The following is a 288,358-nucleotide window of genomic DNA, read 5'->3' as shown; positions in this document are numbered from 1 at the left end:
CATTTCTTCATTTATACTTTATCTAGTGGCAGATGGATAATGGCTCTTTTAAACGTTGCCCATGGGGATTAGCATTTAGCTGTGGAAAGCAGCGCTCGGCATAGTACCTGATACCTACCCAGTATTTTTTTTTTTTTTCTTACCCAGCATTTTAAATGTCGTAGCCATTCGGAGTAGGTCAGTCTGGTATGAATGTGAGTGTGGTAAGAGGGAGGGAGGCATGAAAGACGGACACTGAGATTTGTCAGATGGAGAACTGTGGGGATGGGAACACATCTAACCGAGGTAAGAAACGTTAATTTCCATGGCATAACAACATATCTCAAGGGAAATAACATAAAATGAACTATCAGGGAATAGAAATTTTTAAGCTACAGGGGACTTCCAGAAACCACCCGCCCATGTCTCTGCCTTCCTGCAAGAAAACCTTTCAGAACAAATAGTTGACTCTTTTCTTCTTTAAGGTCACTGGGGAAAGAAAATAAGTAGCCTTCCTGAACATTCCATTTCAGGGGTTGATCCCTTTATAGTCCTGAAGATCCTCATCAGATCCAACTGGAATCTCTCCTGCCTTACGGTAAGCCCTTTTCATCTCATTCTGTCATTAGCTGACAGGACACGGTTCGTGTTTTCTGTGACTAAAACTCTTGCTGGATAGTAGATACCTTAGCCTTCTCTTCCAAAACAAACCAATCTCCATTATTTCCATAGGGTCATCTTCCAACTCATCATTCATCACTCTCATTCACTACTGATCTTCCCTTTTGCTACAACTATTATTTTACAAAAGATGAGAATGATGAGAATTATTTTATTACCTTGAAAAATCGGCTTCCTTATCATTCAACAAGTTGAATTCTTCCTCCTCCCCATCCAAACAGAGCACAACAGTTATTTAACCCTGAGGTTGCTCTCACTGAGAAGCTTGACTTTTGAATCATTAGCTGTTACATTACCTTTTTGCAGAAAGATGGCGAACGTTTGGGAATGTCTTTTAAAAATGTTTTCCCTCCGATTTCTGCACGTGCTAACAGTAAGACCTTGAGGCACTGGAACAGTGCTGAAGACATTACAGGTGCAAAAAGATTAAGAGCTAAAATAAAACTTTGGTTTTAAACCTGAGATCTTTGCAAGAACCCTCCATTTTTACTGTCCCTTACAAAGTAAACACTGAGCTGAATACAAAACAAAAGAACTTAAGCTAAAAATATCGAACTGCTTCTTGACAGCTACTGTATTTGGAAATGAGAGAGGGCTACAGGGCCGTCCTGGGTGCAGACAGAGATACTTGGCAGGGTCACCACAACAGGAGGTCAGGACCCTGGGGCAAGGTTGAAGAGCCTTCAGTTAAAGAGGGACTCTGAGGAGATACATAAACTCTCTTTCAGGTATAGTTAGAAAACAAAAGGAATATACAGCGCTCAATAACCACACTCCCAAAGGCCTCTGAAAGAAAATGGAATGAAGAAACCTAGATGTTTCTCCAAACAAGCTTAATTAAAGTTTTTCTCAAGGGCTGGTCTGATTTTTGGTGACACCGAGGGGTGGGGGAAGAGTAGAAGAAAGAAGAGTGAAGTTTTTATAAAATCTAAAATCTGTTTCTTTTCTCAATCTCTCACCTGGGTCTAAACACACACAAAAAAGTTTTGGAAATATATACCTTCCTCCCCCCTTTGCCTCTAGCACACATGGTTCTCTGTACATCTTCCCCCCCCCAAAAAAAACCCTTTCTTCGACTGATGGCTTTTGCCTAATGCTTAATCTATGATTTTTTTCTTGTAACTAAATAGCATTGCATCCAATATAGCTGTCACCGTTAGTAAATCACCCTTTCCTGCATCACCTTAATGCAGCTAAGAGATGTCAGAATTATCTCAGAGGTGGCAGTTTCCCCTTATCTTAGAATGATAGAACTGTCCCCAGTGAAGAAAACACCTCATAACTGTTTTTAAGGATTCCTCTGCAATATTCAAATCATTCTGCATTTAAAAACATAAGAACTTGGCACTTCTAAAGAAAGAGAAACGGCTAGGAATCATTACTGGAGTCTGGCTTTAAAACTGCAGCATTTAGGGGCACCTGCGTGGCTCAGTCGGTTGGGCATCGGACTCTTGGTTTCGGCTCAGGTCAGGGCCTCAGGGTCATGGAATCGAGCCCTGCATCAGGCTCAGCGCTCAGCTTGAGTCTGCTTGCGATTCTCTCTCCTCCCTTTCCCTCTGCTCCACTTCCCCTCAAATGAATAAATAAATCTTTAAAAAAATAAAAAATAAAAATAAAACTGCAGAGTGTAGTAATTAGGTGATCCATGGCTGTGTCATGCCAAGAACTTTACAGAGCTCTGAGCTTCTGAGGAGCAAGGCAGTCTGTGGAGCCAAGTGTGATACATCCAAGATGCTATCCTGATTGGAAGCCAAATTTGTTATAGGTGAACCGGTACCTTTGGGAAAGTTTGTAATTCCCTAAGAAAGTCAAAAAGCTCGAAGCAGAAGCTATCTGGGGACCATGTCTTTCTAAACTGGACCCAACACTTGTCCCACAGTAGAACTTAACTTCTCTCAAGCGTCTTTTGGCCTTGAAAACCACCCAGAGCCCTTTCTGGGCAAATACTGAGGACATCAGATTTCAGGGTTTTCTCTCTTTGATTCCTTCTCTTCCCTTTTTTGTTAAACTCTTTGGGCAATCCAGTGACTAGCCTGCTTATCTTCTCTGCAATCAAATTCAAAAAGAACCAGACCTCAATCATCCCTCACTTGCCATCACTAATCAGATTTTACTTTAGGAGGAAATGAATACCCTGGGTGACATCTTCTAGACATTTCTCTTTTTTAAGGTTTCCGATACATAAATATACATTGAAAACTTTTGGTCTGAGGGATCCAAGTCCTTTTCCTGAAATCTTACTGTATTTTCTAATAGCGGATTCTGCCTTGGATGGAAGCAGAAGGGACACTTCTCCAAATGGTACCATGCTTTCCTGAAAAGCTGAAGCTGACCCATAGACCCACTGAAGCCCATGAGGCCCTCTTCCCAGGCATTCCTTAAAGGCAAGAGCAATTGTCTAACCACTCATTTTGTATTCCCAGCTGTGAGAAGTAAGCCCCTGAACCTTACAAAAAGAATTTCCCTCATAAAATTAATTTTATTGAAAGATGACAAATATCACTCACCTTAGGCTCATACTAGGCTGACCATTCTGTGTATTTATTTAGCTCAGATTTCCCTCTATTCGCAAAGCCTAAGATACATTTGTCTTGTAACTAGAATAAAGATGAGACATACATAATCGCTGAATATCCCTGGGGCCTCACGTTATAGCAGAAACTCATCAGATCTACCAGATGGAGTGTGTCTTCTCTAGGGTAGTAATTATCAACTACTTTACTCCTAAAGTTTTTCTTATCATCTCCTCCCATAGACCTCATGATTTGAAAGATTTTGTCTACAAACCAGCACTTAGTAAGTCATAATTCATTTTCCCTTTTCATCTATGTAACTAATGCCACTGCCAATAATCAGAACTCTGGATAGATTGAGATGAATATATTACAACAATGAATTTATATAATCCCAGCCCAAAGCAAAGAAACAACATTTTAATTACTCTGTGAGTGTTATCATGAATAAATGTATAATTTCTCATAGATTTTTAGAAACATCAAAAATAGCTCATAGATCCTCATTACGGTCCTCTGGACCACCTAGAACGAGAACAGAGCTCCAAGGTTCTCCTTGCTGTCATCCGCTTTATCCTGCAGCTTTCTCTCTGCTCTACTGCTAGAACCTGAAATGCCAATGGAACATACGAGCCTATCATGGCTGGTTCACTTTGTTCCCTATTTTATGTCCTGATTCTGAAGTCCCAATGAAGTATTCACTTGGACTCCTAATGTGGTGCTAAAGTGGTGACATCCCTTACTGCCCCCCCCCCGCCCCCTGCCGCCCCTGCCGCCCCCTCCCGGCTCCATCGACCCTGATGCCCGCATACTTCCAAACCAGCCTTACAGATCACGAGATCTGTGAACTAACCTTACAGGGAGGTCGCTTTGCCAAGAATGCCCAAGTGCTTCATTTGCATTGGAAGGCATCTTTGAATAACAAAACTTTGTTAATTCAGTGGGGAAAATACAGTTGCTCCCAAGAATAAAATCGTTGGCGTAAGGACTTTTTTTTCTTTCGTGTTATTTTCTTATTTATGTATTTCTTTCTTTATTTAGGGGCAGAGGAAGGAGCATTATATAAGCAAACCATCCCTTAATTAATTGCTCACTGTGCATTTCAAATGATTTGACTTGGGATTGTGTACTCACATTCTGATAAAGCCATCAGACAAAAAGAGAGTAAGTAAATACAGTCCCAGAGCCCTCCTATAAACTCCAAAAAACAAAAAAGACTCTTGTCCTATCTCTAGACTAACATTGACAGTACACATTTAGCCTGTACGTGGTCATTTCTTTAAAATACTGTTGTTTACCTTAAAATACAGTGGGGACTAGAATGTTTGGCCATGTTGGAGTGATATTAACATACCCACTGCCTGGCACCCACTCCTTGAATTGACTCCCTCTTTCACGGGCATTTTAGAAAGAAGCCCAGTTACTTCTTTACGTGAAAAGGATTTGAAGTGACAAGCCCATAATTATCTGCATTCTATCCATTAACATTTTCTCTAGCAGCAGCTTGTGCCAGACTTTTGTCTCCTCTCTTCCCGGACTCTCATTCACCTGGGCTCAGGGAAAGTGGACTCTCCACTTTCTCCATTCCAGAACCTCCCTAGTGCTTGCCAGATTGCTGAAATAGTCCTTTACCTTTACAAGCTAAAGAGGCCAGGGCTGTGATTATGCATCATCCATGTCCCTTACCAGGACTGTACATATGTCATAGAAATAGGAAATGAAAGACAAAGCAAATGAATTATTAACACTTACATGATTCAGAGGAAGAGAAAAGCTCTGTTGAGTCTTTCGGAAAAAAACATCCTACATCAGCACATCCAAGACAAGTTTCTTTTCCAATGTTCAATATCCGTTACCTTAGGTCTCTAAAGCCTATAAATCTAAGGGAGATGTCACTTGTGGTTAAACTCTAACCAATACTTTAAAGTAATTGTATGGAGATTTGATGACACTGAATCTCCCCCTAAGACTTTTACACAGATTCATAACAGCAGGACATGACAGGTAGATTTGTCTCCTCTCCTGACAGAATGATATGGTGTTAAAAGGCCATTTTTCTTGGGCTAGGACTGAACTCAGCACTTGGCGGGTTGTCCTGCTCTCTGTGCTAGTCAGCAGAGTGTAGGGACCAGACTCCACCATCAGCTCCTGCTGTTTGTTGGTCAAATGTTGTCACACTGCTATTTCACCTATAACACTGTCTATTCCCTAGAATTGCAGGAAAATGGAAGCAAGTCAGATGCTCCTGGCTCTACCAGAACTTTGACTCCATGTTAAAACTTCCTGCCATGTCATGATAGAGCCTCTCCTAGAGGTCTTGTCAGTCTCTGTCAGGTTCCTGAGCCTCTAACAACCTTTCAAGGAACATTTTCTTATAGGCATTCTTTTTTATTATTATTATTTTATTATGTTAATCACCATATATTACATCATTAGTTTTTGATGTAGTGTTCCATGATTCATTGTTTGCGTATAACACCCAGTGCTCCATTCAATACGTGCCCTCTTTAAAACCCATCACCAGGCATTCTTGTCTTTTGTGTCATTGGATTTGATCTGCTCACCCAGTCCCAGGCCCAGCCCCTGTGCCCTCAGGGTTGCTGGAGTGACATCTTGTCTTTCCTGATCTAGGCTCTGTGATTCACCACCCCCCTGGGATTGAGGACTAACTTGCAGAATCCCACCCTCCCTTCTGGTACTTAATGCCACATCTCCTGTGCTCTAAGGGCTTGCCTAAAATAACAAAATTCCTCACCCCCAAAGGTAACTTAAATAATTACAAATTTTTGCCGGTCACTATAATTATGTATTTAACTCTTCTGTTTCAAATTATAAATTTCCTTTGGGCAGACACTGTATCTCGTCAGCCACACTTACCTGGAAGCATGAATTCACGAAATGTTTGAATTTAACCAAAACACTTTAATTTTTAAATGTAAATGTAAAACAAAACAAACAAAACACTGCTTATGTTCATCTGGGCGGAGCTGCTTCTGTGTGAAGGAAGTTGGGTGATTCAGTGCTCAACTCCCAGTGTGTGTGCGCAGGCGCAAGCCAGGCTGGGGAAGGCGGGATGGAGCTAGTCTCCTGCGGTCTTGCAGGGTCTCCCCACGCATCCCATGTCTCCTCTCCTAGCCCCTTTGAGAATCGCTGCACAAGAGATGTTACTAAAGGCGGCAAAGCTGTGTCAATGTGCATCAAAGACAGAGGACACAGAAAGGGTATATATAATATATATAATTATATATTTACATATATAAATCAGAAAGAACAAAATGAGTAAAACTGTTTTTAAACCTTGGGATCTAGTAGGTGAGCTTGCGTCCCTGATTCTCCTTTACCATCAAACACAAGACACCTTCACATTTTTGTAGCCCTAGATTTGGCACAAGATTCCTTCCCCCATACTGTTTTCGTCTGTATCTAAAAGCCAGGCTTCCACATCAGCTCCCTACCTAACAACCCAGTTCTGACATCCCTGTCCTAGGACCTAAACCACCAGTAACTGAGCGCCCTGGTACCCTGCTTGGTTTTTCTTAGCCATTCTTCCCTTTAAAAAAATGACCATGTTCTCTATACCTCTCATCTACCACCTCCACAGATGGGAGTAAATGAATAACCTCCTGACACTGACCGATTGCTGGATCCCCCCCCTCCTATGCCCTGCATTCTTGGATTGGTCCTCTTAGATGCAACAGTTGCCTCAACCAGCCTGAGTTCCTCATTGACCTCACTCATTTTGACCACAGTCCTGGGAAGACTTGGCTTCTCTCTCAGAGCCACCTGTCATGGCTAATTCTCTACCAGCCTGATTTCCTCACCAACCCCTTCTGTTATGGTTCCCAGATGGTTCTGGCCAATATTTGCTCTCCTTAGGACACCAGTACAAGAGCCACATGGACAGAGCCCTGTCAGCGAGAACCAAAATATTTCATGCATCTTTTCATCATATATCCTCTCTACTCTTTTTTTTTCCACATGGCAGTGATGAGGTGGCCTGAGAATAATCTAGAGTAGGTGATCTTCATTCATCTCATGTTTGTCAAATAGACAGGAGTTAGGTCTCATGTCAAGTCAGCAGGTCTCTGAGAGAAACGAGGCACTGCCAGTTACGAGGAGAATTCAGATCCTTCACTGATCTCTTTGAGCAACTCAAGCAAAGGGAAAGTGTTAGGAGATAAACTCATCAGAGCTAAAGGAAGATGATTTACACGTGGAACCAAAAGTTCTATTCGATAATTGCTTAGCATGACAAGAAAGGGAGACAGAGAGAGTCAAAGTGTCCTAAAATGAATATATGGGTAGAGAAATACTTGGCACTGTGTAGATGAGGAGATGCTGTTCTTTAAAAGTTTATTTAAAAAATGGGTAAATGTTACTTTATAATGAGTTTCAGTGATAAAATGTTGACTAAACTTATATCCACTTGCCTTTCAGACATTATCAGGAAGGCTTTTCCTCAGATTAAGGGGAAATCAAAAGTGACAAGCCATTATCTGTTACCTAACATTCGTTCCAGGGCCATTTTGGAAGAGAGAAGGGAAGAGCATCAGGAGGACAGATTAAATATAATTAGTTATTAAGCTGCTGCCAATAAATACAAGATTGTGTGGTAAACAAACCTTAAGTCTCAAACTAACATTATTTTTTTTTCTAGAACGTCATTTGGTATCAGAGACAGGCAGAAAAAAATAATTTTTTTATCCTTGCAAACCCGTGTCAAGAAACTTATCTTAACTATTTACTCACCTGAGATAGCCCATGTTTGAAATAAGGAGCCAGTTCTTCCTTGATTTTGCCAGAAACTTGGTATCCCTAAGGGGAAATGGTCCAAAACCCTCCTGATACCCTTTTGTGCTTATCTCTCCACCCCACAGCCCACACTGAGGAGGAGTCACGTAGACCACTGCACCCATTCTTTATCCTGGTCCCAGAGCCACCATGTTAGAAGCACACTTCACCCATACCCATTGTCTCTCTTTTTTAAAAAAAAAATATTTTATTTATTTATTTGAGAGAGAGACAGAGATAGTGACAGAGATAGCGAGAGAGAGCAGGAGTGGGAAGGAGAGGGAGAAGCAGGGAACCTGACGCGGGGCTCGATCCTAGGACCCCGGGATCATGACCTGAGCTGAAGGCAGACACGTAACCCACTGAGCCACCCAGGCGCCCCCCCAGTATCTCTTTTGACAAAATCACAATTGTATATGACCGGGCACAATTCACTCCCAATCAACATGGGAAGAAAGAGCGGATTATTTTTAAAAAGGCAAGTCATTTATTTACTCCAGCGGCCGAGGCACTAATTGTTTCCAAATAGATGGACAAGTGGCATTTCCATTACTGATAAGGTAAGGAAATGAAGGACTAGCTCTGTGCAGGTGAACAAGCCCACCTCAGTGCTTTGTCTTCACTTATATCAACCGCCTTTATAATGGTATCTCTCAGTAGGACTACTCCATGGGAGCAATAAGGTACGACAAATTTTCATTATATGGGACTGTACATTTCAGAGTGTTTAAGCATCTGTGGACCTACCAACTAAATTCTAGTGTTTTTCTTAGGCATAGTGACAACCTAAAAGCCCCAAAGGGCATTCTGACTCCAGTTGAGAACCACTGGTGAATAATTGGTCTTATTCAGGGTATCACGAACCCAGCAATTTGGGATCCTTGCATGATTTGTAAATAAATGTGAACTTTTTGGTTCAAAATACAATTAGAAGCTAGACCAAGTGAAAATGCAAAGCAAATTTGAAATGGACATGGATACTCTCTCTCAAGTGAATTGTTACATTTCAACAAATCTGAATTTGCTGACTTCTTTTCCTCTCCTTAGGACTAAACTGGAATCAGTCACCCAGAGATTGATTTTATCGTCCAAGGTTGTCTCAGAATTTTTTATTTTTTAGAATTTTTCCAGTTTTATTGGAGTATAATTGACAAAAGAAATGGTATACATTTAAGGTATACAAATTGATGTTTTGATACACAAATGGATTTTGAAATGATCGCCACAATCAAGCTAGTTAATATATCCATCACCTCACATAATTGCCATTTTTTACATGTGTTAGGCGAACACTTAAGATCTACCCTCTTAGGGGCGCCTGGGTGGCTCATTCGGTTAGGTGGCTGCCTTCGGCTCGGGTCGTGATCCTGGGGTCCTGGGATCGAGCCCCGCATTGGGCTCCCTGCTCCACGGAGAGCCTGCTTCTCCCTCTCCCTCTGTCTGCTGCTCTGCCTACTTGTGCTCTCTCTCTATCTCTGTTAAATAAATAAATAAAAATCTTTAAAAAAAAAAAAAGATCTACCCTCTTAGCAAATTTCAAGTATACAACACAGTATTATTGACTATACTCACAGATCTCCAAAACTTATAAGTGAAACTTTATACCTTTGACCAATGTCTCTCTATTTCCCCCACCTCCCAACACCCGGCAACCACCACTCTCTTCTCCACTTCTGTGAGTTTGGCTGTTCTAGATTTCACATGTGGGTAAGATCATACAGTAGCTGTCTTTCTCTGTCTGACTTGTTTCACTTAGCATAATGTCTTCCAGGTTCATGTATGTTGCTGCAAATATCGGGATTTCCTTTTTTAAAGCTGATTAATACTACATTATACATATGTACCACATTTTCTTTATTCATTCATCTGTTGATGGACAGAGGTTGTTTCCATTTCTTGGCTATTGTGAATAATGCTGCCATGAATATGGAAACACAGGTACCTCTTTAAGATACTGATTTCATTTCCTCTGGATATATGCCCAGAATAGACCCTTATCCTAGGTGGCAGGTAACAGTAGTTTGATGGCTAAAGCAGGGAGACCAGAAATGTCAGCTGGTAGTTGACTCACTATGAGAGAATTGAGCACCAACTAAAGGCAGAAACAAGGCAATGGGCTACAGAATCGCAAGAGGAAAAGCAGTGTAGATCTATAGCTTGCTACCAAGAACATTCTGCCCCTGGACCTTTGCACTGCTGGAATTTACTCAGCATTCAGGTTTCTGCTCAGTGGGAGTTAGGTGGATAGGTTTTCCCAGCTTGAGAGACAGTGCATGCGTGGGCTCTAGAACCAGATTCCCTGGGTCTGAATTCTAGTTTTCTCATCTACTACCTAAGCATTCTTGGGCAAATCATTCAACCTTTGTGAGTCTCACTTCTCTCATCTATGAAATGAGAGTGTTAATAGTAATCAATAGTTTTAATAGCTGTGAGAATGACATGGGTTAATGTGCATAAAGCACATAGAACAGTGACTGAATGGCACTCCATAAACATTAACCATTGTAATAGAATGGTGATGAGATTTTGGCAAGACAACAAGATGGAGAGGATATGAAATTCCAAGTAAGATATCAGACCAAGATCTCAATATTTTAAGACATCTTGAGAAAAGTTTCACAACTCTTGAACATTTTACCCACCTTGAAAATATAAAATAGTCAAAGAAGATGTTGAAAGCTAGAAGGTTTGTGAGGATATTCTCTTTGGAGAAAGTCATGCTGTGAACTCCATCCTTCCCTATTTGGGGACAGAGAAGAGAGGTGCCCCTCCACTGTCAGCATCAGGTCTACTGGGAGATCTTTGTATGCAATCCCTTAGACTGGTGCATTGTGGACAAAGTCTGATTTCTACCTGGGAAATTTAAAAGGCAAGAGATGTGTTGGACTAACTCCTTGGGTAAAAGAACCAGAACAGAGATGCTGAGTTAGCTTTACCGGACTTTCTCAGAGTCTATTGGGCAAAAGACGCATGTGGACTAGAAGTGGGTCATGCATATGTGGAGTGGAGAGCTTCAGCCAAAGGTAAATGTGCATTATGCAGAGTTGGAGTCAGAGAAGCCCAGGAAGGAATCTCTGAAGAGCCATGAAAGCACCCAGGTGATGTCAGTGTTCATCATTTACCAGCCACCAAGAAAGGAAAAGCCAAACAGCGAAGTAAACTCCCCTAACCAACTGAGCCACCCAGGCGCCCGAAGTAAACTCCCCTATACCTTTATCTCCTCTCATGACTCAACACCCACCTCTTGATCCAGGCTGAGAGCAAACTATATGCATGGTATAAGACTATGCATTGTGAAGATAAGTAAAGATAAAGAACAAAGGCCAGCCACCACCATCACCATGCCACTCCCCCAGAGTTCCGACCTATAGAAAGGAGAAAACGAATACTTGAGGATGGTTCTGAATGAATTTTTAAAGTCAGCTTAATATCTAAAAGAAGACATTCTCATTACATTATTGAGACTGTGTTTGTGACACCATCTAAAAAAGAACAGAAAAGTCATTCAACCTGTCCAAGAATTTATCCAGAGTCAGAGAAAGATTACTTTCACAAAATAAAATTTCTAAAGGATAGCAGGTGACAAAAACTAATTTGCATTTTGATTGCTTCACGAATCATGCTTATTCAAAATGTCTCTTACACTATTTTGATTATTCCCTGACCACCCAATCTAAATTAGTCACTGTGATATGATAGCCACTGCCTTTCATACAATTTTTTGCTTCATAACACTGATTCAAGATGAAAATATCTTCTGTATTTATTTGTTTGCTTCTTTAGTGCTTTCCATGGCACTCTAGAATGTAGGCTTGATAGTGGCAAACTTTATCTACTTCTCTGCTGTATCAAAACACCTAGAATGGGGCCAGATATATCATGTATACTCAATAGTTATTTCTTAAATGAATGAATCCTGAACGTGTGGTTAACCTCAAAGCTCTTTCAGTTCACCTTGTTACTTAAATTACATTTTCATACCTAATGATCGTGGCTTATTGCTCAAAATCTGAAGACCCAAGGACCTTTTCTCCAATGAAGACAACAGGCAGAAGTTATTCTCTATAAACCGGAGAATGGAGGAGGTAGGGATTTGAAGAAAAAAAGAGCCTTATAATAAAAACAAGGCAGAGCCTCTGAATCGAGAATAAGATAAACCAAATGCTGTCGTGAATGGATGCAGATGTCTGGGTCTCTACCTCCCACCTTGTATGTGAACCCCCAGCCTCAATCTCCATCCAGCAAAGTCTGAAGGCCTACCTCTCATGTATTATTTCTGAAGGGGGGGGGGATGTATTTAGCAAAGCCTTAAATACTTCAGAAAAGAGTAAGATGTCTGATTCATGAAAAAAGGAAAAAAGTTAGAATCTGTAGACAAAAGACTATACAAAAAAAGTGTAGTTCAAAAGGGAAATCAACCAATATATGTCATTCTTCTGATCCTCTGATGCACTTAAGAAAATGGGAGTTAATTTGCCCTTGATGCTGAGAGGACATTTTCCCTGAAAAGACTCAGGCTTGGTCCTCAGGTTCAATCACAGTTCTTGCAGTGAGTAATGTTTCTGTAACTATAATATTGGACATATGTATTGGTTTTCAATTTTTAAAGTCACTAGACAAAGCAAAGAAGCCTTAATTATAGTTACAGAAAAGAATAAAATGTAAACAGCATTCTGAGAGAAGTTGGAAGGTGATGAAGGACAAGGCAGAAGTGACGTAGGAGTGCTAATTTCATCTTAAATAGCTGGGAGGGAAACAGTATTGTCAAAAGTGAAGGATCAAGAAATAGTTTACCTTTATTATTTGAGATTATAAATTATATACATATAATATATAAATACAAAATATATATATAAAATAACTGTTACATATGTGGAACACTTTGGATAAGAAGAGAAAAAAGGAAAAGATGGTGCAAATATTATACATAATCTAAATTCCTCTTCTATATTGGGAAGTCAGTAGATAATACTTAAATTTGATAAATCAACATATGCCAGTATAAACATATAATTTAGTGTTACAGAAGTAAACTCAATCCAAAACAAAATGAGATCTGAAAATGAGTGTTCAGGAGTGTGAAAAAGACTAACTTTGGGGTTTGTGTGTGTGTGTGTGTGTGTGTGTTTAAGACTTTAACTTTGATTTCCATCTCCCTATACTGCTTGAATTTATGATATCATGAGCATATGTTACTTTAACAATTATATTTTTTAAAGATTTTATTTATTTATTTGAGAGAGAGAGAATGAGAGAGGGAGAAAGCACATGACGGGGGGGAGGGTCAGAAGGAGAAGCAGACTCCCTGCCGAGCAGGGAGCCCGATGCGGGACTTGATCCAGGGACTCCAGGATCATGACCTGAGCCGAAGGCAGTCGCTTAACCAACTGAGCCACCCAGGCGCCCAACAATTATTTTTTTTAAATTCAAGTTCCAATCACTAAGTAAAAGCTCTATTGCATGAAATAATTTTTAAAAAAGATGTAAACCATAAAATTGGAAGATTATCCAGATGAAGAAAGAATAAGAAAATGAAATCAATACTACTTGTACAAGAAACAAAAAATAAAATAACCCATTAAAATGTATATTGAATTAATGTATTCAAACATAAAGGGAAGTAAAATTAAAGGAAATGATGTCACTGCATATCAATCTTCTTTTAAATAATAAATTTTAAAATGGTAATAAATGCTCAGTATAAGACAGCCAGACGGGACTTTAATTTCATAAATGATGAAAATGTAAAACAGCACAAGTATTCTTAATAATAATATGGACACTTATACTAAAAAATGACAAAAACAAACTGTTTTCTTCTCATATGTGAATCTTGTGGGAATTAGACTCCAAGAAAGTAAGACAGGATAACAAAAAACTAATACTGAGCATTAAGTTGGTTGCAAAATGTTAGCAAGGGCACACATGGTTTAATAAACTATGTTTATTTAGTGACCATACAAATACACTACACTCAGCAATAATACTTATAAAAAATATGTTTAGATATGAAATTTCAGATTTAACATAAGAAATGAAAGCAGAGGAAAGTATTAAAGAAAAAAATTCAGTACCCATAAACATGAAATAAAAGCAATTTTTCTCTGCTTCCTAATACAAATAGAATCAGAAAAGTAATATAAATAGCAATTAAATCACCAGAGTCATAATAAAACCAGCATCACCAGAAGAAATCTTTTGGGGCTTCTGACATTCAACGGTGCCACTGATTAAAGCTGTTTAAACAATTGAATAGACTATGTGTATTAACTTTTCTAATTTCCTAATAAAAACTAATTTACAAAACATTTTTCAAAGCATATTTTAAGTCACTGGCTCTGAAATACAAATATTAGCATTGAAGCATCCTTTGAAACTATGATCAACCTAAGATGCTTAAATATGTCAATTCTATGAGACATTCTTCACTGCCTCTATCCTAGACACTAGGAAGGTGGAGGAGAAAATCCAAGACAAATAAAGCATCCTGAGATGGTTCTGGTAATTGGGTTTGAGTAATCCCAGAGGCAAATTAGGTTAAAAAACTCATAGCGATCTAATTTTTTTAGATGCAATGAAAATGACCACAGTTTTTAAAAATCATCTATAAGAAATTGAAAACTAAGGGGGGGAATACAAATAAAAATCCCCAAGTGTAAGTATGCCTGAGTGTATAAAAACACAAATGAAAAGTCCAACCCAGAAAAGTGACGACAGAAAACAATTTCTGTTATCAAGTGAATCTCACTTGTTCCTCCAGAATCAGTCTAGATTTAAGGATCTGTAGGATAACAACTCAGCCAAGGTGGCCTGGAGAAAGCTCTTGCTCTGTCCCTGGACAGTAGTTCTCTCCCCGTTGCCCATAACTGAGCTCCTGCCTTTGAAATAAATTGAACTTTTGTCTTAGTAGTGGGTTTTCTCCTTCGAGTTCTTTATCTTTCTGCCCATGGTCTAAATCACTTTTCATGTTATGGTACCCAAACAAAATTCATTCTTTCCTTCACTTATTCATTCTTTCACTTACTCATTCATTCTTTCAATCATTCATTTATTCATTCATTCATTCAACGTTCTTTGAGTGCCTGGCACTCTGCTAGTGAAGGGTATACGTTGGTGAAGTGGCAGGGGGTCTTTTTTCTTATGGAGATAACAGGCAGAAGTTAATAATTTGATATAGAAAAGGAAATAGGAGTGTCCTTCATAATAGGCCCGCAGATATCAAATTTTGATGGCACCATCTCCAGTTTTTTGACAGAGAGGTGATGGATGTGTAAGGAAAATAGGACCCAAATTATTCCTATGGCTGATTCCAAAGTCAACAACACAAATCAGTTGTTCTCAGGTTGCCGAGGATAAGAGTAACAGTCATGCTGCTCACAATTTTAATCAGACAAAATGCACCCACCAAAGTTTCAGAGGGATAAACAAAGGAAGTTTTAAGAGAAATATTGACATTGGTTTCCGGTCAATGAAGAAAAATTGCTTTAATATAATAACTGACATCTAGTCATAGGAATTATCTCCTTGGTTTTACAGGTTAATTAAATCTGAAATAAGATGCTTTTTTTCCCCAAACAACATAAACATAGCTGAGATGTAAATTATAAATTCAAAGAATACTGAAGATAAACAAATGGACTCAGACCCAAAGAGCCAAACAAATGCTAAAGATTTCAACTCAAGATAACAGCAAGGCTAAAACATGACCCTGGACCCCCTACCCCTCAGGCCTCATGTTGTGGTTAGTTGTTGTTACTGCTGTTGTTTTTCCCACTTTAACACACTTCCTCTGGGAAGGGCTAATCTGATCTAAAGAAAGGAGAATGGATTTTTAGTTTTTTTCTTCCTTATGCTTGTCAAAGATAAATTTCTCAGACACAAATATCATCATTTACTGTTATGCACAAAGGGGGAAAAAGACAAAGGGACAAAAGACAAGACTCTTGTGTCTTATAAAGAGAAAGCCAATAATATATTTTCCAAAGTTATAATTAATAATTTGGATACTTGTATCAATGATAATCAATTAGTACGAGGGGCCTTTAGAAACTGAGGCCTACGTCCTGTGCTCAATATACTAAAACGTTATGTCCAGATGTCTCAAAAGAGTTTGTTTGGTTTTTTTTAACAGAAAGCCTTCAAGTACAGGTTCATAATTACCAAATGCACAACAGAATTCCAGTCCTGTAAATGTTTTCAATATGCGACTTTCCCCAAAATGTTTCTTACAATTGACCCTTTGAATTTGAATTTGCAGAGTTCCTTTCTTTACTGGAACTGCTCATTATGAAGGACTACACTTCCAAGACCTTCGGGCAAGATTCTTTATTAGAATCAAATACGAAATTGTAAGGCCAAAGAAATCTAAGACTTCGTTTTAAAAAATAGACACTATTTACATTTTTTTAAAGATTTTATTTATTTATTTGACAGGGAGAGACAGAGAGAGAGGGAACACAGGCAGGGGGAGTGGGAGAGGGAGAAGCAGACTCCCCGCCGAGCAGGGAGCCCGATGCGGGGCTCGATCCCAGGACCCTGGGATCATGACCTGAGCCGAAGGCAGACGCTTAACGACTGAGCCACCCAGGCACCCCACTATTTACATTTTTATACATGAAATAGAAGATCTATAATTTTCTACCCTGGCAATCATCTGGGATTTATGGCTCTGTAATTTTCAGGAATGTTTGAAAACTCTGCTCAGAAGACAGAAGAAACGCAAAGAAGCACTGGGGTAAACTTTAACATGCATGACTGAAGAGCTTCCGCTGTTCATTCATTGATTCAATACCTAGTTACTGAACACATAGTAAGTGCCAGGCAGAGTTCTAGGAGCCTGGGATACATCGGTGAACGAAGATCCCCACCCTCATGGGATCTCATTGGAGTAAGTGGGAAGGCATACAATAAAAATAATAAATCTAATAAATGAATTATAATATATCATAAGCAAGAAGATGATACATGTTATTAAGAAAGGAAGGGCCAAGCAGGGTAAATGGCATCAGGAGGGCAGGGGTCAGAGCAGTCTGTAGTATTAAAGAGAGTGCTCAGGATCGGCTGATGGAGAAAGGCAGATATGGGCAGACTAAAGGAGTTGTGCCATTGAACTAAAAGCACGTCCAGGGAAAGAACATTCTAGGCTCTAAGTAAAATCACCAAGGAAATAAGCAAACAGAAAAGAAGAGGGAGGACCAAGGTCTGAGCTTTGGGGCTCTCCAACCTCCAAGGCTGGGGAAAGAGGAGAAAGCCACAAAGGGAACTAAGAAGGAGCAGCCACGGAGGTCGAGTCAAACAAAGACACATCACACCAACGAGGTGTATCAAGGAGGAAAGAGGGACCGAAGGGAGGAAGCCCTTGGATCGACCATTAGAATTAACAACATGTAGGTCACTCGTGAGAGCAGTTGTGGTAGAATTTGTGGAAATGAAAGCCTGATCAGAGTGGTTTCACAATGACTGGGAAGAGAGAAATTGAAAACAATGACTTTTATACAACGGAGAGTACAGGAAAGGCAGTAAGTAGCTCAGGAGGGAGTGGTGTCAGAGAAGATTTTGTTTTGTTTAAGATGAGAGAAAATAGCGGTATATTTAAATAAGATAGGGGCAAATAATGCACAGGAGGTAAGAATAAAAAATTGCTAGAGCAATATCTTTGAGTAGGCAAAAGGGGATGAGATCTTGCAAACAAGTGAAGCAACGAGCTTTAGACAGAAGCAGAGATGCTTACCCAGGGATAGGCAAGAAAGCACAGTATATGGATGCAGAAGTGAGTAGGGAGGTAAATGGAATTTGGTCTTCTGGAAATTCTCTTGTGATGGCTTCAAATCATTTTCAGCGAAATTAAGGTTTACCACCTGAGAATGAGAACGGGAAAGCAAAGCAGAGAAAGTGGGCAAGAGTATTTCTAGATGAGCAGGGGAGAAGAGAACTGGGGATGGATAGTGCAGTGGCCTAAGCACATCAAGAATCTACCCGAGATTTATGGTCATAATTTAAAGTGAGACAAGGCAGCACAGTTGTGTGTTTTTCTCCAGAGATATTCAGGTGCATGAGAACTGGTGTGGAAAGGCAGAGAGGTTGTATCATCCAGGGTTGTGGCTTTGCCAACCAAGCAAGAAGAAGCCAGAGAGAGGCAAGGGAATTGACGGTGAATGCACAAGGGTCATTCTGATGATGGACCATGAAATTGAAGCCTAAGAAGAATTAGAAGCAATCCAAAACCATGCACTCGGTCTGCCCTTCTGCTTTTGTCTTCCCATAGGTTTTGAAGGACAAGACCATTATTTCCTACATGTCTATAACTCTTGACAGCAACTAGACTTGTATCCATGAGGGCTACTCAATTAATATGTATTGACTGTCTAGTCCCTTCTGAGTGTGAACGTGTAGCAGGCTCTCCAATATTCAGTGATCCTTCCAGAGTCAAGCCCCACTGGATCTGACAGATGGTCTATAAGTTCTATATTTGAAACACCGTATGTCAGGCACCAAAGTTCTATACATACTTAGCTTTAAATTTTCAGGTTTGGGTGATAATGTAGTTGATAGCACCTGTGCTTCAAAAATCTGTCATCCAGAAGCTTCTATTTTCTCTTCCCCACATATTTATCACCTCAGCCAGATGCTCCCAATTTCCTGCTTCCTCAGAACACGGTCTGGCCATCCTGAGATTGAATCCTGTTTCACCAGGTCTTATGTAAACACGCTGGTCCAGGAGCACAGAACTGCCATCTGTCTATTCGCCTTCCTCATTTCTCATAGATCTCTTGATTCATAACTGCTGGTTCAGAAACACTGGGAGGGTGAATTGATTTTCTACAGACTCACAGAATGCTTCATCTCTGCCCCACAGCTGTCCCCAATCCTTTCTATTACTGTCACACATGATTTGGGTCATCTACCTAGGCACAACTGCTGGAATTGATAACATATCATTCCTTTTGTATTTTAAGTCATAAGTTCAGACACTACTAATCCTGTTTAAAAGACGAGAAAACTAAAACACCGTGACATTTTCATCCCAGGTCACTCAATGTTGAAGTAACGACACAAAAAAACTATAAAGTTTTCCAGATACCCATTTTAATTAATTCAGGAAAATAATATTTGTGGTATGTATCGCTATAAGACATGGATCTTCAACTTGCTTCTTTGAGAGCGAGTCATATTGCCATTGACTCAAATTAAGAATTTACCCCATTACAGATGCACCATCACCTTAATCAATTTTTTTTTCGGGCATAGAATGAAAGTGTTCCAGCAAGCATGTTCACCTTATTTCCCTTTGACCTCCAGTTTAAAAGCTGAAATTCTTTCTATTGTGAAGGAAAATTTGGGCATGGATATAATGAAATCACATCGTATAATGCAGCCAATAATTTCATTTAAAGGCAAATGTTCTATTTTGTGCAAGACTATTCATGACTAATAATACAGTAACATGAACAGGTATGCATCAAATACACTGTGCTAGGCTCTGAGGATAGGAAAGTAAAGGAAACAGAATTCTTGCCTTCAAGGATTTACCGTGTGTATGTGTGGGGGGGGTTGCGAATGGAACAAATACATAACTTTATTTTATTATTATTATTTTTAGAGATTTTATTTATTTATTTGACAGAGAGAGACACAGCGAGAGAGGGAACACAAGCAGGGGGAGTGGGAGAGGGAGCCAAGCAGGCTTCCCACTGAGCAGGGAGCCCGATGTGGGGCTCGATCCCAGGACCCTGGGATCATAACCTGAGCCGAAGGCAGACGCTTAACAACTGAGCCACCCAGGCGTCCCCAAATACATAATGTTAATGGGGTTTTACTATGAAAGCATTTCTAGGCCAAACCTATGCAAAGAACCCCTGGACTTTATTGGACATTGTCAACAAATTTTTTGTTTCTAAATTAAAAAAAAAAAATGCTATCAGGGCACCTGGGTGGCTCCGGCAGTTAAGCATCTGACTCTTGATTTTGGCCCTGGTCATGATCTCAGGGTCATGAAATCAAGCCCCGAGTTGGGCTCTGAGCTCAGCAGGGAGTCTGCTTGAGATTCTCTCTCCCTTGCCCTCTCCCCGTCCCCCTGCTCACATACACACATGCACTGTCTCTCATTCTCTCTCTCAAATAAATAAATAAATAAATAAATAAATAAATAAATCTTTTTAAAAAATGCTACCAAATAAAAGGTTGAAAGTAAGACTTTAGCCCAGAACCAGGAGTCCTGGTAATGAACCCACTGATCTGTTGTTCTGCCTGTGGAGCTACAGATCCTTATAATTAACATAAGACTTGTCTCAAAACACCTTAATTCTTCCAGTTTGACATCCAAGATTACTCCTTCCTAATATTGGCCGAATTTCTACATTTTCTAACTACTTCTTTCCAAGGATCTTCACTTGTGAGTGTCTGTTACTGCAACCTAGGCAAAAGTCACATCCATATCTAAATGAAACAATCAGTTTTCGCACATTAGGAATAGTCATTCCCATACAGGAAAGTGGAAATAAACCCAGGCTATATATAGAATTTAAGTAGGGTTTATTGCATATAGAACATGCGTGGCTACCTACTTATATATTTATAGGTTTCATTGAGGCTCCCCCTTTTCTGTCATCAATCAATTTTGATATTTCTTAAGTTGGAAAGAAAGCCACTTTCTCCATTGTCAGAGATAAAGCTCCAAGTGCAAATACAGGAGCCCTTTCTCTTTCAGCCTTGTTTAGAGACTTCCCCAAACAAATGAATTTAATTTTTTGAAACATCTATTGAATGCCCACTGTGCATAAGACATAGGGGTTAAGTATGACCACCAAAGAAACCAATTTGGTGGACCGAATGAATATTCAACACCTCATAAAATGCTCACCAATCCCACAGAGAACTAATGTGAGGGCAACAAAAGTTGCTTCCCCAAAGCCATCTGTGATTTGCAAGAACAATCTCACTGCTCCAGAACCCAATTCCTGCCATGGAAATGGATGGGAAAAAAGCACCTGAAAATTAGAATTTGGTACCTTCTTGTGATAGTATAGATTTTTTTCAGATTGATGTTTTATGCTCAGAAAAGTTTAGTTTTCATTTAGAAAGCTAGATTAACTTTTTAGAAATTTTCATTGAAGTTTTCAACTCCTTGGGTGGGAAGAAATTCAGATGCCATGAGTGGGCACAGGAAAAGAGAAATGGGAAAACATTCTAAAACATACCAAGTTATAAATATTTGCTGCTTGCTAGTTCCCCTTCTTTTAACCATGAAAACCCCGGCATTTTGCTTCTAGTAGCTGAATTCCTAGTCGGCTGATGATGAAACCCCATAGGAAAGTCAGAAAACTTGAGACCTCCCACCTAACACATCCCAGGGGAGGCCATTTAGTCACCCCAGAACGTGATAGGAGAAGAAATGTGTTCTTTACTGCACTTGACAAATGGAACTTGTAAGTTGCCCTGTCTTCATCTGAAGCCAGCATCTAGTAATTAACCTTCCATCTGGCAGTGTCTTAGCCACACTTCTAGTCCAGACACATTTCACATTCCTAATAGCTATGACTTCAGTCGTCCTCCCGCTAATGATACTTTTTGTTTCTGTTCCCATTTGCTAAAATGCTTTCTTCTAATTTAGTGACCTGAGCAGGGATATTAGGAAAAGTGGAAAACAATCATTCAGAAACTCATTAAAATATCTCAGTGCAAAATGAGAGTAGCATGCATGAGGAGAATGAAAACACTGGGAAGGCATAATAAAGACCTCAGAGTCATTACCAGGGCTGTCAGTCTGGTTTTAGTCAATCACAGGCTTTGGAAAAAGAGAAAAAAAAGTCCACATGGAGTTTAAAACCAGTAGGAGCTCCTCACACGAAAGGTGAAAATAACCTTGCACCATCCTGGCTATGTGCTCTGTCTACCACGAAATCATCTTCATAAAGCAATCCAGCCCCACCTTTATAAACTCAAATGCTATTATGTGAAAATTAAAATCGACTTCTGTTTTTTGCTGGAAAGCATTCTGATGGAGACATACAAGGACAGCATCCCCAGAAGTGGGTCCACCTGGAGTTTTAATGTAAGCAAGCTATTGATATTTATTGAGGCAGTTTGCTTTCCCTAGTGAAAATAATGAGAGTATGAATTAAAAGAGGGGATTTTTATATCACAAAAACCACTTACTTGTTGTTTGATCTTAATCAGTTTTTCTATGGGTACTTCAATGTTCCCATCCATAAAAAGGGCACTTAACCACTTAGACAGCTCGTAGCATATTAGGAGGTAACAAATTCTTTTTTAACCAAAAAGGGTCAAGATTTTTTTAAACTTTATTGACATATAATCAATAAAACTGTAAGATATTTAAGCGTGCGTTGTGCTGATTTGATATCCGTATACATTGTGGGACAATTCTTACCATCTAGTTAATTAACATATCCATCACCTCCCAGATTTATCTTTTTTTTTTTTTTTTGGTGAGAACATTTAAATTCTATTCTCTGAGCAACTTTCAATTATACAATACAGTGTTATTCACTATAGTCATCACGTTTTACATTAGATCTCAGTCTTTATTCATTTACAGCTACAAGTTTGTATCCTTTTACCAATCTCTCCCTATTTCCCTCACCATCTAACCACTTTTCTACTCTTTCTATGAGTCTGATCTTTTTCTTTTCTTTTCTTAAGATTCCACATATAAGTGACACCATGAAGTCCTTGTCTTTCTCTGTCTGACTTATCTCACTTAGCATAATGCCCTCTTGATCCATCCATGTTGTCACAAATGGCAGGGTCCCCTCTCTCATGGCTGAAGAGTCCACTGTATACACATCATTCTTCTTGATCCATTCATGCATTAGTGGACACTTAGGTTGCTTCCATCTTAGCTATTATAAATAAAGCTGCAGTGAACATGGGGGTGCAGATATCTCTTCAATATCCTGTAGTCATTTCCTCTGGATATATACCCAGAAGGAGAACTGCTTGATCATATGGCAAATTCTTTAAAATAAAGGCAGTTACCCTTAGGATCTTAGGGCAATTGTCATGCCTTCAAAGAAGACTTCTCTGACTACTACACCCCATCCCACAACAACCCCACATAACTCCACACATAATACATTCTTAGGACATCACATACCTCTTTCATAGCATAGTTTGTAGTTATATCTGCATGTGTTGATCACATCCTTCTAGTTTATACCCCACGAGGGCAGAAACTATGCACTTTGTTCACTGTTGTACCCCATGCATATTCCCAACACAATACCTGGCATATGGTAGGTGGTCAATAAATAGTGAATTGAGTAAAAGTTTTAAATCTTAGATCTGGAGAGAAGGATATTTAGAGTTCTGATAAGTGATCAAAGAACTAATTCTTTTTTCTCTTATTCTCTAGGTTTATACCATAGAGACAAGGGCCCAAACCTATCAAAACACTGCTCAGAGTCCCGTAGATCAACCCAACCCTGTCATTATGGACTTCTTCCTCAGCAGGGTTACATCCAGGGCTCCTGAGCTGGCACGGCCTGTCCTACATCCTGCAGGACTCACTGTTTATTATTTTCCTTACCAAAACCAATGCTTGTGAATTTTAATTCTAACAAGGCCTTCTTTTACTTATCCTAAAATGAAAATAAACAGCTCTAGTTCACCCGTACAATTCTGTCTTCCAACTTTTTAGACGTACATTATCTTACCCGTTCCAGTCCGTCTTTTGTTTCCATAATAAATTGACACATAGACATAATTTTTAACCGTGTGGATTTAATAATGTTCCTAAAAGAACACAGTTCTATTATCCAGTCAAACATACTGAAGCAGACAACTCATTTTCTCAGCTAATTCAAAAATGAGATGGTAAGTTTTTAAAATCCTGTTTACTTGGTATAAAGAAAAATTTTCAGATGGCCAGCTGATCACTTTTCTGGGTAACATAGCCAGCTTGATGTATTTTCATAATGTTGAAATAGGATGATCACTTCGGCATTATCTGGAAAAAAAGTTTTTTTCCTTTATACCCAAACAACTTGTCTAATGGCACAGTTGTCTAAATATTTCATTTTCTCCGTCATTTTGGCTCTAGACAAATCTCTTTCAGTCCTCGTCTTTAAACAGAGGACCACACGTGGTTGGTCACGGGTCATTCATTTGTTTAATCTTTCATCCAGCCAACCTTTATTGATCATCTGCAAAATACCAGGAACAGTGCTAATATTCTGTGGGCTCAGTGAACCCCTTCATGGAAGCCAAGAGTCTCCCTCTGACCAGAGCATCTCTACTCTTGTCTGTTTCATATGGCATCTGAGTGTTTCCAAATTAGCCAGCCTTTTAAGCATGCCTTTTTCTTACACAAACAAATTAGGCCAAACCTCAATCTTGTGAACAGGAAAACAGTCATTTTCCAAATATTTCTGGGGATTCTCTGGGAGTGCTTACATGTCATAGTAGATTCTAGTCTCCTCAGAATGCAAATGACCACTCCCCTTTCTCCCTGATCACCCCTGGATGTAGGTAGTTCTCCCGCTTCTCTAGGAGTTGTCCTCTCCAAAAGCAGCCATCCCTATGCGGGTAGGGGTGGAGGTGGAGGGGGCACAGTGGGTGGCCTGCATTTCCCAAGGCAGCCTACAAACAAGACAGGTATTGGATTATTAAGTTAATCAGCTTTACTGAAATCTGAGGATATCCTAAGGGAATGATATCGTAGAAAGGGAAAACAAAACTCCAAAGCAATACTATTGCTCCAGGTGTTGGGGTGAGGGTGGGGGTGGGGAGGCTTCAGCCTCAGAAACCCATTCATTGGCAGGTCTTCAGCTTTTTCCAAACCACATCAGCCACCACAAGAAGCTGAGAAATCAGTTTATTACATTTCGAGTTGCCTCAAACCGGGAAAACTACCCCTTTTGCTTCCTTCTGATTCTTTCTGTCCTCGCTCTTTCCCTTCAGGCCATGCTTAGGCCCTGCCTTCACATAACCTATTAATTGTTTCCCCAAGCAAAAGAATATTCCTGCTTCTAGGAGGAATTCGGACACAATTCTGAAAATGTAGAAACACACACACACAGAGAAACGAAATGATTCAACAGGGGTCACTGACGTTTTCAGAACAAGGAAGGAGACCAAACTGTGGAAGATCAACTTAGCCTGAGGGGCCTTGCCCTGAAAAAAGAGGTTACTTTTGAGACAACATAACATTTTCATTTCTGGATGCTTTTAGGTTCTCTCCTGCTAATAATATTCTTCATCGTTTCTAAAAGACTAGGAGTGCAAACACTTAGAGGGTCTTTTCCAATACACCAACACGAAGCAAGGTCAACTCTATTTTAGTTGCACTGCTTTGGCCTAAATTAAGAACTTATTTCTTCAACAGAATTCTATGGGACAGGGGCGCCTGGGTGGCTCAGTCGGTTAAGCGGCTGCCTTCGGCTCAGGTCATGATCCCAGGGTCCTGAGATCGAGCCCCATGTCCGGCTCCTTGCTCAGCAGAGAGCCTGCTTCTCCCTCTCCCTCTGCCTGCCACTCTGCCTACTTGTGCTCTCTATCTCTCTGTCAAATAAATAAATAAAATCTTTAAAAAAAAAAAAAGAATTCTATGGGACAGAGAATCTATGGTTCCTGTTCCTTCCCTAGAGATCTTCCTCCAGATGGCCACTGAGTCCTAATTAATAGGAAGAAAAACAATGTGGTTTTATTCATATGCCATATTATTTTCCTTAAACTCCCCTCCTTATCACTCTACCTATACAATGTCAGAGCTCCTGAGCAGAAAGCCAAAGCTAAAATCACCTGGATATATGGGTTATGTACATTAAATGTAAGTGCCGGATGACTGACCCCTTTTCACCTTTTGCCTGGATATTCTGAGACCTTGTAAACGTCAAACCAAATCTGAATTCATCCAATGAGATTGAAACATAACCGCTCCTACCGGGCCTGCTGAACTGCCTTGGTTTTCTCAGTGGGCATGAAAATAGGCCAAGGGACTAGTATAAAAGTATCCAGTAATTTTGGATGTGCTCTTTGTACCATATAGTCATTATGATCTGTCAGTTCTCCCTCTATCACTGCTGACTAACCTTAGATTTCTGATATTTATTCTCTTTGAAAGTACAGTTAATATTTTTGTGAATATGAAAAGTATGCATGCTAATTGAAAACCAAAATGGAAAATAACAACATAAAAAGAAAATAAAATCAGTCATGAGGGGCGTCTGGGTGGTTCAGTCGGTTAGGCATCAGATTCTTGATTTCAGCTCAGGTCATGTTCTCAGGGTTGTGAGATCAAACCCTGCGTTGGGCTCTGTGCTGGGTGTGGAACCTGCTTAAGATTCTCTCTCTCTCTCTCTCTCCCTCTCCCCTTCCCCATCTCTCTCTCTTTCTCTTTCTCTTTCTCTGTCTCTCTCACTCTCTCTTTTCCTTTTTAAGATGTTAAAAAGAAAAAAATCAGCCATGATCCCATAACCCCAGAGATAATCAGTGTTATAATTAAGTACATTTCCTTCCCATCTGCAGATGTGTATGTGTGTATATGAACATGCATTCTAGAAAGTAACACTCATGATTATGTAGATGTTGTTATTTAAATTTCCTCGACTATCAGTCTTTCATGATATTTTAAAGTCTTGGTCGTTCCCCAACTCAAAACCATCCTGATGAGCAAAGAACTAACGAAGCTCTACTGAGTTTCATCAGAGTCCTCAGAGCTTAAGCCCAGCCTGAGCAGAGGCAGTCCTTTCCTTCCCAGGACATGGCTAGATGCTGAGGAAGGGGCCATCAGCAGCTGGAGAAAAACTCATCCTAAGATGTCAGACAGAGAGCTGGTCTAATTGCAGCGCCTCAGGCTGTGGAGGGGAGTTGCCACTCTGACTTCAGTATGGAGTCTCTGGCTAGATTTGCCTTCTAGTTCATGACTCATAGAATTGTGCTCCGCATCCCAGGAAGCAGGTAGGACTACAGGACAAAGCAAATGAAACACGGTTCACTAATAGCTCTATAAGACATTGGGTAACTGGTAGTTCTGCTTTGGGACCTATGGGGAAAACCTTATAGTAAAGGAGGGAAGATCGACTTCTGCACAAAACCCAGCATAGCTTTGGTTCACTGAGGCTCCAGAAAATGCTCTTGAGCTTTGGCCCATGGAGATCTCTCGTGAACCTTTAGTGGAGTCACCTCAAGTCCATGACAGCTCAAATAAAGGCATTGCACACAGTAGCTATTCACTAAAGACAGTGAAAACTTTGTCAATGGTTTCTACCCACGGGCCAGATTAGGAGAGGAAGCAAATCACAGGCAGCACAGAGTAGCTTATTTTTTTTTTAAGATTTTATTTATTTATTTGAGAGAGAGAGAGAATGAGAGATAGGAAGCATGAGAGGGAAGAGGGTCAGAGGGAGAAGCAGACTCCCTGCTGAGCAGGGAGCCCGATGTGGGACTCCATCCCGGGACTCCAGGATCATGACCTGAGCTGAAGGCAGTCGCTTAACCAACTAATTAGCAAATGTGAGATAAATCCAGGGATGGGTATTAGGGAGTAATGGGTAGAGAAGGCATTTTAGATAGAAGTCCATTAACAAATAGAAATAAGAAACATGGACTCTATCTGCAAAAGGGCAAATCCCTTTGCCCCAGGAAGCCCTTTTCTAGAATTTGCTCAGTTCATACCAACTACATAAAATTTTATTCCTGACAATTCAACAAATATCCTTTTCTGTCTTCAGCAGATAAATAAATAAATAAATAAATAAATAAATAAATAAATAAATGGTTACAGCATTCTCTCTACCTACTTGCTACGCATATACTTAACCACTAGGAATGGTCTTTAACCCCTATTAAATAAATCCAATTATTTTTGCCTTTTCTAAACCCAATCTCAAAGCCATTTCTTCTGGACTGAATTTAAATATCGTTGGCTTGAGAGTCAAGCCACGGAGAGGCACTAGATGAGAGTCAGCGAGGTTTCCTTCTGTCCTTCCCACTAGGGAGTTAATCGTTTTCCCCTGTGAAGCCAGAAAGTGAACAGAATGCAGAGCAGAATGCATCTAAAATAAACCCATTTGCCAATTCCTCTTTTTAAAAGACAACTACTATTTGCTTCAACCCTGAGCAAATAAGGAGACAGAAAGACTAATGCTGCTTCAGTCATTTGAGTCATCTGTGAATTAAATGGTTGTGAAATAGTAAGTAAGACCAGTAAGTAAGTGACAAGCAGCATGAATTGAACATTTGTACAGTGATGGTACCCACAGGCTATTGCTGTCTCCTTACAATTTTGGTTCAACTTCTCTACCAAATAAATAATGCAAATTCACTCTTCATCACCAAGCAAATGTTTGATGCTGAGTCAATCAATCTGCCAAGAGATGAGGATGATGATGATGATGATGATGAAGATGACAACACACTTACAAAGGATACTCTGTGTCAGGAACACTTCTAAATGCTTTATTTGAGGAACTAATTTCATCTTTCCAACTACCCTGTGAAATAAGTGTTATTATTACCTCCACTTTATAGATAAGTAAAATACGGCATGGACAGATGAAAAACCTTGTCAGGGTAATATAGTAAGTGGATTTCAAACCCACTGGGGGAGCTGGATTTCAAACCCAGAAATCTGATGTTAAGGTTAGCCACATGCCAACATCTAGATCAAAAGGAAGCTTAATCTATTACCTTGAGATATTGATTGTTCAGACTAATGAAGTTACTTCAATTAACTGAATTGTTTTCTTTTCATCTAAGCAACTTAATGATAATGAATAAAGTCATTACGTCAAAGACAAACAATGAGAGTTAAATAGATTTTGCAAATTGGATTATTTTTCATTTCTTGATAACTGAAGTTTGGTTAAATGACCATGTAAGACTAGAAGATTTGACTCTTTGCATTATGTATCACACAGCTCAGTACTTATTGGGATGAGATTTATATTGTAAACAATTCCATTTTCCAAAATGAGGGAAAAAAGATATAGGCTTGGATTAGCCACATATCAAGGCTTTGGAACAAAAGCCATATTTTTTTTCCCTTCTTTCTTATTTTCCGATAGTACTTGAGGGCCTTCAGGGAAGGGTTTGTGTTTTTAAGCAGACATGCTGCTCACAAGCACCACACTATCCACACAGCTGCTCTTCTTTGCCTTCTACCTCTCCCATTCTCAACTCCTTCGACTTATTTCCTATGGCCAGGTCTCTGTAACACAATTGCCTTTTGTATGAGAAAAATTGTAATTGAAATAGTCAGTCTTTTTCTTTGTCTTAATAAATTTTACTAAGTAACAGCTGTCATCAATGATATTATTAAAAGTGGACTCAGTTTATCCAACAAGCCACAGGATACATAGAGGTCCCTCTACTCAAAAGACTCGGCAATAGTAATAGGCATGTTGGTTGTGCCCTTGGCGGCAGAGGGCATGTCTTGCTAGTCCCTGTACCTACACATCTGGAATTCTCAAAAATGTTGAGTGGATGTAATTGACCTGAAATGTGGACACCAAAGCTCATAAACAGATAAGGTTTTTTTGTGCTGCCAAACTTGAATCTGGTCACTAGATATGTCCTGTGATGACAGCTAGTTCCGGAGAAGCTTGATATGTGTAACCAGAGAAAGCAAGGGAGAGAGAAAGAAAATTGGGGTAGAGTGGGATGGTGATGGAATCCCAGACAAGTGACAAACATGAAAAGAGCTGAGCCAGGGTAGAGGAAAATAAGAACAAAGGGAGATTCGGGGACACTGGAGGAAGTGCCGCCAGAAATAAGCTTGTGCTAGATGTGACTCTTTTGCATTCCATTTTAGTTCATTCGTCTGTTATGACAAATATCCCATAGACTGGCTGGCTAAATCAACAAATATTTATTTCTCCAGAGGCTGAGGAATCCAAGATAAAGATGCTGGCAGATCTGGAGTCTGCTGCAGCCCACTGCCTGGCCTGTAAATGGCCATCTTCTTGCTATGTCCTCAGATGAATGAAGGGGTGAGGAAGCTCTCCAGGACCTCTTTTATAAGGCCATGAATCTCATTTATGAGAACTCCACCCTCATGACCTCATCACCTCCTAAGGTCTCCATATCCTGATACTGGCACTTTGGGATTAGGATTTCAACATACGATTTGGGGGGGAACATGAACATTCAGTCCATAACACATTCTTATGCAGCTTTAAGTCCTGGGATAAAGCAAAAGATAGTATTACTGACTCCTTTCTCACTACCTTAGCACTTTCCTTTATACCCCGCTTCAAGTGTGATATTTCTGTTAGATTATTATCAATTGGACCTTAAAGGTATGGGCTTAAAATTTTCAGCTCCATCCATTTCCATTAAGATATACCCATAGAGCAGGTTTCTCAAGAAAGCATCTATTCATTACTTATGTAAGCAACACAATAAGTGGCCATCTTAAAAGAGAATGATAGAGCGGTTTGTATCAAGAAGCAGGTGCATGTTTGTTAATGTGGATTTGACCCATAAACGTAAAGTCCAACATCAGCAAAATCTGTCTCAGTACTGGAACCACTTTACTCTTTGATGTACTCCAAATTGCACCTCACCAGTGTTTGATGGAAGTTCATTACCTTCATATACTGCAAAATCTAGCTGTAGAGAAACAAAATCTTCGAGCATGCTTCTATGGAATGATTCCCAGAACTTGAAGTTCTTTATTGCTTCTGATCTTTCCTCCCCTATCTGACACTTAGCATAAAAACATATAAGGGACCCAAAGGAAGATGAGTTGAGTTATTGTAAAATATGGATTTTGTTTTCCTTTCCATTCTTAAGGTATTTCCATGCTTAGATATTTCTCTTTCTTTCTCTTTATTCTGACATTTTTTTATTGTGGACCATGCCATGCATAAAGAAGTATATGTAATGCTTATATACACATATAGTTTAAAGAATAAGACATACACCTGTGTAAGTCAGCTCTCTTCCTCTCTTAATGGAATGCTTAAGAACATTTACTGGCCCTCACCGTGTCTCTCTCTGTCAAATAAATAAATAAAATCTTTAAAAAAAAACATTTACTGGATTATTTGGGAAATAAAAATGAAAGCATTAAGTCCAAAGGGGAAAAATATATATGTATATATCTAAAGCCTCCTAAGAAATAAAGTTAAAGGGGCGCCTGGGTGGCTCAGCCGTTAAGCGTCTGCCTTCGGCTCAGGTCATGGTCCCAGGGTCCTGGGATCGAGCCCCGCATCGGGCTCCCTGCTCTGCAGGAAGCCTGCTTCTCCCTCTCCCACTCCCCCTGCTTGTGTTCCCTCTCTCGCTATGTCTCTCTCTGTCAAAAAATAAATAAAAATCTTTAAAAAAAAAATAAAAGTTAATTTACTTTGAATTCTATTACCTGACTTGAGGGGCGCCTAGGTGGCTCAGTCTGTTAAGCATCTGCCTTTGGCTCAGATTGTGATCCCAGGGTCCTGATATCGAGTCCCGCATCGGGCTCCCTGCTCAGCGGGGTAGCCTGCTTCTCCCTCTCACATTCCCCCTGCTTGTGCTCTCTCTCACTCTCTCTCTCAAATAAATAAATAAAATCTTTTAAAAAAAGAAAGAAAGTTAAGGAAATTTCTGAAGATTGGGGAAAGTTTCCTTTTTAAGTTGAAAAAAGTTGAAACAGACTCCAGTGGCCTGCTTTTACTTTGCATGCTTCTTTTCCTCCCTTCCTTTTCTCCCCCCTTCTAGCTCCGCTTCTCCTGAACCTCCCGTGACACTAGACAGCCACGCACAAGGCAGACAGCTCTCTAAAGAATGGTTCCAACAGCTGCTCACAGAAGACTGGACCAAGTTCCCAAAAGAGCCATGAAGACATGAAACGGTCTCCCGCTGTTCCAACCATGTTACAGCAGTTCCAGTGAGAGAAAACCTCGACCTGAAACCAGACCACATCACATACCTGGTTCTTCTCCCCGCTCGATGAAAACTCTAAGACAAAGGGTTTCTGCTGAGGAAGTTACCTGGGAGGTGCTCCCTGAGGGTGCAGCAGCTAAATGCAGGCTTTACCCTCTGAGTTCCCTGACAAGTGTTTCCCTACAAAGTTAACATTCAGACATCCATGTTTCACCACATCACCTTTCCTTCCACCCCAAAGGACACTCAGCTTTCCTCCAAGGGCGGGACTGCCCTCACAGACAGGCTGGACACCCAACATGGAGACTTTTCTTACCAGTCATTAAGCGTTGCCAGTAGAACGTTGGCAGTGGAACGTTTGGAACTGGTTAACAACCCTCTAGGCCCCCAAAACCGTGGCTCCCTGCGTCTGGCTTCATTGGAATCTTCCCAACTTCATCTTGGGAAACTTCCTAGTCCGGAGTCCCTCCACTCACTCTTCCAAAAGACTTTTTCTTTCCTGTGTCTCCTGGTCATCCAGAAAGAAAGGCAGCCATCTGAGGGGAACCCTGCCGGGGGCAGGATGGATTCCTCACCTCCTGGCCAGTGGAGCCCATCGGGTCCTATGTGAACACTGGGTGGCCAATGATGGTGCCTAAGCCTCCTCCCACCCCTCACCCCCACCCCCACCCCCATGCAGAAGAGCAGAGTCAGAATGGGGTTTTTCCAGCATTCACAAGGTTAGACTTGAAGGAGCTCTGGAGATTAACCAAATTCCTGCATTCTCCTGAGAAACACTGGGAAGCCCAGGGAGCTGAACTGGCCTGCCCAAGGTCACAGAATTAGTTCCTGTCAAGGCTGAAATTAGAATCTGATCTCTGTTCCAGACATACTGAGTACTGATTAGTAATGATAATTATAAAAACAACAAGAATGGTAATAATAATGTTTACTGAGTACTCACTATGTGTGTGCCAGGCACTATTCTAAAAACTTTACATACATCAATTCCTTTAATCCTTACCTAAACCTTATGAGACCTAGATCATTATTATTTCTATTTTACAAATGAGAAAACTGAAACTCAGAGTAATTAAGGAACAACTAGTGAGTGGTGGAGGCTGGATTTGATTCTGAGAAGTCTTATTTCAGAACCAGAACTTATAAAACCACTGACATTTCCACTGTTCTGTGGTAAAATGAAAGAAATAAGAACTGGGCAGTGCATTTTTCTTAAAGCAAGATATATTCCATTTAAAATACCAAGCTTTATTATATCCTGTATTTATTTTAGAATATTGAGAATTCCCTTTCTTATGAAAAAATAGAGTATATGGTAGTTGTTGGTGTTCTATGAGTTTTATTTTTTAATAAAAATATGTTCCGGGGGTTGTTTATTTTATGAAATTGCAGAGTCTAGAAAGCACTTCTTGCATTATCTGCCTCCTGTAGGAATTCTGGGAGAACCCTTCGCTGCTTTCATGCTTCCTCTGCCAGCTTCTGGTTCCTGGAATGCTGGGGGCGGGGGGGCGGGGGGGTGGGGTTGAGGGGTTCACCACCCTGCCAAGGTGAAGAATGACTAAAATTTATCATGTACCTTTATCAGTCAGGACTCGTCTGATTGCAAGTAAATAACAAGTAAAAGTGAGTATATATTGTTAATTGAGCTGAAACATTTGGGGATCAGTGACTCAAATTATGTCTCAAATTTTCTCTCTTGGCTTTGCTCTTTACCATATATTCGCTTAATTCCAAGACTCCATGGGGGCAACACAGCTGCCAACAGCTTCAGCGTTTTCTGTGTTCAAGTTCAGAGGGGAACGAAGTATCTCTCTCTAGTAGCTCCATGTAGGGTTGTACTTAAAGTGGACTGAGTTATAGCAATCCCTGAAGGAGTCATTACGGCTAGGGGCAGATTTATGCTACTTGGCCAGTTCTGAGCTATACATTATACTCCTGAAGCTGATGGTAGAATCAGCTCCATCCACTCTGATGGCAGGAGGAAGATGGATCTCAAAAGGGGAAATTAGACACTCTTGCCAAAGAAACGGGTGTTTGGTCGTCAAGGCAGCAAACGTTCACTATTCATCTAACGTGTGTCACTCACTAGGCTGGGTGCTATTCACTCATCACTTCATTTGATTTTCATAATAATCCCACCAGGCGAATAATAATTCACCAGTGAAGACACTGAGGTTCAGAGACACCAGGAAACACAAAAGGTCAAACAGCTAGTAACAGAAGATCCAGGAATCAAATTCTATTCCAAACAATTTCAAAACCCAAGTCCTTGATTTTTTTATTTTATAATTTGCTTATTCTGTCCATCCCTTTACCGTTAAAACTGAAGATAAAATAAGCCACCCTGTGTATTACAATGATGGCTTAGTCCCTGGGCATGCTTCCCTCTCCCACTTCAAGAATTAAGAATTCTTTAAATATTTGTTTCTGCTCTCCTCACCACAGTTGAAAGAGCTAAGATTAGAGACACTCATCATGTCTCATCCCTGAGTTGAAGAGAAACTATAATCTGGAACAATTCTAGAAGGACGTTAATCAAATGAGGGAACAATGTTTCTTCTACATTTGATTTAGAATTTTCCAAAGTGTTAAGCAGCTGGTACCACACCTCCTAGAATATGTCCTTTAGCCTTAAAAAAGAAATGTGTCTAATTAAGTGGCCATGAAGTGCATTGGAAGAGAAGAATTTCATCCCTAATATATTCAAGAACAGTTTCTTGATTCAGTCTACAGCAAACACAGTAATCACAATCACCCCACAACAGCCCCAGGAAACTGTTCCCTGAAATAGTAAATCTGTCCAATCAAAATTAAATGTTCAGAGAGTTGTAAACAGTATTCAATGCTTCGTTCAAAATCTAAACCAAGGCCATCATTTGCAGCACCAGATACTACTAGGCATGCAGATTTAGGTTGTAAATAAGATTGATAAATAAGGTTTAATAAAATATAAAACCATGACTGAATTTAATATGGAAAGGATCTGAGATCATTAATCTCCAGGTTTACTCAATGTTAAAAATTAATTTTCATTATTTTCCAAAGAAAGTTCACATTTGGGAAAAAAATAATAGTCATGAAATAAAAATATGGAGAGTCCCTCGGATATGTTCCCCAAAGCACCTCAGTCAGCCATCAGACCGCACATCATCACCCTGTGGCTCCAGAGAGCAGACTGGGGTCTACTCCTCCTCGCTCCTTCTCTCTACCCCCACTCCTCTACACGTAGACAGCAACAATGCTCACCAGACAATTTAGTTCTAGTTCCACACATCATGTGGCTCCAGGGTGAGGAACTTTCACATCTCCTCAACTTATATTTCTTTGTGGTTTGAAGAGGGGCTTCCCAGTTTGAGCCTAAACTATGTTCACCACTAAGCGCACATATGTGTGGGCATGTCTGGCAAACTAAATGGGGGACTTGCTAAAAAATAATTGAGAAAAGAAAGGCTAAGCACTCCTGGGGGGAGGACACATGGCCGGCCATAGCCTTGTTCTCATTTAAAAAAAAAAAAGAGTCTTGGTTCTTCAGAGGGTCCTGGGCATGGGCAGTAGTAGCCATGACTGCCCAAAGACAGCAGGAGTGATGGCAGTTCCCAGCAGCAGGGACAGGGTGCCTGGTGGCAGAGTGGCATGTGGTGTTCAGTGGGCTTTTGAGGTACCTCAAAATATCTTCTAAGCAACGGAGCTCGGGAAAGTCAACAGGAGTGGAATAGCATAGGACTATATGGCAACTGCCCAGAACCTTGGCCGGATGCATGCTTTTCAGTGTATGGAGACTCTGAAATAGCTGTATAGGAAAGGGAAAGAGCAGGGGGCCATGATCTCATATTGGGTACTAGCAAAACAAGGGTTACATAAAAAGAGGGTATCAGATGACCTCCCTTAATAGCTTCCAGCTCTGACTTTGAACAATTATAGGAGTCTCACTAGTGAATGGTGGGGAAGAGAAACCATGCCCCACACCCCAAATTTCTGCCCTCAATCCTCGCCAAAAGCAGGTTAAGACTCCCAAAGACAGGAATAAAGGCAACCACTGCTGAATAGGACACCCTTCCCTCAGTCTTGGGAGATTCAGTGTGCGACTGCCGCTCATCCTAACTCATACGCCAGTTCCTCCCCTCTCGTAAAGTGACGTCTTCTCCCGATTGGCTCCTCGCCTGCCCCTCAGCTCCCACCCCTGTCTTGGGCATCCCACAGCTTTAGGGTTCCAAACAAAGGCTATGCTTCCTTCAGTACCTCCAAACCTCACTCCAGCTACTTTCATTGAAAGGTAGACATAAGGAGCTCCTGATCTTCCTTTGTCCCTGCAAATCCCAAACTCAGGTCCAACGTTACTAAGAACATTCCAACATTTCACATGTAGACAGTTTAAGGAGGAGTTTCAATTTAACGGGATTGTTAACAAGAAATTATTATTTTTCAAATCCTTCTTTCCATCATGCTTTGTCAAATAACCCTGACCTACTTCCCAGCAATGACCTCTTAGTACATTCCATAGCTTACCAGTCAATTTGATTATTAATAGTACTCCTGTTAAAAATTCTAATACCTTAGCTGATTGCAAATTGCTCATCTCCACTTCTTCAAGATCACTAGATCCATAGTCCTAGAGTGAAGAGTGTGACCACATGTTTGACTCTGACATAACTTCCCTCCTTTCTTCAAGGTCTGACTCCTCTAGCTCCTTGGGAGCCAGGAGTTAGAAATAAGTGAAGACAATAATCATCTCCATGATGGCAGGTATTCTGGCCTCCCAGTCTCTACATAGACACTGTGTCGCTTTTCTTGGGGCAATGCTCAACCTTACCTTGCCCCTCCCTAAGACCCCAAAAACAGAGACATCCTTACTTCTCATCCATTCCATCTGCAGCGCACGCCTCTAGTCCTTTCTCTGGGTTCAGGGCCCCCTTCCTTGGCCCAGCGGCCACCTGGGCAGCCCCAGGGACCTGCTTCTCCCTTTATCTCTATGTGCTCACCTCTCCTCACAGGGCCACAGGGACTAGAATGGGTATGACCCCATCCTCTTCTTCAGCGCCTTTACACCATGGCCCCTTCTTACTCTGCTGAGGATGACTATTCCAACAAGCCCTCCCTGCTCAGAGATCTCCAGACTAGTAGCAGCCAGGTCTCTATGTCCCACACACTAAAGGAGGCATGTGTCAGACTCCCATAAAACTCTCTTGTCCTGTTCTGTACCACTCCAAGGTCAGCACAGAATGAATCTGCAGGGTCTGGAGCTCAGTACCATTTCATCTCTCCTCACGGATGCTCCAGCCCCATTGACTGATTCTCCTTGAAGACCCTTCACTTGGCTTCTTGGAGAAGAGAGAAACTCCCATCGGGAAGAGAGGGAGAAACCTCTTAGCTGGGCCCTAATGACACCCTCTATTTCCTATCCTCTTGCAGACAGGCAGGGGACGCTGGGGATTATGCTAATGAGACAGGTTCAACCACCTCTTAGTAAACAAAACTGAAGGGTCCTGACGGTATTGACTCTTTGGTAACTATCTTTAGGATGTGAGGCACTTCGGTGTTCTTGTCCTCCCTTGGTTTTATGCCTTTGCAGTCATCCCAGCACTAAAGAACAAAATTACTCTCAATATCCTATTACAAAGTTCAGTGGGTTGGTAAGAACTAAACTGTGTGCAAAAACTCTGGCATGGGGCCAGTCTTCTCTGCACCATCAGAGGGCCACACCTCGAAGGCCCTCCTACTCAGGGATAAACTCCTCCATAGCCAATTGGCCCAATTACAGTGAGACCTCCGACCATTAGGGAAGGAGACTCACCATCATTGGTTTATAAGCCAATACAGCAATGCTTTTTGATACGATAACTTAACATCTAGAGACCATGAGAGTAGCATTTCCACAAACAGCAAGATGACTTACAGCCCCAGCCCTTATTCCTACAACCTTACTTCACCAATCACAAAATTGAGAACCAGAAATTCTCCAATTACACAGAACAGAGCCAATCACTTGAGACCTGAAATGACAAAGCTACTCCACATGTCAAAGAAGAACAACACATTTTCATCCTAGATGAACGTTCTAAACTACCTTCTCCATCGCATTTCTTGCTAATTTTACGTAAAAGTCATTGGAAATGATCTGACTTGATCTACAAGCCAGAAAGAAATTTCATGTTAAATGTAAGTCTGATAACCTTCTGGCCATGAGTAAAACTGGCCATCTGTGAAGTTGCAGTTCATCACTCAGGGTGCGGCATTCTTCCCTGGAATGTTATTTTAAAGATGTCATTTTATAGTCTGGCATAATCTGACACTTTGAAAAGTGTGTGAGTGCTAAAATAAATATTTCAAACACCAAACAGCCTTCTTGTTTATCTAAAAATATACATAAAAGAGCAAAAACCTTTTGTTTGCCTGTAGCAAATAATTTTCATAGCTGTTCTCACATACTCGCAGACGTTCTGTCGATAATGTGCAATTAAAATATGATTCATCTGCCCTTGGTGGTAATATGAGAGTCCCTATTTGTGCCTTAGTGACCTCCTATGGAGACAGAGAAAGGCAGCATATGGAGATAGAGAAATGCAGCATCTGGATTAGAGTATAAACCTGCTCCCTTGGAGGATGCTTTTGTAGTGGCCACCAAATACTTCGTCACATCAGCCTGTTGTGTGTGGTTTTTCCTAGTGTTGTTTGTCCTCTGCTACACCCCTGGCAAGGTGCAGTGCACAGGAGCCTTCCCTGGAAGTCACAGGTTCTCAATCTAGGTAGCACGTGAGAAGCACTCGGTTCACTGGGGAACTTTTCAAATCCCGATCCCCAGACCAATTTATGTCTGGGAGTGGAAAGCAAGCATGGATAGTCTCTAAAGACCCCGGGCTATTTCAGTGCACATGGTAGACTGGTAACCACTGCCGCCCCATAACTATGCTGACTGTGTGCACAGAAAGGTGGTACAAAGGCAAGAGATGTTGACCTCTAAAGGTGCACAGTTCAAAGTTGTAATCAAATACAATGTGCAATCATATACATCATATTTGCATGCAAAGCACATCAAAATTTGCACGTCATAGGCCTATAAATGGTAGCCATGAGTTTCCCTAAAGGTGGGTTTCGAGAAAGCAAATGGGCAGAAGTAAGGTTGGGAAGGTAGCTCGGGGTCGTGTGATGAAGGACCATGAATGTCGCAGTAGGACTATGGACCTTACCCTTTGGTCACTAGGGAGTCACTGAAGGCTGAGGTGCAGTGATGTAATGTGATTAAGGGGATATTTTAGGAAGACCGGGCTGCCAACAATAATAGGATGGATCAGAGAGGAAGAAAATAGAGTCAGGGAGATCAATTTAGAGGCAACCACGGTAGTCCAGGTCTGAGGAGCCAGGAGCCCCAAGAACAGAAAATAACTATCACCATCAGAGACCACCAAGTTATTGAAGGAATAAGGGGAGGAGGCTGGAAGGGGAGATCTCAAGCCAGGTCAGAGAGGGACCAGGAAGTTGGGAAGAGAAAGAGTTTGAAACTAAGAGAAAGCAATTTTGACATGCTCCATTTGTGGTTACTGCGAAAAATCTAGGGAAATGTTCTACGGGGCCTCCTGAAAGCTGAGCCCGGAGCTCAGTAGAAAAGACAAGATGGACCAGAATCAGATCTTTCCTATTCTCCAAGTTGGGAGAGGATTCACAAACAGGTCGTTAGTCACCAGACTCAGGTCTTTGAAGGCAAGAGTTCTATCTTAATCTTCTTTTTTTTTTACTGCCGGGACCTGGCAAAGTTCCTGGTACATAATAGATGTTCAATAAATGTTTGTCTCTCTGCCTGATTTGTCTGAAGTGTCTGAAGCGGAAACGGTAGGACACTCTGAAAACAATTTTTGCCAAATTCAGTTTGAAATAAAACGTGCCCCATCGGACATCAGGGGAGTGAAGACCAACAGAAGTGGGTGAACCAGAGGAGGAGCGCCCTGCCTCGGATTTGTGGTGGGGGCCACACAGGACCACAGGGGACCCAGGTGCTGTGAGCGGAGGGAGCTGACAGCTGCCCAGGTGTCCTGGCGGGGAAACCTAGGCAAGGAAGAGCAAGGGGTGGGGGGGGGTCCAATAAGCCCACACTTCCCAGAGCTTGACCCCTAAAGGAGCTGGTGACAGACTAGCTATGACGGAATGAATTAGAATAAACTCTGGATAAAAGAGTCATAATTGTAAATAGAACTCCAAATGTGGCCAACTTAGAAAAAACATTGATACACAGAGAAAAAGCTAAGTAGTTGCCATCTCTAGGACAAATGGCTCCCAATCTGTCAACACCATTCATTGTCCAGAAATGGAATAAACATTGCATGATACCACAGTACCACTATTATTCAAATATGTAGGGACATTGTTATCATTGATAAAGCATGCAAATGTTATGCTAAAAAGTTGTCCTCATGCTAAAATATTCAGGAACTAATGATTTATGGATTTTTACAACATCCGCTTCATTATTTTTTCTAAAATTTTAAAATGTAATTATGAATAATTTCAAAAGTACTATAAAGTCCTTTTTTAAAATGCCACTGGGATTAAATATATATTTTATTAAATTTAAATTTATTAATTTATTAAATTATATTATTAATTGTATAATATTGTTATATTATTAAAGTTTAAATGTGAATTAAATATAAATATTTAGTCATATTTGTTTAAAAATCACTTGATACCTTCTCTAAAAGGTAAGTTTTTTTTTTAAAGATTATTTATTTTAGAAAAAGAGAGAGAGAGTGAGCATGCAGGAGGGAGGGCCAAGGAGAGAGAGAGAATCTCAAGCAGACTCCCTGCTAAGCACAGAGCCAGATGTGGGGCTTGATCTCACAGCCCCGAGATCCTGACCCGAGCCGAAATCAGGAGTCATACACTCAACCAACTGAGCCACACAGGTGCCCCTAAAGGGTAAGATTTTTTTTTTTACCTCCTCTTTATTCCTCTCTTCCTGGAGATTATCTCTTTCCTGGAGATTGACATATGACATTTTTATGTTTGTATTTAATATTTTTATATATATGTGTATTCAAAACCCCTACATGTTGTTTTCTGTGGGGTTTCTAATGCTTACATCAATGGCATTAAAATGTACGGCTCCAACTTGCTTGTCAGACTCAATATTATGTTTTAGAGATTTATTCATTCATTTTAACTGCCGTATAGTACTCCATAGCTTGAATAACTAGAGTTTACTAGCCCATTCTTTTCTTCAGGGTTAGACTGTTTTCTTCTAACTTTTCTTTCTTTTACAAACAATGTCACAATGAAGCCCCTTGCACATGTCTCTTTGCATGCAAATGGGAAAATTTCTCTAGGCTAAATTGCTAGATGTGACATTATGTGCTAAAATTTTACAGAATGTTAAAATTAGAAGCTTTGCCCAAGATCCTAAGATGATAGGTATTTGCTATCAAAGGGAGATGCCAGACCAAGATAAACCCTATCATGGCACTATCTAAAAAGTGGTTTCACTACCCTTTTGCCCCCCAACCACAATGAAGATAAAAATGGGTCAGGTTTTGGCAGATGGAAAGAATTTGTGATAAGGATTTCCTGTAGGTCCTATCCTGCCCTGTGAACATCCACCACGGAAGGAAGAGTTATGGTTCTACTTGCTTCTCAACTCAATTCACTGAGTGGAATTGAAGGGCTTAATTTGTGACTCCTGCGATACACACGGCAGTGAGGACCGGCCCCATCTCCTATCCAAGTCTTAGAAAGGGCTAAAATGAGCTTGTTGCTAGTGGGTAAGCCAAAAGGCAGGAGGCTGCATCAGCCTGTTCTAACCACGGTGCCTGCTGAATGTTGGCTGTCATTATACCCTTATTCCTTGAGGAGGTCAGAAAGCCACCTGGCGTTGGGTCCATTATATAACATGTCTTCTATCTTGGAAGGGGCAGCAATTTATCACTGGAATTGATACATACTTTTCATAGGTGTTTGCCCTTCTTGACCACAATACCTTGGTGAGCACCAGTATTTGAGGGTTACAGACATCTTCTCTATCAATATGGTACCCCCAGAGAACCTCACCTTAGAATAAGGAACTCATTGTATAGTAATGGCAGTGTGTTAGTGGGCTTGTGGCCACAGGATTCTTTGGTCTTGCAATGGACCCAACAACCAGAAGCAGCCAATCTGATGGAATGGGACAGCTTGTCAAAGCTTGGCTAATCTATCAACTGGGGTTCAGCACATGTGAAGTTAGGGAGCTCATCTCAAAAATGTAGCATGTGCATTAAATCAACAAGTTATATAGTCTGGTTTTCAATGGCTAGAACTGAGCCAACAGCCAATATATTTCAGTCCCTGGTCACAAGAAAACCAGTCCATTCCAGTCAGCAAGGAGTAAAATTAAAAGCAGCCCCTTTCATAATCATACCTAATGACCTACTTGTGGAACATGGCCCCCAAATTTGGACTCTGAAGGGTGAGAGATACCGACTCTTTGCGGGGAGGGGACATCAGTAAGAACTCCACAAAATTGAAGGTTGTAGTTACCACTTGGTCAGGGAGCTCCTTAATGGGCAGCAGGTGAAGGAGTAACTCTCAGCTTGGTGGTAATTGATACTGATATCCATGGAGACCTTGGATTACCACTCCACCATGGGAGCAGGAATAAGCATGACTGAAGCCTGGGGATTCACTGGGGTGTCTCTAGTGAGCACAAAAAAGTCTAGTATTGACTGTCAATGAGCAAGGACAGCAAATATGTCTCAGTGTGGGCTCCCTGACAAGGATCTGAGCACAAGCAGTTTATTTGAGAGTAAGCTCAGAGAAGCAAGAAAGACAGGAAGAAGGAAAGCCAGTATGTTTGATCAATTTGCCATGGTGGGTAACTGGAGCGCACTCTGCTGCTGGCCAACACAGAGTCAGCATGGAACATAGAAGCCAAAAGGTGAAGAGCTGGAGTGTCACTCAGCATCTCCAGGTGGTCAGTGGTTGAGGGCTGCTTCCCCAGTAGTCACTTACCAACACTTCTGGTCTTCTCTCTGGGCTCTTCAGAGAGTTTGCAGATGTTCCCAGCAACCAGCCTTCAGTCTGTAAAGCTGAGTTCTGAGGATACGAAAGCAGGGCACAAAACCATCCGCATAAGCCACAACCCAGCAAGGGCAGAACAGTGAAAGGTTTAGGTGAAGGTCTAGGCTGCTACACCAGGCAAGTAACACAAACGAGCTTAATTGCTGACCGCGCAGGAGGCGAATCCGGGACAGGTGGCAACAAGGGGAGACTGAGGGCATCAAGTATAAAGTGGGGCATCAAGAGCCACTATAGCAGCAGGACCAGCAGACATGAATCACTGACCTCTTGCCTTACGTTTTTCAAGACATCACAACTTGTCTTGTCACCCTTTGAAGAGGACTTGTTCCTCCCTGAGAAGAAATTAGAATAACATATTCTCATAAAAATAAAAATGGAGACTCTATATGATAGTAATAGAGCCTAAAATAAGGGAAGAGCATGTTTAGAACTGAGTGGCCACAAGGAGGAGACTGCGTTGGACGGTAAGCAGACACGACTTCTCAGATTCCCTCGCCTGCCCCCTGGACCACGCTACCCCCTCTGGGGGTTGACAGGAACTTGTCCTGTGTAAGCTTCGACCTCCCCTTCGTCTCTCTCATGTGGCCCAGACTGTGAGCCACACCTATGTAGTCTGGCTTCTCCTGACACTTCCAGATGCAAAAGAAACACCCCAACATGGAACATGGATCTGGCATCCCGAACACCTACACGGGGTCCAGAGGCCTCCCTTCTGAAAGTGTGGTGGAGTTGAGTAGGAGCTGGGAGGAGCCAGGTGGTAAAGGCTGCCCGATCCCGAGCTCCAGCTGAGGTTTCTGCAGCCTGTAGCCCGAAGCAAAGGCCGGTGTAGTGAGCCCTCCCTGCATTGCTTCACATCTCCCCTTGCCTCTGTTGTCTCTCCCTCCTTCTGGCTGCCCTGGCTTTGCACTTCCCCAGTGAAGCCTTGGCACTTTAAGTCCTGGTGTCCAGATCTGTATTTTAGAAAACCTGGCTAACTGCATAACACTTCAGCAGGATCACTTCTAAACTCAACGGCCATCTGGACAGTTTCCAGATCACGTCGATGCTGTGAACTACATCCCCAAACCCGTGCAGTGTCAGCTCATGATTAGAATTCCCGAAGATTTTTTTTTTTTTTTTTTAATTACTGTCCCACTCTACACTTTGCCAAGACAGAGACGGGTAAGTCTCATTCTGTGGGGAAGTTTTCTTTTACGCCGAGCAGATTCTAGTTGCTCGGCGGATCTCTCTCCTTTCTGGCGCTGGGCTCTCTCTCTTTCCTTTCTGGGAGTGAGCAAAAAAAGCTGAGGCTGAAAGGCACAAAGTGAGCTCTGGGAGAACCAGGGTTCCAGAGCTCACTCACTCCTGGGGAATCATGTCTTCTCAATATTTCTGGTCTTTAATAAATGTTTCTCTTTTTTCACCACATGTTTTTGAGAAGTGGTCTCCTTTTGTTTTATGTTCAGCATTTAAAGTATCTTGACCTAGAAGGTTTTCTTGGGACATCTAGTCCACAGTGTTGCCAGAAAAAAGTTTTGGAGAACACTTTTGAAAATTTTTGAAAAAGCTTACTCTTATACAAAAGTTGTGAGCACTGTGTGATTTTTCCGGAACCATTTAAGATAAGGTGCCAGCATGGTGCGTATCCCCAAATGTTTTAGTCTGTGTTTCCTGGGTGAGGGTGAGGGGGTGGGGCATGGGGATAATCTTCCTAGGAAACCTCATATAACCACCAAAATCAGGAAATTAACAGTGATATCCTAATTCCCAGACTCTTCTCAAGTTCTGCCATTCGTCCTGATAACGTCCTTCATAGTAAAAGGATCTACTTCAGGGGTGCCTGGGGGGCTCAGTCGGTTAAGCGTCCGCCTTCGGCTCAGGGCATGATCCCAGGCTCCTGGGCTGGAGCCTCAAATCAGGCTCCCTGCTCAGTGGGGAGCCTGCTTCTCCCCCTCCCTCTGCCAGCTGCTCTCCCAGCTTGTGCTCTCTCTCTGTGTCAAATAAATAAATAAAATCTTAAAAAAAAAAAAAAGGATCCACTTCAGAGTCGTTTGCTTCACTGAGTTGTTGTGTATTTTTATACCCTCTTTCATCGGTAACAGTTCCCCTTTCTTGCCTTGACAACTTTGATGATTAAAGGCTAGTTATTTTGTAAAATTCTCCCCAATTTGGGTCTGATGATGATGTATCCTTGGCAGGAACATCATAGAAGTGAGGCTGTGTTTATTATTACTGCATTTTCCCAGATGACACACAATTTTAATGTCTCAGTACTGCTGGTGTCTGCTTTTGTTCACTTGATGAGAGTGTGCCTACCAGGCCACTCCACTGTAAAGTAACTCCTTTTTTGTTGTATAATAGATAAGTATTTTGTGGGGATTTTGAAATTATGTAAATTTCCCATTCACATCAAAATTGCAGTGTATCCATTTGGTAACCTCTGTTCATATACACGCATTGTGTGATGGACTGTTACTCTCGCTATCTGATGTGACAGTCATGTTCGATGTCATGCTCAAATTGTCCCCTCTTCGGCTCCCATGCCCTCCGAGTGTAGTGGGCTAGGAAATATATGTATGCATGAAATATACACATGCATCTGAATCTACATTTATTCTTATATCTATATTGAGAATTTGAGTTCACACAGATACCTCCAATTCCAAATCCTCAGAGTTTGGTCCCTTTCTACTTTTTAATTCTCGCCCCCCTCTCTGATAGTGGAATACCTAGTTCCCAATTTTCCTTCATATATGTATTCATTTATCCATTAAACAACACCCCTTTATGTAACTAATTTCCAATCTCCACTGCCATATGGACACCCTCCTCACACCAACACCATGCCAGACTGCCACCCCCAGGCCACATGAACTCCCTCCTTGCCTGGCCTGGCCTTGACCCTGTCAGGCAGCCCTATATGAATGCCTTCCTCACACAGCTGCCTGGACACCCTCCTCACCCTGCCTGAGCTTCCGCACCCTGCACCAAGCCACGCATGGTGTGGATGCTTGCCTTCTTGTGCTTGGGCTCTGTCACCCCACTCTAGGTCAGCATGACTAACACCTGTCCACCCAAGGATGATGTCTAGCTTGCCCTACTGGCTTTAAAACTGGATTATTCAGGAAGAAAGGGGGAAGGAAAGGGGCGCCAGAGATTTTTAATGTGTACACTCAATTAAGTATAAAGTTAGCCCAAATGCCTATCTTCATCCTAATTAACTCAAGGACTTTAGAGAGTTTAACTCCTGCACCTCTGTGTCTCCCACCCCATGGTCTTACATGTGGGGTTATTGTCATGGGTTTTTTTCCTTCCTTTTTTGTATCTCCAAAATTCATAGTTATCTTAATTATGATTTTGTGGAGTCAATGCTTATTTATATTGATCAATACTTTCCCTCACTTATTTGTCCCCCATTGCTTCTGATAGCCCACTTCATCTGGATTCAGTCATCTTTTTTGCTCTCTCTACCCTTCATGGGCTTTCCTTCAATAGTTCTATCACACTGTGTCAGCAATGTGGTCTGCAAGATGAGAACTTTTTCAGTCTTTGTCATACATTAATGTTTACTCTTACTCTTGGATGACAGTTTATTTGCAGGGAGCAATGTAGGGCAACCAGCTGTCCCAGCTTGCTTTGGACTGGGGGTCTCCCAGCACAGGGACTTCCAGCACTAAAACCAGGACTGTCCTTGACAAACTGAGATGGTTGGTCCTCTACTTCTATATTTTATTATCTTTCCACAGCCATATTAAAAATATGATTCCATTGTCTGTTGGTCAGTACTTCTGAGAAAACCTGTATGCGATAAATTTGTTTCTCTGAAGGTAACACTTGCTTCTCTCTGGCTTCTATGATTTTCTCGTGCCTTTGAAACTATCAGAGTGTTGCTATACAGATTTGTTTCTTATTTATCCTGTTCAGGATTATAAAAAATGAATATTAGTATCTTATTATAAATTATGAAGATTGGTATCTTTCACCAATTCTAAAAAATGTCCAGCCATAATCTCCTCAAATATTTTCTCTCCCTCTTTCTATTTATTCTTTTCTTTTGGAAATCTTGCTGGATGTACTCTTTATCTTCTCATTAAATACAGTGTGTTTCTTAACCTCTCTTTCAGACTTTCTGACCCTGCATTCCCAGTTCCCAGTGCTGGATCCCAGATAACTTCCTCAGCTCTGCCTTCCAGGTAAATAGTCACCATCTCCGTGGTATTTAATCTGATGGTTTACCCATTCACTGAGTTTAACTTCATCGGCTAGATTTTCACTCCTGGAAGTTCTATTTGGTTCCTTTTCACACATTTTTCTTATTTTTTTCAGTGTAATGTGACTTACTTATATAGATCTTTAAAGTCTCTTGAATCCTTACAAACACTTATTTTGTATTCTCATTCACATTATGCCATTGAGTTCAGGGACTTTACCCTCCCTGTGTATTGTGTTTGCTTTCTTTCTCTCTCTCGATTATTTTCTCTCATAATTGATGACATTGAACATGAGATAAAAGAGTGATTTGGTCTTTCTATGAGAAACCCATGGGCCTGTTTATGGAAGTATATTTTCGAAGTAGTTCTGCCAGGTACCCCAGGGATATTAATACACAGTGATGAACTTTCTTTTTTTCAATTTAGAGAGTTGGGGGACACCTACCTAGTTCTAAAAATCCAAACTTATAAGATACAAGCCTCAGTTATAGGTTCTTCTGAGGAAAATTTTTTTAATCTAGAGCTCAGGTCAAGAGCAAGAGTTTCCTCTTTATCTCCCTACAGTGGTGGACTGTTTTGTTTTGTTTCTTTTAAAGATTTTATTTATCTATTTATTTGACACAGAGAGACACACAGAGAGAGGGAACACAAGCAGGGGGAGTGGGAGAGGGAGAAGCAGGCTTCCCGCTGAGCAGGGAGCCCGATGCGGGACTCGATCCCAGGACCCCGGGATCATGACCTGAGCCGAAGGCAGGCGCTTAACGACTGAGCCACCCAGGCGCCCCGGTGGTGGACTGTTTCCTGACACCTCTTCACTGAGGATAGTTCTTTGAGGGTTTTTGCTTTATGCAAGGGTCTCGTTTACAACACGTCATTTCACTCGGGCTTAAGGTTACCAAAACAGAAACTCTCACCCCAAACGATACCCATATCAAGGGCGGATACATCAGTGTTCCTAACATTCTGGTTTTAGTTCTTTCTTCATTTCTGGTACCTCATGTCTTTCTTGTGATCAGAACTATGTATTCAAAATATTTTAGCTAGTATTTCTTAGTCTTTGTAGCAGGAGGTTTCAGACATTGCCTCAGTCCACCTCTTGCCAAAGTTGTAATTTCATACTGTAGCAGGTCCCTCTCGTGGGCCACTTAGAAGCGTCTCAACTGCACCTGCCTCTTCCGGTCTCTGCAGTTCTCACAAGCTCTGCTTGGATTCTGACCAACTTCTTCACACACGACTTGGCAGATTTTCTAAGACCCCTCCCATTTTCCTCTAAACAAGGAAAAGAGACCAGGCAGTTGCTCTACAAGAATGACCAGAGCAGTAGTAGCAATCTCTAGAGTGTTTTGTACATTTCCGTGTTCTTTCATGTGCACATCTTATTCAGTGCCCATAACAGCGTGGGCTCTCATTCTCTGGCGCTTGCCCCCGCCCTCCAGCCCAACTGAGAGCTCTCAACACCGACACTGATTCACACGTCCTCACCACACAGCTCGACACCACCCACTTTCCTATTCGGACCCCAGACTTTCCCATTGTCCCCGGCGTTAGTCTGCATCCTAGTTCTGGCTTGACTTGACCTTCTTCCAAGTAATGACACTGTACTCATTCTCCCTTGCAAGGAAAGGTATTTCCTACTTTGAAGAAAACGTGACAAAAGCCAGGGCCATTTGCAAAATTGCAGAATCAATGGGAATTTTTAAAAAATTTATTCTTGACTGAAACAAATTTAGAATTCTAAATTAGAACCCCCAAAACAACATCAAGCGAATTAGGAAAAAATTTTACTCAGTCTTATAGTCTGTCCCAGTGCTGGCCTTCAGTAGTACCTACAGTGACAAGAAACTGCAGCAGTCAGCTACCTGCACACGCACGCACACACACACACACACACACACACTGACCAAGAACTTACTGTCTGACCCTTTTCGTTCATTTTATTGAGAAACTGCAAATCATGGTTCCCAGCACAGCAATAAGTGGAGGGTCTGGCTGTAGCATATTTTGTCCTGGTTGTGTGGACCTCTTCAGAAATGCTCCACAGACAAAAACAGAGTTAGAATTTCTGGGAGCAGGGCGCCTGGGTGGCTCAGTTGTTAAGCGTCTGCCTTCGGCTCAGCTCATGATCCCAGGGTCCTGGGATCAAGCCCCACATCGGGCTCCCTGCTCAGCGGGAAGCCTGCTTCTCCCTCTCCCACTCCCCCTGCTTGTGTTCCCTCTCTTGCTGTGTCTCTGTCAAATAAATAAATAAAATCTTTAAAAAAAATCTTAAAAAAGAAAAAGAATTTCTGGGAGCAGTGCATACAAAAGGTATAAGCTCTCATATATAAACAATTGCATGCCTACAAAAGATTTAAATACTGTTTCTTATGTTCTATTAAAAAAAAAAAAAACTGGGAGAACAGAAGATACCAGTCAATTCCTACCAAAACATTAGAATTGGCACTGAGGATTCTGACCATGCAAACCGCTCCAAGTCTAAACCACACAGAAAGAGTCATTTTACTCAAAAGGTTACTGGGGACACTGCATGGACCCTGACTTTTGCAAAACTGAGGACAAATCCTACCAATGTTAGAGATAAGTTAACAGAAAAATAAGCAAATAAAACAGATGGGCTAATAAAATATTTTATTACAAGGGAAAGGAAATTCTACAAGAATACACATTGAAAATTATTTTCTATAGAAACAATATATATATAGTGGTAAAGTATATGTAACAAAATATATCATTTTAATCATTTTTAAGTGTGCAGTTCAGTGGCATTAAGTACTTTCACATTGTTATATAGCACAGAATATAGTTTTTAAATTCCTTTAAAGTATCCCCTGCCCCCCAAAAATACAGAGAGCTTCTGTGAGGGGAAAAAAGTACAGGGAATCAATAAAAGAGAACAGATTGGAATAAAGGCAGAAATAAAAGACTATTAAAAAGTTTTTGTTTTGTTTTGTTTTAGAGAGTGTGCATGGGTGTGTGTGCATGTGTGCAAGTGGGGGGGGAGTGGGGGCAGGAGGAGGGACATAGAGAGAGGGAGGGGGGTGGTGCTGGATCTCACCCTTGAGATCATGATCTGAGCCAAAACCAAGAGTCAGAGCTTAACTGACTGAGCCACCCAAGAGACCCTAAAAAGTTTTAATGAAACTGCATTAAACTTCCATGGAGGCAGTAAAAGGCAAAACTGATAAAGAAGAAAATCTAGTCAGTGATGTGGAGGACAATCTTGAGAAAGCCCTCCAGAACAAAAAACAAAGAGGTAAGAAAAACTAACAATGAGAAAGGTGGTAACAAAATAAAAAAAGAAGTTTACAGGTCTAAGCCAATCAAGGCAGCCCAACCTCCCCCATCATAGTGATTCGTTCAGAATGAGCATGTGAACTGTGATTATCCAATCAGAGTGAAACACAAAACTTATTTAACAAATGTGAGAATAGATGCCCTCTCTCCTAGGTGTGAATAAGGAAGGATGTTGCCCCCGAAACTACTGGCCACCATCTCACTTAAATGTGGGAAGGTATGCAGAGAATGAAGCTTATAAAGAATTAGGGTAGAGGCAAGAGAATTGACAGCCTGATAATGACATGAATCTGGGGTATATGTTGCTTATACACTTTCATAGCTTCGGAGTGTTCTGTTTTTAATCTACCAAACCCCGTTTATTGTTTAGGAAAATTTGAGTTTATTTACATTCAAAAATCTTTTAACTAATACTCTCAGTAAAATCCCTCCTTTAGGAAAATTCCCTCAAATCAGAATGCCCAATCTGAAAATTATAAAACTAAGAGCATTTCTAAGACAATTTTAAAAGACCTGTACTTAGGTCTCACCTAGTGAAAGTTTGAAATGTCAATGGAAAGAAAAAATACTAGAAGCTTTCAGGCAGAAAAATACAATTAAATACCAGGCTGACCTTAGACTTCTTGGAAATACTAAATACTGGTAGACAGTTAAACAAGGCTTAAGAGAATTTTGAGGGAATTCTTGTTTTGACTCAAGAATTAAAAATATAGAAAAAACCTCATTCAGGTGTGAAAACAATAAAAAGACCTCCCGAGTTATACAAAGATTATGGAAATATAACAGGTAGCCTTCCTTAAAAACAACAAAAAACCAATCTTGCACAAAAACATTATATATAAAAACACTATGTATGTGAACAAGTGATCAAAATTACAAATGCAAGAAAAAAACTATAATATAAATCAACTAGTATAAGCACAAACATTGATAAGCTGTGCTTAAAATGCTTGAAAAATTCAATTCAAAGCCCAAGGTGCCAGTAAGTCTTAAAAGATAATTTCCATGATTAAACCAATAATTGAAGAAGATAGCAGGAGGGGAAGAATGAAGGGGGGAAATCGGCGGGGGAGACGAACCATGAGAGACGATGGACTCTGAAAAACAAACTGAGGGTTCTAGAGGGGATGGGTTAGCCTGGTGATGGGTATTAAAGAGGGCACGTTCTGCGTGGAGCACTGGGTGTTATGCACAAACAATGAATCATGGAACCCTACATCAAAAACTAATGATGTAATGTATGGTGATTAACATAACATAATAAAAAAACAATAATTGCTATTTAATAAAAATATAGCTCCATTATAACAGTTTAATTTAACAAGACTTCAAAGTGAAGAAAGGAAAAGCATGGGGACTTCAAGGCATAGGCATACTGGTCAATTGGTATTCCTTAGGAATTCGATAGGAAGGAGTCAACAGTTCACAATGAGAAATACGAATTAACTCGATATTTGGTCATCTTAAAGGCAACCACTAGGACAAACAAAGGGGAAATATTTAATTTCAAAAACACCATGAAAGACAAAACATGTACTTCACATGTGTTGTCCAAGACAGAAGGCATGAAATAAGAAAGATAGGAAAATAGCACAATAGAAGCAGCAAGGAAAACCAAATGCAGGTGGATGCTGAAAGCGTAAAGATAATCTGTTTTTTTTTTTATTAAAAGGGATATTTTTTGCAAATTAGAAATATTTTAAAATACAAATCATGTTTCTAAGTGTTAGTAAAACAAAAGCAACAACGAAAGATTAAAAAGAAAAGAAGCTGCAATGGTAAACGTTTGATGTTGGATAGGACTTTTCCTATCATGTCAGAATTTTGTTCAGAGCCCCACAGCTGAGTGTTGGAGGCTGCAGATTGCCAGATTCTAAGGAGGGGACTAAGTGACTCTCATGCACCAACCAGGGCTTAAAGAGGCCCCCGACGCCATGTCACAACCTGCTGATGTAAGGAAAAATGAACAATTCAAAAGAACTTTTGTTGAATGGGAAGAGATGTTAGAAGAGGTCTTAGTGGGCAAGTGTGCTGAGATTTTCTCTCCCCTTGCACGGGGTGGGATGCGGGTGGGGGGAGACAGAACATACCCTCCCCAGCTCCATGAAAGCAATTTAGAGAGTTTAGGGTGCCTTTCAGAAGAAGACATCTGCATCTCTGTCTCCTGTACTGACCTGCAGAGACTTGCAAACCCATCCTGGTGTTTGGCCTCAGAGCAGAGGGGCACGTGGTAAGAAAGTTCCTTGAAGCTTAATGTGTATCCCTGGGAGTCTGGGGACTTACATAAACATAGAGACAAGTGTCCCCTGCTCCTCTGGAGAGGTCTGAAAGCTGGAGCCTGGCCAGGGTAGCATGGAATGGGAAAGAGAAAGAGAGGCAACAGTGGGGTGGGAGGAGATAGGAGAGTTTCACGTGGCCTAGGAGGATGCAGGGAAGGTGGACAGGCTTGAGCATTCTTGAAGATGCACCGCCAAAGAGGGTGGCCTGCTGGGGTGAGGAAACTCAGCAGCAACAAGTGTACCACTGGGGGGTAAGAGCTGTGGGCAGCTCCCCCAACATTAGAAAAATGCTTCAGCACCTTGTATTTTGGGACCTCATCTTTAGTGGTTGTATGATATTAATATTTCAGTGCACGTATTTATAAATATATGAATATGTTTACCATTAAAAATGATATATACAAAGACCTTTTAATTTCATTGGCAACTACTTACTATATATTGTTAAGCAAAACAATCAGGATATAAAATCATATCAATAATGTAAACTCAATACATTTTTCAAAATGAAAATACAAGGATCAAAGATAAATATGTCCAAATGTTATGAAAAATAGCTGTCTCTTGGTGCTGTAGTTGAAGGTAATTTTTCTGCTTCTTTCTGCTTTTGGGTATTAAAAATGTAAGAACATGTAGTATTATTTAAAAAGAGAAATATGCAACAAGCATTCATAATCTGGGGTTGGTTGATGGATGGGCTTCAACTTTTCCATGACTCTTCTAAGGCTGCACATTACTTTTTCTGTAACTGAGTTTGTCTGGAGAGAAAATGATAGTTTTCAAAGGGTTTCTTCATCCCAGAATTACGAAAACCCATGGATTGAAAATTTTTAGAAAGTGGTTTAGAAGAGTCATAATAATGTATCAATCATGTTCCAGACTTGCCCCATACATTTATATTTAAAAAGTTCAGTATTTTAAATATCACCATTCAAAAAAACTAAACCAGCAAAATTTTACCTGTTTGACATTCAAATGCAAAAACTCCTAAGATATCCAGGAATATCTTTCTCATTTAAATTATAACTGCTACTGAAACTGTTATTCCATATATATTTATTGAGCAACTATAGAAGCAAGTTACCAGGAAGCATGAAAACCTTTTTCAGATAAGAACTCCAGGTCCAAGGTACTGGGAAATGAGGAAGAGGTACTACACCTTTGTGGGATGATTTGTTTATTTAAGTATGTATAGATGTATGGGTGTGTGCATGTAAGCATTATTTTTATTCATGTTTTACTTTGTTCAAAAATATTTAGGGGCACCTGGGTGGATCAGTGGGTTAAGTGGCCGACTCTTGATTTTGGCTCAGGTCATGATCTCAGGGTCCTGGGATCTGCCCACATCTGACTCTGTGCTCAGTGGGAAATCCGCTGGAGGATTCTGTCTCTCCCTCTGCCTCTGCCCCACCCCTCATGCTCACGCGCTCTTTCCCTTTGTAAAATAAATAAATAAATCTTTTTTAAAAATTTAAGGAAGCATAGCAAAATAAATATAACAACATAAAATAAAATTTAAAGTAAGGGAATCAGTTGGGACAAAGGCTAAAATGAGGTAGAAGAAGTAAGACAAAGGCGAGAGTAAAGTCAGTACTCTTAGTTCATGCCAAAGTTTTAAGTTTCCTTATAGCCTAAACAAAGAGGTAAACATGATCTATTACATGATTCTTGTTGCCCAGAAAATAAAAAGAAACCAGTTACTGAGAAGCCCAACTACTGCTAGTTCTGCCACCAAAGGGAAAGTTCCCGCATGGGTCCTCATAAAGAGGACACTGTGTAATACAATAAATACTGATCTTCATGGGATTAAATAATGAACAACATCCTGATGGAAAATGTGCAGCAAAATATCTGGGTCATCCTAGGCATCACTGGAGAAGTCCTCAATGGCCACCTACTTAAAATCACAACTCCCCATCTCCCTTCCCAGCTCTGTTTCTTCCCATAGCACTTGCCATCAACTTATATTTTATCTCTTTTTGAATCTGTCTTCCCCCCACTAAAATATAAATTTAATGAAGGCAGAGACTTTGTCTATCTCATTCGTGTTCCCAGAATTTAAAAGAAGAGCTAGCATATAGAAATTGCTCAGTGTATATTTATTGAAAGAATGAAGGAATTTCATGAATTATCATCATATAATAAGTAATAATTATTATTATTGTCACCATATTATTAGTGGGATTCACAGAACTCTTTTATATAATATTCTTTAAGGTACACAAGGTAAAATTAACCCAAGGTAATATTTAAAAAGGCAATTCTATGAAAGTCACAACAATGTGGTATAAGAATATAGCTTTCAGTGGTCAAGATATGAATTTTATGACATCTAAAGGAATCAATACACTGTGCATTTTTGGACAGTCCTTTATAAATATAGATTTAATCATTACAATGAAACTGCAAATTGGGGCTGTATTTCCTGAAAGCAGTTAGAGATAAGGTATTCTATGTTCCTGTGGAGCACACAGCTATGTGGCTTGGTTCAGCAATGTTGGGTTAGAAACCAGAACAAGGAGTCTATAAAATGACACAAGCCTGAACTGAAAAAAAGTTTGGTACCCACAGAGACGGGCCAAAGGATAACCCCCAGCCAGAGCCAAGATTTTTCTCAGAAAAAGATTAGATGTCCACGTGAACATAAAGACAACTTGATGATGATGGCCTCAAATGTTTATGCTATAGTTTAATAGCTGTTACATTTTTAGCCGAGGAAAATATGTTTTTAATTTTCTTTTATTGTTATGTTAATCACCATACATTACATCATTAGTTTTTGATGTAGTGTTCCATGATTCATTGTTTGTGCATAACACCCAGTGCTCCACGTAGAACGTGCCCTCTTTAATACCCATCACCAGGCTAACCCATCCCCCCACCCCCCTCCCCTCTAGAACCCTCAGTTTGTTTTTCAGAGTCCATCGTCTCTCATGGTTCGTCTCCCCCTCTGACTTACTCCCCTTCATTCTTCCCCTCCTGCTATCTTCTTCTTTTTCTTTTTTCTTAATATATGTTGCATTATTTGTTTCAGAGGTACAGATCTGTGATTCAACAGTCTTGCACAATTCACAGCGCTCACCATAGCACATACCCTCCCCAGTGTCTATCACCCAGCCACCCCCATCCCTCCCACCCCCCACCACTCCAGCAACCCTCAGTTTGTTTCCTGAGATTAAGAATTCCTCATATCAGTGAGGTCATATGATACATGTCTTTCTCTGATTGACTTATTTCACTCAGCATAACACCCTCCAGTTCCATCCACGTCGTTGCAAATGGCAAGATCTCATTCCTTTTTATTAGCCGAGGAAAAATTTAAAGTAGGAAGTAGGATACCCAATGGCTTATCTGAACCATCTGCCATCTTAGTAAGATTCCCATAAAGTAACATGCACTTTCAGCATCTCGTAATTGCAGGATATACACTTAAGCAGATAAGTTTATCTTCTGGATAGAGATATTTTCCATAAGGGACTTAAATATCAGACACATTTACAAATATGAGAACTTTAGTTTGATTACAAGTACTCTGTAGCTATTCTTTCTAATGTATCTAACAGAGTCAGCTGTCAATTCAAGTTGGTCCCAGTTGCTGATAATAAAACCATATAGTTGGCATCTAGGAGAAGATCTTTTTCTTCCTCTTGGAGATTCACCTAGGTCATCTTAAAATGGTATCATTTTTCTTTTTAAGTGAAAGAAAAGAACCACAAAACCTCCCTGTTTGATTCCCATCAAATACTATTATTGGATTCACAAAAGCCCACACACTCCTACCTGACTCCCACATTGACAACCAATGGTGATGCAAAATGGGAAGTGATGTGTGCCTAGGGCAGATGCTCCGCACAGATTCTCCAGGAGAACTGGAGGACTTGTGTCCCTACCTGCTGGGGCTGCTGCCCACATTTGGTCCTCACCTGTCAGCCTCTTTGGGAACTGAGACAACTTGAACCTGGCCCAAATGCACAATGACCTCTGCTGAGACAACTTGAACCTGGCCCAAATGCACAATAACCTCCACGCATGCGCCTTTGGAGGGCTCTCCAGAGCTGCCCGTCTCTGCACATCCAAATCTAGCCTGCCCACTGGGGCCCTGCTCAAATACCATCTTCTTCCAGAGACCTTTCCAGATTCCCCCAGCCACTGTTCCTTCCTTCTCTGAATGGCCCTGCTCCTTTCCCTGACAGGGTTACCAGATACAATACAGGACATCCAGTTAAATTTGAATTTCAGACCAACAAACAATTTTTAGTATGGATATGTTCCAAATATTGCCTGAGACACCCATGTGCTAAAAAAACACTATGTGTTATCAATCTGAAATTTAAACGTAACTGGGCATGTTATGTTTTTATTTGCCAAATCTAACAACCATATTCCCAGGCAGCCAGAACCCAATAAGCCCAACTTCCTCACCCCAACACGGGACAACTCTTAAGGACAACCTTAGTTTCAGAGCGTCCTTTGGGGCCAAACTAGGTTTTTCATTGAGAATGCATCTCAGCCCAGCTTTTCTCTCTGCCCAATCCTGCTTCCTTCCCTGTAGTAGTCATTAATCCCAAAGAACACTCCCAAATAAACCTCCAGCACACTAATCTCCCTCCTAGAGTCTGCGTCCCTGGAAACCCAGCCCGGGACAGTGCTCTGAGAATGGATAAAGAACAGTTCGCTATAACACAAGGGGAACAATCAAGAGGAGTGGGAGGTAGTCTGGAGAGAAAGACTCAGGTGCACTTACAAAGAATATACACACACACTGTAGTGAAATGTGTCAGATGGACTAGGTCATCAAATATACTCTGGGCAATAATTTAGAAGTAAATATCTAGGAAAGCCCAGTTGTTTGTCACTCCCTGCGGAAGGAATGTGGAAGAGGAGGTGTCATGGTTGGGGGTTATTATTGCCTTACACCAGTGCTTCCTAAGCCTTCCCACCTCTTGAGGAGCAGAGAGTGCACCTCCGTTGTCTGTGGCTGCATGAAATTCCTTTGAGGTCTTTGCTTTGAATACCGGTATAGATCGTGCCTTCTATTTCATAATTACTTAGGCATTTAAAACAAAATGCTTTTCCCAAAATCATTCCATTCACTCACTTCCAGGAAGATGTTCCACAATGTTCCTGTAGCTTTCTATACTTCATGGAAATGGCCATTCACCCCTAAAGGAGTTCTTATACCAGCTTGAGTAGCACAGCCCTTAAAGGATTTATTTCTCTCTTTCTTCACAGGGTTGATTCTGGGGCGAGTTATGCCAGCCTCTCTTGAGTCCAGAATCTTGTTCTTCCTCTTGCTTTCTCCCAGCCAAAGTTTTCTGATCCTGTGAAGAGGAAAACTGTCCATTGCTACTCTACCCTAATTCCAGGTGTAATAGGCATACAATGCCTGAGGCTAATGTAAAAATCTCTTGTCTAGGTTGCCCTAGCAACACCTGGTAACTAAAGTCAGAATTTTCTTTTTTTTTTTTTTAAGATTTTATTTATTCATTTGAGACACAGAGATACAGAGAGAGAGCATGAGCAGGGGGAGAGGCAGAGGCAGGAGAAGCAGGCTCCCCGCTGAGCCAGGAGCCCGATGTGGGGCTCGATTCCAGGACCCTGGGATCATGACCTGAGCCGAAGGCAGATGCTTAACCATCTGAGCCACCCAGGCGCCCCTAAAGTCAGAATTTTCATTAAAGATAACAGGTCAGCACAAACCATGAATCATGGAACACTGCATCAAAAACTAATGATGTAATGTATGGTGATTAACATAACAATAAAAAATTTAAAGAAAAATAAATAAATAAAAATAAGAGCCCTATTATAAAAAAAAAAAAAAAAGGATAACAGGTCAGAAGCTGAAAACGGCTCACCAAACATATCACTGAATGTTATTATCACTACCTACCTTGGGTCATTTTCCCCTCAAGTTATTGTCTGCCACTTGCCCACACAGAAGCTCATCTCCCACTTTTGCAAAGCCTGACGTTTCAGTATCTAGAAAGAACACAATTGTAAGGAAACCTGGAGTTTCACTTTGCAATCCTAATTCTGAATTATCTATGAAAACCCTAATTTTAAAAGTCCAGGTTCCACTACCACTCCTCGAAGGTCCCATATGTTACCACTTGTCCATCTAAAGAAAGGCCCATTGACCCTTGCTGCTCATTTTCTCTTATTAAATCGAATCTCCATTGTACTGGTTTTTCTTGCAGCTGTAACAAATTGCCACATATACTTAGAGACTTAAAACAACATACGTATTATTTTATAGTTGTGGAGGTCACACGTCAGACATGGGTCTCACTGGACAAAAAATCAAGATGTCAGCAGGACTACGTTCCCTTCTGTAGACTCTAACTGGTGATCCATTTCCTTGCCTTTTCTGGCTGTAGAGACTGCCCACATTACTTGGGTCATGGCTCCCTTCCTCCATCTTCAAAGACAGTAACAGCATCTCTCTGACCCTTCTTCCATCATTCCATCCTATCTTTCTCATCAGAGCCTAGAAAGATTCTCCTCTTTTAAGGACCTATGCGATTGGACCTATGGGGGGCACCCCTGCTCCACAGAATACAAGATAATCTCCCCATCTCACGGTGATTAGCTTAATCATATTTGCAAATTCTCATTTGCCAAGTAAAGTAACATATTCACAGGTTCTGGGGCCCGGAGGAGTGGGCGATGGGGGTGGCATCATTCTATATACCACATCCCCGCATAACAAACGATTCTTCCTTATCCTGGGGTAAGTCATTAAAACGGACTCAAAAATATTTGGAGAGTTTTTAAAAATAAATATAAGTGTATCAGGAAAAAATAAAATTACAGTGAGCCACACCAAACCTCTCCTCCCCGCATGACTTTCTTCTCTGTGAGAGATGTCGGTCAGATGGCCAGGATAAAAATCTCACCTTACAGAAACCCATCCCCCAAATTCCGTACTGGTTAGTGCAATTTCTAACAATGCCACAACTAATCCTGAATCCCACCAGCTCTTCTATGAAGATGAAATCTATGTAGAATTAACAAATCATATTATTACTGGGAGAATTCTCCTGAAGTTGAAAAATCAAGGAGTGTCCATCAACTGTGAGATAAATCCTGTGTTGGTCTGAATGGGAGGTAATTATCACATCTATGGGAAAATTTTTCAAAAGTGTTAAGATAATTCTCATTTCAAACTCTCAGCTATGGAAGTGACTTATTTCCAAATCAAATTTCTATCATAACCCCATCAATGCAATATTTATATTCCTTAATTGAAATAGTAGAGGCACATCTTGCTTCTGCAGCAGGTAGAAGTGAAGAATGCTTACCTCTGGTTATTTGCGAAGTGTTAAGGTAATCTTCCACTTGGGATTTCATGAGAGTCCTAGAAAAATAAATAGCATAATATTTATTGGGTGGGGGGGAATAATCATCTATCTACTTTTGTCGGTATAAAAGATAATCCTGTTCCAAGCTCATTCCCAAACTCCTTGCCTTTTTCAAATTTCTCAAGAAATCTGCATACAAATTTTTATTCAAGAGGCAGCGTTTGCAACTAAAGGCAACCAAGATTTATTGGTTCTCCTTCCTCAGTGAAGATCTATCATGGCCATTTGATTTTCTAAATGACTCAAGAAAACAGACTTTTGTGGGCATTTGGGGAATTTTTAATACAAAGTTATGAGCATTCACTTCTGAAAGACCTCAACACCACCACCTCCAAAACTGTCCTTGGCCCCCCACCATGACTCAAGAATGAACAGCAAGCAGTACAAATGAGTCTCAGAGGGGAGCTGATAAAAGAAAAGTGGCCAAGAAAAAAAAAAGCCACAGAGAAAAATGAAGAATATGAATATGTCCCTGTAAAAACACCAGTGCCTAGAGCAGTGCCTGGCATGTAGTCAGCACTCCATAGATACTTACTGAATGCTGAGGCTCTTTGTTTTCTATTGAACAATTTTTCGCTGAGCAACCTGTCACATGGAGACAGAGTGCAGGGATGATAATATCAGTGGAAAAGGCGTTGGTGAGGTGGGTGCCTGGAAACAGTTCTGGTCACTGCTCAGCCACGACTAGATGTCTGATTTGGGGAAAGTGCCTTACACATCTGGATCTCTGATTCCTCTGCTGAAAACTGAAGTGATTAAACTATGATCTGTAAGATTCCTTCAAATGCAAAATCCAGGATTCCTTGGACACAAGAGGGATTCAGTTGTTATGATGCTGTGTCTCGGCCTTCGCGAGGAGTCAGGGTTCACCCTTCTTCTCTCACACTCTCTGTGGCTGTGACCTCTGGCCCTGTCCTGCTGCTAGTTCCAGCCCTACCCTAGTTCCTCTGACCCTAAGGTCAACCAGTGGTAGAGCCACCACCATCAATAAGAATAGTGACCGGCCTGTGCAGGGACACCTAGGAAACTACTCTCCTCTTATCTCATATTCTCAAAGGTTTTTTGATGTATATATTGGATCCATGACTTTTCTTTTGTATGGAAATGATCCTGCCAGTAGATATATTACCTGACTTTTTGGCATGGCAATAATGAAGTTAAGAATACCAGACAAATGTGGCTTCTCTGTTCTGTGAACCAACACTAAACTCTAATCGTAGCTACCTATCTCATTCATGGTGGGTTATTAATCATCACATTTCCAAGAGAAATAATTCAGGCATAACCCAAAGTCCGTCCTGGAAAAAATGTTTCTAAGACCATTCCAATTCTCCATTGCTGACAGTGAGGTCTATCGGCTGCACAGAAAAGGAAGTACATTTCTCTCATCTCTTGTCTTTCACTCAACGCTGGCATCAAAACAGCAGATTCCTCATAAATAGACTGGGGAAAAATATTCAAGAAAAGAAAATTTTATGTAAGCCAATTCCTGAATAATTTTCAGCTCTTGATAATAGAAAAACTCCCAGATGCTTTATCCCAAGGCTCCCTAAGGCTCCTAAAACACAAATACATACAAATCATGTTCAGGAATCCTTACTTAAAGTTGATTAACCCAGTCTTTCAATTCTGCCCTGTTCCTGAGATATGATCAAGCGAACTCATTAGTAAAATACTTTTGTAAATGATGCTTTTAACACAAATCCAATGAGCAGACGTGTGGCAGCAGTCAGGCCCACCATTGTGCCTCATTCTTACTCATCAGCCAGTAACCATTACAAACACTCAGTGAATTATATGGTTTCCTTAGGGAGAAAATGCAGGGGAAAAAACAAGCTCTTATTCTGCAAATAAGACTTTTAAAAAAAAGTTCTAGAAGAAAAGACTTGGGCTTATTCATTTTGAAATCTGATGAAATGTTCAATTAGTGGCAAAGCACTACTTCTAAGTCTAATTTATGAACACAAAATCTAACAATGTAAATTAAAGGAGACCTAAGTCAATAAGGTTGACTCTCCACTACATTAATAATCAGTGAGTTTTTCCAGAACTAAAAATGACTGAAGCCAAGCTGTTTTCAAGAAAATATCACAGTAGAGGGTGCCTGGGTGGCTCAGTTGGTTAAGCGACTGCCTTCAGCTCAGGTCATGATCCTAGAGTCCCAAATAAAATCTTAAAAAAAAAAAAAATCACAGTAGATCTTAAATAATAATTATTTTGCCATCCTAAAGTCTCTTGGGTTCTACCATCTGCCTGAGCAGAAAACTCATCTACCTCTTTTCTACACAGAACTTTGCACAGGGTCATGAAGCCAAAGCCTTTCCATAAATTAAGGTAACAAGTCCTGCTTGATTCATTGATTCTCCAAGAAGAGAGGAATTTACATCAGGGAGCCACACATGCTGGGACTTTTTTTCCTGGAGTAAAACAAAAGTAAGATTTTAAAATCCGCCGGTTTTGATTTTACAAAATAGTATCTTTCAGACCCTAATTATATTTTCAGGGGAATAATTAATTGAGAGAAGAAAATCAATTCCATCTCATTAGATAATGAAGGGCATTTTATTTTTTTAATTTTTTATTGTTATGTTAATCGCCATACATTTACATCATTAGTTTTTGATGTAGGGTTCCATGATTCATTGTTTGTGTATAACACCCAGTGCTCCATGCAGAACGTGCCCTCTTTAATACCCATCACAAGACTAACCCATCCTCCTACCCCCCTCCCCTCTAGAACCCTCAGTTTGTTTTTCAGAGTCCATCGTCTCTCATGGTTCGTCTTCCCCTCCAATTTCCCCCCTTCATTCTTCCCCTCCTGCTATCTTCTTCTTTTTTTTTTAACATATATTGTATTACTTGTTTCAGAGGTACAGATCTGTGATTCAACAGTCTTGCACAATTCACAGCGCTCACCATAGCACATACCCTCCCCAATGTCTATCACCCAGCCACCCCATCCCTCCCACCCCCCACCACTCCAGCAACCCTCAGTTTGTTTCCTGAGATTAGGAATTCCTCATATCAGTGAGGTCATATGATACATGTCTTTGAAGGGCATTTTATATCAAGCAACGATACATTGAACCTTGCCTAGTAAGTCAAAACAATGATGATAACTCCAAACCAATTTACAGAACAAACCAGTGTGAGAGGGAAGTCCCTGAAGTAGTGTAATACTGAACTGATATTTAGAATCCTCTTAAACAGAGCATATATCAGCACGGACAACAGGTATTTTCCTGTATCCAGTCTCAGCTTACATTTGAGTTTATTACAACAGAACAGAAAGCGAAGATCTTCGTACCCTGAACAGAGTATTGGGCCAAATATAAAGTGACCTCCAATTTATAGCAGTCAGAAGTGCAAATGAAATTCATCAGGTTGCTTTATTTCTTCCCAAAACCAATCAGAAATAAGGAACAACAGAAATGGGATTTGATGGGGGTGATTCTAAGTGTTGAAAGAGAGGTCAGGTCAAAATGGGGAAGGAGTTGGAAAGGGAGGAATAGGGTGGCCAGAAGGCATCACAGGAACAATGGATGCCTTATATCGTGAAGTAGACATAAAGTAAGTTTTCCCAAAATCCTGCCTGGGTTGGCTCCACATGGAATGCTCCCAAATTTCCCTTTGCTCCACCCCACCTGCCTCCCTTTCCTGAAGCTGAATTTCGGAGTTATGTTCTAGCAGCACTTGTATGAGGAAGAGAGGAGACTCCCCCTTATCAAACTCCATCTTCAAGGTTATAGAGTTAGTTGTACTTGGTTTTATTTCCGTTTTATTAACCGCATTACAATTGATCCTAAATTTCTTCCATGTAGCAGGGAGTGAGGGAAACGGCTATAAATATCTACTTCTTGCTCCTTTTCAATTCTGGTACTTGGTCATCATACACTTTCCTAAGTGACTGGGCCTTGAACTTAGCAAAACTAGCCACAAAAATCAGGATCTCTTTCTTTTAATCCCATCATTTCCAGAATCTACTGGAAATGACAAGCGGAAACAGATTTTTCTCTCATCGGGAAAACACATTAATAGATTTCAGATTTTCCAACCACTGGAAATAGGTACACGTACCAGTAATTTATACCAAAAAAGATTCTGAATAGGTATGCCCTTGGAGAAACCCTTGTCAAGGAATGACCCTCAACTCTGACCCTCTAACTTTTTCTCCCAAACACACAGGATCCCATGTAGATTCTCAATGCTCTTAATGCCTTGGGACTAGTTTCTGCTTTAAGAGTCTGCTTGATCCAGTTTACATCATGATCTGTCCAGATTGACCAGAGCGGTGTGTATATAGGGGCCCTCTTGCCTTTCTTAGAGAAGGAGGAGCTATTATAAGCTGGGATCAATCAGACATCAGGTGTCTGCCTCAGTCTTACGGATTTCTCAGAGCAACCTAGCTATTCCGGTCCTGATGCTTACCTGATGGCCTTTAAGGTATGCCTGCTGCAGTCCTGGTACCCCTCCAACACTCTGGTGTTGTGAAATGAAAAGCCAGAAGACCCATAAGTGGTCATAACTTTTCTATCAATAAGAGATTATCAGTGGGTTGATGAAAAGGAATCTCACTAAAAATAATTCTTTACATATACAGAGCACTTGACATCTGCAAATCATTTTCATAGATTATATGACAGAATCCTCAAAATGACATCACAAGATGGGATAGATAATTTAATTTCCTTTTTAAAGCAAACAGACTCAGAAAAGCCAAATGACTTGTTTATGTTACAGGGTTAATATGTAATAGAGACAGCACTTGAACTCAGGACTCCAGATTTCAAGGTTGAGTGTGCTTTCCAACATACCCTGGTGTCTGTCATATCTGAAATGAAGGAAACCAAATCTAGAAGCCCAGCACACACCACTTGGGATACTTACAGACCAGATACAAGATAGCACTGCAGACCAGTAAGAACTCAATAAAGCCAGAATCCCACCATTGGCCCATCCTTTAGACTTGGGTACTGGAAGATTACCGTTGGTTTTATCAATCTCTTTGTCATTCTAAATGATATGTCAGGGGTGTCCAGGGAGGTCCAAAACAGCAAATCTCCACCATGGCAGCTTATAGAAATTTTTGTTGAATATTATTAAAATGCAGATTCCCAGACCTGGCCCTAGACCTACTGAATCAGAATCTCCAGATACATAACCCCGGTATATGCACTTTTTAAAAAGCTCGAAAGGAGCTATTGATGCAAATCTAGGATTGTGAGACAGTTTTTTTGAGTACAGTAAACTCTAATTGTCAATTACACTCATAAAAAACCATCAACTGAAGGGAACTCAAAGTTTATTGGATATGGTAGTAATAATCTTAGTTATATGTTTTAATAAACATTTTTCAGTTTTCATAACCAATATTCATACTATGATTTTTCTTCTCTCTGAAAAGCCATGGTAAGAGAGAGGGCCATCCTCCTTCACTATCTGTTAGGCTTATCAGTGAGGCAGCCTCCTTAAAAACAAATTAAACAGGGGAGCCTGGGCGGCTCACTCCGTTCAGCAGCTGACCCTTGGTTTTGGCTCAGATCCTGATCTCAGGGTCACGAGATCAAGCTCTGTGTCGGGCTCTGTGCTCAGTGTGGAGTCTGCTCAAGATTCTCCTCCTTCCTCTTTTGACCTTCCCCTCTGGGCATGCGTGCATGGGCACACGCGTGTAAGAGGTCTCATCTCTCTCTCAAATAAATAAATCAATCTTTAAAAAAAAACTTTCTTCTAAAAAAAAAAAAAAAACAATTTCCCTGGCTTAGACTCAATCCAAAATAGTAAAATTTCTGCAACCGTAAGGAGGCAGAGTTGCCCTGAAAGCCAACCTGAAACACTGAACTTGGTTTAGACAACTCGGGGCAGGGGACAGTAGAGCCAAGGAGTCTCAGTCCAAAGCCAGCTCTGAGGAATGTGCCTCTACCAACAAATACTTTGAGCCATCTGCATATCTAACAAACCAAAGCCAGAACAACAAAAGAGGCCCTGCAACTAGCAGTGACCCTCCATAATCCCTATAGGTAATTAGTTAGAAAATGATTGTTAGATGTGCTTTAATCAGACTTTTCATCTACTCATAATATCATGTAAGAATAGACACTGTATCGTGTAACTGACCGTGCTATCCTCTGCATTGGCTGCTAAAAAGTTTAAATATAAATTTAGAGTATACTCCTAGCAAAATTTATAAATTCCTTAAAACATTTATCAGTTTATTTTTTATTAATCTCACGTCTGATGTCATCTCATTATCCCAATTTTTCTCAGTGCAATTGCTCCTCTCTCTTCTGTTCACTTGTATTTTATCTTGTTACATGCCATATGTTTTTATAAGTTGCCCCACATACTTTTTAGGAACAAGGAAAGAGAAAGGAGAAAAAGAAGAAGAAAAAGAGGAAAAGAGAAGAAGGGAAGAAGGTAGGAAAAAGTATTCTAGAGCAGCCAGATCTTAAATTCTCCATCTTCTCTAAAGATTTTGTATTATCTACTTACTACAAATGATATTCTTACAAATATGGATATTATATGACTTCAAGTTATTCAGAAAGTGCTGTGGTTTTCTAAAAATGTGTTTATCTGTTCTAGTAAGACTAAATATTCTTACATTTTTCCACTGAGAACTGTAAAATAAGTGAAGCAAGGGGGTAAAATTCATTGATTTCTTTGGCACGTTCTTCAGTTAGGGATGCAAGATGGTAACCACTTGCCACACTCCATTGTAATTGCGTGTTAGCCTGCCTCCCCTCAAAGCCATGCCACTCCCGCCCATCACAGTATCCTGGCACATGGTAGTCATTCAACAAATTTTTTTTGAATGACTGACTATGATCTAAGCCAAGTTTTAGAGATTTGAGGACATAAACATGCAAAAAATAGGCCCTCAGCTCTCTGGAGTCTAGTATATAGACTGTGATAAACATATACCAATGAAACATATATATAAGTGGAGTACCTGGGTGGCTCAGTGGGTTAAGCATCCAACTCTTGATCTTGGCTCGGGTCTTGATCTCAGGATCTCAGGATTGTGAGTTCAAGCCCCATGTTGGGCCTTCATGCTAGGCATGGAGCCTACTTAAAAAACAAACAAACACACAAAAAACACATATATAAGTATATACAAATGATTGTCATAGAAAGTAAGCTGCGATAAATATCATTTAAATGGTTGAGAAAATTAGTGTTATAGGAATCCCAAGATAGGAGAGCTTTCTTTCAGGGGAGCCCTCAGGGAAAGACTCATGGAAAAGTGATTGTCACCCCCTGGAGGCAGTATGGGACATTCCTTACATGTGGAGAAAATGCCATAGGAGCAAAGGAAATGTGGGGAAATGCAAATGGGTTCAGGAGACAAGCTGACGAAAGGATGATGGGAAATAGTGATTGGTGTGAAATAAACTGTCAGTTACTTCCCTTTCCATCAACCGCTTCTTCCTTAATGACAGAAATCTGACTTCAGCTGGTTTCCTTGGTGCCTCACTAAGAGACTACATTCCCATCCTTTTTAGAAGGTAGGTGTATCCGTAGAATTATGTTTTGCTAATGGAATAGTATCTGAAGAGTCACGTGGGACTTGAAGTAAGGCTCTGTAAACATAAGGGGGCACACCCTCCTCCTCTTCCATCATGTACCAATACTCGTTTGTGTAGACTGAAGCCTTGGCAGCCATCTTTGTCTATGAGGCTGGTCAGTCCTAGAAGAAGCCTTGATCCCCGAGGACTTCACTGGACCACATACCAGACCAGTACTACCTACTACTGGTCTTGTTTTATAGGAGAAAGAAATAATGTCTGTGTTGTTCAAGACTCTTTCACATCAGGTTTTACTGTTATGTGAAGCAAAGCCTAACCAAAACTGATACATTAGAAAAATATGTAAGCACAACACACACACACACACACACACACACACACACACACACACACGAAACAAAAAATGTTACCCTATTCCTGTAGGTTGTTCAGCCAACTTTTCCACTCATCACTTTCTTGACTTTCCTAAACCCAGATGATACACACTGCTACATTTAAGTAATGTTTGCCACAAACAGAGCCCCTGAGAAATCATCTCCAACAGCAACATTGAAAGCAATTTTCCAGCATCTGATTTTGGTGTAAATCATTAAGATTTTCGCTTCAGCATGCTGCAATTACAGCAAGGCAGGGCTGCAATGTAGAATTAATCAAGGCGTAATAACCAGGTCAGCTTCAAAGGACTTAGTTCTGGCAGGAGACGAAGACAAGGACAAGGGAGGGGTCAACACTAAAACTTTACCGACCAGCCAAGGAGCTGCTGACAATCCCTAGGCAGGTATCATAAACTCCTAACTAATGTGGGAACCCTCGATTGAAAGGACCCATTTGTGCAGCAAGATGAAATCTTTATAATTACTTGCAAAGCAAAATCTGTAGTCTTCTGAATAACTTCAGGAAAGAAGGTTCTGTGGTAGGAGTTCCGCGAATATTTTAAAAAGAACAAAAGATGCACAATAGTTGACAAAATGGAGTTTGAGAAAGCATGGTGATAAAGAACAGGAGCCTGTGGTGACAGCAATTAACTAACAGGAGATCAGCACATCCCATCTGATTAATTATCACCTCCCCACTTCCGGGTCGGGGGCACTCAATGGCTCCAGGAGTTGTGTCAACATTGGCCAGTTGCTTTGAAAGTCCCTTTTGAACAGAGGGGACAAGAGAAGAGAGGAAGGTAGCAATGCCTCCTACTGACTGCACTTCCCATGAAGCCCTCGGCCGACTTGGTCCTTGCCAAAAACTGAGGTCCAATCTTAGCTTCACATTGGCTTCTTACATGCCACCCCAGCCATCAGAAACATCCAAACAAAACCCATACTTTTGCTACTGTTGCAAAGCATTTCCATATACATCTTTTGATGCTAATAACAATCCCAGTGAGGAAACTGAATCACAAAGAGTGACATTGAATTCACAACCATCACTGAGCGGTTTGGTTTTTTTTGCAAGAGTCTGTTCAAGGTTATGGAGGTGCTGATGGAGAGGACAGAGGAGGAGAGGAAGACAAGAAGAGAGGAGTCTGCACAGATAATGGCAGAAGCCAAAGAGTACAAGGTACACTCAAAGAGAGTTGTTTGAGTATCAGTTGAGTATCGGGTGCATGGAGGAGGAGGTCAGGATGGAAAGGTAGGCGAGGTCCCTGTTGTGGAGGAATGCCCCCAATGCCAGGCAGTGTGGGGTCAGGGACTGTATGAGTGCTGGCTAATGACACACGTTCAGAACTGGCTTTAAGAAAACTAATCAGATTGGGATGTGTAGGTTGAACACAAGTAGAAAAGCTTGAGACCAGGCAGAAACTTTGGGGGAAAAGTTGATGGGGTAACCAGTGCAATTTCCTCTCTCTCATGCATATGTACACACAAGTTTTCTTTACAATGAAAACTATTCCTAAACTGAGGTTTCCTTTACTCTGGGGTGATAATCATGCCCAGGCTCCTCTCCTGCATGCAAAGCCTGATTGAAAAGCCTGCATGCACATCACTTAAGGGACCCTGCTCCTTCTCCAGCAGCTGTCCAGCGTCACCACAAAACAAATATGTGGGATTGTTGACAGAAAGCAATAACCCTTCCTACAGCTGTTGAATAAATTGCCTATTAGCAGTCCCGCGCCATAATTCATGTCAGATCATGTAGATTCAGCCCTTATGAATAACTGGAAAAATCTTATCATTAAATGAAGTTCTATACGAAATCCCTAAGCATTTTCTTGTTATTTCCTAAAGCTGTTCCTTCTTCCGGCTCATCCCGGAACTTTCTGAGAGCTGGCAGAATCAAAGATAAGAGAAAAGTTCATACTCTCTGTATACTGTTCCTCTGGGGACAGGCCTCTTGGGTCCTTGGGATTTATATTTTAGAACCACAATTTAAATGCAGATTTTTAATTCCCATGTTGAGCAGCCAAGGAGACTTCTGACTTGATTAAAATACTGATGCATGAATTTTATACTTAACATTTTACTTCTATAGCACGAACCCAGCTAAGCAGGGTGGTACTGAAATGATGTTTTTGATGAACTTTCAGGGCCTGCATAAGGTCTCCAAGAAAGTTTATTTTCACAGATCAGTTCTCTAAGTCTTAGAGGAACAGAGAGTTCTGCTACTTTTTAAATAGGATTTTAACAACAGCTCTTATCAGTGGAAGCCCATAAACTGAGGGGACATATTGCTACTTGGTCCTGTCAGTGGGGGACAAAGGCAGGACAGCTAGGAGACAGGAGAGGAAATGTGGAATTCGCAGTCCAGCTGACCAGTGTTTTGCAATTTGGGATGGCGAAGCTGTCTCAAACACTTTGAGCCTTAATTTCGCCATTTACGAAAGTGGGGGTGCTCAGCATGCCGACACGAGAGTGCCGTTGGACAGCAGCTGAAGGACAGAAGTCACATGATAGACAGCAGTCCCTTACTCCTTCACACAGGTCTTCTGGGTTTGCTATTTACTTTGTGAACTTGTCCAAATCACTTCACCCAATCTGGCCCTCGATTTCCTCTCTTATAAAACTGGGGTAGGGTAGATGAGGTGATGCCCTAGGTTTCTCCTAGTCTTAATACAGTGACCCTCTGATCCTGCTCTAAGTGTCACAACCACTAACCACTATAACCACAAACATGGCAGTGGTGGTGATGCAGTGGCAGGTGGTTCAGTATGCAAGAAAACATGTAGATAGCTAATGGTATGGAAAAAGTAACCCAGCTTGAGAGAAGAGTGAAAGCAAGAAGACTTGAGCTATTCCAGTTTTCCATTGCCTAGCCACACAGAGGCCAGCCCTTCAAGGAAAGAAAATAAGATGGCAGTGGGGGCAGGAGGACATCACAGTGGAGAGGGTAACAAATGGAAAAAGCCAAGAAGGAAATTAAAACAGAAAATGTATTCCACATAACTTAGATATTATGTAAGATGCAACTTATAAAGCAGAAGATATACAAAAATTCTATAGTAGCGACAGCAGACCTTCTGAGCAGCAACCCCAAAGGCCAGCATCTCTTCTTCTCTTTCATACGTCCAGCCCTTAGAGTCATGAATGCCACCTCAGGAACCGAGCACAAATCATGTTCTCTCCCACAAATGCAGTTCTAAGTCTACTTGACCTTACTCACAATGACCAGGCAACCTAGTAAATAAAGAGAATGCATGTTGTTTGTGTTTGCCAGCTGCCAGATGGAGATAGTTGGTGAAGGATTTCAAAATTCATAAGGACCATCCATCCCCAACTCCTTAAGAAGCAGGAGGTCTTCCTTCACTATGCATAACAATGTTCTTGGGAACTCAGCAAGAGTCAAGCCTCAACCACAGACAGCACACAAGCCAAAGACATGTGACGTTCTCCAGGAAAATTCACCAAAGACATTGTTGGCATTCTACCACTCTGATACAGATAATTTAAAAAAATTAGTTAGTTAGTTATACTGAACTCAAGCACAGCAACCATACTGAGGCCAATTAACCAAAGGAAGCAAGAGTTACCCTTATCTTCAACTCAACCAGGAAAAACTTAAAAGCATGTCGATAATGAGCTTTGAGGTCTTACGCCAGAAATGTATGGGACTTGGTTACTATAAAAAAAAAATCCTAAAAATTACATTTCTAGCAATGTGATAGAGATATTTCATAACAATCTCTCTCTGCCTCCTGCTAATATTGTCACCCCTCTCTTTACTAAGTGGATTTATCAAGAGTTGTGCTCTGTTAGGTTGTAATTTTATGGCTGACTTGTATACAGGCTACCCCTTCTGGGTTTGCCTTTTGCTGTTTGTGAGTTTGAATTCTGTGCAGTAAAACTCAGGTCTGCAACCCTGCCTCTGCCATCAAGTTTATTCTTCCTGGGCCCTCTCCCTCAGTGAGAGGTTTTCCTGGCTCTCTTGGAGCAGAAGGATCTTTGGGAGCCCTCACCCCACCTCCTGGACAGGCTTGGCATGGTTCTCACAGAGAGTCTGGTTCTCACACAGAGATGAGGTCCTCACAGAGAGTCTGTGAGGTCAAAACTAGATCCCTAACAACACTGAGCACTGCTGCTGTCTTAGGGCAAAGACAAACTCATGGCACCAAACTCTACTCGTAATCACTGTATTCTGCACTTCCGCATATGTACTAGCAGGTTAGAAAAAAAATTGTCTTATTTTAAAATGTCCCTGAGGAGTGTAAATAATTGATTTGACGACATCTCAATCCTGAGTGCGTGTCTTTTCTATGTTCTGTGTGATAAATGGGAGGGAAGCCTACACAAAGCACTTCTGTTACACACAGTAGCACCATCTTGTCTCAAGGAAAAGCACTTGTTTAAAGGTTTGAGTTGGGGACTGAACTAGCTGCTTTTCCGTGAAACATCATTTTGACTTGGAACAACAATGGGGAGACAAACTGCAGTGACTCAGACTCGGCAGACATTTTCTTAAAAATGAACAAAGGGAGTCTGTCGCTTCAAGGAAAGCAATGGACAGCATTCGTTGCCCATAATCACATTTGAGCTTTCAAGCAAAAAGTAGATTTGAGGGGCGCCTGGGTGGCTCAGTTGGTTAAGTGACTGCCTTCAGCTCAGGTCATGATCCTGGAGTCCCGGGATCGAGTCCCGCATCGGGCTCCCTGCTCAGCGGGGAGTCTGCTTCTCCCTCTGACCCTCTTCCCTCTCGTGCTCTCTATCTCTCATTCTCTCTGTCTCAAATAAATAAATAAAATCTTTATAAAAAAAAGTAGATTTCAGAACATTTGAATCCACTGCTTGAGCTTGGCACTTGCCCATCCTGAAAGATTTTTCTGTTAAAATCAGTGATGATATTGATAAGTATGATTTTTTTTCATTATTTTTTCATTATTACATAATGAAATGCGTAGATATGTAAAAGATCTGTATAACTCAGTGAATCAATATTTTCCAAATCATCAAAGCATGATGTTATGTTCAAAAAATCCAAAGTGCAAGAGAGACCAATAGATTTTCATGTAAGTAGGAAAAGTTCATTAATATGGCCTCAGACTCCATATTGCAAATAACCTTTAAGAACGTACAACCTGCCAAGTTTTGGTAGTATCAAAGTACGATATCCTTAAAAGTACAATTCCCTTAAAATTCGCTTAACACACTTCTCTCTTTTTCAACTACATATTCGTGTGAGGCCAGATTTTTTTCATGCAGATTAGTCAAAACATATAATCTCAACAAACTGAATGCAAAGTCTGTGCCTTATCAAGACCAGCCTCAACAGCCAGCCAGACTCCCAGCTCCTTCAGTCTTCCCCCCCCAACTCATGTTTGGTATAAAGACTCTCTGTATCCCTTACACGGCATTTTCCACCAGCCATGTACTCCTCCAGCACCACTTGGCATTAAGTACTATCATCACTGCCATTAACCTGAGTCACAGGTGATTCTCACTAACACAGCTGGTAAGGGGCAGTACAGAGACTCAAATCAAAGTAGGTCAGCTCCAGAATCCAGCCGCCTTCCTACCATACTTCACTGCTTCTGTGCTGGGACACTCTCTGGTTGAGGGATGTCCTATATCTTCAACCCAGAGCTGGTTCTTTGGCTTTGGGTTAAACTGTCTTCTCCAAACCAGCTGAAAAGAATTCCTGCCTCTCTATTAATTCTTTGGAACTAAGACTTTTCCTCCTAATCCTGCCATGAAATTAAAAAACAAGCTGCTACAGGCTGAATTATGTCCCCCCCAAATTCATAGGCTGAAGCCCTGATCCTCAGTATATTTGGAGACAAGACCTTTAAGAGATGATTGGGTTCAGATGAGGTCAGGAAGGTGGGCCCTCATGATGGGATTAGTGCCCTGTATAAGAGACACTGGGAGCTTCCTCCCCCTCTCCCTCCCTCTCCTCCTCCGTCCCTCCCCCTCCCTCCCTCTCCCTCCCTCTCCCTCCCTCTCCTCCCTCTCTCTCCCTCTCTCTCCCTCTCTCCCCCTCTCTCCCCCTCTCTCCCCTCCCTCCTTCTCCCTCCCTCTCTCCCCTCCCTCTCTCCCCTCCCTCTCTCCCCTCCCTCCCTCTCCCTCCCCCTCTCCCCTCCCCCCCCAGCTAGTGTCCACCATGGTAATACCCTCTGCAAACACAGAGACAGCGCTCACCAGGTACCAACCTGGCTGGCACCTTGATCTTGGATTTCTAGTTTCCAGAACAGTGAGAAATAAGTTCTTGTTATGTGAGTCACCTAGTCTGTGGTATTTTGTTATGTTGTCAGCCTAACCTAACATCTGAGCACCACTCAGATTTTTTATTAATTCTGCACCTCGCTTGACCTGCACTTAAGGTGTCTTCTGGTTCAGTTTCCAGAAATCAACTAACAGCGATGTCCTGAGAATGAACACGAGCTGACAGAGGACCGTGTCCTTCCCCCATAAGTCTTCAGCCTCCCTGAGACCCACGGCACTGTCTCCAGTCCCAGAAAGCCCAAAGAGACGTGCCCTCGGAGTTCTTGCCCACATATTACATTCCTGCTGTTTTTAATCTTTCTGTTTTTTGAACCTCCATATTCTTCTAAACTTCTTGGGAAACATGTAATGATATTTAATTTGAATTCCATAGCTACAGTGGATTTTGCTGACTAGAAATGGAGGCTTCTGGATACAGTACCTTAATCCTCTTTAAAAACAGCTCCTGGGGCTCTCTGCAGCTGTAAGTTGTAAAAACAAAAGCGGGATTTAAAAAATACACATGCATCGTGGTAATTATTTAAAGTGCAACACATCAGGTTTAAACAGTGATATGAACGCATCCTTGGGATAAGTGAGGCATTAGCAGTATAAATCTTGATTATTGCTTACAGTTCTCCAGTTCTGTAATGTAGTAACAATTTAAATCACTCTGATGGAAAAATATTAACCCGTACCTGCCTCTTCTTGGGCCGGGAGACACAGCTATTAGGCACGAGCTGTCTTCTGCTTTTGTGACAACAGGCGTCATGTTCTCTATCCCCCTGGCTCCTTTGCTACATGCATTCACAGAACCTTGTTTTTTTCTCTCAGACCCTTATCTAACTTTATAAACACACATGCAATTCTTCACCAGACTGTAAGCTCTGTGAGGGCAGGTCTGATGTTTGTTTTTATAACCATCCTACTTCTAACCTAGGCAGACAGCTAATCCCAGTCTGCTTGGGACCTTTCCAGTTTCAGCTCCCAAAGCCCTGCGTCCTGGGAAGCCCTCAGGACAGTCGGTCCCCATACCCTAGCACCTAGCTCGAAAGCAGTTTTTAAATGAAGGAACAACCTGAAGGACTCGCACACGTCCTCCCCTAAAAGAAAGAACATGAAGGATAGAACAGTGCAGATGTTCAGGGCATGACCGTGGAGCTGGATGGCTGGGTTCAAGTCCAAGCTCTGCCGCTTACCAGCTATGTGACCTTGGGTAGCTGAACTTCTCTGGGTCTCTGTCTCCTCTTCTGTAAAATGGGAAATTAATGGTACCAACCACAAAGGGCTATTTGAAAATCTGGTTAGTTGACATACATAAAGCACTGAGAACAGTGTCCAGGGCACGCTATCAGAAATCATGAAAACATGGCGCCTGGGGGGCTCAGTCTGTTAAGCGTCTGCCTTTGGCTCAGGTCATGATCTCAGGCTCCTGGGATCAAGACCTACATCGGGCTCCCTGCTCAGCCGGGAACCTGCTTCTCCCTCTCCCTCTGCCTATCAATCCCTCTGCCTACCACTCCCTCTGCTTGTGCTCTCTCTCTCTCTCTCAGAAATAAAATAATAAAATCTTAAAAAAAAATTTAGGAAAACAGCTGACCTAGTACTTAGTCCATAATAGATGTGCTAGCTTATTTAAAATAGTAGGGGCAGGAACAACCCTAGGCCAAATTGTGAATGAAATGAAATTATTCTTTAGTTTCTTTCACTTTTTTTTCCTAGCCTTATCAAAAACCAGATCAGGTGCCTCCCTCCTGGGTGTTCAGTAGAAGTCCCAAATAACTGCACCTCACTGGAGAGCTCTCTGCCCTTCCTCTCTAATGGGGCACCACATTCTCTGGACTTGTTCCTTCTTTGCTCGTCAACATGCCCTCTGCATTCACCACTGTCTTTGCCCTGTTACAGAACTGAATTGTTAGTTGCTGAAGAATTCATTCGTGCTGACACGCCTCCTTCCCACTGTACCTCACCTTCCACCCACAGGGATTTAATTTTCAAAGGGAACTCCTAGAAACTTCATCATTTAATCTAGGGAAACTAAGCTCTAACGATTGGGATTTGAGGCTATGTGGGAAGGGAGGGGAGAACTGGGAACAGTCATTTCAATGGCATCTCTCAAATCCCTGTGAAGACCCTATGCCTGCTGACATAGAGGACTGGTTTGCCTGGAGGCTCTCTCCACAAATTCTTGCACATATTCATTACTGGTTACCTAATAGGTCCTAATGCTGATTATACTGCAAAGCTGCAAACAGATGAAGACTTACTTCTTACACTTGAGTAGAGGTACAAGGAAAAGAAGTCCAAAGGTAGAATTTGGAGAAAATAGACACTATCATCCTCTACCCATTAATGAGGGTGAATTTCTGGAGGCAGACAAGGCCATAAGAGAAATGACCAAAGGTAAATTCACCAGGATGGGTGAAGAAGACCTCCACTTGGACATTTACCTGGGAAAGGAGTCTTCAAAATGCCCAGCCAAACACAAAACTGAAGTGATCAGAGATGAACTTAGAACTTCCCTTTCATTGCTAACTCCCTTGCTTTTCATAGCCTGGACTCAGGCATTGAAGGCCAGCTAAACCCACCCTGAGGACCCTCTGAAATCTGTCTTCCTAGATAGTCTCCCAAACTTCCAGCCCCCTCTCTCAACAAAACTTACCTGCTCATGTCTCCTTCCTTCAGAACCTCATTCTAAAGCAAATCTAATAAATTGTGTAAAGAGCTGGTGGATATTGGTAAACATGCGGCCCCTCCCATTTATATCCCTTTAGTGCTTTAACTTGAAGGTTAATCTCCAGCACAGTAAAGGATTTCAAGAATAATGACAGGTATATAGAGGAAATAATGAAGAGTGTGCATGTTGTACTCTAAAGGCATACCTCAGAGTCTTCCATTGATAATTAGACAAGGTAGAACTTAAGGTCAATAGTGAATCACTCTTTGTATGACACAATTTTTACAAAACTTTTATTTTGCATTTGAGGACTACTTAAAGATAAACCATCTTTAGTTTGGTATTTTAATTTTAAAACAAGAAATGTCTTTAACAAATCAAGTTGGGACTTGGAGACACCCCTCCACCCCTGCCACCCTTCCAATGCTTCTTAAGAAAACTTCTACAAACAGTAACAGCCCTGAGGGACAAGACTCCTACCTCTTTCCTTAGTGAGCCTGGACAGGTCGTGCCCAAGAACTGGGCCACACACTGCTGCCAACAAAGCTTAATAAGGAATTGTGTAGAAGTTCTGAAGTTCAAGGTTAACAACAAGAAATTCAACAACATTCAGAAGCGCCTGGGTGGCTCAATCGGTTGGGCGTCCAACTCTTGGTTTTGGCTCAGGTCATGATCTCAGGGTCATGGGATCGAGCCCTGCATCAGGCTCCATGCTCAGCTGGGAGTCTGCTTGAGCTTCTCTCCCTCTACCTCTCTTCTCGCTTGTGTGTGCATGCATGCTCTCGCTCTCTTGTGCTCTCTCTCAAATAAGTAAATAAAATCTTTTAAAAAATGAACTTCAACAATATTCTCAGTTAACACATACTACTCAGTAACCTACAAACTTCAGTCAGAAAATGCCCTGTGGTATACAGCCCAGTTACCTGGGTTCTAATGTAAGTTCCTTCTCCTTTATTTAGTTTTCCAGAGGCATGGAGAAGCAAGGCAGATTGTCCAGACCAGTAGAGTGAATCTTCTCAGATATGATGTCATCTGGGGAGCTTTCAGTTATTCTCCTGGCAAAATATCTTCCTTTCCTAGCTGTCACAGAAGCCGAATTTTTTATTCATTCCTTTCTACCAAGGCTGAATTTCTCTAAAATTCCCAAAAAATATTGTAGAAGTGGAAACACATTAACCCAACATCTATTGTTAAAACGTTTCATTCCATCCTCCCTAGCAATAAGAGGAAGAACATAGTATTTGGACACGGAAGACCTATTAAATAAATTAGTGAATAAACTACTAAGTAGTTAAAGTGAGGTAATAGGGATTTCCCAATAAAAGTAGATTGATATACAAGTGTTACGGGCTGAACCGTATCCTCCCACAATTCCTATGTTGAAGTCCCATTCCCAGCACCTCAGAATGTAACTGCATTTGAAAATAGGATCTTTAAAGAGGTCATTAAATGGGGTCATATAGGCAGTCCTAATCCTTGAGACTGTATTTGGAGACAGGATCTTTTGAAGAGGTGACGAAGGTAAAATGAGGCTGATAGGGTTGGGCCCTCACAAGAAGAGTGAGAGACCCCAGAGGTGCGTGTAAACGGGGGAAGAAGCCATGTGAGGACACCATGAGAAGGTTGCTGTCTGCAAGGCAAGGAGAGGGGCCTCAGGAAAAATCCACTGTGCTGACACCTTGAACTACCCTCCAGAATGGTGAGAAGATAAATTTCTGTTGTTTAAGCCACCCCATCTGGTATTTTCTTATGGAAGCCCTCACAAACTAATCCAACAAGGGTCCTATTTCTCTATGAAATAATATTGTGTTTGATTTATTCCTAAATACAGACACCGTGTATGTTGGGCTCAAGGGAGTATTTCGGTGCGCAGAAGCATTAGAGCTCAGTAAGTAGGTAGCTGCTGAAATGATATGATAGAGGGATGAGTAAGTAAGCAAACTAATTATATCAAGCATATCTAAAGTTTTGCCTGACTAAAAGATAAACCGTAGAGGAGAGCAGGAGACACGTTTTTCTCTTAATGGTTTTAAGTTATTCCTCACCATTGATGTTACATGGTTGACTGGCTGTGGGCCAACTTGCTCAGACCACAGAGATTCCAACTCTCACCACCAATTAACTTGCTGGACTTAAACCACTAGATATTTTAGGTGGCAATTATATCTTTACTGTCTGTGTCTCTCTCTGTATGTGGTGGTCTCTGTGTGTGTCTCTCTGTCGCATAGCAAATTAATTGTATAAAAATGAAATAGCAGCTAATAGTCAAAATAGCTGAAACAAAGAACACATGATCCGGGGAGGCATCAGCAAACCCTTTCAGTGACCAATTCATATCCCTTCGGGCCTAGCACATATCCAGAATCACCAGTACCAGCATCTGGATCTCATTGCTTGGGTGATTTTTATGACTGTCAAAACCAGAACCCCACATCCATGCAGCGCTGGATAATTCATGCCCCACACACATACACCATATCACTGCCCTCTGGCTCCCTTGGCCAATGACTAGAGGAGGTGGTGTGTAAATACACCAGCTCTCTCCCCCTTGCTGGAGGAGCTCTGGGATGTGTGCTACATAGCAGGGAGAAGGGCCTATTGCCCACACTACTGGCTTACTAGATGTGTGCCCTTCATTTTCTGTCTTCTGTCTCTCCCAAATAAATGACTTGTACTTGAATCCTTAATTCAAGGTCTACTTCTGGGCAAAGCCACATTAGGGCAAAATAGACCTGGGTTAGAATCCTGGTTCTACCACTTACAAAGTTAGGCAAGCTAATGGACTCCCTCAGTCTTCATTTACCTATTTGTAAATGGAAATGGTGAATACCTACTTTGTGGCTTGAAATGAAATAACACACATGAAGCTCTGAGTACTATGTTTGGCGCATAGCATATACCTAACAAGTTGATTTCTCCCTCTTGGGTTTGGCTCTCCCTGCAGGAGATTTCAAACCAGCAAAGAGTTCTATCATTTGGTTTGCTACATAACAACCCCTCCCTCCTCCTCCATTTAGTGGCCTAAATCTCTGTTACTCAGCTCACAATCCTGAGGGTCAGCAAATTGGGCTGGGCTCAGCTGGATGGTTCTTCTGCAGGCTTGTGCTGTGTTCACTCATGCAAAGATGGACCACAGGTAGTGAGTTGGGTGATTATGCTCCTGGGGGTCAGCTAACCACCAGGGTGAGCAGGGTGACTGAGCCACATGTCTCCTATCACCTGGAAGGCTGGCCCAGGCTTCAAGTGGCAGCTCAAGTCCCCAAGAGCAGCAAGATGACAAGGCCTAATGCATTGGTGTTTTTGCAAGTCTCTGTCATTTTTGCTAAGGCTCTGCTTCTGGATGGGAAGAGCTACCAAGTGATAGAGCAATGGTGTAGATATAGGTAGTGGAGGAATCTGTGGCCATTTGTGCAACTTACCACAAAGAATATGCCTTATGTACATCTGAGGGGCTTCTATAAGATGTCTGGGAACCACCAGTTTGTGGTGGGATCTCCCATGCTAGGTAGCTTGCTAGTGATTGAAAAACAGGCTGGCTCTCTCAGGTCAAAAAAAAAAAAAAGAAAAATCCCTCAGCTGTACTGACTAGGTAAATTTAAGAAGCAAAATATGTAGTTTTTATCTTTGACCGAAGTTAGAAGTTTTTGTTGGAAGACAATAAGAAAAAAGGTTTTTTTTTTTTTAATCTAGAACTGTATTTGTTTTACTAAATTGTTCAGATGTGTTGTCATTTTTTTAACCACCACTGATGTAATTATATTAATCATTGGAATGGTTGTCTGAATACAGATATTCATACAAACACATTCTTCAAGATGCTGTCTAGAGATGTAACTATAATCAATCCAGGGAACCAGTTAAAACTAAGCTGCCTCTTCCTTCCACCAAAAACCAATTAACTGTAAGCCTGAAGACTACACAAAAATATTGTAATAATTGTAAAAGCAAACAATTTTTCTCAGTAGATTATGGGTCAATTACTCATCTTAATTTCAATAATAACTACCTTTATAAAAAAATTCTTTATAAAGCCTTGCTTCATAAAAAAAAACTTTAATAAAGGAAGAAAAAATTATAAATAACATCAGGGGGCAATAGTGCCTTGGATTCAGTAAAGTGCAAGCAGCATTTCTGGCTACTGAACAAAAATTAGTCTGCTCAGTAAAGTCCAGGGGCACAGCCATGAGATTGAAGTAATTCTCATGCTGTTGTAATTGCATTTATTTCTTATTAACTGCTACATACATACTTCTGATATTTCGTTAAACTCTATGCATAGTTAGGATAAAAGAATTAAGACCTGACTGCCTTCTAGAAGGTTACTGAGAAGACCTAGGCTGGTGGCAACAATCCCCACCCCACCCCACCCCACCCATACTTGTACCCACCACCAGCTTGAGCAAGACTCACAAACTTCCTCTAAGAAAGGCAGTCAGGCCCTCGGGACTCAGGGCAATGGCTAAGACACATTATTCTAAGTATAACTCTCTGGTGCTCAGAAATAGAACAATTCAGAGTCATGCCAGCCACAGTGCAATTCTCTCTGGGCTCCACAGGAGAGACACCTCTCCAAGGCAGGGCTAAGATTTGAGTCACCCTTTCAACATGGAATCCATGAGGACAGCTTTTTTTTGCAGGCAGAGCAAAGGCAAAATCCCAGGCATGAAGCAACAGTGGGTTCAGCTAGCCCATCTCCAGATAGATGATCTGTACAGTGAGACAGGACAACACTAAGGGGAGGGTGGCCATATCATCTGTCATCCAAAACAGGATATTTTTATTTATCTTTTTAAGATTTTATTTGAGAAAGAGAGCACAGAGGCAGAGGGAAAAGCAGACTCCCCACTGAGCAGGGAGCCCAATGTGGAGCTCGATCCAGGAACCTGAGATCATGACCTGAGCCAAAGGCAAACGCTTAACCGACTGAGCCACCCAGGCGCCCTGGAACCAGGATACTTTTAATTATGCCAGGACACAGGCATGACCCTGGGCTTCCCCAGAGTGGGCAGTCTCTATATGGGAGAACTGATAATTTATCTGAGGACAAGAGGATGTTTTCTTCTGGCCTTGTGAGAGATGCTGATCAGACTAAGCAACAACGGAGTGGAAAGTCAATGTTAACCTCTCCGAGGGCCTCTTTCAGCCCCTGGCTTCCCAGCAGGGCTGTCACAAGCTCCACACAACAGTCTTGACCCTCCACTTCAAGGAAGCAAGGGCAGCTCCCAGGGAAAACACACGGCCCGGGTTCATCTCTAGCCCTGGTTCTTCTACCCAACTCATGGTGTGAACCGCCGGTGAGGGGGAAGAGAAGGCTTTGTCTGCACATCTAACACAGAAGCTTAGTGGGGCCAAATCCATGGCAGAAGAGCTCAAATATTAAAATGGCCTCTGGGAATTCTCAAGAATTCTGACCACCCTGTACAGACCTGGACCTGGAGGCAGGGACGGGGGTGTCTTTCCAATATCTTCCTGCTCACAGCTCTTTCCATGCCCCTTTGGAATGATCACACAGCACTTCTCTGTACCCTCCTGGGGGCAGCCGTTGATGCCACCACCCCCCCCGCACAGGAGGAGTCCCATTAAGTACTCCCATAGCTGGCCCTCAGCCCTGGCACAATAACCCTGGGGGGGGGGGCGGTTCAGACAGCAGATTATATGGCAGTTTTCTGCCCCTCTCCCTTTGGAGACAAGAGAAGGATTAGAATTTTAGTCTTCCTTTGATTATTATAGACTTCCTTTTCATCTAGGCGCTTCCCGGGGGGGAAAACATGACCGTCTCCTGCCCTAAGTGAATGTTTACACCACAGATGACAGTTGGAAGATCTTACAGTGGCTCAATAAGTATTAAAGTATTAGAGTTTTATCTCATTTGAAAGAGAACGGACTCACGCCGTCTGCATGTCAAGCTTCTTTTCTTTTTCAAAGTTAGCAAACATTACTATGTAAAAACAGGTTTGCTCCATGAGGCATGTTGCCATGAAATCTTTACAGCTAACATGGTCATGGCCAAACTCCAAGTATTCTGTTCCTGCCCATCACAGGAACACCTGTCTTTTGAGACCATCTTCTTGGACCATCTCCCCTCCGGCTGTCCCATATGCAGTCACCCTCAGTTCTAAACGATCAGCCCCTTCCTTTAATTTCCACTACCCCCCTCCCCAGCTGCTAACCTCCTGACCTCACACCAACTCTAGAGTGACAGCCTTCTACCTGGATCCCCAGACTTGGGTCTCCCCCACCCCCACCAGCCCTGCCCACTAGCCTCCCCTGCACTCTCACCCTCATTGGTGGTAATTTGTTAGAACGGCACCTCCTCATTGCTTACAAAGAGGCAGACACTACGTGAAGGATTTAGCATTCACTAGCTTCCCCACTGCCCCCCAACAATATGGGGTGGTTACTACTAGTACCCCTGCGTAAAGATGAGGAAGTCACCCAACATCATGCACCAAGCTAGTGAGTGGTAGAGCCAGATATCAAACTTAGGATTCTGATGCTAAATCCTAGGCAAGAAATCCTTTCAAACTTTTCTCAAACGTGGGTGAAGAAAGGCTTGCAAGCTAATAATGATAGAGAAAAACGGCATTGCTACCCCTTGGCTGGCAGACCCGTGGGAAAGATAGAAGTCTTTGCTCTTTTCAGTGGACTTTGGGATGTATAAGGAGCAGGCCCACCCCACCTCTGCAGCCGGCAGCACTGACAATCCGGACAATCCAACAGCTTCTGGAAACACGCTCACACAGTTCTTCCCTTTGGTTCTTGTCCATTCTTAAACCTTGTTTTATATCTTGCAGGCTGTGGGAAGAAGGGAAGGAGAGTATGGGAGTGAGGTTGCTCTGTGCACAAGTTTGACTCTTTCCTTCACTGAACAGCCTCCCCCAAATAAGACCGAGGATCCCAGGCTTGAGGAGATGCGATGTTTCCTCCATACATCGCTCCAGAGTTGGGTTTTAGTCCAAATACTGCCTTCCCTGATCTCCCTCACCCAGTTGTGTCTTGCTTTCAACCCTCTCACAACACTGAAAATCTCTCCAAAACATTGTCACTGTTAGACTTTTCCATTGTCTTTATGGACCTATTTAATTAAAGTTTCTCCCCAGGCCCCATGAAGGTAAGGGCTATGTCTATGTTGGTTCACATTTCTACTCTCAAGGAAGCCTCCTTGAGTCCTGTCTTTCCTGAACCCCCACATAGAATCTAATCAGCAAACCCAATCAATTCTACCTCATTTATAACCTGAATCCTCCTCCTGCTCGCTCTCTTCATGGCTGTCATCGGTGGCCAACTCTTGGTCACCTCTCTTTGGAATTATTGTCACAGCATCTTGCTTCTACGCCCACTGTGCAGAAAGCTTCTCTGCATAGCAGCCACAGATCAAATCACAATAAAACCCAAACTCCTTAACCTGACTTGCAAAGTCCCGCAAAATCCTGACCCCTGCCTTCTTTTCCAACCTTATGCTATGCAATCTCATTTTAAGGCCAAATGGGAGGTCGAGTTCATTCCAGCTTTATGGCTTTTGTCCTCATGTTCTCTGCCGGGAATGTGCTGCCGCCGACTTCCTTCATATGGCTGACTCCTCAGCATTCAAATATTGGCAAATGACACCATCTCTGATGCCCCAATCAATCTTGTTGCTCCCTGTCATATTCCCTCTATAAGTTTCCTACCTGGAACTTAGTACTTATACTACTGTATGATTTTTTTTCTTATTTGTTTCTTTGTTGGTTGACTTCTCCCTTCATGTAAATTAAGCTTCATGAGAACAGTGACATTGTCTTTCTTTACTCTATCCCAGTGATGAGCACAAGGTGCTCACTAAATGTTTGTTAGTGACTTCCTGGCACTTTGCCTGGTGCAGTATACCTTTTCGGCAAATACTTGTTGACTAAATGCACAGTAATCTTGTTTTAAATTATTAAAACTTTATGCATTTTCTACTTAGTCTGACAAAATTAACACTTTTTTATTTTTTTAGGTTTTATTTTATTTTTTAATTAACATATAATGTATTATTTGTTTCAGGGGTACAGGTCTGTGAAAAACTAACACTGTTTTAAAATCTGATTTCAAAGCATTAAATTGACTATTCAAACAAAAACCTAGCGAAACTTAAAGATACAAATCTGAGGTCCAGAAGTACTCAACGCAACTTGGCTTTGAGCAATAAAACAAAAGCTTGTCGTTTCTGTTCCCAACTTTATGCACATTCTGAGGTCTGCCTAGCAGACAGAAGCACAAGTGAACTTGTAAAATCCCTTACATGTATACAGTTACCTAAAAATATCACTCACGTTTCTCATGCCATTCCTGCTGGAATAAAAATAGGAGTACAGTAAAAGTCATAAAATGATAAACATTTTGGGAGGCTCTTTTCCCACTTTCTCTGAGAGGACCCTCTGACCAAACTTCCCGCCCTCCCTTCACACTTGGCACGGGAGTCACTCCCTGCGGCTGTGCTACCGGAACCAGCCTTCCTTTTAGTCACATAGAAATATGTTTTCCTTCCTTTCCCACTTTTATTCATGCTGGTGAAATCTCCAGTAGCTGCTGCTGATAGGAGCTCACCAAAGCCACCGCTACTGAAGCCCAGAGGGGTGGCCACCTCTCCAGGACCCCACTCCTTTCTGTGCTCATGTGTTGAGGGTGCCATTAAAGTGTTCTGAAGGACATCAAAGTTCATTTCCCATCACTGCTGAAATTATCACTGCTGAAATTGCTGCCCCTGACCTGCTGAAACCTTCCTTGTGGTCCCAGTATTTCCCAGATATTTGAGAGACACTATGGGTTTAAATTTTGGCTTGTTAATTTATTGGAAACTAACCTCACCCCATCCCTTCGCTGGATAGACAGAAGTTGTATTGTGCTCTGAATCACTCTACCTTCCCTTATGGCCACTACTCTTGAACCAAGCTTGAGTATTTCAGCTTTCTCTTTCTTTAAAAGAAGCTATTTCCTCCAAATCAAAACCTCAATGAGATATCACCTCACACCAGTCAGAATGACTAAAATTAACAAGTCAGGAAATGACAGATGTTGGCAGGGATGCGGAGAAAGGGGAACCCTCCTACACTGTTGGTGGGAATGCAAGCTGGTGCAGCCACTCTGGAAAACAGTATGGAGATTCTTCAAAAAGTTGAAAGTAGAGCTACCATAGGATCCAGCAATTGCACTATTGGGTATTTACCCCAAAGATACAAATGTAGGGATCTGAAGGGGTACGTGCACCCTGATGTTTAAAGCAGCAATGTCCACAATAGCCAAACTGTGGAAAGAGCCAAGATGTCCATCGATAGATGAATGGATAAAGAAGATGTGGTATATATATATATAATGGAATATTATGCAGCCATCAAAAGGAATGAGATCTTGCCACTTGCAATGACGTGGATGGAACTGGAGGGTATTATGCTGAGTGAAATAAGTCAATCGGAGAAAGACATGTATCATATGACCTCACTGATATGAGGAATTCCTAATCTCAGGAAACAAACTGAGGGTTTCTGGAGTGGTGGGGGGTGGGAGGGATGGGGTGGCTGGGTGATAGACATTGGGGAGGGTATGTGCTATGGTGAGGACTGTGAAGTGTGCAAGACTGTTGAATCATAGATCTGTATCTCTGAAGCAAATAATATATTTTATGTTAAAAAAAAAAAGAAGATAGCAGGAGGGGAAGAATGAAGGGGGGGGAATCAGAGGGGGAGACGAACCATGAGAGACGATGGACTCTGAAAAACAAACTGAGGGTTCTAGAGGGGAGGGGGTGGGAGGATGGGTTAGCCTGGTGATGGGTATTAAAGAGGGCACGTTCTGCATGGAGCACTGGGTGTTATGCACAAACAATGCATCATGGAACACTACATCAAAAACTAATGATGTAATGTATGGTGATTAACATAACATAAAAAAATTTTTTTGACTAAAAGAAAAAAAGCTATTTCCCAAATAAATCATTGGTAGATATGCCCTACCAGGCCTTGGAATGTTCCCGAGTTGAACACAGTTTAGGCTTATGTTCACAACACAATTCCACAATCACGTATATTTTTTTTGCTTCTCATGGCAACCACATGGTGGGAGCAAGATGACAACTATATTATATAAAAGGAAATACAAAAAAAGATGACGTGAATTGCCTGGGATCACACCATTAAATCACTGCTGGAGCTGGATTTCGATTCAGGCCTCTGGACAACAGCTCAAGAGCTCTTTCTCATACATCAAGCTCTAAATACCGTCTCTGAATCTCTACCTGCTTCCCCAACTCTTCCCCAGCCTCAACTAAACTTGGAGCATCTGGAATCTCTTAAAGTTCTGCTGATTTTCAAGTGAAAGTTTTAGTTTGTACTTTGTGTTTAGCAACACCTGTTGTCAATTCTGCCCCTCAAAATATTCACTGATACTGTAAGGCCAAATTCTTACTGTTTCTAAAATGGGATCCACCAGCCCAAATCCCACAATATCCACCAGGATCATTAGCTATGCTTCTTTGGAATAAAGGCACAGATCTGAGCAAGTTGAGCCCCCCATTCCTTTGCCTTTATTTCATAACTAAATAAATAATTTCCCTAAAAAGGTTTTATCTTCCTTTCAGGAATTAATTACTCCCATATTATTCAAAAGAATGATACACTTTTTGGGGGGTGAGCTTCACATGGGTAATAATCTCTGATCCTCAGTTTTCTCTTTTAGGAAAAAGGGAAAGTAACACAAACCCATAGAGTCATTATAAGCATCAAAAAGATAATCAGTAAAGGGCACCTGGGTGGCTCAGTTGGTTAAGCGACTGCCTTCGGCTCAGGTCATGATCCTGGAGTCCAAGGATCGAGTCCCACATCGGGCTCCTTGCTCAGTGGGGAGTCTGCTTCTCCCTCTGACCCTCTTCCCTCTCATGATCTCTATCTCTCATTCTCTCGCTCTCAAATAAATAAATAAAATCTTAAAAAAATTTTTAAAAAAAGATAATCAGTAAAATACCAGCGTGGGAGACAGCACAGAATACACACTCAATAAATGTTTCCCTTCTTCCTGGCCTACCACAAACACAAAATTAACAATTAAAATTTTCTATGCATTCTCTGTTCTTTTCAAGTTTTACCTAACCCATTGCAAAGCATCTATGCAAAATTCTTCCTAAATTATTTTTTAGTCCTTTGTCTTTTTAGAAGATGTTGATTCCTTATGTTATGCAGAGTAAGTTGATTTGGGCCAGATTAAATGTGTTCATCCTGGCCTTTGTCACCTTCAGTTTTTTGATCCTACTGACAAATTCCACTCAGAGCTGAAGCAGTGCTTTATAATTATAACCACATCTACTTTCTCTTACGAGAATTCAAGCTCTATTAATTCAGATATGAGATGGAGGAAGAAAAAATAGTTGGGGTGGCTTCACCTCCCAAAATCTAAACGGGGATCTTTGTATTATTCCTAATTGTGGAAAATAATAAGAATATTTATAATCTCCTTGGCAGTTAGCAAATCAACAGAAAGGTATCTGTTATTCCTAGAAATTAAAGGAAAAAAATTCCATATCATGTACATTATACTGTGATGTTTTAAAGAGATTTTATGTGGAATCTGCAGCTGAAAACGCTACACTAAATAGATCGAGCCCCATTTTGTACATTAGTAAAATAATTTACAGTAAATTTCCTTTAATTTTTAAAATAAGATTGAGAATGGCTGTAAATCTGGAGATCAAAGTGGGTAACAGCCTTCATTAAGTCACCTAAAAGGTGGTTTTTGGTTTCTTTAGCTTTATTTTTGCTTTGTTCAATAGTAGAAATCACTAATGGGATCATGTTGTTTAAAGTATAGTATTGAGGGACACCTAGGTGGCTCAGTTGGTTAAGCATCTGCCTTCGGTTCAGGTCGTGATCTTGGCGTCCTGGGATCGAGCCCCGCGTTGTGTCAGGCTCCCTGTTCAGCGGGAGTCTGCTTCTTCCTCTGCCTCTCCCACCCCCCATGCACTCTCTCTCTCAAATAAATAAAGAAAATCTTTTTAAAAAAATTTTAAATTTAAAAAATATAGTATCTGAACAACACAAGGATCACTATATCACAGGACATACATTTTTTTTCAGCCCCCAGAAATCCTTGGGCACCATCCCCAGTATTTTACAGATGACTACATGGTAACTCAGAGAGGAAAATAAATTATCCAAGGGAAGAAATATAATCTACCATGCCAAGGGTTTGAGGGGAAAAGCAACAAGCCCAACAAGCATCACAACACACAGGAAGTCATCAGCAGAAGGCACAGGTGTGCACTAGTCCCCTTTCAGCATCCTGCTAAGAAATGAGCCCAGACCCAGCACAATAGGATGTACCTGCGGGGCTCTAGCACAGGGTCTCCACTTCCTAGTTTCTCTCTATGTATTGGGTGAGCATGAGAGTGGCCTTTTCAACAGGTGCATGCAAATGCCTGGAAACAAAGCAATCAGAGTTTCTTTGCCAGCCACACAGAGCATGTGCTGGGAGAGCATCTCAAGTCTGGACATATGAGAAACTGCAGCCCCTGCTGCTGGGATAAGGAAGCCATCACCGCATGAAAAGCTGAGATCACAGACTTTCTGCATTTACCTCTGTTTATTTCTGTGCATCGCCATACGCTCTGTGCTCCCACTTCTAGACACACATGGGGTTGCTGGTCACTGGTCTGACTACTGGGGAAAAGGGACCTCCCCTCTACTTACAGGATTCAAGGAGAAGTAAATTTTCCAACTGGTTATATTTGTCTTCAGGTTTTAAATAACTTGAGTATAAGGACCATGTCTTAAATGTCTTCTCTAACTCTACATTACACCATAAAATGAGCTTTTTACACATACTTATTGGTTAAAGGATTTGATAAAGATCTCTCTCATCCTACTTCCTGAAAATTCTCCATGTACTTTAGGAAGCCTGGTGGAAAGGGGAAAGAGATGCAGAAAATGAACTAGTAAAACGTTGTGTTTGAGCAAAGTCAATCACCCAGTCATTGTTCTTTGTTCTCATGTCTTATCCTTCACATTAATGATTTGTGGGGGAGGAAAAGAGGGGACCTGTGCTGCCTTCTAGTTCCACACTGAACTCCTTCTTCTGGGGGCAGATGATTTCTTGAGTTTACACACTGTCTGCCAAGCTCTTTGCCCTCTTTGTCCATGTGTAGACAGAACCCTATGTGCCCAGGCAGTGACTAGAGATGGGAGCAGAACATGGGTGAATGTCCTGGCAAGAGTATTTCCCTGAAAACAGGCATACCTGCATATCAAATCATTTTGGTTTAGGTTTCCTATTCTAATGCTTTTGGTTGGCTCTATCTTTTTTATTTTTTTTAATTTTTATTTTTTGAGGGAGAGAGAGCACATTTGAGAGCAGGGGAGGAGCAGAGGGAGAGAGAGAATCCCAAGCAAGCTCCACACTCAGCAGCCCAGAGCCCAATGCAGGGCTCAATCTCATGACCCCAAGATCATGACCTGAGCCAAAATCAAGAGTCAGACACTTACTCAAACAAGCCACCCAGGCATCCCTGGTTGTCTCTATCTTAAGATTGGTTTGTAATTTATACAGAGTCACCAGACTTTAAAAGTGTAAAAGATGATTATTGAGGTTGTCTAGCCCATTCCCTTTCAAATAGATGGTAAACAGTTTTCCAGTTTATTGGGCACATTCAACAGTTTGGGTTTCTTTTTTGGACAAGGTCATACATTCCATTTCTAGAAAATTCTGGTTAATTCTTCCTTGAAATTTCTACACAAGCACTCCATATTTGCCCTATTGGTACAGAGAATAAGAGTAATTGCCTTTGAGTATTTGGTATTGAGAATTGACGTACTGAAGATACTATCATTATCCTGGACTCATCTGTTCTCCGGATAAAAGATTCCATTCCCTTCAATGATACTTCCTTTAACAGGATTTTTAGAATTTTTCTCCATATATCTTTCCTTTCCCTACATAAAGGTAGTGTCCTAAATTTTATCTTGACTTTGCAGAAAGTGTCTATGTGGAAAGACCTTCAGGATTATTTGCCAATGACCCCCGTTGTTGTCTGGGTTGGCCAATTCCCATTAACAAAGTAGGTAGTGTTTGACATGCAGAGCTCACTGGATAGTTTCTGGACCATCTTTAAGTTGCTTTTGTGATATTTTGGTGTTGAACAAACTTGAGTATGATTCTTTTGTGTATTTTTTTATTGTTTTGTTTTTGTCATTCCCAACTCTTTATGATCAAAAATCTCACCCTTCAGAAATTTTCAAAGAATAAGACAACTCTCATATACCCTCTAACTAAAGTCAATAATTATCAATATTTTGCCCTATTTTTATCTCTTTCTCTCCATACACACACACACACACACACACACACACACACACACACACACACACACCCTTGCAATCAGTTTTCCATCTAGAGCTTCACTTATACATATGAATAGAAAACTCAGGATCATAAGTGCTTGAAAAGAAAGTTTCAATATGAAAAAGTGAATTCAAAGCCAACAGCCCCCCCACCAAATAGAAAAAAAAAAGATCTCTGAAGAAATGGAGACATTTAGGTGACACCCAAAACAAAACAAAAATAATTGAAATTAATATCATCAAAGAGCACAGCTATGCATCTGTAAACTAAGAAAAGGATGATATTTTTAAAAAACCAAACAAGCAGAGGACCTTAAAATTAAAAATATAACTGGGATAAATACTTTATAAAAGAAATGGAAAGCAAGGTCAAAGAAATCTCCCCAAAAGAATAGAACAAAAGCTAAAGCATTGGAAAAGTAGAGAAAATATTTTAAAATTAGAGGACCAATAAAACGGGTCCAATATGTGATTATTAGAGTTCTAGAAAAAGAACAAAGAAATAGATAATGGGAAGTTATAAGAAAATAGTATAAAAATAAGCTTTGCAAAATCAAGGGCAAAAGTCTTAAGATTGAAAAGGCCCACAGACACCCATTGCAGTAATTTTTTTAACTGCATATCACATAATCATGGAGTCAGGCAACTCCAGGTATAAACAGTAAGGCATAATTGCTTTCATCAAAATAGCACCTGACTTCCCAAAAGCAATACTGGATCCCAGGAGAAAGTGGAGCCATGTTTGTAAAATTCTACAGGAAATTTATTTTTGATTGATAATTCTCCCACCAAACAAACTGGGTATGCTTCTATAAATAGGGAATAGTAACATATATGGATATGCATGGACTAAAAAACTGTTACTTCCTAGGAAGCCTTGTCAAAGGAAGCTACTGGGCTATAGTAGCTTTAAAAAAAACTAAGAGAGAAAAGTCAAGAAAGGAAGACTTGGAATTGAAAATATAGGTTCTCCTACACATGCCCAGGAAGTTTCTGTACAAGAGCTCTGTACTAGTCTAGAGACGCAGGATGGTAGCTTTTGGGAGAAGATGTAACAAAGAATGGAAGGAATGATTGTGATTGCTTGCAAAATTTCTGTCTGGGTGGAAGACAGATGTTTAATAATAATTAATAGAACTATAATAATATAATCATTAATGATAATATGTAATATAACCGTAGAGTGAGTGGGTGTGAGGAAGGAGAAAGGGAGAGGCAGGAAGGAATCCTCTATCACCTTGACCGGAAATCCATCCCTACTGAGTAAAATCAACCCAGTCAAGAAATAGCAATAAAAGCATATTTAGATATGTGGAGATAAATATGAAAGGAAACAGCTAAAATTGTTGGAAGTGGCAGCCTCTGGGAAGAACCTAGAATAGTGCCCAGCATATTGCGTATCAATCAGAACTATTTCCATTGCAAGTGACAGAAACTCACATTTAACTAGCTTTAGCAGAAAGAGGAATGTATTAGTTCACATAACTTAAAAAAAAAAATCCATGGATCGAGATAGCTGAATTCAGGTTTCCAAAATAATGTTTATATAATGTCTGCAAGAAATTATCTCTTGTTTTTCATCTCTCAGCCCTGCTGTCTCCTGAGTTGGCTTAATTCTCCAGCAAGCTTTCCCCATGTGCGGGCAAAGATGGTCCCCTGCATCTCTAGGCTTACAGCCCTTAGCACCCAGACTCTAAGAATGAAACAAAGGCCTCAGTCCTGGTAGTGGTAGCAGAAATGCCATAAAGGGCTCTTATGGGTCTGGGTTTGGTCTTGTGCTCATTTTTGAAGCCATCTCTTTGGCCAGGGTAATCTGATGCTCTGATTGGCTGGGCCTGTGTCACATGCTCACGCTTGGAGCTGGAAAAGGAAGTCAGTCCCACCAGAAGCATATGGAATAAGGGTCAGGAGAGCAGTTCTTGAAAAGGAAGTTGTGGTATGTGATGGTTAATTGTATGTGTCAACTTGGCTAAGCCATGGTACCCAGATATTTGATCAAACACTAATCTTGATGTTGCTCTGAGGGTGTGTTTCAGATTAAGATTTAAATCAGTAGGTACACTTTGAGAAAGCAGATCACCCTCTGTAAAATGAGTGGGCCTTCCCCAAACAGTTGAAGGCCTTAAGAGGAAATAAAAACCTGATGTCCCTCCCACTTCAACTCCTCTCCCTCAAGAAAGAAGGAATTTTGCCTTCAGACTGTCTTCAGACTTGAACTGAAATGTCAACTCTTCCCTAGGTCTCCAGCCTTCTGGCTCATCTTGCAGATTTTGGCCTTGCCAGCCTCCAACAATTGCATGAGCCAATTCCTTAAAATCTCTCTAAAGATAGAGATAGCAAGATGATAGAGATAGAGATAACCTATTGGTTCTGTTTCTTTTAAGAACTCTAAGACAGGGGCGCCTGGGTGGCTCAGTTGGTTAAGCGACTGCCTTCGGCTCAGGTCATGATCCTGGAGTCCCAGGATCGAGTCCCGCATCGGGCTCCCTGCTCAGCAGGGAGTCTGCTTCTCCCTCTGACCTTCTTCCCTCTCATGCTCTCTCTCTACCATTCTCTCTCTCTCTCAATAAATAAAAAAAAAAAAAAAAAAAAAGAACTCTAAGACAGGGCACTTGAACCTAAAGAAATAAGAGAAGATGCTGGGTAGACAAAAAAAAAAAAAAAAACACCTCTAATCATTGATAGGTTAGTTATTATTACAGGGGTCAGACTGGCCAATCTTTAAAGTAAGGCTACATTAAGTGGAAGAACAGGATACATGAGTGTCCATAAATTCTGTTACAAATGCCCATACAAAGGTAAAGACACAATTCATCTAAAGTGATTAAATAGGTGTCTCTAAAAGCCAGTTCCCTATTTTATTTCAAACATGGAAGATAACATCAGTTTGGAGCCTTCAGCAGACCAGGAAATGGGCTTAAAGTGGGTTTAAAAGTATCACATGGATGACCAGAGACCTGTAAATCACAAAGAACAAGAACCAGCACCAAAAAGGGTGATGTCACTTGTAAGATTCCCAACCAGGCTGAGGGCTCAGTGGTAACTATTGAGTACACTGAACTTCCGGAGATACTTACACAGAGACTTCCACTAGTCTCATCTTTCCACTGTCTCAAATCTGATTATTGTTTAAGTTTCTTTTGCTTGAAAACAGGATCCTTTTACTCAATTACAGCCAGCATCCTTGCAAATGAGGAAATTGGTGTCAACATTTTGGGTACCATGGGAACAGATTCCGCCCCCCCCCAGGTCTTTGGACAGGACCCCAAACTGTTCTAAGTGAAACAATCTTAAAAACTGATCCAGGGCCATTCCTGTCTAAGACACAAGGGTTGACAATGAAGCTTACTTTAACAACTTCTTCCAAAGGGCACCTAGGAAGGTAATGAACATTTCTCACCTGCCATAAACAATAATAATAGTAATTGTTAATACTACATGTGGTCTTCCTTTTACTAAAGCACACAATTTTTTTATTTTTTATTGTTATGTTAATCACCATACATTACATCATTAGTTTTGGATGTAGTGTTCCATGATCCATTGTTTGTAAAGCACACAATTTTTTAAATAAAAATTACTATTTGGGGCGCCTGGGTGGCTCACTCGGTTAAGCATCTGCCTTCGGCTCAGGTCATGATCTCAGGGTCCTGCGATCGAGCCCCACATTGGGCTCCCTGCTCAGCACGGAGCCTGCTTCTCCCTCTCCCACGCCCCGGCTTGTGTTCCTGCTCTCGCTGTCTCTCTCTCTCTCTCTCTGTCAAATAAAAAAAATAACTTTTAAAAAAATTACTATTTCAGGAATTTTAAGTTACTGGCCTTCTGGTCACACCACCTTGCAGTCCAGTCCATACTGAAAACAGCTGATAGGCTAGCACTATACCAGCACCCCCCTAACCAAAGTTAGCTTCTCATAAACCTTCCCTGAGAGCAGCATATAGTGAACAGTTTGGATTTCAAACAACTCCTAAGGGAAATATGCTCCTTATAAAGAAGGTATAAATAGGGATCTGAGATGATGACAAAGCAAGTCATAAAAATTGGTACAACAGATCTGTCTAACTGGAGAGTAACTTTCCTCTACTAAATAAAAATGCAAAAGATTCACCCAAAATTCAATTTCACTGTTTACAAAAAGCCATAGCCAGGAGATGATCAAATTAAATAGATAAAATTAAAACTTGAAAAGTGAGCAAGAAAGACAGAATAGCATAATATGAAGTAAGACTAAATAGACATATTAAAAAGACAAAGAAAAATGTTTGAGAGTATTAAAAACAAAATAAATATTAGTAAAGGAGTATTCTAGAAGAATTAAACAGTACGAGAAAAGTTAAAAATCAAGAGAATACCAGAAAAAAAAGGAAATAAAATTACAGATGGTTCTAGAAATTCAGAAGTCCTGTGATCAATACCCCCAGAAGTAATAGGATCCCTTGAAACAAGATGACTGATGGAGGTTTTCCCCCAAACTGGAGATCACCGCAGCAGTTTAATGAGACTTGATATCTGGGCAAATATCCCTAAACAGATGCAGGTAGTCCATAGAATGTCTCAAAGTCAGGTCTGCAGACCACATTTCCAACTGCTAATCAAAACCAAAAAAGTCACATCATGGACAACACGACCACGGAAGCCTACCAGCTTCATGGCAGCCTGCTCGGGGAAGAAAAACAAGACTCCGACACCAACCACTCTAAAACCCCCAAGTTCTTAGAGGGCTGGATACCCACCATGGAGCACAGAGCCTGGGAGTAGCTCTCTGCTGAACTGGGCAGAGCTGAACCACACCACGAACTTCTACCCTTACGGAAGATGTGTGCTAGCAACATGATTAAGTTGTCCCTTTTATCTCCAAACGCCTCTCCAGCTCGATATTCCTCCTCAGTGTCCATCATGGAACACGTCTTGTCTCAAGCTAGAGGAACCCAGTCCCTTCTGGTTTTCAGCACCTAGATGAGAAATTGGAGGTGGACCAAGACCACATACCAAAATGAGCATAAGCAGGGTATGTGCTGCTTAAGAGTGCCATACTTAAGCAGTGCTTTTCAAAGGAAGTTGTATGGACTACGTGTCTCAGAGTCTCTGGGGGTGCTAGTTCAAAGTGAGATTCCTATACTATATTACAGACCTAATACACTGGACTCTAACGTGCAGCCCAGGACTCTGCACTTTGAACAAGCACCACCTCCCCTTCTCAAGTGGTTGGTATGCTCGCCCGCAATAGAGATTTACTGCCTTTGAGGAAGAGCGGAAGCAGGAAAAATTGGGCCAATGGGCCAAAAATGTCTCCTCTGGGCAGGAGCAAGGGTGTAAAGCACAGAGACTGTGGGCACAAAGGCACAGGACCAGAAAGGCAATAATGTGAGGGTCTCGATACATTTTCTAGCCCCGGGTAGCCAGCCCCTCTTCAGGAGAGCTGCAGTCCCCTTTTCCCTGCAGGTATGCCTCGGCAGCCATTAAAGGCATGGTGTGCTGACGGATTACAGCTCCTTACTAATTAAATTGTAAATCTCATTTCAACTGTTGGAAAAAACCAAGGGCACAAAAATGCCGGCATCTCTCAAAGCTAGAGTACGGTAGCTGTCTTAATCTTGAAAGAACACAGCACCCAACAAAATCTACAGCAGAGGAGAAGCAAAGGGTCCTTGAGAGGGGGGGCTGTCAGCTTGATAGAGTGCAGTTATATGTTACCAGAGCCAAATGTACTGAACAGACCCTCAAACTGTCAGTGACAATCCAAGATCCTTCCTTCCAAACGTGTAGCCCGCTCCAGAGCTCGCGCTGTCACACATCTCCAGTCTTGTGCTCAATTCTAGACTTCTTCTGAAAACCTGAATCTCTCACACTATTTGACCCCATAACCTTGGTGTTTCTCAAACCCACTTATTTTAATAGAGTGCCATAATCTAGAGTCACAGATCTAGAAGGTTCCTGGGCTCAACTCATAGTGCTTCCACGTGAAGGGCAACTGCAGCTACAGACACTGTGTGTACATCATGTCATGCTAGGGACTCGAATATAAAACATCACAAGACCAACCACCTCACACACACACACACACACACAATCTCACCCAAGTGCCAGTTTCTTCCCATGAGGAAGAGGGATGACAGATACTGGACTCAGAGCTGGTGGTGCAATATTCTGCTACCTGGCTTCAGCCTTCCATGGAATGGAAATGGTGCTCTTATGACACCTCCCCACACACTCACTTATCTTATTCCACAGTGGGTGAAATTCTTTGCATGGCTATTGGAATACTTCAGCCCCATTTTCCCGTTCCTCTGCCTGCCTGCAAAGAACTCTGGTCTGATAACCCATCTCCTCAGGGTTGCAGGGAAACCCAGGGTTTTCTAGTCCTGCCTGTCACTGGGCAGGTAAGCCTCGCAGATTCTGGCATAAGGAACCGAGAAGTTCAGTATTACCATGTGCCTAAGTCACATTCTCCAAACTATCCTTTATTAAAAAAAAGGTGGGAGGGGGCATATTGGGAATCCCATTTGCTTTATTCTTTCTCTATGTCTTAATTGGTTCCAAACTCCATAGGAAGCAAAGTGGAATAGTATATTGGCTGTCCTCACATCTCCAACATTTGGCTTCTACTTTCAGTTTAGGAAAGAGTTAGCATAAATCCCTGTGGTCAGAGATCCATGGGCCCAACCCATGGATCCAGACTGAGGGGGACAACGGCTTCCCAGCATGGCTACGCTACATATTTTTCAGAGTGGTTATTGGGAAAACAAAAGCAAATCAAGAAATATACCAGTTGCCCGAGATTTACATAGGCGTGTGTGTGAGGACTACTATTGGGTTTTAGATACCATTGCTCTCTGTGAGCCTCCATTTCTGGTTGGGTGGACTAAATATAGATGCCCTGTTTGCTATGTACACCATGTTTGATATTTTCTCCATACCTTTGCACATGCTGTGCCCTCTGGAATGGCCTCTCTCCTGGTACCCCCTCCCCCGCCACTGTTCACTTGGAAAACTCCTGTTTATGCCTAAAGACTTAGTTCAGATTTCATTTCATCCTGGTCTTTTTCAGAGTTACATACTTGTTTTACTTTAACATCTTTTTTATGCCTCTAGTAATTGCTACTGTTACTTTTTCCATGCCCCCTTCCTTCTGCTCAACCCCTACCCTGTTAGACTGACAACTCTGGATAGCATAAACTGTCTTATTCATGATCTTTATAATCCCCAACTCCTAACCCAGTGCCTAGCAATTGGGAACATGTAATAAATATATGAAGAGAGAGACGGATGGGGAAAAAAAAAAGACAGGAGCTAGAATGACACAGACACTGAGTCAGATAGAAGAGAGGAGAAATATAGGAATAAAGACCCACAAAGAGAGATGAGAAAGGGGAGGAGAAGCCATGAAGGGGGTAAAAAGGAAGAAAAGAAAGATGAAGTCATAAACAAAACGATATAGCCCGCCCCCCATAAAAATACTTGCTAAGTTCCTATTGAATGCTGGAGATGGCTCTCAATGGGGAAGACTGCACAGCACAACCAGAAACCATAGCAAACAGAGGTGGCACTAAGTAGCCAAGTGGTTGCTCTGGAAAACGATCTAGACCCCAGGCAGCCCTGTAGAACTGTGTGCTCATTGCTAGTCAAAGTGTAGGGGACAGAGTTTACCTTCTGAAAGTATTCATGAACCCTACCACGCGTGGAAGCTTTCTGTTTCAACTGTGTTAGGAATAAATAGATTTTCTGCCTGCTAATCGCAATTCCCAACCCTTCTTAGCTTGTCTCATTATTTAAATAATGAAGAAAAGAGTTCAAATGGATTTGTTTTTAATTTTGACCTCCAAACCACATGGCCTGATTGCGGGACTTTTAGGAGATAATTTAATCCTTAACGTTTGCATCAGAAGGCATTTAGTTCTGCAGGCATGCCATAAATCTGCAAGATGAACTGTGATTCACTCCTGTAGGTGTTAGTGTGGGATTATGTAAGCATTGCCAATAATGAAAATAAATTACTAGAAATTATGGCAAAGAACAAATAAAAGCAGCTATATCTATAAAGGTGTTACATCTCCAAAGAGTAATAAAAGATGGTCTGTGTATGGAGAAGTAATTTATAACAGCTAGTAAGCAAATCAACATTCTTTTAGATGATGATCAGCCAAAGCATCATGTACCAAAGAGGAAAATCTACAAAACAAAACATAGCCATAGAAATAGAAATAACTAATTAAAGATTCTTTTTTATATTGTTTTATCCAATGAGTTGGATTATTTTTTCACAAAGTAAGAAGGCCCATGATACGTAGAAAGCATTTCCTATGTCTGCTTCAATATGCCCACATTAAGCAGTCAAGTCCCAGTGGTCAAGGACCAGAGTGAATCCTTGATTAGCATTTAGGACAACAGCACATGTAAATAGGCTTTTCTGTTTCTTTCATGGTGGCCATGGTGGTTTTGAGGGGTGCTGGTTCTGGGTTTTGTGTTTTCTTTCTAACTCCATGCGACCATCACGGAGAGCACCTCCCCTTTTGGCAAATACTGTGTTAAGCCCTGAAAAAATGTATTAATAGGCAAATAAGGCTCAGGCATTATATTCAAGAATCTCACTGGCCAGTGTATAGGGCAGTGCTACAAGTCTGGAGATACAGATGTTCCGTCTTCTTTAGCCTAGGTCCCCACAGAGCCCCCAGGGAACTTAACAGACATGGAGACCAGAGGCCCAGTCTGCCACCCTCCACCTCTTTTCCTGTGAAACCATCTCTCCCTGGATTCATACCAGTTCTTCAACAATTATTTTATTTGCCTCTGTGTCAATACCATATGTTTACTTGCAATGTCCTCTAAGCAGATCATAGGTTCCTTGAGTACAAAGGTAAGTAGGACTTGTTTTGGTGTCATTCAGAGCAAGGAGCCTGGTGCTTAGATTAGTAAACTGTTCTGTCTTATGTTCCTAAAGGCACCATGAGTCCTTTGAAGACATGAATGACATCCGATATGTTCTGGTGATCACCTAATACTCCAGCATAGTGCAAATTCCATTGTACACTCTTAAGAGATGGTTGTTGAATGAACTAAGAGGAATGTGAACTACTGAGAGCAGAAGAACTCCTGTCTGCTAGCCTAATTCCATTCTCTTCTGACTCTGGCATTTAGCTCTGCTATTTTGTTTATTCCTCTGTAAATAAGAATGGTTTTATCTATCTCAAAGTGTATTATAAAAATGAAATATTTTGAAATACTATGCACAGTTCCTGGCACTCAAGAGAGCACGCCAGTAACGGTAGCTGTTATAAAATGTAACTCTTAAGCCTAGAGGTTTGATCTTAGGGTGAAAAAAAATCCCTGAACTCTCACTTTGAGGTGGCAGAGGAATTGAACCTTTGTGCTCTAGGCTTAAACGTGTCTTCTCCATCCAAAATTCTTGATATGTCAAGTTTATGGGCTGAAACTAAAGAAATTTCCCAGGGTCTTCATGAAAGCATTGCAAAGTAGTGGTTTTTAACTTAGAGTTCATGAATGGGCTTTGGCCAGTCCATTAACTCATAAATGCATTCCAAAACATATACGTATGCATGTAGATGCATTTCTCTATCCAATGATTACATAGCTTTGATGAGATGTTCAAAGGAATTGATAGCTCAGAATAAAATTCAGAACTCCTACTATTGAATAATCTTAGGATAAGTTCTTCTTTTCCCTAAAAATCATTGGAGAGAATTTTCCTCCATGAATTGAAGTATCCAGGAAGATCTTTTACTTAGGGTGTATATCATATTTTATAAAGCCAAAGAATTAATGATTTTTAAAACCCAGGGAACTGAAAAAGAAGAGGAATATCTTATACCCAGAGGTACAAAATATCAATATGCCCTATGAAACAAACAAGTGCCAATAATTAAAACCTGACACATGCTCACTTGAACACCTGAGCTTGAAATATATTAGAAAGAAATGTCAGAGCAATTAATAAGCCTCTACCTCCTGTCCATATTCACTGAGAGAAAAATAAACAGAAGCTTAGCAATTACAAAAATCAGAGAGCAGAGTTTTGTTAGTTCTGCAAGAAATTCCAAGAAAACACATTTCTTTCTTAATGAAATATGCCACCAGCAGCCAAAAGATAATATGATAAAAATTTTGTGGCAATTCAAGAATATTGTTTCATGGGCCAGCTCTGTAACTCTGATTTCAACCATCTCAGGTTTCAGAGCCTCCAAAATACCACTCTGCGGATATTCTTCTATCTGTTAGGTTTCTTATTTATAAACCACCCAACTATTTCCTTAACTAAAATTTTACCACTGCTTTCCATGCCATTCCAGTGGTCAGAGAATATGTTACCTACAGAAAGGAAAAGATTGCTGATCTACTGCCTTTATATAAACTAATTTCTCCAAAGGTCTTATTCATTCATAAAGCACATTGAGCCAGACACTGTAGTAGATTCTAGAAGTAGAAAAGCTAATAAGGTAGACATTGACCCTGATATCAGGGAGTTGCACTCTAGAAGAGAAAAAGATAGAGGGAAAAGTCAAATAAATAAAATAGTTTAAATAGTTGTATGTTATATTTAATGCTATTATGGAAACAATCAAGAGGCTTAAGTTTAGAATAACAAAGAGGACCTTATATTAGACAGTCAGGGAAGACCCTTCTATAGAAATGCCACCTAAGCAGAGACAAGAAGATAAAAAAGCTGCGTTCATGCATAGAGTGAGAAAAAGAGAATCTAAGGTTAAGGAAACAGCATGTGCAAAGACTAAGAATCAGGAAAGACCGTGTATTTTTGAGAAAGGAAAAAATGTGGTGAATTCCATCCATTGAGGGAGAGAGAAAGTCAAGACATATGGTTGGAGAAGAAGGGACAAGATCACGCAAATCCTGGAGGCCATGGTTAGGAGTTCAGACTTTGTTCTAGCTACAGTGGCAAGTCATTGAAGGGTTTTAAGCAAGGGGGTGAACTGATGCAATTTCTATTTTAAGAATAGCATCTTTAATAATGTATGAACGGTGAATTAGTGATTCTAATTCTAATTCTAAAAGAAGTCTAAAAGATGTTAATGTGGAATAAGTGGCCATGACGTTGGAGTGAAGAAAAGAGATTGAGACATATTTAAGAAATAGAATTAACAGAGTTGTCTGGTAGACCAGACACAGGGTCTGAAGAGAAAGGAAGGAATCAGAATTACTCTTAGGATTATTGTTGGAGAGGATGGCGAGACCATTTTCTAAGATGAAGAAGATTTGCAGGAGGTGCCAAGAATCCATTTTCAACTTGTAAATTTTGCCATATATCCGTTACATTCAGGTGGAAATGTCAAGTAGGCAGCTAGATCTACAAGTCTGCAGTTCAGATGACCAACCAGGGCCAGAGACAAAAATTTGGTCTTCAACATTGCAGTAGTATTTGAATCCGTAAAAATGGACAAGATCCATCTAGGGAGAAAATTTGGCAAGGCAAAAGGGCCCTTAAGAGCCCCCCCACCAAAAAAAAAAAAAAAACCCCAACCATTTAGAGGAAGGGAAGCCAGCAAGGAAGTCTAGGAAGGGGTGATTAGTAGAGCAGAAGGAGAGCTGGAGAAGTGAGAAGCACTAAGAGAAGAAAATGCTTTTCCTTCCAGCTCTAAATGTCACAGAAGCCTTGGAGAGAAGTCCATTGGCCTCAGGCACATCTGTCATTGCCCCGAGTGTTGATTTGACTTAAAACATACCTTAAACTAGTGCTTTCCAAACTTTAACATGAAGACCTGGGGAATGATAATATGTTTCATTCCATAATGGGTAAAATGGAGGGTCTCTGGAGCCCTGCTGAGGCTGCTCATGGCCCCAGGTGGCCAGCCATGGGATCCCAAACCACAGCAGTGTAATGCTGTTGGCTTGGTCTGATTAGACAAATGGACCAGTGAGAACTCTTTTGGTTAAAGATATAGAAAACAACCTGAGCTAACTTAAGCAAAAATGTGGAGAATTTAACAACACAGGGGTAACTCAAGTGACCCAGGACTGGAATCAGCCAGGCCTGAGGGAGGATTGGAATGGAGAAATGGAAAGTCATCAAGCTACATAGGTTCCTCTCTTGGCATCTCTCATTGCTGCTTCTCTCAGTAGCCTGCTTTGTTAATTTTTTGGGCAGAATAGCCCTCTCTGCTACTCCATGTTTATAGTATGCTGTCATCCCTCCCAGGTTCACTGATTTCTTCTCTATGTCCCAATTTCAGATTCCTCAGGGCGGGACTCTGTACCAGCATAAACCAGGGGTGCATGCCTGTTCTGACCAGCTGAAGCTGGAGGAAGTGTTCTAGTGTGTAAAATGGCCGAGGGGAGGCACTATGAGCTGGCCACACACTCCAGAAAAATATTGCTAGGTCCAACATGAAACTCACTTATCTTGATTATAATATTATATTGCCTTGATTCTAAGACGTCATCCATTATAAAAAGCATCCATTTACTGGTTTTTCCAGAAAAAGCAAAGACCATATAATCTATCTATCTATCTATCTATCTATCTATCTATCTATCTATCTATCTTTAAAGCCTACAGAAGTTTGTGTTTTTTCATCCCATCACATACCACTTTCTTTTCCACTAACAATATGGCCATCAAAATTTGACTCTAAGTTTCTTTTACAAAGTGTGAAAATAATTGAGTCACTTTTAGATCAAAAAGTTATTCTAATTTTCATTACCCAAGCCTACTTGTCTTGACAGATATTGCAATTTTTGGATTGGTAGTATAATTGAAAAGTGTATCAAAGAATCTGGAATTTTGTCTAATAAGTATAATTTGATTATACTTATAGGATTTTTAATTGAATTACATATCACTAGAACTTAACATGCTTTTCTTGAAAGTCAGCTAAAGGCTTTTATCTGATATTCTGAGCTTGAACGATGGACCTTCACAAAATTAGTTAGACGCACCTTTCTCCTGGCTTTGAAAATTCTATGCTGTATTCCGAAAAACCTGGTCTTCTCTGATCTCTTTAATTGCATTGCCTGATGTGTGATAGTCTTCTGCATACACAGTAATTTTTTGTTTCAATGCTGTACAATGATACAGACTTACTTGAAAATAGTTTTGTTGATTTTTACAATTACACTCCTAAATTGAATTTAAATGCTATGCAGGCTTGGTACTACCAATGGACCAACTCAGCTGAGGTCCATCTCTCATTGTGCCTGGCAAAGTTGGTACAGAACATGGGAAAGCAATGGTAAACAGGTTCTCTGGCCACCACCTGGAGAGTCTCTTCAGAAAGATTTTAAGACACATCCAATTTCAGAAATGTCAAAATATGGAAAATGTACATCTTGCAATCAAGCAAATATGTGTATAAATATATATATTTAGTTTTCTTTCACTGAGACTTAATATGTGATAGACCTTTTTAAGCTAAGTGATTCACATGGTTTAACTCATTTAATCCTCATGACAATCTAGCTAGCTATAGCTCTAATGTCCATTTTATAAATGAAAAAACTAAGGTTGTAAGGTTAGGTAATTTCCCAAAGACCACCCAGCCAGTAAATAACCTAGCTAGGATGGAAGGCCAGCCTGATTCCAAATCCCATGTGTTTAGTCAGTGTATCAAAATGCTTCCTAATGAACTGTGTGGTAGCAAGAGTCGTTAAACATAAGATTAATTAATAAGATAAATTATAAGATTAACTAATAATATGAATTTATCCACCTTGCTATTATTCAATTAACTGAGCTATTCTATTTTTCCAAGAAATGTGGACAAGGCTACTTGTAGTAGCTATTACACATGTCAATATCGTTTTTGGTATAACTTGGATGAATCACTGTTCATATATCCTTGATTTTCTTATCTTTAAATTCATGGAACTATTTCAAGTAATAGTAATCATAATGAGTGGAAAACAACTTGCAGTTAGGGTTCTATGAGGTGCTCAGCTCTTTCCCCCACCGTCCCTCATCCAGGTGTCCAAAGCAGAGAACCGCCAAGCAGCTGCCTGAGCCTTACCATCACCTGTGCAGGATAGAAGACAGGGCAAATGAACATAAAAAGTGCCCTGCTCCAGTAGGCCCCTGATCCTCTCACATTAGAATTCTGCCTCTGGGAATCATACCAATGGGTGGTGTGTGGGACAGCAAGGTGTCACCCCAAAAGTATTAAAAGACATATAGATGGCCAACAGACACATGAAAAGATGCTCAACATCACTAGTCATCAAGAAAATATAAATCAAAACTACCATGAGATATCCTCACACCTCTTAGAATGGCTAAAATCAAGAAGACAAGAAACAACAGGTGTTGGTGAGGATGTGGAGAAAAGGAACCCTCTTGCACTGTTGGTGGGAATACAAACTGGTGCAGCCTCTGTGGAAGACGGTATGGAGGTTCCTCAAAAAACTTAAAATAGAAATACCATATGATCCAATTATTCCACTATTGGGTATTTACCCAGGGAAAACAAAAACACTAACTTGAAAAGATATCTGCACCCTATGCTTACTGCAGCACTATTTACGATAGCCAAGACATAGAAGCAACCTAAGTGTCCATCGATAGACAAATGGATAAGGTATGTGTATATATATATATATATACATACACCTTATATATGTGTGTATGTATTATAATATATATTTACAATATAACATACAATATAACACACATCTTATATATAAATGGAATATTACACAGCCATAAAAAAGGATGAGCTCATGCCATTTGAGACAACATGGCTGCACCTAGAGGGTATTATGCTAAGTGAAATACATCAGATTAAGAAAGACAAATACTGTATAATTCCACTTGTACATGGAATCTTAAAAAATGAATAAACAAAAAGCAGAATCAGAACTACAAACAGAGAACAAACTGATGGTTGCCAGAGGGAGGAGGGTTATGGCTGGGCAAAATGGGTGAGGGGAGTGGGAGATACAGGCCTCTAGTTATGGAATGAGTAAGTCATGGGAATAAAAGGCACAGCAAAAGGTATAGTCAGTGATACTGTAATAGGGATGTAATGGGACAGATGGTAGCTACACTTGTGAGCCCAGCATAATGTATAAACTTGTCAAATCGCTAAGTTGTATACCTGAAACCAATGTAACATTATGTGTCAATTATACTTAAATAAATATTTGCATATTTATATATATATAAATTAAATAAAATGGACATGGGGGGAAAAAAGTATTAAGGGACAACCCCAGGCACTACAGCTTTTCTTAGGAACATCAGTACCATCTGAGAGCCTATTTCCTGTATTTGTTAGGAAACAGTGATGCTTCCTCATCCTAACCTGCCAGGATTTGGTGAAGAGGGTCTTCTTCCAGCCACAGCCAGTAGCAAACTTCTTGCCTACTGAGTACAAGTAAATAAATAAAACTCATGAAGGGGGCGCGTGACTGGCTTGGTCAGTTAAGCATCAGACTCTTGATTTTGGCTCAGGTCACAATCTCAGGGTCATGAGATCGAGCCCTGCATCAGACTCTGAGCTCAGTGCAGAGTCTGCTTGCGATTCCCTCTCTCCCTCTCCCTCTGCCCCTTCCCCCACTTGTGCTCTCTCTCGCTCTAAAAACAAATGAAATCCTTAAAAAAAATAAAGTTCACGATGAATATTATAATAAATAATATCTTATGACATATATTGAAGATCATATTATAATTACAGCATGAGGAACATTGCAATCCGAGCATGGTAACTCATTCATGGCACCGGGGCCTCATAGGACTTCCTCCCTTGATGCCAAGAAATGTTCCCCAAAGAGCTTAATCAACTTTCCACGAGCTATGGTTTGGGTTTATTTAATAGATTATTCAACGAACTGTAGACACAACCCATTTCTATTGTTAAAGAGCTAAACAAAAGACACAAAAATCTTTACGTGCAGGTTTTAAATGTGTTTTCCTTGTTTCTCATTTCCCCCTATTACTTTCGGGCTCACAGATTGCTCTAATTCACCATCTTTGTGATTTCCTCCCATTGACCCTATTGCCATTTCTCTGCTATTGGTCATGCTCATCTATGTGGCTTTTAGGTTAAAATCCAACACCTTCTGGCTGACGTATCCTTTTCTTTCATCCATTCACTTTCATTCACTTAAACTGCAAATATTGAATCCCTACTACATCTCAAGTCCCGTATGTTTATCCATGTGACCAACTCACTGAGAACACTGAAATCAGTTCAAACAGACATAAGATGTATTTTTTTTGTTGTCATATAGTAGTAGTTTATTTTTTACCAAAATATACTTTGATTATAAAATTTAAAATAACTAAAAAACAAAATAAACTTGAGAATTCTTGTTCTAAATATGTTGTTCTTGTTTCTCTTATAGTAATTACTTACAGTAATAAAAGTAACTTAAGTAAAAAGACAGATTTTTATTCTAAACCTAATTTTACCATTTGCTGATTTTATATAATGTGGTACTCTGTCTCAGATCTTTCACAATCATCCTTATTTCTTTTTTTTATTATTATGTTAATCACCATACATTACATCATTACTTTTCGATGTAGTGTTCCATGATTCATTGTTTGCATACAACACCCAGTGCCCCATGCAGAACGCGCCCTCTCCAATACCCATCACCAGGTTAACCCATCCTCCCACCCCTGTCCCCCACAGAACCCTCAGTTTGTTTTTCAGAGTCCATAGTCTCTCGTGGTTCATCTCCCCCCTCCAATTCCCCCCCTTCATTCTTCCCCTCCTGCTATCTTCTTCTTTTTTATTTTTTGACATATAACGTATTATTTGTTTCAGAGGTACAGATCCGTGATTCATCAGTCTTGCACACTTCACAGCACTCGCCATAGCACATACCCTCCCCAATGTTTATCACCCAGCCACCCCATCCCTCCCACCCCCCACCACTCCAGCAACCCTGTTTGTTTCCTGAGATTAGGAATTCCTCATATCAGTGAGGTCATATGATACATGTCTTTCTCTGACTTATTTCGCTCAGTATAACACTCTCCAGTTCCATCCACATCGTTGCAAATGGCCAGATCTCATTCCTTCTGATGGCTGCATAATATTCCATTGTATATATATATATATACCACATCTTCTTTATCCATTCATCTGTCGATGGACATCTTGGCTCTTTCCCCAGTTTGGCTATTGTGGACATTGCTGCTATAAACATCAGGGTGCACGTACCCCTTCGGATCCCTACATTTGTATCTTTGGAGTAAATACCCAGTAGTGCAATTGCTGGATCCTATGGTAGCTCTATTTTCAACTTTTTGAAGAACCTGTTTTCCAGAGTGGCTGTACCAGCTTGCATTCCCACCAACAGTGTAGGAGGGTTCCCCTTTCTCCGCATCCCTGCCAACATCTGTCATTTCCTGACTTGTTAATTTTAGCCATTCTGACTGGTGTGAGGTGATATCTCATTGAGGTTTTGATTTGGATTTCCCTAACGCTGAGCGATGTTGAACACTTTTTCATGTGTCTGTTGGCCATTTGGATGTCTTCTTTGGAAAAATGTCTGTTCATGTCTTCTGCCCATTTCTTGATTGGATCATTTGTTCTTTGGGTGTTGAGTTTAAGAAGTTCTTTATAGATTCTGGATACTAGCCCTTTATCTGATATGTCTTTTGCAAATATCTTCTCCCATTCCAGACATAAGATGTATTTAATAATAAACAGAAAATTTAGTTTTACTTTTCCCCAGAATCCCAACTGGCTTCTGAGTTCCCTTTCGGGCACGTTTAGATTAGCAGCCAGATCTGCCCCTTCTGTCATCATCAGTGCTGTTCAAGGGAAACCTCAGCAGTGGGAGGATGGTGGATTTGGGCATTTAGGAAATCTGGTACAAATTCTACATCATTTGCCAGGTATGAGAGCAGAAACAAGTTTGGTAAGTTCCCCAAGTCTCGGTTTCTTCATTTACTAAATGGGACATTCACATCTATCTCCCAGATAGGTTCAAAAGCTCAAACACATGATTATAAGTAAAGCCATGCAAAAGAGGTAGTCAATAAGTGTTATTTCTCCAATGCCACACACCTTTCTTACTTGTGTCTTTGTCTTCTTTGCAATCTGTTATGTATTCAGTCTTTATCTAGTGACTAGCTATTATGTGCCAGGCACCGTGCTATTTTTCTTCTTCTATAATGAACTCGAAAACTTCTAAATGGGAAGGACTTAGTCAATCTGGATGGAATGGAGACTTGCCTTAGGCTTTATTTGCAGAGCAAACTAGCTTTTTTACTAAGAATTTATGTATGGGGGAGTGAGGGGGAGCGCTGATGGAAGTTATGCCCCCGCCCACCTGCCCCGGCCAGCTCCCCTGGCAGAGAATACCACTTCCATTGAGACCTCAATGGTCTTGGCTACCACAAGACTTCTCCATGCACTGCTGTGTTCTAGGTGCCCTCACATATGAACCAGGTGCAAAGAAGACTCCACTGCTTCCCACATCCTTGTTCAGGGTCTCCAGCTCTTTCCAAACTGGCTTCCAGGAAGGCAACTAATTTCTCTACCGATTAACCTTTTCTGCCTGACTCTGGATGACGAGACCTCTTAAACCAGCTTCCTTCTAGCTTTGTCCCTGGATTATTTTCCTTCCGCTTACATTTCCATTGCTAATTAGCCACCCATTTCTTCATTTATTATTGGTGACCAACCTCTTTCTTATTTCTTTTGTGTTGAATTTTCCAATTTGGGAGGAAAAGATTTTTATAGGTATATAATGTCTGTTTAGTATTTTTTTAGGCTACATTACACATATATTATATAATTTAACTATTACAACAACCCTGAGATGTAGGTGCTTTTTTTAAGATTAGTGAGAGAGAGGGAGAACACAAGTTGGGTTGGGGGGAGAGGCAGAGGGAGAGGGAGAAGGAGGTTCCCTGCTGAGCAGAGAGCCCCATACAGGGCTTGATCCCAGGACCCTGGAATCACTACCCAAGCTGAAGGCAGACACTTAACTGACTGAGCCACCCAGGAGCTCCTGAGATGTAGGTGTTATGAATCCTCCTATTTTGAAGATTAAAAAATCAAATCTTAGAAAAACTGATATGTAAGAAGGGCCTTCAACTCCATATGCTCTTCCCATTACCCCAATTTGAAGAATTACTACAAATATTTTGCAAACGAATTCACAAATAGAATAGACTATAAAAACAGCGTCTGCAATTGTTGACTGATGCACACATGAAATTGCCTTTGTTTTTCATTAGTTAGATATTCGGTCCTAAGCACCTGGGCATCTTCTATAGGGAGCAGGTGAGTCTAAATTTTGAGAAGCAATATCTCAACTAATTCATTCATTTCAAGGGGCTATTTAGTAGTATATTTTCCTAAGCATCAGTAGGCCAGAGAGTTACTGTTATAATAGAGTACAATTATTACCATATACATCAATTCTTTGTGTCTGCATGGTATTTATCTACTGACAAAGCCTTTTTCCCCCAGTGTCAGCACTCTATCGTTAATATAGCTTTAGAAGAGAATTGTGTTCTCCTGTGACTCATATATCACTAACAAAATTACCAGCAAAGATCCAATTCTCAATTATAAGCACAAAAATAGGCCTCCATTTTAGCATGTATCAAGCCCATCTAGTTCAACATCTATTCTCTGACATAGATGTATTCCATCAGGATGGGCCAAGTCATTAGAAAATCTTGCAAGTTCCCCCAACATCATGTTATCAGGTTGCATTTTTCTTTTGGATCTTGAACATTTGCCTTCACATCATAAAATCAGTCGTGACCAGTTTTAAAGCAGACTTTTAAAGGTATGTGTAACTTTGACATTGACACCTCACTATCAAGGTAGGAAAACCTTAGCAGACTTGGCCCAGAAAAAAAAAAAAAAATCCCCTAATTTCATCAGTCAGGTTTTCTGGGACAACCAGCCTACTACTTTACTCTCTCCCACACTACTAAATATCCAATAACATAGCTTATCCTAAACATCACAATGTAAAGGCCTGTCTTAGTCTGCTTGGGCTGCTGTAACAAAATACCATAGACTGGCTGGCTGAAACAACATATATAGGGAAGTCCAATGTCAAGTGCCAGCATGGCCAGGTCCTGCTGAGAGCTCTCTTGTTGGCTTACAGATGGCCACCTTCTTGCCGTGTCCTGACATGGTAGAGAGAGAGGGTACAAGATCTCTGGTCTCTTCTTATATGGCATTAATTTTGTTGTGAGGACCCCACCCTCATGAACTTACCTAAGCATTATTATCTCCCAAAGGCCCACCTCCAAATGCCACGACTTTGGGGATTAGGGCTAAAATATATGAATTTGGGAGGAGGACATAAACATGCAGTCCATAACAGTGCCCTCATCACCTATGACATAATCTTCCTAAAAAGCTTTAAGTTGCTGGTAATACCACTAGCTTGTGTACAACTCCTAACCACACCTGAGTAGAGGAAGAGAATAAGGGCAATCCAGGCAATCCAGAGTGAGTTCTTAGGCCCAGGCATAGTTTCATGAAGGTTCTGTGAGCCATGTTTCCTACAAAATGGCAGGAAGACTTCCTTACCAGTTGCCTTGAAAGCTAAATGAGATAGAAACTGGGAACATGCCCAAGGATAGAAAGAATGCACAAGAAACTACCCCTTAAAAAAAAAAAAATTGGACAATTAACACAATATAGCTTGCCTGGATTACAAGCCAGTTGGCACTGCATCAAACCCAGTTTGGTGGCTACCCTCCCCCAACAGGAAAGTCTGCACCCAAACCCAATTCCACAGGGGTCCTCAATATCCCCAGGTAACTGAGTTTCCCAGATAGACAACTCTTTTAACAATGGATTCCAAATCCAGATATCCCAAGAGTTTGAGTAGTCTATTTGTCTCACATTTAACATGACCACTTTGTTGTGTTTATACTATAAAAAGGTAAAGCAATACAGGGCAAAGTACCTTCACTCAAACATACATTTACAGCATGTCCAGCAAAGCTTGCTAGCTCCAACCCATCTCCCTCCAGAGGCAACCATATATCTTTCTTCTTGCTGACCCTGACCTTGTAAGTTTCCCCCAATAAAGTCTATTTACTATTCATTCTGGCTGGCATTGTGAAATTATTTTTGAGTCCTACTGCAAGACAGATAGTGATCATGAAAGGACCCATCTTGAATAACAAGTGGTAGCCTCAGAGACTTAGCCTGCACAAGTACCATATTCATATAATGAAAGGTGATTTCATTTTTAACAAGCCAGCATTAAATAAATGTTGTAGATTGGATTCTACTGGTTTTATAGGTTATATATAATTAGCTTGTAAATTTGATTTGGATTGTAGTTATATAAGAGCTATTAGCATAAAGTGTTTATATCTGGTTCTATATTCACATTTAATCAGTATTTTAACAAAATAATTTAAATCAGTACTTGTGGTTGGAAGATACTGTTATGTTTGTGAATTCTGGGCTTTGCTCAAGCCCAGGTGAGTAACCCCAAGACTTCAGCAAGCACATTTTTGTTCTCCCATGAGAATTACCTAAGAGGGTACATCTGGCTAAAAATAGCTTTCTATTTTACCACAGTGGCTATTACCTGAGTAGCACTCTAAACACTTGGATATGAGGAAGGCTGAATGAGAAAGATGTTACTCACCCCTCAGTATTAGAAAATATACTTTGGGCTAACTTTCCCTCCCCAGTCACAAGTTGTACTGAATCAAACATGCTCATTTGCTACTCCTAGAGCTTGATGGGAGAACCCCTTGATATAGAACTTTTCTTAGCCCTAAACTACTCAGGCGATCTCTGACCTTATCAAAATTAAAGACTCACCTGGAGTTTGGGAAGGGAGCAGACATGCTAAGATACTATATCGTTACTGGAGGACTGAAAATATTCCCTTGAGTCTCCATATGGAATCAAGCAGCCCCAGTCTTACTCTGTGACACTAACATTGAGTTTGTCTAGGAAACTTAGAACAGTGGGAGTTATATCAGACACCAGAACCAAACCAAGTAGTACAAAGCTGAAGGATAAAATCTCTGGATACACTGGAGTTTGTTTATCAAATCTATAATTCTAAATCCCATTTGCTATTGGGGTTCTAGATATAACTTTAATGAATTGGCTTATAGCAATATTCTGAATATGTCAAATATCACTATTGATTCTCTCTTGGCATACTTGGCATACACCTCCCTATATATTCATTCTTCCAGGGAATTAACTTATGAAGTCAAAGTTCCAGGAGAGGATATTTAACCCCAGTATTGCTTGTAACTTGAAACGAATGCAGCAATTGGTTTTGTACAGAGATGAAGCACCCAGCTGTAATATCAACATATAACATTATCAAAACGTATCATATGTCAAACGCTTTTTTAATATGATTATAAATGTTTTATTAAAATATCCAGATAGTATCAAATATGTTAATGTTTATATGTATTTTAAATCAAGCATCTGTTTTGTATTCTTTTAGGAAAGAGTTTGTATAATTGATTTCCTGTTTTGTATTGAATTAGACTAACCGGTGAGTAGAAAGCTCATAGGAACTGTTCAGACACCCGAGGTAAGTGCTAAAAAAAATAGAACTATACTATTTAGTATTTATTTTAAAAAATAATTCCCATAAGGTATTTGAAGAACTATAGCAGGTTAGCTGTTCTGGAAATGATGTTTCCTTAAAGAGAGAAAAAAAATAAGATGGTACCAAAGAAATGGAATTTAAAAGGAACTTTGAATTAAAATTAAGATACAATGTAATGTCACAGTTCATGGGAAGCCTGAAGTCATGACTGGAAATAAGGTGCCAGCCTTCTGATGACCACACTGTTCTCCCCGCAGCGACCCATCACAAGCTTCCCTCCCTGCTCACACTCTCCATCTGGAGGGGCTCATGGGAGAAGACTCTGCCTTCACACCTTCTGTAAGAGTGTGGACATGTCAAGGAACATCCAGTGTGTTTCCGAGGATTTTATTTCTATGTGCCCAACGAGCTGCATGAAGGAAATTAAGATATAATGTGTTACAGTTAGGGAAGGGAAAAAGACAAAGGCTCTTGTACCAGACATAAAAAACCAACTCACCCAGAGGTAAATTTAAAATACTGCCCAGAGGGGATAAACACACACACACACATATGCACTATGTATACACACACACACACACACACCACACCTATATATGGATATGAATGTATATGGACATATACCATAATCAATATATCTATAAACATGTACATAGATCAATATACCATACATCCATGTATATGCACATGGAGAGAGAGAGAGTGCATGCTTTCTCAGGAAGATTCTGCTCATTTCTAGTTTGATCTTTCTGTGCATAATCACTTAAATATTTATTACATATTTTAAAGATGACCTATATAGATATGGATAGAGATATAAATGTGTTAACAGTAGCAACAGAAATATTTTTAAAATATTAAGGAATAAATTTAATTAGAAATGAGCAGAAGCTTCCTGAAGAAAGTGTTTTATCTCTACTGAGGTCCACAAAAGAGGACCAATAAATCACATACCCTTTTCTTGGATAAAACCCTTAAACTTGTAAAGAAGCCAATTCCATTTGGTTTAGTCTATAAATTTAGTAAGATCCAAATAAAAGTACTAGAAAGGTTTTAACCTTGTGAAATTACAATTTTTTTCCTTTTGTACAATTTTTTTGGCTAATTCTTTCAGAACAAAATTAAACAACAGTGACGGGTTTTCATCATTGTCTCATTTTTTACTTTTACTTGAAATACTTTTCACCATGAGGAGTTAGGCCGGAACCGGCTGATACAACACACACATACCGTATTGTCTTAGTTAGATGAAATCAGCTCAACACTTCTATATTCTCATTGTGCTGAACTTCAGAAAAGGAGTCAACGCAGCTTATCTCTCTTCCCACTTTTTTCTTGTGGCTTCTAATTTTGCCATCCACTCCTGCCTTTCCTTCGCTACTGTCCTTTGCTGTCTACTATGCTTTAATCCAATGTCTACATATTGGAGATGACTCAGAATTTGTCCATCTAAACCCTTGCCCATGTAATCTCATTGGGTCTATCTATATAATCCTAAATTAAAAGAGCCAACCTGCACCTTTCATTTAAAAATAAATAGAAACACACACGCACACAAATGTAAGTAAAGATGGGGAAATCTGATTAAGATCGACGGATTATATCAATGTCAATAGCCTAGTCGTGATATAATACTGTTGGCTTTTGAAATGTTACCTTTGGGGGAAACTGGGTAAAGTATGCAAGTAATCTCTCTATATTATTTATTACAACTGTATGTGACTATAATTATTTCAATAAAAATTTCAGAGAGAGATCAAAGATTATGTGACTCATTACACCAAAACATTTTCAGATGGCTATTGTATTTAAATATATATTTTTTAAAGGGGGGAGAGAGAGAGAGAAGGATCTGATTAACTTTTAATTTCCATGTCAGTAATTTTCTCTTGATTCTGGTGTTTATATACAGTTTTTTTCAATGTAAAGAAATTACATTTTAAAGGAGTCCTTTATTTCACCCAAACTGTTATCACGTACTGATTTTTAGCTAGTATTATATGTTACCATTTCTTGCCCTTTGCAGCAAATCTAAACTCCCTCCCAACACGTATATTCAACACTTCCCCAGCCCATCAAGTGCAGAAAAAAATTTATTGAAATAATCTCAAACAAGCAGACCAAAGAAAAATGAAATGTTGAATAAGAGTGTGATTCTGGATGTACAAACTAATATTTCTGCTAAACTCTGTGCATGTGCAGCTAGGCTTGGAGGAATCCTTCTGATGACTGGCACCCAACTGAAGAGAGTCGAGAATTAACCATGGAACCATGGGAGTCTGTCTGGGGTTCCCTTACTTCCCTTGTGTTATTCCTTTACTTACTCCCTGCCCTTCATGTTTCCTTCCCTTCTGCTCTTTTTTTTTTTTTTTAAGATTTTATTTTTAAGTAATCTCTACACTCAACATGGGGCTAGAACTTACAACCCTGAGATCAAGAGTCACGGGCTCTACTGACTGAGCCAGCCAGGCACTCCTCCTTCTGTTCTTGAGGTTAGAAAGCATCAGGATTTTTTAATGCTCCTCGGGTGAATCCCAATGGTTGGCGAAGGCCTCTTCCTGTGGGTTCTTGATGAAAGAGGAAGTTTTCCTAAGGAGTGAAGGAACCCCGGAGCTCTCCTGGTGGTCAGCCCCTACTTCCAGATACTTTTCCACGCTGTGACTATTTCCTCCATTCTCTGGTGAAAAGCACCCCGCTGCCACTCTCCAAATGCCTCTCTCCTCACTCAGACCTGAGTCTCCAAGCTGCCAGGGCCCGTACCCTGTCTCACTGTGTTCCCACCCACCTCATGGTAGAAGGTGCTGCCTGAGTCTCTTCTGCCCCATCCTCCTCCCAAAGTCTGGAGTCAGTGCTTTTAGCATTCGAGCATCCAGAGATCCCAGAGCCGAGCAGCAGAAGAAACACTCGGATGTGGATTATAGACCCCTGGGCGAAAGTGGGCTCGTGGAATGGAACACAGGAGGAAGGCAGGCACGCAAGGAACTATAAGAATGGAGAGGTGAGTTGCAGACTGAGAGTGTGTGCAAGCATGTATGTGTGTTAAGCTACATGTGTAAAAAGTATTTGTGGTTTGCACTGTGAATAACTAATGAAAAGGAAAACTGTAACATTTTCTCCTGATCCCGTAGAAAGTAATACCTAGTAATTTTCACGAGTTGGTTATCATTTACATAATTATTATGCAGCATGCAGATTTAAGCATATAAATATACATAAATACATATATTTATATAATTTTGTGCTACATGAATATATGTGCGTATACATCAGACAAATTTATGGATTTCACTTCACAATGATGCTTACTGCTGCTTGTATCACTCATATGACAAGTTATAGGTTTGTAAGATGATACCAGAAGTTTCGGTATATGAAGTTGTGGTGAAGTCCACTGTTTGATCTATAACATATCCAATTACTGAAAACGGAGTCCTGTTCTACCCAGGTGCCACCCTTTTTCTGTGACCTGGTCTAAAAACAGGAGTGATTAACTGAAATATTTTCAGTACATGGCACATAGCTAGAGAGCGACTATAATATCCATCCTTCCAGCAGGGGGCTCTCTCACCATTAGAAGTATAGATGAGAAAAGACTACAAAATTATCTACTCAGTTGTTCATTCAATTCATTTACTCCCCAAACTATCATTGAGTTCCTGCTCACTGCCAAATTCTGTTACTTTCCAGGGATTTAGTAGGGAGGACTTCATTCTCCTGGAACTTAGAATCTAGTGTCTAATCTTTAGCTACCTCTACTAGAAACAATCATTGCCTCCTGAGTAAAAGCTGTTATTACCAGGACAGCCACTTGGAGAGGAGGGGATTCTGCTTGCTGAGAAAATAAGCACTTCGGAAAGGAGTTTGAGTACACATTAGATTTGATTTGCTCTCCTCTGTGCTCTGAGAAAGGTATTCCCTCCTGCACCCAGAAAAGAAATTGCCTCTGTTTCTCCCATAGCCTCTCCTGGGATCCAGCCACTGCTCTATTCTGAGGAGGAAAAAATGACTAATCTAGTGGGACAAGCTTTCTATGCCAACAATTTCAAATTTGTGGTCTTAGAATCTAGTATTCTAAGAATAATGAGGGAATTAGGATGCAGACCTCATAAACATCACCTAGTGCAGTGGTAGTCAACTGCTGAAAGTATCATAAAGAGTTTCAGCAAGATTGAGGGCAATCGATTAGTTTCCACCATGGTTAATTAGCTGAAACTAGTTTTATGAAATGGTCCTTTTGTCCAAGGACCAATTAAAAAAAATTAAGATTTTTCAGATTTCATTGTTGTTTTCCTGCCAAATAAAAATGACATCATTGCATCTTATGGGAGAATCATTCTTAGAACTTGGATTACCTACTTGAATGAATTCTGTCAATGTAAAAGAGAAGATTGGTGTTGTGTTATGGACCACTAGAACATTAACCACTGAACATAGTCAAGAGGGAAAACATGGCGGCAGCTTCTGATCTTTCTTCTTCACATTTGGGGCTGGATGCAGCACAAGGGCCAAAGCAGGTACCTTCCTGATGTGGTGTCCAACCCTCTCATTTTGCAGATTAGGGATCTAGAGCCCAGAGAGGAGGCAGGACTTATCCATGCCACACGGTGAGCTCTCAGGGCGTCTTTTTTGAGAAATTGTTTTTAAAGATTGTGAAATCATAGCATCTTAGAGTTAAGATGAATCTTAGGAAATCAATCAATCCAACCTTCTGCCCCAAGGGAAAACCACTTTGATAGGACCCCTAAAACAACACCTTCCAAAAAGTGACAGATCGCTAACAGTGTTCTAGCTCTCAAAGGGTCCACTCATTCCCGAGTTTTCTCATTGTATAAAAGTCGTCCATGGAACCCAAAGATAATTTCTTGTCTTGTTTCTAGTTTTGTGGTCTGCATCTATATAAAGAATTGTACTGCAATTGCTTAAGGACAGTGATCATAACCCCAGTTCTCTTGTCCAAACTACACATTTTCTATACCAACTTTTCAGGCATTTTCCAGATGCTCTAGTTTCTCCTGACATCCTCAAATCCCAACTAGATCCTAGCATGTGATGCCAAATGTGACGCTTTGCAGCTGAATCTGACAATGAGAATGGAGCAAAGTATGTCCATTTCCCAGAAAACATATTTTACCTATGGAGAGAATAAAGAGGACTCACTCTGAGCAACTAAAAGTTGCCTTTTGTGCCATTTCAACCTATGGAAGGCTTTTTCAGTTGAGCCAGGTCTCCAGGCTAAAGAACGAGTTTATTTAGAGAAGCAAAAATCAAAATGTTTCATGCATATGATAGCAATACAAATCAACCCAGAAATTCCAAACACTGCTCCCTCCACCCAAGTCCCAGGGCCCAGGCTCAGGGTTAACTGGGTTTAAATGGATCAGTGAATGCTTAAAGGTCAGTGCTGTCTCAGAGATACTACGTTGTCATGAAGCACATATTCTCCAATATCTAGAGATAGAACTATAAGGGGTTTTGGGGTTCAAATAATAAACACACCAAGAAACCTACCAGGGAATCAACAATGCAAATTTCTTCTATTAATAAATAACATAGAGATGTTTATGCAAATCAGTGAGTACAAAATACCCATTGCAACAATTTCTAGATAATGTCCATTTCATAAAACTAGTTTCAGCTAATTAACCATGGTGGAAACTAATCGATTGCCCTCAATCTTGCTGAAACTCTTTATGATACTTTCAGCAGCTTGGCAGTGACTCAAAACAGTCCCAGATTAATGCCAAGAAATCCATATTGGCAAATGCCCAGAATTTCATAGGAGCCTCCCACACCTTACAAGAATTGTCCTCTACATCTTTTCAGCCAGAAACCAGCCACATGCTTCACCTTATTGTCAGTGGGTCAGGGGAGACTTTCAGAGGCTTACAGTCACCATATTCATTGGGTCAAAAATAAGTTCACTTATGCGAGCCATGGAACAAAATATTTTAATTCGTATCTTCAGAAAGTTTGGAAGTCACAGGACCAATACTTCTTCCCATTTGGACTTGGGCCATGTTCAGTTTTACTGAGATCATGTTCTAATGTGTAAGCTATTAAAATATTTCACATGCCCTCCATTTACTCTTTTTGGAGACATCTTAGCCCTCGAACATGGGACATTAAGATAATATTTTATAATGTTCCTACTGCAATTTGTTGGGTTTCTTGCAGAAACTATTTTGCTTTCGTAAATAATCTTTGCACACATGTATTTTACTCATCCACATTCTGCAGAGGAGGAAACAGGGTTTCAGAAGAGTGAATTCACTTGTCCAAAGTGGCTTAGGTAGGAAACGACAGAACTGAGCTGGATCCCAGGTCTGTCTGCAGAGTTTATGCAAAGTACCACGCTTCAGAGAGACTGCTTCTCACTGAGGAAGGGAGGATCTAGATTATGGCTCTGTATCTTCTACCTGGGAAGCATAAAAAATATCTGCACTGGGAAGGATTCATTTCACTTCTGACGATTTTCTTAAACATCAAATCAAATAACTACACCTACTTTCTAAACACTTATTTTTGAAAATCCTAAAATCACCTTCAACCCAATGGTGAGATCCAAATCCATCAGCTCTTTTTCCCCCATTAGGAAGACACCTTCATGTAATGAAAATCACACAGATTTGGAAGTCAGAAAACGGGGTTCTAATTCCAACCCTGCCATCTACTATTGCGGGTAAGTTATTCCCTGAAATCTATTCTCTTAACCCTAAAATGCAAATAGTAGTGTCATCAATTTCCTAGAGTTGCTGATAATTATTAAATAAGAATAATATATGTACAAAATATTTCTCATAATCCTTTACAAACATTCTAATTACTATTATGCTTTGCATTTGTTGATACGATTTCCACTTTCTTCGTAGATGTAGCCATCTAGAATATTTTCATATTTCCACAAGATGTCAACAGAGTGAAGGAATTTTCAAATGTTAATTTTCATAGTTTGTCAAGCATACAATGAAAATGCTGAAGCTCAGATTTCCTTACCACTTCATTTTACTTGTTCTAATGAGTACAGAGAACAATGAACCTAGCTAACAATGATTCCCCATTACCTCTCTAACATAAAGCACTCAACTTTTATAATACATGTGAAGTAATAAGCACAGAAATACGTAATTGCTTTTTAAGAAATACTTGTTTTCAGTTTACACTTCAGAGTAATGTGTAGGACTAAATTATTTTATTTAAATGGACTTTTGTCAGGTAAAACTGAGTATCACTAATAGATTATAAAATGGGAGCATAGTCATGGGAAAAGGGGAATGAATTTTTAAAGGCATTAGACCTTAAGCTCTATCAGTATTCATAAACCATAATGAAGACCACAACAATCTGTTAATGAAGTAAGATTAGCAATCACATTTTATACTATTTCTATATACAGTTAGACGTACTCTGGTCTTGTAACATTTTTAAATGTAGATTTTTGTAATCCAAGATTTTCTTTCCTATAACCAAGAAATACAATGGGTATGTGTTCATCTCAATGTTCAAGTTCATCTAACTTATAATTGAATTTCTTTTGTCCTGTATCTTCTTATATTTATGTCTGAAAAAAAAAATCATGTTTAGGAAATGTGGTTCAATTTATACCTTCAGAGTACTTCCCAGTTCTAGTGTCTGACCCACGTATTGCGCCATGTCTATTTCCTCTGCCTTTACCCTGCTCCTGAACTATATTCCAAGAAGTTCCTGAGTCAAAGCCTGCTATTATTTATGCAGTGCCCCTCCTGCCAGGTTTTTATCCCCTTCTAGCTGCATCCAGCTGTTTGCTTTGCATATCCAGTCATCTGCAGGCAAACTGCTCCCTTCATGGGAGTAATGAAAGGCCAGTAGACAGGATATCAGCAATCCTCATCCTCAAAAGAAAAAGCTGGCTTTGACAATAGTCCTAGAATATTCCCTGTCCAAAAGCAGAGATGCTGGGTGGTCCTCCGAATGATTATTTGTGCACAAGTTCATTCATTTAGAGGTGATGTAACAAAGTGCTAAGAGCATCATCCCTAAAATGGGATTGCATTCCCAACTCTGCCACTTCTTAGCTGTGTGACCTTCGGTGACTTCCTTAACCTTTCCCTGTCTTTCTTCATCTATAAAATGTGAAATATAATTGTACCTATCTCAGAGTTCTTGCAAGAAGTCTTTGAGTTCATATGTGTACGATATTTAAACAATGTCCGGTGCATTGGATATGCCCAATGTCTTTCCTATTAGTGTTACTACCATTTTTTGTTTTACTCATTCATTAAATATTTATTGGTCTATGCTAGTGCTGTTACACCAGGCATTGGAATACAAACCTGAGCAGAGCAAACAACTAACAGCCCTCACAGCATCTATAGCGACACACACAAATCAAATAAATTCATAAATATGTAATAGGAAACATGATATAAATAAAATACATGAGGTATGACTCTGCCCCTAAAAATCATGGGCCTAGGCCACCTGGATGGCTCAGTCAGTTAAGTGTCTGTCTTGCCTTCAGCTCAGGTCATAATCCCAGGGTCCTGGGATCAAGCCCTGCATTGGGCTCCCCGCTCAGCTGCAAGTCTGCTTCTCCCTCTCACTCTCCCTCTGTGCTCTCCCTCTCTCTCTCAAATAAATAAATAAAATCCTAAAAAAAAAAAAAATCATGGGCCTGTCTACCAGATTTCTTAGCATCTGCAGTTCCTCTATTTTTTCCCAAGGGACAGGAAGGAGTCTGTTTGCTCCCACAGTCTGTGAACTAGTACAGATTTGCTTGTCTGCTGCCTTTGTGCCCTGTTTCTGGGGAAAGGACTGGTTCCCACTCTTCCACTGCTTAGTTTTGAACAGCTCTATTCAGCCATCCATATCTCATTCTTCCACCAGTGCAGAGCTGCCCCTTTGAAACTCAGCCCAGGCCCTGATTCTATTTAAATCAGCGGTCCTCCCGGACTCTGCCACTTGGCTGGTGGCTGAGTTGGATTGTTAGGTGTATTGCCCCAGTTTCTGCTTCCCAAGGTTGCCCATATTCCTGCTACCTTCTACACACACTTCAGAATATCTGAATCTGGTGTCAAATGCTGCCTTTATACTTGTTACTCAGTGAGTTCTACTAAGTTTCTCAACCTTCCTTGGCCCTTGTAGTTTCATCTGTAAAATAAGAATAAAAATATCTATGCCATAGACTTGAGTGGCTTAAATAAGATAAGACCTCTTAAGCAACTTTTAGTGTCTAACACTCAGTAAACAAATTCATTCATACAACGGATACTTACCTCTAGACACTGAGGACATTATCCAACAAATACTTACCCCAAGCACTGAAAATACATGGGTAAAAAAAGACATCAATTGGTTTCTTCATTTGTGAAGATTATATTCTATCAGGAGAGGCAGCTAAAAAGTAAAATAATGCAAATTGTTGTTGTTGTTGTTGTTGTTGTTTGGGTTTTTTGTTTTTTGTTTTTTGTTTTAAATAAGCTTCATGCCCAGCATGGAGCCCAGTGCAGGGTCCTAACTCGTGACCCTAAGACCAACACCCAAGCTGAGATCAAGAGTCAAATGTTCAACCGACTGAGCCACCCAAGTGCCCCATATAATAATGTAAATTATAAGTACTGTATAGGAAACAAAAACATTGCTGAGATAGAAAAACAAGGGAGATTTACTATAGATAGTGGTCAAAAAGGGGGTGGGGGGAAGAGACAGCTAGATGAAAGAGCATGAGCAAAGGTCCTGAGGTGAGAAAGATTAACAAGATTGAGGGCCTATAGGACCACAGTGGCTAGAGCTTGGTAAGCCAGGGTGGTGTGGCACAAGATGAGACTGGAGAGGTGAACCTAGTAAATGGTTTGGATCTTTCCTATAATTTAATTCTTCCTCCTCTCATTACCACCTCTAGCCCCCAGTTTTGTTTTTTTAAGGAAAAGATAGGTACTGCTACATGAAAGTTAAGTTGATTCCCATCTTAGGAATTCATCATGTTACTACTGATCCAGTTCTTTATGGAATAAAGAAAAGAAAGGTTGAGATGGACGGTATGATATACATCATATTCTTCTGTTTTCTTTCTCTTTTCAAATGTTGGTGCACCCTGGGGGCTCAGTCCTATTTTGTGCTTTCCCTCGTAATCTTTCCCTCATGGCTTTATGTAGCATTTGTATGCCCATAACTCCAATTTATATCTCCAGCTCTGATTTTGCAGAGCTCCAGATGAATCTCTAAGAGCCCACTTTACCTCACTACTTGAGTGTCCAAATTTACGATGGTCAGAAGAGAGCCATACATTTTTGCCCTCCAAGCATGTTTTTCCCGACTTCCCTATCCCTATCACCATCCAACCTTTCATTCAAATCAAAATTGCAGGTAAAATCCTTGACTCTTCCATTTCTCCTGCCCTCCTCCATCCAATCCATGGAGGCCTGTCAGCTGGACACCCACAGCAGACCCCTTATCTATTTCTCTGTCTCAACAGCCATCCCTCTCCTAGGGTCATTCTGTAGTGACCTGGGCTACCTGAGCTACCAGAACAGTCTCCCAGATGGCCTACCTCTTTCCCACAGTCAGTTGTTTCTTATCCCAACAATCAAGTCTCCACACACCCGCCACAGTGATCTGTTGAGGACATGGACGTAAATCACATCATGTCACTCTCCTGCTTAAAACCTGTCGTGCTTCCCACTGCACTTAGTATTCAATTCAGACCCTTGACCCTGGACCGTGAGACCCTAAACCATCCAGCCCCTTAGCATCCCTCTCCTACCTCACTTACTATTCCTCTCCTCCTGTATCACTAAGCTCCTGCCACACTGTCTTCAACCATATCCCAGCAGTTTCCACCCAAAGGGCTTCATGTGTTTTGTTCCCTCTGCCTGGTGCCCTGCCCCCTGACCTTTGCAGGTCTCGCTTTCGTCTGTCCTCCAGCTCATGTCTCAAGTACCTCTCTCTCAGAGAAGCCTTCCCTAACTTCTAGTTTTAAAGAAGTTCCTCATTCCCCTACTCATTCTCTGCAACAGCTCTGCCCAACAGAACTTCTATGATGGAAATGTTGGAAATGTTCTACAATCGGTGCTGTTCAACACAGTAGGCATGAGCCAAGCCACATGTGGCTGTTGAGCACTTGAAATGCAGCTACTGCAGCTAAGGAACTGAAATTTTCATTTTATTTCATTTTAATTTATTTTAATATAATTAGTCCCATGTGCAGACAGGGGCTATCCTGTTGAACAGAACAGCTCTATAACATCACCATATTTTATTTTTCTCAGTGCACTCATAACTACCTGAAGTCACCAGGTTCATTTCTTTTATAGTTCCATGAGGGCCAGGGTTCTGGTCTACCTAAAAAAAAAAAAAGTACTGGACACACAAAAGGTCTTGTATTGGTTATCACAAATTCAGCAGCTTAAAAAAACACACACACGTTTATTACATCACAGTTTCTGGGAGTCAGGAATCTTGGGCATGGTTTAGCTGGGAGCTTTGCTTCATTGTGTCTCACGGGTCTGCAATCAAGATGTTGGCAGGGCTGGGGTCTCATCCAAAAGCTGACTGGGGAGGGATCTGCTTCCAAGCTCGTGTGGTTGTTGGCAGAGTTCAGTTCTCTGAGGGCCACTAGAATGAGGGTCTGTTCCTGGCTGGCTGTTGACTGGAAGCTGCCCTCAGTTCCTGGCCATGTAGGAACAACATGGCAGCATATTCCATGCCAGCTCGCTTTATCAAGGAAACAGATTTTGCTACCAAGACATAAGTTTCAATCTTCTGTAAAGTAATCATGGAAATGATAGCTCATCACCTTTGCTGCATTCTTTTCTTTGGAAGCAATTCTCTAGACCAACCTACCCTTGAAGGGAGAGGATTACTCCAGTGCATGAAAACCAGGAGGCAGAGATCATGGCGGGCCATTTTAGGGATCCGCCTGCCGCAAGTGGTTATTAGCTGTTAGCTAAATGGATGGACGAGGGGAAAAATGAAGACTCTATTCTGGCCGAGTAGCTGTGCCACTTGCAGCACTTTTATTCCTCACTGTGAAAGGTAAAGCCTCTTGCATTAGAAATTATCAAGAAAAAAACAGATGCTCTTTCCCGGAAGAAATATGAAAAATTAAAAGAGCAATGAAAAAGGAAGCTCCTTAGCAAATTGGGCCGATCTTTACTTGATAACTATTAAAAGCATGGGCCCTGGATCATACTGCTCAAATTCAAACCCCAACACAGCATTTTCCCAGTTGTGTGGGTTAACTTCCCTGTGCCTCAGTTTGCTTCTCGGAGTGATGTCAGGATTTAATAGATGTGGCGATCTTAGAACAGTGCTTGGCAGGGAATAAACACTCAAGAAATGTTAACTATTATCGTTATTATTACTGCTACTACTACCAAATTTTGTGTTGAAAACACATTTTCTGCTTTTATTGCTCTTAATGTGGTTCTTATAAGTTAATGATTGGATCGCTCACGGTTCTTAGTTGCAGGCAACCAAAACCAACTCCAGCTGACATATGCAGAAAATGGCATTATTAAAAACATAAGGAGTGGCTCCCAGAATCACTGGAAGAACTAAAGAACTGGCATGGGGCTGCAGCCAATACCACCACTCAGAATCATGAAGCAGAGCCTGTCTGGTGAGACCCCTGCCCCCGCAGTCCCCACTACTGCATTGTCACCTCTGAATCTCATATGTGATGGCCACATCACCAACACCCCCAGTTCCAGATGCTGCAGAAGGCCATCTGCCCTAAGGATGAGTCTCCTTCAGCTTTCACCACCACAGAGCTGGAGTCTCATAGCCCCCACATCACCGGCTCTGGGCTCTCAGTGGGCACCATGGGACTGATGGAGGCTAGGTCTCAGACAGAGGCCAGACAAGCAAGGATTTGGCATTTTCTTCCTCTATGATTGTAAATAGGCCTGCTTCTTTCCAAGATTCATTAGAAGGGGAATTCCCAAAACAGAAGATGAGCGTTCCAAGGCTGGACAGCCAAAATAACCTTTAAAGGCAAATGTCCACTAAAGTGTTCATTAACGATTTCTCTGTGATGAGCATGATTTTTTAATCCATGCATTAAAAATTCAGTAATTTCCCACAGGGAAGTTCTCTCAAGGATTTACATCTCTCATTAAATTCCTTTTTAAGTTGAAATTATAGTCTTGGAGCTAAAGTGAAAGATTGGTCAAAATATTAATTTTTGACTGATTTATTTGTGCTTTATTTTTTCACCAATAGATTACCCTTTTCCAGAAAATCATTAATTGCACATTATATTCTCCACCAAGACTTGTACCCTTTCAGCACTCAGATGCTGTGATATTATAGCCTCTTGCCCTATAAAAAGTAAGATGTCTCTATTCATGACCTCCTTGGAAGAAGTTCAAATTCTTACTACTTGTGGTATTTTAATTTTATTTTTCTAGGAGACAGTCATGAGAGTTTCTTTCATCAGAAACTTCAGAATAGATGGCTTTGAGCCCTTGTGATTCAGCACCAGTGAGCTCAATACCCAGTAGAGGCTCCTCCACACATCAGAAAAGGAGCCTCTGACACCAAGGTCGATGCCAGATGGTGCTCCAAAAAGACTGTACCATTTTACATGCCTACCAACAGCTTAAAGTTGATACAAAAGAAAGAGACTTAGGAAATTTCTGCTTTGGGTAACATTCTACTTCCATCATCTCAAGAATCTGGAATTTTTCTCTCTCTAGTCTTTTACCTTAAGGCCACAATTTCCCCTTTTATTTTTCCCTGATACTACACATCTGTAGAAGGTTGCCCAGTAAGCATACATTTGGCAATTTGATCATATTGCTTTAAAAATACTTTATAACAGTGTGAGGGGGAAAAAAAACAAACATTGAGATGCAATCCACGTGCAGGTTGGTAAACTTGAAGTTTCAATCTTGGCTACCTAAGTCAGTTTGATTCACTTTAGATAACGGTTCTCAACCAGGGGCGGCTCGGCCCGTTAGGGGACATTGGCAATGTCTGGAGATATTTTGGTAGTCATAGGTGGCGACAGGAAGGAGTGATGCTACCGACATCCATTGAGTAGAGGCCAGGGGCCATTCTCTACAACAAAAAACTATCCCACCCAAGATGTCATTTGCCGAGGTTGAGAAACCCCAAAGTGAACACGATGACTTTTAGGGGCATTTTCGGTTTTCCTTCCTCAATCCATGGTTCTGTCCCTTCCTGGCATAGAGACACCTCTTCTGACTCTCAGGTCTTTAAAAAAGCAAGATTCTTCCTGAGAGGTCATTCCAGATCTCATCCTCAAGCCTGAACTGTGGAGGACGAAGCTATGCCCTGATCTCCCATTCTGAAAATTCTGTGAGCAAATGTACCTTGGTAAATACTCCTTGGTTTTGAGCCTTTTCTGAAACACTTCTACTCAATTATGTGTATTTGAACCTGGAACTTTAACAAAATCAACTCCTGTTCTTATCACACTTCGCATGTCCACCCTTAGTTTTTCTAAAAACTGTAGTCCTAAAGCCCTGATGGGCATCCACGTTCTCCACCTAGAGTCTACGCAGCCTTGTCATGTAAGCTCTTGCCACTTTCTGTCCACATCCGCAAAATGATTTAATAAAACTAACTTCACGGGGTAGTTTGATCATATGAAATAATATAAAAGCATTTAATAATCTATAAGACAACAGGAAGTTTGCTTTTACTGTTAGAATTTTTTTCTCCCCACCTCCTTTCTCTACCCTCCTCCCCTGTGGTTAATATGTGTAGGGCTCTCTGGGAAGGATGTCACATAATGTACCAGTCAAGCATTTAGTTTCAGCAACAAAACCAGTATACCTATAACATGCATTTGTATTACATTTGCCCCTACCCATAAAGACAGTGAATTACATAGTCATGTTTTGAAGAATAGAGACAGCATCACACTGCAATTAGACCCTCCCCCAATTTAGCAGAAAAAAATCACAGATGGGTCGTGATTTTTACCATACAGTGCCTGGGAATAGAAAACAAATGAAACATCATAAAATAGCTTATTTTTTCATAAGAACGATCTTACGATTTGTGGTTGAAAACATGGTGTCAAATAAAGCAAAGAAAGAACAAACAACAAATAAACTTCTATAATCTTTGAAAAAGAAATATACTCCAAGCCATAGAAAACAAATATAAATGCACTGCACATTTTGATACATAATATTTTTGTTAGCCTTAACATTTATAAGACCTTTTATTGATGACTTGGATAGTTTGTCTTATGAAAACACACCTCATGGAAGTTTGAATTGTCGTCTTCTTTCTCTCTTAGTAAATCTCCCTAAACTTAGCGGAAATAATCAGCCTCTTTCCATCTACCTTGGAGAGTCCTGCCACACTGAGATCATTATTCAGAGAAACTGCAAGATCTAAGCCTTTGAATCTTTCCCAAAGAACTTTAGTTCACTTGCTTCTATCTTCCAGCATTGGATGGGAAAACAAACCACACAAGGAAAGCTATAAAGAAATAAGTGACAAAAGGGACAGTCATAGTCCATTGGCTGTGAGCATTGCAAGATATTAATGAGTTCCCTATTGAAGCACAGAGCTTTTTGAGGGTCAGGCCATGGAGACACACTCATCTCTCGTCCTCATACTGCTCCCCTGGGTTGCTGCCCAAAGTCAGCAGCATGAAATACTACTTCAGAGACTGTGGAATGAGTGAGTCTATTCACAACAAAGTGAACTGTAGGTGTTAGTTACCCAGTGACACACACTAGTACCTATTTGTCTGTCTTCCCTAGTAACCTTTCAGTTTTACAAAATATGATCCTTTCACCCCAGATGTATCCTTTAGTAAGTATATACAAAGAAAAACATTTCAGAATTATGATAGTCAGGAATGTTATAAATGTAGACATTCTGATGTGTGTGTCTTGAATCAAAAATCCATTTCCCTCCAGCTACAAGCATGTTTTTGGAAGTTACTTCTGATGCATGTGATCAGACTTCATACAGTCTCCATGACGTTATCATAATCAGCACTGGCAATTTACTGGTGCCTGCTCTTGTAGGCAGAAGGTTGTTTTTATAGTCCAATGAGATTTTAACTCTTCCTTCAATAAATCTTGAGTTGTGTCACAACTTCAACTCAGTGTGGCAGACTTTGCAAGTTAAATCTCTGTCTCTTAATCCATCCGGTCTAGGAAAGTTCCCTAAGGGTCTGTTTCAGCAATTGCTGTCACTTGTGGAAATATGACAATTTGCCTTTCCTATTATAGGCTCAGGATTGCAAAGTTAACACTTCAGAGACTATTCATTTCAACCCAGGGAGGTGCCAAAAATTCAGGTACCGCCAGAGATGAGTAGTGGTGTCTGGCACAGGAATCCATATAGGTAGGGATTAATAAAATGAAAAACAGCATACTTTTGTACTGATTGTGTTTTGTCCAAACAATACAATTTTTCCATAACCAAGGCAATAACAGTAAGTTATCCTGTAAGAATTAAATATAAAAAATGACTCATAATTTTAGAACAAAGAAGAAATTCAAACATCTTAGAAGAGTTGTTCTTACAAATGAGAGTCTACAGTAAGTCCAGATCTCCCCTTATCTGAACTAAATGTCTCTCTTTGGTTAACTTAACCACCATCTTCCCAAAATGGCTCCTCTCCTCTCAGCTAAGCCAGCCAAAGTCTGAGTCTGCTGTTGCCACCATGACCCAGTCCTTGGAAGGGACTTTCTGAGGAATCAGAGCTATATATTTCCTGGCCCCTGATGTTCTTCACCTTCCACATTGAAGCTGTTTAAGCTTAATTTACTCCCATTCTAAAAATGAGTCTAGATCCTTTGAAGGAGAAACACGTAGGCAGCTCTGTCTAGCACCATACTCAATCACTCTGGTTGTGTGTGCCGATCCCAGATCCATGGCCACACACACAATGTGGCCTGTATGCTGGCCCTCTGGCCCAACTCTGGTCTTGGACCATGTCTCACTGATTCATCAGCACCTGCTGCTTGGCATCAGTGCTGATACCATGCATTTATCTTAGAAGGCTTAATCAGGTCATGATGAAGTACAGGGTTCCTTGAATCTTCATCTTGAAATTGTTGAACTGTAAGGGTCTTAACTGTGCATGACACTAAGTCTGCATGAGGCACATGATCTAAATGAGAGCTTGAGAGAAGCAAGAGATATGGGAAACTGAATTTTATGCTCAAGTAGATGTTCTATGTGATGTTAATGCCATTTTAGTACTGCATGTTCTTTAGCACTGCAATTTCACGTTTGAAAAGTTTGTCAGAAATATTCTATAGGCCATACTTTCTTCCCTCTGCCCGCCCCCCCCCCAAGAAAAACCCTACAACACATTCAGCAAATCCACATTATTGTCAGGACTAGCTCTGACTTTTCACCTAACACATTCCTGCTATCTGAGCCCCCCCCCCAACCCCTGATTCTATCAAGCTAATACCTGCTTTGGCCTTTGCAATTGCTGCTCCTGCCACTTGGAATGCACTCCCTGCAGAAGGCTGAGTGGCTCACTCCTCATCCCAGTCCCAGCTCAAATACTCTGCTCTCAAGGAGGCTTCTAGCTAACATGGCCTCCCTCCAACAATACTCACTATTATAACACCCTCCTTTAGTTTCTTCATAGCACTAAATACTACCTAAATCATCTCATTAATTTATTTATTATCTTTCTACCCCACTAGAATATTTATCTTCATGAAAACAGGGATCTCATCTGTCTTAGTTACCACTTCCTTCTGGATTCCTAAAATAGTGTCCAGCACTGAATAAATATTTATTGAATTATTTATTGTAAATTCACATTATGTTTGAATATCTGGTAGAGTTACGGCCACCTCATTACTCTTCCTTGTCACCTCACTTTTATAAACTTTTTACTGCAATAACTCAAACTCCTTCAATTTAATTGGACATAAGTTCTGCTCTACATAGATATACAACTTAATAAAATAATTTCATCTTTCTGATTCTTGAATTTATATTTGTTGATAGAAAACTTAGAAAATAATAAAAAGTATAGGGAAGAAAGCAACCATATTCATACAACTAAGACTGGCATGATTAACATTTGATTCTTTTTAGTGTATTTTTGTAGAAATTTTTAGATACCAGCTGGGTGTCCTACAACTCAGCTCAATTCTGACACTATCTACCCAGGAATGGCATCAGATTCCACCGGTTAAGGGTTCAGTCCTACAAGACTGTCCCCTCAACACACACACACACACACACACACACACACACACTCACACACACACAACTTCAGACTCCATTGTAAGCCCAGGTTGTCACCTATGCTTCTGACTGGCTCTAGCCTAGAGGTGCCCACGACTCTCTCCTTTGGTTCAATTAATTTGCTAGAGTGGCTTACAGAACTCAGAGAAACATTTTATTTACTATATTACTAGTTCATTATAAAATAATAAAACTCAAGAACAGCCAGATGGAAGAGATGCAGGAAACAGGATGGGGAAATGACATAGAGCTTCCATGCCTTCGCCAGGTGCATAACTCTCCCAGCACCTCTGCATGTTCACCAACGAACCCAGAAGCTCTACAAACCCCATTCTTTTCGGTTTTTATGGAGGCTTCATTACACAAAGCATGACTGATTAAGTCATTGGCCATTGGCGATTGATTCAACCTTCAGCCCATCTTCTCTCCCCAGAGGCCCAGAGGTCGGAAGGTGGTTGATTGTCTTAGCAACAAGCCCCATCCCTAGATGGGGCCCAAAAGTCACCTTGTTCATGTAACAAAAGACACCTTTATAGCTCTCATCACTTAGGAAATTGCAAGGGTTTTAGGAACTCTGTGCCAGAAACACAGGACAAAAACAAAATATATATTTCTTGTAAGTCACAATATCAGAATAATACTCTCACAGATCCAATTTTACTATCTCAAGTTAAAAGGACATATTACAGTTCACCAGTTCTGCTGAACACTGTCAGTGCTAACCTATGGGAAAGCAATGGTGTGATGTAAGGGAGAGATCAGGGACTGCAATAAAAGGTATTTTCACATTTTATTCTACATACAGTGGTATTTTCTTAAAATTTTAAAAATAAGCATGTATTCATGTATTACTTTTGTAATATGAAAATAAAAGGACACGGTCTCAGTCAAAATTGTCATGGCCCTATTTAAGATTATGATTTTATGTGTGTATTTTGAAACAGGTTTCAAAATTCTTTTTAAAAACGATTTAGACCCTGTTTGCATGCATTGTTTTGGCTCACCACCATGTAAAGGTAAGATGACTGTCTATTCAGACATGAATCTTGGTTAAGGTTCTTAATTATACTAAAAGATTAACCCATTCAATAATTCAATAAATATTTTGGAGCACCTGCTACGAGCCAGCGTAGTGTTAAATATTCAGCATATAACTTACAGCAAGATAGACAAGATTCTTGTCCTCATTAGTCCTACCTTCTAACACAAGAGGCAGACAATAAATTGATATTTTATTTAGAATAGATTAGATTATTCTGCAATGATATACAATCCCCCCAAATCTTAGTAGCTTAAAACAAAAGGTTTCTTTCTCACTGATGCCACATGCCTATCACAGGTCGGCAGGGGAACTGGCTTCTAATAGATACTTGGGAACCCAGGTTGAGGGTTGCCTATTGGAAAAAGTACACTGGAGGAGGTCAAAATAGCATTTAAATGTTTAAATGTTCTGACCTAGAAGTGATTTAATATCATTTATGTTCATAAGTCATTTGCCAGAACTAGTCACATGGACCCACCTAACTGCTAGGGGGCCAGAAAGTGCTCCGAAGTGGGAAGAATGAGCAGATGAGACTAGTGACAACAATCTGCCTTTCTGATCATTAGATATTAGGTTTATCTTTCTTCCCATGTACAAAATATATGCATACCCTCTCCAGGGAAATAACCCCAAAAGTTCTATCACAGTGTCAAGCTCAAAGTCCAAGATCTCACAATACTTAGGCCTAGATGTATCCTCTCTTGATCTGGAGACATATGAACTAAATAAACAAAATATCTGCACTATCCTCCCTACCTCTCCACCCACTCCCAATATATAATGGTAGAACAGGAACAGGATAACTATCATAAATACTCCCATTTAAAAGGGAGAAGAACAGTAGCCATTGTTGGTCTGTGGCAACTGTGGAATCCTGCCAGGCAGACATTGAGGGTCTTAGACACACTAAGGTGGGTAATGTTCCTTGATTAAGCAACAACTGTGATCCATGGTTGGCTCTCCTCTCCCATCACATTGTTTTCTGTGATCCTTAGCTCTAACATCTACCTTCTAGAACAGTTCTTTTCCATTATCCTCCATGTCCTTGGATTAAGTGAGCATTGGAGAATATGTCCTTCTCAGTTTTTGAACAGCTTCTCAGACTACTTCCTGCTCATCCTGCTCACAGAAAGTTGAGGCCCAAGGGTCATTTTAAGTCTCATTCACAGTTTCCTTTAGCACTCACTGCTAGATATTTTGGCACTACCCTAAAAAATGAAGTCAACTTCTACATTTGAGTCAAGTCTGTTCCATGTGTCATAGTCACAGCCACTGTGCTTTCTGAGACACACATTTTTCTTTTATTTCTCTTGTGGGTAGCTTGAGCCCATCAGGCTTTGTCAGTGGGAAGCCCTGTACCATTTTATTCAACTGAAAGGATTTACTGGGCACCACTTCAATCTACTCAGAGATTTTAGTCATGAGTGTGACTGTCATATCCTTGATTTGATCCTTGACACAGGCTGAGTTCTAATCAGCCTTTTTGCTCGGTTATGGATGAGAATCGTTTGTATCTTCCAACGATACAAGTCTCCAAATCTCTGGACTCTATGATCTCTTTCAGGTCTCATTGCAAGCTGGACAATTATTTATTTCATCTCTCCCTGTAGTATCTTATGTAATCAGTAGTTACCAACCCCCAAATGGACATAACAGACACATACAGAACATCCCATCTGACAGCAGCAGAATATGCATTCTTATCAAGTGTACATGAAACATTTTTTAGGGTAGATCGTATGTCTCAACAAATCTAGGAAGACATAAATTATTTGAAGTATCTTTTCCAACCATAGTGGTATGAAACTAGAAACAAAAGGAAAGCTGTTAAATCCATAAATATGTGCAAATTAAACAATGCACTCTTGAACAACCAATGGATCAAAGGAGAAATCAAAAGGAAAATTTAAAAAAAAATCTTGAGACAGATGAAAATGGAAACACAACACACCAAAACTCATGAGATGCAGCAAAAGCAGTTCTAACGGGAAAATTTATTCCTATAAATGCATACATTAAGAAAAAAGAAAGATCTCAAATAAACCTAACATTATACCTCAAGGCAATAGAAAAGAAGAATAAACTAAGCCCAATATTAGAAGGAAGGAACTAATAAAAACTAGAGCATAAATAGAGAACAAGAAAACAATAGAAAAGATAAACAAAATAAGAGTTGGCTCTTTGAAAAGATAAAAAATCTTGACAAACCTTAGCCCAATAATCCAAGGGAAAAAAAAGAGGACACAAATAAATAAAATAGAAATGGAGAGGAAATGTTACAATAAGTACCACACAAATACAAAGGGTCATAAGAGACTACTATGAACAATTATATACTTAGGTTGTTCTAGGATAACATAGAAGAATGGATGAATTCCTAGAAACATACAACCTACCAAGACTGAATCATGACGAAATAGAAAATCTAAACAGACCAATAATGAGTAAGAAAGTAAGAGACTGATTCAGTAATCAAAAACCTCCCAACAAAGTCCAGGAATTTGGTTTCTACTGAAACACTCAAAAGATTAATAACAATCCTCAAACTTTTTAAAAACATTGAAGAGGAGGGAATATTCCCAAACTCATCTTACAAGGCCAGAATTATCTGGATGCCAAAGCCAAATAAGGACACTATTAGAAAAGAAAACTAATAAGTTTTCTGTACTGATAAGTATAGATGCAACAATTCTTAACAGTGTATTAGCAAATTGATTCAACAACGTTAAAAGGTTCATACACCATGATCAAATGTATTTTTCCCTGGGATACAAGGATGGCTCAACATACACAAATCAATAAATGGGAAACATCACATTAAGAGAATGAAAGACAAAGATCATGACCATATCAATAGATGCAGGTGAAGGTGAAGCATTTGACAAAATTCAACATCCTTTCATGACAAAACTCTCAACAATTGGGTATTGAAAGAATGTACCTCAACGTAATAAAAGCTGTATATGGCAAGCCCACAGCTAATATCATAGTCAAGGATGAAAGATTGAAAATTTTTCCTTTAAGATCAGGAACAAAACAAGGATGTCCACTCGCACCACTCATTCAACAGAGTACTGGAAGTCCTAGCCAGAACAATCAGACGAGAAAAAAAAAAGGCATCCAAATTTGAAAGGAAGAAGTAAAATTGTCTGTTTGCAGATGACCTGATCTTACATATAGAAAACCCTAAAGACTCTAACAAAAAACTGTTAAAGCTAATCAATGAATTCAGTAAAGTTGCAGGATACAAAATCAACATATAAAAATCAGTTGCATTTCTATACACTTAACAATGAACTACCTGGAAAAGAAATAAAACAATCCCATTCACAATAACATCAAAAATAATATAATACTTCGGAATAAATTTAACCAAGAAGGTGAAAGATCCATACACTGAAAACTGTATGATATTGGTGGAAGAAGGATACAAACAAATGCAATGATGTCCCACGTTCATGGATTGGAATAATTAATATTGTCAAAATATCTATACTACCCAAAACAATCTATAGATTTAATGCAACCCCTATAAAAATTCCAACAGCATTTTTTACAGAAATAGAAACAATCCCAAAAATTAGTGTGAAACCACAAAAGACCTCAAATAGTCAAAGCAACCCTGAGAAAGAAGAACAATGCTGGAGGCATCACACTTCATGATTTCAAAACATACTACAAAGCCATAGTAATCAAAACAAATCATACTGGCATAAAAACAGACACACAGACCAACGGAACACAATAGAGAGCCCAGAAATCAACCCATGCATGTACAGTCAACTAACATTTGAAGATGGAGTCAAGTAGATTCCGTGCGGAAAAATAGTCTTTTCAATAAATGGTGCTGGGAAAACTGGACAGCCACATGCAAAAGAATGAAATTAGACCAATATCTTACACCACATAAAAGTTAACTTGGAATGGATTGAAGACTTAAATGTAAGACTTGAAACCATAAAACTCCTAGAAGAAAACAGAGAGCAAATGCTTCTTGACATTTGTCTTGGTGATGAGTTTTTAGATATGATACCCAAAACCCAGGGAACAAAAGTAAAAATAAACAAGTGGGAATATATGAAACTAAAAAGCTTCTGCACACAAAAAAGAAATAATCAACAAAATGAAAAGATAATCTACAGAATTGGAGAAAATATTTGCAAATTATATATCTGGTAAGGGGTTAATATCTAAAATATATATGGAATTCATACAGCTCCATAGCAAAATAACAAAGTATCCAATTTAAAAATGGGCAAAAGACTTGAATAAGCATTTTTCCAAAGAAAATATGCAAATGGCCAACAGTTACATAAATTACATCAGTAATCATCTGGGAAATGCTAGTCAAAACCACAGTGAGATATCTCCTCACACTGTCATAATGGCTATTATGAAAAAGACAAGACATAGTAAGTGTTGGTGAGGATGTGGAGAAAAGGGAGCCCTTGTGCACTGCTGGTAAGAATGTGAACTGGTGCAGCCACTTGGAAAACAGTATGGACGTTCCTCAAAAAATTAAAAATAGAACAACCAACCCTATGATCCAGCAGTTCCAATTCTGGGTATATATGCAAAGGAAACAAAATCACTATCCCAAACTGACATCAGCATTCCCATGTTCACTGCAGCATTACTTACAATAGCCAAGAGATGGAAAACAGCTAAGTGTCTACTGACATGAATGGCTAAAGAAAATGTGGCATATACACACAATGGACTATTATTCAGGCATAAATAGGAAGGAAATCCAGCCATTTGAGACAACATGGATGAATTTTGAAGATATTATGCTAACTGAAAGTAGTCGGACAGAGGAAGACAAATACTCTATGATCTTGATCTTACTTATATGTGGAATCTAAAACACCAAACAGAAAAAGAGAGTAGATTGGTGGTGGCCAGAGGCGGGGTGGGAGAAATGGGTGAAAGTGGCCAAAGGGCACAAAATTCCAGTTACAAGGTGAGTAAGTTCTTAGGATCTAATGTATAGCACGGTGACTATAGTTAATATTGTATTGTATACCTGAAAGGTGCTAAGAGAGTAGATCTTAAAAGTTCTCACCACACACACACACACACACACACACACACACACACACACAGTAACTCTCAGGTGATGGATGTGTTGACCATCCTTACTGAGGTAATCATTTTGCAATATATGCATATATCATATCATCACACTGGATACCTTAAACTTACACAATGTAATATGTCAATTATATCTCAGTAAAGCAGGGAATAATAAAAATATGCCCCCCCCAAAAAAAGAGTTACCAACACATGCCATCAGCATCCAGCCTCTTCCACTAGAGCTACACATGTACAGGGTACATTATCTGCCTTCCAGGCTTCCCTATGCTACCAGGGGAGATTATTTTGCCAAATGTTTCACTCCTGTGACTATGAATCATCATCCTTATGGCTTCTAATATCACTTCCTTTGTTGTGTACTATTTAACCTGTAAGCCAACGCCATCTATTTAAGATTTTTGTTCTAGTAACAGATCCCTTCTGACAATAATTTCTGTATCAGTCAAGATTGGCTCGGTGTTGCTGCAGTAATAAATACCAAAATCTCAGTGGCTGAAAAGTTTACTACATATCCATTGTGGGATGGTAGGGGAGCTCTGCTCAATAGAGTCACTCAGGAACTCAGGCTGATGCTGGCTGCTGTCTTGAATGTTGCTGGTGGCTATGGCAGAGGGAATCAAGAGCTCTGAAGGGTCTTGCATTGGCAAGCCTGGAAATGATTCATATGATGTCTGCTCATAACTAATAGGCCAAAATTAGTTACATGACATTACTCAACCACAAGGAAGCCAGGAAGAGCAACTCTCTCTTGTGCTCAGGGTGGTAGACAAAAGGAAATATTTGTTGAGCACCATGAATACCTAGCAAAGTAGGTAAACAAACAACAAAAATAATGAAAAATCTGTGATAAGTGAGGTCAAAGGGGAAAAAACTGGGCTATATGGTAGAAGTCATTGAGGGACCTATTTAAAGTGGGTGGTCTGGGAGGTCTCTCTGATGATGTAACATTTGCATTGAGACCTTGAAGTTCAGAAGGAGTGAGCAAGGATGAAAAGAGCATTCCAGACAGGAAACATCAGCCCTTAGGTGGAATGAGCTTGTTTTTTTCCTAAAACTGACAGATGACAAGATTTTGGGGAAACCCAAGAAGCAATGGGGGTAGGAGGGGAGTGTCATAAGATGAGAGAGACGTCAGAGTCAGGTCAAAGAAGACCCTGAAGGCCATAGCAAATAATTAGGATTTTATCCTAAATGCAATGGGCAGCCATTGAAAGGTCTTAGGGTGAAAAGTGCCTGTTGGATTTATGTTTGAAAAAGGTAACTCTGGCTATGTGAGGAATTACTAGGAAAAGAGAATGAAAATGGGAAACCAGCTGGGAGGGTACTGTAGCAGCACAGACAGAGATGGTGGGGCTGGGAAGGGTTGCAGAAGGTGATCATTAGTGAAGATGGTTAAGTGGTGAACAATTTAAGATATATTTTGAAAGCCTTACTGATGTATTAACCAAAAGGGAAAGATCAGGAATGATAGGAGTTATTTATGACTTCCATTGTCAAAGATAAACAAAGCCGGATACTAGTTAAAGTGGTAAGGACAGATTTTTATTGGTAATAACTTACCACAATCAAAAACAGGGACCAGCCTTGAAAAAAATCCCTGAGCAGACAATACCAGTTTAGTCATACAAACAAAGATTAATTTAACTTATTTTGCAAGATTAACTTGATCTGGGTCATTTCTTACTTATGTCTCTGAAAATCACAAGCAAAGCTTAAACTGTTTCCCAAGGTTGATATGAGCTGTGCCCTATCATTTAAGAGAATTCTAATATTATAACCAGTCACTGTGAAGAATAAATAGTCTGCTTTCCCACTACATAAGCTGCTTTATAGCAATATACCCCTGAGCCTCATTACATGTTTTGGTTTGAGTGCTCCTGGTTTGCAAACTGTCCTTTTGGTATGTGCACAGTAAACTTTGATTAATTACTACTTCCGGTGATTCATTCGTTTTACTTCTGTTATGTCTGAACTTTTGACAAACTATTACTATAGGGAAAAGAATCCAATCTGAAATGAATTCAATTTTGATATGTACGGAGATGAATGGGTGTTTTAAAGGGAGAAAGAGGGAATAAAGGGGAGGCAAGTGGGGCTCAACAGAGTAAATGCAAGTAGGCCAGCTGTGTATGCTAGCTGGCAATCACTGAAGTTAGGATTCTACCTTCCAAAAGAGACTGGGAGACAGAGGCCCAAACCTCAGGTATTAGCTGAAACGAAAAGAAAAAAAAAAAAAAAAAAAAGACAGCCTTGAGTTTTCTCAGGCAGGCACTTTAAGGGGTCTGGGTTCATCTTAGGATGTGGCTTTGATCTGTTAGGAACTACAGTAGTGTTTGTTCAAGTTTTTATATGTCAAGGTTGAGGCCTAGTCAAGAACAGGGCTCAGAGGACCCTGGCTACAGTTTGCTCAAGAAGAGAATCTTTGTTACATGTTTCTGATTCTAGTGACATGTGGTTGGTGATGTCATTCATAGAGAAGGGGAAGTGACAACTAGGTTTAAAATCTAAAGGAGACCAAATACCACGTTAAGTTTGAAACGTTTGAATGGCTAAGAAGTTAAATATAAGAATGAATCATAGAAGTCTGAGCTAGAGCTATAAATGTAAATCAAGAGCTGTCATGATGTAACTCAAAGATCACACAGGTGGGAGTGGGAGATCAAGAAGACACAGGGACTCTAGGATTTGCCTTACAAATTATTCCTTGAGAATTGTTTCCAGAAATGTATCATCATTAGGTAGATGGGTCTTTTTTGTCAGAAAGTCAAATAAGTAATCAAAAATCAAGGTAGCTGTTAAATATTTGATTTTTCTTTTGATTTGAAACCTATCTCCATTTACTACTTCTAAATCATAGCAAAAAAAATATATTTATTGAACATTATTGTTCACATTTAACATATGTGGCAAACTGAAGAGAAGGGTTAAATAACTTTTGCCTTACAAAATTAGTAAGGGTTGGGTCCTGTATTCAAAACTAAGCAATCTGTTTCCAAAGGCTATGATCTGAACCCCTATACTATATGGCAAGCATATTTAGTAGCTTGGCTTATTTATTTAGTGGGTCATAAATAATAGACTTTTATATACATATGAGAGTTCCAGTAAGTTTTTATTGGATCATGTTCATGTATGCATGTCTGGGTCATTAGGGTTGGGGCACAATTCACCTGGAGGCTGTGCCCCGAGGTATATTACACCCAAACTCTAGGAGGAGTAGAACTGGTTTCACGAGAATGGCTCCGAAGCTTCAACCCACTGGAAACAAACGAACAAACAGAAAATTAAAAACAAAAAACAAAAAAACAAAACGCAAATTGTTCGGGACAGTTGGGTTTGCTCTACCCTATGGCATCAAGCTGAATTTCTAGTCCTGGACATAATTTGCTCGTCTGAGGGATGAGTAAAAAATTTCCCCCACCACACACTGACATCTTTCCCTCCAAACAGTGTACGTAGTTATTACACTGAATTCACATGGTTAAGTACCGAGGAGGTCTTTGACGGCAGGCATTATTTTATTCCATCTTTTTAACTATATCCTCAGTGGCCAGCAGAGTCTAGCATGGAGTAGGAGCCCAAGGGATGCCTGATAGTGGAAGAAGAAAGGGAAGGAACAAAAAAGGGAGGAAAGAGGGAGGGAGGGATGGAAAAAGGTAAAAGAAAGAGGAAAGGAGGGAACGAAAAGAGAAAGGAATTCAAATCGACCATTCCTACTGGACACTTAGAAGGTGAGCAAGATGCCCTCCAAGGTTGTGTTTTTTAAAAAAAGTTTTTCCCACCTGTGTGGCGTGCAAAAACATCCTGGTATTATCTGAAATAGCTTAACCGGGCCTCCACCCCCGGCGCTTGCGGCCCGCGGACTCGCTTCACTGGCCTCTCAGCCCAGCCCACTCCCCGTGGACCCCGTTCTCCAGCCTGCCTAGCCACTGCGCCTGCGCACGTGGAGCGCTCCGCCGCGGTCCGTGAGGGCGGGGTCCCGAGCAGGGCGTTCCGCCCAGGGGAAGAGGAAGAGGAAGTTGGGGGAGGATCCTAACTGGGAGTGAACCGGAAGTGCAAACGCTCTTGCTTCTCTTCGGCCAGGCGGAACCTGCTCTGCTGGGCCCGGTGGCCGCAAAAGAACTTTCTTTCTCCCGCCCCAACGGTCGCCGCGGCCAACTGCCTCGCCCGCCTGGCAGCCTTCCACCGCCTTCTCTTCCCCTCTCCAGCTCCGCGCGGCCCTGTCTCCCTCTCGCCCCGCGGTATCCGCTTGCTGCTACCACCGCCTCCTCGTCTTCTGCCCGGCCGAGCGGCCCGCCCCGCTGCAGTGATGTGCGACAAGGAGTTCATGTGGGCCCTGAAAAACGGAGACTTGGATGAGGTGAAAGACTATGTGGCCAAGGTAAGCGGCGACGAGTGGAGTGCGCGAGAGCACGGAGGTGGGATGCAGATGAGGCTGAGGAAGCTGCTGGGAGCTGGGCTGGCGGGGGTGGGGGGTGGGGAGGAGAGACAGCCTGGATGGAGGCGGCACCAAGGAGAGAAGGGGGTCTAGGAGCGTCTAAACTGAAGGAAGGGTCCGGATAACACGGCCGCGTTCTGTCAGGTAACTGGTTGGTGTGATACAGTCAGGCTCTTCTTGTCTGCCTGCTCCCTGGGGGAGGGGAGGAGTGGTAACCCTCTTTTAGAGTCACTTCTGAGCACTGGTCATTTGAGTTTGGCCCTCTTCTGTGCCGGAGTTACTTGAATCTTTCTTTGAATGGGGTAATTCTCCGTCTTAGACCTGCCGGTTGCTGAATGAAGTAACCTAAGTGATTAGAATCAGAGGAACGTTTTCTTGAACTTTGAGCCTTTTGAGAATTTAAAGTATTCGTTGACCGTGAAAAAGAGTACCGAAAATAGCAAAATTTTGAAACTCGGTATCACTTTACTGTGAAGTCTTAACTTTGGGTGTGGCCTTTTTCCTCTCCCACACTACAACAAGTAAGTATTTGCCTCAAGTGGTAAGGTTGTCAGTCAGCACCTGGCAGTGTTTAAGATAACAGAATAGTTTTCAAACAAGCATGCTGACTTTAGTTATTGCATGTTTATCCTTGATCCCATCTGAAATACTCAAACGTGTCATAAATAGTATGCAGTATAGTCACAATATGTTTAGGGATAAAATCGTGATGAAGAAAGCTAATCCCAAACCTAAACTCAAAATACAAAGTTGAATCTTCATTGCGGTGGGATGGTAAGCTTAAAATCCCAAGCTGACCTGCCTCCCAACCCTAAAACTGTGCCTTTTGTAATTATGAGAGAACTGACCTGCGATTATAATATGGTAGTGTAAAAACAAATCTTCCAGAACAAAAGTATAACCTTATGACATAACCGTGGAGGGCATCTTGCTCACCTTCTAAAAGTGTGAGAACTGGATCTAAATTTTAGTTCTTCAAAGGATATGACTGCTGGCATGCTGTTTTTGCTTCAGCGATCTATGTTAGGAAGCAACTAAGCAGAAGCAGAGTTTCTTAAAACTTGCAGGATTGTGTAATACCATTACGATTTAGACTTTTTGCATGCAGAATATGTGTTTTGTTGTTATTTGCAATGGATACATAGGACACCATTCGCTGCCTTCTCAGCTAGTGGCAGTCTGAAACCTCACTTAGTGGATGTTTCGATCTAAGATTGAAAGGAAGAAGGGCGCCTGGGTGGCTCAGTCGTTAAGCGTCTGCCTTCGGCTCAGGTCATGATCCCAGGGTCCTGGGATCGAGTCCCGCATCGGGCTCCCTGCTCCTTGGGAGCCTGCTTCTCCCTCTGCCTCTCCTCTCTCTCTGTATCTCATGAATAAATAAATAAAAAGTTAAAAAAAAAAAAGAGTGAAAGGAAGAAATTACTGGAACACTTCAATCCATGGTATACTTCCCAGTGGTGGGACACTGCAGTACTCTGGAAGTGAGTGGGCTTTTGTTTTTCTGTTATGGCAGACCTAGGTTATTTGATATACCTGAAATATGAAAAGTTGGTAAGTACTAATGGAGCTTACAGCTACAAAAACCACCACCATTTATGGGGTATCTTCCTGGTACGTTATTTTATATCATCCTTGTGAGTCTTGTGAAGTCCTTTTATTCGTCCCATTTTACAGATAGGAGTACTGAGATGGAGAGTACTTAAAACAAAAATCCAGAGTTACAGAGAGAACAAATAATGAAGCCAGAACTGAACTGCTGACTCCAAAACTTAGGCCCTTTAACTGCTCCATTCAGTCTCTCCCAATATAAACTGTAATTGTGAAAGCATATGATATCAAAATTCTAGTAGGACATTCCCTAATTTTTAAGTTTTAAAATCATGTTGTTATGTTCAATTTGATTTGTTCTTTCCCTATTACTACCCTACTGCCTATTCTCATCAAAAGAGACATGCATGAGAGGGAGCCTAAACATTCAAAGAAAAGCAGAAGGAAGTATTAAGAACTGGTTTATCTGAAAAGTTTGACTGTAATGCAATCCTATGAACAATGAGCTTTTTCCTTAGTTTTATTGAGTAACTTGAATCTCTTAAAATATCTTTTGTTTTGTTAGTGAGAAATACACAAAAAAACCAAAAACCAGCACTCCAGTGTTTACTAAGTTCCCTTATAGTGCTATTCACACTCTCAAGTGCTTATAACATAGTTTCTTCTGCTCAGCAGCCATCTTCCCTGCTTACTCACTGACTCATCTTTTTCATCCACCAATTTATGAACACTCATTATGATACTGAGTTTATGTAATGTGCATTTAAGTAAAAGTATGTAAACAAAGTACATAAAGGAACGTTTGGACTCATCTAATTTTCCTTCTAAGCAGCGAGTCTTTAAAATACTCTCCTCGGTACTCCTATGAAGGTCTTGCACATTGTTATATTATATAAGAATGGACCGGTAGATGAAGTATTTTAGTATTTTCTCTTTTTAAAACTAACATTTTAAAAAATAAATAATCTGGGGCACCTGGGTGGCTCAGTCGGTTAAGCGTCTGCCTTTGGCTCAAGTCATGATATCTGGGTCCTGAGATCAAGCCCTGCATCAGGCTCCCGGAGCCTGCTTCTGCCTCTCCCACTCCCCCTGCTTGTGCTTTCTCTCTGTCAAATAAAATCTTAAAAAAAAAAACAATAATCTTACTTTTCTACCTGCTTTTGACTTCTATACAGAAATCTGAAATAAGGATAGGCATAAATTAACTGGTTTTAGGTGAGTTCTTAATTCTGAAAAATAAGTTGAGTCCCCAGATCTTTGAAAAATGTATGTTTCTAAATGGAAAAAGCAGCATATAAAGAAAATTTTAGGTTAATCCATATTAAATGTTCATCTGTAACATTAAAACAGTATCTGAGACAGTTGGGCTTCTTGACTGATTTAAAGACCACACTTGGTTAGTTCATTCATTTTTATTGGGCACCTTTCAGGTCCCAAGCACTCTGCTAGGCCTAGCCCGATAGTGAAGAAGTTGGACACAATGCTCAGGAAGCTTAAGCATCTACATCCAGTAGACTAGTATGGGAAAATTTTCATGATTTTAAAGAAGTATGAAAACTGTAACATCTCACTTACATAAAATTCAGCTTGTCTAGTTGGAAAACAAGTGAAAGCCAGAGAGTGAGATCTTCATGAGGCAGTAATAATAGATACTCATAGCCCCATCTTCAATCTGTGTACTTCTGGATGACATTACCTTTGTCTCATCTTCCATTTCTACCTTTATGTTCATTTCTTCCGTTGGAGTTAATTTTGCTTTCACCTGGGCTCCAGTCTTCCTAATAGACGGCTTTGTTCACATAAAATCCAGATTGAGCCCAGACTGTCTTCTCAGAAACATTTTCATTTTTGTTGCCTCCATTTTGACTAATAACCTCTTGACCCACCTATTTGCCCAAATGGGAAATTGGGGGATTTTCCCCAACTTCTGAGTGTTGTCAAGACTACCCTCTTCTCTCTCAGCCATTCTTTACTCTCCATTATCATCACTACTACTTTCAGTTAATTGCTGCGTCTTTGCTGCCTGAACGGTATTTTCCTTGACTATGGTATTCCTCTCTTTCCTAGTCAACTTGCACATCTCTCTGTATTGTGAATTCTGAGCATGTTATCTTTTGCAGCCACCCTCCTACACTGCCCTTAAAATATTTTGTGATTCTCCATTATTAATTTTTCCCCATTATTAATTTTTAAAGGGCCAACTACTCCTTGGTTTGGAAGACTAGGCCACTATGATCTGGCCCATGCCTGCCTTTCTAAACTCTCCTCTCTCACAAACGCTCTGCTCCAGGCTGTGCCAGGCTGTTTCTTACTTGCATATCTTTACATGTGCTCTTTTTATCCTCCTGGACCAAGTCTGCTCACCTCAGTTGCTAACCCCCAACCTGGTGAGCTCCTGTTTATTCTCTGAGCTTAAATACCACTCCTTCCAGAAAAAAACACTTGACTTCAGATGGTACACTGCTTCTTTTACTCTTTCACTTATCAAATTGCTGTGACTTTGTTTACATGTCTGTCTTTAATTAGGCTCTGAGCCTCTGGAGCTTAGATACTATATTCTTTTTCATCTTTGTATCTCCAGCACAGTGCCAAGGAATTCCATACATTAAAAGCACATGTTCCAAGAAATTCTTTTTATTCTTGACTTAGCTACAATATACTTCACTGGCTATATAATGAAGATTACCAGTAACAGAGTGATTTATATTGCCAGGTACCTAGAAGACACTCTGCAAGATCTGTACCTAAGTTTTCATTTGTTTTTTACCCTTTAGCTAATAGTATTCCCATTTTTAAGATTGAGGAAATTGAAACTTAGAGAAGTTAAGCAACTTAACAAGGTCACAAAGTAAGTAGCACAACTGGGATTTAAACATAGAGCTGTCTGAATCTACAGCCCATATTTTTTTCACTGTATCAGTCTGCCTCGAAATGGTTATCTGGTTTCTTAGCTCAGAGTAGTTTAGCATCAGCACCTTAAGAAAAAGAAAGGGGCTTGCAAGAAGGAGGCACAACAAGTGATCTCTGATTATGAATAAAGACTTAGAAAAATGGCTATAATTTTAAAAGTTTTTAACTGTAACAATATAGAAATAGCGTAGAGACAACATCTCTTATAAACTTTAAATCTCTTCAGAGAGGCTCTCTTTGCTCAAGGTACTCTGTAGAGACTGATTATTTGATAGCTTGTGGAAACTTTTGTATTTATAGTCACACAGTCTTTTTTTTTTTAAGATTTTTTTTTTTTAAGTAATCTCTACACCCAAAAATGTGGGGCTTGAACCCACAACCCTGATTCAAAGAGTTGCATGCTCCACCGACTCAGCCAGCCAGGTGCCCCTCTAGTCACGCAGTCTTATAATTTATATATTTGAAGACCTTATGCAGTGCAGAAAAAGTTAAATTGTGTCTGTTTGCCTTAAGAAACAAAAGTAAAGTATTGAGATTTCTATTCAGAGTAGTTTCAATTATAGCACTTTTTTTTTCAGAAAGTATGTTCTTAAAATTTTGTTTGAGCACTGTGATGCCATGTATAAATATAATTTCATTTACTTATCACATCAATCCATGAGCATAGTTAATGTTGTTAAACCACCATTTTAGAGATTAAGAGACTGAAGCAAAGATTAAATAGCTTGCCTAAGGTCATAAAGCTCTTGAGTAGTGAAGCTGAGATTTGAACTCTTGACTTCATAGCTCCTTGGTGTATACTTCAGCATACCATTGACCTTCATTTCTCATGAATGCTATGTAATTCAGGGGGTACTGTTTTATGCAAGTCTTAAAAATAATCAACAGGATGGTAATTATCCATTGAGACTACTTAGAGGTGAACATTTTGGTAGATTTTGAGGATCCAACTCTCCTAAAGGTGAACGTTTGTGAGTTGTATGGATAAATAGTCCCTTATAATCTCCAGCAGGTCTGATCTATGAACTCTTGTTTACATGTGCTTCTGTTTCACTTGCTGTGAAATACTATACATCAGGTCTCTAACTTCCCTTTCTCTGTGGTTTCCTTTCCCTCTCCAGCCCCCATTCTAATTACATCTGCCTTTGACACTCTGATAGGTTTGAAAAGCACAACTGTGCACCCTTTGGAAGGATAGGATCTCTTGACCCTGAGAAAAGTATAAGCTCTAATCTTTAGAAATTGCAAGACTTATTGGGATCGCTTTTCACTTTCCTAATAAAATAGGCAATTTAAAAGCAGTCCTAATTTAATCTGTCTTTCATTTATTCATTTTAGGCAGTTTCCCTTTTTTTCCATTCCTTTTTTAAATTACCAGTTTCTTTCTTAAAAAGATTTGTCACTGTATTCTGCCCTTTCTGCATCAGGGCTGGTGACTCAGTCAGAAAGCAGATATCTCAGCTTGTATAAATAAATATAGGTGCCTTCAGAAGATATAGAAAGTTTAGTATAGATACACTTTTCTGTCTGTTACTCTGTTAGTCTTCTTTTTGAATGTAAAAGAAGATCTTTTTTTATATTGGAAGGCTAGTGTTCACTTTGATGTTCATAGGCTATGTATAGTGTTTGGTTTGAAATTGTAAACATTATCCTTAACACTAGTGCAGATAGTTAAAAGTGTAATATATTAAAACTGATTTGATTATAAAAATAATGTAAGCTTTTACTATTTAAAAGATAGCACTGCATTGAATAAAATAAATTGAAACTAAGTGTCCCATTGCCCATTCCCCCCTGCCCAGGTGGTTTCTTTAAAATATAGGTTGTATTAGGTATTTTTAAGACAGAAAAGCATAAAAAACACAAAAATTTCCCCATAATTCTGTTATCTAGATAATTCCTGTTAACTTTAAAAAGTGAAATTAATTCAGGAACAGATTAAAAAATGCAGCAGCTATCCCTTCCCTGGTCTCTGTGAACAAAGTGAACCATTCTTAACAGTTTCACATAATTTCAAAGAAACACTGGAAATGCACTTACTTGTCTATTTTCCCACTTAAAAACAATCTGTACATACTTCTACACTTTGCTTTTTTAAATTCCTTAATAATTTATCTTAGGTTCCACAGTGAAGTTTATTCATTCCTCCCCCCCTTTTTTTCCAATGGGGCATAGTATTCTGTTTTATGAATATACTGTAATTTATTTAACTAGTATTCTATGATAAATATTTTTTCCAGCTTAATTTTGTAATTAAACAGTGCTATCATGATTACCTTTGTGTATATACCTTGACAGCTTTTGAGGTTGTATCTGTATTACCCTCCTGATGAAGTTTTGTAAACTTAGGCACACATCAGTAAGCACATTGGACTGATTATTCCCTCACAACAGCAGCAGCACTGGGCATCATCACACTTTTTAGTTTTTGCCATTTGAATAATTCAGGTGAAAAATGATATGTTGCTTCAGATTCCATTTTTTAATGAGGAAATCAAACATCAGAACCTTATTAGCATTTGTGTTCTTCCCTCCAAATTTCTTATTCATATCTTTTGTTCATTTTTCTATTAGGTAGTTGGTCTGTTTTTTACTGATTTGCACGAGCCCTTTATAAATTAAGGAAGTTCGTTTTTTCTCATACTTTTTGTAGATTTTTTCCAGTTTGTCTCTTGACTTCCATCTATTTTGTTGTTGCTCTATAACAGTCTTTACTTTTTATGTGGTAAAATATAGCACTTTTCCCCTTTTGTGACTTGGATATTGTCTCCTATTTACAGAGACAGATTTCTTCTCTGTAAGATTATAGATAAATTTGGTCTTCTAAAACTTTTTCTTTTTTTTGGTATTTTAGGCATTTGATCCTTCTGTTATTTACTTTGAAGTTGTTTGGTTTTTTTTTTTAATAGTTTGTTTCCATACCATTTATTGTGTAATGCTTCTTACTAATCTGAGCTATTATCTTCATCATAAGCAGAATTCTGTGTTTGGATTTCTTGCTCTGTTTCTATCCATACTAAATTGTTTTTAAATACTGTAGCTTCATAATATATTTTAGCATGACATAGAACCATTTTTCTCTTATATTCTCTTTAGAATTTTTGCGGGAGGTTTCCTTTAAGATTTTTCCCTTTTTTCTATTGTCTCAGGGAAAATATGAACATTTTTTGAACTTCCTCACATTTAACCCTTATGTCTCCATAAGCATTATACATTTTTTTCTAGCATGTTGGCATCATGTAATCTGAAGAACATAATGCTTTAGGTTTTAATTCTTTATGACGTATCTTAGGATCAGAGAATATAGTGCAGTGTGGGAATATTCTGTATCAAAGTATTTGATTGAAACAGTGAAGTTGTGTTTAGGTAATTAAATCACAGCTGAATTGATAATTTTAAAAGAGTTACTCTAGGTACTATAACAAAGGCCACCTTGTAATGAGAAGTAAGACAGGAATTAATTTTTCTGCAGCTGTATCTTTATGGTATTAATAGTTCTGATAGCTTGAATTTTTTTTTTTTTTTTTTGGTCCACAGAACACTACTAAGGGTGGAGAGGAGCTGTGATTAAAAGCAATGAAAGAAGAAACAAACATAAGCTTACCTTAGAAAATGAAGGGGCAAAGAGTTATGTTATCTTAAAGTTCTAGAGGCCCATACAATAATTAATATGTATGAAAGTAACCTTGAGCTTCGAGAAAAGTTTAGATTTAGATGAAAGAAAAATTCAAAGTAAAAAACTACTTTTTTCTTATTTAAAAAGCCAGAGATGTGTAGGATATATTTTGGAAAGATTTCCATTTGACTATATAAAATAATAAACATTTTGATACTTAGGTCTAAATTCTTGACCTTCTGAAAAATTTAGATATCAGAGAAAGGGGGTTGTAGATAATAAGCACTTTGCCCATAGTATAATAGAAGCCATGTCAGTCTCCTTAGGGAATTTGGAATTTCACTGTTGGGTTAGCCATAGGGTTAATGGCTTTGGATTTAAACCCTCTTGCTCTGGCTCTCCTAACTGATTGGATTGTGTTGATCAAATTAGTTCCCCACTCAGAACCTGGGTTTCCTCAATTGGGGGAAAATGAGGCTATTAATAATACCTACTTGATACATGTCAGCTCTGTCCCATTTTCCCTGGCCTGTGATGAATGTTAGCCAAGAAATGTTAGCCATTGTTACTCATAATAATAACCATAAATTTGTTTAGAAGCAAAACTACTTAAATATCACCCAGTCCACCTGCCTTATTTTGTAGATGAGGAAAAATTAGTTGTTAATGGGCTTGACCCAGATCATACTGCTAATAAGGATTAGGACTTTAATGCAGTTTTCTGGAACCAGAACAGGTGCTTTTTTCCCCCCACCACCAAACTATGGTATTTTATAATAAAGTACTTTGTACTTTATACTAGTTACTACCTCTGTTGGAATATTCTTTTTTGCCCCTCCCTATCTACGTAGTAAATTTCTGCTTATTTTTAAAGTTCTTGTTCTGCATAGCATTCCCTGTTCGTGCAGTTAACTCTTCATTTATGCCACCGTGGTATCTAACATAGAACTTTTTTACTATGTTTATGCTGTAGTGCAGTTTCTTTAACTGGAGAGCTATGGGCCCCTGATTTGACTGACAAGTCCCTGGACTTGAATTAGAGAAACAGTGGTTTAAGAAACTCAAATCTTGTTCTATGGAAGTCTTGCTCTTGTCTTTAAGTTTTGAATATTCAAAAAGAGTTTTGTGTTAATGACTGGTTGAAAAAAAACAAAGGTGCCTGTGTAGGAGTGGATCATTTGTTACCATTTAGATATTTGAATAGTACCTCTCAAACTTGAGAACTCAGAGATTACCTCCCTGCAAATATTTCACATCTTGATTTAAGATACAGTGTTTATAGCGGGGCTTTTATCTCTTGGGGGGTGGGGCTTCCCAGAATTTGAAGGCCCTTCCTGTGTTTGAGGAGTTCCCTCTTATATAGTATGAATCTTGGTGAAATGCAAGGCCTACCACAACAAAAGCCAAAAAGGACAAATAAATTGTTTTTCCTGTCTGCATGTAGGAAATGGGCCCAAAATTCATAACCCTAATTGGATGCTTTTTTCTGGAGCTGATAAAAAGACGCAGGCACTGTAAAGGATATGGCTGCAGCAATAAAATATGCAGTTTCCAAAAAGAGAAGTGGTAGTATGCCCATTGTGGCATCTTCTGCGCCCAGGTGCTTCTTGTGACAGATTTTGGTTTTATTTCTTGTTTTGAAGCCTCCTTCATGTCTGCACATTTACTGAGCTTTGTTCTTCAACCTTCCCAGTAATTCTGAGAGATACTTTGAATATGTTTAATTTCTGTTCCTCATATGAATTGGTTTCTGCTGCTTGTAATTAAGAACCCCATATTAATTTTTACTCGCTTATCCCCCCTTCTTGTGCTGTGACTTTTTGAAGATAGAAATTATCTTGTATTTCCAGCATTTATCACATTGTCTCTTACCTGCTTTATTAGTTTGGGTTGAATTGGTATTCTAGGAACTAACCCTTCCTTTGTTGTTTCCAAAGTTGTTTTGCTATATTCCTCTTTGTAACAGATATTCTTAGTGTAAATGATGTTCCTTCATATTTCCTCTCTTGAAAATAGCTCTTAAGGTTTCAAAGTCTTTCTTTTAAACTCAGTAAACTTTGTCCAGCTTTTTCACACTATTACAGTAGTTGTGGAATACAATAACAATGACAACAGTTGTTTAGATATAATACCAGCTTTTACTTGTAAAGGTGGCCATCACTTTAGAAGTTCAGTAGAGAATTTTTAAAACCATATAGTCTCAATAAAAGTAAAGGTAGTTTTTATGCTTGTTTTCTTGTGAAGAATAAGAATGAATCATCATTGCTTTTTCATTGGCATTAATGAACAAATATTAAAATCCATACTTAATACCACATAAAACAATGTAAAAGCGCATGGACCATCAAACCAATAAAATTGAAAGCTGTCTAGCTGCAAACTAAGTCCTTGGAAAACACCTTTATTATTTGTTATTTTAAAGCCCTCTTTAGCAGAGTAATTATACTTTCACTTTGGATTCCAACAGACCAGGGTTTGATCCCAACCCTACTACTTATTAATCTTGACTAAGTTATTTAATTTATCAACCTCAGCGTTCTCATCTGGAAAGAGGGGTTGTGATAATAACCAATTCAGATGTTCTATCTAATTTTTAAAAGAGACAGTGAATGTAAAATTCAACAAAACAGTACCCAACACATTGTAACTGCTTAGTGAATGTTTGCTATTTGTGGTATTTTTATGTGGATCCATTCCTAAGAGGAGTCTTAGGCCAGGGCTCTCTTAGGCTTTGTGAGCCATACAGTCTCTATCAGAGCTCTTCATCTCTGCAGTTACGCAAAAACAGCCATAGATGATATATAAGCAAATAAGCATGTCTGTGTTCCAATAAAACTTTATTTACAAAAACAGGCAGAAAGCTGGATTTGGCCCATGGGTCAGAGTTTGCTCATCCCTGTATAACACTGAAGTTACAAAAGCTGGCTTGTCTGATAAACTAAATTTTATTTCTTTCTCCTTGAGATTTTGAGATCTAAAATAATGAACATGTATGATCAAATAGAAGACTTATTTGGGGGCTCAACATTTCCAAAAATATGATTCAGATATTTTTCTGGTTTAAAGATACTGAAGTCTTCAGACCTGGAAAAGCTACGTGTAGATAAGGGGATGAGAAAGAAAGAGGTTGAATGAAATTCTTTAAAAGAAAAGCAGAGTCTTGGGGCGCCTGGGTGGCATAGTTATTTAAGCATCTGCCTTTGGCTCAGGTCATGATCCCAGGGTCCTGGGATCGAGCCCTACATTGGCTCCCTGCTCAGCGAGGAGCCTGCTTCTCCCTCTCCCTCTGCCACTCCTGCTGCTTGTGCGCTCTCTCTCTCTGTCAAATAAATAAATAAAATCTTAAAAAAAAAAAAAGTCTCTATAGTAAATTTGCTCCTTAGGCAAGAGGCCTAGAATTATTCTGAAAAGTAGGAATCATTACTTGTATACATGAAAACAAGAACTAATTTAGATCATTAAACTGAAAGGGAATTCTACAAAATCTTTATGGCTGTCAAAGGTCATCCTTCACCAAAACCGTTCCTAGAATTCTCTCTCCAGCTCCCATGCCAGTCCTAAGACCTTGTTTGATTTCCAGACTATGGGAGTGAAAGAGAAGTCTAGTTACTACAGTTTTCATTGGTTCATTCATAAGTCATTCAGCAGATATCATTTGAGTGCCTATAATACCAGCCACTGTATTCAGTAAGCATAGGAATACAATAATGAATATTTCTAATGATCCATTTTCTTTAGTAGGTTCAGTTAAAAGGATGTATAGGACAAACAATAAATAAGATAGTTGCATGGGTTCTGGACAAATTATTTTCTTATTTAAAACATGACATGAATAAAACTTAGAAAGCAAACATACAAATATGTTAAGGAATCATACAATTTCTGTAGAAATAATAGACTGCTATAAGAACTAAGAAAAAGTTATATTTGGTTACAGTATAGAGGAGAATCAGTGCTATAGAACATCAAATTCGAAATGGAAGCTAATGGGAACAGAATGCCTTCTCTTTGAGGGCTTACTCTATGTTAGGTATGGTCCTACAGAATAAGTTAGTATGCATGTAAATATGCATATAATTTAATCTCTGTCTACCCAGGTAGGCTTTATCTTATTTTTTAGGTAGAGATGAAAATTAAGTAACTTGCTTGAAATCCTACAGCTAGTAAGTAGAAGGATAAGATTTGATCTGACTCATTCCAAAAGAATATTCTTTTCCATCATTTGCACTGAAATTTTTCAGAGCTACAAATGAAATACATACGTGGAAAAAATTGAAGATTATTATAATATGTAAAGCATTGAGATTGAACCAGCAAAAGATAGGGAAGAACATACAAGTTTGAACTGATAAATAGAAATACAAGTTTCCACAAAATTGGAAATAGAGGTCCCCACATTTTATTCAAAATCCGGAAACGTAAATGAGGAGCATAACACATCCTGACTAAAATGATTAACTCTGAAGATTGGTTTTTTTTTAGTCTGTATGCTTATAGGCAAAATAATAACATGAATTTTAAGAGGTTAAATCGTCTTACCTTTAGATTATTTTCTGTGATAGTACTGGATAATAGTGAAACAAGCAGTTCTGTCAGGAGTAAAGCATATAATATATTCAAGTTGTCACTATTATATGATGGCGATAGAAAAACAATCTTAATATATACACACCCTTCCCCACTGAATAGATTTCTGCAGAGATCACATTTAAAATTGTAGGGATTGAATTACTCTTTCCCTTCTGTTTGTCTTCTGTCTTGCCCCCTCCTTTCCTTCCCTTTTCCCTCTCCCCTCCTATCATGGGTTTATTTACAGATATAAACTTTAGGAATGTAAACCTTTGGATCCAGACACAAGACATTTCCCAGGCTACATAAGATTTTAGGAATAAATTCCAGCTGTGGAGCCATGAATTAGTTTCCTGAAAATGAAGCTAATTTTTGATCATATGTAGTTTTCCAAATTGAGATACTACCATAATGTTTTGAATGGATTTTTTTAATTTTGGTAGTCTTTCTTCATATAAATGCATGCATTCTGTTAAATTGAAATTTTAATTTTTACCACCAGTAAAAATTCTAATACTTCACTATTTCCATCTGAAAATTTCTAAGTGTGACTGATTGCTTTAAAACCTTCCAAAGAAGAAAAATAAAGTGAGCTTTTAATAAGTAAATCAGCTATATAAAATTCATTTAAGTGACAGAAGTAGTCATCTTGAAAAAAAAAACTTAGGTTAAAAGTTCTGTGTAGTGTGTAGATGAGGGAATATACTGTAAGATTTGAGCTCTTAACTTTCATGGGCTTTCATTTAAAAACTTTTTTGTTAGTAAAAGTAGATGCTTACCATTTTTATTAGTTTAAAATACTTATAAACAGTTATGCATTATGTTTGCACTTAAAATTTTTTCTAGTTCATGTTTTGATTCATTAGTTCTGTGTGATACTGGTAAGTAAATTAATGAAAATGAACTATAATTTGAATATATACTTCCAGAACCTTGAGTAGTCCTAAGTTTAGAATCCTGGAGACAGAAAAACATAGTTATTTGCGTAACTATGTTAAGAACACAGAATTTTGTTTTATCTTGTAGTTCTCATTTTTAAACAAGGTATGTGTTTTTTTACTGTGAACAATTTCTTTTTTCAAAAAAATTTTTTGCCAGATTTTCAGGCATCATTAACCATTGAAATATGTTAAAATTACTACCATTTGTAGTTATTTTTATCAGTGAAAATAACCCACAGTTGGGAACATGTCTGGGGTTGACTGACCCTGGTAGATTTTAGAACGTGATTACTTTGGTCAGGATCAGTGTAGGAAGGATTTTAACTAGTAATAAGAAATTACTCTTCAAAACAATTTAAAATGTTTTCTGTGGATGCATCATTATTGATTAACTAAGTAGGTGCTCATTAAATGAATGCTTATGGGTATTATTCCTGTTCATTACTTTGAAATGAGTTCATATTTATAATATTGAAAGTTTGATGCATTTGGTGTGATGGACCTTTCCTGATAACTTTGTAGAAAATATGTAGAATTAAGAGCAAGTTGATTAAATATTCCTGACTTTCTACCTTTCTTTTGTGCCATCTACCTGTATTATCATCTTTTTTGTTTTCTTTGCTCCTCAGTGGCAAATTATACATTTGAATCCACTGCTATGTAATTTATAACTCTGGTACTTTTTATCCACTAATATCACTAGTGCAATATTATATAATTCTTGGCAAAATTGTATCCTAAGGCAAGGACTTGTAACCTCGAGGGGCAGGGGAGAGAGGACAGAGGGACAGTTGTAGGAAAGGAGAGGCCATAGCATTTATCCAGTTCTCAAAAGGCTCTGTCGTTATCAAAATACTATATACCACAGCCTTAAGGAAATTCTGAACTCTGAGTGGGGAAGGTAATACTTAGCTGTAACTGAATTACTAAATACATTGACTCAACTATATAGAATTTGTTAAATTTAATAGTTTTACTGCATTCTCCTGACAGGTGTCCAGTATTAACTTACATGCTGTGCTACAAAACAGTCACACATATGCTGATTTAGTCTACTCTTTGTTAAGTAGCTTTTGAGGACACTGGTTTCTTGTGACAGTACAGTAGAACTCGATTGCAGCAACATGTAGGTGTTCATGTAGGAGATCAAAGGAAGCAAATTGTGTATTTTCACCTGAAAAAAGTCCTAAAAAAGAGTTCTCTGCAAGAGTCAAATAACCATTTCATTTGGAAATATTATAAAGAATGCTTTCCCAGTCTGAATGTTTATTATTCAAATGAACCTAATGTGTAGTAGAAACCTGCAGGAAGTACTGGATCTAGTAAATATCCCCCCCCAAACCACACTTTTGAGATGCATATAAAAGGTTTTGCTTTTGGGGTGCCTAGGTGGCTCAGACAGTTAAGCATCTGCCTTCAGCTCAGGACATGATCCCGGGGTCCTGGGCTCAAGCCCCACTTTGGGCTCCCTGCTCAGCAGGAGGTCTGCTTCTCCCTCTCCCTCTGTCCCTCTACCCCCCTGCCCCCCGCTTGTGCTTGCTCACTCGCTCTCTCAAATAAATAAATAAAATCTTTTTTTAAAAAAAGATTTTGCCATTAAAAGGACAGGAAATCTGAAACTATCGAAAGTGTATACATATTTGTAAATATGGTTTTATTCCATATTAAAACCATTTAGGAGAGTAGATAAGGCAAATATTGAGAAAAGCTGGGGAAATCTGGTGAAAGGAAGATGTAGAAAAATAGAAATACAAAATGAACTAGACTAGGTAAACTGACCTACTCTCTATTTGGATTGTGGATGATGGAGATAGAACACTTCATAATACAAAGCCCCTTGAAATGATTTTTTTTTTTTATTCACCATGGTACCTACCTTTTGTCCCTTATTTGCCTTAAGCTTCCAGAAGCTATACTTAACAGTGCAGTAGTACTAGCAGCCCACCAGAAGAAAAATTACTCTGTGGACCGTGTAAGTGATTAAAATGACATTATCCTTAGAATATAGGTAAAGCAAACCAAAGACCTAATATTTGTCCTGTGTTACAAATAAACATAATGATATTCTAATAGCCACCATGTAATATTAGATTATTTGTGGAATGCTTTGTCTACATTTTCTCATTTAATTCTCATAAACATTTGGTGTAAAAAAGACACCATGAAAGATTGTTTTTACAGGTAAGGTTACTGAGAATTGAAGAAATTTAAGTAATGTGCCCAGGTTAACCAAGCCAGTAAATGGCAGAGCCAAGATTTGTCTCTAGATGTTTGATTCCATAAACCACTCTCATTCCATTACATGAACAGGAGTATTTTTCTGAAAGACTGAGGGGGTAGAGAAATGAGTTTCAATTTTTTTTTTTTTTTTTACGACTTAACACAAACTTGTTGTCAAGAGAGAAACTTTTAGAACCACAGTGACCGTAGTCCAGCTCATGCTGTGCGAATTACAGCTGTTACTTGACCTGATGAACTTGTGTCTTTTTGTTCACTTCCGTACGTTTCTACCATGTAGAATAATGTCTAGCTCTTCGTGGGAGCTTATAAATATTTGTTGAATAAATGGCCAGTGAATGAAAAAAATCTCTAAAACTTGAAAGTCTTATAAAAGATCTAGAGCTGTACATATGATGGTAAGAGTTTATATAGAAAGAGCTTGTAGTTATTCTCTATCCAGAAGGTGAAATCAAGACCAGATTAAGGAGTATCAGCTTGAGCTGAAAGTCACTGGCAAGATTTGAGTCTAAATGGCAGGAAAAGAAGAGCATCCAAAATCTGAACAGGAGGGCGCCTGGGTGGCTCAGTCGGTTAAGCGTCTGGCTTCGGCTCAGGTCATGATCCTGGAGTCCCGGGATCGAGTCCTGCATCGGGCTCCCTGCTCAGCGAGGAGCCTGCTTCTCCCTCTAGCCCTCCCCCCTCTCATGTACTCTCTCTCTCTCTCATTCTCACTCTCTCAAAAATAAATAAATTTAAAAAAAAAATCTGAACAGGAAATAAAATGTTAACAGAGACAGAAACCAGGTGAACCAGTTCCCCTTCATGTTGGCATTAGCAAACTGGCAGAAAAAGGATCTGAATCAGGGTAAGGGGAACTATAATATTGTCTTGGGATTTAACTCTTGTCACCCAGTGCATTAGGGTTCTTCAGTGCTTTTAACGAGTTCCTAAAGTGTAATACAAAAGATGAGATCAAAAAAAAAAAAAAAAAATAGATGCCAGGCCACTTTGAGTCAGTCATGTAAAAAATTATTAATTTAAATCATTATAAGACTTCTTTACCTTTGATAGAGAACATTGCTCATTATTTCTTTTATAATTTGTTATTTAAGAGGAAACAATGATTTATTAAACAATACCACCAAAGCCAGGTATTCATTTGCTGGTTTTGCTTAAAATGAAAGGTGAATTCGGCACCTACTTTGGCTCCTAGACTTTGACTCAAAATTTTAAGACTTATTTTTTTAAAATAAGGCTTGGAGATGTTCTGCAGTTAGTCCTAAAAGTGCTGTATGCTGTTAATTCTTGTTTTCATTCCGAATACTCATTTTTATAAGGATATATTTTGAACAGGCTTGTGAATAATTATTCTAAAGGAAATAGTGGACTCTGTGTGTGTGTGTGTGTGTGTGTGTGTGTGTGTGTATACATATAAATACTGGGGTTTTTTTCTTTGAAAAAAAAAACCTTTCTTTTTTCATTGAAAACTCTTAAATGAACTCTTATTACTGATTTTTACAAAACTGGAAAAATAGATCTTTGAATTTGAAGTCAGACATTCTGAGGTTAATTATCTTTGGAAGCAAGATGGATTGGATGATGTTTCTCTACAGTTTTTTTTATGGATTTTTAAATTTGTAAAAATTGTCATTACCTTTTAGCTAATATGGAAAGTTACCAGAATTAGTATACTTAAAATTTTTGTTGTTGCAAGATCTAGGCAAAATAATAAATGTTTTCAAAGTCTAATGTGAAATAAAATAGTGGACAGATTTTAAAAAGCCATGTAACTTTATATTAACACTCTCACAAAGCTGTGGTTTTCCACAGTTTGGGGTCTATCCATAAGTAATATTCTTACCTTTAACATAATAATTTAATATTTTTACCTTTATTTTCAAAATATTAATTTTCCAGTATTGAGCTCTTCTTTGCTTCATCAGTAATTTAGGACATTTACTATTGGTTTCATTGTGTGTGTGTGTTTATGTGTGTAATTTTGGGTGTTTTGTGTGTTTGTTGTTTCCTCCTTTGGTGTTTTTTTGGTGTTTTATTGCATTGGGGTTCGAGAATAGGTGCTATAAGGTTTTCAACTTCAGGATGTATTGAGGTTTTCTTTGGTCTGTTACAATCAAGTTTTGTTAATCATGGAAGTTAAAGGTGTAGTTTCCATAAGGTACAAAATTCGATATATAGTCAGTCTTTTTGATTATTAATCATGCCTGCTGTACTCTCACCTGCCGAAGACTGAGATTATTATGATAGTCTCTCACCACGGTGCTGTTTTTGTCAGTTGTTTTCTTGATATTCTTTGGTAGATTCATGACTAACATACACATTTTTTTAAATATAAAATGAACATCTTTTTCACATATACTTTTCTTTGCCTTGAATTCAACTTTGTCGTATATTAATGTTACTCATTAATTTTTTTAGATATATGTACCTGATATATTTTTGCCCATTCGGTTATATTTTTTCACATTTTCTCACATTATTTTGTTTTTAGGTGTGTCTTATTGGATTTTTATTTACTTTTCTTTTTGCCAATGTTATTTAACAAAATCCAAGATTCATTCTTTATCTTTAAATTTGATAGTTAAACCTATTCACATTTGTTGACATAACTGATTAATTTAAATTTTCTTTTTAGACTTTGAATTTATTTTGTTTAAACTTACTTTCATTTTGCCTTTTTTTTTTTTTTAGCCATAGGCATTTATTTTATCGGCTTCCTTTTCTTCCATGACTTGAAAGGTATTCATTTTTTTAGTTCTACCAGAACTTAAATTTCATCAGAAAAAAAAGGAGTCTAAATTTTGCTAAGCAGTAGCCTTTAGTTTGTTTTAGTTTTCAAAACAAAAATATGTGTGTTGCTTTGATTATAAAAGTAATGGATATTTTAATTTTTAATGGATTTTTCATTTTTAAAAAATATGTTATTGAAATTCAGAAAGTGAGAGTGTTCTCATAGTCCTGGTCTCTAAAGATGACAACTAATCAATTTATTGTATATATTCCTTGAAATTTTATATGACTATAGATAAACATAGTCTTCTAAGTTTTGAAGTAAGTGGGATCATTCCTGCTTTGTTCACTCAACAGCATGGTCATCTCCCCATGTCAGCAGTACAGAATTTGGGCAAGTCATCTTCATTGTGCCTCAGTTTCCTTGTAAGGGAATAGTAGTACTAATTTAATTTCCTAAAGCTTTTGTGATAATTAAGTGAATTAATACCTGGAAAATACTTGTAACAGTGCCTGGCCACATGGTAAGCATTCAAGAGCTATGTTATTTTCATCTTAAATGATTCTGCATAGTATTTCATGGAGGATATGCCATCATTTATTTTAAAGTCTCCCGTGTACAGTATTTAGTTGGGATTGTGTCCCTTAATAAGGCCCAAATAAGATAGAACCCAGTCAATTTGTATTTTCTCACCTACTTTCTGTTTTATGTAAATGTGTGATTGTATGTGCTTGTTAAAAATCTATGTCTTCTCTCTCAAGACTTCTTTTTGACATCTGTATTATCTAGTTTTTAACCATATTTGTTTAAGTAAAGGCTTTATGATGCCCAAACTCCCCATTCTTGTGTTGTAATTTTGAATTCATTTCTTCTATTTCACTAAAGCAATAGTTCTCAAAGTACTGTAGATCTCATAGATGTCTGGGGGCCCCAGGGACCTCTTCAAGATATCCATGAGGTCAGAACTATTTTCATAATAATATTAAGACTTCCTTTGCTCTCTTCACTATGATGACACTTCTACTGATGGCGCAAAAGCAGAGTTAAGTAAAGCCACTGTGTCAATCAAGGCAGCAGCGCCAAACTATATGGCTGCTCATAATTGTGAACCTTACCCCACACGGGCACAATTAAATATATGCCAGTTTCCCTTCAGAGTGCCCTTGATGAAACGCTAAACATTCACTTTCATTAAATCTTGATTATGGTGTACACTTCTTTCATACTCTTTGTGAAGAAATGGGAAGTATTCATAAAGCACTTTCACAGTTGGAGCGGCAACCTGAACTAGCTGCCTTTTTGAGGGAGCAAACCCTGCAAATTATAAATTTGGTTATTCAGTCTTGGCTCTTTGGCAGATAATTTCTTGCAAATGAAGTTCGTGAGCCTGTCAGTTCAAGGAAAATAGCTTGAAGAAAAAAGTCAAATTTTGGAACATTTATATCTGCCATTTTGAGCCAGTACTTAAGGGCTTTACTGATGAGATTGGAAGTGTTACCAATGAATGTGATTGTTTTGATACTGAAAAAGAAGTGAGTCAACATTTGGAAGATCTGTGTAACTCAGTAAACCCAATACTTTCTAAATGACCGATGCATTACAAAATCATCCATATTTATAAAAGAGCCAAAGTGTAAATAGACTGATGGGTTTTAATGTAACAGAGTATTAAGTTCATTGATGCAGTGACAAATGCCACATTGTAAGTAATCTTTAACAAACTACCACTTGTTGAGTTTTAATGTAGTGTCAAAATCCATAATTAACTGAAAAGGCTGTTAAAAACGTTAAATTTTGGGCACCTGGGTGGCTCAGATGGTTAACTTCTGCCTTCAGCTCCTTCAGCTCAGTTCATGATCTCAGGGTCCTGGGATTGAGGCCCTCTATTGGGCTCCTTGCTCAGCGGGGAGCCTGCCTTTCCCTCTCTCGTTGTCCCTCTCCCTGCTTGTTTTCTTTCTCTTTCTTCCTCAAATAAAATCTTTAAAAAAAAAAGTTAAATTTTTTACTTGTTCAACTACATATCTGTGGGAGGCCAAATTTTCTTCATATATTTTGGTCAAAACGAATTGAATGTGACAGCAGATATGAGAAGTCAGCTGTCCTCGACTAAAGCAGACATTAAAAAGAACTGCCCCCCCCCAAAAAAAATGTAATGCAGTGTCACCCTTCACCTTTTGGGGGAGAGGGGAAGAGGACTATAGCTATTTATTTTTAAAAATCTCATTTATGTTAACATGCAATGTGTTTCTTTTTGTTATTTCTAAATGAATTAATAAGTATTTAAAAGGTTTTCTGCTTTGATAAATACCCAACCATTACAAACAAAAATCACTTTGGGATGCTGAGACTAAATGTCGGAGAATTTACTGCACTAGAAGTCCTAAGGTACTGCTCACTCCTCCTCCTTCCCTCGTGGGAGCATCATTGGAGTATTTTCTGATTTGCTGATACCCAAGACTGCCTTTGCCTTTACACGTGAATGTTGATTTGCTTGTGTGGAGTGGATGAGTCATAATTTATTCTCCCTCAGCTGCAGGTCAGAGATCCTGTAGACCTTCTGCCTACCTCCGGCATATTTAAAGGACACCTCATACATCTCCCGTTAGTGTCAGTGTCAGTAACTCTCCTCAGAGGATAGCACGACTACAGATAGTCTCTTTCTCTTGTCCTCTGGAATTCAGTGTTGTAGAAAGAGACCAGGCTAATTTAATTTTCTTTAGAGTTAACATATTTTTTACTTACTTGTTTTTATTTTTATCCTTGTAAAACAGAAATTGCAAAACCATACTAATGGGTGCCGGTCGGGGGGCGGTTCTATTGAATTTTGTAAATGAGTTTTACGATCTGCAGATTCAGGTCTTTCTTGAACTCAAAAAGTACTTTTATAACTTTCAGTTCCCCTTGTTTTGACAATGTATTATTTATAAATCTTAGCTTTACTGTCATTATATCATTTTTATTTGTTTATCACTCAGTATTCTGGGAGAATTTCTTAAGCTTATTGACAATTCTTTATTTAATTAAGTTTTCTTAATTTAGAGTTGGTAGTGTTACCCAGCTCTGCTGACTTTGGTGCAGATTTTAATCTTGCAATTGCAGTTTTAATTCTCCTGCCGTATTTCACTTTCTCACCCAGTTTCCTATTCCCATCAGCCTGGATCTCAGTTTGTTTGCTTTGCATTTGCTTGTTTTCCTCTTAAGATACTTTTTTCATAGAAACCATATCTTTTGGATTCCATCTTGATCACTCTGTGAATGCTTTCTAAAATTAAGTTTCTTGAGTTTTCAGTATGATTTTTCTTTTCCTTTGTTAAAGTTTTTTTTGTAGTTTTCATACACTCCCATATTGTTTTTCTTCTGTGACTTACTCTTTAGAGGGGAAAGCTGTCCAGATTGAGGGTATGCAAACATACCCAGAGTGGAGCCTGACATGGGGCTTGATCTCAAAACCCTGAGATCATGACCTGCACCAAAATCAAGATTCAGATGCTTAACCGACTGAGCCACGCAGGCGCCCCCAGTCTGAGCTTTTTTGAGTTGTCTTTTTCTGTTTGTTTTCACAGAAGTTGAGGCAGGCATATCAGGAATGTGTCCCTGAGAATGTATCACTTATACTGGAGGACAGTTTGCTTTCCGTTTTAGTTTGTGGACGCAATTTAGATGAAGTGAGAACTTCTGAGCATTTAGCATTAGCATTAGGACTTAATGTGTTCCTGCTGGCTTTAATTTATTTAATATCTTTATTGTTAAAATATGAAATACTCTATTTAGTTTCTGAACTAGAATTGATGGCATACTCACCCATTTTCCATGAGAATAATATGAGCAGGTCTTACTTTCAGTGAATTTTGCCATTTTATGTTCTCCAACTTTCTTTTTTCCTGTGACCCGATTTCAGAGATGTTAAAATACAGGAAAATGCGTACTTTGGAATCGATGAAATATATGATATGGTTATGTTCTATAAAATAACTTTAGGGGTGCCTGGGTGGCTCAGTTGTTAAGCATCTGCCTTCTGCCTTCGGCTCAGGTCATGATCCCAGGGTCCTGGGATCAAGCCCCGCATCGGGCTCCCTGCTCCACGGAGAGCCTGCTTCTCTCTCCCACTCTCCCTGCTTGTGTTTCTTCTCTCACTGTGTCTCTCTCTGTCAAGATAAAATAAAATCTTAAAAAAAAAAAAGAACTTTAATGGTACAGGTTGTTTGCTATTAATCTACATGTCTAGAATTAGAATATTTAGGTGAACTATGGCACATCTACTTGACAGAATAGTATGTAGATTTCAAGAATGGTACCAAGGGTGCGTGGGTGGCTCAGTTGGTTAAGCGACTGCCTTCGGCTCAGGTCATGATCCTGGAGTCCCAGGACTGAGTCCCACATCGGGCTCCCTGCTCAGCAGGGAGTCTGCTTTTCCCTCTGACCTTCCTCCCTCTCATGCTCTCTACCATGCTCTCTCTCTCTCTCTCTCTCAATAAATAAATAAAAATCTTAAAAAAAAAAAAAAAAGAATGGTACCAAAATAATTTACCTCAAGGTTAAATAATTAGTGTGATTTACTTTCATAGAAAAAAATTAAACAGAAGGACAGCAAGGTAGTAATAATGGTTGTGTTTTGGATGGCAGGACTCACTAGAAGAAAGATCTCTTTTCCAAATCTTATTTAATGAATGTGTTACTTTTTAAATGTATTTGTGGTGGCCGTGGGGTTGTTCGTAACACTTATGAAGGGATCAATTAGAAATAAATCCTGCTATGCTAATTTCCCTTTTTTTGCAGTTCCTAGACTACTATTAGATAAAGGAAATCTCAGTCATTTCACTGAATTTTTTATGTTTTAATGTTATGCTTCAGGGAATGATGGTAAAGGATGGTGGGATAAGAATGTAATGAACTAGATTCAAGACCGTTTGAATGGTAGTACCCAAATACTCTATTTCTTTATGTAGTGAGCTAAAGGAGTTTCCTGGGTACTGGTGGAGCTCATTCCTCATCTTTTCTCATTTTCTGATAAATGTCTTAGGTCACCATAATGAAGATAGGTGAGGTACAACTAGAGGGAGTTTGGGGATCAGAACTAACAAATTCCTTTTAATTAGAATCTAGAAGAAACTTGGCAGCCTAGAAAAATAAAATGACCATTATAAGTTGACATTTAATAGCAATTAATGTAATGGCCCTACGTTTATACTCAGAAAATGAGTAACTGAAGTTCAGGGTAACAGCAAATCATACAAAAAGATTTCATTTTAGTTATAATGTGATGTGGCTGCTAAACATAATTGCTAATCTAACATGAAAATAGGGACTGCTTGTTCCATGTGTCCCCAGTGGGTAGAACCACAACTGTAAAGTAGAATGAGCTGATCAGTAAGATCTTGAGTTGCTTTTCATTAGAGAGGTTCAGTTGTAGGTTGAGCATACACAAGCAAGGATTCAAACAGAGAGTAAGGGGATGGGTTGGATGACATTCAGAGTCCTTTCTAACACCGAGACTGACTTTCAGGCACACTAATGATATTTTTAAACTACCTCTTTGTGGAGTGATAGTTGTTATGGTAAGCAGCAGGTTCCATAGTGTGACAAAGATGCTATAAATGACTGCACTAATTCATTAAATTGGACTATTGGGACAAGTCACCCATAGACATCATAGGCAGTATTTATAAGTAAGTTACTCTCCTTTTTTTAATGGAGTTTTTATTGAAGTACATAAATACCCGATTGAAAAAAGGTAAAGTGTAGTAGACGTAAACTAAGAACTATGACGATTAAAAGGAGGGAATTATATATATCAAGAGTATCAAGGGGGTAAAAAAGAGTATCAGGTAAAAATTTTATGAGAGAAAATAGGTCTCAAAGAGTAAGTGGAATTTCAGCAGATTAGGACATGAAAGGAAGTGGGGTAACCATGAAAAGAAAAGGCAATAACATGAAGTTTCCCGGAAGCGGGAAAGCCCTGATGTTTTGCGAACAGTGTAGTATGAGGTAAGGCAGCCAGAATGGCAGGTTGGTGTTGAAGTGAAGAGGACTTGAGTGTCATGATGAGGATTTTCTGTTTGACCAAAGGGAGCAGTTAAAGTTTTTTTGAGTGAAGGAGTAGCATGATCAGTCTTACCTTTTAGGAACATTGATGTACGTGATTGACATTTAGTTGTTGAATTTGGAGAAATTGCGTAGAAAATTAGTCAAATGAAAACCATTGAGGGCTCTGTTAATAAAAGTTGTTGGCATTATTGAGCGCTCACTATGTGCCAGGCACCTTACATTATTTCATTGAAGCCTCACAACTATGCCGTGTGGTGTAGGTACTTTCCAAATTAACACTTCCTGGATTTCCAGGAGGAAATTCCTATGAGAAATCCATAGTGCTGCATTCACCCATACTCTCCAAATCACCTTAGTGAATACTATTACATCTTAATATAGCATTTTATAACATGCTGTCATAATCAGCAATCCCAAATTATTATTGAGGTTTAAAAGTACCATATTAGGCATTGTGGTAGAAATAAAAGAAGTATAAGATGTAGTCTCTGACTCCTAAGGTAGACACAGACCCACAATTCTACTTTTTTGTACCATGAGCATGCCCAGCATAACATGGCTGCTTAATAAATGCTAGTTGACTTATTGATTTTAAATTAGAACTAGACCATTACACCAATAATTTTCTAGTTATATAAGAATTTATCAATATAGTTGAGGCTCTTGGTTATTCAGAACAGTGGTACTTGAGAAATGAAGCATGATTAGCCTTCACAAATGCCAGTAATGTCATTTAATTTTCAAAAAGTTGGAAAACCTGTCCACTGTCCAGCCCTAGAATGTCATGCTTCAACATTGGAATAAATAATACTGCTTACAATTTATTTGGTTCTCCTCTTAACATAGAACTCACTGACTTAATTGATATAAACTAGTAATGCATTATCACATCTTTTTTTTTCTTTTAATTCTTTGAACAATCTTGATTAGGACCAGGGAAGAATCAGAGAAGGTAATCTGCAGTTGTTAGAATATGAAAGAATCTTAGAACTCTTCTTTTCAATGAGAATATCACATAGACTTTCTCCTCCCACCATAATCTAAACCCCCTTATTTGAGACGCACCAGGAGTCAACCTATCCTAAAGCATTTCATAGTCACTACAGTGGTTCTGGATAGAATGTATTTAAATGTATTTTTTTAATGCATTTTAAAAAGTTTAAATGTATTTAAACTGCTCACCAGAAAATATTGTGAAGTTTATTATATCTGCCATATTACATATCGGGAATACGCCATATTTAGAGAAAATAAAAATAGCTTAAAAACAACTTAGAAGAAATATATGGCAAAATATAATTTTAATAGAATAAAAATCTGTGTTGTATATTTAACAACCAACAGGCTTCATATTGCAATAAAAGAAAGAGTAAAATGAAACTGGATAGTATTCTTGTTAAAAGGGAAAGGTAAAGCTAGGCAAGCCTTGATGTGATGACAAATTAGGTTTGTCAGTTTGCATTACTTCAACTGTATATGGTAAATAAAAGCTGTATGCAGAGTTATTATTTGTGACCTGCATGGTGCAGTCTTTAAAAACATATGTAAACTTTATCCCTGAGGAAGCATTTGTTATTAAAAAAAAAATTTATAGTCAAAGTATTTTTATATAGATATTATTACAGGACTGTATAACGATGACCAAACTTATCACCTGTTTAAATTATACATGGTGAAAATCTGAAATCATAACCAAGATCCCCAAAATTTGTTTTAAACACCTGGTAGACGTGGATAAGTCCAGAGAGGTAACAGAGAAGCAGTGGTCAATAATGTGGTGTAGCTGAAGCCAGGTGAAGAGAGTGGAAGAAATGATCGACTTCGTCACTTCTGTGAGGTCAGTTAAGGTGAGGACTGGGATAACCTTTGCATTTTGCAACATGGAAGTCATTGACCTCAGCAAAAATGGTTGTGGTTTAGTGGTGAGGGTGGAAGTCAGATTAGAACAGAAGATGAGAAATTGGAGATAGCAAATACAGTGTTCTTGGAAAATTTAGCCATGAGAGGGAGGAGGGAGAACAGTAACTGAAAGGTCTAAGGATGGGTCTAAGGAGAGAGGTTATTGTGTTGTATTTTGCTTGTTTAGCGGAAGAGTTGTACATGGCACGGACTGATGAAAAGGGGCCAGGAGAGCAGTAGAGGTTGAAAACACAGGCAAGAAATTCTCTACGAAAACAAGAAAGGATGATATCCAAAACACAGGTGAGAGTTTGGCTTCAGACCGGAGGAGAGATTTTTTTTTTTTTAAGATTTTATTTATCTATTTGAGAGGGAGAGACCCAGCGAGAGAGGGAACACAAGCAGGGGGAGTGGGAGAGGGAGAAGCAGACTCCCCGCAGAGCAGGGAGCCCGATGTGGGGCTCGATCCCAGGACCCAGGGATCATGACCTGAGCCAAAGGCAGACGCTTAACGACTGAGTCACGCAGCCACCCCCGGAGGAGGGATTTGTCTTTGTTGTAGGAAGGGGTGGTGGAGGGAAGTTCCTGAGGGAGTGGCTGTCTGAAGGCAGTCTTCTGTGTAAAGAGGATATGATGAGGTTATCTGCCGAGAATGAAAGGGAACGAGGAGATAGAGAAGTCTGAGGTCTGTAAAAAGGTGGAAGAAACTTAAAATAGTTTCTCTGGAAAGTGGAAAAGCAAGAGAAAAGGGAAAACATGGTAAGATTATCATGTAATGTTAAGGGACCCCTTGAGATAGTACATCTTTCTTTAATCCTAGAATCTGGGAGACAAAGGGTTAGATTTTTCTTGGTAGCTGGTAATGTTTCATTAAGTTAGAATCAAGGTTACGCAACAGGTGTCTAACTTCTCTGGTGATGTCACTTATGCCTAGAGTATTGGCAGAGGGTAGGGAGAAAGGAACTAGATAGAGCACATCTTCCTTCCCTATTTTATCACCACTACTACAGTTACACCTATCAAGACCGCTGAAAACTCGGTGAAATTCATTCAGATCTCCTACTTCGGTAAACATGCTATTGATCTCAAGTTACTGCTGCTATTACTAGATAACTAACGCATTATCCATGTTTGAGGGTGTCATGTATGACCTGCTTCCAAATCTGTTACTTGAGCAACCTCATCATTTCTTCAACCAGAGCTTTATCATATCAACATTTACTCTCTGTCAGAAACTATACTAGGCATTGGAGATGCAAAAGTAAATAATAGAGCCTGGTACCCAACCTGTGTTCATAGAGGATACAGATAATAGGCAGTTTGAGTACAATGTGGTAAGTGTTGACGAAAAGGGAGTGCAAGGTGCTTTGGGCATACCTGTGAGGTTCACATTACTCAGAGCTGAGGTGGTTAGAGAAGACACTCCACAGGAAGTTGTATTAAAGCCTGCTTCTAAAGAATTAGTAGGAGTTAACAAAGCGGGGTGGGGGGGGAGTGGGGTGCTGAGGGAGGATTGCTGTGAGAATGTGAGAACGGAAGTTGGAAGGGTAGTCACCAGATAGATCATCCCAGATCTTCTAAACTGTGTTCTTTAGACAGTATTCTCTAGGAGCAATGAATAGCCATCAGAGGACTTTTTGAAAGGGAATGTGATCAGATTTTGTGTTTAGCAAGTTCCCTGTAGTTGCAGAGTAAAGAATGTATGCTAGAAGTTGGGATATCGATAAGGATGTGTTTTCCAGCAATTCAGACAATTGTTTTGATCTCTGAAGCCCACCCAACTGGTAGGGGTCACATTGATCCTCTCTCATCCCACTTTAGAACTTCTGGTTCCATGTAGTTAGTTGAGGTATAGGATATAGAAGGCAAGAGGTTTTTTCCTTCAGCACTAGCAGTGAAGGAACTTGACCTCAACTAGCTTTTGCTCTTTAAGTCTCCCATGAAGATTGTTAGTTACCCCTGCTCTCATCCTGTCTCAAATACTGCTTTGTTAGCAGCCCATTTTGTAAGAATAGAGCCACAGAGATTTGATTTCAGGAAAATCTGTTATTGAGGTATAATTGAAATACAACACACTACAGATATTTAAAGTGTACAGTTTGATAAGTTTTGACATGTATATACCCCATGAAATCATCACCACAATGAAGATAACACATCCATTACCCTCACCGCTCTTTTTGTGATCCCTCCCTCCTATCATCCCTCCCCTCCCCTCAGGCAACCACTGCTCGCTTTCTTTCACGATAGTGATAAAAGTTTGCATATTTTTTAATTTTATGGCAATGCTATACTTTCTTGATTACCTCAGTTTCTAATAATTCTTGAAATCAGGTAGTACTTGCCTTCCAACTTGTTCTTTTTTAAAGTGGTTTTGGCTAGTCTAGATCCTCTACGTTTTCAGATCAAATTTAGGATCTGTTTGTCAGTTTCTTTAAAAAAAAAAAGCCTGCTGTGGTTTTGACTGGTATTGCGTTGAATCTACACATCAATTTGGGGAGAATCGACATCTTTACAGCCCTGAGTCTTCCAACCCACAAATGTGGTATTATCTCTCCATTTCTTTAGGTCCTAATTTCAGCACTTTTTAGTAGCTTTGGTGTTAGGTATTTCACATTTTTGTTAACTTACCACTATTTCGTATCTTTGGATGTTCTTGTAAATAATACTGATTTTAGTTTTGATTTGCAATTACTCATTGCTAGTATATAAAAATGCAGTTGATTTTATATATTATTTTGTCCTGAAACACTGCTAAAGTTACTAGTTCTAGTAGCCTTTTGGTAGATTCCATAGAATTTTCTACATTGATGATCATGTCACCTACAAATACAGTTTTACTTCTTTTTTTTTCAAAATGGATGTTGGGTTTTTTTTTTTTCCTTCCCTAATGGTACTGGTTAGAACTTCCAGTACTGTGTTGAGTAGAATTGATAAAAACAGAGACGTCTTGTCTTGTTCCTGATTTTTAGGGGCAAAGCATTCAATATGTCACCAATGAAGTATGATAGTTGTAGTTAATTTTTTTTTATGGAAGCCCCTTATTAGGCCAAGGAAGTTTTCTTCTTTTCCTAGTTTGCTGATTTTTTTTTTTTTTTTTTTTTTAAGATTTCACTTACTTTTTGACAGAGAGAGGGAACACAAGCAGGGGGAGTGGGAGAGGGAGAAGCAGGGAGCCCAGTGCGGGGCTCGATCCCAGATCCCTGGGATCATGACCTCAGCCAAAGGCAGACGCTTAAGGACTGAGCCACCCAGGCACCCCTGCTGAGTTTTTATCAGGAAGGGATGTAGGGTTTTGTCAGATACTTTTTCATTTACTGAGATGATCATATGGTTTTTCTTTTCTGGTTTGTTGAAATGGTGAATTATGTTAACTGACTTCAAATATTTAACCAACTTTGTATTCCTGGGATAAACTCCTTTTGGTCATGGTTATATGCTTTTTATATGTATGTATTTTTTTTAATTATTTTAAGTTCAGTTTACTAAAATTTTGTTTAGAATTTGTGTTCATGAGGGAAGAACGCCTGTAGCGTTCTTTTGTTTTGTTGTCGTGTTCTTCTATATCATCATTGTCGTATTTTGAAGAGTAATGCTGACCTCATAAAATGAGTGAAAATGCTTCCCATCTTCTGGAAGAATTGGTATTGCTCTTTTTCTTAAAAGTCTGGTCAGATTTACCAGTGTAGCCCTCTCGGGCCTGGGAGTTTCTTTGTGGGAAGGTAATCAGTAAAGTCTGATATTAGCACTTCGTGTATTCACTTTTTATTTTCTGATCACTCTGGTTAGATACTTATCAATTGTATTGATCTCGGAGAATCAGCTTTTGATTTCTATTACTTTTTTGTTTTCTTTTTCATTAGTTCCTGCTCTTTCATTCTTCCTTCTGGCTTACTTTGAATTTAATTTTCTCTTTTAAAAATTTATTTTTCGGAGCATACCTAGGGACACAGCAAAATTGAGCAGAAGGTACAGGGATTTCCATAAACCTTTTTTCTTCTCCCTAATTCTAAGTTTTTATTTAAATTCCAGTTAACATACAGTATAATATTAGTTTCAGGTGTACAGTATAGTGATTCAGCACTTCCATACATCACCCTGTGCTCATCCCAAGTGTGGTCCTTAATCCCCGTCACCTATTTCACTCATTCCCCCACCCACCTCCACTCTAGTAACCATCAGTTTGTTCTCTGTAGTTAAGGGTCAGTTTCTTGGGTTGCCCCCCTCTTTTTTATTTAACCTAGGCTCAGTTTTTGGTTTTTTTTTTTTTTTGCTTGTTTGTTTCTTAAATTCCACATATGAGTGAAATCATATGGTATTTGTCTTTCTCCAGCTAATTTATTTCGCTTAGCATAGTACTCTCTAGATTGGTTTTGTGTGTATGTAATACTCTCTAGTTTCTTAAGAAACTCTAGGTTGGTTTTGTGTGTGTGTAATACTCTCTAGTTTCTTAAGGTGAAAGTACAAAAATCATTATTTGAGGCCTTTCTACTTTTCCAGTACAGGTCTTCTAGTACTATAAATTTCTCTGTAAATACAGCTTTGGCTAAGGCTCCACAGAAGAGGATCCTTTCTTTCCTGTCAGTCATACAAAGCCTTTCTGACATTGTCATTTTTTTTTTTTTGTCTGCTAAAATAAGAACTGTAAAGATATGTCTGCAGGGATAAAGGATAAAGTTTAAACTCACAACTGCATTTCATATGCATTTTCCGTACTTATACTAAGCAGGGAAGGAAGATGACACTTATTTTGATTCCAGAATATAGCTTTTTGACAAAGTCATCTTATTGATTACTTACTACAAGCAATACTTTCTTTTCAGTGAAAAAAAAGCACCTATCCAGTTAATGCTCTCTAGTTAATAATGGAAAGGAAATATTAATAATGTAAGGAAAACTAGTTACATTTGAGAATCAGTGAAGCAGTATCTCCGTTTGCCTCAAAGCCTCTCACTTGTTGCATGAATTTCCTTTCCTTTATAGCAGTTATATTTTGACATTTATTCACAACTGTGAATAAAGGCTACGGTGGCACACCAAGTTCCCCTTACTATAAATTTGTTTTTGAAGAGCAAGTATATTACATTAAATCATACCTTTGAATTCCAGCCATTATGCAGAAACCTGCCTTAACTCAATTTTGGATAGTCTTTTAGTACTATTATCAGAAACTATGTTAAGTACTTTGCATGGAGTAGCTTAATGATGCACTAAAACCTGCGAGGTCTAAGCATTTTTATTCACATTTTACAGATAAGGAAACAGATTTGGAAAGTCAGAGGTCCCACAAATAAGTAGTAGAGTTGGAGCTTCAACCTCATCTCCATTGACTTTAAGCATGTTGTACACCTTTCTTCTATATCCATATAGAGTATGTTTGAAAGAACAGCTTGTAATGGCCATGGGATGATAGGGTTCTGAGCATCTTGATTGAGAATATGGCTTGATGAGTTGACCAAACCAAGATAAGTGAATAGTAATTGAGAAAATAAGTTCCTTCAGACATGTTGTTACTCTAAAAATCTGAACTTTGCTTAAGAAAGATGGGCAAATACTGAATTGGAGGCAACATGAGTTTAGATCTCACTTGTTACTAAGCCACAGTAAAAAGTTAGTCAGCTTTTAGCTTCAGACTTTTCATTTATTAAATGGAGATGTTCTCCTTTTAGGTTGGCTTAAAGATGAGAGCTTATGTGTCTAGCAGAGTACCAGACCCATAGTGGCTGGTTGTATTGGTTATTGTTAGAATCTTCTCAATGAATGAAAACTTTTTTGGGGGCCTTGAGTTCATTCTCTAACATGACCCACTCCTGGAGCATCCATCACCAAGATTAAGTCCTGTTCTGAAAAGTATCTGTACAGCAGTGAGTTCCTTTCCTTTATAGCAGTTATATTTTGACATTGCTTAATTATGTGATTATTTGATTAATATCTGCCTCCCCACACAAGATGGTTAGCTCCATGCAGTCAGAAGCCACGTGTGATTTTGTTCACCTTTGTGTGCACAGTGCCTGCCATATAGCTCGGCTTTAGTAAATGTTAAATGAAGGAAATGATTCTTAGTAGCAATACTACTACCTTGCGATAATGATGTCTGCTTCCTTCAAAGTCATGATGCTTTTCCTTGAATTACAATACATGTCCTGTGATCAGCATAAACTCTCAGTATGTGAACTAACCAGTCTTCTGTGGCCACATCTTGACTTTATGCTGACTGAACTCCTTAGAAATAGAGCACAGTAACGTATTTCATGACAGTTAGCATTATTGTCTTTTGTCTTTAGTTTGACTAGTCATGATTGAATTACCTTCATACAGTGTGTGTGCTACTGTGCAGAATTTAATTTCAACTTCTTGTTTACTTATTTCACTTTGCGGAAAATGTAATTGTTTCATGAAACTCTTACGCCTTAAGAAGGGAAAAATACTGGGTATTTCATGTCCCATCTTCAGTCAACCATCCATCTAAATATCATTTTCATTTGGCTTCTCTTATAAGGGGGAAGATGTCAACCGGACACTAGAAGGTGGAAGGAAGCCTCTTCATTATGCAGCAGACTGTGGGCAGCTTGAAATCCTGGAATTTCTGCTGCTGAAAGGAGCAGATATTAATGTATGTAAAGAACATTCATTTTAGAAAAAAATCCTGTTGTATGCCCTGGGTAATTATTTTCTACAGACTTGTAAAATAAGAATATAGTCTGAAATTATACCAAATTTCCTGTAACTTAGAAATATATAACTGGAATTTTTTTTTTAAATAAGCAGCACAGACTTATTTTTTTTTTAAGATTTTATTTATTTTTTGACAGAGAGAGACACAGCGAGAGAGGGAGCACAAGCAGGGGGAGTGGGAGAGGGAGAGAGAGAAGCAGGCTTCCCACTGAGCAGGGAGCCCGATGCGGGGCTCCATCCCAGGACTCTGGGATCATGGCCTGAGTCGAAGGCAGACGCTTAACCACTGAGCCACCTAGGCGCCCCAACAAACAGACTTTTTAAAACCAACTATAGGTAACAAATTGTTGTCGTGCAGTGGAGGATAGGACTCTGCAGTGATAGGATAAATCCAAACTGGAGTTTTGGAGAAAGGTCAGTAGGCAGAAGGTCAGACAGGAGTAGTCATCTCTTGCCTCTTGCCTTTTATAGCTTTTCAGAGTTTTGGACAAATGTTTAAGTAATGATGATAGCAAGTGCGATCCACTTTACACATTTCAGGGGACACCATGTCAACTGGCCCCATTGTGGCAGTCTTTTCCCTCTTCAGCGGCTAATTTCTACCCACCTCTTCCCTTCCTGGACCTCACTGGCATTCCTACAATAGTGAGGAACTTGGGGCTCAAAGAGGTTAAATAGTACAGTAAGTGGCGGAGTCAAGGTCTGAGCTGAGGTCAAAGCCCTGCGCCCTCTACTTCACTGCACTGATATCCAAGGAGATACGGCTTATGGGTTTGGGTCTTGGCAGCTCTCCAAATGGCAGGAAACTTGAGTAGGGAAACATTGATAGTTCTCTAAATAAATCTAGAAAGAAGGGAGAAATGAAAAATAAAGTGGTTTTTCATCTCATTATTTCATAGGCTCCAGATAAACATCATATTACCCCTCTTCTGTCTGCTGTCTATGAAGGGCATGTTTCCTGTGTGAAATTGCTTCTGTCAAAGGTGAGGTCAACTGCTAATTGTTTTTTAAGTTTTTATTTAAAATTCCACTTAGTTGATATACAGTGTAATATTCGCTTCAAGTGTACAATATAGCAATTCAATACTTGCATACAGTACCCGGTGCTCTTTGCAACAAGTGCACTCCTTCATCACCATCACCTATTTCCCCCACGCCCCCCCACCCTCCTCCCTTCTGGTAACCCATCAGTTTGTTCTCTGTAGTTAAGAGTCTGTTTCTTGGTTTGCCTCTTTTTTTCCCCCTTTGCTCGTTTTAGTTTTGTTTCTTAAATTCCACAAATGAGTGAAATCATATGGTATTTGTCTTTCTCTGACTCATTTCAATTCTTTTTACGGCTGAGTAATATTCCAGTGTGTGTGTGTGTGTGTGTGTGTGTGTGTGTGTGTGTGTCTCTTCCTTATCCATTCTTCAGTTGATGGACACTTGGGCTGTTTCCATAATTCGGCTATTATAGATAATGCCACTGTAAACATCGGGGTGTATCACTTTGAATTATTTTTGTATTCTTTGGGCATATACCTAGTAGTGCAATTGCAGAATCATAGGGTAGTTGTATTTTTAACTTTTAAGGAACCTCCGTATGGTTTTCTAGAGTGGCTATACCAGTTTGCATTCCCACTAACTGTGCAAGCGTTCCCATTTCTCCACATCCTCGCCAACACCTGTTGTTCCTCGTGTTTTTTTTTTTTTTTTAGCCATTCTGACAGGTGTGAGGTGATATTTCATTATAATTTTGATTTGCATTTCCCTGATGAAAAGATGTTTAACATCACCCATCATGTGTCTGTTGGCCATCTGGATGTCTTCTTTGGAAAAATGTCAGCTCATGTCTTCTTCCCATTTTTAGTCAGATTATTCGTTTTGGGGGTTTTAGGTTTTATAAGTTCTTTATATATTTTGGATACTGATGCTTTATCAGTTAAGTAATTTGCAAATATCTTCTCCCATTCTGTAGGCTGTCTTTTAGTTTTGTTGATGGTTTCCTTTGCTGTGCAGAAGCTTTTTATTTTAATGTAGTCCCAATAGTTTATTTTTGCTTTTGTTTCCCTTGCGTCAGGAGACATATCTAGAAAGTTGCTATAGCCAGTGTCAAAGCAATTACTGCCTGTGTTCTCTTTTAGGATTTTTATGGTTTCAGGTCTCACATTTAGGTCTTTCATCCCTTTTGAATTGATTTTTGTGTATGGTATAATAAAGTGGTCCGGTTTCTTTTGCATGTTACTGTCCAGTTTTCCCAACACCATTTGTTGAAGACACTGTCTTTTTCCCATTGGATATTCTCTCTTGCTTTGTTGAAGATTAATTGACCATATAGTTGTGGGTTCATTTCTGGCTTTTCTGTTCTGTTCCATTGATCTGTGTGTCTATTTTTGGGCCAGTACCATACTGTTTTGGTTACTACAGCTTTGTAATATAACTTGAAGTCTGGAATTGTGGATGCCTCCGGCTTTGTTTTTCTTTTTCATTGTTTCTTTGGCTAATTGGGGTCTTTCGTGGTTCCATACAATTTTTAGGATTCTTTGTTACAGCTCTGTGAATAATACTGTTGGCACTTTGATAGGGATTGCATTGAATGGGTAGATTGCTTTGGGTAGTATAGACATTTCAACAATATTTGTCCTTCCAATCCATGAGAATGGGATGTCTTGTCATTTCTTTCATCAGTTTTATAGCTTTCAGGGTACAGGTCTTTCACCTCTTCAGTTAGATTTATTCCTAGGTGTCCTATTATTTTTGATACTCAAATTGCTAATTTTTATTGTTTTTTCCATTGTTTAAGTATTGGGTTGGTCAGTTAAATTGTGTGTGGCATCAGGGACAGAAAACTAGAGGCAATACTTAAAATTGAGGTCTAGAACAAGTGTTATTCCAAAAAGCTGGTCCACAAACTGTTACCAGTTCATGATGGGTAAGGAGCCTGGGCTAGAATCTAAATCAGTCAAGTCTCCTTCATCAAGAATATCTTGCTATGAAAAAACAAGTTAGCTGAACTAAGCATTATACTTAGTGATGTAGACAATGTCCTGGACTACTAGTGGTGCCAGGTTCACAGACCATACTTTGAGTAGCCCCAGTATGAAATGTGTAAGCTTCATTTTCTGTAGTACATACTGAGTGAGATTATTAGGGGCTGTTTGCTATAAATAAGGGCCCTCCAAGTCATATGGTGTCTTGATAATGCTTGGGGTCCTGGTAGGTTTGGAATTGTCTGGTGTGGACTCTTCGATGGAGTTCAAATTCCAGTCTCAACAAACCAGTCAGTTGGAATCATTCTAGCTGTATTAGATGGAACCTGCAAATGATGGAAGACAAGAAATCTTTATAAAACAAGGCACCAGTATTAATCCCAAGGTTATTTCATGGCATACTCTAGAAAATGCTGTTTATAGCATTTCACTTAGGATTTTAAAATAAGTCCTGCTAAAGGAAAAAAGATACAGAAATTAAATGAGTAAATGTATATAAAGCATTTTGCCACAGTACCTGACACATAAATGATGAATAAATAGTAGCTCTTATTTTAATTAAGACTGAAGAGGATTTTATGCTTCATGGATTTAGAAAAAATTAGGGAAGAAGGTTAGCATGTTTGTCTCTTAACTCTTTATTGATAATTTTTTTAATGATTGGGTTTTTTTCCCCACAGCTGCATGTTAAACACCATTACTGAATTTCTTTAAGTGTATGGTTGTCACTGGTTTGGGGTTGGGTTTTTATTTTGGGAGAGTGGGTATAAATCAGCAGTAAATTTTAGATACTATACATTATACTGATATGAATGATGTGGTTCTCCCAAAGCCAAAACAAATGAAAATACTATTCTTGGCCACTGTAGTGGGCCCAGAATCTGTGGTAGGATGTGCTCACAAAGATTTCTAGTCACTCTGTCTTACTCCTCCCCCACACCCATGAAAAGATTTTTTTTTTTAAAGCTGACAGCTTCCGGAAGCTTCCGGAAGTCTTCCTTTTATCACTGCTGTGTGTTTCCACTTGCCCCACCTGCCTTTGAGTCTGCCAAAATGCAAGGCTTGGTGGCTGACTCCCTTGCTATGGGAAGCTCAGAATAAAAAAACTTTTTCTCCTCAAAAAAAAAAAAAAAAAAAACAAAAAACCTTTGAAAACTACTGGATCATTTCATCCCTGGGAGAATATTTTTGCTTACCGTGTTCAAAACTGGTTGTCACAGGCTACAAGTATTGATTTATGTAATTCCAATATTTTATTAGTTAGAATTCTTTATATTGCATGTAACTAAACCCAGCTCAGATAGGCTTAAACAGTAAAAAGATCTTGTTGACTCACATAACTACAGTTGAGGCACACCTCCTGACCCTGTGCTTAAGCCACATTACCAGCATCTGATTTCTCTACTCAGCTCTGTTCCTCAGCATGGACTTAATTTAATTCCCCTGGCCCCAACCTGTCTGCTAAGTATATAGTAAAAGAAACAGTATTATTATATTATATTATAAATTATATATATATTATAATATAAAAAATTATATAGTAAAAGAAATGGTATTAATACTGTCTTATATATTTGAAAATTACTGAGTAAATCTTAAAAGTTCTCATCACAAGAAAAAAACTAGGTGAGGAGGCGATAGATGTTAACTAAACTTTATTGTGGTAATCATTTTGCAATATATGCATGTATCAAATCATAAACTAATACAAATGTTATATGTCAATTACAGCCCAAAATACAAATTCATAAGTCAGAATAAAAGATAAAACAAGATTTGTTCCTCCCCCTTTGTCTCTCTTTCCCTGATATTTTTCTACCCATCTGTTTTGTTCTCTGAAAATAAAAACCTCCTAATAAAAACCTAATTAAAAAAGCTAAAAAGGGATGCTTTTTAGCTTAGGCCCTGAACATTAAATGAGATGCTCCTAAGCATGCTCTTTCTTTTTAGCCATATCTTAAGGCTCTGTATTTCTTTCTGATAAGCCTCTCTTTCCTCACAGGACAAAGCAATTATTGTTATGCTAGAGAAGTCCCAAATCATCGTTGGTATTCCTTATTTCCAAAGCATGATGCTCCAGGTCATTGAGACATGACTGTAAGATTCCATTGTTAAAGAATCTTCCGCCTTGATTTGCATGTACGTTAGGCCCTAATAGATTTTCTTATACACTGTTGCTACATTATTGATTGTAAGTTGAGTTGTTTGACTTTTAACTAGCTTATTTTTTCTTTTACTTGTGACTCTAAGACTGTTCTTTTATTTGTGTCTGAGCCTTGATTTTTGAAGCCAAGCGACATTCAGAGATGGCTCTGTTAATGGCAGATCAATTGTACCCATGCAGAGCTGTTATTTTAGATGAAAGGGTTTTTTTAACCTTTATGAAAGCAGCATAGTAAAATTTAGTTCTGCTTTTTTCAAAATTACTTTGATTTTTTATTACTGCATAAGTTTCTTTAATGGATACCCTATAGTTTTGTTAGCCAAATTTTTTTTGGAAATTGTGCTCTTTCAAAAATCCTTAGTTGCTAAAATAAGGCTGTTCCAGAACACTTTTTTTTGTTACAATCAATGTATTATGAAATCTGGTTCTGCCTTTTACCAAAAGTTTGAATACTTAATGGATTATTATGAATTCATTCATTTTAAAAGTACTTAGTTTGAAAAGTTTACCAAATTGACATTTTTAATATATTATCCAGCTGGTATATCATTAGTATAGGAAAAAAAGCCAAAGTAAACGAAGTTAAAAAGAAACTAATGGGGGGTAAAAAGAAAAACCACAAAAACAAAAGAAAGAGGGTAACTAGAATATTCAGAATCAAACTATGTGATACACTAGATCACTTACTGGCCAAGTTTTTGTTTTTGTTTCTAATTTAATGCAATGGAAGATGAAGTTTATGACACAAGTGGGAATTAAAAACATTTAATTCTTGATTGTCCATATTGCAAAAAAAAGAAACTAACATCTGTGGAGAACATAATGTGTACTAAGCACTTTATATTATCTCCTTTAATTTCTATCAATCCAAATACATAGGTATAATCATCTTCATATTATGGATAAGGAAACCATTTGGCTCAGGGAGGTTAAGTATCTACCAGACGTCAAAGAAAATATAATGAAATTGAGATTTGTTCCAGAATTATGACTCATAAGTCCCTGTTCTTTCCCTAGCAGAATTATAGTCAGGGACAGTTACGAGAAACACATTTATTTCTGTAGGTAAAAGTTATTTGGCCTGATTTTTTTATTTTTGAGCTAGTAATTTTTTAAAAAAGATGAGATATGAATACATGCCATGGTATCCCCTTTCTGCCCTCCTATGACAGAAAAGTGGTTTTTAAAATGAATGAATCAATACTTGCTTTGAAACATAAGAAGGGGTTCATTAGAGAAGAAATTATAATGAATCCTTGAGACACAGAAAGCAGAGGGGATGGGGTTGAAGAAGAAAACATTCCCCGAAATGAGCAAAAGAGTTTTGTTAGAAAAGGTAGGAGCTGACCCAAGGCTGCTCCAAGCCCAGAAGTGGTCAGCACCCTGGGTAACAAACAAGTGAAGACTTGGATGCACTTCAGGAAGAAACAAATTAAACCCAAAGAGAAAAACTGAGATGCCAGAAGGATCATAACCAAGAAATGAGTATGTGAATAAATCTAAATGAATATTAAAATACAAAACACTAAAGTAAAAAATAATAAGCTACTATACAATTGTTAAATAACAACCTATAAGATGAAAAGGAGTACATGAAAAACATGTAAAACTGGGGAGAAGAGACAAGGGAAAGGACACACGTGAAACAGGTTAAAATGCGGGCTCAAGAAGCATCCTGGGAAATGTAGCAGCAGCAGAGGAGGAAGAAGCCCAAGCAAGAGTGTGAAACAGACTTCTGTGATAGAGAAGTGGCAACCAAACAGCACAGCAGTCAGTAAAATCGATGTCAGCCTGTTTTTATCAAAGCAAAACAGACCATTGAAGTATATAGCGTCTTGAATTGTAATTTTCTCAGTTGAATAAGGTTTTCTGTTTGGTTGGTTTTTTGCCCTAAAAAATCTCAACCAGGAAATTTCAGGAATAAAAGGGAAATTTAAAAGGTGATACAAAATATCCTCTAGTCCAGAGGTTGGCACACATTTTCTTACAGGGTCATGTATGACTTTCACTGGAGCTCTAACGCTGCCATGGACAAACTAGAACAGGTACTGAAATCTGTATGGAATCACAGAAAACCTGTATAGCCAAGGCAGTTTTGAGAAAGAACAGTACCGGAGGCATCACAACCCCTGATTTCAAGATATATACTAAAAAGCTATAATGAAACAGTATGTCACAGAAATACACACATTCTGTTCAATGCAACAGAATAGAGCCCAGAAACAAACCCATGCTTAATATGGTCAATAAATCAATGACCAAGGAGGCAAGAATATACAAAGAAAGTCTAATAAATGATGACAAGAAAACTGCACAATTACAAACAAAAGAGTAAAACTGGACCACTTTTACATCAAGTGCAAAAAATAAACTCAAAATGGAGTAAAGACCTGAAAGTGAGACCTAAATAAATTTCCCTAAAGACCTAAAATAAATTTCCCACAAAAAAAAACATAGTAATCTCTTTGACATTGACCTTAGCAACATTTTTCTAAGGCAAGGGAAACAAAAATAAACTGTTAGAACTACACCAAAATAAAAAGCCTTTGCACAGTGAAAGACACTAACAAAATGAAAAGGCAGCCTACCAAATGAGAGAAGATTTACAACTGATATATTCAATAAGGGGTTAATATCCAAATTATATAAACCTACAACTCAACACCAAAAACACCCAAATAATCAAACAAAGAACACATATAGATGGCCAAGAGGTACATGAAAGGATGCTCAACATCACTAATCGTTAGAGAAAGTAAGTCAAAGCCACAATGAGGTAAGAATACCTCATACCAGTCAGAATGGCTAGTATCAAAATGACAAGGAATAACAAGTGTTGTCAAGGACGTGGAAAAACAACTGTTGTGCACTGTTGGTGGGAATGTAAATTGATACAGCCATTGTAGAAAACAGTATGGGGGTTTCTTAGAAAAATTAAAAACAGAAATACCATACAATCCAATAATTCCACTACTGGGTATTTACCCAGAGAAGACTAAAACACTAATATGGAAAGGTATGTGCACTTCCATGTCTACTGCAGCATTATTTAGAATAGCCAAGATATGAAAGCAGTCTAGTATCCATAGATAGATGAAATACACACGTGCACACAGTGGAATATTACTCAGCCATAAAGAGGAAAGAAATCTTGCCATTTGCAACAACATGGACAGATCTAGAGAGTATAATGGTAAGTGAAATCAGAGAAAGACAAATACCATATGATTCCACTTAAATGTGGAATCTAAGAAGCAAAACAAAAAGCATAAACAGACCCATAATTACAGAGAACAAACTGGTGGTTGTCAGAGGGGACGGGGTAGGAGGATGGGCAAAATCGGTGAAGGGGGATCGGAGTACAGGCTTCCAGTTATGGAATGTTTACGTCATGGGGATGAAAGGTACAGCAAAGGAATATAGTCAGTGGCATTGTGATAGGGTTGTATGGTGACAGATGGTAGCTACACTTGCAGTGAGCAAACCATGACGTATAGAGTTGTCCGATAACTTGTGTCCCTGAAACTCATGTAACATTGTGTGTCAACTATAATTTTAAAAAGCTGCCATAGACGTACAGAAATGACAAGCATGGCTGCATTCCAGTAAAACTTCACTTACAAAAACAAGCATCTGGGTCATAGTTTGCAGACTCCTGTTCTAGCTCATGAATAGTTTGAAATTTGTAGCACACACCATCTTAAAACTAACCCTCAGTGGGAAAATGATCTTTCCTAAGTGATGCAAGTTGAGAATGTATCTTATCATTCTGGATGCTTTTATTCACCTGTGCTAATGCTTGCTTGTTGAAAAGTTTTATTATCAATTAATGCAGCCAAACAAGAGCTTAGAGGACAGTGATCTGGAATTTTCATTGTTTATTACTGAACTTATCTTCCTAAAATCTCATCTGCCTGAATAATAGCATTGTTTCATGAACACATTATTTAGAAGAGAGTTAATCATGAAATGATACTCTTGAATTATATTATTAGCCCGTGGACTCTCATGAGTCCAAAATTCATTTCTTTTTCACAGCTACATGTATTTTGGTATACATATAATTTGTTTTAAATCTAGTTTGTCTGTTGAAGATACAGTTCTTTGAAACTTTGCCTGTAGCATTAATACACTATCATGATAGACATTTCCTATATTGTTAGGATATGTATTATCTAACTTATATCAACATTTCTATATGAATACTAAAATTCCTTATAATTTATGTAATGCCTTATAATTTATATAATTGATAATTGGATTTTAAGAAGTATCCTTGTTTCCTAATCCTAAGAAAAGCCACTTCTAAATAAACCAGTGTGGTTTGGAAAAGGGAAATATTTAAATGTTTACTTCTACTCCTCTTTTAAAGATGTTACATTTGCTATAATTTAGAATATAGACAAGGTAAAACTGTGTCATCCGCTCTGGTGTGTGTTCATATTCTGTCCCTATATAAGTACATACTGCTATTAAAAATGACCACTCAGCTTCCTGTGAGAATGAGAATTCTTTTAAACAAATAGAAAAAGTTGGTACTCTAGCATGTGAGAATGAAAATCTTGTGAATTAAAAATTTAATCCAAGTTTTAAAACATGCTCATTACTGTTTTCCTAGATTAGCAAACCTCCAGCATACTTCAGTTGTTATTATACATGGTCATTTGTTATTAGTAGTGTTTAGCACATTAGGCTGTATCTGAGAAGAAGAAATCCAAAGAAACTTGGGGCTTTGTTTTCCATTGTTTCTCTGCTTCACTCTGTGTCAAAGAAGTTCCCTCTTTAGCAAGTCTACTATAACCGTGTGACAAATAGGTGACCGCTGATTGTGCAGCACTAACTGTAGTGACTCCTAGCTGTTTCAGACAACTCTTAAGTTGCCTGCTCCTGTTTGAGTAGGATAATTGAGTAAGATACCTTCCTTTTATAAAAAGGAAGTGAAACTATTAATGTTTTATGTACAATTGCTTTAAAGAGTAAAAAATACTAAACAGTTTAAGAAAATTTAGAAGACCATCTTATAACATTGATGTTTTTGCTAAACATATTTGTGTTATATTTAAAAAATCAAGCAGCCAGTTAATGATAAAAACCAAATACCCTTCTCAAATACCAGCATCGTCAAATTCTGAAAGTGTCTGTGGTACAGATTTTGCTGCTTGAATGGAGAATCCAATGGATAAGATCCAGAGATTGGGAAGTCACCCCTCTCAGCATAAACAAGTACATGCTTGCAGGTAGAACCATTTTTTCACTCTAATTACTCCCTGCCCCACCCCCAATAAAACCTAGACAGCTTTACATACTCTCAAGCACAGATTTTATGATTGCTCAGAACCCCAAAGTTCTGTTCCATTTAACATAGGCAAGTCTGGTTTTAAAAATGTTTTAGGACAGGTGACTCTCAAAGAACTCAGCAGTGTCTTTCTGAATTGCTTTAAGAAGGAACTGCACTGCCAGAATTAATATAGCCACAAATCTTACCACCTCAGTAATGAAGAAACCAATTGTTATACTGTTTAAATGTTTCCCAAATCTCAGACACAGATAAGCCCATTGTAAGCTCGTTGTTTTTACCCATTTAGATCTTTTAGTCTGTAGTCCTTATTAAATAGTTTTTGTCAGTGACATATACCGGGGGCTGTGGTGCCACACCAACGCCCCCCCCCCCAAGTTTAGTTCTCAGTTCTGCTTCTTAATAGCTTTGTGGTTTTGAGCAAGTTCCCTACCATGTAAGCCTAGGAAGTTTTCTCTTCTGCAGCACGGAGCCAGCACAGTAGTCCCCGCTCATCCAGAGTTGTGCATTTCACAGTGTCAGTTACCCTTGGTCAGCCACAGTCCAGATTCAGATGATCCTCCTCTTGACTGTCCTCAGAAGGACAATAGTAGCCTAATGCTATATGGCCATGCCTACATCATTCACCCCACTGCACCTCATCGTGTTGGCATTTTTATCATCTCATACCACCACATTTCAAATGAGAAACCTGCAACTCACTCTTCGTTTCCCTTGAACACTTAGAGGCCACTGTAGGGTTATTAATTGGCCCAATTTCATACTGTGTCTCAGGGAATAGGGAGGCTGGAGGAGAGGGAGAGAGGGAACTGAACAGTCAGAATACGCATGTCATGTATCGATTAAGTTCGCCATCTTATATGGGTACAGTTCATGGCGCCCCAAAACAATTACAGCGGGAACATCAGCAATCACAGATCACCAAAATGTAAAATGAAGAAAGTTTGAAATATTGCAAGAATTACCAAAATGTGACATAGACATGAAATGAGCAAATGCTATTGGAAAAATGGCACTGATAGGCTTGTTTGATCCCGGGTTCCCACAAACCTTCCATTTGTTAGAATATGTATCTGTGAAGTGCAATAAAGTCAAGCACATTAAAGGGAGGTATGCCTGTACTTACCACACTGAATTAGGTTGCATACGTGATCCTTTCCTTTGTCCGCTCTAGGTTGTGAAAATATGCAGAGAACCAGCCTCTTGTTCTCTTTAATTACCCAGAATAGGAGTTGACAACAATTTCTGTAAAGTACCAAATAATAAATATTTTAGGCCTTGCAGGTCACATGGTCTCTGTTACAACTGCTCACCTCTGCTGTTGTAGCAGAAAAGCAGCCATAAACAATGTTTAAAAAAAAAAAAAAGATGACTGTGTTCTAGTAAAACAATCAAAACTATGTCTAGCACTTAATAGAAACTTTATAAATGTTGAATAGTCTTAGGAATTGGTTATCTGTAACGTTTTTAGCTTGAAAGTGTTCAACAGATGACACATTGTATACATAATTGTACAAGGTTCTTCATTTTCCTGTAGGAGGCACAAAAATGTTGAGAATACCTAAGTTAATAAATTCTAGAATCTGAGTCTCACCCTAACGTTTTTAGGGGAAAAGCCATAGGTCGATTTTAACTCAAGACAGCATGGAACACAAGATGTAGAGTCAGAAAGCTCTAGTTTCTTTAACTTGCTGACTGACTTTGGGCAAATTTCTTAACCTCTCTGAGCTTAAGTTAAATCTATTAAAAAGAGAGAACAGGGGCACCTGGGTGGCTCAGTTGGTTGAGCGTCTGCCTTCAGCTCAGGTCATGATCCTGGGGTCCTGGGATCAAGCCCTGCATTGGGCTCCCTGCTCCATGGGGAGTCTGCTTCTCCCTCTGCCCCTGTCCCCCACTCCTGCTCTTTCTCTCTCTCTCAAAAATAAAATCTTTAAAAAAAAAAAAAAAAAAAAACAGTGCCTACTCTACAGGGCAGCTGTGAGAATAAAATGAGGTGATATGTCTATAGTATTCGGTTAAAAACTAAAAACTGCTATAAAACTTTTAAGAAACATAACATTCACTGTGTTGACTATTGCAATAGATTCTTTGGGGTACCCAGAAATATTCTTTACTCTATCTCCTGTATCAATATGTAAATTAAATGTGCTGTTAAATCCTGTACCAGTAAATAACATTACACAACATGTGTAAATGTAGGTATTTGAATAATTTTTTTAATGTTACTGTTTTTAGTAGATTCCAAAACTGAATTGTATAACTTTTATGGTAATGGTAGTATTTTAAATGTATACTCAAACAATTGAAAGTTCCCAGGTTCTGAACACTTTATCATACTACCGTGGAACTGTAAACAGATGCCCCAAATCATGAGATAATGGAGTTCTTAATGAGCATTCTCGACTGTTCTAAAATGCATAGGGATTCAAAATAAATATCTTGCAGTATTCTTTCTAACACAGTAATTTGGTATGTGTATACACAAGATGGGAGAAAAGGTAGTTTTTCCTTTTAATGTGGTGGATATGTATGATCACCACGGGTAAGATTGATGTTACTAATATTCATTTGCACTGTGACCCATGTATAAAGTTTTGTTGAGCATCTGCTGTATACCAGGTATCATCCTAGGTGTTAAAAGTACAGAGATGAATATAAGAAGACCCTTGCCCTTGTGGAGCCCAGCCTAATTTGGGGGAGACAAGTCTTTTAATGTAATTACAGACTATGGTAACTGCCTTAAGAGAAATAGAGTTCAGCTGTAACAAAAACTCCTCCTACGGTGATTTAAACAAGAAAGTGACTCAGAACAGGATGTCTGAGGTGTGCAGTCCAAGGCTGGGCAGCTGGCTGTGCTGTGTCATCAACATCCCACACTCCCTTCTCTTCCCCAGGCCTATGGTCACAAGATGACTGCCGAACCTCCCAGCATTGTGTCTGTTTTGGGTAGGAACAAAAGGAAAGAGCTAAGGACTCTGTCCTCCTGAGGCTTTACTGAAGAAGGAAAGCCCTCCGTGGGAGAGGCCAAATTTGTGTCAGATGGCCATCTGTAGCTCTACAGGAGTCTGGGGATTCAGTTTCTTTTCAACCCCTGAAGCAGAGGAAAGCAAAGTCTAGTAGAGGAGACAAATACATAAAACCAGTACATTAAAGTGTTATGATTGCTGTGGCAGGAGTTTGTATGTGCCCCAGTAGGGATTTGGAGGAAGAAGAGGTCAAGTGTGGTCCTGGAGGTCAGGGGGGTGATGTTATAAATAGGATGCCATTACAACTTCAGGCACCGCAATTCATAAAGCAGTTGTAATTCATAAAGCAATTGACACCTGAGCTGAATCTTAGAAACTTGTGTCCAGGAATCCAGTAGAGAATTGGGAGACCATTCTAAACAGAAGCAACAATGTTAGAAAAGCCACAGGGACAAAGAGAAACCATGGTGCATTAGGGTAAGATTAAAAAAAAAAAAAAAAAACTGTTCACAGCTACAGCATACACTAGAAAGGATTTAGCAAGAACTATGACTAGACAGGTAAATAGTGAGCAGATTATGCCTCGTTTGTCATACTATTTATCTTCATTCTCTTCTGTTAGGATGCCATTAAGGTTTTTTGGTAGGTGGGTAGTATGATCAGACTTGGATTTTAACAAACATCACCCAAATAGATGTATGAAATCTGAATTGAAATGGTGTAAGAAGTGAAAAAAAGGGTGCCTGGGTGGCTCAGTCAGTTAAACGTCTGCCTTTGGCTCAGGTCATGACCCCAGAATCCTGGGATCAAGCCCCACGTCGGGCTCCTCACTCAGCAGGGAGTCTCCTTCTCCCTCTGCCCCTCCCCCTGCTTGTGCTCTCTCTCTCTCTCTCTCTCTCTCTCCCCCCAATAAATAAAATCTTTTTTTAAAAAGTGAGAAAAGATAGGAAATTATTGAATTAGGATCTCTTTGTAAAAATCCTGAGCTAAGAAAGTAATGGTAGCAAGGACAGCTGAGAATTGTTAAGAATAGTCTGGTCTAAAGACTTGGTACCTGATAATGTGGGAAGTAAACAAGAAAAACTGCATGGTGTCTGCACATTTCCTGGAAGATGGTGGTGATGTTTACCATAATAGAAAATACTGAAAAATGAACAAGTCTGTAGGAAAAGATTATGGTGGAAGCAAATGTAGAAGGGAGCCAGCATGAGCCAGACGATGGGGACAATAACATGGGAAAAGGACCTAGATCCTTAAATGACCTTATAGGATAAAACCACCCTACCAACCTTAATACCCTTAGCACTAGACTGTTTGAGAGAATAATTTATATTTTTAAAATGTACATAATACCCAAAATAATAGACTAAGTCAGTGCAGTCCCTATCAGAATTCCAATGGCATTTTCACAGATACAGAAGAAACAATTCCCAGCTTTATATGTGGAACCACAGAAGATTCCAAATAGCCAAAGCAGTCTTGAGAGAGAAAAACAAAGCTGGATGCATCACACTTCATGATTTCAAAACGTATTACAAAGGTTATAGTGATTAAAACAGTAATGTATTAGCATAAAAACAGACACACACAGATGAGTGGGACAGAACAGAGCACCCAGAAATAAACCCCCATCTGTATGGTCAACTAATTTATAACACAGGAACCAAGAGTATATAGTGGGAAAATGACAGTCTCTTCAATAAATGGTGTTGGGAAAACTGGACAGCCACATGTAAAAGAATGAAACTGGACAACTATCTTACACTTTACATAAAAATCAACTAAAAATGGATTAAAGACTTGCACATAAGACCTGAAAACAGTAATATTCCTAGAAGAAAACATAGGGGTTAAGCTCCTTAACATCTGTGTTGGCAGTGTTCTTTTGGATTTGACACCAAAAGCAAAGAAAAAAAGCAAAAATAAGTAGGTGGGACTACATCAAACAAAAAGCCTCTGTACGGCAAAGGAAATTAACAAAATTAAAAGACAACCAATGGAATGAGAGATTTGCAAATCTAGTATATAAGGGGCTAATATCCAAAATATATAAAGAACTACAACTCAATAGAAGAAAAAACACAATCTGATTACTAAAATACAGGTAGAGGACCTGAACATTTTTCCAAAGACGACGTACAGATGGCCAGCTGGGTAAAGGTGCTTCCCTAATCATCAGGGAAATGCAAATCAAAACCACAATGAGATAACACCTCTCACCTGTTAGAATGGCTGTCATCAAAAAGACAAGACATAACCAGTGTTGGTGAGGATATGAAGAAAAGGGAACCCTGTTGGTGAGAATCTAAATTGGTGTAACCACCATGGAAAACAATATGGAGTTCCCTGAAAAAAATTAAAAATAGAACTTCCATACAACCCAGCAGTACCACTTCTGGGTATTTATCTGAAGGAAATGAGATCACCATCTCGAGAAGATGTCTGCAGCACCCATGTTCATCAGAGCATCATCGACAGTAGCCAAGACATGCAAACAACCTGAGTGTCCACGGACAGATGGATAAAGAAAATGTGTATAATACACATTCACGTGTGCACACACACAGGAATACTATTCAGGCATTAAAAAAAGGAAATTCTGCCATTTGCAACAACATAGATGGGTCTTCGGGGCATTATGCTAAGTGAAATAAGTCAGAGACCAACACTATATAATGTCGCTTATATGCAGAATCTTTAAATACACACACACACACACACACACACACACACTGAACTCATAGATACAGTAAACAGATTGGTGGTTGTCAGAGGTGGGGGGTGTTGGGGAATGGACAAAATGAGTGAAGGTGGTCAAAAGATACACACTTAACAGTTGAAAGATAAAAAGAGTCCTGGGGATGTAATACACACCGTGGTGACTATGAGGGATAAAAAAGAATCAAACAGAACCATTCGTACAGAACAGAATACAAAAGTTGATCTTGACAAAATAGAAAAGCTGGCAAGTTAAGTACAGGAAATGATGGAGGGTAGAGAAAGTATCTTATAAAGTAGAGGGATGAGGTACTGTCAGAACTGATGGAACAACAAATAGAGGTTTAAATAACGATCATTTAAATTTATAAAGAAACAAACTGGTATTTTAAATATAAGAAATGGGACAGTCTGGGGAAGAAGGTGGTAATGAGCTAAAGCCTCATCCATATAGCAGGAAGTAAGATAATATCTAAAGTTAATAATGCAGATAGTAACATGAGTATATTATTTAGAGCTATGAAAATAATCACTAGAATTAAAAACAAATGATTAAAAACGGTTTCCTCAAGAAAGGGGTGAAGCCAAATATACTAACTTATATAAGCTTGTTAGTAACTGCATCAGGTACTAAAAAATTATTTTAATATTCTTACCCATATTAATAAAACTGGTTCATCATTTTCAGAATTGGTTTGACTTTGTTAGATTTCTACATATTTAATTCTTTTTAATGCTGTTATAAATGGAACTGTTTCATTTTTGAAATTTGAATATTATTGAACTTTTTATCTTATTGAAATGCCCCTCTTGGTGGTAATACTGGTTTATCTTTTCTGTTGTCTGATAGTCACCTTAGTTCTCCTAGGGTTACTCATTTATTTTTTAAAAGAAATATGTATATATGCATATTTAGAACAAAAGAGTAGACAAACACTAAAATGTTAATAAAAGTATCTGACCTATAGAATTATGAGTTTTGTGGAGTTTTTGTGTATCTTGAGTTCTGTGATACATCTATTAAAATTAGCGGGGGAAAGTGACAATGTAAATCAGCTAGATTTTTGTTGTTGTTGCTACAGATGGCAGCAATTGACTCTTAACAGGTAGAAAAAGGAATTTTTCAAGATACGGGACTAGTCATAGAACCAACAGGACAGCTGGAGGACCAGGCTCAGAAGAGGGAGGAGCTCTGGCAGCCACAGGACTTGAGGTAGCAGAAACTCCTCAGCCGTCTCGTCTAGTTCATGCCACAGGAATAAATGAACTCTGACTTTTTGTTCTCTATCAAGATTCAAAATCCAGAAGTGAGAGTCCTGCCTGAGTCAAATAAATCTTTGACACTTGATGAGGAAAATACATGGCACTTTCAGTTACATAGTCCCAGGACTCCACACAGTGGGGACCAAAGAACCCCCAAAATGAAATTAGGGTGCTATTATCAGAAGAAGGGAAATGAATTCTGACAGCTAAAAAGCAAGCAATGTTCGCTAAAATATTCAACTTTTTGTTAGTACAGAATTATAGTTGATAATGCTAGTCATAAAAGCAGCGATCAAATAAGAGATGGTTTTGAATACAATGACCCCAGTTATTGTCCCACATCCCGTAGAGGACTTACCGCACTGAAGTTCTCCCTCACAGATTTCTCTCCCACTTGACTATGAGTTGCCTGTGTTCCCTGAAGCAGTTAAATTCAATTAGAAAATGAGGAAATAGAGATCTTTATAATGATACCGAAGAAGACTTTGTAATAATGTAGCACTTCCTAGGATGTTATCTTCTTGGTTTACCTAATCAACTTGTGCTTACTCCTCAAGACTCAGCTCAAGCACTGCCTCATTCAGAAGCCTCTCTCCCTTACATCCTCCTCTTGCGTCCCATTCTGGCTAACAGACCTCTCATCCATGTGCATGACACTGTTGTTCTCATCCACCTCTGTTGTATTGGATCATTTGTCTGTCTCCCACACTAGCCAGACTGGCAGACTATCTTGTTTTTCTTTGATTCTCCAGCTCATTACACAGTGTCTACACATTCACTAAACACTTGTTGAATGATTGAATGAGTCTGCCGGAGCAAAGGAGTAAGGCGTTCTGTCTAGAACCCAGCGTGTATAAAGACATGGCATATGGGATGTGAGCGTGATGAGAAGTTCCATAGGATTAGAGCAGAGAGAGGTTAATGGGAGAAGAGACTGATGAGTTTGACTAGAGTTGGTCTTTAAAGGACTATTTATATCAAGTTTAGAGAATTCTGTAGGCCTGAGAACACTGGAGATTTGGCCAGGGGAGGAGGGCGGGACACTAGAGGCTGTTTGATGGCTAAACACTGGTTGGGGCTGGAACTAGGCAAAGAGAACCCTCAGGTGGGAGCAAATGCAGCTCCCAGACGCTAGGCACTTTCTAGGGACTGGGAATGCAGTAGTAACACAGAGGAGATGTTCCCCCGGAGCCTCGTTCTAGTAAAGACAGATAAAGACAACAGATAGACACAAAGCTGTATGTACACATTCGCAAAACTGAAACGCCACATTGCAAGTAAAATCTTCCAGAATCACCCTGTCCAGGTAAAGCTTTGGAGTAGGCTGGAGAGGCTCTCCCTCGCATAGAGAAGGGGACCTCCTTTTGCAGCCCCCATGGTAAGCATTTACTGCTCAGTTTTTGTACGTAACAATGACCAGTGTTACACAGCCTTCTTTAGGAACTTGTCTCAAGTAAGCAGTTTGTAAGCTCTGAACTATAGAAATACGTTTGTAGTATTTATGCACTCTCCACAAGGTGTTGCAAAGAAATAACGGTCACAGTAATACTTTCTTCTTTAGCAAAAGTGATTTTCCCCATTTCATATTACACATAGGGATAATCTTTTCTGAAGCTTAATTGAATGCATGATAGTATAAATGCTGGCAAGTTGTGTTTGTAGCTTACAGTTTCTAGTGCCTGAAAAATAAAATGGAATTTTTACGACTTCGTCTACAACCTTGCCAGATGTTTGGGGTTTCCTTTCAGTTGAAGGGACCCCATGAGTCTTGATCCTCACCACACACATTAGCCTCTGCAGGTGATGGTGTCTCTGCGGTCACGGTGGACTCCTTCAGTATTAATGGCTATTTCCTCTCTTTTCAGGGTGCTGATAAGACCGTGAAAGGTCCAGATGGACTAACTGCCTTTGAAGCCACTGACAACCAGGCAATCAAAGCCCTTCTTCAGTGATGGACGGACGGGCTTGCCAGCTCTGGAAGAAGGGCTCTCCCGTGGCCTCACGCTGCTGCCTGTCTGTCTGTCACTCTCTAGCTGCCAGCTTCTTCAGCTAAATACTTTAACAGGGGTGAGGGGAGAGAGAAATTCATTACCAGTCAGACCACCAGAAAAAAACCATGTTTGGGAAGAGAGCAAAAAACCGTGATCAGGCTTTTACTGGGACTCCTGATCAAGTCTGCCTCTTTTCCATTTCCAACAAAATACACAGCTTATGCCCAAGGGAGAGCAAAGACAAACCGTACCAGTACCATTTGACCCTTTCAGCTCCCTAGCTAGTTTATTCATGAGATCGTGTCGAGGGCCTGATCCTACCAAGGCCGACTCTCCGAGTGTGGTAGCCGTAACTGTGAGCAGCGGCGGCTGCTGGGACCTAACTCCGGGTGCTGAGATAAGCAATCAGCTCTAGCCTTCTGCCTTAAGACGCACTCTCCTGGGGGCCTCCTGGCATAGTTAAGAGCGCTGCCCGTGGTCGGCGACCAAATCTTCCCTCAGCGACTTTCAGCTTTACGTGAGAGCTCAGTTAAGGTGAGGGGGCACACTCCTAAATTGCTGGATGACTCAACTTTGGATTTCCTCTCCCCTTTCACATGGATTTCATGTATCTTTAGATAAAACTGACTAGTTTTATTTATAAAACCTTAAATTTTGGAAGCCTACAGGAGAAAATCATTCCAGTGTGCGTATTTTTTTCTCCTCTAGATTCAGACGTTTATATAACATTGAAACACTTTCAGACTCCTGCTGGTAGTAAAAGGGGATTTAAACATATTTAATCATAGCCATAGCCTGTTAGTATCCTCTAGAGAACAGTTGTCTTAGTACCTATGGATTTTCTTCATTTGCTCTTTGAATGGATTGGCCTCGGTTATGTTTGGAGAATCAAGAAACATTCTTTGGAAATCCTCTCTCAGACCCACCTTGGATGCTGATTACTTACTGCACCAAAGCTATCACTGGGGTGAGATTTACGGTCTGGACAGATTGAGCCCTGTCCCTTCAAAAGTTTGCTCGTTACCAGGTTTCCCCAACTTGTTGATAGGCTTCTGCTGAACATATGCCAACCCATCTGCATAACCTATTTTGTCTCTTTACTAAACCATGCATCACATTAAGTGTGACCTCTTCAAAATGTATTCTGTGTTCTTAAAATACAGTGCCCTACAAGGGGTGTTCTGACCTGCAGGAAATATTTAGACACATGTTCAAATGTTTATTTCATGAGCAGTACAATGAATTAAAACATACACCCTTAAATTTGCTATCTTGCATTTAAAATATTGACTCCTTTGACTTGCCATCCATAAAAGCTTGCTAAAAATATTAGGGTTTTTCCTTAGCCAAATCATGCAATAATTGAATGTACCTCAAATTTTTAAAGGGGGGTTGGGTTAGGGGCTTGTATTCAGATTGTGGATAACAAAGAATTATGATTTTTTAAGGCAATGTAGCATTCTAAAGCAGGGTTAAACTAGTATGAAGAGTAGCCAGCTAATAACAAATCTTACTGATCGGTTTGTTATGGTGTGGGTTTATGCGTGTGTGTGTGTGTGTGTGTGTGTGTGTGTGTGCACACGCGTGTGTGTTTTTCCCCATGAATCTTTTTTTTTTTTTTAATCCTGTGGCTTTTTGCTTACAACTAGCCTAACCGTGTAATTTTCCTGCATCAAGAAAACAATCACAAACAAAATGGTGGTTTTAAATACTTTGATATATCTGGCTAATTCTGCTGTCTTAATGCAGATTAGAGTTGGAGTAGAAGTCAGTAAACAGTACTTTATTACATCACTGAATGGAAACAGAGCTATCCTCGTTGAAGACGGAGGGCACTTTATCAGTCTGTACGTTGGTAGCAACAAAGTGTTTCTATATCTTCCTTTTCACCTCTTGGCTTGGATTTTTCCCTTTCCTTTCAAACTGTTGTGTTGCAGTTGGCTGTTGCAGAGAGTGCACTGTCCTATCATTCCTAAACCTGGTCTGCTTTCCACAGTCACCTGGTGTAGAAACCACGTGATTCTTTGTACAGTTCATCCTGCTGTTCCTTGTATTGCAGTAGAGGCTACTTTGCCTTCCCTCTTTCTCAACCATTTTGTAAGCCCCAGAATTATGGGGCGATTGCTTAAGAAAATAACGTAAACATAGAATAGACTGGCCAAGGTGGTTTACAATTTCTGTTTTTTTTTTTAACTAGGTTATTTATAATGTATTTCTGAACCACTTGGCAGAGAAATTCACAACACTTAATGTTCATTTTTTGAGTAAAGGAAGCTAAAAACCTGTCTGCTTTTTGGTACTACATGCATTAGTGAAGGGTTAAGTAAGTTTTGTTCTCCACTGAATATTTAACATCTCAGAAAAAATCTTGCATGTTCTGTAGTTTTTGTATTAAGTCAGTCATTTTGTATGCACTCTATCAAGTAAAAACAGGCGGTTTACCTGTTTACATTAGTATCCTAACAAATTCCGCCCCCTTGCAGCTTCAGACTGGCATCTGTATACTTAGAGTTCAAACAGAGCACCCGAGAATACCCAAGTAGTCCTTCTAGGCATAGCTCACCTTCTGCACCCAGCGGGGCACAAAGGAGAGGTAGATGGGTACAGTGTGTGCAGGCTGCAAGTAAGGCCCTTTACTCATTGATTTCTTCCCCCCCCCCCAATAATGGATCTTAAATCTAGATGTACCGACTTTTTTTTTCCTAAAACTTCAACTGAGCTGCTCTTTACTTCCATGCAATATTGTGTACTCGATTGTGTATAGAAGAAGCTGGTGAGAGTGCCCTCCTATATAAGCAATTGCAGTGTTTTGCATGCAAAATTTTAAGAATTTAAATCATCCTGATTCTATTTTGTAAATGGAGAAACAATCATATCTTTCTAAGCAGTAATGGAGGAATACTAGTGCTTTGTGCATTTTGATATATTTGAGTTCATTTTTTCCATCCTGTAATACTTTTGACACAGTTGGGTTTCTCATATGATCCTAGTTCATGTACATCCGAATGCTAAATAATACTGTGTTTCAGTTTTGTGTTGCAAGAACAAATGGAATAAACTTGAATTGTGCTACAAGGAACGTGTTGGCAGCTTTTCCTCCCTCAGCTCCTGTGGCCTTCCTTTCCAAACCCTTTTCTCACAGCTTGACCCAGCCTCTGATGGACTCCAGCTTTGGATTCATCCAAATTTCCCTTCGTAACCCAATTCTAGGAAAAAAAAAAGTGGGAAGAAAATAAGACAGGAAAGATTTAATTGAAATATCAAACTGTACTACTCCTCATCTGGAAGTTTTGCTTTCGTATCGGTCTCCTGATACAGACTGGTTCACTTACGAATGTTTAGTAATCCTGGCTTTCTAAAAGCAAGGGCTAGCCCGCGTATCCTGGCGCATCGGGTCAGAATCATGGGCAGCCGCTCAGATCTTTCCTATGTTCACTGAGGTTGCTACACATCCAAATGTTCTGATTGAACATTAAATCACTTTGAACCTCAAAATCTGAACAAGATTATATTCAGCTTGATTCTGTTGTAATCTTGTCAACAACCTAAGACGACTGTGTATTTTTCTTTTGAAATGGCCTATGAATACGTGCAGATGCTCAGTAAAAGAGAACAAAAGCTCTTTCAGGACCTTCATGTTGCCAACCAAGGTTTAAGCATGGGGTAGCATGTAGGGGTGGATGTGAGTCTTCACAGATCTTTTGATCAATGAATCTTTCATTTTAAGAATTGGGGTCTTATCAGGGGTTCCTGGGTGGCTCAGTTACTTAAGTGTCTGACTTGATTTCAGCTCAGGTCATGATCTCAGGGGCCTGGGATGGAGCCCACATCCAGCACCGCAATCAGTGTAGTCGGCTTGAGATTCTCTCCCTCTGCCCCCTGCCCCTGCTCTCTCACACACTCTAAAATCTTAAAAAAAGAAGCGGGGTCCATCTAAGTGTTTAGTTAAACGTATGTTAAAGGGAACAGAGCATCTTCTATAATCATTGAACAAACCAGTATTAGTCAACGGAAGGCACACGTCTGGACAAAAAGCACTTAGAGTTACTGTGAAAAACTTTTGCAATTAAACACCAGCTATCACAGGACCCTGACGCAACATAGATCAGACTGTTCCTGGATTTTTTTTTTTTTCCCCTTCTACGAGACCAGGGATTCTCAAAACGTCCCTGGCCTAGCCACATCACCGCCACCTGGGGACTTGATTGAGGTGCCCAGTCCGGGCCAACCAAATCCAAGCATGGGCTGAGCCCATCAGTCCATGTCGTAACAAACCCTCCGGGGCATTCTGATGCACACTCGAGTTTGAGGACCACTGTAAGCGACCATTAAAGACAAAGAGTCTAAAAACCTGTAAATGGGAAGTCATCGAGGGTGGCTTCCTAGAAATGAAGTAAATGAAAGCCTTTATCATGGCAGACAGCAAAAATGGACACCCAAGAAAATCTTACGATGAGCCTCAAAGTTACACTCTGGGCAAAAGAAGGGAAGGTAAGACTCACAATGGCTCCAAAGATAAAACGCTGACGAGAACGACCCTTTGTTATTAGGTTTTTTTCCCCTGCAGGACGTCCTGTCAACTGCTGTGGGTAGTATTTCCACAGGAGCCCAGGGTCAGAGTCCCCATGGTCAAATTGCTTGAGGCCTCCCCAAGTCCTTCCCTTGAATCCCCCAGAGGGGTGAGGAGGCATGCAAGGAATTTGGGAAGTTAGGTCATGAGTCTCCTTGTCTTGTGCTTGGCACATTGCAGATCACTGCGATTGCTCCAGTCACTTAACCGGGTCCCTGCAGGTTTCTGCCCCGCAATCCTACAGCAGGAGATAGCCACACTCGGAGGCCAGTTCTGCTTTCTCAACCCCATTGCCCTGTGCTGGCGTTACTGCTGTGAAGATGGATCCTTCTCTGGTGGGGACACCACTAGATCAGAAACAGCCAACTGCCTGGATCTAACCATGGTCTGTGTAGGGTCAACTGCCCTGCCCGAATAATAGCCCGATCATCACTCATCAGCCATAGGACATTTTTCTTCAAGGCTATTTCATTGAAATAATAATTAACTGATTGAGAATAAAATTTATCAGCAGCTTTTATAGGACCTGCCACTTGGTAGACATTCACTGTATTTTGAACTCCTCATGTCAAATCATTACACAAACAGGAGATAAGCTTTGTTTTCAGTAAATCGTGACTAAAGAATCGCTGTTAGGACCGGGGGGCTACACCTAAGTGTCACTGTACCCAAATGTTGGCCCCGTAGCGTTTTAAGTACAAATGGGACCACAATCCCCAATCAGTGAAGTAAAGACAAATACCACAGTCACAACCACAACGATGCATTGAGGAATGCTGACCATGGGGTCAAATGCAGGTCACTGAGCCACTGTGGCATATACCAAAGCACAGCTATCAATAGCCAAACAAAGGACTGTCTGGCCACCCTAGCAACTTCTATGCATTCAGCAGCTGCCGCAGCAAGGACAGTCTTATTTACAGTTTGGATAGAATGATGGGTCACACGTCTGGCAACATCCACAGTCACAGCATCTTACTACACAAAGGAAAATAACGCATAGACAATTCCTGATCCCTGGGTGCTGGTTTTGAGGATGCTACTAGATAACTAGAATCTTTTCTTTAAAGCAGCGATACTTTCCTAAGCTTTCAGTAACAAATCTGACAATGTATTACGTTATCTGTAGGTCCCTGCCTGACCTCTAATACTGTTCCATGTGTTCATGGACATCCCCTGTGGCTGGCTACCAAGTCTCTCTGTCGCCACTGCATGGGATTTGCTAGTCAGATCTGAGTACTTTCAATAGGCTTGCAAGTATCAGATCTATGCTACCTTTTTTTTTTTTTAAGATTTTATTTATTTATTTGACAGAGACACATAGTGAGAGAAGGAACACAAGCAGGGGGACTGGAAGAGGGAGAAGCAGGCTTCCCACAGAGCAGGGAGCCCAGGGGTCCTGGGATCATGACCTGAGCCGAAGGCAGACACTTAACGACTGAGCCACCCAGGCGCCCCAGATCTATGCTACTTTTGCCACTAAATTTTTTAATTAACATTTACTGCATGCAAGTTAGGAGCTAGGCATTGTGAAGAGGACTTTTTACCATATGACCTTATCCAATCTTCACAATCATTGTTTTATAAAGGGAGACTAAGAAATGTTAAAGAACTTGCTCACAGCCAGTCAATAGCTCACAAACAGTAAAATTTAGTTCTGATGATCTGAGTGCCCAAGCTCCTTCAAAGTAAGTGAAAATAAAAGGTGTTCTCACCCAGATATCCAAAACCAACCACAGAACACTGCCCTGATCTGTGGAGGAGACTGTGTGGCGCTGGTGCAGTCTTTCTCAACAGTAGGTCTCCAGAAGGTACTTCACATGACCGAAGCGTTGCCCCCTCCCCCTAGCCCTGGGCACCTGCCATTCTGCTCTCTACTTCTGGGAGTCTATTTTAGATTCCACATATAAGTGGGACCATGCAGTATTTGACCTTTGTCTGGCTTAGTTCACTTAGCATGATGCTCTCAAGTTCTATTGATGTTGCAAATGGCACAATTTCCTTTTCCAAGGCTGAATAATAGGACCTCGTAGGTCTATAACCACAGGTTCTTTATCCGTTTGTGTATCATTTAGGATGTTTCCTATCTCGGCTCCTGTGAATAACGCTGCAGGGAACATGGAATGCAGATCAGATCTCTTTAAGATCCAGATTTCAACTCCTTTAGATATACACCCAGAAATAGGATTGCTGGTGTCCCAAGCATACCATAAAGGCGTACCTCAGTGGTGTCTTTCCACAATGTCAGCTTTATTCAAACATAAAGCAAGGTTAACTATAATTGTCAAACAGGTTCAGGATTCCAAACTCAATAACCTGTAACTTGGCTTCATACGTGTCACATAAGGTATAATACAAAGTCAACAACAAAGAAGATACAGGGAGGTCTAAGAAGTTAACACAGCAAACTCAAAGTCCGTCCATGAGCAGGCAGTTGAGATGGGGACTTGGTCCAGCCCAGGTCGACTCTCAGTGCTGACTGCTAATTCTATCTAAGCCATGGAGGATCTTTCTTTATTACGGTCAAGATCGACTGGGCAGAGCCTTAACTTGCAGCTGCCTTTTCAGTGCGGTCAGTCGTGGAAGAGTCCACGTCGAGAGTCTGACAATATGTTATATTTGCTGCAAAAGTCATCCCTTTTTTTTTATTTTTTATTGTTATGTTAATCACCATACATCATTAGTTTTTTATGTAGTGTTCCATGATTCATTGTTTGTGCATAACACCCAGTGCTCCACGCAGAACGTGCCCTCTTTAATACCCATCACCAGGCTAACCCATCCCCCACCCCCCTCCCCTCTAGAACCTTCAGTTTGTTTTTCAGTCCATCGTCTTTCATGGTTCGTCTCCCCCTCCAACTTACTCCCCTTCATTCTTCCCCTCCTGCTATCTTCTTCTTTTTCTTTTTTCTTAACATATGTTGCATTATTTGTTTCAGAAGTACAGATCTGTGATTCAACAGTCTTGCACAATTCACAGCGCTCACCATAGCACATACCCTCCCCAATGTCTATCACCCAACCACCCCATCCCTCCCACCCCCCACCACTCCAGCAACCCTCAGTTTGTTTCCTGAGATGAAGAATTCCTCATATCAGTGAGGTCATATGATACATGTTTTTCTCTGATTGAAAAGTCATCCCTTCTTAAAGGAGTTTAATCAGTCTTGGGCCTTCGCAGGCCTCTTCTAGTTCTCATGATTACCAGCTCTCGGTTCTTCTAGGCTCTCTTGGCTTGGATGCTTTTACCAGCTGAGTGCCATCAGCCTGTGCAGGTTACGGTGATAACTGGTCTTGGCTGCTACGCCCTTGGCTGCTTACGTCACTGCTTGACATGAATCACTGCTTGACATGAGTGATTCCATCTTGCTCTCTACGGCCTGATTAGATCTTAATTCTAGTTTTAGTATTTTGAGAAACCTCCACATTGTTTTCCATAGTGGCCACACTAATTTACATGCCCACCAACAATTTGGACAACAAAAGCTCCCTTTTTTCCAATTCCTTGCCAACACTTGTCCATTATTTTTTTGATAATAGCCAACCTAACATATAGGAGGCAATAATTCATTGTGGTTCAGATTTCCATTTCCCTGAGGATTAGTGATATGGAACACCTTTTCATATTCCTGTTGGCCATTTGTAGGTCTTCTTGGAAAGCAACGTCTTTTGGAAAGAAAAGGCACATCTTTTAAATTGAGTTACTTGGTTTGATTGCTGTTGAGTTATAGGAGTTCATTATAGTAACTCCTTATCAGATAAATGGTCTGCACATATTTTCTCCCATTCCATATGTTGCCTTTTCATTTTGTTGACAACTTCCTTTGCTGTGCAGAAGCCTTTTAGTTTGATGTAATCCCACTTCATTTTTGCTTATGTTGCCTGTGCTTTTGGTGTCATATCAACGAAATCATTGTCCAGCCCAATATCAGAAGCTTTTCCCTGTTTTTGTCTATGAGTTTTATTGTTTCAGGATTTACATTTAAGTCTTTAATCCATTTTGAATTGATTTTTCAATAAGGGTCCAATTTCATTATTTTTCACATGGATATCCAATTTTCCCAATACCCTTTAACAGAAAGACTTTTTCCCATTGAGTATTCTTGGCTCCTTTGTCAAATATTAATTGACTGTATATGTGAGGGTTTAATAAACTGGCTCTCTATTCTGCTCCATTGGTCTATATATTATTATGCCAATACCATATCGCTGATTGCCATAGCTTTCCAATATCTCTTAAAATCAGGGAGTGTGATACCTCCAGCTTTTTCTTACTCAGAACTGTTTGGCTGTCCAGGGTCTTTGGTGGCTCCAAGTCAATTTTAGGAGTGTTCTCCTATTTCTACAAAAAGATCATTGGGATTTTGTTAAGGATTGCATTGAGTCTTTGTACTGCTTTGGGAAGCATGGTCCCCATTTTAACAATATTAATTCTTCTAATCCATGAACATGAGAGGTCCTTCCATTTGTGTTATTTCTTCTGTCAATTTTTTATAGTTTTCAGTAGACAACTGTCACCTCCTTGGTTAAGTATCACATTCCCTTTGACACTGTTGTAAATGAATTTGTTTTAAATTTCTCTTTGGAGAGTTGTTAGTGTATAGAAATGCAACTGATTTTTGTATCCAGGGACTTACTGAGTTTTAGGTCTAACAAGTTCTTTTAACCATACCACAATACTATGAACCTGGAAACTGTCCTATACCTGTGCTTATCAAAAAATTACCATTTAAGGGAGTTAGGGATTCAGGATATTTTGATGTTTCACCATTTTAACTGAGCATTTACTATGATCTGGGCACCAGTCTAGGTATTTTTGTGGACTGCTATGTTTAATCTTCATAATAACCCTATGAAGTAGGACTATCATCATCCCTGTTTTCAGATGAGAAAACTAAAGCTCAGAGAAGTTAAGTAACTTGACTATGGTCACACAGCCAGTGAGTGTTAGAACCGGGGCTTCAACTCAGGCAGCCTGACTGAAGTTTGCTCTCAATACCTTATTTTGCCTCTCCAACTTTTACTGAACCAACTCATGATATTTTAGTCTATTAACACAGCTTTTACCAAGTTCTTAAAAAGATACTTAGCAAACATTTTATGGATTTAGGATTTTAAACCATCAGGTGGAAAATATTATGTAACATACACTGATCAATGACTTTTCATGGTGAAATCAAATTCTACAAAGATGACATTTAATTTTCAAGTTTGAGAAGCAGCAATATTTGAGTGTAACATTTTTTTTTTGGCAGTCTAAAAGATTAGGATACAGAACAAGAATCAGTCCATAGGCCAAACCTAGCCCACCACCTGTTTTTGTAAACAAAGTCTTATTGGAATGCAGCCATGCCTACTCACTTACATATTATATATGGCTGCTTCCACACTTCATTGGTAGAACAAGCAGTTGTAGGGCATATACGGCTGACAAAGCCTAAAATATTTACTATACGGTCCTTCACTGAAAATGTCTGCCAACTCCTGTTACAGAGGTTTAGACAAGCTAGGTTGAGAAACACCCTCTAGTTTTGGCCAGGACCTAGTTATAGAGTGATTAACAGAGTCATGAGAGAATATAATGTGTTCTTTGAAGCAACTGAAAAGTCAAGCCCATAAATAATGCACCTCTTTACAGCTGTGGGGACACTGTTACAGTAACCACCCCCAATGACTCATGCCTCCCAGTATACATTCCCTAGTGTAACCCCTCTACACACAGACTCTGGAGCTTGGCCATGTGACTTGCTGGGGCCAAATGGGACAAGTGTGAAACAACAGAAGCTTAAACAGGTACCTCCTCATTGGGGTTTGGATCTCAGCATGAGAAAGATTACTCTTCAGGAGAGGCCACGTGGAGAACAGATGTGTCCCACCCCACAGCTCCAGCTAACCGCCACACGTGACTGAGGCCATCTCGGGCTGCCCACTTCCAGGCCTATGAGTGACACCAGGTGAGACCAGCAAAACACCACCAGCTAAACCCAGTCCAAACTACAAAACTGTGAACAGTGGTGGTTTTAAGCCACTATGTTCTGGATGCGGTTTTTCTGAGGGGTGTGTTTAATGCAGAATAGATACCGGCCACGACACCCTAGCTGAAGGGCATCAGGACCAGTGGCATCACCGAGGGATGAGAAAATATGTCTGAATATCAAAGGGAAAGCGATCATACACATACCACACGCAGCAAATACCAAATACCATTAAGGACCCAGGATTACCTTTTCTTTCAACCTCTTGAAAGGAAAGAGGATAGATTAAAAGGCAAAAGTCTTGGCCTTTCTGGTTAGGAAAGGTTAGGTGCTGTAAATAATAAACTCTCCTGTTTCTACAGGACCCTTATCCCCTTCTGTCTTCCTAGACAGAAAAGGAATCTCTCACAACACTGCAGGGGTTTCTTTTTGCCTCCGGGCGGAGTCAAAGGGTAGCAGGGGGATTTATGGTATGAGCCAGATACCTGTGCCAAATCAGGGGCTGCAAGGCAAAAAAGCAAGCTGTGGTTCAAGCCGTGGGGGGGGGGGGGGAGGCGGTGAGGGGTGCGGGAAGGGGCACCGGGCAGGCTTGCGGGGAGGGCGGAGGTGGAAAAACAGAGCAGCGCAGAACAAAGGGGAGCCACAGGGGCTAAGACCCTCACTGGAGATTCCCACGCAAACTGCAGGGTGAGCCAGCACAGGCTTCCTGCCCCAGCTGAAGGCCAGGAGGGCCCTCATTTCCGGACAGAGAGAGGGGAGGGGGGGAGGAGAGAGGGGAGGGGGGGAGGGGAGGGGGGAGGGCGGGGGGGGCGGTGCCGATGCCTGCACCTGGGGCAGGAGCCTCTCACACTTCAGACTTTAACTTCACGCAAGCATGCTCTCAACCAAGACCTGGGGAATCCTGTCAAAGCAGCCCTCTTGAGATCCATGCCAGCCTCCATGCACTACCTCTGAGAACTCTAGAAGCTAAAAAGTGCCTCTGATGCAGAGATAAGAAGGGAGGAGAAAACTGCAGGTCAGGAGCAGGAGGGACAAGGCCACGTGGCACGTAACTAACAAAGGAGACAAAAAAACGTCCACTACAGAAGTGGGACCATTTCAGCTCAGAATGCATTTTAGGAAGGGAGGTAGTGAGGATAGTTCTCCAAACTGTGAGCTCATTCATTCCGTCAACACGTATTTCTAGCCTAAAGGTGCCCGGCATCGTTGTGGGCCCTGCAGACGCAGCCGTGAACACCACCGACAGGACTCCTGCCTAGCTACGGCTTACAGCCTGGGCAGGGGTGGGGGAACAAAACAACAGTAACAAGGACACAAGGTCTACCCCTAATAAAATCATGACATGTCCTGACGTGTGCTGGAAGGAAAGCAGCAAGCTGGCTGAGAACACATGGGGCGGCGGGGTTAGAGATCGGGAGGGGGCCTCCTTGCTCCTGAGGGCCAAGCACCTGTGTCTTGCTCCGGTCTGTGCCCCTCCCGGTGTTGGTGCATTTGAATGAAGTGGTTTAGCTTCAGGTCAGCAAAGCTCCACGTGGTTAGACTTTTTCCACTTTTCACTCTATGGCCTTGTGTGAGGCTGATGCAGGCTGAGACACGGGGGCGGAGGCGGGTACCAGCACCATGGAGACCAGAGTAGGTGCTGAGCAGGCGCTCCAGGGGACTCGCCTGGTCCCCGCTAATGACCCTGCAGGGACGGGGGAGCGATGCTCCAATGTCATCTCTGCACTAGGAACATTCACTAAACTAGAGCCAGCAGCAACCCCCTCCCCTCACCCACACCGAGGGGCTCTGCTCCAGAGCGCTCTAGATCATCCTAATGGGACCACACAGGAGACAGAAGCCCAGCTTTCTCTGTAGGGAGCTAATAATGCTTCCCCCAAAATAGGAACATGGTCCCTAGGCTTTATCACCCCAAGGAGGATGGGTTTCTAATATCTACTCCTCACACTAAGCAGAGAAGCACGGGAGATTTGCTTTTCATCTTTTTCTTACTCCCTTTTTTCCTGAGTATGCCATTAGATAATCCTATAGATCATCTCCATTCAGTAGCTAGGAGTTTAAATCTTGTTTCGTGTCGTTATTAGCAATTCTTTTCATGATGATAATAATAAATAAAAACCCCAATTGAAACCTGGGCATCAGGCACCCAGTTGCCACAAGCAAATGAACTGTTCGCTCAGAGGTAATCACTGCGGTTTCATGGTGCAGAGGGAAATAAAGGAATCCTTCTCTGAGGATAACCAGACCCAACACAAATGTTTTGGTTGTGTGACCCGGTGGATTATCTTTTAAAAGTTTAAACTGGCTCATTTCAGAATATGCAAAGGGTAAGTCTTTAAAGGGTGTCTTCCTGCTTAAATCTAATACCTCTAGCCCGGAACTTTCATTTGAGTAAATCTCACTTCTTGAGATACTCACTCCTGAGTGTCAAATACATGATTTAATATGCTTGCTAAATCATGGAGTGCTGAACAAAGGGAAAGGATCTATTTTATTTTCTCTTGCCACCGTTATTTGGGTTAAAGATTGCCTTGTACTTCCTGACATATGTTAAGAAAGAATTGTGTTAGAGTTGTGTCGTGTCATGAATCAACTTGATAATCTTTTCTGCCAAAACTTGCATCTCTACTTTTGGTGTCCCTCTCTTTGAAGTTATCCTCTCTTTGCTAAGAAGAAATAGATGTTTTCATAAGCCTGTGGGCTAATTATGTCAAAGGGGAAGGTGGGGAAGCAGGGTCCAAATATAGGTTGAGGGGCTGCATGAGGTTGAACTCGACCTGACCACTGCAGAGTAGCACTTCCTTCTTTCGCATTATGTTCTTGCCTGCACTCAATGAAAGACAGCAGTCCTGAGCCTTCAGATAAACTTGTACTCTACATGAACTTGTCCAGGTTTCTTGTGCTCACATTTAGCTGAGCTGAAACTGTTTCCCAGGATCCAGAAATACTTCTGACACCAATCATCTAGTCCCTTGTATCTGTAAGTAAATCTGTCCAATGAAAATTGAATTAATTGCTCACTCTCCTTCCTCCCCCAATGCTTAATCGGTCTAATAAGATTCAGTTAAGACCACCCAAGCCTCCCCCAACTAACGCAGCAGCACGGCTGAGCCAGATTTAAACCAATGACCAATGGAGTCAAAAACATCGATGGGTAATCAGGCAAGAAGAAAAGCATGGAGAGCCCAAATACAACACCAATTTTGCAATACAAAAGGATCATGAAATGATTCAAGATGTTTAAAGACAATATTCTGAGAAAGCAGTTGTGCTGGGTTTTAGGAGATCTGAAAACATCCTGTTTCCAGTCCCAACAGTGAGGCTTACAGGAGTATGGAGGCATGAACAAGAACACCGTGGAAATAGGAGTTTTAGCCCAACCTGATATAGTCCTTCTGCATCCTGACTCCTAAGCTACGTTTATCTCCTGTTTGAGGAATCATTCCAAAAAGCCCACCACACCATCAACACAAGGCACCTGGGGTTTGTTACCAAAGGAGTCTCGACGGTATTGGAGAAAGGAGTTGCACACAACCAGAAGAGTTTCTAACACAGATGCTCAACATCAAAACAAGAACAAAAGCCAGGTCGGGGTACAGGCAGTTAAGTCCAGGGCACCAGGAGCCCCACCGCCCAGCCCCAGGGGAATGACTCCCAAATCCACACGTTTCCTGAAACCTCATTCGAACTCTGGGTCCTTCTCTCCAACTACCTTCTGCATCCAAAACTAAACTCACCATCTTCACTGCCCACCCACATCCACAAAGAAAACATTTCTTTCCTTCCAAATATGAAGTGTATTACAATCAATTAACTGAGCATATGCCACAACATCATTCTTTTAATCATGGATATTTGAAACCCAAACTGGCTGGATTACACACGGTTTCATCCTCTCCTACTGTCATTTCTTCCATTAAAACCCTCCATGGCCAAGCTGGACCCTCCATTCACACTACTGCCCCGTTACAAGTTGAATCATGTCCCAAAAAAGACAGCTTGACGTCCTAACCCCCAGTACCTCAGACTGTGACTTTCTTTGGAAATAGGATTGCAAATGCAATTAGTTCAGATGAGGTCATACTGGAGTAAAAATGGGCCCTTGATGTAATACAGCTTGCGTCCTTAGACTGTGAGGACAGAGGCAGAGATTGGAGTGACACAGCGCCAAGCCACAGAGGGCCAAGGACAGATGGCTGCCACCTGAAGCCCAGAAGAGGCAAGGAGGGTGCTACCGAGAGCCTCAGAGAGCTCGTGGCCCCACAGATACCTTGATTTCTGACCTCTATCTCCAGACCCCTGAGACAATAAATGTCCATTAAGGGATCTAGTGTGTGGTACTCCCTTAGCCCTGGGAAATGAACACAACCCTCCTTCCCTTCTAAAAGCCTTCCATGGCTTCCTGTTCCCTCCTTATTTCCAGTTCTGTTCTTTGGCCAGGCTCCTGAGGCCTGCACCCGCCCAGCCCACCCTCCCACCATTTCCTTCCTGACTTCTCTGAACTACCACCTATGCCGACCACTCCCATCTTCAAAGTCTTGCTACCCCTGTTTCCACTAAAATATCCTTTCCCTCCACCAAGTGTGTTTATTTCTGCCTTCCCTATCAGTCCATAGCCCCTTGAGAAATGGGCGAGGACTTATTTTCTTTTGAATCTCCCCTGAGCACACAAATACTCTAGAAGGACTGGTAGATTAACTGATCTAGTCACCTTGGCACATGCTTTATCCTTGACCTGGGATGTTGGGCAGGCCACAAGCTACAAGCCAGGGACCACTGTTTTGCTTTTTGTGTCCCCAGTGCCTAGCCCAGTGTCTGACATTTCATAGACTTCCAAGAATTGTTTCTACTTAATCCATTTTAAAGATCAAGCCTCAGGTAGATCTATTTTGGGTCCATCCCAGGTAGAACAGCATCTGCCTTCTTTTAAAGGACTCACTAATGAAATACCTTGAAGTTCTTCAGACAAAGTGGCTGGAGAGGGAAGGAAATGCCATTCTCTCTCTCTGGTAACCTCACTAATAGGTCATTAAAAGGACCCCAGCCTGGAGCCTCAGGAAGCCTTATTAGTCCCCATGACCCATCAGGGAGGGCAGCCTTCCTCCCAATTATCAGGCTTACTATTTATTAATACATGACAGGGCTTCTTCTTCCAGCCCATTGTTACCTATGTTTCCAGAGCCCTTTGAAAGCATAAATAAATGATCGCTGGCTGGTCTCCTTTCCCCAGGACGTTGTCAATGCTGAGAATCCTGACAGTTTTCCAAGACATGATTTGCCACTACAAATGCCTAGTGCTCCTGTCTTCTCCTATTTACAGAGATACTTGATAATCCAAGGTGCCAACTCCTTCCAACAGAGACAGACTAATGCTGTCATAAGTCCGCAGGTCACAGAGCTGTGCCCCGGGCTTTTCAAAGAGCCCAAGGCCTGGCAGTGGAGAAGCCATCTGCTCAGCAGGTCAGCCATTCAGATCCCCAAGACACCAGACCCAAAGAGCCTGCAGGGGCCACCGGGTGACTCTGGCCAGGGCAGAGCTGCAGGGGCCACTGGGTGACTCTGGCCAGGGCAGAGCCCAGAGGAAGGTTACTGTTGTTCTGACGTCGCCTACCATTGCCCCTTTCTACCCCCCACCTCACCTCTTTTACCCACATTTCCCAAAACATTTGAATTAACCTCTCTGATAGTTATTCCTGTGGCCTGGACATTGTCCCTCAAAATACAAAGCCCCTGGCCATCCGCTGGATGTTTAAAAGGTCTGGATGGGGAGAAGAGTCGTAGTGGGGGGTGGAAGGGGTAGGGTCCAAACTCGGAAGGTAGTTAGAAGCCAAAGAAAGAAGGGGGTGTTCAGTTTCCAGTTCCACATGGAAGGAGCTTGGGAGTCCCCACTCTGTCCCGGCAACAAGGAAAAAGCTGAACAGACTAAAAAGCCTGGAGAGAAAGACAGGCGGACACAGAGAGTCATGACTTACCAGAGCAGGAACCTCCGTGGGAACCCATGTGGGGCAGGAAACCCTGAACTGTAATGGACAAACTGCTGGGGGCTCAGTGTGGACAAATCTGAGAGTTAAAGACTCCAGGCAGAATCCAGTCATGGGAAATCCCCCCCCCCCCCAAATACTGTGAGACTTACCTCTAGGAGCTCGACCAGATTCCCACAGTAAGTATCTGAGGAAAAACTCCCTCGAGCTTCCAACAAGGGTAGGGGGGAGGAACCATTTTTAAATACACCGGAGTATGCTGTTCTCGACAAGGCCTGCCCTCAGCTGAAACCAGTTAACCAGAGGCTAACCTAGTGGGGAATTTCAGAGCCTAATTGACCTGGGGTAGGGAAATACCCAACTCCAGCTGGCTCTAGCCATCTCGTCCCACCTAGGGGAAGAGAAAAAACTAAGAAACACCTGTGAAGCTCACAGTGGCAAGGCACAGACTCACTAAAAGGCTGAAACTATACAACACACCCCTTTCCCCACACCTCACCAACACATTACCAAAGACCTATTTAGAGCAGTCCCTCTTACCTGATACATTATGTCCAGCTATCAAGAGAAAATTACAAGGCACATCAAAAGGCAGAAACACAATTTAAAGAGAGCCAACATCAGAACGAGAACCAGATAGGGATGTTGGAATTATCAGATTGAGAATTTAAACAACTACGACTAATATGCTAAGGGCTCTAGGGGCGCCTGGGTGGCTCAGTCGGTTAAGCGTCCAACTCTTAATTTCAGCTCAGGTCATGATCTCAGGGCTGTAGGATCGAGCCCCAAGTCATGCTCAGCGGGGAGTCTGCCTCTCTCTCTCTCTCTCTCTCTCTCTCTCTACCTCTGCACCCTGCTCCACTCGCACACAGGCATGTGCTCTCTAATAAATAAATAAATCTTTTTAAAAATATATGCTAAGGTTCTAATGGATAAAGTAGACAGCATGCAGGAATCAATGGGCAATGTAAATAGATGAATATCCTAAGAACGGAAAAAAAATGCTAGATTAAAAAACACTAACAGAAATGAAGAACGGCTTTGATGGGTTCATTAGCAGATTGGATGTGGCTGAGGAAAGAATCTCTGATCTAGAGGATATATCAGTATAATCCTCAAAGACCATAAAAAGGAGAACAAAGACTGGGGGCGAGGGGAAGCAGAATATCCAAGTCTACGGAACAACTGCAAAAGGTATAATATATGCATAATATGGATATCAGAAGAAGAAAAAGTCATTGAAACAATGACTATTTTCCCAAATTAATATTAGATACCAAACTGCAGATCCAGGAAGCTCAGAGATCACATGGGATAAATGCCACCAAAAAAGTACAGCTGGGCATATCATTTTTAAATTACAGGAAATGAACCATAAAGAAAAATTTTGGAAAAAGGCCAGAGAAAAAGAAACACCTTACCTACAGAGGAACAAAGATAAGAATAACATCTGATTTCTTCTCAGAAACCATGCAAGCAAGAAGAGAGTGAAGTGAGATATTTTAAAATATTGAGAGGAAAAAAAAAAAACACCAAACTAGAATTCTGTACTCTAAGAAATTATCCTTCAAAACTGAAGGAGAAATAAAGACTCTCTCAAACAAACAAAAATTGAGGGAATTTGTTGGGGTGCCTGGGTGGATTAAGCATCTGCCCTTGGTTCAGGTCATAATCTCTGGGTCTTGGGATCAAGGCCCGCGTCAGGTATCCTGCTCAGCAGGGAGTCTGCTTCTCTCTCCCTCTCCATCTGCCCCTCCCCACTGCTCGTTCTCTCTCTCTCTCTCTCTCAAATAAATAAATAAAATCTTTAAAAAAAAATTGAGGGAATTTGTTGCCAGTAGATCTGCCTTGCAAGAAATGTTGAAAGAAATTCTTTAGGAAGAAGGAAAATAATATAGGTCAGAAACTTGGATCTATATAAGGAAAAGAGCATTAAAGAAGGAATAAGTGAAGGCAAAATAATAACTTTCACTTTTTTATTCTTAATTGATCCGACAGATAAGTTTGTTCATTATAATAATAGCAACAATATATTCAATTAGGTATACTTATGTATGTAAGTTATGTATATCTTATATACATATGTCTTTTTATACTTAAGTATATATCTTGTATTTGTGTATGCTTACGTATGATAGCAATGATAGGAGGAAACAATAGGGTTATTTTGTTATTATAAGGTGCTCATACTACCCATGAATTGGCATAGTGCTATTTGAAAGTGGATTTGGATTAGTTGTAAATGTATATTATAAACTCTAGGGCAACCACTAAAAAGTTCAAAAAGAAAAAGTATAACTGATATGCTAAGAAAGGAGAGAAAGTGGGGTCATATAAAATGCTCATTTAAAACTACACAAAGCAGAAAAGAGTGGAAGACAAAAATAGTAACAAAGAACAGGAAACAGTAATGAATATGTTAGATATTAACCCAGATATACCAGTGATCACTTTGAATGTCAGTAGTCCAAATGCATTGATTAAAGGGCAGAGATTGTCCGAGTAGATCAAAAAACAAGATCCAACTATACGTTGTCTTCATGAAATCCACTTTAACTATAAAGACCCACATAGGTTAAAAATAAAGGGGTGGAGAAAACTATACCATGCTAACACTAAGAAGAAAGGAAGTGTAGATTATCAGAAAAGTTTATGATTGATCAAATGCACTTTTGAGAGAAGAAAGGAGACAAGATCAATTAAAGAATCAGAATTATATGAGTAGGGCAAATAAGAGACAGAATTTTGCAAGGGAACACATTTAGAAAGTGGGTATCTAGGCTTATGGTGGCTTGAGATGAGTTATTGAACTTATTCCGTAGGTATTTTTGCCAGTTCTCAGCAACTTTGTGACCCCCAAATACTCAAAATACTGTGTACATTCCTAAAACAGAGTGAAGGAGTCCCACTCCCTCTCTAGGAAATGTAAAAAATGTGAAATGCAGGCTAGATCTGGCCTGGGGGATGTGTCAGAGTGAGCTGTAACAGCTGTAGGTGAACACCCACCTTCTCTTCAATTTCCTTCCCTGTCAGTGGTGTCATGGCTGTCCTCAGCCCTGGGCTAGTCCCGGGTCTCCTTCACAAGGAGCCTGCTTTGATGAAGGTTCATGTTACATCATCAAATCATCTTACCATCCAGAAATGTTTGCATTTTCACTGCGCACTGAACAACCTTCCAGACCCAACTGTCTCTCTCTAAGGTAGCTGAGTGTAGCAGGATGACTTCTTTTCAATCATGCAGTTTTCTAGAAGTCTCAAAACTCCAGGCACTACGGCAAATGGCAGCAGAGAAAACTATGGAAGGAAAAATGTGCCTTTATTATTGGCACCGCAGTAGTAACAAGCACACCCACCACCCAGATCTTGGTTTCTAAATACCATTCTCCAACAAAAGGAACCAGGGCTCCTTGAAGAAGTAGTTGATTCCAGGTCTAGGCAAGAAAAACACTAGGTGATCCTGGGGCATCTCGTGATGCCAGAAAGTAAGGAAGTACTCACAAAGGATGAGGGCTTCCTGAAGGAGCATAGAAGCCAACCAAAGAGTGCCCAATGACCAAAGCTGGAAGAAGTTGAGCAATAAAAAAAAATAATATTTAGTTGCAATCCATAGAATAAAGTAAACATGCATGAGTCTATTCTGACATTTAAAAATAATTGAACAAATAAGTACACTTAGCAATAAAGGCATAGCCCGTCCTTACAAAAAAAAAAATTTAATAAGTGTAAAAGGAAAGAAGAAAATATAAAATCGCCATTAGAACTCCACAATAACAATTCCTGTGGGAAAAACAATCCACCAATGGCTGCTAAAATTAGTGGTCGAGAGTTTGAGGAAAAGCGGAGTATTTATATATAATCTAAAAGCACCTTTCCCAAGATACACATTAATTGTAAAAGGAAACACAGTAACTTTACATTTAATCCCTTCAGACATACCTTAACTGAATGACAGAGGGAAAAGCACCAGTAATAAGAACTACCGATATCCGGTACCCCTGGTATCAGTTCAGGACCCCACACCCAGGACCTCATTTAAACTTAACTACCTCTTTAAAGGCCCTATCTCCAAGTACACTGGGGTTTAGGGTTTCAGCCTATGAATTTGGAAGGGAAAACAATTCAGTTCGTAGCACTTGAGAACCTTGAGAACCACAATCTAATCATGAAAATACATTAGACAAACCCAAATCATCCATGAAACCACTTGTAAGTGCTCTTCAAAAGTGTCCAGGTCATGAAAGACAAAGATGAATGGTCATAGGTTGAAGGATATTAAGAGACATGACAATTAAATGCAACATGGGATCTGGGATTGAATCCTGTGACAGAAAAGGACATGAATGGGGAAATGGATTAAATCTGATTAAAGTCTCCAGTTTAGTTACTATTATTGTATCAACGTTAATTTCTTGGTTTTGATCATTGTCCAATGGTGATACGAAATGTTAACATTACGGCAGCTGGGTGAAGGATACACTGAAATGCTCTGTGCTGTTTTTACAACTTTACTCTAAAATTATTTCAAAATAAAAAGAGTTTTTTTTAAATGTCCCTTCAAATCACACACTCCCCCCGCACAACGTGGGGGGAGTATAGACCCTCAAGCGTCTTCTCTTTTTTGTGGGGGGAAGGGTTGGGGAGACAACACAAATAACTGCACAATTTCCCCACCACCCTCCCGGAAGTGACAGAGAGCAGGAGACAGGAAGACTCAAAGTGAAAGACAGATATTTTAAAAGCCGGTTTCATGGAGGCCGATGTGGAGCATGGAATCTGCAATAAGAGAGATGGGGGCTGGCCTACTTCCAGGTGTCCAGCTCAGAGACCGATCATGAGCCTTTATTTTAAGACCGTCAGCTGTGTGTGTCCACAAAAGAGAAAGAGAGGACTCTGTTTCCACACAAACAGCCCCGTGGACGTCGACCACTGGCTGCTCACCCTCCCAGCTAGTTGATTCTGTGGCTCTGAGAGCCCCGAGGCTGATTATTGTAGGGATTAGCACCTGACAGCCTGCACAACCCAGATAATTCCTTTTATTTAGGACAATCCACAATAAAGTGGATGGCCAACCCCTCACCCACCTCCCACTCTCCCGGCCATCTTTCAGCTTTGTGGTTCTAAGCATTTTTGTTCTCATTCATTTTGCAAAGGCTTTTTTTCTTTTTTTTCTGAGTACCTACCTTGTTTAAGACATCAGTAAGCCCAAAAGATAGAAAATAACTCTTAGATAAGAATGGACTGCTAACACATAGTAGGCTCACCAGAAAGAGTTTGCTGAATTGACTTCGATGCCTCCTGTGGATTACATCCAGAAAGCTTTTCTGTACTTAGATTGTGGTCTTTCTGGCCATAAGCTCTCCTAAGCACAGTGGCCAGAATAGAATATAAATTGCTGGGCCAAGGTGTAGCTACAAAGGTTTCTAAAGATGTACTCTTTAACATAGTTGACTCCTCTCTTCAAGATGCACTGTGAACGCTGGATAAAAGATAAAAATAGAAATAATAAAAATAATAATAGTGGTCAGCTATCATCGGGTGTTTACCATGTGCCATGTGTGTAAACCTCCCAACAACAACCCTAGTATGTAGGGGTTAGTACAAGTTTGCAGATGGCTAGTAAAGAGGCAAAGCCTAGACACAAGCCAAGCACCTGGACTGGAGTCCATGCTCTAAACCAGTGGACTCCACTTCCCTTCCCGTTCCTTAATTCTGCTCTAGCCTTACTGCAGGACTTCAGGCAAGTCTTTACAATTCCCTGGGCCCCTGCTTACCTGCCGATAATATGGGGATAATAATCCCATCTTGCCTACTTCAAAGAGTCAATTACACAAGGGTCAACACAACAAAAGTTGAATATCTAGTAGATCACAATAGACAAAGGGGATCAGGGTACACTTAATGTGATGAGCCCCGAGAACTGTATATAACTGTTCAATCATTATACTGTACACCTGAAAATAATATATACTGTATGTTAATTATACTTAAGTTAAAAAAAAAGTTCTCTAAAATGTCTAGGACTCTGGGACACCTGGGTGGCTTAGCCAGTTAGCGTTCGACTCTTGATTTTGGCTCAGGTCATGATCTCAGGGTCGTGACCTCCAGCCCCAGATCTGACTCTGAGCTCAGCGGGGAGCCTGCTTCTCCCTCTGTCTGCTGTTTCCCCCCTCTCTCTCTCTGACAAATAAATAAAATCTTTAAAAAAAAAAATACTTGAAATTTGTTTTAAATTAATGTGCTCATAAATAAGCCATGGGTTAAAGAAATTAAGTCTCATTAAAACAACAGATTAAAAAAAAAGGCTAAAAATCCACCAAATCTAATTCCTAAGCTGCAGTGAAGAAAACTGGGAGGCAGCCTATTTTTCCCCTTCAGGACTCCGAAAAGATTCGGCCATTTTCGGAACCAGGAAGCTCTGGAAGCAAGGATGGTGAAAGGTCTGAAAATAGGAAGACTGGCTGGAAATGAGTGTAGGAAGCACTTAGACCTCAGGGTGCCTTCCCTCGGCACAACCCAATGACAGCCCCTCTGTGCATTTGCTGGAGAGTAAGGCAGGGGTCTCTGGTCCAGCGCACACCAGGCACGGCTGAATCGTGTTGTTTTGTTTTGTTTTAAGTAGGCTCCACACCTAGCCCAGAGCCCAACACAAGACTCAAATCCACGACCCTGAGGTCAAGACCTGAGCCAAAATCAAGGCTCGTAGGCCCAACCCACTGAGCACCCAGGTGCCCCATGGCTGAAGTTTTTAGCCATCCTAATAAAAAGAGCAGACTCAGTGGGAACTTATCCTGAATATCGACACTCTCTCCTCCCAACCTTCTTCCCTGACTTACTGTCACACTGGCAGCCAGGTTTGTATGCTTCACGTAAGACCTTCAGAGAGACTTCACTGCGGGATCTCAGGATTCTGAAATCCAGGGTCCCCCAGGATCTGGCCCAGCCAGACTCCTTACAGGGACGCTCACAGTCCATAAGCCCTGCCAATGGGCTCAGGGCTGCCGATCACCTTTTTCCCTATTGTGGTAAAACACATGTCTCATAAAACATGTCATCGCGACCATTTTTAATTTCACAGTTCAGTGGCATTAAGTACATTCACCATGTTGTGCAAGCACCACCACCATCTAGTTCCACAAACTTTCATCACCCCAGACAGAAACTCTGTACCCATTAAGCAATAACTCCCACTCCATCTCCCTCCAGCCCCTGGTAACCTCCATTCAACTTTCTGTCTCCATGAATTGGCCCTATTCTAGATATTTCAGGTAAGTGGAATCAGGCAATATTAGTTCGTTTGTGTTTGGCTCACGTCACTAAGTATAATACTTTCAAGTTTCAATCACGTGGTAGCATGTTATCAGAATTTCACTCCTTTTATAGCTGGATAATATTCCCTTGTATGTATAGACGTCATTTTGTTTATCCACGCCTCTGCTGACAGACATGAGGTCGTTTCCACCTTTTGGGCCACTATGAATAATGCTGCTGTGAAAGCTGACAGCACAAGCATCTGAGTCCCTCTCCTCAATTCTTTCGGGTATTCTCTATTCTCATCACTTTTTAATTCCTTGTCATCATAAAGTGACAAGCCAGGGATCCCCCAACTATTAGAGGACAAGCATTTAGGATGAAAGAACAGAACACGAACAGGAAAAAAAAAATTGTTTTTCAACTTAGAAGAAACAAAGACTATACAGAGAGAAGAAAACAATGCAAAACAAAACAAAAAAATAATGTGTATCCTAAGAAAGATAAAAAGCAGGTACCGCATCTAGAAAATAAGAAGAGTATGCTTTAAAAATAAAACTTTCAGAGAACTAGAAAAGTTCTTGGTAAATAAATGTCTGAGATCTAGAAATAAAAAGCTCAATAAATACATGTGTTAAGAGTTGAGGAAAAAAAAAAGAGCTGAGGACATCAGAAATCACTCGGGAAACAGAAATGAAGACAAAGAGGAGGAGTAGAGGCACCTGAAGAGGACAGCTAGCGCCTGAACTAATAAAAGCTCTATAGATGAGAGAGAAAACAGAAAATAATAAAACTGTAAAGCAAAAATAATGATAAAATAATAATAACGTAAGAGAAAATAACAAAATTATTATTATACTCAGGAAGCTTTCCCCAAGTCCTGGCACCCTATTGGTGGGATGGAAAACTGGTTCAGCCACTATGGAGAAAAGCATCGACTCTCCTCTAAAAATCAAAACTGGAACTACCATACTGTCCAGTAATCCCACTGCTGGGTCTATCTCCAAAGGAGATGAAAACAGGGGACAAGAGACATACGGGCTCCCATGCCCACCACAGCGCTATTCACAACAGCCAAGATACGGAAACCACCTATGTGTCGGTCAACGGACGATTGGCTAAAGAAGAGGTGGTACATATACACAATGGAACACTACTCAGCCTCGAGAGAAGGAAATGCTGCCATGTGGGACAACGTGGATGAGCCTTGAGGACATTATGCTAAGTGAGGTAAGTTAGAGAAAGACAAATACTGCATGGTATCACTTCTATGTGGAATCTTTAAAAAACAAAAAAACCAAACAAACCAATTGTAAAAGGCGAGAGTAAAATGGTGGTTCCCAGGGACTGAAGGGTGGGAGAATGGGAGGGATGTTCAAGGGTACAAACCAGCAACTAATAAATAATTAAGTCCTAGAGACCTAGTACACAGTACAATGATTACAGACAACACAGCTGTATTATAATCATTAAATTTCCTAAGAGATTAGATCTTAATTGTTCCCAGTGGAAGAAGTGATCATTATGTGACATCACAGAGATGTTCACTAACATTACAATGGCAATCATACTACAATATAAATGTATCATATCAATCTGTTGTACACCTTAAACTTACACAATATAGTCTGTCAAATATATCTCAATAAAAAAAAAAAAAAGAAGGAAATGTCCCAGAGCTAATACACATAAGAAAAGGCCTGCCATGTGTCCAGCACACAGGATGAAAACTGGCCCATGCCAACATACATCATCATGGAACTTTAGAGCTCTGAGGACTAACAGAAGACCCTAGAAGCTTCCAGAGAGAGAAAAACAAAATCGTGTATAAAGGGTGAAAAGTCAAGGTGACTTCTGACTTCTTCCCAGCGCTTGGGAAGCTAGAAGACAGTGGAGTAATGTCTTCAAAATGCTTAGGGAACAAAGATTTCTGACCTAGAAATCTCTATTATTAAGTGCACTTGTAGTCCATGCACCCAGACATGAGATTTCACTGTGGCAGCATTTTCCCCAAACTTCAAAAAATTCACGTACTATCTTCATGACTTTTGCCTTAACCACAACGACTTCTACTATTTTTTCATTATTTTTTTTCTTTAATGGAGTCATTTTTTTTTTTTACTTAAAAATTTATGGAATTTGTTATGGAAAACAGGCTATCACTTGTGATGAATAAAAAGTAAATATGGAAATAAATTCAATCAAAGCAATGATTTCAAGTTCTGACTGGTTCCCATTGGTTTCCAAGGGCTCAGCCTGGTGCCCTTCTCTGCTTGAGAAAGGAAGAGAGCGAGGGTAAGAGTGTTCAAGACCTACACTGCCTGATAGGTCTTTTGATGTAATCAAACGGACTGAAAGAGATTTGAAAGGTATGAGTCAACCTTCTATAATGCTACCTCGGTGCACCTCCTACACCCCAACACCCCCGACCATTCCACCAGCATCTCATCTTGGAAATACTGCACTGCAAGGACACACAGAGGCCATGTCCCACTCGCTGGCAAGTCTCAGAGCTGACAAGGTGGCCTGTGTCTCCGTAGAGAAAAGCAGGAAGGGCCTTGAGACCCCATCATGCTCAACAGCTAAGATCAGACAAGAACACTAAACCCTGTTTTGGTTGTAAAAACCTGTCTCTGCTCTTCAAAGCTCAGAAACCAAAGGGGGCCTTCCTGCAAAAGGGTAGGTCTCGTCTGTGAGCTCAAACGAGGTCTTGCTTTAACCAACCCCCCACCTGCATCTCCAAGTTTACTTAAATCATCTCAATTTGCCATTTCACAATAGAGTGGCCTCTGCAGGCGGCCTCCCCCCACCCCACCCCACCCCCGCAGGGTTGGGCTATGTGTCAATGGCAGCTTCATGGTCTTCTCCAGGCCTCAGGCAACGTTTGTGGTTTTCCTCTGTGTTAACACAACCACTGAGGCTGGTCTCCAAGAGACGTAAAGACTTGCTGGTCCCTGACTAAGATGGGCAGCTTCATAACTACGTGGGCTAAGTGTGCTTAGCACACTCTCTGGCAAGGCCAAGCCAAGTCTCAGACTCCAAGAATCTGTGTGGCCAGCACTGTCTACTGTCCATGACCCACTCCAGCCATGAGACAAGTAGGAGCAAGACGAGTAGTCAATGAGCAAGCAGAAGTTCTAACAGCTGTAGCTATATTAAGTCAACAAGAAACCAAAACATTACTCCTGGTCTGACTAATAACAATAACCACCTCAGATTAAGATTATACCTTGCAAGCCCATGAGGAGTGTGACCCCTAAGGCCCCCTTTCATCTGGATTTTTTTCTGTAAATGTTGGAGAAGCCCAGAGTTCCTCCTTAGACAGTCTCTCACTTTTTCCATTTACCCTCTCTCCCTTGTCATATCGTCCAGGCTCATGGTTCAAATAAAATCTATATGCCAATGGCTCCCACACTCATACCTGCATACCAGAACTTCTCACCTGACATCCAGACGTGCTGACTCGATACCTCCATTCAGAATTTTTATAGGCATCTCAAACACAGCATATCCCAAATTGAGTTCCTTGTGTTCCCCCAAAGAACCATCTCCCCTCCAGTCTTCCCATCTCAACAAATGGCCACCCCTTGGTTCCATTTGCTAACCTTGCAGTTAGCTTTGAGGGTTTTTTTGCTCTCACACTCTCTCCACCATCTTGTGAGTTCTACCTCCAAAATATGTCCAGAGTATGACCACTTCTTACCACCCACACTGCTCTCGCTCTGGCCCCCGTGATTATTGCAGTGGCCTCTGCTGCTGCCCTAACCCCAGTCTATTTCAGTGCAGTGGTCAGAGTTCTCCTGTAAGACAGACCACATCACTCCTGTGGCTTCCATCCCCCTAGAAGGAGAAGACAAATCTTCACCATGACAATCCCATGCAATCTGCCCTCTTACCTCTATGACTTCTTCTCCTCCCCCTCTCCTCCTTTTCACTTGGCTCCAGCCACATTGGCTTCCTCACTGTTTGTGAAATAAACCAGGTATGTTTCTACCTCAGGGCCTTTGCACCTGCTGTTCCCTTGGCCTGGAACACTCTCTCCCCAGATAGTCACCTGCTGGGTCCTTCACCTCCTTCAAGCCTTTATTCAAAAGTGACACATCAGTAAGGCTCTTCCTTGCCACCTACTATGGGCTGAATTGTGCCCCCACCACCCCACCCTCACCCCAACAAATTCATATGCTGAAGTCCTAACTAACCCCCAGGCGCTCAGAATGTGACTGTATTTGGAGATAGGGTCTTTAAAGAGGTAATTAAGTTTAAATGAGGTCATGTGGGTAGGCTGTACTCCAATAGGACTGGTGTGCCTAGAAGCGGAGGAGATTGGCCCAGAGGGAAGACCATGAGAAGACACAGGGAGAAGAGCCCCACCTATAAGCAAGGAGAGAGGCCTCAGAGGAAACCCCTCTGCCCAACACCCTGACCTCAGACTTCTAGCCTCCAGAATTGTGAGGAAATAAATTTCTGCTATCTAAGCTTCCCAGTCTGTGGTACTTTATTACAGCAACTTGAGCAAACTAATACATTACCCCATCTACAATACCCAACGCCCTCCTCCAACACCGCATATTCATATTCCCCTTCTGTGCTTTCTTCCTTTCTCCCTAGCATTTGCCACTGTTAAATATGCTATAGATCTTTCTTATTTCATTTGTTTATTATCTGTTTTCACATTAGAATGTGGTTACCTGCAGGAAATAGAGATTTTTATCTGTTTTTCTCCCCAGAAGTAGAATGGAGCCTGGCACATAGTAGGCACTCTGTAATCATTAGCTGAATGAGTGAATTTTCCTGCTCCCTGCACCCTGTGAATGAGAGCTTGTGTTTACATGCAGAATCATGGGGAGCAGGGGAGGGCTGGGCCACCCTGTGGTTGGCCCCAGAGCTATGCATTCTTCAAGGTTTGAGGAGCACCCACTCTCTAGAAGATGGACATTTTAAATTCAACATTGAAGTAGACGGTGGCCCCAATTTGGTGAGGAAGATGGGAGTATATCAAGCAATTATTGATATAGACACAAACAGCTTGGTTTCTGGTTCTGAAGGGAACCAAAAACCTTGATGGAGAGCTTGCTACACTGTGCCATACACTAGGCTGCATGCTTGACTTCCTCTTAGTCCCCCCAATCACTTAGGGAAGCAAATCTATTCTTATTATTCCCTTTTACACAGGAGGCACCAGGCTTAGAGAAGAAAGTTGAGTCGCTTGATCAAGGTCGGTCACCTATCAACAAAATGGCCACACATTAAGCTGGAGTCCATCTGGTGTCAAAGCCTGTGCTCTTAACCACTATTCCTGAAAGATGTAACTGAGTCTTCGGGGTCTTACATCAATCCAGGGTAGCCAACCCTCTGGGCTGCCCTTGGGTATTCTGCTCTAATGGACTCTTTTGACCTTCCCCACCCAACAAGGAGAAGATCCAGCAGAGCTTCAACTCCAGTAATGTAGCTTCTCCTACTCAGCAGCCTCCATGCTCTGCCCCACCCCCAGGCTAGGTGAGCAGCACTGAGGCTGCCAGTCCTCACTCCCCAGCAGGCAAGGGCCAGTGAGTCTAGAACAGCCATCAGAGTCTAGAAAAGCCATCTCATCCCAAGGGTGTGCTGGCACTGAGAGCCAACAGCAGGCCCCTGACTGAAGTCAGGAGCAGATATATTCACAGGATTTCACAGTGGCTCTGGGGGAGGAGGCCCCCACTTATCTTGAAATAATCTTTGGTGACATCTGTGGCTAAACCCAAGTGTCACAGTGAGGAGTGCCAGTCACCAAAACATGTCCAACCTCTCAGAGCTAATGAGGTCTGTTGTTTGACACCTTCTGTGTGTTAATCAACAGTGACATGAGTCACGATTAGGTACAAGAAGCAATGCAGGAGCACCAGATATGTATTTAATCTCTGTTGACTCCTAAAATTTTAAATGAAACTTACGTTTAAAGGGGACCTATTAAGTGCCAGGCACCTTATTGGTGCCCTTCATCCCCATAACCTATGAGATAGGTATTGATATCCTCATTTTGCAAATGAGAAAACAAGGCTCAGAGAGCTTGCAAGTCGTGAGGTCCAGCTTCAAATAGAGCCCGTCCATATTCTAAGCTCGGTGTGAACTTCCTGCTACACAAATGTGCCCTATGGAAGAGAAGAGCCCTTTCTCTCTAGAAGGACTTTATATCTCGGGAACATCTTTCTAACCAGATATGCCCACAGCACTATCCAAGTTCCAGAACAACAACAACAAAACAACTTACCTAACTGGAAAAAAGGAGTTTCCATTGGAGAGCTCTGAACTTAGAGCAGAAGAATGGCCCGAGGAAGGGTGGGGGGCGGTACGTGGTGGCAAGAAAACCCTTCTCCACTCTAGGAAGCTGCCCTAATTGTCCTTCTCTACACCCAGAAGGTGTTCCTTTAGGTTAAGATGTTTATGACTGCAAGAGCCCCTGCAAAGTTGCCCTGCTAGCCTGACCCCCGGGAAGAAATTGATTCATTTGCTTCCTAACTGCTACGGCTGCTGGTAGGGACCTAGGGCAGTGACAGGAATGGGGGGAGTGCATCTTGAGGAAATCTGAAGCAGTCATCAAAATTGCTCTTGTCCTACCTCCTAAATTTTCCTGTTCACAGCTCTGCCAACAATTCACTGTGTCACATTTGCATCTCTGTGAGTGCCGTGTCTCAGGTCTACCATCTCTACGTGGAAGAAGCCTCCAGAAGCAATCCAGTTTGTCCCCCAACTCCAGGGGCCACCACCACTCTCCACATGGTTAGACAGGGAACCATTCTTGAAGGTGGTTTCTCAGCTCTGCTCTAAGTACCTCCCAGGGACTTATCATCCCACAAAGAAATTCTTCCTTATATCTGATTTCAATTTCTCCAGGGAAATTCCAGCTCCTTTGGTTCTCTTTGAAGATGGAAAACCCTTTGCACAAAAGATTTAAATATATTCAAACAACATGGGGGACCTGGGTGGCTCGGTCAGTTAAGCGTCTGCCTTTAGCTCAGGTCATGATCTTGGGGTCCTGGGATGGAGCCCCACATCAGGCTCCTTGCTCAGTGAGGAGTCTGCTTCTCCTTCTGCCTCTGCCTCTCCCCCCACTCATTTTCTCTCTTTCTAATAAATAAATTTTAAAAATATTTCATATATTTAAACATTACAAAAGTCAGGAAAATTTGTAAAATATTCAGTTGTAATCCTGCCAACCTACCTTAATTTTCATTTCTCTGTATCCCTTTCCGAACTTTATCTTTATAAATATTTCCAATAATTATAATCCTAACATGGGCACCATTTTGTAGATTCCCCTTCTCATTAAAACACTATTTCACACACTACCTAATTTTCATCCCCATCTTTCCTGCAAAGGGTCATTAATGTGCTGTCTTTCCTGCACAGATTATTCCTGGAGTCCTCACCCACACTCCAGAAATGATAGAATGATTGTTTCTACTTGAGGGGTTTATATGTCTGTCCATTGACAGGATGGGACTCACTGAGCCAGTTTACCTAGTGTTGACATATCTCCCTTGAGCCCAGTAACACTCAGATATGAGATGGATGGTTGAGGGTTATGTGAAGGTTTTCTTACATTTGGGTAAGTGTTCCTGTTTCTTGACTCCTTGATATAGACCTATAATTCACCTGCTTAGTTTCCAGTGACCATGAACCTTAATGGCTGCTCCATGCTGTTCTGCAAAAGAGTCGAAGAACTACAAGCAATGTATTATACCAGACTTCCTGCCCAGTCTTCACCAAAACAGTTAGTGCTTGGCATCTGAAGCAGCTCCCTCTTGACATTACAGGTCTGCTAAACTCTGGGTCTACTGGTGCTTCAGCTTCATTGAGGACTGGACCCTACCTGACACCGATGTCCCCATGAGGAGGCAGAATATGTACAAAACACCCTTTGTACTTCAAGTTCTTACAGTTAAACAACACACACTCTGTGGCCAGGGGACAAGATTGTTCTGAGTATAACTCACTGGCTGCTACAGAATGGAACACTTGACCTCCATTGTTCTTTCAATTAGAGTTAACTAAGAGTAAAATAGGAGTCTTGGAGCATATCCCGGGAACAAAAATTTTTTTTAACAAAGGCAGAAAAATTAGAGTACTAGCCCTCAGAAATAGCAACAAGAGATGAATGCATACCTGTAGGGAAAAGATGCCAGCCCAGAATTAAAAGCTGATTTCAGTTAATGAGCATAAGATGAAACTGGAGAGACTCCACTGATCATCTGATTGAACCCCACTTCACTCCCGAACTTCCTTCCACCTGGCACATGGGAAAAGACTCCATCTCTCTACTTGGAACAATTCTTATTGGCAATCCAATTTCTGCGTGTCATTGTGTGCCCTTCGACAAGCATAAGAGGATGATGACTTTCTGGCAGAAGGCCCTGGGAGAGTTGTCAGACATCCTGATAAACAGGAAGCATTCATATTCTCGGTGTTTGACCACACATTTCACGGCCAATCTTCTACAATTGTCTCATGTCCACACTGACTTTTCCCAATAGCCAGGCAAGAAGCCAGGAAAATGAGTGAGCATCTCTGCCCCTGACCGTGTAAGTCCTGCTTCTCCCAGAACAATGGACAAGGAGGCTTGTTCACAAGGGTGTGGAGCCAGCTCATAGCAGCTCATGAGAGCTGACTGTTACATTTTCAGGAATTTTGTGAGCAGGTGGACACCAGCTCAAAGCCTGGAAATCAGCCCTGGTGAGATGATGTATAACACAGAAATTGACAAATACTACAAATCAGTGCCAGTTGTTAAACATTGACCAGCACAACATTGCTTGTTATTGAATCCCTGGGATTTTATAGACATTCAGAAAGGGTCAGAACTTGAGCTATTTCATTTTTTTGATTCTCCCCCAGAAAAGACCAGGAAAGATAGAGACAGAGTCCTAAAATGTTGGCATGAGAAGGGATGCTAGAGGTCACCTGGTGAAAATACTGTGACCAAGTGACAAGAATGTCACACTGCCAGGTTCCAGACAAAGGACAAGACCCAGATCCCTGTGTCCCCATCACTGTTCTTTGGAACGTCCCACCCAGATGCTAATAACAGCAAACCAAAACTTGCTTTCACCCCACTGTTCTGGGAGCAAATTTTCCCACCCTGAAAATGAAGCATATGATTTTCACCATGACCTTCCTCGACCTGAGAAGCAGGTCGAGCATTGGGTCAAGCATTTCCCAAGCGTTTTATGGAAAAGAGCCACTTCCTGCTTCACTTGCGATTTTAGGCAGGGAGTGAGTGAAAGTGATTCTGAGCAGGTGAAGTATCTGCCTCCGGGGGATGGTCATAGTCTGTAGGGCTGCTGTGACAAAGTAGCATGGACTGAGTGACTTATAAACAACCATTTCTTTCCTGAAGTTCTGGACGTTGGAAATCTGAGATCAGGAGGCCAGCCCATTTGGGTTCTGGTAAAGACTCTCTCCCATGTTGCAGACTGCTGACTTCCCATCACCTCTTCACACAGTGAAAAGGGGGCAAGAGAACTCTCTGGGCACCAATCTCACTCACGAGGGCTCCACCCTCATGGCCTCATCAGCTCCCAAAGGCCCTGCCTCCAAATACCACCACAGTGGGAGTTAGGGTTTCAACATATGAATTTGGGGACAACACATTCAGTCTCTTGGAGGGCTAGTTAAAGTTGCTTGGGTCTGAAGAGTTAACACCAAAGAGACACCCCTGAGTTCAAAGCATCACGGAATTCCATGAGCTCCTAGTGGTGCCGAGGAGACATGGTCCCTGTCCCTGGCATAGCCACCCTCCAGCTCTGGTGAGGACCACCCATGCCTGGGACCCAGAGTGACCAGAGTGTCAGCACCTGGGCAGCATGTCAGAATTCCTGCCTGTGAGAGCCCCGAATCTTCATCAGCCCGAGGACCTGAGAAGCCGGGAAGTTGAACGGGCCATTATTCCCACTTTGTGGTTTGGGGCAGGAGAGGCGCAGCCCCTGAACTTGTGGGCGTTCATAAAAAACAAGGCAAAAACTGGGAACTTTTGACCTTATGGGTTTATTTTGGCTGAAAAATAACTGAGAGCATCTCAAAGGAGAACAGTGAAGTGTTAATGAGTTAATTAGCACTTGTGCATTCGTTGCTAGCAGTTCATGTGTGGACACAGAGTACCTGCCTTTGGTGCTTAGAAGTTTGTTCTAGACACTTAATTAGAGGATTACCTATTCAAAGGAAAAAAGTTAGGTGTTAGATTATATGGGTGACTCTACAAAAAATTAGAGTACTCTATAAGAAGATGCTTCTGAATCAATTCAGTCTTTAATTGCTGATACTCTAGCTCCCAGGCTGGAAGTAAATGTAACCACTGGTCCTGTGTTACTTGAAGCAGATGTCACCAGCCAGGCAGGGACAGACACGTTCAGTGCATCCATAACATCCAGTAGGGTTTAATCCATCTCCATGAAGCTGAATTTATGACTTTGGTCTATTTTGACAAAAGGAGATCACTGTTGAGCTCTGAGGAGTCTGGACCGGGGTGCTGGTCCTGTTCAACAGTCAATGAGAGCCTACTGTCCACAGGACCCAAGCCAGCTTCTCAAAACTGTCAGGTGCATAGGAGTCCCCCGGGGCGGGGGGGGGGGGGAGGGAGGGGAGGGGGACTTGCTGCTAAAATGCAAATTCAAACAAGCTCCCAGGTGATGCCTCTGCTGCTAGTCCAAGGCCCAAATTTCCACTGGCATGGCAACTAGACAATGGAAATAGAATGATGAACAAGACAAAGCCTTTGCATCTTAGGAGCCCACATACACAGGCGATTTCAATACATCATAGCACTGTGATAGAGACACCACATGCCCACATGCTGGGGCGGAACCAAGAGGCATCTAACAGCTAGAGAAGTCCTCTGGTGAGAAAAACAGAAAGAAACCAGGGATGGCCTTGCATCTGTGGCCACAGTTGTTTAGAATTGATCACCAGTGAGGAACCCCAGAGGGTTCTTGAACAGTGGAAGCAATATGGCTTGAGCTGTGTTTAGAAAATCACTCTGGAGCCACTGATGGAGGATGAAGAAGACATCCTGATTCTTTCAAGTCCTGGGGATTCCACATCCAGATGATACTCCAATTCCATCTGCTCCTTTCCATCTCCACTGCCGCCCCTTTCGGCCAGACATCACCTTTTCTCATCTGGAATAATACAATCACCTCCTAACTAATTCCAGGGGTGCTCCTGCAACCTATTTTCCATGCAGCAACCAGAGCACTCTGCTCTGGAGCTACACCAGACCATGTTACCTGCCAGTGAAAGTCCTCCAATGGCTTCCTGTCAAACTGGAGATTCCCAAACCCATCCCATGGCCTGTAAGGCTTAACACAATCCTACCCCGCCCCGGACTATTCTTCCCTCAGCTGATATCCTCCAAACATGCACCCACTCCGAGCCCTTCTACATGCTGTTCTCCCCGCCCCGGATGCTCTTCTTCATCAGGTCTCTGCTCAAACGTCACCTACTCAAAGAGGCCTACTCTGAATATCCAAATTTAATCCACTGCATCAGTCAGCTTCTATCCTATTATCTTGTCTATGGCGCACTTACTGGTATCTGGAATTATTTAATGTAGATTAAAACACACACACACTCACATATTACCATAGTATAAGCTTAGTGACAGCAAAGGACATGACTATTCTCCTTACTACTATCTCCCCCACCCCCCAGATCAGTGCATATGGTAGGTGCTCTCTGAATACTGTGTTGAGTGAATGGGTTTGTGGGAGGTAAGATGGGTGCCAGGGATACCTATTAGGAAGCTTTTGGAGTCATCCAGCAAGAATCAAGGAAGCCTTAACTAAGGTGTTAGTAAAAGAGTTGGTGAGAAAAATAGAAACAAACCAGGGATGGCCTTGCATCTGTGATAATAGCTTGAGGAATATTTAGGAAGTAGAATCAAAAGGACTTGGCGATTGAAGAGAGATGGAACATATGAATGAAGGAAAAAACAAAGATGATTTGAAGACTTCTATCTTCCGCATCTAGTGAGTGCAGTGCAACTCAATGAGATAGAGAACCCCAGAAGTAGAAAATGATGAATTCAGTTATGGATGTGATCGAGTGGAGGTTCTTCTGGAACATCCAGATGGAGATGAATATATGTGTCTGGAGCTTGGGACAGATGTCCACACTGAAGAGAGAAACTGAGGAGTGACTGGCATCCAGATAGTGCTGCTCGGAGAGAACACGTAGAATAAGACAATGAATATACAACAGGCAAAATCTTGGGGTACACCGACAGTCAGATGGTGGATGAAGAAAGAGGAGCCCACGTGGGACAGAGATGAGGAGAACCAGGGCATTCTTCTGTGTCATGGAAGCCAAGGGGAAGTTCCCAGGAAGCAGGAGTGATTAATGGTGCTGGATGTAGCAGACAGGTCAGGGAAGATAATGAACTGAAGAAAGTGCCCATTGGATTTGCAATTAGGTGTTCATGGGCGCCTTCCATTCAATAGAACTGTGTAGGTGGAAGTCAAATTGCAGTATAATGAAGATGGAACTAGAGGTGGGGAGATGATTAAAAGCAAGTCTTTCAAGAAGTTTGAATGAGAATGGAAGGAGAAAGGGCAGCAGCGAGGAGGTCACAGGAAGGTTCTGTTGAACATTTTTTAATGGTGGGAGAGACAATGTGTTTGTGTGCTAAGGGTAAGAAGCGGGAGGTTGAACACAGGGGGAGAGAGAGAGAAGTGATGGGCGAGCCCCTGGAGACGGGATCCAGGACACAGGTTGTGGCATCAGCCTTCAGCAGGAAGAGGGCTACTTTATTCTCTGAGGCAAGAGAGAAGGGAAAGGTGGAGCAAGGTAAGTACATGGGATTAAGTGAATGGCCTCAACTTTCTCAATAAAATAGGTGATAGACAGTTTAGATTTTTATTAACGCAAGCAGCAGCAAGTGCCCTCCTTAATCCCCATCACCTGTTTCACCCGTCCACCCACCTACCTCCCCGCTGGTAACCATCAGTTTGTCCTCTGTAGTTAAGAGTCTGTTTCTTGGTTTGTCTTCCTATTTTTTTCTGCTTTGCTCATTTGTTTTGTTACTTAAATTCCACATGAGTGAAATCATATGGTATTTGTCTTTCTCTGACTGACTTATTTTACTTAGCATTAAACTCTCTAGCTCGGTCCACGTCATCACAAATGACAAGATTTCATTCTTTTTTTTTATGGCTGAGTGTTCCATTGTGTGTATGTATATCACTTCTTTATCCATTCATCAGCTGATGGACACTTGGGCTGCTTCCATAACTTAGCTATTGTAAATAATGCTGCTTCAAACATAGGGGTGCATATACCCCTTCAAACTAGTGTTTTTGTATTCTTTGGGTAAATAGCCAGTAGTGCTACTGCTGGAGCCACATTTTAAACTTACTGATTTGATCAATGTCTACAGAGCAGCAACTTTGTATGTTTTGCAAATATCTCCCTGTATATGACCCAGCCTTTTCACTGTCATAGTGATGGCTTTAAAAAATATTTCTTGAGTATATCCAATTAATTCGTTTTTAACTGGTGTCCTATTTTAGAATCCTTGTCAAATTTAAGGTTGCTAAGATCTTCTCATACGTCTTCTGCTGGAAACTTCATAGTTTCACTTCTCCTATGTGGGTTTCTGATGCATGTCAAGTTACTTTTTGTAGGTTATGTGAGGCAAGGGTTAAGGTGCTTTTTGATGGTTTGGTTTTGGTTTTTTACATCTGGCCCCCGGGTTTTCCCAGTACTGTTTGTTGCAAAGATTCTTCTTTCCCAATTGAATTGCCTTGGCACGTTTATTGAAGAGCAATTGTCATATACGTGGAGGTCTATTTCTGGACTTCTGATTGTGTTGCTTAGGTCTATTTTTATGCCAATACCATACTGCCTTTATGATTATACTTTTTAACCTTGAAGTCAGGCACTGTAAGTCCTCCCACTTTGTCCTTTGTAACAGTTGTTTGGCCTAGTCTATGTTCTTTGAATATCCTTGTAAGTTTTGAATTGGCTTGTCAATTTCTACACACACACACATACACAAAAAGTTCTGCTAGGATTTTAATTAGGTTTGCTTTGATCTATAGATCAATTTCAGGAGAACTGATATCTTAACATATCAGTCCTTCTAATTCATGAACATGACCTCTCTCTCCATTTACTTAGGGGTTCTTAAGTTTCTCACAGCTACGTTTTGTAGTTTTCAGTGTACAGGTCTTTCATGTGTTTTGTCAAATTTGCTCCTCAATATTTCATATTTTTGAGGCTATTGGCAGTGGTAATTTTCATTTCAATGTCTAACTGCTAGTGTATAGAAATAGAATTTATACATTGGTCTTGTATCCTGCAAATATAAGATATTAGTTCAAGGAGCTTTTTTTGTAGATGCCTAGGGTTTCCTACATAGAAGATCATGTTGTCTGGGTATAAAGACAGTTTTACTTCATCTAATCTGCATGCCTTTTATTTCTTCTACTTGCCTTATTGTACCACCTAGAACCTCCAGTACATTGTTGAATAGGAATGGTGACAGCAGGTATTCTTGCCTGGTTCCCTATTTTAAGGAGAAAGCATTCAGTCTTTCACCAGTAAGTATGATGTTCGTTATAGGTTTTTTGTTGATTATAGGTTTGTGTTAGGCTTAAGAAGTTTCTTTCTATTGCTGGTTTGCTTAGAGTTTTTATTTTAATGGTTATTGGTTTCATTAATCTATTGTTTTATCCTTATGTATTTGCAATTTCCATTGGTAAACCACCATAAAAATTTTTCATTAGAAAGGAATTTGTTACTCATAAAAGATACTTAATTTTCAATATTGTCAGTGTTATCTGCAGGGTTTAAGGAGAGCAGATAAGTCAAATGGGAATTTTAAATTGTGACTTAGCATCCACATATTTGATTTTATGTGATTGACTGCTGTATTGTCTGAGTCATAAGCATTTTTAAAAGCTTTGTATAGCATTCTGGTAAATAATGGTTTATTAAATACTAATTTTGACCCTTGAAAGAAAGGATTCTGATAAGAGAGGAATAGGAAAAGAATGCAATTGAATATACAGAGCTTATGAGTTATTGCCCATAAAACTGCACTGGTCTTTAAGTTTCTGGACTGTATGAGAGCCTCAAGTGCATATCAAGTACTGCTTTCTCTCATTTCTTGCTAGTTCATAGAAAATTTAATTCTTAGAGCTCTACTATACCTAAAAACTCACCGGGGTAAGATTGGGTCAGGCTTGCATAAGATCCAAAGAACCTTGAATACCTTATATAAATCTTTCAGATTAGTTTTCTTTGGAAGAGAGAGATTGTCTGGGGTCAAAAGTAAAATTAATTTGATCCTCAAGATTTTTAAATTTATTCTATCATCTAAAGAGCATTATCTAGATCTGGCAAGATGCCTCCTTATCTTGCTGGGGACTCAGTCTACAGAGGTAAAATAAAAATGATTCATACTCATAAGCATTCAGGAGCCTGCAGAGAGTTGCCATGACAGCAAATAAACGAAATGTCCATTTCCCTCAGCTGGGTGGTTATGTGAATGCAAGAAAGAAAAGCCTTGCTAAAATTAACAGGTCAGGAAATGACAGATGTTGGCGGGGATGTGGAGAAAGGGGACCCCTCCTACACTGTTGGTGGGAATGCAAGCTGGTGCAACCACTCTGGAAAATAGTATGGCGGTTCCTCAAACAGTTGAAAATAGAGCTACCATACGATCCAGCAATTGCACTACTGGGTATTTACCCCAAAGATACAAATGTAGGGATCCGAAGGGGTACGTGCACCCCAATGTTTATAGCAGCAATGTCCACAATAGCTGAACTGTGGAAAGAGCCAAGATGCCCATCGACAGATGAATGGATAAAGAAGAGGTGGTATATATACACAATGGAATATTATGCAGCCATCAAAGGGAATGAGATCTTGCCATTTGCAACAACGTGGATGGAACTGGAGGGTGTTATCCTGAGTGAAATAAGTCAATCAGAGAAAGACATGTATCATATGACCTCACTGATATGAGGAATTCTTAATCTCAGGAAACAAACTGAGGGTTGCTGGAGTGGTGGGGGGTGGGAGGGATGGGGTGGCTGGGTGATAGACACTGGGGAGGGTATGTGCTATGGTGAGCGCTGTGAATTGTGCAAGACTTGAATCACAGATCTGTACTTCTGAAACAAATAATGCCACATATGTTAAGAAAAAAGAAAAAGAAGAAGATAGCAGGAGGGGAAGAATGAAGGGGAGTAAGTCAGAGGGGGAGACGAACCATGAGAGACGATGGACTCTGAAAAACAAACTGAGGGTTCTAGAGAGGAGGGGGGTGGGGGGATGGGTTAGCCTGGTGGTGGGTATTAAAGAGGGCACATTCTGCGTGGAGCACTGGGTGTTATGCACATACAATGAATCATGGAACACTACATCAAAAACTAATGATGTAATGTATGGTGATTAACATAACAATAAAATAATTTAAAAAAGAAAGAAAGAAAAGCGTTGGTCCCGCGGTCCCTTCTTTCCTCTCATCTAGATAACACCAGCCATCTTTAAGGCTCAGCCTTCACTTGCCTAGGGAAGATGATATAAAACCCTGGGAAGGAATCTGTCCCTACACCAAAAATTCACTCCACCCACAGGCTGCCCTCTGGGATTTCACTCATGGATAGCCTTGATCACTTGGACTGGAATCCCCTTGACAGCCATCCTTCTGACAGCCCACTGCATCTTTGGGCAGTTCTGATTCAAAAAACAGCCATCTTGGGGCACCTGGCTGGCTCAGTCGGTAGAGCATGTGACTCTTGATCTTGGGGTCGTGAGTTCAAGCCCCACATTGGGTGTAGAGCTTACTTTATAACAAAACAAAACAAAACAAAATCTCCATGTACGTTTCACCCAGTGGTCCTAGTTTCACCCTTGGCAATATGATGTTGAACAAATCTACCCCCTTCCTAGAAGACATCCCTCATGAGTGTAGGGGATAGCTCTCCAGGCCTTGCTGAACCTCCTCTTTACTGCTTACTAATCCAAATGTACCCCATTATGTCCATGTGTTTCTTCAATTAGGAGTCCAAAACTATATGTGAAAACTCCAAGAGAAATCTGATGCCCATGGAGTCACATTGGAATGTATACATGTCCTCATGCTTCATTTTGTGTTCACATTAACCCAGCTTTCTCGGGGCAATCACATCATACCATTATTTTTTTCTTACAGTTAGCATAGGATAGCCCAACTAAATATATCATTCCCTTAAAAAGCAATTCTTCTAAAATGCAAACATCTCAGGAAGAGTTTGCAAAGAACACTGTAGAGAGAAACATATTATGAATTGATTTCTCAGATCTATTTCCTCTGTGGGAAGTCTGACAATTGGGCACCAAGAGAATACTCAATTTGAGGGAAGAAGAGGTAAATTTATGAGAACTGAGGAAGCCAGGCCTGGGGCAGGGGGGTGTCAGAGCAGCTGAATGAAGGGTAGGGGAGAGAGGACGCAAAAAGAGGAGGTGGGAGTGTGCCAAGGACCAAGTCCAACTATTTTATAGTTTTTCCAGGGTTTAGAATTGCCAAAAACAGCAAGCCTGCTCTTCCCCCTTTCCTTCCAGCAAATTCTCTAAGAACAGAAATTCTGTCAGTCAGCCTTCTCACATGGGGAAGGGATCATTCCCATCACTGTGCTCAGCAATTTCAAGTTCTTCACTCTCCTCTGGAAGGTTCTCGTCCACCCCACTTTCCCTTTAAGGCTTTTTATAATGATCTCTAGTTTTCTCCTAATCAATATATTCATAAATGACTGCATGGCTCTTTAGCCAAGAAGTGACTGTGGCAGGGGTAGGGGGTCATGGGACAAACCCGACAAACCCCCCAAAGAACAGCTGTAATATCACGGTCAGAGTGTTATGGAAATAAAAGAACATCTGAGTCATCAAACGGCTGGATTCCCATTTTACACCAACACCTAGAAACAGAGTGCGGGGGGGTGCGATGACTGCAGAGAGCTGGCAGCCCATTACTGCAGAGTCAGGGAGGGAGGGAGGGAAGAAAGGAGTATCTCTTGAATACCTTCAGACACAGAGTGGGGGCTTCACCTATATTGAACACACCCACGCCAATCTTGTGGAGTACACATTACAATGTCCACATTACAGGTGAACTCACAGAGGTTAAGCTTGCAGACCTTGCCCAAGGCCACATGGCTCGTGGATGGATGACTAAGAGCTGGGCCACACAAAGTCCATCGCATTTCCACCTGCCTACACAGCCCCCTGGAACTCAAGAGAAGTGCGTCTGAAACCATGTGTCCCACTTGATTCTTGGTTGTTGAACTTGAATGCTACATGCTGGAAACAGACACAACCAAGTGATCCTGTAACACTGAGAAAGAAAGAGGTTTGAGGTCAGAGGAGGCGCCAGTTCTGATTTCAGTCCATGAGGCAGAATCGCAAATGGCTGTAGAGGCTGTAACAGTTTGCCTCTGCTAAGAAGCCACCAGTGGGTGAGCAGAGGGAGGAGACCCACAGTTCCGTACGTATCCCATCCAGGTGCATCTGCCTTATGTGGGCACCATCAGTACTATCATCTCTCACTTCAAAAGCAGTGATGTTAAGTCAACAGACATTCACATTCACAAACAATACATCGCTGTAGCTTAGTTTCCCAACCTGAATCTCATTTAGGTCCATAAAAAAGATGCAACTTTGCCATTTCTGCATGGGAGGGTCACGCTGAGAGTTGGTGGCAATGTGGAAAGAGAAACACTAGAAGCTGGAGTGAACTGTGGTTGAAGAGATGCCATGATCTGTACGTGGGGGATGAAGAAAGGCAAAGGAGTGGCTGACAGCCTCCCCCAGGATGATCTGCTTAAGTACTGATTCACAGTGGATCTCGGAATAATTAGTAACCATGAAATAGTAGCCAGTTGATTCCAAATGCTCTGCTCACAAGAAAAAAAAAAAAGCAATTCAGTAAGGCCACTGAATCTCTAATTTCTAGGACAAAATTAAACAGCACATCTGGCTCCATGTGATTCTTTCTTCCTAGAAATCACAAAAGATCTTAAACAGTGTGCACACATTTGATGTACTCCCTAGCTCACCCCACAGTAGATAAAATATGTTAAAAAAAAAACAAATGCTAAAAGTCATAGTTGGACTCAAAAATAAAATAAACATCCCTGTGGAGCAGCTGCAAAGCAAAGTGAATAGGACTAGAGACAGGATACAGGCTACTGAGCCCCAAAGCAGGCAGGGGCAACAATGGTTTGGTCACCCTGAAGGAAGGTGTGTTAGTCTCCTCGGGCTTCCATAACACAATACCATAGACCAGGTGGCCTGAACAACAGACACTTATTTTCTTACAGTTCTAGACGCTGGAGGTCCCACATCAAGGTCCAGTGGCTTCAGTTTCTGGAGAGAGGTCTCTTCCTGACTTATGGATGCTCACCTTCTCAGGATGTCCTCACATAGCCTTTCCTCTATGCACAAGCGCGCACGCACATACATACACAGAAGGAGGTAAGGAGGGAGGGAGGGAGTTAGTTCTCCCCTGTCCCTTCATATAAGGGCCCCACCCTCACACCTCATTTAACCTACTTCCTTAGAGACCCCATCTCCAAATACAGCCATGCTGGGGGTTAAACTTCAACATAGGAATTTGGAAAGGAGCAGCAACTTTCAGTCTATAACAAGGGAATTAGCCTCAGATTGACTATTGGAGGCTGCCGTTGGGAGGCGACAGGGGGACAGGGAAGATGAGCATTTCTTGCCTCATGGAAACCAGCTGAGAAGTAGGCTGTGGACCTGAGAGGAGCCTCCTGCTCAGGAGTTAAGCTAGTGATCTGTAACTTCCCAGCATTTCCATGGAGCAGGAACCCCAAAACACCATCACGAGATTTGATCCTGGACTAAGAGCCTAGAGGCCCAATGGAAGCATCTTCAAAAATCATAAAACTCTAGATACGAAGACAGAGAAAAGAGACATGAATCTCCACTGAAGGTGACCCTACTGGCATCTTTAGTGAATATTTATATTTGATTTGTTGCCACCACTGCTGCTTCCACCATCTTGAAATGGGTACTTAGCTTATTGATTTTCAGCCTTTTTTTAAATATGTGCATATAAATATGTGCTGTAAGTTTCCCTTTAAGCAAGACTGAAACTGCATCCACAAGTTTTCGTCTGCCATAGTTTCATTATGATTCAGCTCAAAATATCTTAACATTTTGATTGTGACTTTTTTTATGCATAAGTTATTTATGAGAGTATTACTAAATTTCCAAATATAAAGGATTTTGAGTCTTAGGTAGTTGGTGGTGGTGATTTTTAGCTTAATTACACTGGATTAGAAACCACATTCTTTATGATCTCGATATTCTTAAATGTGCTGCAATTCTTTTAAGCCCTGTGATAAAGTTTTAACAAACAACAGCTCATATGTTTGAAACTTAAAATGTACTCTTAAATCATGCTCAGATTAAAGAAATAATCATCAATGAAACTGCAAAATATTTTGACCTGAACTACAATGAAACTAATGCATATTTAAATTTCTGGGTGCAGTTTAAATTGTAGTTAGCAATTTAGAGCTTTAAACAAAGTCTTCAAAATTAAAAATGAAGAAAAAGATTGAAAAAGAAAAAATTCAACTCAAGGAACTAGAAAAAGAATGCCAGGATAAGATTTTAAGAAGTAGTAGAAAATACAACAGACATAAACAGATACATACAGTAATGTTTGCTGCAGGATTCTCTATAAAAGCCAAAAGAAAAAGTAACTCTTAATTACCAGACACCAGATTCAGAACTGACAGCTGAAAACGGTTTCCCTTTAGTTATATAAGTGGTGGTATGTCCATTCACTGGAATGTTATGCAGCCCTTATACATGCATTTGTGACTCTATTTATTGACGTGGGAAAATGCCTAAAACACATCATTAAGTAGACAAGGTTGGAAAGCAGCAAATACTGTATTCATTAAGTTTCTTCAGGATGTAAAGAAGAATTGCTTCTGGCTGGACTAGGAGAGACAGAAGGAGAAAAAGAAAGAAAGGAAGGGAGGGAGGGCATGGCTTCACATGTTGGAAAATTTCATGGGATTAAAGAATAAAACAACTAAGAATGAGGAAAGGGCTGAAACCAGCATAGTTTCATGGATCTCAGTAGAAAAAAAAAATTCCAAAGGACATTTTTTTGAGTTGGTGTAGATTAGTCTAGGTTGGATCTGATGTCTACACCAAAGCCAAACAGCTTTGGTTTATCAAATAATGAAACCCTGATTATTAAGATGGCCCCAGAGTAAGAAAAATGATTGTGCGTGTACCCAAGATGTGTCTATCATCAGCAGGATCCCCTTTTTCTAATATAATGTGTGTGTGTGTGTGTGTGTGTGTGTGTGTGTGTGTGTGGGTGGGTGGGTGGGTGTGTGGGTGTGTGGGTGTGTGGGTGTGTATCAGATGGTAATGGGATAGCAAGTGATGGTCACTCCCTTCTATACTTTTTGATGTACCTCAATGAATATGTTCACTCCCTTCTATACTTTTCGATGTACCTCAATGAATATGTATTACTTTTATATTTTTTTTGAAAATGCAATTTTCTGTTTGGGAAAGAAAAACTCACTTCAGAATATGCTAGCATATTTGATGAGATTCTGGACAGACCTGACAGCGAGAGGGTGAAAAGCCTTCATCAAATATTCCTAAGAAAGCAAAGTGACCACCAGCTCCATCTTCCTCACAGCTGTCTGCCCACCTCCGCTTCCCTGTCACTCACCCAAATCGGTTCCCTGATTCGAGAACAAAAAAGAAAAGGTTATTAGCCTGTAGGATATAGGGCAAAAGCAAGGACAATAGACCCAAATCATCCCAACAGAAGGAAACAGTTTTCAGCTGTCAATTCTGAGATCATCATCTGGTAATTTCATGCTCTGCAAAATCTGGAGTCTTTGATGGAGTCTGCATCTTTTTCTGCTATTGATTCACAGAGGATGGGCTTTGGTTTCTCTTTCCTCCCTTTTTCCTTTATATGTACACATTGCAGGAGGAAAAAAAAATGCAGGTATTCTTTTAAAATCTTTTCAACACCTCTTGTGTCTCTGGCACTGCCTGTCTGGGCATTTTCATGCACATATCACAAATGAATATTCATTTGACAAACACTGACCAACATCTCCTCAAGACAAAACAGCTCAGGCTTTGGCATCAGCATTCCCTGGGTTTGAATTTTGGCCTTTTTTTTTCTTTTACTATTTGCATGTCTGAAAGATATCATAGGGCTGCCATAAGCCTTTGTTTCCTAACCTGTGGAAGGATTTTGTGAGGAGTAACTGAGGCAGATGAGCATCCTAGCTTCTAACCCACACATGTCTATAGCACCCTCTAGACTATCCAGTTAAGGGAAGGAATTACAGCTTCTTCATCTTTGTTTGCCGAGACCCAGGACAGTGCACACAGAAACAAGGACTGCCACTTGTTGAGCTATTATACCAGGCACTACACTAAACATATACCCTTATCAAATCCTTTTACTTGTCTGTGCCCCAAACTGTACCCCAACCATGTTTTAGCAATCTCCTATACCTTTTGTGTTCCTAGAATGGTGCCAGGTGCTTTAGCAGGACTCCCATAATTATTTGTTGAATTAATGCATGTAGCCAGCCAGCCACACACCCTTATATTTAATCAACATCTCTCCTCATATCAAAGGTCTCTTCCAGACAGAGACAAAGGCGGTGAGAAGTCACATGTTAATGTTGATGTTGAACCATTGAACTGAGGCACAAAGATATTAAGTGGCTCATCCACCACCAGCCAATGGTATAATGTCTTTGTATGTTCCCATATCCGTTCCCTACTCAGTCTCCAAGTAAGAAAAGAACAGAAAGTCCCTGGGTGTGAGACAAGGAGAGAGCTCCCATGCCTGAGGATGAGCATAAGAACAAAGGAGGCCATTCACCAAACTTCACAGAACATAGAGCTTCAAGGTGAGAAAAGAAACCTTCCAAAATGGGGGTGGAAATCACTACTCAGGAACCCCATATTTAACCTAAAAAGCCAAAGAGTGAATTGCCCTGTTGGGGAGAAATCCCAAGAAGTGAATGGTGAGCACCTGTCTGGGGTCTCCCAAATGCATCCATCTTCAAAGGCACCTTCTGCTCCCAGAAGGTGACCACCATGGGCATCAGTGAGGACTTGCGCTTTCCTCTCAGGTACAACAAATAGAACTGATTTGTTTCTCAGATGAGCCTGTTTCTGTAATTCCAGAATGTGCTCCGACTGCTCAGGGGTGTTGTCTCAAAATGCAGGTCCTGTTTGATTCCAGAGCAGAGACTGCTCTTCTTTTTACCAAGTATAAAAACAAAACAAAAAATAAAGATGGCAGAAAGTCATCAAAATCTTGTTGGTTCCTTTGATGGAAGAAAAACTCACTTGAAAACTAAGAAAACCAAGGGGACACTGTAGAAATGCTGCTAATTAAATTTAGGATCAAGAGTGCCAGCAGATACACTTCCTGCCCAGAACCCTGAGCATCCCATCAGAACAGTATCTCAGTCACAGTTTGCACCCCAATCCTGATGGCTCCTTCACCAATCTACACCAGTAACACAAGGCAAGTAAGTCTGTGTTACCTGGCCTCATACTGGAAAAACAACCCAAAGTATCATCTTCCCAAATAAGGGCAAAACATAAATAACGGGCCAGCAAAGCAGACCTTCCATGGTTCTGGCAAAGAGCTCTGTGGCTCCATTTGGTGCCATGTATGAAGCACCGGGCATCAGGGATTGTGTTCCAGGGCTGGGACAGGTTGCAACAAGGCCTGAAAAGTTCAGGACTTCAGGTAAATAATATTCAAATGCAATATTTTTAAAAAATTAAAATTAATGCAAAAGCTGCTATAGAAAACAATTGGAAACTTCCTCAAAAAAATTAAATATAGAATTACCACATGATCCAGCAATTCCAGTTCTGGGGATGTACCCAAAAAGAATTGAAACAGAGACTTGAATCCCCACATCCATCACAGCCTTATTCACATTAGCCAGGAAGCAGAAACAACCCAAATATCCATCGATGGATGAATGAATAAGCAAGATGTGTTGTATACCTATAATGGAATATTATTCAGCCTAAAAGACAAATACTGTCTGATTGATTCCACTTACAGGAGAAGCCAAGAGCAAATTCATAGAAACACACAGTAGAATGGCAGTTGCCAGGGGCTGGGGGAGGGGTGGATGGAGAGTTAGTGTTTCATGGGGACAGGCTTTCAGTTGGGAAAGAAGAAAGGACTTCTGGAAATGGATGGTGGTGATGGATGTCTAACAGTGTGAACACTCTTAATGCCTCTCAATGGTGCACTTGAAAATAGTTAAAATGATAACTTTTGTGTTATACATACTTTACCACAATAAAAAATGGGGGAAAATGGAAAAAGCTTCAGGATGAACAAAATGCAAACATTTTTAATAAAGATGGGATCAATACTACTGATTTTTCCTTTTGCCTGAGGCTCCAATATGGCTCCATATGGCCGGTATCCAGGTCAGTATCCTGTTCACTACAGATTTTTGAATTGTGATTTTTGCAAATATTGCCTTGAAACATTGCTTGCCTTGATTTCTGAGATCTGGGGCTACCCCATTAAATTCTGTGACACAGGAAAGTGCCTCCCTCTCCTCCCCTGCCTCTCCCTGGTCCCCGTATCTTTCCATTACTTTCCCTTGACATCCTAAGACCTCTGCAATTCCATTTAGACTCCAACCTCTCTCTGTTGTGTCTGGAGAATGAGAAGGGACCCAGAAGCTGGTGCCTCTGGATCATCAAAGTCATGTTTTCGTCTGTGAACCTTCCTGATGCTCCCTAGGCTCATCACGGACTATAATTTAGGCTTATTCACACCCCAGTTCCCTCTCGCCCTAATCCCATCATCACCTGGAACCTGTTAGCCTGTGACCCCGCATTACCTTTAGCAGAAGGCCCTGCGGAGCTCCTGTGCCAGCTGGCTTTCCTCTTCTGGAGGAATCGATTCCTCGTGATCCTCTGAGCTGTTATCTCATCAGGCTGGAATAACTTGACACTCCCATTCGTCCGAAACCCAAGTCGTTTGTCTTCCAAACCTCAGAGCTGGAGTTGTTGGGAATTCCACCCACTGGCCTCCTCTTAGGGGACTGTGACCACTTCATCAGCTGCTTCTGCCTTGCCTCTGAGAGATCCGGGGCTAGGAAAGACAAGAAAATTCCTGAGCAGCATGGAGTGAGGCTGCCAGCAAAGACCGTTCTGGGTGAGAGCACCTCCCATCCTTAGAGGGAGGCTGGCTCACACAGCCTGGCCTGGCGGCCTGGACAGAGCTCAGACAGCGTTCTACAAACTCCACAGGAGGCACAACTGTCCACAACAATGCTGGATCTTGGGTGAATTCTTCTTCATAGCAACACATGTCAAGAAGCTGCACAACAGTCCATGGAGCACCAGGTGAGGGGTAAGGGAAGCTAGGGCCAAGGCCAACCCTGCCCCATAGCAGCTGTGTGACCTCAGGCCCTTTGGGCCTCAGTGGCTTGACTCCATGGTGGCGATAAAAATGGCCTGGGCTATTTCAGAGGAGGCCAACACAATAAAATGAGTTCCTCATTGTGGAAGTGTTTGAAAACTCTCTAGTGCCAAACAAATAGGTTATTTTGATAGTTATCTAACTAAAAGCAATGACTGAGCACTTTTCCAAATGAAACCCAAAACAAGGGATTGAGCCCTTGTGATACACCAGGCAACATGGGCCAGAGTTTTGAAAGGACTCATGCTGGGGCAGTGGAGACCCCAGGAAGCACGAGTAAGGCTCCAGCTCCTTGTGTCTTATACCTTTTTGCTTCATGGGACTGCAGACCAACTATGGGCTAAGTAGAGAGAGATCTGAGCCATGGGGCAGGAGAAGCATCATGACCCAGAGCACCCTGGAGGAGCCTGGGGTGCTGTCCTGAGGACAGCCAAGAGAGCATGCAACGGAGACAACACGGATCCAGCATCTCTTCCAGACTCATCCTGAAGCCTGCAGAAGAGAAGGGGGTCCAAAAGCAGCCTGCTTAGAGTGGAGGCGGTACAGTAAGTAGTGGTCCCATGGAGCCAAAGCCGACCAGAAAGTTCCCATGCACCTAGGCACATCCCAGGGGACATGTGAGAGCATATACATCTGCAGAGCACGTGCCCAAGTGTCGTGGACATTTTTCTTTTTTGGTTACTCAGCAATGAGTATCCTCCCTTGTTTATAGCATATCCCCCTTGTGTTTCTCTGTAGAAAGCAGAGCCAAACAGTTTTTTTCCTAGGCTCCCTTGCAGCTCAGCAAAGACAAAAGGCTGGACTTTGAGTCGGGCCTTAGTACAACATGCAAAAGAGGCAGAGCATCCTTCCGGCAGTGTGGCAGTGGCCATGACAGCAGCTTGGCATTTCCAGGGGCAGGAATGTCCAGTGCCCTGAGTCAGCAGCAGAGGTGGCATAAGTGGGGACATGCCCAGTGCTCAGGGATGGAAAAAGCAGGATCTTGGGTGAATGTGTCTCCATAGGAGCTTCTCCCCAGCTGTAGTCTGGAATGTGATTGGGGTTGTGGTCCTCCTTGATGCCTTGTCTCTTATTCATGCCTGCTTTCCAAACCTAGTTCTAGAATCTTCCCTAAAGAATTTTTGGCCTATCTAATTTCTGGTCAATAAACCTCTTTACTATTATATAAACAGAAGTAGTATCTCTTGTTTACCTTGATGAGTTCCAGATGGTATGCCAAGTAAAACAAGTATCACAGGCCAACACCCGCCAATCCCTGACACATGCTAGAAACACCCCCAGCAACCCACAGCTTCTCAGGGGCCCTGAAACCCAGGGCACTGGTGCAAGGAATGTGCCCCACTGCTCAAGTCACATTAGGGCAAGATGAAAACCTCCTTCAGATGAGGAACAAAATCACAAATATTTAGTTCATGTCAAAAGTTTAAAGAAATTTCATATTTTTTGATCTTATGTTTCAGTGGGTTTTATCTTAATAAAAGAATTCTTCTCTGTAGTGACTTTGGCCAGAACCTGGATTAAGAGAACTTTTAGAAGTTAGAATGTATTCCTGGCACCGGCTGAATAAATGAGGACTTGGCTTGGTAATTCAGGAGAGTTGCCAATTCCTGAGTTCGGAAAATGCCAAAATCTTATGGCCATTGCAGGGAAAGAAGGTTCAGCAGAAAAGGCCTGGCTCCAGGCCAGCCACCTCCTCAGCACTAGGCCTAATCCTCAACTTAGTCATCACTGACACACAGAACGCCAGGTACATGCAGACTCCCCAGACCCCAGCTTTACTCCTCAAGAAAGGAGGCAAATGGCGTCTTCATCATCTCTTAGTCCCTCTGTACAGAATGTGGACCAAGGAAAATGGCATGATTTCTTTTGAGATAACGGCATAAAATCTAGTATAATCACAGAATTCTGAAGCTGGAGATGGTGTGTACAGGTAAATACTTAACAACCAACTCTCCAAAAGGAAAAAAAAGGACAAATGGGTGAATGCATGTATAAGGATACTATAGATTTTGCTGATATAACATGCATTTACAATACACAATTTCTGGATTGTAATAAAATACCTAACAGTCCTTACTGCAGATTCCACAGTTAATTTTTGCTGAACCCTTGTATTCGTGGTCAAACTATGGTCATAATTCCACCATGATTTGACAAATAGAATTGCACATCAGTCTGCTAAGTCTCTTCCCAATAAATGTATTGTTATTAAATAGGATGAGATCCACCGATACACTCACTTTTGTACAAATTATGTTCATTGAACTAATTCCTCTCTCCCCTTCAGCTCTGGTCATGACAGACTTTTAAGTCTAATGTGCATTATTAATATTTTCTCCTTTAAGTCTAGAATATAATAAATCAAGCACAGATTTATAGCATTTGACCATTTCCTTGGTGTAAATACTTCCATCACGATCAATGTCAAGCAACCAAGCGCTGTCACCAACCACTGAGTTGAGAAGAGATAGCCAGTAGCTCACCATTACGTAGTATTTCCACGATACAGATACGATTGATGTAAAAAACTCAGACATAAATAAAATGTACTGTAATAATTAGACAGTGATGTTTTGAATATTTATTACCTTTGTTTTTAGTAAAGATGTGATTTTTAAATTTATATAATTCTCAATAATGGCTATAGTTAACAACCAGCTCCCTAAATTCCTAAGAACCTAATCAGCCTTCAAACCCTGGTGCAAGCGGACTCCAACGCACCCCTCGCTGGAGGAGACCGGAAGAGATCTATTTCTACATCTATGTCTCCACATATACAAAATATCTGGAGAAGGGAAGTAGGGAAGGGAAATACCGGGATCAGGAAATCGAACTGCTTACAGAGATGTCCTTTGCGTTCGTAAGAAGTTCTGGATGTTAAAAGGGTAGAGTCTGAGTTCTGGTATGGTTGCCCTGGCATGAAGCCTCCAGCACCTCAATGCCTTTGTGGATCTGACCTATTTTCAGACCAAAAAAAAAAGCTGATTATTCTCCAGTTGCCAACTTTGGCTACTGGTTGCACAGACCTTGATCTATCCCTGCAGACACACCCTTGGTTTTGACAGCATTTCCCGTAACATGGCAGAGCCAGAAGAATGACACAGCTGGAGATGATTTGAAAGACAATTAAAGCTAACAAGCTGACCCAGCAAAAGCAGCAAAGAAGACAGGAAATGGCTCTGGCTAGAGGGAGAGTTTTGCCACGATCGCTGGGAAGAGACCATTTAGGAAGGAAAAATGGGAGATCTGCTTTGCCAACAAAAATTGGGATTTGCTTAACCACGCCTTGACAAAAAGTAGGATTTGCTTCACCACGCCTGGACCGTAGCTGAAATGGAGGGTGTGCTTTCGGCGGTGCTGTGGGGACCCGGGCACCTTGCTGCCCTGTTGATAGAAGCATAAATCCGTACAGCCTGTATGGAAGTGTGTTTGACAGTGACTCTCAGGGTTTTAAGGGCACATTCTCTATGACCAGATGCTCACGGATTTGCACTGCAACACTGTTTGAATGAATAATGACGCTGGATTAGAAACAAACTCAAAGTCTATTAACAGGTGGCTTGCTAAATGTATAAACGACAACAGATCCAGGTATAGGAATACTATAGAACCACTAAAAAGAATAGGGCAGCTTTTTATTACCTGTTGAACGATCAGAAATATGCCGTTAACTGAAAAAAAAAGGGGAGGAGCACTGGATGCTACCATTTGGATGCTTTAAATAATGTATTTATACACCTCAATGAGTATAAAACACCTTTGGAAGGATACGCAAAGAAACTGGGCACAGTTTGCCTCTGAAGAAGAGAATGGAGAGAGGCCAAGAGTGGAGAAAGACTTACCCTACAACATGTTTTAATTTTATATCATGGATGATCTCATTTTTTAAAATTATTTTTTAATTTTACTTCCAATATAATTAACATAGCATTAGCCACAGACGTACAACAGTGATTCAACAATTCCGTACATCCCTCGGTGCTCATTGTGATAAATGTACTCTTAATCCCCATCACCTATTTCACCCATCCCCCACCCTCTCATTTTTCTAATCAAATAAATAATAAAGTGTGTGGCTATTTTTAAAACAGCAATAGCAACTACACTTCGATGGGTCTTAACCACTGTCCTGAGCTCCTTTGACTTTTTTTTTTTTTTTAGTCACAATCTAAAGGGACCCCTCCCCTGCAATCTGCCTGGACCCTCCTGGTCCTAGCCCAGGAAGTCTGTGTCCGGGGAAAGTACAATGGTTGGGCACGCTGTTCCCCTCCCATATCCACATGGTCCCTCAGGTGAGCTGACCACGGTGTCCACCCCAGATGGGCTTCTTCTCCCTGTCTCCCGCCAGTACTTCCCGATGGCCAAGTCCAGCCAGAAACCAGGGAGCAGGGAGCCATTGGCTGCAGTCCAAGAAGGTCAGCCTTCTGGGCCCCGTGCCAGCGGGAGGCTGGGGAGGAGGCCTGGAGGGGCCTGGCTTCTCCAAGAGTTCTCACTTTGATGACCTGGGAACAAGGACAAGTAGGGACTAAAACACGGGTTCTAGTTTTAGTTTAAGATTTATTTAGTTTAAGATTTTATTTGAGAGAGAGAGAGAGCAAGAGAGAGCAGGGGGAGGGGCAGAGGGAGAGAGCGAAGCAGGTTCCCCGCTGAGCAGGGAGCTCATCGCAGCCCAATCCCAGGACCCTGATCATGACCTGAGCAGAAGGCAGACACTTAACCGACTCAGCCACCCAGGTGCCCCCTAGCTTCAAATCTTTCATGACCTTCGGTCACCTTCCAGGGTCTCAATGGTCTCATTCGTAAAATGAAGAGGAAAGCAGGCCCCCACCGTGGCCTTGGCCGCACACGTCCCTGACCTCTCAGCCCCAGGCGCAGGCATGATGTGAGCACTCACTCATGGCCCATGCTCTCCCACAGAATAACCCAAACCTCTGGACTCTCCACACAGACTGCCTTCACAGACAGGAACCGGAAGTTTCCTAAACCCAGAAAAGCTACCCATTGTCCTTCAGGATCCAAAGGAAAGTTGCCTTCTCTCAAAGTAGCATTTCTTAGTTCAAAATGTCAGTCCATGGACCCCACCCCCAGACACTCTGATTCAGCAGGTCTAGGGTAGGAGTGCGAGAGAGGTACTCCTTGTACCACATTTTGAAACCCACGGTCTTAACGAACAATGCTGCGTCATCGAGTAAGAATTTTCAAGTTCATTTCCCTTTCCATGCAAACAAGCTAGTATTCTGTAATGGTTATTTTTAAAAAACAACAATAAGAGCTTTGGGACAACCAATCCACTTAATGCTTGCAGCATGGAAGCGCACGCTAAATAGTAAAACTGCATTTCAAAACATGATCAAACATCAGCCTAATCAGCCAGGTGTTAGCCGCTCAATCACAAGCCTCAAAACACATAATCAAGTATCAGTAAGCAGGTGTTTTAAGTGAAGATTGAGATAAACAGTTGCCTTTGTGGGTATTTAGGAGGTTTTGCAACATTAAAATGGAGTACCTCACACTCAAGCCAACAGATGTCAGAAGCTTCGTGGCTGAATAAATCCAGGCAATAATTAGCACTGGAGATTTTCACTGGATTGCAATCAAAAGCTGTGAGCCTTATTGAGGAAATCTGTGTCCTTCCTTTATTTCCACTACCTGTAAGGTATTGCCCTTGTGGGTGGTGATGCTTTTTAAAAAAATCATGAGGACACATTTCACTTTGTTCAGACTGAAGATTTTGATCCCTTTGAGAGAAAATTGTATGCAGATCACATACACACATTCAGGGCCACCATGCCAAGGACCCATCCCACCTGTTTCTTCAGTGTGACAAGTTTAAGCCAGGGAGGTCGGAAGAAACAGCAAAATTTCTCTTTAGAAATTAATTTTTGTTTTCACACACATTCCAAATGGCTTCCCAGTGGCCCTCTAACTAGTCCAACATAGCCTCGAAAAATCACTGGGGACAATTTCAAGTGACCATCCTCAGTTGAAGTGCCATTTTAAGAACCAGTGTTAATAAGACCAGCTTGTCATGTAAGCATAGTAGTTTTGTCCCTGGGTTTTTTTGTTTTTGTTTTTGTTTTTGTTTAAGAAATGCCAAGCAGGAGCGCCTGCTTAAAACAGGGACAAATTATTACTACTCTTCTCTGGTAAAAGTAAACTTTGTCTATGCATTGCCTCAACAGGAACACTGTTGTGTCATTTTATAATGTTCTTTATTTGGCCATATATTTTTTTAAGGTTTTATTTATTTGAGAGCAAGAGAGTGAAAGAGAGAGAGATCACAAGCAGAGGGGAGGGCTAGATGGAGGAGCAGACTCCCTGTTGAGTAAGGAGCCCGACGTGGGGCTCCATCCCAGGACCCAGAGACCATTACCGGAGCTGAAGGCAGACGCTTCACCGACTGAGCCACCAGGCGTCCCTGAGAGAATTTCTTAAGCTTCATTTTCTATTTCTTTTCTCTCTTCCCCGGCCTTGAGTTGCCACCAAAATAATAATTTCAGTTCTTATAATTTTATCTCCTACAGTTGAAGGAGCTGTGGCTCCACATTTGGTCACACATGATCCAACTCACAGCCCCAATCATCCCTACCATTCAGCAGAGATAAAGGTGTGTAAGACATCAGAAAGTATCATTGTCGATCCTGGACATCAACACACTCCTCTGAAATAAAATCAAGAGAGTTTTATCAGGGCTTTTGAGCCTGTGGATTCTGAGTCTGAATAAGCCCAAAGAACTTCATTCTTCCCTCCCACCAGTTCCCAAAACCTGTCAGTAATTGCTGACCACATTAGGACTGGTCTTTCATAACCTCTTCCTCTTTCAAGCTGTGGGATTCAGCAGGGCGCTGGTTTAGTGTGTAGCTGGGGCTTCTGTGACTCGGGACATTCAATCCTGAACTTTGAGTCTATTTGCAAAGATAAAAAGTTCCCTCTCTAAACCAGGGAGTCTGGCTGTCTTTGGGCTTTTCTGGTGCTCCTTTGTCCAGTGATCCGTACCCTTTGGTATACGGACCCTCTCATCTCTCCTTTCCCAACAGCTCCAGCCGGGGGAGTATTAACCTCCACTTACCCATAGGCAAGAGGAGCTCTTCTGCCCTGTCAGCAGCCTGAGCCAGGGCAGGAGGTGCTCTAACTTTAAGCTGGACTGGAAATTCCCTCAGAAGTCCTGAGGGAATCATACAAATGATTCAGACCAGTTCAATCATGATTTTTCCTCTTCTTTGTCCTTCAATAAACCTCTGGCCTCCTGTTTCATGGAGAAACTAGAAATCATTGAATGGAAGTTCCATTAATTCCTTGCCCGTCTCCTCTCATCTAAGAACTGCCCTCTCCTGTCTCCTCCTTTCCCCCTAGACCGATTCCCCACCAAGGCTTCGGACCCCAACTCCATCAGCCACTCTCCTTGTCCTCAGCTTCTCCCTCCGTTTCAGCGCGGGCCCATCACCATGTGTACATAACAAAGTGTTAAATTAGAAGCTGGGACCGAAGCCCCAGGATCGAATAAAGATGATTATTCCAAAGGCTGCGTTAGATCAGATGTGAAATCTCAAAGCCGGATAACGAAGATCCAGTATTTTGACTTTTAAATTCCCTCACTCCTATGGAGGGTAAAAAGAGTCAGAGGAGGGGGGATTGCACAGATTTTAGAGCAGAGCCAGTAGAAAGCTATGGTTCTCATCCCCCCCGGGGCAGAAGGATGAAGGGGATGTTCTGCCTTCTCCTCATGCCCAGTGAGAGAGCTTTAGTAGAACCCGTTGGAGAAATTAATGTGTGTCCCCCAGAGCTGGGGGCTGGAGGGAATGGGACCTAGCTTGCGCCCGAGAAAGTCAGACCAGCCTGTGGCAGCAGGCGGAAGCCCAGATCCAAGGCGGAAGTTGGCTCCTGGAGACCAGATGGAAGAATCCAGCTCAGGAAAAGGCCACCTATAAAAGCAGAGCCTAGCAGTAAGAGGCAGAGCAGGAGTGGGGTGGGCAGGTGGGGTTTGACAGTGAGCCAGGTGGACAAGGCCAGCAAAAGCGGTGCCAACAGAAGGCCCTACCAGGTGAGAGGCTCAAGGAACCCATGGAAATGCCCAGTGAGCCTCTACGATACACCTGCTGAGCCAGAGAGGGCAAAGCCTTCTTACCTCTTGTGCTCCCAGCTCTGGCCCTGACTCCCTCATTAGCCGTCGGTTACCAGCTCGGAGCAGACGTTCTAAATTAACTAACATGATTCAGAACCTTCTTTTACGTAAGAGGAACCAGAGAAATGCCCAATGCCTGACACCGATTTAAAGGGACAGGAGAAGGGGCGCCTGAGTGGTTCAGTTGGTTAAGCTGCCGACTTTTGATCTCAGCTCAGGTCTCAATCCCAGGGTTAGCTGTGTGATAAACATGATGGATGCTAAAGCCCTTACCCATCACCTAATGGTCCCCTTAGTATGCAATTCAAACTCCTTAGATCTTCTCTAAATAAACCTTGCCCTGCCTTTGTATCACAGTGAACTGTACCCCCACCCATCCTATTGCTCAAACCAAAATCTTAGTAGTCTCTTTTGTTTCCTCACTTTCTCTCAGCCTTCAAACCCAATCCATCAGAATAATTCCACCAGCTCTACTTAATTGTCCACTTGTCCCCTATTCTCCTCCTCACCTGGATGACTGTCTCTGTATGCAGCCACAGTGTCATTTTAGAATGTAAATCAGCTCAAGTCACTTCCCTGCTTACATCCCTCTAACGGTTTCCCGTTGTGTCGGAAAGTAAAATATAAACCCCTTACCAAGCCCTGGAAGGCCTCAGTCATCTGCCCCTGCCACGCTGCCTCTCGGACTCAGGTCCCACCGCCCACCCCAGACACTGACCTTTCTGCTTTTTTTTCTTTTTTTTAAGTAGGCTCCACACCCAGTTTGGAGCCCAACACAGGGCTTGAACTCATGACCCTGAGATCAAAACCTAAGGTCAAGAGTCAGTTGCCTAACGGACTGGGCCACCCAGGCGGCCCGCCCTTCTGCTCTTTAAATGGACCACACTTGTTCCTGATTTGAGGCAGGGTTTCTTACTCTTGGCACTGGTGACATTTGGAACCAGGTAATTCTTTGTTGCAGGGACTGTCCTGTGCATGGCAGGGTGTTTACCAGCATCCCTGGCCTCTACCCCCCCAACAGATGTCAGTAGCACTCCCCATCCCTCCTGATTTGTGACAACCAAAAATGTCTCCAGACACTGCCAGCTGTCCCCTGCAGGGCACAATTGCCCCCACTTGAGAATCTCTGACTTAGGGCCTTTGTATAAGCTGTTCCGTCTACCTGGAACAGTCTGCCCCCTGGATCTTTATGCAAATGTTTCTTCTCATTCAGGACTCCAGTCACATGTCACCTCCTCAGAAAGGTCTTTCCTGTCCATCCAATCTGCATAAGCTCCCGTCCATCACCAGTTGCCCACTGTACCTGTCCCTCTGTTTGGTTTTTTAATAGCTCTTATCACTGAAAAAGCCTCACCCAGTTATCGGTTTATTTGTCTGTTGTTTGTCCCTCTTACTAGACTGTAAGCCTCAGGCCAAGAGCAGGGTCTTGTGTGATAAGCAATGTTTGGGGAATATTTATTGAAAAAAAATAATAAATTCCCAAAAATGGACACCAAAGGTCTCTTTGTTGCTAAATCCGGTAGGTACTTTAAAGTTCGTCTATGAATTCTCTCCAACATTGGACGTTCCTGATGACCTGCTCTTTTAAGTCATCACTTCCCCTGGTTTCCATGACCCTGTGCTGCCCTAGATGACCCTCGTCTCTTGGACTCTTCTTTCCAGTTTCCTTCAGGAGCTCCCCTTCCTCAGCCCATCTCCGAGATACTGCTCCTCAGGAAGTTCCATCCTGGGCCACCTTCTCTTCCATTTCCTTATCATCTAGCAAGGAGACCTCAGCACTCCAGTGCATACCTCACCAGTTACTATTTACTCATGACTCCCAAATTCCTACCTCTACCTCATGCGCACGAGGCCACTGGGACATCCCACAGGCCCCTCACTATTCCCCAAAGTCAGCGTTTCTACCAATCCCAAGCCCCCCAACTCAACAATCCCCACCACTGGACACAGCTTAGCCTGCTGCCCCTGAAGCTCTAGCCTCTGCGGTGGAATTATTCTGCTGGATTGCTGCAGTGCCCTCGAACTGTCTCTGGGCCACCGGCCCTGGTACCAGGCAACACATGCTCCTTGCTTTGCTGCTTGAGATGCTCAATGGCTTCCCATTGCCCTAAGCCTAAGATACAATTCCTTCCTATATCTTTCTTTTTTTTTAAGATTTTATTTATTTATTTGAGAGAGAGAGAGAGAGGGAGCGAGAGATAGAAAGCATGAGCAAGGGGAGCGGCAGAGGGAGAGGGAGAAGCAGACTGCCTGCTGGGCAGAGAGCCCAACAGGGGACTCAATCCCAGGACCCTGGGATCATGACCTGAGCTGAAGGCAGACGCTTAACCAACTGAGCCACCCAGGCACCCCCTTCCCATTCAAGAGCCTTTGTAAACTGTCTGTTCATTAGCCCCAACCACCTAAACCATGCTCTCCCTTCGCCTCCGGGGCTACGGAGGTGCTTCTTCCTAGGTCAGAAACACTTTTGCCTCCACCTCTCTGTGCCAGGATTCAGACGATATTTGTAAAATCAACAGGCAATTTCCATTCCCCCGGTCTTGAGTCATTATGTCTTCAGTCTGGGTCTCATGAGACTTTGAACCTCCTTTAAAAATAGACCCAAATACTCTTTCCTCCATTGCTAGTCCCTACATGGTCTTTGCTTCAAATGCAAAGAGGTGTCAGATGCAGCTCAAGACACCTCTTTGAAATCACCTGTAGGGTTTTTATAGCCTATCTAGCTTACTTCCCAGGCCCAAATCCTAGTTTGTATACCCCTCCCTCTGTTCTGCACCACAGGAGACATCCTAACAACCTCCGCGAGGGTCTGGGTTAATTAGTCACCTGAATTTGCATCTTCCAGCTAAGAATCTAGTCCAAGATTTACATGTTGCTACCACTGTACACTTGGTAACAGCGACCAAGCATTCCGGCAGCTCTCGAATTGTATAAAAGAAAATCAGAGATAACATAATTGATTATCAAGAACTAAGGAGAAAGAAATATGTTATAAATAAAATGCGGATTAAGAAGTCACATATCAAAACCAGTGTGCAGAAGGAGCAGCAAACTGCTATCTGCTCAGAGGTGTCACCGTTCAGCCTCTGCGATCTGTCACTCTCTGTCGGCTCCTGGGCTTCAACTTGACGTTCTGTGTGGATGAACTCTCGGCTGGACCCCTCAAAAGGAAGACAGACCCACAGCTGTCAGGCTACCCAGCTTTGCCATCAGGCCAGCCCAAGACACATCCCCCAAAGGATCATATTCCTCTTTGCTTACCCTAAATATTACTGTCAGGGTGGACCAAGGGACCCTGGGATCCACGAGAACCATTGGCTCTTGCCCGTGGTATGTGCTGTTTTCCCCAGCTGTTCAGGGGTAGGAGAAGAGCAGCAACACATGACAGCACCCAGACCACATCCCCGCCAGGCCATCTCCTGGGGCAGTGAGCAGTGAATGCAGGTTATTGACAGCTAGCACTCACCAGGAGCCTTGCCCCCCATCCACAGGGAGCCACAGGAGCCTACATGATGTGACCCTGAACTGCAGCTTTGAGAACACACAGCCAAGCTCCCCGACTTCCCTTCACTCATCTGGGCTCAGTGACATGGGACTCTCTTGGTGTTTAGAGCCCACCGTGCCCAATTTCCCAAGGCTGGGCCGCAGAGAGGCATCGAGAGGCCTGTGTGAGTCTGAGAGTGACCGTGGAAGCCAGAGAGAAACAGGTTCCCAAAGCTGGGGAAGGAGCCTCCTAACGATTGCTGACAACAAAATGTATTCATGTTGCAATATATTAAAATAAGCCAACTGGCCCTAGCGCTCAACCCTGCGCTCAGCGCAATGAGGAAATTACAAAAGGGAAATCCTTACTCTAGAGGCCGTTGTGGCCTAGTTAAGGAAGAAAGATCTTTGCATGCAAAGTAATATCTTAAGCTAGCGCTCCTGGCCCCCCTGGCCCCAGTCATACTCGATAGGTCAGGGACCCATGGATGTGTTTTAATTTCTTTTAACATCAGAAGAAAAAACATAAGTATAACCCAATCTGGATTGCATTCACCTTTATACCAATGCAATCATAAAATATCAGTTTTAATACTTTTTAAGGCAGGAGGAGGCCCATGCTAGACCAAACAGTTTCAGAGGCCCATGGAAGTCATCACGCAGCCCTGAGCAGAAGGGAAACCAAACAATCAGCTACACAAAAATGCCCGATTCCTATTCTGCTCTTGCATCTGCCAGCTGAGCGAGAAACCTACAAATCCTCTCTGCTTCTCTCTCTAGAGCCCCGGAGCTAGTCCTGAGTAGCCGTTCTACTCACAGGCATCTGGGCGCTGCCCCAAGCCCAGAAATGAAATAGGTATTGGAGCGATGATGGTGATATTAGTGGTGCCCATTGAACGAGAGCTTACGTGTGCATCAGATTCAGCGCTACAGGCTTTCCGTGCTTGACCTCATTTCATCACCACGGCAGCCTTGGAAGGCAAATAACATCCTGACATTTTATAGATCAAGAAGCCACAACTCAAAGAACCTAAGTAACAAGTCCTGGCCACAGGCTCTGCCTTGACCACGCCGCGGGGGATGCCATCCACATTATAGTCCCGGTAAATGATGGCCCAAGGAGTTATATGATAGGACAGCACCGGCCAAGGTCACCCGTGTGCTTTGAATCTTTACTCCACTGCCTCTAGAATTACAGAATTTTCCCATGCCAAAGATTAGAGACGTGTTGTATCTCTTCACCGGGGCCGCTGTAAGAGCACCAGAAACTGGAGGACACCAACAATCCAAGTTCATGATCTCCCAGTTCTGGACGCTAGGAGTTTGAGAGCAAGGTGTCAGCAGGGCTGGTGTCTTCTGAGCCCTGTGAGGGAGAATCTGTCCCCTACCTGATGGTTCACTAGCAATCTTTGGGGTTCCTTGATGTGTGGCAGCATCGCCCTGATCCCTACCTTCATGCTCACATGGCATTCTCCCTGTGTATGTGTCTGGGTCCAAATCTCTCCCCTTTATAAGGACACTAGTCCTGGCACTAGGGCCCACCCTAATGACCTCATTTTAACTTCACTGCCTCTGTACAAACCGTATCTGCAAATACAGCCACATGGTACTGGGGTTTAGGACTTAACATGTGAATTTAGGGGTAGGGGGTACATATTCAATCCATAAGACACACCAAAGGGGAAAAAAATCTCTAAGAGATCAGTTTTTCTTCCTCACACTGTAAACACCAGAAGTCAGCTGGGTGGGATCTCCACTCATGTCTTCTGAGGTTGATGATGGTTGCAATTTACTGGAGGCAGATGCAGTTAATTGTCGGATGAAAGAGGACCGGTATTGGATCAAGGGACTTGCATTGAAGTCCCCGCTCTGTTACAAAGCAGCTATGTAACTTTAGTTTCCTCATCTGAAGAACACAGAACATTGTTATGTCATGGTGGTGAGGTTATTGTCAAGACACACCTTAACGTGCTGTATTCCTCTGGTGACTCGGTCCCATGGCAGAGGTATACATGTGGTAGGAGAGACTGTGACCCAGGTTCAAAGACTCTAAGGGACAAATAGTCAAGGAAAAGGTGTGCTCTGACATGATTCTGCTGCTCCTCTCCCAACATTAGCTCAGTCTTCCTTTTTGTTTTCTTCCTGTAATAGAGATAAGCTTTCAAGACTTTAGTATACATTGGAACCACTGAAGGACTTATTAAAACACAGATTTCCTGAACCCGCCCCCAGAGCTCCTGATCCAGTAGATCCACAGTAGGACCTGAGATTTTCCATTTCCAAAATGTTTCCAGGAAATGCTGAGCTATGGACCACACTCTGAGAACCACTCTGCAGAGTTATGCACACTCTCACTTTCTCCTCTTCATGACCAATGATATATGTTTGAGGAGCAATTAGCCAAGGTTCAGGGTACAGTCTGTGACCACAGAATGTAATTGTCCTTGCAACTGTTTGTTGAGGATCCAGTTCAAGATCTCTTGGCCTTATTAGCTTTGTGCTATAACCAACTGAATTAAGTGGACTCAATTTTTTAATTCTTCCAGGGTCTAAATCCATGAAGTCATAAGATACTTACCCAATTCTGACAAGGTGAGAATTATTTGATTTTTGTGGGTGGTCATTTAAAACTAGCTCTCAAACTTTGGCACAGAGGTCCACCCAGAAGCACCATAAACTCAATTTAATGAGCAAGTGAGCAAGACATTGAGGCAACACCAATATGGAGGAAAGAGCATGTGGTATTGGATCAAGGGACTTGCATTGAAGGCCCCGCTCTGTTACGAAGCAGCTATGTAACTTTAGTTTCCTCATCCGAAGAACACAGAAGATTGTTAGAATTATAACTCAATTAGCGTATTATATAGTAGATGGATTGCCCCCCTTCCATCCAAAGACCCTTTCCACTCCTATTTACCTCTCAGGATTTTTGAGTATAAAATGGGATAAAATGTGGGGAAATGCTTCCTTTGACCCAAAAGTACAACCTCAAGGTATTATAGAAAAAGTCCCACACAAATACAAAGACACATGCTCATTGCAATATTGGACTCTAAAGAGCCAAAGTTGGAAAAATATAAAGGACCATAAATTATAGTATATCCATACTAAATAATGTTACACAGGGATTTCAAAGAAGGTACAAACATGGGATAGGTATATTAAGAGAAAAGAAGGAAATTGCAAAACAATACCTACCAAATTATCTAGTTCGTGTTTTTCAAAACCCACATAGATATGTGTAAAAGGGCGTGGAAAAGGTCTGGAATAATGCGTACCAAGCGCTTAAGATCAGTTCTTTCTGGGGAGGGGAGGTAAATGAGACAAGGGTTATCTCAGGCGCCCATAAGAGCAAGAGTCAGCCTTTGGCTCCTGCCAAGGCAGAAAGTATGGGGCTTGGCTGAGCCCACAGAGGTTATGGGTCCCCAGCAGCTGCTGAAGAATCTGGTGATACGACCTGGGTATAAGCTTTAACCAATGACAGACCAGAGAGGATGAGGCTCCCTTGGGTGGAACGGTTTCCTTGATGGTGTCCCACATGACCAAAACCATCTGAGTTTCCTCATTTCCTTGGCCAGCTTAGTGACGCCTGCCTTGTGTTCCCTTCCTCTGCCCTGGCCTCCTGTCCCCATCTCTCTCAAATCTCGATTCCCTGGGATTCTGGCCCCCACCCCCCAAGTATTAGCACAAGAAGCTTGGCCTCTTGCTCATTTTTCTAGGGAGTCTGGACTAAGACAATGGATTTTTGTGTTCTCTGAACTTTATAGAGTGAGAACATAGTCAGATACTACTTGCAGAAGAATAAAAGATTAAGAGGAGAAAGGTGCTCATCTCATTGTAAAGAGCAACACAAAGGTCGTGGTAAGTCGAGGGATTTTGCTGGAAAGAGGGCTAGGTGGAGGGATTGCTGGCACCATCATCTTCCGGGTCTTCCCAGAGGAACCTGGGAGCCAAATGCTCCCGTTTGACGAGCAGTGTTTTCCTTGCCCTTCACGGAGTCCTAAGGCTCTTCCAGTCGGCTGTTGGGTCAGCCAGGTCATACCCTCCAGGTATTATACCCTTCTCCAAAACCTCAGAACCAGACCCCTTTGCCTCTTGAACCTTCCTTCCGTGCTTGTGAAAATGACGCGCGTGTGTGTGTGTGTGTGTGTGTGTGTGTGTGTGTGACTTCGGTTGTTTCAAATTAATTGAACCAAGGGCTCAAGGAGTGCTATCTATCAGCACACTTTCTTTTTTTTGCTCGGCACTCGAGAGGAACTGGGGCTCTTTCAGATTTGAGAAACAGGATGGGAGTAGGAGAAGCAGAAAGCCAGACGTGCAGTTTTGCGGGGCCTGCTGGCCTCCCCCACCTCCCATCAAATGCCCCAGAAGCAGAAGACACCAGAGAGGTCAAGATCTCCGGGTCATACAAGAGTGGGAGTTAGGGGAAGTTTTCCCCCAAAATCCATTAACAATCAAGTTCATAGACTTTAGCACCCCAAGAAATTGGGTTTCCAGGAGTCAGACTTTAAGCACAAGAAGGAGCCAATAACAAAATCCTGCTGGTTCCCCGTGCTTCTGCTTCAGAGGATTGGGGCTTGGTGCTGACTTACAAGGGGGGCCGGGCTGGAGCCTCAGTTTGCCTTGGCTAAGTTGTGCTGGGTACAATTAAAGAAGTTTCACCCGTGGGGCAGGGCCTGGGGGTGCTTTGCAAGCGATACAGGAGAACGGAGCTTTTCTCTGGCATTGTTCCTTTCGTCCCAGAAAAAATCACCCTTTATTTTGAGTCAGGAATTGTTTGAAAAGACAAAACAAACTAGAGGCTGAGGGTAACCGAGCCCTGCTTTTTAGGGGAGAGAGGATTTGGTCTCTCTGACACCAGAATCCTGAGAGTCCAATACTCTACAACCCGGCAGGCTTGCCGTAGGAATTTCACTGGGGGATTAGCCGAAGGGCAAAGTTTAACCAAAAGAAGTGAAAACAAGGAAGAGCCTTGGGTTTTGATATAAAATGATAAAGGTCCAGATGAACTGCCCTGAAACAGATGCTCTTTCCTTAAAGTCAGCCTTGGCTGGCTCAGTGGGAAGAGCATGCGACTCTTGACCTCAGGGTCGTGAGTTCGAGCTTCACATTGGGTGTAGAGAGGACTAAAAATAAACAAACTTTAAAGCCAGCCCTGATTGCAGGTGAGGAATGAACTAAGAACTGAGAGTTGGCCGGGATCAGAAGAGGCAGCCCACTGGGCCTCCCCTTTGTCTGATGTGATGCTGTTCCTGTTGACAACTCCTACTGAGTCAAGGTTTGCCTGGGTATCATCAAGCCTGCCCAGAGAGTCTGTGCTTACAGACTCCTTTGTCCACTCAAGCACGCCCAAGGAAGAACATTCCATCCTGCAACAATATTATTTCGGTCACCATATTTACAACCCTTCCTGTATTTTCTATGGGTTTGTTCAGGAACATGACAAGGACTCCACTGCAAAGCTTTTCTTTAAAATCTCTAGTCTTCAATTCCAAGGTCACCTTCATCCTGCTGATATCTGGCTCCCTTCCGCCCCTACTGCTTGGTCCTACCTGCTGGTGCCCTTCCCTGGCAGGCTTAGCCTCACCCAATCGGGAGCCAGTTCTGGCCAAGGCGGGAAAGAGATGCTGAGCCACAGGCCCACAGAAGATGGAACCTGGAGCCTTGTGCCCACCCCAGGGAGGCCTGACCCTCCTCACACCCACCAGGTCAGATCCTTCTACCAATCCTGGCCACACACCTGGCTTCCCCCATAAGCACTGAGGCCCTGATACCCAGCCTGCTCATAACGTCTTCTCTTCAGGGGGAATGGAACAGACCCTGTAACCCCAGTCAGAGCTTGGGAGCTTTCTAACGGGAGGGAGCATCTAGAGGCCACAAGGACCACCTGCTGCCACAGTGGCCGGTAACATGCTCATCCTCCACGTGCCCATGGACAGCCACTCCCACTGCACCATGCCAAGCACCCCACAGCTCAGGGGCTCTCCAACTCCAGGGCCGTAAGAAGACCTGGGAGATTGTTAAAAAGGGGAAGTCCTAGCCCACCGTTGGAGATTCTGATCCAGGCGCCCGCCCCTCCACTCATCGCCTGAACTGGGTGATTCTAATGGAAAAGCTCTGTGAGCCCCATCTTGTATAAGCCTGCTGTGGGTGAACCAAACCCCTAGCCCAAGTCCCACACAGCTCTGGAAGCCGCCCCCGTGTGGACCACCACTGACCCCACTTCTTCATATCCTCGCCTGCTTTGTGGCCCTGTCCTCCCGTCATCTATAACTTTCCACATGTGTTATGTTGCATGGAGAGCATCCTGCCATGATGGGAAAGGTGTTTCCCTCAAGCCAACAAGGCTGCAAATGGCACCCTGACTTCCCGGCCCAATGCCCAGGCTCCTACCTTCCTTGGACATTTCATAAATTCTCCACCGGGCAGTGACAAGAAGCTCATCTAAGGGCTATACGTTATTACAGAGAAATGTGTGCTGATATTTCAAGAACAATGAATCTTTAATGAACTGAGTTCCCACAGAGATGGACAGATTAACCTTAAAAGGTTAAATAATTTTCACTTGTTCCATTTTGGTCTATCTTCATCCTTCTTCAGTCGCAGCAGAATACATTTTGATGTGACACCAGAAGGAACTTTCCATCGCGGCTTTGTTTCAGAAGGCTGCCTGCAGAACTGTCACCCCATCTTGTGGGCAGAGAGCTATTTTCAGAACCACCCTCTTCCTCCCATAACCGCCCTGCTGGTATCCCCAGGGAGTCAGCCGACCCTGCGAGTGTCCAATCCCAGCTCCCTTCCTCGGTGCCTGGGGCTCCCCAACTCCTTCCCCCAGCCCCTGCTGTGTTCGCTTTCCTGCTTTGTCATCTTGACTCACAAGACACAGCGCTGGGGCCCACATCAGCATAGGGGGCGACAGCAAGAAATACAGTATGTGGGAAGAGCCTTCCGCTTTCCCTCTCTGCAATTATCACTCAACTGCTTCAGTCAACAACGGAATTGTTCCCCACATACCTCATTACCGTTTACAAGATTAAAACAGCCGGGAGGTTACAGAGGTAAACACAGGTTACTTTGAGATTTTGAGAGGCATTGCTTTCCCTGGCTAAGGCCCCCTAACCCCTTCTTTCCTGAGGAAAATTGAGGTGAAGGGGCCTGGGAGAAGATAGCATCTCGCCACTTGCACGGGAGAAGATTTTAGAAAGAAACAAAATGAACAGACAACAGTGGCCAATGCAGGCCTCTGTCTCAGTGGCTCTGGGCTCACAAATGAAGGTCTCCTGGCCCTTCGCGCACCTTCCCGGGCATCACTTCAGTACCGCCTCCTCGAGGAGGAGGCTTCTGTGTTCTACCTGTGGTCCCACCACTCAAGTCCCAGGAAGGGAGACCTAAATGAGCAGCCTCATGTTCATCTGTTCAGATTATAGTCTTGATTTTGGTTGCCCACTCCTCCAAGTGGGAAGAAGATTTGGCGTAACCGGAGCCAAGTGATAAAGGTTTGATCCAGCAGACTAGGGTTAAAGCATCCTCACAGATGGCCAGGTTTGCCTGGCCCGCCTGGGGGGCTCCCAGCAGACTGAGCTCTATGTGCACTTGCCCCGGGGTTGGGTCACACCATCAAAGCCCTCAATGTCAGGGAAGATCGCTTCCAGGCTCTCTGATAACGGGTAGCCCCTCCAGATGAAGAGAGATTTTTCCATGATCTCAAAATGTGTCCTGACAGGGCTCGCAAGGATCAGTCACGACCAGATTTAGTGGTGCAGACGTTCCCCTACCTGACATAAGGCTCCCAGGACTGACTAAGTCAAGCGACAAGGGCCAGGAAGATAACAGTATGTGAGTCATGGCCTAACTAAAGACACATGCCACCTGAAGGCCTTCAAATTCCAAGTCTAAAAAATGTGCTCAAATGAAATACACATGGAGACCAGCTTCAGTGTCCTGGCCTCCAGCGTGCCATCCTGGACTAGGGAAAAAAAAAAGGGGGCGGGGGGAAAGCAGGACATCAGAATAAACACAGCTAAAGTATTTTGCCTCCTCCTTTCCAGCAGCCCGCATGCGCTCTCTGCTGTGCTCTGCCACCCAGACTATGGAAAATGATCCCCAAAGAACATGCTTTCCAGGGCCGTTTTTCTAGGAATCAGGATGGATCCCATGAGCCAGGCCATCGCACTCTCTATTCTCATCTCTTCTGAGACCAGGGAACATTTGTAATGTCACAAGGAAATCTGTGTCCACAGGATGGAGAGTTTTCTTCTAATTGAAACTAATTAGAACTGGCCATCATAAAAACTCCACGACCTTGACCTTGTTAGCGTGCCGTTCTAACAAAAGTGCTGGCCAACTTGGTCCTCTGGTGTTGCTAAAGATAGGAATGGCGAGACACCCATGGCGAGATGGCCCATCTGGCCATCTGTATCTGTGCCAGTCAAAGGCACAAGTGAAAACATCAGCCTGTGGCCCAACACCATCATTACTGTTCCCCGTCAGAGACGGGAAGTTAGGGCTCAATCACATCAAACTAGACTGGAGGGGCGCCTGGGTGGCTCAGTCATTAAGCATCTGCCTTCGGCTCCGGTCAGGGTCCCAGGATCCTGGGATCGAGCCCCGCGTCAGGCTCCCTGCTCCGCGGGAGGCCTGCTTCTCCCTCTCCCCCTCCCCCTGCTTCTGTTCCCTCTCTCGCTGTGTCTCTCTCTGTCAAAACAACAACAACAACAACAACAACAACCTAGACTGGAAATGGATGGAGCTCTGAGTTCAGGGAGCACCCAGATGGAATGATTCCTGCAGGTGATCCCAGGAAAGATACCGCTGGTCCCTGGAGATTTTACAGGTTTTTTTTTTTTTGGTGGGGGGCAGGGGTGTGTGTAAAAGAAGGGACTGCAGTGCCCAGGGTTGGAGGCTTGGGAAGGAAAAGAGGGGTTATGTCAGGCCTTGGGGACTTGGATCATATAGGAGTCCTCGGTGGCCCAGTCCAGTAAAGATCGATTTGGGGGATGATTATAAGGATCGGAGGACTAATCAAATAGATTATAGTTCATTGGTTTAATAACATTTTCTTCCCCCAAATGTGTGAATTGAAGATACCGGTTCAGTTCCTTTTCCTTGTATTTTCCACAAATAGGAAATCTCTAAGGATATGGGAACAGGAAGGAAGACGCCCCCTTGGTGCAGGCATCTGGAGGACCAGTTAAAGAATCTATTCAGAAACAGCTTGGAAATGGAAGGCCACAATGAGGGAAGGACAAAGGACATCCTTTCGTAAGTAACTGTTCCCATGAGCCTCACTAGGGCCTTCCACACCACCCCCTCTGCTGCCCTGGCTGCCTGGAACTCCACTCGTCCACCGTTGGGGCCGCCGGGCACCTGCCAGCTCACCAGCCCGCCAGATGCCCTGGCTCCTGCACTCCTGCCCGGTCCGCACCGTCCCCCTGGCCAAAGCAGGCCCGGCTCTGGCTCGGATCCTCCGAGGCCGCGGCCGCCTGCCTGACCGCCGGCGTTATCCCACAGGCGCCCCGTCGTGGCCGCCTTAGGAACTGCAGCCTCCACCGTAAACTAGCCTCGCCTAGACGCGCCTGTCACACACCCAGGGACGAAGAAGCCCAGGCATCTCTGTGCATGTGGAGAAATGGTTGAGATGATGACTACCAAGACAAGAAATGCCAGCAGGCCTGTAAATCTCCATGCAAACCCCACCCTTTATCGACTCTCTGCCTTTCTCAAGCGGCCACTGAATGCAGGGTCAGATAGATAGGGTCCCTAGAAGCCTAGACATTTTCTTGACCTGTTTTCTGGGTGTTCCCTCGGTCCTGCGCACCTGACAGAAGCTCCATAAACACATTCATACAGGCTGATTTCCTCCCCAGAATACTTGGGCTTAACGGAAATAACTTACTGAACCAAAGAGAACACCCAGGCAGAAATTCAGGTCTGCTTGGAAGGTAAGAAGAACATGGGGCACCTGTCAGGTATCTGCTCTTCCGAGATCCAAGCAGGCCTGAGAAAAATCATGTCGGGGCAGCCTAAGGAGGACCCAGATCACAGTGAGTCTCTTACCTGGTCTCCTTCCCTCTGGTCTTATTTCCATCCTCTCCAACCTGTTTGCCACATGCTAGTTGAAGGAGACCAGTCAGGTAATGCTACTCCCCTGCAGTGGCTTCCCATTGTTCTCAAGATAAAGTTCCAATTCCATTACAGAGTTTTACGACCTGATTCCTGTTGATTAATTTCTATCTTTCCTTTCTTTCAAGTAGTCTCCACACCCTGGATGGACCCCAACACAGGGCTTGAACTCGAAACCCTGAGATCAAGACCCGAGCTGAGATCAAGAGTCTGCCACTTAACCGACTGAGCCACCCAGGTACCACCCCACCCTGTTAATTTCTTAATACCTCCTGCCAAGAGGTCTCCATTCATTCCCACTTCTACTTCCTCAGGAAAACCATGCTCATGTCTACAGCCAGACTATGGAAAGAGCCCAGAGGTCCATCGAAGATGAATGGATAAAGAAGAAGTGGTATAGGGGCACCTGGGTGGCTCAGTCAGTTAAGCACCTGCCTTTAGCTCAGGTCACGATCCCAGGGTCCTGGGATGGAGCCCTGCCTTGGGCTCCCTGCTCAGTGGGGAACCTGCTTCTCCCTCTGCCTGCCATTCTCCCTGCTTGTGCTCACTTGCTCTCTCTCTGTCAAATAAATAAAATCTTAAGAAAAAAAGAAGTGATATATACATATATATACACACACACTGGAATATTACACAGCCATCAAAAAATGAAATCTTGCCATTTGCAACAACGTAGATGGAACTAGAGGGTATTAAGCTAAGCAAAATAAGTCAATCAGAGAAAGACAATTATCATATGATCTCACTGATATGCAGAATTTAAGAAACAATGCAGAGGATCCCAGGGAAAGAAAGGAAAATATGAAACAAGATGAAACCAGAGAGGGAGACAAACCATAAGAGACTCTTAATCTCAGGAAACAAACTGAGGTTTGCTGGAGGGGAGGGGGGTGTGGGATGGGGTGGCCGGGTGATGGACATTGGGGAGGCGATGTGTTGTGGTGAGCGCTGGGTGTTATGTAAGACTGATGAATCACAGACCTGTACCCCTGAAACAAATAATACATTATATGTTCATAAAAAAATAAAAAGAAAGAAAAACCATGCTCTCCCCTCCCACCATGCCTTTCCTCCTCCCGGAGCGTCATCCCAGCCCCAGGTCTCCTTTACCAGACCACACTCATCCCACAGGCTTGGGCTTATCATCGTTTACTCCCTCATCTCAAAATATCACATGTTATTGCAAACTGTGGCCAGAACTATCAGAGCTGTGGTCGGAGAAACCTTCAGAGAATCTGAAGGATAAATAGAAGTCAATTAGAGTGACTGGGTTTGGAGAATATTCCAGACCTAGGAAAGGCACCATAGAAGGCTCTGAGCTGGTAAGGAGCAAGGCATACTCAGTCAACTAGAGGTAACGAGAGCCAAACCCCTCCGAGGTGCTCCCACGGCCCCCTGAACATCTTTCACCATAACCTTAGCTTACAAATATTTGTAGGTTTAGAACTTTTTGAGGGCAGGGTATGTGCATATCAGTTTCAGAGATATAGCTCTGGCTTCTAACACAGTGCCTAGCACATAGCAGTGGCTCAAAACTGTATTTAAGGAGTGAACGAATCAGGGAGGAACCTGACACTCCGAGAATTGACAAGGTTTACCCAAGTTTGCCCAGCTAGTAAGCAGTGCTGAGGCAGTGCCCTGGACCCAGATCGGCTAAGTCTAAGCCAAAGTTTTGTCCGTGTTGGTCCCGGGCCTTATGTCCTTAAGTAGATTATACATTCCTTGTGGGCAGGAACACTATTTCCATCTCTCCAAAGAACTTATGAGTTGGTGTTGGATAAATGCATCGAATGAATAAAAACGAAGTACTCATTGGCTAGAGGGGCTCATTTTTTATACCATTTACAAGATTTTTTTCAGTATATATCCTAAGTATGTCTAATATGTGGGTTGTGGGATAAAGCCTCCTAAGACTGGAGAAAGTGGTTGGCACAAAATCCTGTTTTTACCGAGGTAAGAGTCACTGATACTGCTGGCAGGGTGCCCCAAGGCTACATCAAGGAAAGTAGTAGGATGGTCTTGGACAGTTCTCAAAGTAGAGCCCAGTAGAACATGGGGGAACCTGGCCTTCTTATACTTCTATAACAAGTCTATGTTTTGAGTCCCCTAAAACTTAGCCCCGTAACCTGGAATTCCCAGTCCAATTTGTAGAGGTTTTCCAACCTTGAGTGTGTTAATCAGGATTCTCCAAAGAAATAGAGCCAATAGGAGCTCCACACACATGCTCACAATTATGGAGGCTTAGAAGTCCCACGATCCGCCTGCCATTTGCAAGCTGGAAACCCAAGAAAGATGGTGGTATAAACTACTGAGTCCAAAGGCCTGAGAACAAGGGGAGCCAACAGTGTAAATCCCAATCAAGGGCAAGAGAGGAGATGTCCCAGCCTAAGAGGTAAGGCAGAAAAAAAAAGTGTGAATTCCTCCTTCTTCCACCTTTTTTTTCCTCACAGTAGATTGGATGACGCCCACCATATTGAGGAGGACAATGTATTTACTGAGTCCATGGACTCAAATACTCGTCTCATCTGGACACACCCTCCCTCACAGGTACACTCAGAAATAATGCTTCATCTGGGCATCCCAAGGCCAGTCAAGTTGATACATAAAATTAACCATCACACTCAGCTTCCCAGAATTTTTCTGGCTTAAAGACAATGAAGAGAGATAAATTCATTTCATTCCAAACTCGAAAAGAATAGTCTCTGGTGACAGGAAGCTCACTAATCACATACATTAGGGTAAGTCAGACTTCTTCACTTTACTAACAAAGTTCCACCATCTATAAGAGGAAGAATTTCTGACTTAAGTCTTGGCCAATTTAAAAATCAGTGATCAGTGGTCTGGTCTTTGTGTTTGATGAGGACATGTTAGTTTTTTCTTGTTTGGCAGTACGTGGGGACAAAAAAAGTTTCCAGGGGATGTGAGATTGTGCTGTTGAATAATAAGTTCTATGCAAGGAGAACCGCAGTAGAGACAAAGTCTCCTGAAAGAGACAGAATGACTCCAACCCTCTAAGACTAGATTAAAGGCATAACAGAGATGAAGCAAGAACGTGCCACCAGAAATGGGGTTGGCATCCTCACCTGAGGTGTGTTCCAAGAATGAGGCGCTGCCTGTTTCAAGCTCATCAGAGCAAGTGACTATCCCACATACGGTTACGATTGATCACACTCTCACAACTCAAGGCTAGTCAACACCAAGCCATCTAACTAGTTCCATTTGTCTGATTCCAGACTCACTAAGCAATCTACCATTGACAGCGGGCCTGATGATTGTTCTATAGGAAGAGACAGGAATAGGCCATTATAATGTATTTTATCTGTGACATCTGTGTTTTTCAGTATAAATCAAGAAGTTGCATTTTGTTTTCATCCAAAAGCCTATATATTTGGTTAGAGCAAATCTTTCTCAAGCATTGGACCTGCTTTCATGGTGCCGGCTGAATCAAACCTTGAGCCTGTAGGGCTAGGGGCAGACCCTAGACTTTGGGGAGGTCAACACCATTATCATTTTGTGATGCCTCTTTGGGTCAGCCAGCTCCCCTAGACACGCCTCACTCTAGACCTTCAAATCACATCTCTAACTTTCACTTATGTTGTCCCCCCCACTCCAGGCATGTATAGGGCTACCCTGAGCCTCATGTCCCAGAATCAAGGACATAATTTGCAAGGTAACTGCCCGTGAGTGGTTTTTCCCCTCTTTGATAGGTTACCTGTTCTCCCTGGGAATTAAACCCATAACCCTAGTTTCTGGGCATCTAGCTCTGGTCAAGTGAGTAGAAAAACTCTGTTGGAGGCACCTTGAACACTCCTGGTTCCAAGCTTCTTACTTGGGTGGGATCCCCAGAGAAACAGTAATGACTTTCCAGGTTAACGGAAGGATTGTCAGCCTCCCCCGCCCCCCGCGCCCCGGCCCCCGCCCGCCAACCAGATGCTTGCAGGCTCACCTTAATGGCAAACTTTCCAAGGATGTCAGCAAGCTCAGTCTTTCCGCCTACCCTCCATGGCAATCTCCCAGTGCCTCAGAGAGTGCCAGACCCACAGCAGGGGCTCAGTAACTGTTTTGGAGGGGACTGAGAGAAGGCAGGCAATTCATTCTCTCCCTTTCCTCCCCACACCAGTCCCAAGCACATGTTGCTCTGAGTACCGGCTCTCATTACACAGAGGGATTCTCAGGAGCATGGGAGGGCAAGAGGGAGTCAGCTGCGTATCAAAGGATCCAAGGACTGATGTTTGATTGTGCCCCCACACCCTTTCCCAGGAGATTCTAGAATGTCCACGCGGACCTCTTTGGAAAGAAGACGAAACAAAGCACTTGATTTCCTCCAGCTGGGCATCTGGCCATCGCTGGGCAGAGCCAGGCAGAGCCCCGAGGAGCAGTGGGGAGGATCGAGCAGACCCTCCGAAGCTGCCAGCTCTCTGGCTCCCTCACATCCACCCACACGCCAACAGACCCACTGCCAGGCCTGGTGTTTGCCATTCCCTGCATGGAAAATGGTAAGGTAATTTTGTTTTCAGAAAAACAAGTCTCCCGCTCAAACATGCCATCCCCGAGCAGAAGCCAGGGAGAGCCAGAGGGCACCATCCAGGCTTCTGTGTGAAGCTGCATCTCCTTCAGGCCAGAGACGGCGTCTGTCTCTTCCCCTGCTTTAATTAAAGTGGGGAGCCAGCCAACTGCCTCACCTTTACCCTCCCTGCTGTGCCAACACAGGCCAAGCCCCAAGGCCACTGCCACCAAGGTCTTAGGAGCATGTGGGCACATGCAGAAAGCCAAAGACCCATTTTTGTCACCACCACCGAGTGCCTGGGTGGGCTTGACACTTCGGCCTGGGCTTGGCTCATCACACAGGCTCGACCAGCAGGCCATCCGCAGAGAGGAGGTGCTCAGTCCTTCCTGCTGAATGAAGCCTCCAGGACAGAGACACGAGAGGCCCAACTTTGAAGGGAAATCCACCAAGATGGATGGAGGAGAGGCTTCAGAATGCAGAACCAGGGGCTGGCGAGGGGCCTTCTGAGGACACTGAATCCCTGGAGGAGAAAGTGGTCCAATAGCAAATCAGAACCGCAGGACCCACCCACCTGTGTCCACAGCCTCTGGGACCTCCAGGGCCCCTCAGTTCTCCGGTGGGTGCCGAGAGAAGGATGTGAAGTGGCTGGTGTGGGCAGCTGGAGCTTAGCCCGTCATGGCCTCGAGTCTCCTTCCTCCCACCCGCCACCGAAGTGACAGCAGTGTAAGCTTGCCCCGGAGGCATTGTGCAAAGCCGGAGATGAGACAGGAGGGAAGGGCCTGCGGCCCAGATTCCTGCGGTCTCTGAGTTCTCTGGAGGCAAGGGCCCGGTGTTCCCCCAGCAACCAACACCTTAACGCAGTGACTGCAGCTAAAAGCCTCCCTTAGAGTCTCTGAAGCCCAGTGTGGCTGCCCAGGTTCCAGCTAATAATCAAAACCTGCTGCCTGCCTGCATCGGCCTCTGTCCTGTTCAGAGAGGAGAACAGGAAGACCCCGTTCTCCCAGGCACATCGACGATGCTCGGACGCCCCAGATGGTAAGCACCTGTTTGGACCACAGGTCCACGAGAGAAGCAGCCACTGGTTACGGAGTGCTGGCCACATGCCAGGCCAGGTGCTAAACTGTCAAAGGGTCCTCTCCCTTTCAAGTAGAGATTCTCTTTAGGCCCTTTTTATAAAGGGGACAGAGAAGGGTTGAGGCCATGCCCTTGACAATGCCCTTCATCCCTCCTTCCAGTAAGGTCAATTTATGAAACCAGGACCTGGAAAGAAGTGTGTTGCTAAGAAGACAGTTTCCTCCCAGATGTGAAAATAACCACCCCCCCAACCCGCCAATGCGATTTTCCACTGCCTCCCTTACCCCATCTACCAAACCTATCGCCATGATCCTGTGTGTCTCTCACCTACCTTTGTTCGCATCTCCCCGGGGGCTGCTCTAAAACATTTGGCATCACAACGGTGATGACCTGAAGGTCCCATGCTGCTGGACTCCGGGGTCTCAGCCTGACCTAGGAGAACAGTGACTGCTGGTTCACTGACTCCCCAAGATGCTCATTTTGTAGGTAGCTAAGAGCCCCCCTCCCAAAGCAAAGCTAAAAAGGCATCTGTCTTCAAGGACGCAGGATCCTCCTCCTTTTTATTTTAATAAGAGGGAAATTAAAAAGCTTTGCAAAGTACTGAGAGGATAGAATTATAAAGCATCAGAAATAGAAGATTATCCATTGTTGTCCCTATCCTCGGCAGCCTGGTCAGCAAGGAGGGACAGAGGAGGGTTGGCCCGGAGGATTCCACGGTCCAGCTATGGCAGGGAGCAACCCCTCGCCCAGAAAAACCTGGCCCTTTGGAAGTGCAGGTGTCCCCCGCTATCCGAAAGTAGGGCATTCCTAGGAATCTTTCCCTTAGCCAACATGGCATCAAGCAAAGAAGGAACTCCAGTACCATTAATTTATATGGAAAAAATTTTAAGCATTTCCAGACCCAAAAAAAAATCACCTCTCTGAGGCTTTTCTGGTACCTTAGGGTACATCTTGCTAACAGATGCACAAAATAAATCGAGATAAACCGCAGATGCTCACAGACAGTCCCAAGCTGGTAGCTTGATGGGAGAGATGTGTGGTTTGCAGGGAGGGGGCTTGGTGGCACCATTCTCACGGATCGGGGTGCTACTGCCTCTATAAAGCCCAGTGCAAAACCAACGCTGAAGGCTATTTTCGCTTTTTGCTTTTCCCTAAAAGCAAAAATCCTCTTCAGATTTCTTCGGTTAGTGAGACCAGGTACTAATGTAGGTCTTTTGTAAAAGCAAAGTGGGGTAACATGAACTTTCAGAAAGCGGGAGACCTGCATGGAGCTGGACCTCCTTCTCTAAATGCTCTAGAACAGGGGTCCTCAGAGCGAGGTTCCTGGACCAGCCTCAGCACCACCTGGCAGCTTGTGAGAAATGCAAACTGTCAGCCCCCACTCACCCCCTGGCCCTGTGAAATCAGAACGTCAGGGCAGGTAGCCCAGCCTCTGTGGTTCTGATCCTCCCTAGCTCGAGAACCCCTGTTCTGGGCACAGAGAAACCTGGCTGTCTTTACCCCGGCTGGCGCTTCGACCCAGTTGCAAAGTCCATGACCGAAGCCAGGGAGAGCCTATGCAACTGGAGCAGCTCAGGACTGAGTCCCCACGCTGAATCCGGACTTACTGAGTCCGCTCAGAGAGGAACGTGCTGTTTCCCCCACCACCGGGGCTCCAAATGTCTTCAAGCTCAGTTTTCTGGCCAGACTCTGCCTCCTGGTCCCCTTGCCAGGCAGATGGAGGCAGGGCTCCCAAACAGATCGGGGACAATCACAGACTAAATGAGGCCAGTCTTCCTAAGTTGCCCTAAACCAAGTCTGGCCCTTCGTAGGTCCTCGGAAGCACAGGCTCCCCTTTTTCCCCTCTTGCTTCTCCCACCACCCCCCAGAGCACAGCACAGCCTGATTCCATTCTTCAGACATTCCTAGGAAGAACAGATCCTCCGGAAGCACCCGATGCGACCCTGCTGGGGGCACAACCTCCCTATAAGGAAACAACCTGAATCATTTTGTCTCATCACCCATCTCCACCGATGGCTCCGAAGCTTCCTCAGTGCCTTGTTACTAAAATGTACAGTGTGACACTGCGTTAGCACAAAGACAAAGCCACACTGTAAAAACAAAGCCAAAACCAAAAAACAGAGTGGGCCAATCACTTGTCAGCACAGGCATCGAAATCTCTGGGAATCCCTGCAATCTAGCAGGAGACTGGTTTCTCCACGGGTGATTTGCCTGTTTTCTCTGTAAAGGATGAGAGGGAAAGTTCGTTTTATAGGACCCAAATGTAAGCTTCCACCACCAACAGATCAGCGTTCAGCGACCACCCTAGACTGTGTGCTAGCACGCTCTTTGGCATGGCTGACGTGAAAACGGTGACCCTGGGGTGCTCAGGAGCCAGTGGGGAGCCTGCAGCTGCTAATGACCAAGTGCTACATGGGGCTGGGCTTCCAGGAGGTTGAAGAGATTGGTTGTGTCTCACGTCGGACGCAGGAGGGCTCATGGGCCAGTGAACCGGGGGGTGGGAACCACACAGACAGACTTCTGTGGGCTTCACACCTTCCCCACAACTTGGAGCCATTTGTTTACTTCTATGAAGAGCCCACCCAGCTGCTCATCTGCTTAACTTGGAGCTCCCGGAATTCTCTAGAAGTCACTCAGTCTACCAGCTCTTCTTCAGAGGGGACAGCCACAGGGGCTGGAAGGATGGTGTCTGGGACCAACCTGCTCTCCAGACACCACAGAAAGTTCCCTTTTCTCTGTCCCTAGAAGAACCTCTTTTGTGCCTCCTTTAAGGGCCTGAAAGGCGAACAGCTCCCAGACTCTTCTACCTCATCACTGAAGCTCGTTAATGGAAACCCAGAAGACTAAAAAAAAAAGCATCTGAACGCAACATATGCTTTCCAGAAACACAGCAGGTGTTCTCTTTGTCTTAGGGGGTTCTCACATGCACTCACACCCGGGCACAAGCATTAGCAAGCTGAGCTGGCCCCCTGACGGAAGGACGGTATCGAATATTTACTCAGTACTTACAACATGCGTACTTGAAGCAGGCGCTGTGCTAGCCTCAGAGCCCCCACGCTGAGCGGGGCCGTCCTCCTACTGACCTCAGTGTGGGGCGCACACAAGCAACCCACGAGCAACTACCCAAAGGTAAATGTAATTAGAATCCCCGTGACGTGCTAGGGGGGAATGAGGTGCCAGGACCGAGCAGAGGAGAGACTACGGGGGGGAGAGCCTGAGGAGGGGACGTTTCAGCCAAGATGCCAAGACCAGAAATGGGCCAGTTGGGTACAGATTCAGGTAGAAAAGGGACCCAGGCAGAGGGAACCACAGGTCAGGGGAGCAGATAAGGGAAGTGTCACATATGGAGGGACATCTGGGTGCCTCAGTCGGTTAACGTCTGCCTTCGGCTCAGGTCATGATCTCAGGGTCCTGGGATCGAGGCCTGAGTCAGGTTCCCTGCTCAGCGGGACGTCTGCTCCCCCCTGCTTGTGCTCTCTCTCTCTCTCAAATAAATAAATAAAATCTTTAACAACAACAAAAAAAAAGTGTCACATGGGTTTAAGGAATACAAAGAGGCCCCTGGAGTGGCCCAAGCGAGAGGGTGAGGAAATGGTGAGGAGGGGAGCCAAACAAGATGAAGCTGGAAAGGTGGGCGGGGCCTTGACCTCACACAACCCTGGGTTCGGATCCCGGGTCCCAGTCCCTCAACAAGCGGCAGCCTGAGGCAAGTCGCTTACCCTCTCTGACCTTCAAGTCGGCGTCCTCCTCTGTAAAATGATGACGACAGTTAACTTTCTCACATGGTTACCGTGCACTGAAAATGAAATGATGACTGTAAAGCTAATGAACGTGATAAGCGATCACGAGCTAGAAGGTATTATCATAAGCTGCTCATCTCCTGATAATCCTTGCCCACCTTTAGCAACACTAGGAAATTGCTGGGTGAGAAAACACGAGGCATGAGAAGAAACGGTGATAAATTTGGGAGGGGGGGATGAATCCAGAAAATCAGGAAACTGATTAGTAAGCGCCTTACTAATTTTTATGGGTGCTGGTGATCTCAACAGGATTACTGTGCATTCTTTGCTTCTGCTATAATTGTGTTACTTAATACCACAATGAGGTGTGGTGTTTTCTGTTGCTTTCGTAACAAACTACCACAAAGTTTGTGGCTTAAAATAACACAAATTTATTATCTCAGACGGGTCCCACCGGGCTAAAACCAAGCTATCGCCAGGGCTATGTTCCCTCTGGAGGCTCTAGGGGAGAATCTGATTCCAAACCCATTCAGGTTGTTAGATAAGTAAGTTCAATTCCTCGCAGTTCTAGGACTGAGGTCCCTGTTTCCTTGCAGGCTGGGAGCTGGAAACACACGTACCCCACAGAGGCCTTTCTCCAGCCCTTGCTTGTGGGCACCCAGCAACGGTGCACCAAAGCCTCCTCAGGCTTGCCATCTCTCTCGCCTTCCTCCTCCTCCAGCTCTCCCTCTTCAGCCAGAGAAAATTCTGCTTTTAAGAGCTCGTGCGATTAGACCGGGCTCACCTGGGCCCAATCGTCCATGATAATCTCCCCATTTTAAAGTCTGTCATCTTAAGTATATCTGCAAAGTTCCCTTTGCCATGTAATCCAATCTATTCATTCAGAGGTTCCAGGGATGAAAGCATGGACATCTTTGGGGGCCATAATTCAGCCCAACACCAATGCTAAAGGCTTTCCTGATCCGTGATAGAACAACCTAGATTGTCAAGAGGGCATAATAACCAAGAGTTCTAGACAGAGGGTTTGGATTCACAGAGCCTGAGAGGAACTGACAAGAACACCTCAGAGTCCCTGAGATAGAACTAGCAGGTGAGTGAGCCAGGCCACAAAACAGAAAACCAGCTCCAAGAATGGGCCCTGGTAGATGGTGGATGCATAGTTCCTGGCACAAGGCAGAAATCCAGTTACTCTAGGGGGTAGGGGATGGGCAAAATGGGCAAAGGGGAGCGGGAGTAAAGCCTTCCAGTTATGGAACAAGTAAGGCACAGGGATAAAAGGTACAGCCTAGGGACATAGCCAATGGTATTATAATAGTGTTGTGTGGTCACAGAGGGTAGCTACACTTGTGAGCACAGGATAAAGTATAGATTTGCTGAATCACTATGTTGTACACCTGAAACTGATATAACATCATTCAGTTAAAAGAAGGAAAAAAAAAAAAAAAAGCCCAGTTCCTCACGATACCAGATCAAAGCAGCCTAGAGCAAGGTTGGCTAAATGTTGGGTCTTTCAGGCTCCTGAATTAGGTGCCCTTAGCATTTTCTGACTGACAACAGAGTGGCCTGAACCTATAAGCTGGCTTCCAGTGTCTCCAGCTGGAAAAACTTTGGTTTGAAGGGAGAGAGCAAGATCAGTCCTCCCTGCAGGAAATACGGCACGCAGAATTCACAAATGGCCTTGTCTTCGCGATATTGCCCTTCTATCTGCAAATACCAAGAGGTGGAAGAATCCTCTTGTTAGTTCATGGAGATGCCCATTTGCTCTCTTTGTCTTTGATTTGTGTGTGTGTGTGTGTGTGTGTGTGTGTGTGTGTGTGTGTCAAGGACTTTTAAAGTTAGACCAGTCCCTTTCAGTCCCCGGACCTGATGAGAAGTTAATTATACTGCTATACATTATAAAGTTGAGAAATGTAGAATCTACAATCCAAGGGAAACATAAGAGGCAGCAGATCCCTCCCTAGAGCATAGCACCTTGGTGTAATTGTTTTGGGTCATATTACCCAAGACACCAACAGGTGGATGAAGGAGGTGATAGAGAATATACCATCCCCACACCCTCCAGGCTTTCTATAAAAAGACTCAGGAGAAATCTCATCTCCTAGCACCCTGTCCTATGTCAGCCAAGACAGAGGGGAGACAACTGTTTCAGCTTCCAAAAACAATAGTGCTTGTTCTTTTCCATACTCTTCTCTCCCACTCACTTCCTCATCTCTGAGCCTGCTTTTCCTTCTAGCCGACTCCTCCCCCATCAGTTCTACTGACGGTTGGGCCAAGTGTGGACTCCCTGCTTCAGTGTTGCCGTGGATGTTTATGCTAACTAGATTTTCCCAGAACAGGATTATTACAGGTCAGGGGCAGGGCGGGGGCGGGAGGGTATACCCTTCAGTGTGGTAGGTTCTGCCCCCAGTGCCCTCGGGGTGGCTCTGGGAGATGCACTGCAAGAGATGCACTTAGCACTCATTTCAGGCCCAAGTCCAAAAGCTCCTCCTGTGGATTTCCCCCACTTGACCGCCGTGAGAAGTGGAGGCGGAAAGAGGTGAGGCCCCAAGGTACCAGCGAGTACCTGTGCTACCTGCTGAGCAGGTTGCTGAGGCTGCCAGAGCGGGTTCTATGGAAAATCTCTGTGCTCTGCTCCCTCCCAGAGATGAAGTTGTGTGTGCTGTGTTGAGCTTGCCCTGGGTCCTCACCCAGCTCTGCCCACAGCAAGCCTGGGTGGCCTCTGGCAGGTCACATCACCCCCGGAACTCAATGTCTTCAACCCTAAACCAGAGCTTTGGGATTAGATAAGGCACCTTCCAGCTCAGTGACCCTCTGAGCCTAGCATGCGACTCCCCTTCTCCGATCCTTGACCAAACAAGTAGCCTAGTAAGGGTCTGGGAAGTGAGTGGATTTCACATCTAAACCCTCAGTCACACACTGTGGAGTGGCCTGCCTCTCCCCTACTGCTTCTTTTTTCCAGCATGGGCTCTATAGTATTAATAACTTGATAGAACATAACGCTCCAGCGTCTGACGCGCCCATCCCAGCTAGACCGTAAGCCCCCGGAAGGCAGTGGGGTGCCCTCACCCTTTTGTCCCCCTGGTGCTTACCACGCTGTAGGCTGGGCTTCCCAAACTCATGGCGATGAAAACTACAGATGCCAGGCCCCCATCCCAGGCTGACTGCGTGAGAGTCTCGAGGAGTAGGAAACTGTCCCTTTTAGTAGTTCCCTGGGGGACGCTAATGAGAAGCCAGCTTAAAAGCCACTGGTGGAGCAGAGCATGCCGTAGGGACTCAATTTGTTGAAAGCACCTCCAAGTCCAGCCGCCTAGTAGACCAGATCAGAAAAAGAAAGAGAAATGGAAACTCCTCGTGTGCCAAACCTAAGAAACTATCTAGCCATCCGGGCCCATGGGAGGACAGCTTTAGCTGGCTGTCTTCCTGTCTTCCTGTGATCGGGTTAGTTTTTTCTGGAATAGCTGTATTTGCCCTTCAGAATAATAATGATTATTTATGGGGTGACAAGCACACGAAATGAAGGTGATAAGGCCGAATTCCTCCGCCAGCTTTAAGGTACAGGGAAGGGGAGTCTTCTCTTAAGGGTGTGAGACCAGACCTAGGATAAGAAGGTAAAGCTACTTGAGCCCTCCACCAATCAAACTTTTGTCTGTAGGCTTTCTAGACTCATGTCGGGTCCAGAATGCAGCGACGTGATGGCCAAGGGGACTACGGGAAGGAAAGCAGACATGGAAAGGAGAGCAGAAAGGCTGGAGAGAATTCTGATTCTACCCTCCCTCTTTGAGACCGGAGCCCATCCTGGAGAATAGAGTCATCCTCGGCACCCTGCCCTTGGCCTGCTCATATCGATCATCGTTCCCTTGATCTAGACGAGCCTCGCAGCCCCTGACACGGGCAAGAGATAGGTGACGGCGGCCACTGTAGCCTTTTTCCCGCTCCATGAGGGGCACGGGATCAATGCAAAGGAGGGAGACGTAGCTGCTAGCTGTGGAGGCGGGGGGGCAGCCAGGAGCCAGGGGAAGGCTCTGGTCGCGATGGAGACTTTTTAAATTAGGAGACTGATGCACAAATGTCAGAGCAGCTCGTACCTCCGTGGCCTGAGAGTTTGCAGCAGCAACAAGGATGGGTTTGGCAGTGGAGGGAGGTTAGGGGGCCACAGTTCAATGCCCCGGCCGTTCTAAGCTGGGGGGCGGGCGGGGGAGAGCCCCTCACCAGAGGAGATCACATCGGAACGTCAGCTGGGAAGGCCAACAGCACTGAGCGCCTTAATAAGCCCACAGTTCTCCAACTTTGGTGGGCATCAGAATCTCCTGGGGATCTTGTTAAAATTCAGATGCCTGGGCCCCACCCACAGGGGGTTTTTGCCCTAGCACCAGTCTGGACCCACAGCCCTGGAGTTCCAGTGGGGGGGCGAGAAGCCGGCATCTCCCTTTTGCTCAATTTCCGCACCCTAGGAAATGGGACGGAGCCCACTCCTGGCCTCCGACAGGTGCGTCAGCTAAGACTTGCGTGGCCCGGAACGGACAGTCGTGTACCGGACCTCCAGGAGGGCCGAGCTGCTCCAGCTGCCTCCAGTTTCAGCTGTAGTTAAGCCCATACTGACCGGAGCTGTGTTCTTGTTCTGAAATGGTCCATGGGGAAATGCAGCCCTGGGCAGGCATCAGGAAGGCAGCCGATACTCGAGAACTCACTGAAAATGTGGCCAGGATTGGATTACCCCCTTTGAGCTGGTCAGGTCAGATTTCCAGATGCACGGAAGGCCTTCTGGGGACAAGGCTTCAGATGGCCTACCCCATCATGGTGTTCTATTTTGGACGATCGTATTGCCTTGCAAAGAAACAGAGTGTGTACATGTATCTGTGTGCGCATGTGTATGTACTTGGAAGTATAGATATAAGGCATGTCCTAAGGTACACAGCAACAGTGGATTCCCTAGACGTACATGTCCAGGGCTCTAAAGATCATTGTTCACTTTTTTCTTCCTTTTGCCAAGGATTAGACCTTTTTACTTTAGAAGCATTGACTGAGCACCTCCGCATACCTTGGAGATGCAGAGACCCTTATACTATCAGAACTTAACAGACTAGCTAAAGAATTCTTGAAAGCTAGGAATGCATTTCACTTTACTGCTTTTGAATCCATGCCCAGTTTCACTGCACTCACAGAGCCCAGACCACTCCCATTTTGCCAGGATTTACTGACCAGCTATTATGCGCCCAGTATTGTCCAGGTGCTATGGAGTATACCAAAAAAGCATAATAAATCATTGGGGAGCTAAATTTAGCAGACATAAAATTAATCAGAGAAGAACAGAAGACAAATATGTAGTGCCAATAATACGTACATAACACAAGTATCTTCCTCCCAAATCACACAGTTTTTCTCAAATTAGAATAACGAATTGTCCCAAGAGGAAAAAAATTTCAGAGACCTTCCAGTTTGACTTAAAATTTTTATGTTACTTGAATAAGCATAACCATAAAAATTGGTATAAATTTTCTAAATTTATAAGCACAAAAGCCAATTTTTAAATCACATACCAAAAAAGAAAATTCCTGAAAAGCCAAATAATTTTCAAATTAGCAACACCAATGTAATGATACTGTTTTGCTGAAAGCAAATTAATGGTCTTTAATAATAGAAAGAGCCTCAGGTCTGGTTCTTTATTTAATCACTGGCTTCGTATTTTTTGACTTTCAGAAACTAATTCAGAGAGGGCTTACTTACGGAAGAATACTGCTCAAAACGATATTCATGGTTTTAAGGTTTTGCCTCCTAGTTCAGAATAATCAGACCTCGTACTTAACCAAAACTTGCCACATGCAATTTTCAACTGCCTATTTTAATGATGTATCATCTGATAACACTGTAAAGCTGTCTAATTCAGTGGAAGATGAGATTAACATTGTGACACTCTTGAATCTGCATTGAATTTAATCCTGTTATTGCGTGTATTCAGAGAAGAAAAACTTCTTTGTTGTAAATTTACTACTATACTTACATTTAATAAACTACAAGTTGCAAAGTACGCAACTCAACTGAGCCACAGATATATCTGCTTATATGTTGTGATGGTTAATTTTACATGTCAGCTTAACTAGGCTAAGGGATACCCAGATAGCTGTAAAAAACAAACAAACAACACATTTCTGGGTGTGTCTGTGATGATGTTTCCAGAAGAGATTAGCATTTCAATCAGTAGCTAGAGTTTAAAAAAAAAAAAAAACTGCTCTCACCAATGCAGGTGGGCACCATCCCATCCATTAAGGGCCTGTATAAAATAAAAATGTGGAAGAAGAGTGAATCTGCTCCCTGCTTGAGCTGGGACATCCAGTGTCTCCTGCCCTTGGGCATCAGCGCTCCTGTTCTCAGGCATCAGATCTCAGCCTGGAACTCACACCATTTGTCCCCCTGGTTCTCAAGTTCTTGGGTTTGGACTGGAACCACACCACCAGTTTCCCTGGGCCTCCAGCTTGCTGATGGCAAGTCACGTGACTTCTCAGGCTCCATAATCATGTGAGCCAACCCCTCATAAGAAACCTGTTTAAGAAACCTCTTTCTGGGGCGCCTGGGGGGCTCAGTCAGTTAAGCGGCTGCCTTCAGTTCAGGTCATGATCCCAGGATCCTGGGGTCAAGCCCCACATCATGCTCCCTGCTCAGCGGGGAGCCTGCTTCTCCCTCTCCCTCTCCCTCTGCCTGCCACTCTGCCTACTTGTGCTCTCTCGCTCTCTCTCTCTGTCAAATAAATAAAAAAAATCTTAAAAAAAAAAAAGAAAGAAACCTCTTTCTCTATGTCTTTATACATCCTATTGGTTCTGATTCTCTGGAGAACCTTGATTAATGCCCATATGAAAGTGCCGTGGGGCAGGTGTGGGTTCTTCGGCCTCCAGCAGGCCTGCCCCCACTCCATGCTGTAAGAGGACACAGCCCTTTCCCCTCACTTCCTTATTTGAAGCGACAAAGCTTCATTCATACAGCCACTGTGAATTCATTTGGCTTTCACTTGGTGCAAATGGGATTGGGTACAAAAGTGTAAATGTCAGCATGAAAATATTATGACAGTTTCAAATAGTCATCCAGGAGGTCTTAGATTAACATTTTTATATTTTCACCAAATTAAAATTACAACGTTCAAAAATTGTGGAAAAGAAAGCAGAAGGGGCGCCTGGGTGGCTCAGCTGGTTAAGCGTCTGACTCTTGGTTCCAGCTCGGGTCACGATCTCCGGGTCCTGGGATCGAACTCCACATCAGGCTTCATGCTCAGCCATGAGTCTCCCTCTCCCTCTGCCCCGTCCCCGCTTATGCTCTATCTTTCTCTCACATAAATAAGTAAAATCTTAAAAAAAGAAAAAGAAATCAGAAACCTCTGAGAATTCTGAGATGCACCCATTACCCTCCACTCTGACCTTCCGACTCCTATTTCTCCATGCCAGGCTACACTGGGGTATACTCAAAAATCAAGTACATTAAAAATATGAACCCAATGTTGAAGGGGAAGAGGTAAAACTGAGCACGAAATAAATTGGACTTTGTCAGACGGCAAAGGGAAAGCATCTAAGATGTTAAACCGTCCACAAAAGGTGCACCCTTAGTTCCTAACCTGGCCCCCAGACCTGAAATTCCCATATCTCGCCTCATAACATCTCCTTTTATCCCAAGTTAGAATTGCCAATTAACTTCTGGGAAAACCAGAGCCCTGTGTACCAACAGCGACCACAATGCCTGCCACAATGTCCTTTCTTCCTGTTAGGGCTTTTCTCAAGTCTGCATCACTTAGTCTGGTGGAGGGTCCTGAGAATTTTCCTAGATTGCCACTAAGGGCCGCTAACACCCCAAATCCCGAGAACAATCCAGGGGATTTGGAATTTCCCCTTTTCTGATGGATCCAGAAGGATCTTCTAGGTCAGATTGCCTTTGTGATCTCTCATCTGAAAGATTATATAGTGTTCCTTTAACTGTTGGACCTGTTGAAACAGGTCCATTTACACAGAGAGGGAGAGAGAGAGAGAGAGAGAGAGCAGCACAAACAATTCTCAAAGACTGTAGCTTCTATTGGGAAGGAAATCGTCTCCAAGGTACCATCTCCACCCATGAGGTTAGAGAATCCTATTACTATACGGAACAGCGTGTACTTTCTTTCTCTCTTCCTCTTTAGCTTTTACAGAATGAGAAGAAAGATCACGCGTTCCTCAGTAGCTGTTTCCTCAGTGCAAGAAAAGCTGCGAGCTGACCCTTCTAGTGAGGACTCATCTAAATTCTTTGCCAATGGCTTGTGCCCTCTGGTGACTGGCCGTTGAGGAAAGGGAAGGCTGTGAGGCTCTCTTCCAGTTACAAAGATTATAGGTTTTCAAAATAGTAGGCAAATATCAACATTTTCTGAGTCATCTAGGAGGCTTCATGAACAAGGGAAGAGCTGAGTCAACACCTGAAGGGCAAGCAGGCTCAGCATAGATGTAGTGGAGTTGTGGGTTGGGTCAGGTGGAGAGAGAAATAAGAGTGAGGAACAGGCATCAGGAAAGGCAAAGAGCCTGCTGTGAGCCAGAGGGTGTGAGGACACCGGGGCAGGAGGAAATAGTGGGACATGGGAATAAATAACTAAGGTGGGGCAGATTATGAGGTCACTAATCTAGAAGACTGAGTTCAGGCTTAATCCAAAAGGCCATGGGGAACCACTCTATTACTTTGAGTGGAGCAGAGAGAATTTAGAAGTGAAGTGGTACTGGGGACAGATAAATCCAGCAGTGGTGCACAGGATGCATGGGTCCGGACACAAATTAAGGAGTTATTGCAATAATCCAGGTGATGAAGCCTGGATACTTGACACTAGTTCCAAATGGGCTAGTGCTGGGTCACACTATGACAAACCCAAAGTCCACAAGCGTGCCTCCCACCCAGGAGGAGAAGCTCATTTCTTCAGCTCAAATAGGCTAAAGTCTAGTGAGCAGGAGGTATCAGCAATGAAACCCAGGTGAGGACTCTACGGAAGTCCCTCACTATGTTCCAATAGATACCATACCTGCACATGTCTGGCTCAAAGACCCATGATCTTCTGTGTTCTTTTTTATTAAAATATGTCACCAGAATCTCCCAGCACTTTCCCTGTTGACTCCCATTAATCTAGAGCAATAGAGAGATAAGAGGCAAGCCTAAACATTCCCAGAACTCAGGAGTAAGAACACTCTGATGGCACTCACGTCCTAGGCCAGTAGTAGCTATCTACTGACCCAATGTTGTTGCATAACAAACAACCACAAAACCCCAGTGGAATACAAAAATAGACATTCCTGTTTGCTCTTGAGTGGATGGATTGGCTGGACCATCCTACTAATCTGAGCAGGCTCACTCATGGTCTGGCATGTCAGCTGGAGACCAGCTGGTTTAAGATGGCCTCAGTTGGGATGACTCAGCTCCATGTGCCTCTCATCCTCCAGAAGCTAGCCAGTTCTGCTCACATAAAGAAGCAGAAGTTGAAAATGAGGAAGAAAGCAAATGAATTTTCACAAGTCTACACTTCAATCCAGTTTGCTCCCCACCCATAGGCCACCACAAGTCACACGTCCCAGAATCAGAGTGGGTAGAGACTGCAAAGCCACACAGCAAAGGGCAGAGATACAGAGAGGTCATTAATGGGGGACCATTGATGACATCAATCTGTCACAGCACCAGAAAGAAAAAAGACTGGAAGAGATTTGAATTCCAAAAGCAGATCAAGACCTGGATTGAGGAAGGAAATCTCCGTGGTGATGTTAGGAAGGAAATGGTAGAACTGGTCACCAGGAGAATTGAGCCTTTAGTGTTAGAAAGACTGATGAGCCTTGGGGCGCCTGGGTGGCTCAGTTAGTCAAGCAACCAACTCTTGGTTTCAGCTCAGGTCATGATCTCAGGGTCCTGGGACTGAGCCCCACGTCAGGCTTTACACTCAGATGGGGGTCTGTCTTAGGATTCTCTCTCTCCCTCGCCCCTTGCTTGTGCTCTCTTTCTCTCTCCCTCTCAAATGGGTAAATACATCTTTAAAAAAAAGAAAGAAAGAAAGAAAGACTAATGAGCTTCAAACATACCCCATGGCTCATTCTTACCTCCCCACACCTGTGAGCAGTGCAAGCATGGGCAAAGAGTGGCTATTGTGGTCTTCATTGCAGGTGATCACAAATACTTTTGCTTTCCCTACCAACTGGATTTTTCCCTTCTGCATTCACCTGTAATCTGTTCACCTTAAATAAACTCTCACTTGACTCCATAGCCTCTCCAGCCAGGCATTCTTGAAATATAAGGAAGAGAAGGAGTAGATGGGATGCAGGGAATACTGGTGACCTTCTACGGTTGTTGCCTTCAAACTAGCAGAGTAAGACGTGAGCTAGAAGCAGAAGGGCCTGGTCATGACCAGACTTGCCGATGTCATTGGAAAGATCGCAAAGGTTAGAACATGAAGCCATTGTGTATCTTTTACTCTAGACTATGAGGGGTAGAATAATCCAACTTGTGCAAGATATGGGCAGGATCCTCAAACCTTAACAGAGAAATGAGACTTTCATTTCACAAAGTTCCCAAGACCCCACTTCCCAAGTATGATTCTTCCTAAAAGAGGGATCCCAAGAACAGAGCTGTGAAGTTGAAGAAGGCTCCTCACTTTTGGATGAGACAGGAACGACCTGAGGTGATCAGATTCGAAGCAAGGGCTTGGGGAACAGCACACAAAATGCCCAGGAGGTGGGACAACCGGCAGATGAGGAAAGTGGGAGCCAACAGCATGGGAATGGCCTCCAGAGAGCACTTCAAGAGCACGGCTCAGCTCAGAGGAGCAGAGGAACAGACTGAGGAGTCATAATCAGCAGGAAGCTCTGCAGACAAGACTGGAGGTGACAGCTGGGGGAAACAAGAGCCAGGCCAGTAGGGCATGTGGCCGGTGTCCCAGCCCAGCTCAGAGAGCAAGAAATGGCATCTGGGACCATAATGGGCCAAAGCAAAAAGCATGGCCTCAGGCTGGGGTGCTCAGGGGCAGTAGACTGCCAAGGAAAATGGGAATTCCAGAGCTGGCCAGTTGGCCAAAGCAAGGACACGGCCAAGCGTAGGAGGTGGTGAGGGGAGCACCTCAAGTAGCTGGTCAGTGCCCGCACATCTGTGTGGGGCTGGGACAGTGACAGGGACTGTGCAGGCCATCTGCCTCACCTGAGCAGCATTTCTTCCCTCAGATCCCTGCAACCTGTAGTTGGATCTAGTGGTAGTTGTGAAATGCTGATGGGAGCAGAGACCGCAGACACAGGAGGAACCATGCGTTCAGAAGCAGAAGAGATCTCTTATACCTTCTCTGTCTTCTGTTTGGAGATGGACGAACCTATTGGGTTACTTCTGAGAAGTAGGGGATCAATTATAACGCCCTCTCCTTCATCTGTGAACGTCAAACTCCTCTGCAATGAGGCTTGCGGTAGGATGGGTTTTTCCTACTCCCCTTCCCCCAGAAGTAAAAATAATTAACGCTGAGTCATATGATCACAGAGAGCCGTTAGTAAGGCAGCAGGCCAGTGACTTTGCCCTTAATATTGCTCGGGTCAAACCAATTGCCCTAATGCAATAGATGACAGCATGCAGAGGAGTCCATCTCTCCGGGCGCTGCTTCAGCAGTTAGCATGGGGCTGGTGGCCTCCTTCTCCCAAGACCAGAGCGCCATCTTGTGTAGAAGCGCTGAAGTCCAGGCTATGCCACCCATTTTTTCCTTTCAGTTCACCAGGTTTCTACTAGGTCAGTGTCCTCCTGTCTATTTGCCAGACGACACTGAGACATTGCATTATAAGAAAAGTAAAGTATCTCTGAGCATTTGAAGCTGTTGCCAGGTCCAGGAGGTGACACTAAAGATGTACCTGGTCCCTAGAAGGTACCCTTCAGCATAGTTGTTGTTGCTACTTGTCTTCTTCAGTTTCGGGCCTAATAGAAGTAGCAACTCTGCCTCCCTGAAATGCTCCATTTAAAGCGTGTCTGTGGACACAGGCTGTCTACAGCCTCCTCCATTCAAGTCTGAAACAGACCGGTAGGCTTTCTGCACAAACGCGTGGGGCGGCGGGGGGGCAGGTCAACAAAAAGGAGAGGAGAGAAGTCAGCAGGGGGGCGGAACAGTGTGAAGGGCTCTCCCGCAAGCACCCCACTCCAGGAAACATATTCAACTGTTGTGAATGGGACTTTCTGGCCACTGAAGAAGCAGGTGTGGTCACATCTGGGCCGCTGAGGTGTGGGCCTGCGACACATAGAAAGACTTGGGGACCAGCAGGCTGCGGTGGCCCCGCCTCCAACAACCTCTCTGCACCCCTGGAATTTGAAGAAACTGCAGGTTCAACTTTAGCTATACGGTGCGACATTGGGAGGCCCCAGCTTATATCTGGCTTATATAAATTCGGATGATGGAGGGAGAAAACGGAAATTCCAGCACGGGAGGGTTCCGAGACAGTCTCAGAGAGCGGGACTTAGCATTGGAGCTCCGTTAGCCAAGAAGGTGCTGCCTTGCGCATGCTCAGAGGCCCTTCCCATCATTCCACCAATTAGGTAAGTCACCCCGCCCTCCTTCCTATGGGGTTGGGGGGAGGGGGGAGGGGGAAGGGGGAGTGGACGGAGTGGGGGGGGTTGGGGGTTGGAAGAAAGGCAGGTTTCTCTCTCCTTCTTCTGAAAGAGCTCAGGAAGAAACGTGAGGTGGGGGACAGGAAAAGCTTTTACCAACCCCCCCCCAAAAAAAACACGAGCTGGATATGTTTGCCTTCAATCAAATAACGCCTACATATTGCAGAGGACCAGAGGGCTATATATTTTGTCGCTAACAATTGTTGGGGGGCGGGGAAACCCCTTATTTAAATTTTGAAGACTTGTGGACCAAGAATTTAGTCTTATGCTGTGGGAATAACTTGACTATCTTGCCAATGTCTAAATCTAACTACTTTAAGACACGCCTCTGCCTAAAGCTAATCGATGGGTTTTGGTATAACTAGCATTGGATCCATTGACCTGGAAGTGCAATTCCAACTAGTTGTCTGCTTGCAGGGATAACAGACGGCTGACACACATCAGATGTCTGTGGAGGAAAGGAGGCAGTCCCCACAGCTGAGAGAGACAGCCA

At 41.5% G+C, this 288,358-nt stretch overlaps 1 protein-coding gene and 1 long non-coding RNA gene across 3 annotated transcripts; one reads left to right on the top strand and one right to left on the bottom strand.

Annotated features, from left to right (window-relative positions):
• The first annotated feature begins 141,997 nt into the window (after positions 1-141,997).
• On the top strand, positions 141,998-197,999 carry MTPN (myotrophin). The gene is made up of 4 exons (XM_028106468.2): positions 141,998-142,328; positions 175,382-175,495; positions 176,457-176,540; positions 194,799-197,999. Exons 1-4 carry the CDS (start codon positions 142,257-142,259, stop codon positions 194,883-194,885), a joined length of 357 nt encoding a protein of 118 aa, XP_027962269.1. The 5' UTR covers positions 141,998-142,256; the 3' UTR covers positions 194,886-197,999.
• LOC114211792 (uncharacterized) lies at positions 176,733-252,413 on the bottom strand. 2 transcript variants are annotated; one of them, XR_003609830.2, is made up of 7 exons: positions 252,343-252,413; positions 243,634-243,887; positions 218,284-218,464; positions 216,712-216,926; positions 214,583-214,744; positions 187,113-187,231; positions 176,733-178,852 (listed from the first exon to the last, which is right to left on the bottom strand). It is a non-coding gene; the product is annotated as an uncharacterized LOC114211792 (long non-coding RNA). The 2 variants fall into 2 exon arrangements; XR_003609831.2 differs by lacking the exons at positions 214,583-214,744; positions 216,712-216,926; positions 218,284-218,464.
• Positions 252,414-288,358: the final 35,945 nt, after the last annotated feature.

The sequence above is a fragment of the Eumetopias jubatus genome, unplaced genomic scaffold, assembly GCF_037043125.1.
Source record: "Eumetopias jubatus isolate StellerSeaLion01/CBP00866 unplaced genomic scaffold, mEumJub1_p1.0 scaffold_14, whole genome shotgun sequence".
NCBI lineage: Eukaryota > Metazoa > Chordata > Mammalia > Carnivora > Otariidae > Eumetopias > Eumetopias jubatus.
The sequence above is the reverse complement of the archived record's forward strand: the minus strand, read 5'-3'. Positions and strand labels throughout refer to the sequence as shown.

Coding starts and splice junctions, on each gene's coding strand:
- MTPN (XM_028106468.2), top strand. CDS start 142,257: ATGTGCGACAAGGAGTTCATGTGGGCCCTGAAAAACGGAGACTTGGAT. Junction 175,496..176,456: donor TGAAAGGAGCAGATATTAAT/GTATGTAAAGAA, acceptor ATTATTTCATAG/GCTCCAGATAAACATCATAT. Junction 176,541..194,798: donor TGAAATTGCTTCTGTCAAAG/GTGAGGTCAACT, acceptor CTCTCTTTTCAG/GGTGCTGATAAGACCGTGAA.